At 39.1% G+C, this 288,358-nt stretch overlaps 3 protein-coding genes, 2 non-coding genes and 1 pseudogene across 5 annotated transcripts; 3 read left to right on the forward strand and 3 right to left on the reverse strand.

The window, feature by feature from the left end:
- The first annotated feature begins 49,519 nt into the window (after positions 1-49,519).
- tmie (transmembrane inner ear) lies at positions 49,520-73,257 on the forward strand. Its single transcript, XM_036519554.1, has 4 exons — positions 49,520-49,627; positions 55,960-56,077; positions 58,922-59,071; positions 72,932-73,257. The coding sequence occupies exons 1-4, from the start codon at positions 49,520-49,522 to the stop codon at positions 73,255-73,257; spliced, it is 702 nt and encodes a 233-aa protein (XP_036375447.1).
- A 2,336-nt stretch (positions 73,258-75,593) lies between these two features.
- Positions 75,594-75,724, forward strand: LOC118771596 (annotated as a pseudogene).
- Positions 75,725-83,321: 7,597 nt separating this feature from the next.
- Positions 83,322-218,385, reverse strand: pth1r (parathyroid hormone 1 receptor). Its single transcript, XM_036519555.1, has 14 exons — positions 218,224-218,385; positions 186,462-186,569; positions 131,764-131,866; positions 116,354-116,464; positions 114,330-114,454; positions 109,590-109,684; positions 100,981-101,167; positions 100,462-100,615; positions 91,573-91,633; positions 89,294-89,360; positions 88,745-88,839; positions 86,471-86,612; positions 86,067-86,108; positions 83,322-83,947 (listed from the first exon to the last, which is right to left on the reverse strand). The coding sequence occupies exons 1-14, from the start codon at positions 218,383-218,385 to the stop codon at positions 83,585-83,587; spliced, it is 1,815 nt and encodes a 604-aa protein (XP_036375448.1). The 3' UTR covers positions 83,322-83,584.
- A 13,285-nt stretch (positions 218,386-231,670) lies between these two features.
- Positions 231,671-239,048, forward strand: myl13 (myosin, light chain 13). The gene is made up of 7 exons (XM_036519083.1): positions 231,671-231,927; positions 235,511-235,538; positions 237,012-237,161; positions 237,433-237,606; positions 238,159-238,236; positions 238,661-238,693; positions 238,815-239,048. The coding sequence occupies exons 1-6, from the start codon at positions 231,826-231,828 to the stop codon at positions 238,687-238,689; spliced, it is 561 nt and encodes a 186-aa protein (XP_036374976.1). The 5' UTR covers positions 231,671-231,825; the 3' UTR covers positions 238,690-238,693; positions 238,815-239,048.
- A 38,246-nt stretch (positions 239,049-277,294) lies between these two features.
- trnag-ucc lies at positions 277,295-277,366 on the reverse strand. Its single transcript has one exon. It is a non-coding gene; the product is annotated as a tRNA-Gly (tRNA).
- Positions 277,367-284,583: 7,217 nt separating this feature from the next.
- trnag-ucc lies at positions 284,584-284,655 on the reverse strand. The gene has a single exon. It is a non-coding gene; the product is annotated as a tRNA-Gly (tRNA).
- Positions 284,656-288,358: the final 3,703 nt, after the last annotated feature.

The following is a 288,358-nucleotide window of genomic DNA, read 5'->3' on the forward strand; positions in this document are numbered from 1 at the left end:
AACATATCCCCACGAGCAATTCAATTGGGTATTGTGTATATTGCAACTGTGTTTTGCAATCGGATATGTTGCGTTGCCCAGCTGGGTGGTTGGTTAAATAAATTTATCAGCTCTGTTAAAATTATCTGCAGAGATCTGATTATATTGTACATTCCGTTCAATGAAAATCTTGTTTATTACAAGGATGTATGGCCTTGTTTGTAAAGGCTACTCATCAAGCTATTTTTACCTTCCCTCAAATGATAGCCTGAAAATGCCTCATACCAGCCTGAACATGAATATGCAAGGATGAGCAGAAATATCATCTTTTTGATTGGACCTGATAATAAAAATAGTTAGTTGCAGAAAAATGTCCTTCCTCACATAAAAGGCCAACTATTTTTTAATTATTTATTTTTAATAAGGAAAGTAATAATAAGTAAAAAGTAAAATAATTTTGGCTAGTACCTGTTCCTTTATTTCAGCCTAGGATGAATCAAGGATTCAATCTAGCTGAACACTTTGACCAAACTACTTTTAGTGTGTACAGCATGGTCCTACCAAGCTAGCTGCACTTGTGACTGCCCACTGACATTTTAAAAGTTTTATAACCACCTTTTCACGTAGTCTGGAGACCTTTTTATTCATTGTGAATATCCACATGCCACAAAAGTGCTGGGATTTTCAGGTCACATTTCCATTATTTTCTAGTAACAAGCAAACTGTTGACACACACATGCCTGGCTGCCTTGTAACTGATGATTTAAGAGTAAAGAGTTCTGAGAGTTCCATTGTCTTTACTGGGATGCATGTTAATTCAATGTCTAGTAGACTATAACAAAATCTCCAAGATATCTGTTTTGATATCACCATATCAGCTTGTAAGGTACAGAATCACAGAGAAGCGGAAGTCACTTTTGGGCAGGTTTTTTTAAACTGTCAATCAAAAAAACTGAATTCCAGAGAGATACCTTCCACAGGCTGATTCAGTCAAGAGAGGGAACTTTTTTATTCATCTCACTGGTGGCTGGGCAAGTCAGACATGCAGCTGATGACTGGTAACCAAAGCCATATGAAATGCTAATCAATCAAGCCAGCTGGCAAGCTAATCAGCTAACCTTGTTAGCTAGCATGCTTACTAGCTTGCAAAGTAGCCTACCTGTTCACTAAACCAAGGTAACATTTAGGTACAAAATACTTTTTTAAGCTGTCATTGATGAACTAAAATTTACAATTAAATACATACAAGTATCTTAACAACCAAACCATCTTGCAAGGGTACTTAGAAACCTTACAAAAATACAGAACAGGTTAAATAATTATTTACATATAGTTTCCACCCCTGAGTTACAGGGGTAGTCAGCAAAGCAGTCTACCACACAGCAGGCCAAAATACTCTAAATATATTTCTTCATCAATTATTATTGTCTTTGACAGATGGTATGCCATCTGAATGTATTGCCCAGCCACTAATTTTAGTGGCTGCTACCTCTGTGCATGTCCTTAAAACTTAATTTTCAGTTCAGTATAGCTGCCATTGTGAATAAGGACCATTTCCTCCTTTTCTCCCTTCCTCATCTCATGCCCAGAGGCCCGTGTGACTGCCAGGACAATAACCAGGCACCTTGTGTAGAATACAAGCGCTTGTTGCGGAAGACTGAATTTATCAGCATCCCTTTCCAGACAGCAGTATCTTGGCCCTGGCATTAGCGGGGAGAAGGCTAGGTAGTTAGCACTCAGGCAGGGAAATGAGATTATATCAGGAGAGCTGTTTAGACCAGCTCTCCACTCCTTTAAACTTGACTAATAAGTTCAAGTAAGTGTCAGTGCATTTTTTTCCATTAGTCACATATTTTGTTTTTGTTTGTGTGCCACAGAGAACCCATACTGTGACAGAAGAAGGGCTACATTACATTAAATATAATAGTCAAAGCCCTGTTGAACTAATATGCAAATGTTAAAAGCAAATGCTTGTATTTGTCCTAACTCATACATCTTTGCTATGTAGTGTGTAGTTACTGTGGAACATTAAAGGGGTGAAAAATATTAAATATGATTTATATTAAATATAAAACAACAAAAAACAAAAATTTAATGAGTTACTTGTGAAGGAGGAGGCTGTGAGAAGAAACATTAGTAGTACTTGTAATATAGTCATTTTATTACTGTACTGTTATCCGTGTGGACACTGAACATGGCTCAGAATATCTGTGTATCTGCAAAGTGTGTTTGGATCCCAGGACTGAGCTTTCAGGGGAAGACAAAAATAATAGGGTCAAAAAATATTCTCCTTATCATGTTACTTTTTATGGTTAAAGCACAGGGATGTCATACCAACCATTTACACACTTCAAAGTCAAGCAAGGTCACTGTGGAAATCACACTCCCATGCCAAAGACAAACACACCATAATCAAAGGTAGAGTCTAGAAAGTTAATAGTTTAACAGTTCACCACTGACCTTAGGTCAGTCAATGCCCCCTAGTGCATCCGTTGTGGCTAATTGGGAAACTGCTGACTGAAATTAGTTTGGTCTTAAAATATGCCAGTCAAAAATGTAAGCTCTGTACCACTGATATTTCTATGGCGAGATCTCAGAGGTAGCTGAAGAGTTGGCAGTTACTGCACTTGCCTGAAGTCAAAAGGCAAGACAAGATTTCAGCTGTAGAAAAACCTGAAAACTTTACCATCATTAAAGCACTAGAATGACACAACAGTGGCAAATGTGATAAATAATGGGGCAATAGATACAAGTAAACACTCTTTACTAAAGGCTTGTGTTGAGTTACTCCAGTTTCACGTACCACAGTGTTGCTAAGTTGTTTTCATGCATTTGCCATAAAGTAGGCTTCTGTCTACACATATGTTTGAAAATATTGCCTGGCACTGGTGTCTGAACCCTCAAAAACGGAATGTACAGTTTTTAAATGAAAATTTATAAAAATTAAATAAAACTATTTGAATATGAAGAAAAATAACTTTTTCATTTTTTTTTCTTGTTACATGCTCCTCTGGTAACAGAATAATGGATGGCATATTCCTGTGGTACTCCTGAGTGAGTTAAAATGAAGCAAACAGAAGAAGATAAAGTCACTTTCAAATACAATAGGACCACTTCCCAAAATGTACTTTATGCAGGAAAGATCCACAATGGGGTATAGATTTGGAATTGTGGACTGCCTGCTGCAACTACCCGCTGGCCTGGAGGGTGGTCAAGATGAGACGGTTGCTTGCTCTAGGTACACAGCAAATGGAAGGTGCTTTACAGAGAAAAACCAATCATGCAGCAGGTTATTGCTTATCAAATAGACATGTGGAAGCCCATCCTTTTCTAATAACCAGCTCAGTTTGCTCAAGCTTTCAGAAACCTCAAAAAAAAGACAATGGCCACCAAGTGCAGCCACTCAATCAGAGAACGCCAACAGGCTTTGAAACTAAACCCACAGGACAACTTTACAATGCATTAGAAGATTTATAGGCACTGGAAACACTGTGTGCAGGATTGCCATCCCTAAAAGCCTATCTGTTATTATGTGAACAGCACAACTTTTTTTTTTTTTGAAATCCTCCTTTGGCTTCATACTGTACGGAAAAGAAGATGTACACACTTTTCTCTCGCAATTTACTACGGAAGCCATTATTATCCTCCTGAATTCACACCACAACGTTTGTGTCCCCAACCCCCCCCCCCCTCCCACAAGAGTGTGACTCACCCCCGGCTGCTCGGGGATTATTGTTAGGTCTGAATGTTCTCTGAGGTGTTCATGGCTTTTTATAGTTTTTATGTTTGTGGCAGAAATGGAACTCTGTGCTGACATTAACTGAGCCACAGTCGTTGTTGAAACAGCTTGCATTCCAAGTCAGATAGTGTTTGATCCTTTTTCAAACCCTATACGTACCTTTCAGTGCATTTATAACCTTGACTCACTCTCCGTAAAAACCTGAAATGAATTTGCCAAAGTGCTGCACAATTGCCTTACAATGATATAAAGATCAAAGCATATATATTACGGCATGTGGTCTGAGGGCATTAGCTTTAGATTGCATAGCATTTTTAGGCTTAGTGACATTTGGATGCAAGACATCTCTGCTTTAAAAAGCATATTATTAGCAGAGTGCGCTAGATGTAATGAGAGTCTCTTAACTGAATATTGCTATGAAACTGTATTATGAGTTTCAGAGCATAAATTATTTTTTTACTGTGTAGCAATGTCATCCTGTTTATTCATCCACTGTTAAATTCACCACACCCCACAGAAGGCAGAGAACATATTAAAACTCTTTTCAGAACTCAACTTCATAACTGTACAACTGTAAGATGGCAGCTGCATAGTTAACGGGTTATAAACTTGTTGTTGATCCGTATTTCATAGTTTTTGTATTGTATTTTTATTCTTTTGTTCTGTTTCTAATTTGTCCTGTTTCTAATTTGCTTTGCAATGTTTGCCTATTTTCATCTGGATCTCTTTGGTTTTTTCTCAAATGTCAAACACTTTGAGCCTGAGAAAAGAGCTACAGTATGCAAATAAAATGATTCATATGATTACTATTGCTAACCATTATTACTATTCCTATTACATTTCATGGCAGAGAATAACATGTCACCATATTAATGTTTACAACCAACCTCTAAGGGGTATTTCATTTTAAAAAAGTTAATTTTACACACTGTGTTGTGCAACGTAATTTCCAATTAGAAATGCTGTGTCATAGCATCGTGTAAAACAATTATCCGTGCGACCTAGCATACATTGAGAACCATGCCAGTGCATTGTTAAGAGACATTTCTAAGTTGATGCCGAAAACACATTCAGTGGTGATGCCATTTGGAAGCAATTATCTTAATAGAGAAAATGCATGTAGGCGCACACACATTTTTATGTAGTTTGTTTCCCTATTATTTATTTAGATGTTTTAACAAAGGGCTACTCAATCCCAGTTCTGGAAGAGTAGCAGATTTTTCAGTTCCGTGTGAAAACACTAATACCTCAAAAATGGTTAAAGATGTTGAGCAGGTCCAAACAGAGCAATGGTTGGAATTTCATGGTGAAGAGCTTGGCTGGAACCAAGGCCTACACACACAATGACAATCCCCCGTGGAAAGGCTGCTGTCCTCGGGAACATGAACCCACTTTTCTCCAGTGCAAAGACAAAATCCACCTACCATTGCACAGCATCTGAAAGTGACATGCTGGCAAAATATATCTAAGTTAGATTGTTGTACTGTCACAGGATGGATACAGTGAGATTCAGGCTGATTGGAATGTGCTTTGCCTTTGATTTTGAGAAATAAATTTAAGAAAGTCCTACTTTTTTCATTTTCGTGGTCAGTCACATTAACATGAAATATGTGAGAATTAATGGAATGTAAAATGTCCTTAAACCCCTCACTCAGAGTTAAGGACAAAGGTTGCATTGCACAAGGCTGAATTTGGGCCTCACTTAAACTAATATTTAGCATGTGAGTATATTGACGGGCTTATTACCTGCTAAAATCCAGTGCTGGAGCCAATATCAGTCACAGTCAATAATGAAGGTTTATGACACAAAATGGAATATCACACCTCTCAGCAGTTCGTTTAACCACAGTTTGGAATTTTCTTAGCCTTGAACAACCAAAGCCAGCATGGAATTTTGAGGAATCTTAGGCCTACTATTATGACTGGATCAAGCAAGGAAAGGGAGAATTCTTTAGTCCTAAATCATCCAGTCTCCGCTGAAGCCCCTTAAACCACTCAGGAAAATAAATATGCAACCAATGAAGTACTTGTCAGCATTCAAATCCACAACAGCAATACTTCTTGAATACCGTTGAAAACTATTTTTCCAAGCTATTTAGGATGTATATTTTATGCAATCACCTTCAGCTTTATCTGCAATTTTAATGCAACCCAGGTATGGAATGACAATTTTCTCAGAGTATCAGAAGCAAGACAATCAGAGGCTTATGATTCATCATTATTCAAACTCTTATGCATTTACACTTATAAGTGGTCTTTGGATATACTTACCATGTTTTACCTAAATTTTTGAAGATACAATAGGGTATTTGAGGTCGAATCTATTATGGCAAGAGAGATTACAGACATTTTGCAGAATTATAACACCAGCCAGATTATAAGAATATCATAGCTGCCCATAACCTGGTGGATGTACGTAGATACATCGAACTAAAAGAAACTGCCCATATTTTCTTCTCTAAGAGATTTTATAATCTTCACAAAGTGTTTACAGCCTTTAAATGTTGCATTATAAAGTGCAATTTCAACATAACTCCAGCCCAGGACACCGAAAGAGCAGGGAGTCCATTTTGGCATCCATCTTGCTTTATATGACACCTGCCACATGATACGCACACGTGCGTCTTTGTTTCCCTAAAGAGGCATTCATTTCATCAGACGGATCTCACATTACGTGCGTACAGGTGGCCATTCGTTTCTGTGGCGAAGCACTCACCTATTAGCCAAGGACTATTTGTGTGATTTATACTTTTCTTCCTCCCCCTGTTTCCAGCAAGCTGTATCTCTGTATGTGGAGCTCACTCCAGGGCCAACTTTTGCAGGGTGTTCTCCATGCAATTAATCAAACCAATTACAAGCAGGTGCATGTTCTAACCAGCGGAGAATGCAGAAGGTTATGTAGTGCTTAGCAAAAATAAAAAGAGGGGCATTTGGAACTGGTTACATCATCAATCCTTTGGCAGGGCTACAGGTAATGAATATCAATGCTTTTGATGCATACATGCCTATGCATGTGAAAACAGCATTTATCCAATGGCATTAGTGTCTGAATAATATGATAATTGTGTCAGGCACTGTACAAAATTCCAAACCTATGGTGATGGGGGCAGGGGTGGGTCGTTTCTGAAGTAGCCCTTGCACACATTCCTTTTTCAGCTGAACAAAATCCAAAAACAAGTTCATACAGACAGAAAAATTAAGATTTCTTTTTTTTTTCCAACCTCAGATTATTTTTGGAACTCCTGACGGGCATTTAAGGCCATGTTTGTTCCTCCCTTGAGTAAAATGTGAGCTGTTAGCATCAGCAATAACAACAACAAAAACAACAACAAAAAACCTTAAACACAGTCCAACTTCACCTACTGGCACATAAGATGAAAGCCATGACCTACTTGGGAGCATAGACTTCAGACTGTAAGGCTACTTAACAAGGTGATGCTAACAACCCCCTCAGGGCGCCCCACAGTGACTTTTTGTTTACGCTGCATACAGCAGGTTGCAGGCAGATATATTTCTTTGCCTTCTACAGGAACTCTCAGATGACTCCTCTATGGTTGGATGTATCCTCCAAGGAGATGATGTGAACTGTAGGAGCAAAATAGCAAGCTATGCATTACGGTGTGACCACAATTATCTGAAGCTTAATGTTAACAAAACCAAGGAGCTAGTGGATGGTTTTAGGGGAAAAAAATGAGCAAACTTTCCCTATCAGCATTCATTCCGGGGCTGTAGAAACAATAAAAATGTAGTTATTCAGGAGTTTTACTCTGCAATAAACCGGAGCAGGCCAACACCTAAAGCTTTGCTCAAGAATGTATAGAAAAGTCGTGGTCTTTTGGCATAAATATCAAGAGTGCCAGTGCTGCTGTCACATATAGGTGCATAAAGACTGTGGATTGCAAAAAAAAAAAATCAGCATAGATCATGAAGGCTGGCTCTAGTGAGGATATTTGATTGGCAAAAAGTGAATCACAGAGTAAACTCACATTATATAACACAGAGCTCTCAGCATCCTCTGCACAGCTCACTGAAGCACATGCACAGCAATTTCAGCACTTAATTTTCTGCATCAAGATGCTCCCGTGAGAGATTCAGGCTTTAATTCCGTATGGCTATGAGAGGAATCAATTAATCACTTTGGATTGCTGTATACGTTACCTTTTGGTATTACGGATTTGTTTTGGTCACAGTGGATGCCTATAAGCTGGAATACATCAATTAAATGCACCATATGCTGTTTTTGCAGGAGTCTGTCATTCATTTCATTCTGTAATGATGGACTTCAAAAGGCAGAAATAGATATTATGTCAATTGTGTGTATGCGCTGTATGTCTGTTTACTTGATACAACTTGATAAGACAAAAGATAAAAGATGAAATGATGAAATAAAAGATAAGTTAAAAGATAAAATGCTGACATACATGACATAATAACCATCTCTGCCGAGTTCTGCTGCACATGGTAAATTAATTTCCTATTCATTCATTCATTAGAACGTAGAAAGGATACATAGACTTATAGGACTAGACAGAACAGTACAGGCCAAAGCAACCAAACGTCACTCCTAGCAGATTTCAGTCCAGCAGTTTTTCGGATGATTTTAAGCCACCGGGACTGCAAGAGCCAGAATGAGGAGCTAAACTTGCATGATTATGAAATTCAGGTCTGAGCTGAAAGAACCTGTGTCCATTGGAGCTGTCCAAGGCCAACATGAAGCATCCCTGGTTGAGAGTCCATCCTCCATCGCAGAGGGTATGTGTGCTCCCACAAGACGTTACTACACCTGTTGCCATCTAGGGACCATAGCTAATTTAGCCCTGTACTTTTAAGTTTTTTTTTTCCCTTTATTTTCATCGTAGCACATTCCCATTGGTATCCTGTGGCTGCACAGCACAATGTTATACCAAAGCTAAGAAACTGCAGGGAAAATTTTAAATATAAACTTCTGGTCTTGATTGCTTTCGTGGACAGTCTCACCTTTCAGAACATAATAATTTCCTTTGGGATAAATAAAGTTTTATCTTATCTTGTCTTATAACATAGATGCCGTTTTTATCATAGATGAAGTGAGACATTTTTCAAAGAAGGAAAACACCTTTTACCCTGGTTCCACTGGCCCTTGCAAGACACGTAGTCCTCTCCATTGAACTGAGGACAAAGGAAGGCATCAAATGCAACGGAGTTCACCCGACACATCAGCCAATATCAGAAATGGCAAGATACAAAACCTAGCTGACTCCACTGTGTGCTACGACACATGCTACGACTGTACCATGTACAAATATTAGTGTTAAAAGATTAGAGAAGATTTAAAACCAAGACATCATTACTTAGGATATCAGCAAGATGCTATGTGATGCTCTGCAACAGTATTTTATAAAAAGTCTCTCCGAATACTAAATACTATATTAAGTATTTCAGCCTTCTGGCTGTTCATCAAGTCCGCTTTGTGGCAGTTTTCACATTCCTATTTAGAGACCCCTCTATAAGACAAATGGATTGAAAGCCAAATCGGCTTGGAACACTGCATATCCACTCATTTCAGCACAGAGTATTTTATGACAAAAGAGCCTAAAAAGGGCTGCTTTCACCTGGAAACTTCTTTGTATGCACATGCATTTTGTTTTAAGTCACAGTGTACCGTCTCAAACCTGCTGAGCATATCTAAATGTTTGGCTGAGAGATTTTTAAGCCATGGGAAACCCAATAACCAGATAAAAAACAAAACACCACGACTGAGGCATTTATTTGGCAGCCGCTGATTATAAAGACACCCAGCCCACAGATAGAGACCTTGATGGGCTTAATTAGAGAGTGGGCGGGAAAGTAAGTAATGCACTTTTTATTTTTAAAAATGAGCACATGCCCATCTGAGTGTCAGCCAAATACAAAATGTCACATTAGGATTGAAAATATCCCAGTAGAACTGAACATTTTAACAAAAGAAGATGAAAAGCATCCCAGGGTCACGCCACAGTTATAAATAAATATAAATGAAAATGGGAAAGGTAAAACAATGCATTATTTGTTTTTTTGTATTATCAGAAAATGACATGGTTTTCCTCATTATAAAAAAAAAGAAATTTAAATACTTCCTGACATATTTAACCATGAAATTAGCAATATGCAGTTCATACTTTGGATCATTTTTTATTTGATTTGATTTAGTGATAAAATGCATAAAAATCCTTTTTTTTTTTTTAAAAAAAAGAAGCAAATAACAGTGTATTGCACAGTTTTTTTTCCATTGTGACCCTGTAAAATATGGCTTCTACTTATTGAGGTCAAAGCTTTGTACAGTGACCTCAAAAAATGAGAGAGGAATCGCTCATGCCTCAGTTCCAGAGTATTCTACTCCTAGAGGTGTACGTTACTGATTAGAGTGTTATCTGGTTGTGTGGGATGTGACCTTTGCCTCATCTTCTGCTGCGCTGCACTTGCTAATCACCAGCTGACCAATGAACAATGATTTCAGTGTCCCACCACCCACGCGAATCAATAAAATCCCAAATGTCGCTTCCTGTCTGAACCTCATCCCTTAAAAGGGTCACTGTTTATCTGTGTTGCACTGCTTAAGATGGTACCTTTGCTGCCAGCCTTCCAGTCAAAGACCTGAGCAAGGAGAGTATTTTAACTTAACTGCTATGGTGCGTGTTCTTTCTCTCATTTATTTATTTATATTTATTTTATTATTACGTAATAAGTTATTTATTAATAACTTATTACTAAATTGAAGTATTACAAATAGTCAATTTTCAGTGATTGCTGATGAGTAGGGATACAATAAAAGATGTAATGGCTGTGCAAATCTCTTACTCGAAGGTAATACCCCCCTTCACACATGTAAAGAATCATAACACTCCCACAGATCAGGATTCAATAACAAGCTGCAGCAGAAAAGGAAGTCTACATCCATGACCTTGTCACTAATAGTCAGTGATCCAGAAATCTTTATGCAACCAAGCAACGTGAGCTAAAGCATGCGTTATCCCCCAGGTAACCCCACCGTGCCAAACTGAGCCAGGGGTTTGCTACCAGGGGCTCTAGAAGAAGGAATTGTTTGACTTTAAACCAATACATTCTTTATTTCCTATCCTTTTTTGAAGCAGAGCAACAGATTGGGAATCTGACCAGGACAATGGGGTTAACACCACCACTCTTTTGACGAGTGTCACAGGATATGTAAGAGCCAGTGAGTCACGACTTCGGCACATTTGAGGTATTGCCTGTTTGTGGATGATTCCTGGAGTGCATTTCTAAGAGGGTGCACAGCAAGAACCAAGCCTGAAACCTTCTGGTTACATGTGCTGCTTTCACGCCTCTCCAGCATGTTAACCGGATGAGAAAAGATTCATTCGGGAGAACTGACAGAGAAAAAGTATACACAAATACAGCATACGAGCAAGATCATACTGTATGTGTCAGCACAGAGAGACAGAATCAAGTCACACGTGTTACAACGCCTTGATATTGATTGTGAGCAATTCCAATGTGCAATTGCACCAATCGATCCAACGACACTTGAAGGAAATTGTTTCTTCGTGAGTTGGATTTATACATACAACAGACTGGACATCTCAACAGCAGACTGATCAAACTGAACGGCTCCTTTCGTTGTTGTGTGTTATTATTTCTGGAACCGTGCACACCGGGATGTGTTGTCAATCTGTGTGGGTTGGAGATTGTCACATACACTGTATTTCCTTATTTCCTATGTCAGACATATTCCAACGCTCCATCTGGGATTGATATTTATAACCCCAAAGCAGCGACAGGAATCTGTTTTTCAGTTGTTTTAGCTGTTGTGGTTCAATAATTGCTGAATTTTAAGGACATATGTGAGCAATATTACGGGGAGAACAGAATATGGTTTTCAAAGTTATACATGCACAACTAAGAGATTTCTTGTACTCAAAAAGAACTCCATGTGGAGGAAGCTATAGAAAAGCTAACACATTCAAATGTGATATTTTATAGTCATTGACTGTCATACAACAGTCTGAACATTTTGCTGTTTAAACTGTCAGTTAGCCCTTTTGCTAAACCACTGATACCAATCTGCTGTAGTGTCCACATACATGATTGCAGAACTGCAGGGTACACCTTTCCAATGCTGTAATTGCCAGCTTATGTCCCAAACATATATGGTAAGCCTTTTGTCAAAGATTTCATCATTTTTGCCCAAAAAGATTCAGAGTGTATTTTATAAAGTATAACTTTTGTTGAGGCTACAAAGAATCGAACCTTACTGATTCCACCGAGTTGCACACATCTCCAGTATTGAGCCTAAAAATTATTCTCACCTCTCTTTGCTCTCTGCCACACTCACTTAAGGTGAAGCTCGGAGGAGTGCATGTCAGCATGATCAAATGCATCCTGAAAGATTAATCACCTGACACGCAGACAGCTTTCACAGGTAAGGGATTGAAAGTCATCCAGAGGTTTCCATGTTGGAGTGGCTTCTAACAAATAGTGAGGTCCAACGTCTTGACAATTGTCACAACTGCGTGTCCAATTATGGCAATCTGACAATCATGCATGACATCTTAGTGAACAAGGCTTGATGTATCTGCCACCCCAATTTCACTATTACAATTTGTAGGGACAAAATGGCAATTAGCTGTGGAAGGGTAATAAGTTGCTTTGCTCAGTCTCAAAAACTCTGCAAGATACTGGAGGATACTGTGCTGTTGACAGACAAGTAATACCAAATTACACTAGACCTTCAACGGGACATGTCGCACAACAGGAAACCGGCTTTGTCCAGGCTGAAATACTTTCTAATTCCATAGAGAATTATATTCTCAGGACAGTCATTTAGAACTGAGATGATGGTGGCTATCAATTCAGTGATGTTGCCACCATGTGATATGGTGTTCGCATTAACAATCTGGAAAATGAGGTCAGGTAATTAAAAGTCCATTGAACTTGGACTGAAAAAGGACTAACTAGTAACTAGTTTCTCAAGACTTACCTGACCTAAGACTTTCATAACCATAGTTTTTGTCAACAGAAACATTACCATGTAGCATTCTCCTATGGCAAAAGAACTAAGTTTGGTTACTAAATGCATGGAAGACCTCCTAGGAAGACCAGATTGGTGTAGCAAGTGAACCTGTTAGTGGCAGTAGGGGACAGTCTTCCCTCTGGTCTAACTATAAAACCTTTTCCCCAAGAGTAGTGATGAAAATACTATAGTGCAAGAGACACAGGACTCAATTTGACAATTTGTCAAAAAAATCAGATGGTGGTAAATATTCCAGGCACAGTAGCATTGTGGGCACAATGCTGGGCATTTTTGCAGTTGTGTTTTTGCTGCGTGAGACCTGGCGGGGAGCCCAGCGCAGTGTGCGCCCCAAACAGGGGGGCGTGAAACAGAAAATAATTACAATGGGAGACACGGGAAAAGCGTCTGCTGATAAACATCAACCTTTAATTAAAAAATTTTAATAATTTCCATACCGGCACTGTTTGTGCTAAAACTAAAGTTTCAAAATCTAAACTAGATGCATTCATTCCCCAACCAGTCATTGTAAAATAGAAATAAATCAGCTCTCTTATGTGGTTTGTAACCATGTCTAATTAATTACGACTTCTGTATGAAAGGCAATAATGAGTTCGTCAAGTACTCTTCAGCGGTCAACTGCTAAAATACTGACAGCAAAGTACAAGATGAATATGGTTCAAATAGTCCTTCCTCACAGTCACAAGAGAAAGCAGGACAAAAAGGCATACAAAAACTGGCAAAACACCCAGTTAAGACTCACTTGTGACTTTTCAAATGGCAAAAGACTATAAAATGTATTAAGTGATATTTCCCTCAACTAACCGTCTATTTCTTTTATAATAACACAATACACTTCTTTTCTTCAGAGGGACATGAAGGGGATAGCTGTAAGTAGAAATTTCCCTTCAGTTCCAGAGACGGAATATCAGCAGCAGCTCAGGTTGTCAAATGTTTATCCATGTTGCCTACCTGGGTGCTGCGAAAAAAAAAAACTAAATAAATAAAATAAAATAAAAAAGACTAAATTATTGTTTCATTCTTTTCATGAACTAAGGGGTTTCAGCAACTGGCTCACGCTTATCATTCATATGCTGCTGTCTTCCACTGAACTTGTCACTATTGTTCATGGAAATTCATGGTGCCAGGGTGAACACTTTTTAGGCTGGCTATGTCCCAATTGGCCAGAGCTCGGTCACACCTTCCTCACACCTGCAGCTCATTAAATACTTTTTCTCAGCCCATATGCGGCTCTGTTGCCCTGTCAAAATGTGGTGATTCACCGGCGTCATTAAATGTCCCATTGGTACTTCCGGCAAGAACAGATGTGAACCCCCTCATGCCCTTGTCAAAATGGCTATCACAACTTGAGCTCTCACTCTTGAAATGGCTCTTGCAACTTGGCCACCCGATCACCCGCCCTATAGCTGATTAGCTACGAAATACCCATGCATTTCCCTTCCACCTCTACTCCATAGGTTGCGAAGGAAAAACAAGCTCTCATATGACCTTCCTTTTTTAATAATGGTTAAAAAAAATAAGTACATGAGGACAGCATGACAGGGTGCCAACTGCACTACAACAATGATAAGCTTTTAACATTTCAGAAGTTTCACAGAATATCTCAGACTACTTATAATCATTACATTCATGGTAACCTTGGAAGGGCAGTGCAGGTTTAATGGGGGAAATGGGTCTCCAGTGGTGAAGTAATCCTATGAAGTGCAATACGATATTTTTCTATCCAAAAAGAAATCCTAAAAGCTTCTGTGATTTTTCTCTAAGAGGTCCATCTATACTCCTTAGATCACTTTAGACTTGAGAGAGGACATTTGGTAAAGGGTTCTTACTTCAAATTTCATGGGATACGGCATACTGCTGGGGCGGCAAAATACAATGATAGTCTCATTTTAGGTAGTTTCCTACAGTTTTTCTGGAAAAATTGTACATTCATCACTATTGACCTGCCAATCTATGATATTACATTACATCTAGTATTTATCATGTGACAAGCGTGATACAGTTGACAGGTCCACTTTGCAGGCTAAAGTTTACTTAGGGGCTGAATTTAGTGAAGAACTTTCAGAGAGTTAGGATTAACGTTAAAACTTTCAGGGAGTTAGGATTAACATTAAAAAATACACATTTGTGACCAGCTGTTCTGAAGTGTTTCAGTGTTTTGTGGGTCCAGTCATGAGCATATGGAACACCCTTTGCATCATTACCCTTTACATGATTGAAGCAACTTTGCATTGAGCCAGATAGTATCCCTATCTTTCCTGTTCTCTAAATGGACATTCTCAGAATGTAAATCAGGGTTCTTGGTTTTTATTTTTGGCCATTACCTTTTTTGAAATGTAGCAACTTCTGCTGCCACTCTCTGAGTAGTATACCTATACCTGGACTAGTTGAAGTTCTGTAACATGCTTTTTGTCATTCAAACACACTTCCTGGCAAATGTTCAAAAAAATCAACAACAGAAAAAACTGATTGTTTCACACCTTGCCGTCAGGCCCCAAAGTGTATTGACATTATGTCACATACTGTAGATATCAGTACAATTTAAAAGCACTACTCTCACTACTACTCACTCCTCTCTCTTTTTTTTTTTGGTTTGACAAGGACAGAATTCCTCAACAAGTGCAGTCTGACATACTTTCTCTAAGATGTGTGGCTGAACTTTGAACACATATGAGAAATTTTGGTATGGCAGGCTTAGGAAAATGAGGACACTGCTTTTTCAGCGATTATGCCATTATTTCTCATCCAGTATAATCAAAGAAATTTGCACAGCATCTGCCCCGGCCACTTCAGACCTCATGTGGTGAATAATTGAAGTATGTCTGCTCTACCCTCTGCTCTTCAGAGGCTTGCAATAACTTCTCCCCATTGAAATTTGACATTTCATCAGGACCGCTCAAGTCCCTGGAACACTGTGGCAATCGTGCCAGTCCCTTCTCAACTGAGAAATCAAAAAGCTGTTAAAGACAAAGCAAAGAGGAAAGACAGCAGGATCTCAAGCTCTTCCCAAATGAAAAGTTCTCATTCAAACAATTACCTCTGTAAAGCTCAGCCATCTCTATACCATAATGAACCCTCCGCTGCCTTTGACCGAAGCAATCATGTTTGTTCTGTCAAAGGAATAACCTTGCTTATGTGGCAATCCACCTTGATCTGACTTTCCCAATAGCAATCCACTAAACATCACTGGACTAGCCCAATACTGGATTTATCCAGAATAGGAAGTGGAATAAGAACTAGCAGCTTTGTTGAGCACCACACACAAGCAGCTTACCATGCCCACACGTACGCTCATACGGAAATCTGCCAGAACACAGCATTACTGGCATTAAGGCATTTATACTGGCATGACTCACTGTGACAAAGCAGCAGTGCTTTCAATCAACAAAACAAAAGCATTCCCAATGCAAAATTGAAGAAATAATAACACAAGCTTGTCTTTCCCTGTAAATATGAATCACTGTTGAAAAGTCCTCATCAATACAGCCATACCACCCAGAAATTTTCCTTACCAAGTGGCGAAAAGCTGGGCTTTGATCAATAGGATGCCTGGAAAAAACATGCGGGTGCTGGGTGCAGTGTCGGTGAGCCAGGGAGGACTCTTTCCTCTGAACCACATGTGAAACTCAACAAGGCAATGATCAGGACACTGCACTGTAGGAAACATCATCTTTCAGATGAGACTTTAGAAGGAATCCCTCACTCACTATGGCAGTTAAAGACCTCATCATGTCTCTCCAAAAGAGCTGGGGTGATTCTCGCAGTCCTGTTCTGCCCTGCCCAAATTCTCATATGAGCCAACAAAGCATCCCTGGTTTGGCAAAATATATACCTCCCTCCCTTTCTTTCTGTTGTTGGTGAGTATTCTGTGTACAAAATGGCTGCTATGCTACAAGCTAGAGGTAGTTGATATAACCTACAGCCTCCATACAGTAAAGCCATTCAAGATCATTGAAATGCATCTTAGAAATCACAATCATAATTATTATTCCTATTGAAAGTTTTCTGCAGTATCTACCTTAACCATGACCATACCTGATTCAACCAAATTCCTGGTATTCTTGGTGGAAGCATGGGTGATAGCACAATATATCACACATCTGATTCCCCAACAATTCTCCAACACAATCCCTGCCTGAGAACTTTCCACTGTGCAGTTGGAGGCTTTCAACTATCTTCTTAAGTGCAAAAAGACAACAATGAATAAAAATATGAGCTTTAAAATGTGTGTAAACAGTCTTTCTGTTTGTTTTATTGTCCATTTTTGTTTGTTCTCTTTGTCCATTGCTTAGTTTTTTTTTTTCTTATTTTCTTTTCTCTCATCTATCAGTAGGTCCCATTTCAGCAGTCTTACCATTTTTTTCCCAATCATTTTTAAAAGATGAAAAACAATATGGAACTTTAAAAAGCAGCCTTGTCTCATATGGTCAGTTTCCACTCCAGTGATTTTCAAGTGCTTGGCGAAGGAGGTGTCAAACTGAGCTTGGCATATGCAACTCTTAATGTCCCCGAATAGTCTAAAAGCTTCTGTGCGGCCTTCAGCATCTGCTCACACATTTCTGGTGAAAAAAACAACAAGAAAATCTGGCACGTAAATCTTTTCTCTGAGCAATGTTTGGGAGGCAGTAAAAATAGCATGACCCACTATAATGAGAACGTCTCCTTTGTGTTGTCCTGAATTTGTTGATTAATAAATTAAACAGCATGCCTAAAACACAGGTTTAAGATTCTCAATGGATTTATATGTACAGAATTCTCTGAAATGATGAATTTATTAACTACAAAAACAACTAACAACAATCTTCAGCTGTCTTTCTGATATTTTCCCACATCTCCCTTTATTTATCTCCCACATTTATTTCCTTTATATAACCCCTCTCTCTTGCATATAACCTCCCCAGAGTAATTCATATTTAACCTTTATGTATCCCTGAAAATAACTGCCCTCTCCCATTTGTTGTACCTACGCACAGGTTTGGTAGCAGTAGAATGAAAACCATACTAGATGACCAGCTCGCAGAAAGGGAGAGATAGAAAGAGATACTGGGTTAAATAAAACCGAGTCATACGGCACTACGTTACATAAATTATACAGAAATGTGGAACCGTTACAGAATATTACATATCAATCATATATTACATATCAATGCAATTTATGCAAACAAGAAAAAGACTAATTTGCCAATAATTAAACATTTCAGGTACTCAGAGTGAGATAACGTCTTAAGAAACTGACACTAGTGCATCAATCTATTGCCATGAATCTGTAGCCAAATACCTTAAAGAAAACACAACCTCACCTCTACTCTCATTCAGACACAGAAGGCATTGCCATGTGGACACTGTAAAACCTCTGAACATGGATAAAATAATTTTTGAATTGTACAGTTAATTCATCCCAAAAGACCAGTGCAGTGCTCTGTACCTGTCCTTAGAAATGGCAACACATGGCTAATCCTGTACTTGGTTGCCTGGCAACTTGGATAACCACGAGCTGAATTTACCCCAGCTGCCCTTAGGCATAATATCATAAAAGCCATGCCTAATAAAATATATGACGCATACATTATGAGCATGGGGGAGAGCCCCCAGGTGATGAAGCATATTGATTTTAAATGAAGTAGTAGATTGAATTAATGTAATCAAACCCTGACAGCATGAAGACAAAGTACCTCTAACAGCAGCTTGTCAGAGCGTGGGTCACTTGGACCCAAAACAGGATGTCACCACAGTCACCAAGACCTAAGCAGACACTATCTCCGCTGAGCTTCTAGGACCTAGTACTCATTGTCACAGACTATAACTTTCTTTAACTGTCTGTACTAGTGGTGTAACGGACCGTAGTGGATCCGTGATCCATACGGATCTTCCCCCCCACCCGGCACGCATGTGAACCACGGATTAATTGCACCCAGCTTCATCTGTTCAAATTAGTTGAAACTAATGTTAGCTAGCTAGCTGGCACTTAAGTCCAACAATCAAATGTGTAAAATGTATATATTGTATATGCGCTATATAGTGAATAGGGAGTGATTTCGGACACAGCTGAAGAACAGCAGAACAAGCGCTCATATTGCATTTTAATTGAACAATTGACTATTGAATATTTTAAGATTTGTTTAAGCATTGGACATCTTGAATGTTGTTTTCATTTAAGGCCATGGGCAAAAAGTTCCTTGCTTTAAGTGTTCTGCAAGATCTTTAAGTAATAAATGGAAAGCAAAGTTATATATATATATATTTTTTTTTTTTTTGCTGATCCGAAAAATGATCCGATGCGTGACTCAAAAACCGTGATACGATCTGAACCGTGAGTTTTGTGATCCATTGCACCCCTAGTACCAGATATCATTATTTATGCTGTTTGCCTTTTTATTGTATGCTGCAATTTATTGTTTTTAGTTGGCACATTGCTTGGCTTTTTCAATTATTTGATTACTTTAGTTCACTGTTTCTTTCTGTGTTATCTAATTCACAGTGCATTAGACTATTTTTGTGTCGCATAGCTTTCCATCTTATCTTGATTTTGCCCTGGGTGCAAACTGTGAATCCTGGAAAATAATGATTACCTGGCTGGTACCTGATCTGCATACTGAAGTAAACAATGTCTGCTTTTTTGACAGAACAAAGCCAATGGACTGAGTGTCAGTAAGGGGGAAGTAGTAGTTCAGTTTGCAGGAGCTGAAAAACGGTAAATGGTACACTTTATTGGTCTCCGCGGGGAAATTCGTCTTCTGCATTTGACCCATCCGAAGCAGTGGGCAGCCGCAGTGCAGTGCCCGGGGACCAACTCCAGTTCTTTTGTCAGTGCCTTGGTCAAGGGCACTTACAGCAGTATTAACCCTAACATGCATATCTTATTGATGGTGGGAGGAAACCCAAGTGCCCGGCAGAAACCCATGCAAACACGGGGAGAAAATGCAAACTCTACGCAGAAACGACCTGGGATGGCCAGGATTCAAGCCCAGGACCTTCTTGCTGTGTGACAACAGTGCTAACCACTGAGCCATCATGCTGAACCTTGTGGTCTCAAAAATGCTGATTGGGCAAATCATTCATTCCAGGACTGTTATTGGGTGAAGGTTTATGGTGACCACTTGAAAAAGACTTTTTGAGAGGCAATTTTCAGGTACATCAGAGTATCTAACAATGCCACCTTGTGGCTTTAAATCTCTGGAGGTACTAGAAGATGGCACCAGCTCAACCAGAGGGCCCTATGGCTTTAACAGAGAAACTCACCCCACAGACCCCAAGAGCCTGTCACAGGTGAGTGGATTTCTCATCTGCATCCACAGAGTTTGTACTTGTACACAGTACTTGGGTACTCCGTTACCTATGGCTCCATCTTAGTCCAGATCTGGCTCCAGTCCTACTGCCTTCAGTTCTTAGATCCCAAGGAGGAAGATGGATGTATTAAGTTATTAATATTCAGTTTTCAGTGCAATTTTTGTTCATATCCTTCCCCTTCTAATAAACATATTGCATATTAATGATTTTACTTATTACGGATACTCCTGGCTACACAGAAACACTGGAAAATTAAAATGTCTTCTTCCTGGAATCTAATGGAAATGCAAATGAGGTAGCAACCTCGTAAAGTTCATCCACATGCTTTGTTTAATCCCTGTCTCTATAAACAGACCTCTTCTGATACCTACGATAATGACTTTGGTACTGACATTTTGACTTGAAAGAAACACAGGGAAGTGGAAATGCCTCCCTCCTGGTATCTACTCCCAAGGGTAACACTTTTTTTCCAAACGTGAAAGACGGGGGCAGTAAATGTGTCATCACATAATCAATGAATTTTAGGTTGAGGTTAGTATTAAATATAGTCTATCAGCCTGTTGGGCAAGGAAAATATTTCTAAGGAAAACAGCATTAGTATCATCGTTAAAAGCATATAATTTACATAAATAAATATGTGCACAAACAAAAATAAAGTGTGAATAATTATTTGGAAAAAAAAATTACTTTTAAGCATGGTAACTGCAGCTTTGTCACAGAAGAAATGTAAGTCAACTAGGAAGAGAGAGCTTGACAGAAAGTATAGATTGCTTTAGCTGAGCGTACATACAAGGTAGCAAAACAGCCCCAATTGTTGTCATTTTTTTTTGTAGATATACATAGCAAGTTATCAAATTAGCCAGCTGAGTGGAGTGGAACGTTTGTTAGATGATGTTGTCTGTCTGTTTAATTGTAATTGACCAGCTGTTAGCAATGAGCTTCACCTGCCAAAATTAAGGACAAGTTAAATACAGCTGTGGGTAGAAGAGGGCACGCCTTTGTTGTGAGAAGTTTGGATGTGTTCTCAGACAGGTCACTTTGTAGATTTTTAAAAGTAAATTGTATGTTTTTGTGCAACACTGGGCTAGCTTTTCCACATTGGGATTGTTTGGGTGGTTGTAGTGTCATTGTCTCCTATGCATAATCATCATAAAGATGATTTACTATTTGTGATACCCACAATGTTCAAATGCAACTTATATCCCCTTGTACTTGAATAAATGTTTCACCCTAAGTTAAAGAGAAAGCGTACTGAGATTATAACAAACACTATCGTCTTTAATTGCTACTTTTCAATACTTTTTAATGTCTTTGAAAGAGTTTTGCCGTAAGACTTAAGTTTGGAGAGTATAATTTAAAATACCGCTTTGGTATATGACAGTGATTCCAAATCATGTTTTTTCTGCTCAAAGAAGGTCATGTTGGAGGAGAAAGGCTTCTTGTATTTGATGTTTTTTTTCCTTCCTATTGCTTTAAATTGGGTATACAGTTTTTTTTTTTTTTTTTTGCATTTCTCTCGTATGTTAAAATGGAGAGGCACAGAGCAGAAAAACAAGAGAAACACCAGACAATATATGAATATTTATTAGCTAATAAGGAGTTGGGCCTCCCTTTGCCTTTCAATGCATCTTCAGCCATTTTCGGAATGCTGTTATATAAGTTTTGAACTGTTTCAAGTGGGATATTAGAAATCCTTTAAAAAGGAAAGCCTCCAGTTCTTTTAGAGATAAAGGAGTTGGGCACCTACTCCAAACCCTACATTCCAGACCTTCCCATGAAGGTTCCATAATGACCTGGTGATTGGGGAATCCATGGAAGGTGGCCCAATAAATTGTACGTTAGGACTGTGTCACTGTCAAAACCTTAGCAGTTGCAGTGCAAGAGCACAGAAGTACATTGATGCAATCCTTTGCTACATAACCAGTGGATATTTTTCGTTATACAAGTTATACTGTGCACCACAGTGAAGTGGGCAAAAATTAGAGGATAGGATAGACAAGGAAATCCTGGCCAATCTATCAACCCCAATCACTTTTGGGGTCTCATTCATTGTCCACAGATGACATGGTTTCGAACCTGGATCATAGGGTTCAGCCTGCACTCAAGTTGGAAGCCTTGAAGATGGAGCCAGTCAGCCTAATGGCTAAACACTTAAATTATGGTAAACTGAGCTGAATCATAAAACTTGCCTGTAAGTCATCATTCAACATTTGCTTGCCTTAGCTGCACATATGACACTATAATCAAAGAAGGAAACACAAACATATTCTGTAGGAAAAGGGAAATCTTTGTGAAAGCAGATAACCGTCAATGTTAAAAGAAAAAAATGTGCTGAGTAAAGTGGGGTGAGAGGGTGGGGAGAAAGAAAACAGTGGGGATAGGGCAACGACTGTCAGACTGACTAAATAGACTCCCGAGTAGTGAAACGTGGCTTGGCTAATGAAATCTGACCCAGGGAACACCAAGTGCAAATGCACAGCCAGCCAGTAAAAAACACTGATCATATCCATTCCTACATCCCTTCCGCAGTCACTAACCTTTCAATATGTATTCTGAAAACTGGGGCTTAAAGCCATTTAGTGTAAAAGAGCAGCCTCTATTGGAATTCCAACCAAATGTAACCACATTTACTTTACTGACATAGAAGATGTCTTGTCTTGTAACGCTTGCCTCCGTGAACTGTCAAAAACAGGGCCAGATGGCCATTATGGATTATGTAGAATTATCATGTCATATTTAAAGTATGATGGAGGGGAAGACATGCAAGATGCATGAGAGCTCACAACAGCGGCAGTGCTCCTCATTCACAACAGTCAGAGGATTTGCTTTGGCGCACTGAAAGTGGGCTGTATTCCTCACATCAGGTTTAAGTTGGTATTAATAATGCAGGCATTAACTGTGACTGATCGGTTCAGTCCCCTTCAGGATTAGAAGCAGTTTACAAAGAGATGTGTCTAAACATGAATCTTAAAACCACGAGAGCTCTAATACCAGGGTGCGCGACTGAGATGACAGGTTTTTAATTGCTTGTTTGCCACTCCCCAGTTGATGTCAGCCTTGTGTGTCTTCCTAACAGCGCATCTGGAACTCGCTGCAACTTGGTCATCGGCCTTCAAAGAATTTTGTGACATATCACAAGGCAAATATCTCTGACATCGATGCAGCAATTTCAAGCATAATTTAAATTGAAATGTAATTGTGAGGGGAGATGGGAGTAAACTGATCCTATTGTATGATGCCTGGCAGAGTGAAGGGGAGGCAGTGATCCATGTCTTGTTTCCCATCATCTGGTGGTGGTAATTTATTTGTGATGACAGTATATCCAGGTGGATACAAATATACAAGAAATAAGTCAAAAACTCGAATAATGAATTTTTATCATTGGAAAGAGCTAAAATGGGTAAAAACAAAATACAGAGAATATAATATGAGTTGAATATTTTAAAGGCTGTTAAAATGGAGGGAACACATCAGTATTCAAAGAGTCTGACTCAAGTTTTTACTCAGGTGCATTATATAGCAATCATTATGTATTCACATTACTCTTAATTCAGTTCAAAACATTTTATGGCAAAGCTTTTACCAAGGACTTGAAATTTCTTTTATAACGAGCAAGAGCATCTTCAGCTGAAGACAGGCTTTCAAGTCATATTAATAATATTGATTGACATACTAATTTAACAATAAACTGCAGTAAATTGCTGAGATATATTGATGTACCAAGTGTTGCACGTAAGATCTACCATAAATTTGGATGGCAACAGATCACGTTATCCAAGGCAAATTGCAATTTCAGCAGGTAAAAGTGTGAGAATGAGTATAAGAAGGACATGATATTGAATTACAATACGGCCCCCCTTCCACTGGCAAGAGCTTATCATCATTTATACGAGGAAGGCCTTCAAACACTTTCATAGGCATTTGTTAACCTCATTAACACAAAACCAGTTTTATGATATGCAATAATGCACAGCATGCATTGAAAAATATATTTGTGGTGGCTGAGAGTCTGGTCTGGAAGGCTTGTTTAATCAAATGGAACATCTGCTGTGCTGGATGTCCATTGGAAGTAGCAGCCTCTCACGGTTCAGTAACCACAGGTTGACATCCTGTTTATGACCCAATGAACAGTGGCGTTAATAATATCCCCTTTTAATCCAGGCCAGAAGAAAAAAAAAGCACAAATTGTCAAGCAACTAATTGCACAATTATAAAATCATCTCTAATAGCAGTTCCCTGTGGGGAAAAAGCAACAGTACTCTGACATCAGAAAACTGCTATTAGTGGTTCTTGGCATATGTGTTGTTAGGGATTTATTTAATTAAGTCATTTAACTAATTCATTTAGAATCAGTGTATTTTCTCACTTGCGTCTCAACCCCTGACCACAATGTATGCTTCACAAATTTCATTCGGCATTTTATGATAGTATTATTCCAAGGGGAGAGCAGGGAAAGTTTAGGCCTGTGTTTTGGATTTGCTTGGTTGCCTGGCAACAGTGGGGTGGCTCATGATTAACCATTCGATGCCATCAATGTAAAGGCCTACAGCTGACACCAGTCTCCTGATTGGGTTGACAACATTGTGTGTTCTAAGTCAATCACCATGTAATGTCCCAAGTTTATCTACCTAAATATATTATATTATTCAGATGACTATGTCTTCTGCGGTTCCTCTGTCTTATCTGAACCATCTATCATCACTTCTCTGTCTTTCATTGTGACATCACATCCTGGCAGGGAGCCAATGAGATTCTTCGTTATACATTAGTTCTCCTCACTGAATTCTTCATATATTGGTGGGCAGCACTCCGATATGCTTGCTGTAAGACATTATTTATTTTATGTATCCTGTTGGGTAGCTCTGAAAAGTATTATTCAATTCTGAAATATCTTGCGGTGTGTACCAGAAGAGAGACATGCCACAAAATGAAATAAAATAAAATAAAAATATGCTTAAGGATTTAATGCCAGTGAGAGTATCTGACTAATCTGAGAAAGAAAAAAAGAACACACCAAAACAAAGGAAAATGAAGCTGAACTGCAAATGATGTGTCATTGTTAGTCCTATGCAGAAAGGACCATGCAGTGATGAAGTTAGTGGATGTTAATGCCACCTTCACTAATTCTGTTTGCAGTTATGACAGAGTTTACCTCACCCTGTGCCTATTATAGTATATCGCAGTATATTACAGTATTATTATATTATAGTAATCACAGTATATTACAGCTGTGCAATATACTTTGATATGAATGTTGCAGTCAGATGGACCATGAGAAGTTCAAAGAGGATGGAAGTTGTTGGGATAAAAAAAAAAAAAAAATCAGGTGCTCCATCTTGTTGTAGTCACTCCTATGCTCATTTTTAATGCTTGTGTGATAGTTTATAAATATTGTATTTCTGATCAATTCTCAGTTCTCTCACTTTAATGTTTTGATTTAATGTACCCTGTTATAATTTAGTGTTCTGTACTTTCATTTTTCAGTTATATTGTGCATAATGATATCTGTGCTTTTTAGCAATTCAACCAGGAAGGGTGCAATACCTGGTAGATTTGTGAAGTGCTGTATATGATGATTATGTATTAGCACAGAAGACATTTCCTTAAAAGTAAGGACACAATTTTACCCTGATACATATTTAAAGGTCAAAGTTGAAACTGAATTTTGCTGACAAATGAATAAAATATTTTTGGTCAACTTAATACAAAATTAAAAAAAAAAATACCATCAAATATCTTTATAATATAATTTACCTGCATGTTTGTGCTTCAGTACAAAATGACACTGGCTAATTCAGTGACATGACATGAAAGTTAACTTTTAAAAAATCTTAACAGTGAACTGTATCAGGGAACCAGTGACTTACTTCAATAAAGCATGTCCCTTTTTCGTGTTCTCAAATGAGAAACGTCACATGTAATAAGATGAAAAGGTCCCCGACGTCAGCCTGGGCAAAGATTAATACTGAAGGATGTTAAAAGTCATCTAACTACAGGAAGCACTCCAAAGTTTGGGCTCATGGATGTCTTCCAGATCTGTCTTGTGACTGGGGAATTGCTGAGGTTTTTCAATCACTGACTGAAGAGGCACTTGGGTAATGAACTAAAACTAGTTTCATTATGCAAAGTGACAGTTTTGGAGGTCTCTGTTCCTGTATTCCATTTCCTTCGTTTTTTTTTCATTTTTTTTTTTTATCTGAACTGACAACAGCTGTGTCCCTTTGTATGTGCCACTTTACACTGTACTTTTAATGGCAGAATCATCAGAAAGGCTCGCCGTAGAAAAAACCCAGACCATATGGAAGAAGGGATTCAAGGAGTCAGGCATGGGTGCGACAGTAATGTGACATCTCACTGAATAGACAGTGAGAAAGTGCGACACGCAGGGGACAACTGACTGAATGAGGCTAACCCAACAGCTGTCTCAGAGATGGCACAGAATGTAGCAGAAATACATTAAAAATGCCAAAAAAAGGTTTTCGTGATCACAGTTTGTGCCATTCTCTTGAAATGAGTTCCAATGTGCCTGCTACTTGTACATATGAATTGGAAGTTGGAAGTGAACAATGCTAAGCTGTGTCCCACTGTTCTATGTCAGGTCCAGCTGACAAACATGCTATGAAGCATCAAAATACAATTTTTTAGCTGCATTGACTCTTAGTTGCATATTAAGTACTGCCTTTTTCCAAAGGAAGTGGACTTACTATAAAATTTGTGAGCACTGCTTGAGTCAGTTGATAGGTAGTGAGACACCAACATGTTAGAATAGTTCACTTTTCAATAATATTGCAAACATTTAGCTGGCTAGTCAGTTCATTTAACTAGGAAGCCAACACTTGGAAGCTAGCAAAATCAAAATTAGAATTGTCGATATGGATTGACATTTGATACAATTTGATACAATTAGTGGAATAACATTTGATCCCAAGCATCTATCCCCATTTCCTTTCTTTGTGTGCAATGGATTGAGGGCCCATGTTCTCTTTATTAATCAAGTAAGGCTCTCGGTCCATTGCTGTGTATTGTCTGTGTCTGTCATTTATGAGCGTAGCCATTGCCCCTTGTTTTATTATTTTTTATTTATTTTTAGGCAGATGTTTGCTGATTACTGTTGGTGTGGAGTCCATCACCTACTCAGCCTAATACACTACTGGTATTACGCTCTTCCAATATCCTCCCTATTCTCCCCATTTTTCTTCTTAGACTTGTTCTTGCAACTTCTTGGACTACTTTTTTTGGTATACCAAAAAGAACAAAGAGTTCTTCCAGTGCCAACAACATGATAGATTCTATACAACTTCCTGTCCAGGCCTTTTTTAACCCTAATTTTTGTAGTTCTACATTTGCTGATTTTGCTGCTTAGCTTTTGTTCATTACTTCTTTGTTCTCATATCATATATCATATATTCACTTATCTTCAATGGTGCTTCATTTTTTCTCTTATTCAAAAACACTGTTCTTCCTTACTACCCATTCCTCATATATTCCTCCTAGACTGATCTTGTCGCTTGAGATTATCTTCTCCTACCAGGCAGTCGCTTCCATCTTTGTGCTTTCCCATCTCTAAATTGAATTATTTTCCCTGAAACGCTATGGTTGAATGAAGTACCCATCAACATAAAACCCTTCCTGGTGTCTTATTACCTGTCATTGCCCTGAATACCTCTTCTCTCCCACTCCTGGGCATTTCTAATACTCATGTCTCATTTAGCGAATTTAGCTTAAAATTTGTGGAGAGATATATACCAACTTGTGTATATCTCTCCGTAACCCCCAGGTGACTTTTCCTCCAGTAACCCTGTGTCACTAGTATTTCCATTGAGTATCTAGCATCATGTTTTTCCTGCCAGTACCCTTTTAAATTCCTTGCTGATTAATTGTCCCTATTTTAAGCTGGCAACTGCATCATGATCAGCCTGGATTTGGCCACACTTGAAAAGTGGAAACATGATTGCTGGAGTCGTTGCCAGTGGAAGTGAAGTTATTCTCTGTCTAGTGCAAATGACAAAATAAGAGGTCCAGTGCAAATGACTAAGAAGGCATGCGTAACTGCAAAACATCTTACAAGTAAGAACCAGACATTTGGATGAAAAAGATTGTGCCTGCCTCTTCAGTTGCACCGTAATGGCTGAACATGTAATGATCATAGTACATCCTGTGTCACAGCTGAAAGGTGCATAGTCACAATCATGCATATGTAACGTGTAGGGCCTATGAGAGAGTTAGAAATTCTGGGCAGTTTTAGAGTAGTATACCTAACACATTGTGTTTGCAGGGGGTTGTCTTTTCAGCCCCATGTATTGAGGAGAATCAGGAATGTTGAATCTCCAGATATGTACCAGGGGAAGGCCTCTTCGGGTCACTGGTGATAATGTTCTTCCAGCAGTTTGTATCGGTTGTGCTGGGAGCTTACAGTGACAGATGCATGCAAAATTGTGCAGTTAGAGCTTGTTGTTCAACATGTGTTCATAACACATACTGTGAGGTGCAGAAAATGAGTGGCATGTGTAGACGTAGAAGTCAGTTAGACAGATTGACTTGCTTACAAACCAAACATTTTTGTCCAGGAAAGGAATGTGCATAAATGGTGTGCTTATTAAGTTATGGAAAAAAAAAACAGGGAAGGAAAAAAGTCATCAGAATTGCCCAAATATGAATAAACACACCAGTCTGGAATACCTCCATAGCAATTTAATGGGAAATTCTGCTGTTAACTGTGTAATTAGATTTTACTGTCAGAAGTATTTTTCACTCATCACTTGTTACCTTTATATTTGTTATTACACCAAAAGAATTGTCTGTATATTATACAATATTGAAGACAGGAGAAAGAAACAATTACATTCAAGGGTTCAATTAGATGATTTAGTCTGGTAATACTGCACAAACTGGTTATGACATGACATTGATCAATGAATTCCATTATTTGTTCATTAAGCTTTTTGCTGATTACCTATTCATTGTGATAGCAAAAGAGTTGTCTACATTAGAGGACAACTGTAATTGTCCTCCGCATCTGTCATTTTCCTTTAAAAAGTCTCTGCTGCCAGCTCAGCCACCCTGAAGTTTAGACTACACCTTTTCATGTTTCCTGAATTTTGAGCCCTTTGAAATTTATGAGGTCTGAATGTTATAAACATAAGGCTAATCCTTATGGACCAGGCTGATTTGATTGAATATTCATAAATCTTTTTGGATTGAATTTCATTTTCAATTAAGATGGCTTGGCGGTTTTGATTAAATCCCAGGCTCAATTAACTGCTCATTGTAGCCTGATTAACTGAGATCTCTGATGGAATGAAAACCAACAGTGGTGGGTCCCCTGGACCAGGGCTAAGAAACCATGGTTACGCATCAGATGCCTTTAGCCTCATTACAGTTTTGCTGTATATCAGTTGAGACACTCAGGACTGTCCTTGACTCTTTGCTGTTGAGTGTAAGACAATAAATGTCCATACCTGAACAAAATAGCATGTTGGCCCTTTGATATATGGGACTAATTTCACAATTGGTGACCTGCTTTTGTTTCACTCTTGTGAGAGGTCTACACTTATATACATAACAACAATGCTACATGTTTAAGTCTAACACCTTTAAGAAATGTTAACATTATATGTGTGTGTCGGCAGTATTAACATTTAACAGCCCTACTGAGGTGTTTCTTTCCCTCTCTTTCTTGTTCAGCGAACCTCCCTCCTCGTGAGAATGCCCTGGGAGTGGGCAAATCAATTGGCTGTCTCCTGCTCTGAGCTTCACAAGCCAACCTCTCGATCACTTTAAAAACGGAGAAGAGGTTTCATGAGCAGAGCAGTTTGTACAGATGGGTGTGAAGTGACAAAAAGCCCTCAGAAAGGCAGCAGTAAAATAACATTTTAAATGTGCAGAGTGTGTTATTGAATATGGTATTGCGTTTATGGTGTTGTCATTATGTTTTTTTCCCTAAGAGCCCATCTGATTTCTGTGTAGGGAATCACAAGCATGTGCATCTTTGTTTTAATACACCTCTTTGATATACACTTTTTGTATAAATCGGGGCCTTTTTAATAAACACTTCTGCTAGATTCTAGACAACTGGGATGTACTTATTCAAGGTGGATAATTGCAGATTGCCCTATTCTTGGGCTGTTTACTTTATGCCTGTCATAGCATTCATAATTTAGTTTATACTTGCCTGCTACATGTTGCAATGTGTGTGTCTACAATCTGCACTGAAATTTCCTTTGTCCTCCAGTATTTTGCCAGAACCTTGAACTTTTGATAACCCTTTTTGATGAAAGCTATAAATTCTTGGATGTCAAAATAATCTTTTATGCACTTTTTGCCTGGTTGTTGTCCTTCTATATTGTGTGGTATTTGAGATTACAGCTCAGTGGATTATTGCTAGTTCAGTGTTGATTCATAAGTTTGCATTCAGCTATGAAATAAAATCGACTGGTCTAACCAACTGCAACGTCATTCACATCTCCCAGTTTTAAAAATAGCATGCGCTCTGGTAGACATGTTTGTTTTAAATGCCAAAGAGCTTTTCCAAAATCCCAAATCCGTGATAGTTAGTGACATTGCTGTTGCTAATGGTGTTCTCAGAGCATCATTATTATCGCTGCCTGCTATTTGCCAGAATGTATAATGACTTAATCTATGGGATGGAACTGAGTGGTGAATAAACCTGTCCAATGGTGAGTCACCCCTGCTAGCACTGTCATTACAATGTTCACAGACATGGGGATTGATTTCAAGTTTCTTTTTGGAGTGAAAGCTTAAGCTCTTGAAATAAGACTTTTGTTCAGAATCACACACAAGCGCTGTGGATTATGGCTAAATCGTGTTCCTATGTAAGAGAACAGACTAGAGGGACCTGGCCACTGGCCACAAAACTCTGAAGAGAGTGTGTTTTTTTGCCAAAGCTTGAAATGTGATCATGCAGCAAGACATATGAGATATCATTAAATTCTGTTGCTGACTAGATACTGATGAAAGTGTCTAGTAAGATAAGTAGTTGTGGTGCCCTGACGTCCATCAGAAATATGTACAATATGCACATGTTGTGAAATATGCAGTAATTTCATTTCATCAGTGCATCAATCTAATGCGGAAATTTGGCTCCTGCGCACTAAGAAAGTAGCTTTTGCTTGGCAGATGTGAGGTGATATCATTGGAGACACCAGAGAAAGCTCTCTCAAAATAGAATTACAGGTATAGTGACCATAATGTATATACAATATAATTTGTATAATGAATAAATACATTTTTTCCCAGATTTGTACTGGGACATCTGAGCTCCTGAAGCCTACAATTAAGGGCAGTGACTTTAAGACTTGCTCTACTTTAATGGTACAGCTTCTCTGCATACTGAAAAGGTCAATTAAAAGCAGTTTTCATGCACATGTAGAATTGCCTTGAGGATTATTTCATTGCTCTCTGCCTGAAAGAAAACAAACAAGTAGATCAGGAATGAGCAGTTCCAGTCCTTGAAAGGGTCCTGAATTAATCCATTGTTTTTGAGAGGTACTTATTGATCAGTAAAGTATTCACACCTGGGGCACAGGGTTGGTTGATCTCCCATTCAAATGAGAGCTTCAATATGAGAAGCAAAAAGTAATAATAATAAAAAAAGTAGCAGGCACCACCTTCCCCAAAGTGTGATCGGGAACCTTAATAGATTAAAGCCAATTTCTCATGCCTAAAGGAAAATGTTTCAAAGGCAACAAACCGCAGAAGGGAAAACAGATCTTGGTTCCGCTCGGTTTTCTTTTAAAAGATTTGGGATAAAACAATCCATTGATGCATTGAGAATCAAGCATTTAATCCCAAATTTATCACGCATCGATGACATTTTCACTTAATTGATGCATTTAATTGAAGGGTGCTTCGTTTTTTTCTTTTCTTTTTCATGTGATTAGTGATTTTATTTTAATAACCTTGTGCAGAGAAAGGCCACTGCAAAGACAGCAGAAAAGGGAAACATTACTAGATTATTAAAGCCAGTGAGCAGAATGATCCGGAATCCAAAATGCCCTGTCAGATAGAACCCTGTAGCTTCCCTCATCCCAACTCTTTGCCTCTTACCAGAACCTTTTTCTCTAAACACTGTGTGCCAAACCCATGCACCCATAACTACCTCGCTGTAAAACCACAGCCCCGGTGTGAGAAATTGCATTTCAATTGATCGCTGCTAACCCTTCCTTGACACCACAGTACCTCTGCCCACCTATGTTGTGTGTTTGTGACTAAATAAGTTATTTCTGTTTCAGAGAGATCATGACAAAAAAGACTGCAACAAATGATTCTAATCATATGCTGATTTGGCCTACAGCTCAGAAAGTCATATATTTATTTTACCAGCTAAGCTGTGAATATATGAGAAAGACCACACTGCATGGACCAGTCTAGCAGTGAGCACCGAAAAAAAAGACTTTCTGGCTGTGGTGTTTTACACAGGACTCACACACAGGCAGTATTTCCACTTCGCTCTCTTTGGATCCTTTGGCACAGCTATGGTATCTTGGGTTGGCTGCCATACTGATGTGGACACACCGCCAGTGCGCTCACAGGAGCAGCTGTGTTACTGTCGAGAAAGCTCAGTGGAACGGTGGAAACACTGCTCTGGCCTTGATGGTGGGGGAGGCGGTAACAAAACTTCTGTTAAATTGAGTTCCCTCTCAACATCAATGATGCGTTGATGATCCCACGGGTTCATGTGTGCTTTTAGAGAACATGGGCATACATTATTGATGCATGTCCTTCTGACTGACGATGAATAGAATTTGATCTCATTTTTAACTTTTTAATTAGTTTGTGCTCATTTTTGGAGTTGTGATCAGAGAGCGGTGTGCATGAAGACATGGTGACATATATTATAAAAGATATAAGTGATGGTAGAGACTTGGTGAAATGAAGGGGGTAGGGAATTGAATGCAGCATAGTTAAATAGAAAAGGTTTAGATAGAACTAACAGAATAAGGAGTAGCATTCTGTCTGGAAAAGGTATGAAAATATACAGGAAAGTGCAGGAACAGATCCTCTGAGCCCTAGTGAGGATGTTTAGTTAAGGACAAAGTTACCAAAAAAAAAAAACAACCCAGAAACAGGGCTGACACAGACAATGACCAAAAACAGCTCAGTTCTTCCAGAAACAGATACTACAAGTAATCTTCCCTTTTCTTCCTGGTTCACTAGAGCAATGGATTGTGGGTAGCAAGGGATGTAAACATCAAATTCCACAACACAAGTGAATGTGCATTCCTCAGTGTTCACGTAAGGAAAATAATTTTTTCTCACCATGCAGCATACACAGGCTACAAAACTAGGGGAAAGTAAATTGAGTAAACAGTCCCCGTGGTGGATGATTAAATCTTAATGCAGTCCATGGGCGAAAAATAAATAACTGTGGCCAAAATGACTTTTGAAATGCATACTTCAGAGGGTGTTGAAATAAATCCTAAACACTTTCTTGAATTGCATTAGGAAAAAAAAAAGAAACTCAAAGAGGTGTGCTAAAAATTCCAAGGACATTCCACACAATTAGCATGATAGGGGAAAGTCAACATGGAATTCACTGGGGCCATGTTTAAATCTAATAGATGTTTCTGATGAAGTTGCAGACTGCTTTGATCCAAATTGGGTTTATGACATGTTTGGTATTATGATATACTTGGACATTCAGAAGAGACTTCAATTGAGTACTGGATGAGAAAGTTGTTATATAGGGATATTACTATCCCTAGGCAGACTCAAAGCTGACTTCACCACAGAAGATAACCCATAATCTGCAAGTTTATGTTTACATGCGTGATTGTAACTGCTGAGAGGTAAATGGAAAAAGAAAAGAGAAACAAAACGTTAGAGAGGCAGCCACGTAACATTTATGTTTAAAACCGTGAAATCAGGAGGATTCTTCAAACACACCACTCTGTTACGCATTGAACCACCTCTGTCTTCACGTCACTGAGCCATCCTCCTGAGTCGTAACATCCTTCGGCCTCTCTTCGTTTTCAGTTTTTGTTTAATGCAGTATTTACAATGGCGATCCATTCGGTTAGGAGATGGTGCGTTCAATCTACAAGTGGTGTTGGACAGCCTGGTGGCATTTGAAAGGAAGAGAACAGAGCAGGCCTAAACACCAACTTCTGTGAAACAAAAGAAAGGCGCCGGAGCAGAAACACCCCTGTATCCAGACTGGCATTTCGCAACCTTTGTGTATGTCTCGAGGGGCACCCCATCGATTTCCAGATTAAACACAGGTCATCGTATCCAAGCAAGCGACTGTGGTGATGGTGAAAACTATCCAAATTAATCTTTCAAAATGTCATTGCTAAACAAGTAATCCTCATGTTGGATTTAGTAGCAATTATCTGAAGCATTTATTAGAAGCTTTGTTATTTCATTTATTCACTGGTTTATATATATATATATATATATATATATATATTTTACTTTGATATATTAGTTGTGCTACACAAAGACAAATGGTCAGATGTGATAAGTAAAAAGTAATGTTCATAGTTACATAATGTGTAATGTATTAGCTTTTTTTCAAACCTTATTGTTTATTGTTTTAAATACTGATGGCCTACCACCACCACCAAATTTTTGTCCATCTTTCAAATGGCACATATGTCTATGCTTAAGTCGTTATGCTTAAGGTTATTCACAATAATATGAAATGGTTGCTTGTCCCTTAAGAAAAGAAATACATTATGATACAACTAAATCATTTCAATTGCAAAATAGTCTTTTTACAGGACACAGATCAGTAGGACATTGAACATAACAAGTGTCAGAAAACGGCCAAATCAGTTGGTGTTTTCTTCTCAGCCAATGGACAGAAGGCAGATTGTGGCAATACTGCAGTAACTCATAAAATCAGCCAGTTGGTCTTCTTTCACAATACAAAGGCAGTGAAGGCAGTTTTATTTTGATAAATGGTTCACTGCTGGGGGGTGGATGTATTTTTGCTAAATATTTAATTTCAGAGAGTGGTAAACTCCAAGTGACAGCAACGATGAATGTCTTTAAAATCAGTGAAGTATTTAAGTATGACTGCACAGATGTTGGCTTGGTACGTGGACACATGGAGGCATCTCCACTCAGAGACAGGGATTACACTGTCCACTCACTCTTGCTCACAACTGTTCTCCACTCAAATTGCACCTATATACAAATTGATCATTTCTCCAGCGTTAGAAATGAGATTCATGGAACTGCTGATTGTGAAATTCCATCTCTTTCCTTGTCAGGCCATGCAGCAGCAGCTCTGATCTGGGACATAGGTGGGAATTCAATATCTAAAAGATGACAGCTTAACTGCACTTTTGCTAAACGACACAGAATTTATTAAATTCCCTGAAACGCAGACACTGCTGTATTTTGAGTTGAATGCATTCTCCGAGGCTTCCCTTGTGACATGTTTGGGAGCTTTTGGAGGACTTTTCAAGAGGCCATATAATTGCCTTCACAACTCTGAAGAGGCACAAAAGCTTTCTGAATAGAACAGTACAAAATGCAAAAATTAGAACAAATGCACATGCGGTGACAAATATAAGATATATTAGTAACCCTGAAGATCCTTAGATCCTTCAACAATTCACTCTTAGAACAAAAAAAAAAAAAAAAAAAAAAAAAACAGAGGGAATGTGTGATTTTTAACACATGGTAACAGGGCCAATTGTCATTTGCTTTCAGTCAAAGAAGCAGCAGGCATCTGGCACTAAAAAAAGCAAATCTACTGATACTAATGCACCCTTATTAATGTATACCAAGCACATATCTATAGTGTTGCCTGGACATGCGAGATGTTCTGTGTGAATACAGATACTTGTTCAGATGCAGAGGAGAGCAAAGTTTCCACATACAAAGAACACAATAATAGCTCTGAGGCCAACAACTTACACCAGTGAATTTCACAGTACACTTATGGACATAGTTTTTCCTTTATTATTACCGGCGTACAGTGCCACCACTCACAGGGACAGGGATCGTGGCCACCAGAAGGGGAACCGTATTATTACAGTTATTCACACAGAAAGTGGAGACAGCAGCACTTTCCCTTGACCTGCGCTGAGACACTTCTTCCCAACACTCTGCTTTTCGAAAATGTACTGCGCTGCATCCTTAGTGGCTTCATTTCAGATACAACGTGCTCATCAATCACAAGGTCAAACCAGAAACCGCTTGGACTTCCCTCATTCTTTCAACTTCGTCAACTCTCCACAGTCCTTTAAAAGTAGTGATTTGTCTGGATTTCATTAACAATAATTCTGGCCTGTAGATGAAATAGAATAACTGATCAGACAGGGATTATTGCAGCCCTGTTCTCCAGGGGTTATACTCACAGAATTGTGACAGCGCGCCTCTGGGGAGCTGACAGTGAAGATGTGGCTCTGCCTATGAGAAATTATATTTCATAACTTAAATAAGTTCTAAATCTTCTCCCAAATTTGAAGGTTGGGTCTGATTGCTGAATTCAGCGCCACAAGTCTCTTTGAGAAATTGGTAACATATCGGAACCTATTATGTTTGAGAGACGGACCAGACAAGGGAGTCCCATTCCCACCCTTTATTGGTGTTCTGTATTATCCTTTATCACAAGTGATAGCTGTGGAACACTACACCTAAAGTAGTGGGGATGATGACACAATGTAGATTGATACACCTCCCTTGATGGATGGTACAATACTGTCTGTCTCCCTCACAGGAAGAACAGAAGACTTTTGGTTCAGTAATTTCACCAGACAACTCTATTCACTCCAAGTGCTGCATTTCCAGAGACCAGCACCAACTTTTAATTCGCTGAATCAGCTAACTTCACACTTCATTTGGCAGGGGGAGCACTCAGTAATTCAATTTAAAACAATACAGTTCCCAAAAGCAGCAGGAAGACTGGCATTCCCTAATATTAAGTTAAGTTTTTTTTTCCTGTTTGGGAAACCCAACTGAGACCTATGACAGTCTGGTTAATGCAGTTGTCAGTGACTAATTGGCTTAACATAGAAAAGTCCTTGAGCACAAGGATGTCTTTACCAGCCTAGCTGTCTTCTAAATAACAACACAAAAAAACTACTTTTGGCATGCGGCCTGGCACAAGTTTACAGTCAAGATTTGGTGAGCAGTTCAGAAAACATTTTTATATATCATCTTCAATTACTAGCGTATCCTCAAGTGAGTTTCACTGCAAACCTTGTGCTATCTTCCTTGGATGTTGATTTTAAAAGATGAGCTGAGCATAACTTGAGTTTTATCCACCAGCTCATGCAAAGAGATCCATTAAAAAATATTTGAACAGCACAGAGAGGAATGCCACTTTCAGAGAACAGAATTCTTTAGATATTTACAGATATCTTATACTTCTCAGAGCAAAACCAAACCAATAGAATTTCCTTGATAAAGAAGATTAAAAGCACAGCAATGAGATCATTCATTGAATTAAATATATCTTCTGTCCTTCTGTTCTCTTCAAATGTTTTTTTTTTTTTTTTTCTGTGGATTCCCATGATTCTTATTGCTTTGAAAGATGGGGGGGAAACCACAACAGGAAACTGTAAATGATGGTCATTTTTAAACTGTCACTTTTAAACTAAACATTACATTTATAGAAAAGATATCTCATTCCTTCCTAGTGTTTGGTATTTGGCACTGTGATGTTAGAGATGTGAGATGTATAGTGTGTAAAAGGTAGTACACATGTCAAGATATTTCTGCAGTGCATCTTAATCAGTTAGGACATGTAAATGTGGTAATGTCAAGTTACAAGCAACTTACAAGCAACTGTATCTATCAAATACTTTCTCAGCTGTGGTATATGACTGTCAAACACAGACATGAATGTGACACAAAGTTTGAAAGACAGGAGTCTTTTCAGCCAGTTAGATGAAAAAATCAAAGGGCCAAGTTACACAAAATTTATGTAACACTGGGTATCATTGCTTTTGGAGAAAGCTTGTTATGAGGTAATATGGCCCGGATCATTTTGTGTAACTTGGCTTCATTTTCATATCAATAATTTTAATGGCAGACCTATTTTTGCAAGTGTTTTACTGACTTATGGAGAACATCTGCTTTGCACATGTGAGTAACTTGGCTTGTATGTTGAAAGTATTTTTTGTGGAGATATAAAGACTTTGGGCTTTTCAATACCTATGGATCACAATCTGTTCTGACTCAAAGATGACATCATTTCTCTTAATGTCAGAAGAAAAATTATTTCAGCTAAATTACCTGCCAAAAGAGCTTTGTTCTTGTCTATACCAAATTCTAGTCTTTTTACAAACGCTGCATAAGTATAGTATATAGTTAGTATAATATGCAGTTTATGTGTTTGTCTTGTGATCATTGCACTGTAAGACTTGATTTTCTGCAAATTAATATTTGCTCAAACAATGAAAAAATCTTAAAAAGGTTATCACTATCATATGGCCTCAAACCCAACCTTCCACCCCAGCAACAGTAGACAAAAGCAAAAGCCTGATATGAATTGGACACTTTTTAAAGATTGCTGCTAGATTAGATTAGACTAGGCACTGGTTACGAGAATATCTGCTATATAAAGCATGCAAAAATTCATTGGAAGGACCCTGGACACCCGTGTGTTTAAGTAGTCTTAGATGTGGGTGGACACCTTCATTTTTATTATGCTTTTCCTGTTACACAATGTCAGGATCACAAGTCAAGTTGATAAATGAGACGTTCTATTTGCCCACAAAGCAATAAAAAGACATTCCAAAAAAGGAAAGTGTATGGATCCTTTTCCTAGGCTATGACAGGTGTTAAGGTGGATGGCTACATGAGAGAAGTCACTAAAAGTGGAAAACTGGGCGGAGAAAATACCCCTCAAGCTTCATTTTGCACCGCTTTCTCTATTGTCACTAAACATAAATCATGTGATATACAATAGGATCAAACTATTTTACAGCGCAAGTTATAGCTGTGTGAAAGGGGCTGTTCACTTCTGATCCAGCGTCACATTCTAGCTCCCTTTAAATGCCTCGTGAAACAGAACTTTGAGAATAGGTTGAAGTGGTTAAATTATTGAAGTATTTAATTGAGAGATGAGTGAGGGAACACCTCTAAGCCTGCAGACCTCCCGGTGTGGAATTGGGTACCCTGGTGTAACTGACGCCAATTTTAACATCATTTTTGTTTTTAATATGCACCATTCGGTTTTAGTTTGCATACGTGTAATTGCAAGCAGTCGGTGAACTTAATTTGAGCCCCAAAACAAGACAAGTTCAAGAACCACATTTTAAAGATGTCCCGCTTGGACACTGATATTAATTTATGTCAACAGACTAGTGGACAATTTAAAGAGAGAGCTTGTCACAACGTATGTCAGAATATGTATGTGAGCATTAAATCACCATTAAACCACTGAGAACTTGGAGAATTTATGCTTGTTGTTCAGGTTTTTGGCTTTTTCCCAAGATATATCAATGTGTTTCACAGAAACATTTAGACCTTCCAAACTGCTTCTGGGGAAAAAAGGTATGACTAGCTTTTTGCATGTGATAATTGGAAGTAATTTTTTTAAGTAACTCTTGGTAATGGTATCTGCACAGTGTTTTAATAATTTCAGTGAAGGAACAGAGAACAAAGAAATCTAAAAGAATAACATGTTTTTCATCTCTTTCTCCAGTGAACCTGCAAATGAAGGTGCTGAATAGAGGCTAATGGTAGTTTAAGAATAAAATGACCAACTTTATTTCTGACATTCACATTACACTTTGCAGGAGTTATGGGGTATTCCATTTGTCCAGTTATATTCATCCTTATCTTCATTGATCCTATAGAGGGAAAACAAGGACATAAAGTGGTCAGTGTCTTCCTTACCTTAGGAACTGCCAATGACTCTCTCAACAGATTGTCATGGGATTGCTGTGTTCATATGGTAGCTTTGGTGCCCTTTTATGTAATTATTTTTTGGATCAGTCGGTATCACAAATGATTAAAATTTGAAAAAGGTATTTGCAGCCAAAGTGGATTTACCGCTGCTTATTATTCATGCCAGCTTAACTGTAGAGAATGACAGCTGTTGAAACATAAATCTATATGGCCAGGGAAAAGCAGCATAAGCCTTAACCAATTCTATGCTACAGCCCTAGAGGAGATGGGGAAACAATGAATGTATTTGGACTCCATTAAATTCATTGATGTCTGAATGGTCCAATGTTGTACTTCACACTTGATTAGAATTTATATCAATATACTATATGGATCAAAGTGCATGGTACTGTACATTTCTTGTTCAATGTAATGCACGTTGCATGTTTTCAATGAAAATATGTGATTGCATGCAACTTTTCACATGCATGCTATTATGTATGCTCCCTGTTATACCTGGTCCAAACAAAGAAGGACTGTGCCAACAATGGTCAGCTAAGAGATGTTACTGGGTTGTGTAATGAGTCACTAATAAAGAGCCCACTACACTAATGCAACTAGACACAGTGCAGTGACTTCATCTACATCTGGAGTCTGTTACCAGAGTATTCTATGATCAATAGCTGGATTAATCAATTAAAACATCTGCTGTGATAACCAAACGACACTTTGATTTATTGTACACTGTTTCTTCTACAGCTGTTACTTGTTCTGCAGTAGGCTGTCATGTGTTATTTATTGATGATGTATCTGTATGTGTATATACAGTATGTTGTTTTCTATGTTTAGTTGTTTTCTAATACTGTATTTAAAAAGTAAGTGCTAAATAATCATTACACTTTGGAATTAACCATATGGCTAAGGGCAACATTTGCTTAAAATTATAAAATAAATTCATTAAAGATAATATGAAAAAAATAAAACATTAATGCATACTGGTTTCTCCGAAAAAGTGAACAGCTTAAATATTTACTATAATTGAATTGGGCATTAAACAATACCTTGTACTGAGAAAAGGTACATGCCCCACAGTAGATCTTTCAGAAAAGCTTTATAATTTGTTTTCTATTGGGTTCTTACTAAAGTAAAGCAGAGATTATATTTAATGATTGCATGGCTATGAGGGACAAATTGGAGTAGACCTAGGAGATCTGTCTTAAGGAAAATGCAATGAAAACTGATAAAACAGATTTGGACAGAAGTAAAACAATTCACCCACTTAGATAAGTAAACGGAACCAATGAAATATATGCTATAATTACTATTATATATGTTATAATTACATTCACACCTAAGCTTGTCTATTGTCTCCTGACACACTGACCTGTGTTCAGTTTGCGAGTGTGAAGAGGATAAATATTTCACAGTCTTGCATAAAGGAAGACAGGAACAGTGAGGGTGGCAGATATAATCGTAACAAAATAACTCCACAGCTGCGCAAGTGAGCTGAAACCGGTACACACAGCAGACGACACACCATGTGCGCGACTGGAAATGAGAATGAAGTGATGGGGGAAGAAAGCACTGGAAAAACACTTTGTGTGGTGCACACTCATTTATGAAAGGGCAAAAATTTAATAAGTGCTGCCGGGAGCCAAGCGAAACAGACGAGAGCTTCATAATGAATGTTCGCAGCCTTGCAGAAAACTTCAAATATGATGTGCAGCTTGACTAAATTATTTGAGACAGAATAAATTTATTTGGAGTAAGACATTCACGGTTGTCAGTAATTGACTCAGTGTGGACATTAGCTAAGGCCACAAGTTAGACGTGGAGAAACTGAAAATAAACAACCAAATGCAGGACAATTTAGTTACAAATGCAACAAGGGAAAAAAAAACCCATCTTGGATCAAGGCACAAAAAAATCATTTCTAAGCAAATCAGTGGGGGGAAAAAAGCCCCCAATGATTCCAAAGTTAAGTTCAGCTGGTTTATGTTTGTGCTGACCTACGTTTATGTGAGAAAGATTCACAATCTTCTCTGGAGTCACCGATGTTTATTCATGTCTCTACCACCAGTTTCGCACCAGATGAGAACTGAGAACGAGTCAGATGGCTCAAATCAGGCCGTCTGCTGTGACTTTTTGTTCAAACAGGATCCGTCTCATGTACACTTGCTGAAAACGTCTGAATACAACACAAAACAGTAAGATAACAATGGAATGGGTCTTTGAATTGGACATGTTTTCAATTCCTGTTATTTTTCAGTGTCTTGCTTTTCTAATCATTTCCCATTTTTATACAGATTTATTTTATTTTGATTTAATTTCTCTGTGTCCATTCTTTACATTTTGTCTTGTTGCCCGTCATTCTCCACAGTACTTTACTTCCGTGAATGCAAATAGATGAGTTAAGGAAAGAGGAAGGACCAGCTGAGAGTGTTGGACTAGAATAAACCCGGTTGACCAACCTGTTAACCTTTCTCAAGATGTACGCTACATAGATGCCATGGTTATCATGACTGGAGCTTCTATAATTTTTCTGATGCTCATTTTCATGTTACAGCTGGATCTGGAAGAGGTGTGCTCATTGGCTCCCCCTGTCTTCATACATTTACATTGCAATGTTAGCAACATCTGGCTCATCATAGTTACATCATCTTCCCATGCTGGTACATTAGAAAGGTGTGGCACAATGCAAAGTTGAAAAAAAAAAACAACTCAAACCCATTGAACTCTATAAATTTTGCAAATCAATAACAAGCTTGACAAATACCTAGCAACACAAGTAATATGTTTTATGGTTTTATTTATCTTAATAACACTGTGTAGCTAGTGTATGTGCAACTGTCACAGATGTTGTCTGTATAACACATGCACATGTTTTACATTGTTACCCTTTAGGGCAGGGCAAATATTCTTATATAATACTGATATTATGGACTTAGACAAGTAGTGGCTTACCATTACCATAAGAGTTCACATGCAAAAGAAGAATTATACCTAAGTGAGTAGAGACCTGGCAAGGTAGTGATCAAAATGAACACAGGATATCACTCCTGGAAAAGTGTGAAATCTAGATCATTGAATTCAGCAAATAAATGCAGTGAAATTTTCCAGGAATAACTCACATTACATATGGGGTGCTGTGAATGCTGGAAAATGGGACAGCTTTGTGCTGTCTGCTCAACTGCATGCCAACCACTTTTAAACAAAAACCTACACTTCTGTCACCTATAAATAATGGTGAAACAGGATATTGCCTTTCTCAGATATGTCCTCGCACAGATTTGCACAGGATGCGAGGGAAGATGTTGTGTCAAAATGGAAAAACACTTTGCTTCAAATGAGGCCCAGGGGCTGTTGCGAGAGCCAATTCCAAACAGGATGCACTCAGAAGGAGGGAAGTAGAGAATTGTACCCTTTGAAGAAAGTTCTCAGCAGCCTGAACAACACACCTCTGCGCAGGGAAAGTCGACGTGACGCCGCCGTCTGAAAAGGTGAAAGTGGTTGAGGTGGAAGTGCTTGTTATGTCAAGTCTGGAAGCACCCCTGCTGGGCTAACCTGTAATTCAGAGACTGGAGATTTTGGAATTGCAGAGACAAGTTTTCCAGGGGTCTTTGCCGGCTCAGTGGAGTCTGAGGAACGCCCAATAAAGCTGAAAGACACAGAAACCGCACGTGGTCTTAGTGTTCCTCTGCCATTATTGTGAGTAACGAAAGCACTGGATTTGATGGAAAAAAAATTGGAGTTATCGTGTGGACCAAAGAGGTGGCAAGCTGTGATATAGTCACCACAGCCTTAAAACTGATTTGTCTGCGTTAGCCTTCCCAAGCTAAATGACATTTTTCAGTAAAGGGACATGCTTCAAGCTGTTCTTGAGACAGCGGAGGGAGTGATGTTCTTTAGAAATGGGAGTATCTCAGTAGGGTTCTGGCATGTCCTGTGTCACAAGATTCAGCCCTGACACAAAGTTGTCATCACAACTTTCAGCTATTTTTTCTTTTTTTTTTTTTTTTTTTTTGAAGGTTGCGTCTGAAAGCTGCATCAGTCGCTGTGGGCTTTCATGAGAGGACCTCACAGTTAATTGACAGAATGGAGTGGCCTCTTCCTGCTCTGTCAATGATCTTGTGCTCACGTTGGACAGAGGGAAGGATTTTGGCAGTCTGTGGGAACTGCTGCAAAAGTTTTAGGTGGCAGGTCTAACAAGTCATGACTGTGTTGTGAACTTTGAGGGAAAGTTCTTCTCAAACACCCCTGAACCCAGAAACTCAACTTGAGATCCAGTCAAAAGTGACAGTGGTCGGACGAGACCACCACCAACTCCTCAAGGCTTCTGAAGGCCAGACCCAAGAGTTGAGTACCCTGACAGCAGCGCCCCAGTTCAGTGCATAAGAAGTGATGGGGTGGCAGCTGATGTCTCTTTGTATATCATGAGGCACATGTCTATCTCAACTGCAGGATGATGGAGAGTAGGGACCAGATACCCGGGAGTCTACCTAAAAGCTTCCCAGCTCTTTGGGTCTGGAAGGCTTAAAAAAAAAAAAAAAAAAACAACAGGACCAGTAGACTTCCAGCCCTCTGGGCCTAGAACCTTCTGTATTTACTGAAATGACTGAAGAGCCAGGACAGTTAAAATATCCTGGATGTTCCGGTTTATTCACAGGACCTGTCAAGGCAGACCATAATAAGTGAAGAGAGTTTCCAGAACACCATCTCAGATTGAAGGAACAAAATAAAGAAAAAAAAATGTGCTGGAACTGGAAGTTGTTGGCTGACAACTGAGCGTAGATTAATTCTGTCATCTCATAAGGTATATGTAAAGCTTAATAATTAACGTGTATGAGAAATACTTTCCAAAATGCTTCCTTTGGGAAGATCTTACATTTGGTTTTACTTACAAATAAATTATTTATTCAGATTCAAAATGATTTATTTCCATATTCTGTTTTTTGCATCATTGACAAAAAATGGTGCTTAAATTGTAATTAGGTTATGAAGAACTAGTTTCCAAAATAAAAAAGAATAGATTTTCATTATTACAATCTGACCTGACTGCAAGTGTGTGAAAGTGTTCTATAAAGCTGTATAGAAGGAGACAGAGTCTAAGGGTCTAAGGGAATGAGAAATCGGCAGCCTTTAGCAGAAGGTGCTCAGATGAAGAAGGAGCTTGGAGCTCTGGGAGAGAAGGAGACAAAGTCAAAGACAAAGGAGTCAAATTTACTCCTGCTGTTATTAGCACATACTGTAAAACTTAATGCTGCAGTGTGCAGCTGCATTTTAACCAGATTATTTGTTTGCCTAGCAGTTTAATGTATGACTCTAAGGGTTTTCAAAATAAGTTTTGACGGACTTTTGTGTTACAACTGTAAAGGGTGCAAATAGATAACAGACCCAACACTTGGCTTCTTTCCTATAATCTCAGTGAGGTTTGGGAGCTGAACCTTTCTTTCTATGTTTTGGTGTTTACTCACAGAACAACATCCTCAAAAAACCAATCAGGGGGCTGAAGAGGATGGAGACCCGGCTGATCCTGGATCAGCAGACCCCAGATGGCGAGCAGGACGAGGGGCACACAGGGACGTGGATGCCATGCAATGCAGCAAACAGGACAACAGCGGGATTAAGGTGAGGCACAACCAGGGCTGCCAGGTCTGCGGAATTTATGCCCGATCAGGCAACATTTTCCAGTTGAGTTTTTATTGTATTTTTTTATGTTCTGTAACAACTGTGTGACCTGAAATGACATCAGCCACGCGGATAAATACAAATGATAAAATCGTTCATTGTACGTGTGAGCACTTAATAAACACCACAAATCAAAAGGCAGTACTCTGCAGCTGAAATGTGACTTTTTCGGTTGTCTTTTTCTAGAAGTTGGAGCTTAAGTTGAGCGTGTGAGATGACTGTGTGCCTTGAGAAAAAAAAAGAGCCGCCCTTCACAGCGCCACCCTTGAGGAGAAGCCGGGGAATGTGTTCGTTTGAACGCGTGTTTGTTTTATTTCTTGAAGAGTTTATTTCAGAGGCGTTTTTTCCCCAGCACCAGATGGGGCTTTGCGGGCGCAAGGACAGAGGAGGAGAGGAGACTGCCGATAAGAGATCCGACCCCTTTGCTGGGGCTCTTCATCAACACTTCAGAAAGCAAGCCCAGCGAGCTCAGATTCAGAAAGCAGGTGAGGACACTGACTTAATAGAAGCCCACTCTCAGTAATATGCTTTCCATTCTCCAGAATGCATTTGTAAGGCTTTGGTAATGCCTTGCCTTTGGTTAAGGTCATGTAATGTCATGTAATGATTTAAGGTGGAAAAATAAGGAAAGATATCCCAGGGAAGGTCGTTGGCTGGGCATGCCAAGTACTTACATGTCAGCCCTGTAGGGACCAGTGACTCTTTCCCTGAGGGCTTGCTTTACAGTACTTTATAGCTTAAGAAATGCCCATGCCTGATATACATTAATTGAAGTTATTAAAGATCTGTTCTGAAATGGGTGTGTCCATTCTCACCTGCTCGCAATATAATGTTTATTAGGAGAATGTCTGCAAGATAAGAGATAAGATAATATAAGATAATATAAGAGAGGTTTATCGTCATTGTTCAGGACAATGAAATTACAGGTGTGTGTGCAGCGCAAAAGTTACATATTACTTTATCTTATAGCTATCAAATTAGCTGTAAAATGCATAGTATCATGGCATGATTGAATGTTTGACAACTGATGTTCAAAAGTAATCATTGTAGCATGGGTCTTTGAAGAGTCACTAAAATGGTTCAATCACAGCATAATGTGCATCAAAATGTTCCACTGGAATATAGTGGAATGTCACAGAGAGAGGGACGTATGTTCCATTTCCTTCTGTTGTGGAATTCAATGACTGCAGTCCTTGCTACCCACAAACCACTGTTCTAGAAAATGACTATAGAGGCAGATCTCTATGCTGCAACAATGCATTGAGTCAGTGTCACTAATACGTCCATCTTTCTGATACAGCCTACACATTATTTTCTTAATGGCTTATGCCTATGGCTGTCATTAATCCATGAGAGTGCATTTACAAAGCAGTTGGCATTTATCTGTAGATCCATAACCGAATGTGAAATCCGTGACTGGTAACAGTTAATCACAACTGTAAACACTGTCAAATGAATTAAGATTGTGTGAAATGATGTGGTGCCATTTTAGCCCACTGTAAAAAAGAGGCGGATAGAATCCAATACTCCCATAAACAGTAGCTGATGGAGCATGAATGGACTGTTCTGAAAAAAAAAAAAAAAACCCAGGAAAGCATCTGGTTGGACATATTAATAAACTAGATTCAGCGTGCCCACCAAGGCACCTTATCTTCAAACTTTCAGTTTTTTAAAAATTCCAATGTTCTTGTTTATCTGGCTGTTATGACACTTTGTTTATGTTTCTCAATAGCCTCTCATTATCTACAAAGACTCTACTACCTTTTGAGAGTGGTTTTGAAAGCTATATACATGCAATGCATCTGCTATATCTGCTATGTGCATTCAGGCAGTGTCTTGAGATTTCTGCCCAGGTCATCAATATACTGTATCTCTTGATAAATTACTGCTAGAGGCAACAGTGCAGAACAGACAGACAGATGAGACTCAATCAAAGATTTGGCCCAAAAACAAGTGGGATCCCTGAATGAAAAGCGATAGCATGAGCAAACACTACACACACACACACACACACACACACACACACACACACACATCTGGGTTGCCAGAATGTTTTTCAATGTCCCAAACCGACACGGCCTCATCTGTCACCCAAAGAAGCCAAAACTATGACATTACACAGCCAAAGTAACAGACAAAATATCCAGTTCCCTCAACAGCGCTCATTAGATTATAATAAATTTGACTGCATCTCCGGCAATGCTCAGTTTCAGTAAATGGTGCATCTCTCGTACAAATAAGCTACTGTAAACTCCTTTACAGGGCTTTACGGCATCAGTTATAGAAAGCAGTGTTATAATGCAAAATGAAATACTCTCATCTATCATTAGTTTTAGAGCATACTGATCATGTTACACCTCAATATACACTCTGTGTACCTCAGCATCCCCCACAGTGACCCCCCCCCCCCGCCAAGTCCCAAATAAATATTATACTTTTGCTACAAGTGTCTGTGCTTTTAAAGCATATCAACTCCATGTAAAGGAATGTGCTCCAATAAAATCCATGTTGTTCCACTGTATCTGCATCCAGTCATTTTGTTCTGCGCAGTGAAGCTGTGACCGTTGCATTTTGAGCCATTAATTATCAGCGCCTTACAGAAAATGCAGGAAGGTAAATGTAAAAATCGTCCCATTTCCACCTACATGACATCTATGGTGCCAGTAAAAAGACAGAAGAGCTTGCTGAATACAGAAACCAGCCGAGGATTGAATGCATTCTGTGAAGTCAGGGACAGCAGTGTGGCCAACATGGTCAGCACAGTCAAGCAGTCTTTTACAGCACTGAACTCTTTTCAGGTAGGAAGAAATATTTCCTGAACACAAGATGACAGAAGGTGTTGTGACTCCAAGCAGACAGCCACACAGTACATATGTGAAAACATATAATATAGGTGAATACAATCTTATGTTTGAGAGCGGATATGGATAAAATTAGCATTCCTTGGATGCTACACAAGCACAACGGAACTGACGGATAAGTGTTTTTTGATTGTTTTCTCACAGGCGGCGTTGGGCCTTTAAAAGCACGATAATGTGGAGGAAACAGGAGACAAAACATGTCTGCCTAAATGAACAGGCCGCTGATGACGCTGCCAGAGCACCGGCTGTGACCTGTGCGCTGGAGTATGCTGAAAGGCACTCCCCCCTCCCCCCTCCCCCCTCCCAATGCAGTTCCCCCCCACACACACCAAGGCTGTAACCGTAAGCGACGCTGAGCCTCCTCTCACACGGCATTGCGTAACAAACAGCGGAGTCATTGCTTGGCTTTCATAAGAGTTCACCTTTGCGTTTTCGGCTCAGCGAACTTAATATGGGTAAACATATGGTCTTCGGTCTTCAGAGCGCGAGGCTGCGGCGAGTTGCCGGTTGAACGGCAGTCTTCAGTGCAGAGAAATTCCCTTCTGCGGGACCAGCTGGTCATCACTAATAAATACCTGAAGGAGGTCTCAATTCCAGGAATTCAGAGGTTGTGTACAACGTGATTCGGCACCTGCACAGGAAAGCCCAAGGTGACACAGCATTTCTTAAAGTGCACAATGAATCCCACATGCCTTTGAAATACAAGTGGCAAAGAACAACCCAAACCGAGAATAAAGGAAATCCCTATAATTTTATACAAGTCATACAATTCAGTTTGCTTGTGTCCTGTCCTTTCCAGAGCAGCCTCAACACACACACAGTCCCCCCGTCCTCCATGTGTAGTAAGCTCCTGACACTTCCAGAAGAAAGGGCTGTAACTGACACCAGCCCCATTAATTAATTAATGGCCTCTTAACTGCCGGGTGGCTTGGGGCTGGGAGCTCTGGAGTGGAACAGTCGCTGCTCTGTTGCGGGTGTGGAAGGAGAGCGGTGCTGCAGAGGCGAGGGGCTGTTGTCAGCAGCCAGGCGACCATCAATCACCCGGGCCATTGTGGTCCTGTAACGGCTGTGTGCGCGTGGGGGGGGGAGAGCTGGGGGGGGGGGGAGCAGCAAGGCAGAAGAGACAAAATGGAGAAGGATCGGCCGCCGTGGCCCTCAGTGCCCGCGGTGGCGTGCGCGGCGGTGTTCCTCTCCGTCTGCGTGCCCGCCGCCGTCCCCCAGGTCCCGGATCCTGAGGTAAGCCCGAGCTCGCAGTCATCGTCGCCACGGCCGCCCGCCGTCATCGGGTTACAGCGGACTGCCACGGGGGGCTAGACGCATCGCCTGCCCGCCGTCCTCACGCCATTAAAAAAACGTGTGGCTGTAGATTAATGAAATTTAGCACTGCCTGTCTTTAAAGACGCTCCGTCTGCCTTAGTTCTTATGTATTCTTCTCTTTATTTTCTACCTTTTGTTGTGTTGTTGTTGAATTGTTAGCTTGGATACCCAGTGTTACCCTTTGCTATAACCTGTGCTTCTGGGTGCCTACATGAATAATTCTATGCAATATTTGAATGTTTTTTATGAACATGCTGAGTTATTCTTCACCAGAAACAGGAATAAATCGTTGTTTAGGACAGACAAGCCTTCAGCATAACAACAGTGACAGTTACAAATATGAGAAAGCTATTTGAAAATATATACAAAAGCAGATAAAGGCATCAGTCATCGTATAATTATAAGATCGATTGCAGAGCTGGAACAAAATTAGTACAAAAAGAAAATTAAACTGGTGGCCATTGTGTTGCACGGAATTGTACAAAGGCACATGGTTGTAGAACAAAATGTATAGGCAGCTGAAAAAGGTATGGCAGAAATGTTCATGTTCATGCAAAATACTGCACAGGCTGTCCATTGGGTGCTCAAATTCAGAATAGGTAGAACATTTTAAAATGGTATGAAATATAACCCTGATATTGTTACCTCTTCTCAGTCTGTAGGTGTTAGCTATAAGCACTATGATGTAAATGAGCAAACTGCCAGCCTGTCCTTGCTGGGTATTAAAAACGGTTGCAACGAAACTGTGACTAAATGGATTTACAGCACATGTCTGGTAGAGGGACTGATGGCTTTGCTGTCACTTCCACGGCTACTTTTGTCATCTGAAACAGCGATCTCAAATCGGGAACTGGGATTTTTTTTTTCTTTTCCAGATCTAGCTTTGTAGCACTATTATGATGCTGTAGGTCTGAGATAAGGACGACAAAATGTTGCATGTGCTGACACACGCAACAGAGTTAGAAAAATAACAGACAGCATGAGAAGGAAAGAGAGAACAAGAAAGGCACATATAAATTGAATTTGTGACCAACAAGCACTTTTCAACTGTGAATCTATCGGCTCAGTTTCAGCGTGTTATCCAATGGTGTGTTGATGGTGAGTCAGACACAACCCCAGCAAATCGCGTAGGACAGGACCACACCCTGGAAGGGACACCAATTAACCACACACATTCATGCATTCACACACACACACACACACACATGCATCCACAAACACTCTGTCATCTTTTTCCTCATGCGTGTACACATACACACACGCAACATATACATCCGCACACAAATGCTCTCTCTCTCTCTCTCTCTCTCTCTCTCACACACACACACACACACACACAAACAAACAAACATTCACACATGCATGCCTCATGCATATATGCATCCACAGACAGGAAGGAGGAATGAGTAAACCCCCTACCACAGGGACCATGCACAAACTCCAGATAGTATAAACTGTAATCAGCACAGATCAACCCTTAATTTGGAATGTATAATGTAATTACAAAAATAATTACAGCAGATGGCCAAAGCTGACCCATGTTGGACCTTCCTTCCTACTCAGACTAGTCCATTTAATCATAAATTTGCCGTACTGTTTATTTGTTGCTGGCAGAGAAACCATCATACATAGACATTTGCTCATTAACTGAAGCTCAGACATCTCAGTGGTCGCCTTTGAAACAAGATAATAAGGTAAACATTCTGATTTTGCATCTCTGTGACAGAACAATAGGTCTGAACAAATACTTAGTAATCACTAACGACTACTAAAAATGAATCGCAAAAAATGATCTCAAGCCATGTTGTGAAAATCGGGGTTTCGGTAAATTGCTCTAGACGTGATATAACTCTTTTACATCAAAGTTCAATGAGTTTGCAAAAGTGACATAACTTGTGTGAAAAAGCTTATTGAGAGGCAGTATGTAAAGAGAGTGCTTGGGATTAAAAAGTAATACATTCCTGCTCTTCACATCTTCTCTTCTCATTAGTAACTGGTTTGGGCCCCGCAGTCTGTGCATAGCAAGTGCCCTGTGAAAATAAAGTGCCACCCATCTGTGCAGTCCTCCCTCATCACTGTCTTTATTGTTAAAAATGATCAGAGTGCAGAGAGCTCTCCTGCCCGAGGTTGTTGAATTAGAGTAAAAAGTCAATAGCGGCATGCTTTTTGCTGAAAGAAAACCTCCCGCTGTGCGTCTCAGATGGCAGCGCGTTACAGAGATTAAGCAGAACGTATGCATCATCTCCAAAAAATAAACATCGATTTATCCATCCTCTCGCAGGTGGCTCTGAAGAGCAGGCCTCCTCTGTTTTAGTAATGTTTTCCGTGCAGATGCTGATGTTACATGATTGCGATCCCCCAAAGACTGTCTCCCCCAGAATTTAATTGTGGGTCTTAGTTGCAGGTCACATGCTAGGTAGTGCATCCTGTGCTAAACTGTAAGCAATCTGTTGGTTTTAGTAAGTCTTCAGCTGTGACATAAAAGCATCCTATGTTGGCAGTGAGATGTATAGTAAACACAATACAACACATGCAAACCCTTATTTTCAAGTGAAATTTTAATTTTTCTAATGTGTATAAAGTCAATCATTTAAGTTGTGTATGCATTGTAAGATACCCACGTGGTTATTTTGAAATATGTCAGTAATGACTGCTCGGTCATCAGATCTACCATAAACAGCTTCATTGTAGGTCATTGTCCTTTGGACCAAACAGTTGGGATTGGTTAACTGGTCCACACTTGTTTCATATTTTCAGAGGAAGCAGCAGAGGCCAGACCTGGAGCTGCAGTTCCTTGCTTGTTTTTCAAGCCTACGCAGGCTGTCCCGGTTTACGGCCTGCGTTTGGCATTTATAAAATGCGACCATTGTAGCGTCCGTACAATAAATCCAGATTTATACTAAAAGAGCGATGAGAATGAGAGCATGAAAGAGGTGAGGCAAAGTCAGAAGTCTGAGAAGGGCGAGTTTTTTTTACGTTTTCCCTCTGCCCATCAGTTGCCTTTGACTTTGACTCATTTTACTTTATCACTCAGGGAAAGGCACGAGGGGGACCTGAAGGTTTATATCGTGCCTTTGTATGTCTGCTGTCTCGTTCTCCCTGTAGCCTAAATAAGCACCTGTCTGAGGAGCTTGATCTGAAACCTGCTGCTCACAGCGTGCTCTCATTCCTGAGCTGCCACGCAGCGTACGTCACAAGACTGAGTATTTATACCTTTTTTGTGTGTTTGTGTATTATACCGAACTAATATTTTAGGAGCATTTGACTTAATCCCAGTCCTTTTTGTAACATATTTGGTGACTAGCTTATGTTCTGAAAGGTAACTTCTTGCTTAAAGTATTGTGACTGTGGGCAAAATGAGATTCAGATCTCATTGATCTGTTTTAGGGTGGAGGTTTCCAGATATGTGTGGTTGTAAATGCACGGGCCCGCTTCACTGTGTGAAATTACATACATACAATGGATTTTCTGCTATATCAGGTCAGAGGCAGTCAATACGTTGGGGATCGAGTGGACGTTAGATGGCACCTTCTTCCTAATACCCCAACAGAATTGACATTATCTCTGCTCTAATCTTCTGTCACGGCACAAAAGGCAGTGATTCGCTGCCACAGCCAAATGCTCTTGGTGTTGTTTAATGGTCAGTGAATGAGCAAAAGTGAGGGTAACGGACGAATCGCATGTACTCACATACACAGGTGTGGATATACGAACATACACGCACATACACACACCAAGTCTATGATATGTTTAGCATTTCTAGTTTTAGGCTTTGTGTTTATACTGAGGTTGGTAGATGTCAAAAAAGATTTACATTTTCATATTATATTTTATAGGATTTTTTAGGATATTTTATATTTTAGGGATTTTGGAGCTTATGGTCTTAAATCAGGGATACGCTGACACATTTTATTTTCTGCTTCTATCTATATTGACTGTGTTTCAAAACGCTAAAATCTTCATTTTTTTTTAAGCAGTAACTTCAAAACATTTCAATTCGAATACAGAGCTGACCTGTTGCTGTAACTATTTTGTCTTAAATCTACCAAAGAACAGGATTTTGTTCGAGAGTTTAGTTCAGTGATGGCATGTTTAAGATGTTTTTTTTTTTTTAAGATGTTTTTTTCTGTGCTGGATTTGCATATGGCATTAATTCTGCTCTTCACCTACTGCAGTTAGAATGAGCCCCTGAGGCCTAATCCTGAAAGATGCTTTTTTAGGTGCAAGATGAAATAGAATACTTACCCCTTTTCTCTGTGCTTACTTTGGAAATGCAGATCCCCATGTCAATGCTTCCGTTCTAAGAACAAACTTGAAATAATCTTGCGGAAGGCAGTGAAGTGCTGTCACCAAAGTCTTCACTTAAGATCCCGCTAGAGTGATTTTGGTGGCAGAGCAGTATATTAAGTCATGACATGTACATCACCACATGATTATATATCTTGACTACAGTATTATTATTATTATATCTGTTTATGTGTTTGTATATAATACAATATGTTTTACTTTTAATGGGGTTATTATTGGCATGCTTCTTGCTGAAGTATGCAACATTGTTCCAGGATTGGAATCTGCAGCCATCTGGCTACGATTTATTTTACTTGCACATTTTACATTTTACACTATGTACCACGTACCATGGCTCCAAACAATATGCTTCTCCTCCAAGGTGTGCCTTCTGAACCCTACTAGGGATGAGCATGGGGCTTTACTTTAAAAGAATTACTGCTATGTGGGATTTATAATTGAAAATTGTCTCGTAGATGTACAATAAGTTGAAAGAATATATAACAAATCAACAAAGACAAAATGCCTTTGTTCACATGTATCTCCCTGAAGTTAGACACAAAACTTAATTTAAGGATATACAACACTGAATCTGGCAACAAATTGTGCAAAATGAATAACCACATAGCATTTTATCAAAATCAGTTTACACAAGACAACCCTTGTGTAAACTGGTTGTTAGAAATCCACTCTGCTGCAAAGCAAAGGGTTTTTTTTTCTTTTTTTTTCACAGACCATTTTTTATGTTTCAGTTTTGTGCTGTCAGTGGGATGACAAAGAAAGCTGACACAAAAAAGTAACACAAAGAATCAAAACAAAGATCCCCCCCGTCCCCTGTCCATATCGCGTCAAAAACACTGGCAGGGTAGGTCAACCTGTGTCGGTAGGACGCTGCTTTGGAGCATTGACACGTTGTCAGTTATATCATTTGGAGAGAGGGATTTGTGTCAGGTCCGTATAAAAAAAACCAAGGACAGTAAAAAGGGGATTTGGTTAAAATGACAGGCTTTATTTTAAACATTTTGTTTCTGAGAACAAAAGCTGCAACACTGCTTTTGCCTACCTGTAATTTCATTGCTGTATGCCTAAAATTCTTGTCTTTGTCACACATCCTACTCTCATTGATAATCGTACTAATATGAGCAGGGAGCACAGGTAATGAGATCTCCCTCACCTCTCACTGTATGTGCTTTAATGTTTTATCCTCTGCTTTTAATTGGCTGTGTCTGAAGTAAGCTTTTTGCTATAAAGATATGTCCAGTTAATTGCCCTCTCAATCCATTTACTGTAGGTTCAGCAGGCTACACTTTGTGAATTTTGACACACTGTGGCCGCCTCTGCTGATTGACTGCTGCCTCTTTATAATGTATGTTTAATGTAAGGAAGGTTATATAGTCTGAACTTTAATAACTTAACTTTTAATAATATGATAGCAACTTGTACGGTCACAGGAGACCGCATAACAGCTTGCATCATCAATTGATTGATGGTGGAGGCTTTAACCAAGCACTATATATATATATATATATATATATATATAATATATATAAGGCAATTTTTTTTCTGAAGGAAAATTTTCTATTCACTTGTCATCAAAATTAGAAGTGTATAAAATCTTGTTTCCCACCTTGTTTTTTCTTTTTTAATTAAATCCAGTTTTCCCCAGAGCATTCTCTCAGGAACAGAATTTGAATTTACAATGCAGGTCTAATAATAATAAAAAAACAATACAAAGTTTTAATGTGGAACACATCAATATTCTGCAAACAATCTTTATACAAAAACACCCATCAAAGACTCATTTGATTGTTGTACTTACTCAGTTAATCCATTCTTGGTCCCAGCCACAGGAGATATGTGTTTAAGATTTCTGTGGTTTTATATTTCTAATGACATCCATCTGCAGGAGTTTTGTATGCCATTGTCTCATAATGCTCTCTCTTTGTCTCCTGTTCGTGCTGTAGCTTTTACCCACAAGTCCTCCCAAGAAGCCAGATCCGGTCACATCGGAGACGGTTGTTTTTTGGGGCCTGCGCTTATGGCAAGTCATTGGTGTGTTCTCTATCTTCATTCTGGCAGTTGGTAAGTTGATCTTTTTTTTCCAAGGCGTTGTTTCATAATGTATTTCTTCTGATAGACAAATGGCTGAACCTGGCTAATATCTCTGGATGCTGGTTAATAATAATAATAATAATAATAATAATAATAATAATAATAATACAGAACAGACAAATAACCCCCCCCCCCCCCCCATTTTAACTTGTGAATGTATGTGTAATTGTGTTACGAGTGACTCGTCAGTTTATTATCCTTGCCACAGCTCAGATTTTTGTCCTCAGTTTCACTTGTTGGTTTGTGAGCATGAGAATGTTGATGGGCATGAGAATGTCGATGTGCATGTGAGTATGTCTGATCAACCATTGGACAATGGGTTAATTGCATGATTGGCCACGCCTACTACCAGCTAATATTAATGAAAGAGGATTGTGACAGAAAAAGTAGAGCACGATCAGAGCAAGTGAGGGTTTCTTGTCAAATGAAGGAATGAGCATTATAAAAAGCCTGTTGAAGTCAGTGGGATAGTGTTGTGAAGTGAGGAATATCATCCAGGGATATCATCAGCTAAAGGCTTGTTAGCAAGCTTACTATAACACAGGGGATATTCTTAACAAATGCATGTCATATTTTTAATACGTCATAGCAGTGGGTGGGGAAATGAGCAACGTTGGGGTGGAAGCAAACATATTTCAGGTATAAAGGTGGCATCATTTTTGACTTAGCCACTGTATGTTATCTGCCATATTTTAAGAAATGGTTAACTAGTTGCGGTGCTTGTTCTCTCTCGCCTATCCATAAGAGAGCAAATTAGCCATCATATAGCATAAATTCTAAGTAGAAATACTCAGGGAGAGGTAGAGAAACCAACTAAATAGAAAAGATATTAGTCATCAGCTTGGGCTTTGAATACAAATGTTAGTTTAGGAGCTGCTTCTGTGTTGGAGCTGGAGAAATGCAAGTGATGCGAAAGTGTATAGGTTTTGAAAGTTTAGGACAACACATTTTGGTTTTGAATAGAGCCCTTGTTCATTTTGCATTGCAAAGTGTGTTTGCAGATGTCACATTACGTTTATGAATTTTCCCTAAATGTACAATATTACACATTTTCAGTGAATTATGCATGAGCTTTTCTGCATATGTAGCATTTTGTCACATCTAGGAGAAATGGCTAAATTCTAAATCATGAGGTTTAAAAACATATTTTTCAGCCATTTCATGTCGGGAAAGATTTTTGTTGTTGCAGCTGTTGTCAGCCAAAAATACATTGCATATGTAGAAAAATATTGTTTCAAACAATTTTACTTCATTCTGTTTCCACTGAGGGTCTGGAAATCAGTAGTTATGAATAAAAAAAACACCATTAAATATGGGAAAAGTATATGCTGCAGCCCATATCCATTTCTGACCTGTTGTGGTCTTTGGTCACATCTGGATTCCTGACCTCTGGTATATATCTAATTTTCTGCTAAATTGCCCGCAAGGAAGAATTACTGTGAACTTAAAACATATGTCCAAGGTTTTATTTTACTGCATGTTCATCTTCAAATGCATCAGTCTTTCCCAAAGACCCACCTTTTGAGAACTAATTCTGAATGCTAGTTTTTTTTTTTGTTTGTTTTTTTTTGGAAGGACAGTGATGCATTCTGCCACTATTACATGTCACAGGTTGACATCAAAAAAAGGTCAGATCAAATTGCAATTGACATGGTCCTGAACGATAGTCTTTGCTGTAGGAAAATGAAAGGTCAAAATGACTAAATCTCAGATCTGCATGGTCTACATGTATTATCAAAGAAAAGCTCCCACCACCCACCCAAGGCATAGTTCATACAAGGGTAATCATGACTGATTTGGGCACTAAAATATGAACAAATCAGGAGAGACGTCAATTAAGGTTTCCAAAAATGTTTCACTACAAGTGGCAATCACTAAATTCAAAATGTTTGTATTCTCCCTCAAACTTCTCAAAAGGCTCCAGCTGAAGAAAACCATGCCAGTATGCAATAATCAAATGTTAGCTGTTTGAGGGGCATCTGTTGTTTTGTGCAAAAATCAATGGCTGCTTTACATGTCCTTGGATACAGCAATATTGTTTGGATTATACAGTGCACCAGTGTGAAGTATCCAATTTGCAAATTCTGCTTCTTAATTATGAATCATAACTGTGCTAATGAAGAATACAATACTGGATACATAAACAAGTCCATCTGTGACTACAGCTGTTGAATTTACAGATATGAAAATCTGTGAATGAAATTCCATCCTTTTGAGCTATAAGCACAGAGTAAGACATTTACTGTAATTCCATAGTTATTTTTCAGTTATGAAAAATAGTATGCAGATAAAACATGTTTCTATACAATGCATTTCATGTAAAGGGTCAGAATATCTCCTTCTCTTATTTCTGTATCTTTAATCAAGGAAAGTCACCAGAAATCTGGAATATTCAGGTTTACATATACAAGTAAGATGATCATTGTCATGAATAACAAACATTAATATATTGGATTGCTTGTCAGACTTTCACATATTAATGATAGACCAAATATTCTTTTACTAAAAGTTTCACTTTGGATTCCTTCAATTCATTGGTGATGCACTGGCCAGAAAAAATTTAACAATGGCACTAGACAAAGCAGTCAATCTTTCCTCAATTATAACATGATGACATGTTGATATTGCCATTACGATATGAATAAACATTCAGAATGGCTGTGGTTATATGCCACTCAAATCATCCCTAATGAAAGATTTATTAGAAGAAAATCACTTGCCAGCGTACAAAAGCTCTTTCATAAACGTTGTCTTTGCTTGTGCTCTTCAATTGAATCCCCCCCCCCCCCCCCACCATGTCTCCCATTACAACAGTCATAACACTTTGCTGCATCTTCAAATGCCGAATCCCCCGAACCAGAAAGGAGATTGAAGCACGGCACGCACAAAGGCAGGCAGCGAAGACGTACGCCAACACCCTCGAAACAGTGCCCCCTCTGAACGAACTGACTGAGATCCCTGGGGGTGAGTAAGATGTATTTGTCCTTTCCCCGTGCCAGCACTATAACAGCACTATAAAGCAATATTTCATGTGTGGCCTTTTTAGTCAAAAGCAACATTTCATACCGGCACTGTTTTTTTATATTTTGTTATTGTAATGAAGCTTTTACTTTTGAATGAGTGTGTGGTCACTGTAATGAATCACAAATTGGAGGAACTTTTTATTTTGTCATTGAAGAGCTGTAACAACCTTGTCATACATGGCATAAAAGGCCTTCCATTTTCTGTTGGAGTTGAAAATGTGTCTCTCATAGAATGGTTGATGCTTTGAACCTTCTCTCCATTTGTTTGGTTCTGATATTGGCACGGGGTGTCTGTGTATGCCGTTTGCTAATGTGTGGATGCGTGTGGCTTTGTCAGTTCTCTTTCGCATGACAAACAGCCCTCCCCGAAGAGCCCCCTCCTCCCTCCGGGGCAAGATGACTCAGTTCCCTCAACCTCTCTGTGTACAATCTTTGACTGAAACTCACAGATCCGTTTGAGGCAAAACGGAGAATAAAGGAGATTAATCACAGCTGAAATTCTGTGGGGCATAGAAAAATAAATAAAAAAAGACACCAAAGTTATTTAACTAATAAATAGTAAGGTTCAAACTATTGAAGGTCACACACTCACAGGCTTACAAAGATGCACTTGAAAAACTGGCATGGTTGTCTAAATAGGCTAAATAAATCTGAATCAAAAATGTAGCGTTCTTTCCACACGTGTACGTGTATTACTTACAGTATGACACTGTGTATTAACATATCTCTCTAGAAAAAGACCAAAATGATACTCATGATTCATCACAATCTTAATCTTCAACAAGTACACATTTTAATTTTGTTTATGAGGGAATACCAAACTTAATGATCTAAGAAAAATGGTTTGGGTGCATTTTATTAGCTAAATGCAACCTAAGTACACGGTGTTCCTGTGATGATGCCAAATATATTCAACAGAAGGAATGTATGTTGCATTACAAATATTAAATTTCCCCTCCATCACTGCATACAGTGCAGTCCTGCATATGATGAAGCTGTCATTAACCCTTATAGATACACACAATGTATCAGCTCTGAGTAGAGGCACAGATGTAGAATATGTCTTTAGTTGCATATATTCTAGTGCACTCTATCTTCAAAAAAGTTTGCCATTGGTAATGCTTATGGGAAAAAAAAACCTCTTTTTTAATAGAGAATGTGTTTAGAATTTTGAAAAAATTAATTATATATGTCATGGATGGAATTTGTGTGCAACATTCCTCTGGAGCTAATTTACCATTATGAAGTGTAAATCCTGTTTTAAGGCATAGCAGCTATGTATCTATCCAGCAGATGCGTCTTCTATCTTAAAAGAGCTACCAACACAATTGATTAAAATGACACCAACGCAGCCTCTTACAGTAGATTACTACTTTCCTGTAGGCATTTCCTAATCGCTCAAAAACATGAGACAGTTTTACTGTTCAGTAATGATCAACACTAGACCATTTACTAGGACAAAAAAGGCTGCATATGACGTCATGGGTAAAACTCTCTTCAGAGGCTCCCAAATGGATCAGCCAGCTAAAGTGATTTTTTCTGAGTGCAGGCTGAGATCTATGGCCCAAGCTCAAGCCCAACCACATCATCAACTGAAAATGGCCAGGAGCCTGTAGCAGTCAGACAAATTGGCTTGGTTCTGCTGGGGATTGGGATGGGTATAGTATGGCAGCAGGGTTCCCTCATTTCTACACTGAGGTGCCCTGTAATGGCTCATGAGGTGCCTCGAGGTCCCTTGGCAATATCACTGGGGAAGGGTCCATAATTCAGCCACCATTTGCTCCACTGTGGTGCACTGTGGGACCTGCGGTGTGAAAAATACTTAGTGGCTGTGTTCCGAATATACTGGAGGATTGCACTTGCTTCACTGCCTGTGAGAACACAGAGGGTGTGTGAGGAGATGAAGTTAGTGTACAGTCGCTGATCCCAAATTCTGAGAGGGTAAAGAGCATAAGAATCACTTTCCTATTAGAATTACAATGCGTTTATTGTCATTGCACATTGTTGCACAATGAAATCTGCTATTTCTGATACAACGTCATCCAAGAATGAGAAATATGTGTTTCTGTTTGGGACAGGCACAGCCCATGAACACTCTTGATGTGCCGAGCTTTTGTGGAAGTTTTCCCTCCTTTTATTGCAAGCCAGCTATATTGTCCTCCCACGTTGCTGGCACAATCAGACCATACCAGCATAAATCACCTATATGGGCTTAGGAGGATCACAGCTGGGGCTGTGATGAATTAACAATTTTAATTAATCGCATGAGTTAACACATTCATTGACGGCAATAATTAATTTCCCCAAAATTTGTTGTGAAATGTGGGCATATTCAAAAAGAAACACTCAAACTTTTCACACAGTTAAGAACAAAGTACCACAGTGATAAAATAGTCTGAACTTTCAGACAGAAGATGAAATTTTGCTGCTTTTTTCATAGCTAATATATCATTCTGTAAGTGTTAGACCATGGTGCCAATCATCTAGAGTGTTTAGCACATACACAGTGTACATTTACATCATAGTGTAGGTATCCTGATCTCTGAAAACTTTTTCTGGTTAAATTACACATGGTTAAGTCTTATATTGAATGCCATGTTTAATATGGAGAGCACTGGAGCATCATAAGTTGAGATGAAGATCGCTGAACCGAGGACAGTTTCTGAAGGTTTTGGGTTGAAAAGTCCTAAATATTACAGGGTTGCCAGGTCCTGTTATACATTCCCCTTGTCATTGCTTAAAAAATCCCCCATTTGGAGCTGCTTTTCCAAAGACTAATCTAACCCCAAAGGTATCAACTACCTTAACAAATTAATAACACAACATGTCTATTAAAACAATTTAATAGTTACTTTAATAGTTAAATATTTTAAACTATTTCATCTTCAACGAAACACCTGTTTACACAATTTAATATCTTAGTAAAACATCAATGATATTAGATTCATTTATTTATTTTTATTGAGGCTGCCAGCTTCATCACTGTCATTTTGTAGTGGTTGTCTGGTTTTGCCTTGTCTTACTTCATTTACTAGCATGCAGTCAGTTGTGGTTGTGGTGAACACTACTTAATCTAGCTAGTTAAATAGTTACAACAAAAATCAGTCCTTGGGATAAAGCATGCATTGCAAAGTTCTTTGTAAATGCCACACTTTGTTTTCATTAAGGGATTACGACTGGGACGGGGGGTGCAGTGTTCCAGTTGTTGGATACTGACTTTGGGCTGTGTTTTTTGGATCTGATCAAGATGTGCCAGATTTAGCTGAGTTGGTTAATATTTAATCAAGCAGACACAAGTGTCACCTTTTTACCAGCACAGGCACAATTGCGTTCATAAATTTTGAATTATTTTTTTTTTTTTACAAGTTTGGCAGCACTTGCCAACCTGTGGTTCAAAAGAGAAAAAAGTCACACTTGCAATTAATTGTGAGCCAGAGTTCCCAACAAATGTTGAGTGAATGTCTGATATTGCCAATGTCTGTCTCATCCTCTGCTGGAGTGAAAGTCAAATGACAGTCTAGTTCTGGCACATAGCTCAGTGGCCCGGTGTAACACCTCTCTACGAGATAGGGTTCCAGTCTCATATTCTGTTGGAGTGACAGTCAAGTGACAGTGTGTTTCTAGCTCATATCTCAGTGATGTAGAGTGATGGTTCTCTACAAGGGAAGATTCCTTAGTATTGATGCCCCAGTCTGTCAATCAAAAGAGAGATTAAAAGGTAAATCAATCCAATCGCCCCCTTCTGCTTTGTACAGAGTTTTATTCTCAGAGTGAAAGGTCTACATCTAGTCATGCTTTTGTTTGGTTTCAGTGCATACCAAGGAGGTTTGAAGGCCACCAGCTGTCTGCAAATTTTGTTTCCTGCCATGAGAATAGCATTAGGGATTCATAAATGAACTACTTGATTATGAAGTTTAATCACGTTATCCTGAAACAGCATAAACACAGCACTTATTAACAAACAGTTCACTGACAGCTGACACATGCCTGGTACCACATCAGTGGTGGCTCATCTCATAAATCACAATACTTTAATTTATATGACAGCTGACAGCTTCATTACAGCATGCAAGAGACAGACTCCAGCTGCACCATGGTTTCATTCATCATTTCCTTGCGTATGGTCACACTACACGGTATTGCTATCACTTCTCTTCAGAAACAAAACATGAATCCAAAAAAAACAACAGGTAGCACTTTAGATTAAGCTAAGTACAGTGGGAAAACATGGCAATTAACCCAAATTAGAAAATAACTGCAAGCAACCATGTAATGATGGGGAAGGGAGAGTAGCTTGTGAAAACTGAGGAAGAGTGTGAATTACAAACTGATGTAGAGGGCTGAGGGCATGTCAGAGGGCTTTGCTTTGACTTTGAACAGTGCCCTAAATACAAAAATAGCATGCAAGGACAAGGGTATAGTAATTGCTGTACTAAAATGTGTAAATAAGTGTGTATGAATCCCCGATGAAAATGTATGTGTATAATGTGTGCATAAATGTATAGGGGAGCCATGAAGTGTGTGTATCCTACATATGCAATACAAACAATATATGGAGATACTGTATGTATGATCAATTTAGTTTTAAATGGAGCCTAATTTTTGCCCAGTTAGTCTGTTTCCTTACAATCACTGATAGCAGATGTTCAGCTTTGTGGCCACTTTCCACTTCATTTTTCGTGGTCTTTCCACATCTTTATGATGCCTGCCTCAACTCTCTCTCTCTCTCTTTCTCTCACTCTCTCATGTGTGCTTCTCCCTCTGGTCCTTCTTCCTCCTCCTCCTCCTCCTCCTCCTCCTCCCGGTGGTGTCCCAGCCGCCGCAGACACCGCGGCCCTGCAGACAGTCTCCGGGCAGGTGGAGGCCCGCAGCGCCGGCCGGCCCCCAGCCACAAGGGGGGGTGACGAGCAGGCTGCCCCCCCTCACCAGACGGAGACCGGCTGACTCTCTCTCTTCTCTCCTGTCCTACTGTCTTCACACCGTCCTGGTGCTGTCAGCCGGATGTTTCCAGAACACCAGGCCAGTCCTGAGAAGAGTTTTAAGCCTCCTGAATTCCAGAGGAGAGGTGCTTTTTTTTGTTGTTGTTGTTGCTGTTAAGAAATTGAATTAACGAGTGAAGGTCTAAATAGATCTCCAAGAAGAAACATCCTCCTCTGGTCTTTTGGACAGATCTAGTTCAAATTTGATTTGTTTTGAAACTTGAGCTGGAAAATGAGGAATAGATTGACCATCTCAGACACAGGACGCAAAGATTTGTGACAAAGTAGAAAAGAGTAGCTACTGTTGAAGGTGAGCTAGACAAATGGAAGGGTTCGCATTGATAATGCATGTGTTTGGAAATAGTTTTGCTCTCTCTCTCTGATGTCTGCTTTTTGTCTTTTGTCATACCTCTATACGTGTGCTAAAGGCCATTAGAATGATTTTTAAAAGCAAACACATATCCAGTACATATCCCCTGACTTGCATTTAACCTCAGTGTTAAGAATACCAGATAACTGACAATATCATTTATAATTTTGCTTCAGGTTGTTAGATGTACAATATTCACCTCTTACCCCATTATTATCTATCGTCTAACCTCCTAATTATAGAACAAAAAGGTTAAAGTGCTGCATAGTTTCCAATCGGAAACAGTGTGTTAATGTGATCAGACCATATTGTTTGTGTATAATTCCTCTGTTCATAATGTGTTATTGATATAATGATATCCAGCTGTTAATAACCCTTATGATTTGTTGTAAGAACTGGCCAGTCAATTGCACAATTTTCATCATATTGCTGATACTGTAAATATTTTAATGGTCATTTATCATGAGAATGTTTTGCACAGATTGCATGCTCTTCAATTCATAACTATTGTGTCAAAATATAAAAGAGTATTGGATAGGATGTGGGCAGAGTGTGTGAGTTGTCTGTCTTTGCCTTTTGTCTCTACCTTGGTCCCTTTATCTATAATCATTCTTTTTCATGCGTCTGCTCATAACACTATATATGTACTACAGGCTGTTAGAATGCTTTTTAAAAGGAAACCATGTTTAATCTTTTTTTTTAATAAAGAAAAACATCTGATAGGTACATTTGTTTTCACATCTTCCATAAGAATCGGCGTATTATACTATACTATTACCTAACTGTCCCGATCAGTCAATTTTAGCATTAAAATTTATCATTATGTGTAAGGAGGCACCACTGACAGACAGTGTTTCTGTGATAATTGTTTGAAGGGAAAACTCATGTCACTGTCAAAGTCTGATTCCCACTGACATAATAACAAAAGACAAACCCCTGTATTCAAGTACCATTTGTCCTTAACAGAATAGACGTTAGGTTTTTTTTTTTTTTTTTTTTGAAAATAAAACAAATTCTCATTCTTTTTGGTCTTCACTGAACTTGCCAAATATATTTGTGTGTCAGAGTTAAGGTAAAATGTTGAAGTAATTCAGAGTTTAGTAGTATAGGACCCTGACCAAACAGTACAGAAAAGAGCCATATATTGCAGCATCAACAAGCATGAAATTTGTGCTTTGATTAAATTTGCTTGCACTCTGTTCAAAAAACGGGCAAATCAATGTGAGCAGCTCTGAGACAGGATCAATGGCAGATCAGATGAACTGGCACATTGAAACCAAATGTACACTAACTTTGACTAAACTTTCCATTGCCGTGCGCATGGAGGTTGAGCTGAAATAGGCAGCTGACGGGAAACCATTACTGTGGGCACGTTTCATTTAGCCAATCCACTGCAAACCACATTCGGTTCCTTAGATCCTTCTGTGTGGCCATGATAGATTTCCATTTCTTCATACAGTGTGCTCAGACACATATGGCTCCTAAGGCCAGCTGCCCTTCAAAGAAGTTAGAAATTTCAAAAGGAAATACCCTTTAAGTATTAGCACTTGTCCATCCTCCATGCGAATCACGCTGCTATTCTAACTATACTATGCTATACTAACTATACTATGCTATACATATACTATACTATACTATACTATGCTATGCTATACTAACTTAAGTTATTTTTTTTGCATGCATGCATTACATATAATATGTATGTATATGAATTTGAATAATGTTTTATTTACCCATGACCTCATTTTGATAATGTATTCAAATGACTTCGAGCAAATATTCATGCAGTGTTGGAGGATTTCCACCTGAACTGCTGCCGATGGGAAGGCTTAATTAGGCTGTCCACTAAGTATGTGGTGTTGAAATGTAACAGTGTGAGGTCTGGTCTAAGCAACATGCCCCAGTGGCTGCACAAGGAAAACACACAGTAGGCATGCAGATTACACACCTCCCACGGATGTTTGCTCACCCTAATATTATCATCAACTGATTTTCCCTTTCTTCACTCTCAGAAATGCTCTCCCTTGATTCTTCCCCGTCATTATGTTGGCAGCATGGTCCGGTGACATGTTTTCCATTTAGAGCTTTCAAGATTACAGCTGTGGACTGTATGTCGCGGAAATAAATAACCTTGTCACAGCGTGTGCAAAAGATGAATTTTCAAAACCGAAGTGGTCGATGTCTTGGTTCGGTAACTGGCAGCTCGACAAGGATTTGCTGGAATGCATTAAGGCAACAGCTGTTAAAATGGAATTTATTCAGCATCAATCCATTCAAGTACCAATAATGTGCCACAATGACAAGATATGACTATGATTCAAAAATACTTAAAGTGACTTGCATTAAACCTCAATGTTTAGAATACCAGATACTTTACACCATTACTGATAATTTTGCTTTAGGTCTGTCACAAAAAATAGAGGTACAATATTGACTTTATAAGACGAAAGGGTCAATGCTGCATAGTCTCCAATCAGAAACAGAGTTAGACATAATCAGATCATATTGTATTGTTTGTTCTTCAGTTCACAATGTGTTATTGTGCAGTCAATGATATCCATCTGTTTGCATCTCGTATGGTTCTGCTGAGAAGCACTTCTGATCAAGTGTGGAATGTTGATCGTATTTTATTGTAAATCTTGCATTCTTCATTGAGTGGCATTTTTTGTGAGAATGTTTTGAACAGACTGCATGCTCGTTTTGTAATTATTGTGACAAAATATAAAAGTGCATTAGGTAGAATGTAAAGAGTGTGTGAGTTGTCTTTATCTACCTTTTGGTCTTGATCGTTGTCCTTGTATTTATGTATTTTTGTTTATACTTTTATTTGTATTCATTCATCTTCAAACAATGTAAAGCGAACTGAGAAATTAAGATTGTTTAGTCAAAGAAATAAGTTTATGCTGGGAGCACAGCCTGCTTTTGCCTGCTATTTTGTACAGCTCTGGGCCTTGTACACCTCTTTTTAATATGTGAGACTTTTCCCAGCAGGGTGCTGGCAAATCTGTGATCTCACGCTAGGCTAAATTGCAGATAACCAGAGCGCTCCACTAGGCCTAGAAGATATTAACTAGTGCAAAAATATGCCAACATACCTTTGATTAAAAAGCTCTCTGTAATTGCCCTCAACAGATGTCAGCTATGGTAGCACAAAGTTTAAGGGTTTAGGGCTTCTCCTTTAATTAACACAACCATTCCTGCTCATTCCGCCCTAACTTTAGTGTTTAGTGTTTGTCTACTTGTAATCACTGTAGCTTGAATTCAGTATGAATATACATGTTCATTTTTCTTAATCAGCATTCAACTTTAAAGCTGTCTTACATATTTATATGACAGACTGTCCGTAATTCTTTATGGGAATGAGGACAAAAAGTGAAATGATGAATTATAGAATAGCAGAACAGGAGAACTCCTCCTACAAAGGTCAAGGTCATAACCCCTGGAAAACCTTTATATGGACCCCATATGTTGTACAAGGAAATTAGAGGCCGACTTATTTTTTCAGAAATAGATCATGGGTTTTGTGAGTGTAAATATATTTACACACACACACACAAACACACAGAAATACAATAATACATATAAGCAGACTGAATGTCTGTATGTGGCTTGACTTGGGTGAAACTGACCTGTCTGTATTCAAATTACTTCCAGACAGACAGGAAATCAAATGATATACAAATTCTAGTTAATGCCTATAGGTGTAAATGTGTCGCTCTTTTACAGGGAAAAGCCAATAAGTAGCTGAAATATTTAGAAAATTGGGTCATTATAGTTTCTCCTCCTGCATCCCTATAGGCAGTTTACAAGCCTGGTGACAGTCTTCTTGGCCTGGTGGCCCAACATGTCTGAAAAATTCCATTTACTGCTGGATTGTTCTAAACATCCATGTCTCAGCCAGAGCTGAGTGAGTGTAATGAGTGTTTTCAGGGCTAAAATGTTTCATTTGATCCTTTGCATGTTTACTCAAATTTTTTGTGACTGGGCAGCAATAAAGCCAGTAGGTGCAGCCAGTGCTAGCAAAAACACAATGCGATTTCAAGTCTGTTTTATTCTGTACTGGTAAATTCAGTATAGATTTCAAAATGAAGGGAAATGAGTAATACAAACTGGACCCACAATTTACCAAACCATGCTGAGAAAGTTCGTGATCATTAAAAAAGCAACTAGGCAATTATAAAACTGATCTACCTTCTAGCATTTCTAAATTTACCTGCAGTGTTGATTTTTGGATGAAGTGGAAACGGCATCACTGTAGATGTGTCTGAAGCAATGATTCGGTGGGGGGTGGGGATCAGCCTGTAGCATCACATGAAGACAAGCATCAAGGTTTGTAACTCAAAGCTGGCTGGGTCAAATCCCAGATTCTGCTCTGCTGATATACCCTTGAGCTAGGTGCTTAACCTGAATTGTTTCTGGAAATATCCAGTTGTATAAATGGATGGTGTGTAAAATACATAAGTTCCTCTGCATAAGAGCATCTCTGCTAAGCAAATGATGTACTTAAACGGCCAATGACACAGAGAGATGCATGTTTTACTGCTGTCACAACCAGTCACAGTTAGAACACACGGGTTGCACTCTTTTATCGATTCTGCCTTTCCTTCTATGGAACCAAAATTCTGGAGACTTGTCTTTCCATGTTAGTACGATTTCTCATTCATTTACTTTAATATTGATACATTTCCTGGTTTAAAATGTGTGGGAGCAGATAGAAGATGAAATGCATTAACGAGATACACACATTGGACTAATGAACATGCAAAGCAGGACTCACTAGAATGATCAGCTGATATTCCTACAAAAACATGTGTTCACTGGTCACAGGTACTACCATACATAACCTCATATATACATAACCTCAAATAATGTCCGCTGTCATATGGTGTTGTACAAGAACAAATCACCATGTGTCCTGCGCTGTGAGTTGTGGTCCTAAGGGAATGACAGAGGCGACAGAGATGAGACCCGGCTCACAGTGGGATGAGGCCTTCCAAATCCCCGGGCCTCGCTCAGATGTTATTGGGTTGACAGACAGGGGTCGTGTCCTGCCCTTTTGGCTGCACAAAGAAGCAATTTATGATTTACGCCGGCTTCTGTCCAAAAGACCGGGGAAGCTGCCTAAATCAGTCCGCTGAGATCTCTCTTATGCTGAAGATAAGTCTGTAATGAGTTTTCTTTTTTTTTCTGTTAAATCTTTGGAGTTTTGCTGGAGATATCACAGTGAAATTGCAAATTGTAGTCTGTGCAAGTCTCTTATTTTTGTTCTGCTATAAGCCTCAAAACCCAAAACAAGACAGATCTTATATGTACAAAGGGGAAGTTTAGTGCTTGTGTGCTCATTGGATGCTCACTGTGCATGTACTCTTTGAATAATTAGAGTTTAACGATTAGTGCTTTCTGTGTATGTTCAGCAGCGAGTAACTGAAGGTGATGGTGAGGTTCTCAGCGTGCACCGACATGACGAATAACTTGAAAACTCGAGTATCAGTGCGAGGTTCTCACTGTTTATCCACACAACTGAACCAAAGTATATAGCGACAGCACAGACAGCTAACTATCTCACCTCTGCACCAGGTCAGACAGATCAACCTACAGCCAGTCTGATCAGCAGAGTAATGGGATGGAGTCTCCCAGATGTCAGTCCCTGAAAAGAAATCTTTGTTTTCCTGTATACTTTTTGTAATCTAAAGTCTTTCCTTTCCTAATGCTAGGAAATGCATTATAATTCCCCACCACCTGTTACTTCCCATAATTACCATGTTAATTACATGCAGAAATGTTGAATATATATCACATGTGCAAATAGTCTAGTTATGACTATTTATTTTTTTTTACTTGTCTGACAGTCTTTGTAACCCCTATTCGGCCCCAAAATCTATATTAGAAGTAAAGTATTAAAGATCACTACTCACAAATAATATATAAAGGGAATGTAATGTTGCTCAGATTAATTCAGTATGCTCAATCAAACATCTAAGAATTTGGTAACAATAGCCTTAAACATATTCATCAAATGCACTAAATACTAAAAATGTATATTCTAATTAGAAACAGCAGAAGTACATTTCTTTTAGATGTGTGTTATGTGGTTAGCTTTAATCATATGTTTCAATAGGGGTGTAGTATTTGGATGTCGTTTGTCATTTAGATTACGATGTAGTATTTGGATGTCGTTTGTCATTTAGATTACGATGTAGTATTTGGATGTCGTTTGTCATTTAGATTACGATGTAGTATTTGAATGTCATTCCTCAATAAGATGACAAATGATACCCAAACACTACATGGCAAAGTGAAATATGTGACTGCTATTGAAATTAAACAGGAAATATCCGGAGGAAATAGAGGGAATAAAATTTAAAAGTGGCATTTAAAACTGTGGTTTACCCGTTCATTGATTTGTAAATGTGAACAGGACGTTGTGATACAGGAAACAGATTTCAGGGGAACACACCACCCGTGCTGTGCCACCCGTTAATTATCCTCATGTATAACCTCTTGACTGAGCACGGTGCACGAAACTGCACTTTGGCATCACGGGGGTAGCACCGGCTGTCAGAGTGTAGGAATGTGACTCAGAAATGTGATCTGCGAGAGGCTGTGTGGGTTTTAATGTTGCCGGCAGAGCTGGTAACGCCCATCGTGTTTAGCGAACTGAAAACCACAGTGCTGCTGTCTCCGAAGGTCTCCAGCACATCTGTGTGGAAGCCTTTTCAAATCAATGCATTTGTTTGCACCCTTCCCCCCCAAGAAAGGATCAATACAATCAATAAAGTACCAGCACACGAACCGCACATAAAATCAATCCTTAACTGTGTCACTTGTATGCATATGGAGCCTAGACAATTTCAGGGGCTTCCGGTAGATAATCATCAGCTTTTTCAAGGTCGTGATTCCCTGAAATTTCTCCATCAAATGGTTTTTACCCCCCAAGGCTGGTTCTAGCCCTGATGAGCAAACAGGTGATCAGTGCTCCATTCATGGAGCTGTGGTATAATAAATGAGATTAGGACATAAAGAGAACCATAGAAGAATGAAAACTGGGATTCTGAAATAATCATGGGAGTCAATTATTGTAAAATGAAACAAACAATCTGACAACAAAAAAATACTGAAATAGTACCGTTGATAATCAATCGAGAGTCATTTTCAACTTTGTCTTCTTCATGTGCTATTTTGTGTCGTGTTAACAGCAACAATAACCACTCATGCGTCTTAACTAAGGAGACCAGCTCTGTGTTGCTGTGGAAAAAGGAATCAATTAAGAAAATGCATATTAACGTTGATGCTATCGGTGTGTTTCTTACTAACTCTCTTCAGCTGCAGTTGCTTGGCCTATCAGTCTCAAAGCTCAGTAGCCAAGAACCAGCCTATGCTTCTCTTGCTGTAGATTGTTTTTTTTTTTTTTTTTTTTTTTTTCATTCTGCTTCTGTTTTTTTCACCACAATGTGTTGCGCTCCATGTGACATGCATGAGCCTATAACATGCATGAAAAACACTTTCACTGCGTGCTGAAGGTTGAAGTGATCTTTCTTTTTGCTCCTTTCGCCACAGAATGCATTCCCTAAGGCACTTGTCGCTGGCCAAATTTTGTGAGATTAGAGGCGTTTTAATCCCTCAAACGGTTTTAATTAAAATTTCTGGGAGCCACTGAAGTGCAAAAACATTCAATAGCCATAAACTGGAAAAACGAAGAAACAAATCGGAGGAGAAAGGTGGCTTTGTTCACATCTAGATAAGCTGATGTGAAAGAATGTAATCTGACCTGAGTGATGCGTATGTACACAGGACTTTTATTATGCAAGCAACTTCTTTAGCACAATCGAGAGAGTCATTTTCAATTTGGTGGTCTTATTCATGTGCTATTTTCCTCCATCTGTGGAGTGTTTACAGCATAAAGCACAGAGATATTTATAGTTTATTTACCCAGTTGTTGCGCATATCAGCAACAGAGCAAGATGGTTTACGTACTTGCATGCTTGAAAAGTAGTCTTGATGGATGGGCAGCTTTCAGTAAACGTGTTGTGAATACAACTCATATCTACCCTATTAGTAGTTTTTTTGTGAAAATGTACAGTAATCAGCCTCCATTTATCCTAAATACAGATCTGGGTGGAAACTCTCTAATCCAGGACTAAAGGTGTGCTGAAAGCATGGGTCCAAAAACAATGAATTTCTGAAAAGGCCTTGTAAAATAATGCTTGGGGTATTTTGAATCAAGATGCAAACCGTTATCATTCGGAAGCAAAGGCAATCCAAACAGAAATACCCCAAGGAAACAAAACCAACAACAATGCAGGCCATTATTTCCAACACAATATTTGAGATACTTGGCATATTTTTGACAGATTTCAGTGCAAACTTGTTTTGGCCCTGCAGCATACTACCTTGAAACTAACTTGCGGTGTACAGCATTCAGTGATATTTCCTTTTTTCTGCCTCTGTTCAGCGGCCAAGGCTGAAGAGAAAACTGAGGTGTCCACTGTCTCTGGGAAAGTGGACGCAGAAAAGGGGGACAAGAAGAATGCCAAAGATGGCAACAAAAAAGACGGCAAGGGTGCCAAGGAGGGAAAGGCGGATGGGAAGGAGGCAAAGGAGGCATCCACCAAGAAAAAAGGAGACAAAGCTGACGACAAGGGCACGTCCAAAAAAGGAGACGCGGGAGGAGGAAAGGGCAAGAAGGCAGGGGAGAAAGGGGGAGGAGACAAGGGAGGAGATAAGGGCACAAAAGGCGGGGCAAAAGGTGGAGCCAAGAAACCACCAGCGAAAAAGTGACAATGGATTTATACAGACTTTGAGTTCTGTCACTTTACATGTGGCTTTGTTTCAAGACCACAGACTGAAACTTTTTATTTTTTTATGATTTTGGGATTTAATTTTGAGTATAGTTTTGACTTCTATTGTGTAAACATTTTGAAACCAAAATGAATGATTTTCTGAAGCTTTGCTTGCTTTGTTGAGTAATTTGATTGTGAGATATGATTAACATATGTCTCCCATTTAGTAGGCAGTATTAATAACAAAACACAAACCTGTTTGCCTTTGCACTATATGATTCATACAGAGGTTGGACTTATGACCTTCTACCCATTGCACACACCACAAAACCACCAATCAGAAAAATACTGGCTATCATATCCATTGTATGTAAATGTGTTAATTATTTCCTAATTTCTAAGTCAATATGTCAACTGAAAATTCTGAACTTGTTTCTTATGCATCTTTATCATATTTCTTCTCAGGATAATTCCCAAAAATCTTTGTCATTTGGGCCTCACATTTTTTGACACTTGTCAGCCATTTCTGACATCAGCAAAACTGAAACATCCAAAATACTATTTCAATATATATCTGTTGTCCATTGCTCATTTTCAGCTCACCCCACCTGTATATCACAGTTGTACACTTGTTTTAGTTACAATGTAACAACAAAGTAGTAATGATATTCATTGCTTAAAATGGACAGGTCCATGATGATCTGAAAGGTATTTCACATCCACATAGCTCTTGTTGAATGGTCCATTTATTGTTTTCTAACAGAATATGTTATTAAAATGTAAGTGTTCTACAGAGAGGATGAAAAAATGAGTATATCGCTCACAACAATTTGACATTTTTGACGTGGGAAACGGGCTCAGGTTTTCAAACAGAAATTGATTGTATGTAGATTACTATTGTGACATTGCCTCTAGAGAGGAAGTACTTTATAATCTTAGTTGTGTTGACACTCTATGTAAAACAGTGATGCAAATATGTAGCTGAGACAACGCTGATGAGAGGAGGTAGATCAATATTAATTCTGCTATCATTTCACAATGTTGATTGATATGAAATCAGGAATGCAAAGGTGTAAAGATCTTTTTTTTTTTATTAGAGACAAATGGGTTGAAATGGAAATAAACACAAAACTCTTTAGGACTGTGCTATTGATTAGTATGACATTTTAAATAAATGGAATATTGATACTGATTTGAAGCATTACATTTTTTCCTTTTACCTCTGCATTGAAAATGGAAACACTCACATCACACATTTACAAGTTTATTTAATGTTTTAGGTGACAATCGACTGAATATATGTGAAAAATGTTTTGTCCTTGCCTCACCTACACCTTCACGTTTTGAAATATAGACCCTCATCAGCTCTCATATCGCCATTGCTCTTTGAGAGGGCTGTGAACAAAAATATAATTTTATCCATCTTAGGTTGTTTTTTTCTTTTCAGTTTTCAGCTGAACTCAGGTGACTTGATCCACATGACCTTGTGTGGCTTTTAAACTGCATTTTCACGCCATGGAGATCTGTACTTAGACTTTCAAACGGAAGCCTTTCATTAGTTTGAGCGAACACGTGCGCAATTATCTTCTTCCCACGATTCCAGGAAAAAACCCCGCTGTTTCAAAACCCGGGTTTTTTTTTTTTAATTCAGGGCGGCTCCATCAAAGCGACCGCAAGCTCTGATGCGCGAGCACCGGCATCTGGCCAATCGGCGTCCCTCCTGCCGGAGCCCCGGCGAAAACAGGTGAGAAGCGTGACAACGTTTATCTTCAATGGCTTTGCCTTAGCATGGCCCCTGGTGTCCATCTCTCCCAACTCCCCCAAAGCAATATATTTGCAACACGCTCCCACCGGCTGAAGTGCAGTAACCTTTCCGCCAACCCTTGTCAGATTCTTCTGTCTCGCATTACGTCCCTCTGAAGTCAGTCGTTCATTTTGAGGACGATCTTTGATTTGTTCACTAAAGATCAATTTGCTGCTTGGAGGGACCATTGATGAAACGGCCCATCACATCCTATATTTAGTGTTGGCCCAGTATATACTGTAGATATGATGCATGCTGGGTTTGCGTAGTGTCTGCCATCCTTTGGCATTAGTGATGCCCTACTGCTCATTTTGCACCCTGGCACTTTTCATTGTGTCTTGGAATTCATAAATAAAAGTGGATGACCTCCTACGCAAATTTCCAAAACTCTCATTTCAGCCAGCAAATTGCTGGTTTCCAGTGTACATACACTGAAGAAGTTCAGGACGAATAATTATGTATATTATGTAATTATATAGAGAAAGCTAGAGATGTGTTTTTTTTTTTTTGCAGATCTGAATCTGTGCTTTATCGCTTCTCTGCCTTTTGGCTAAGATCAAGTGTAGTGCAATCTGTGCAATCTGTGCTTTGTTCATGTGCTTATGAAACTGACGAAGATGTATTGTTTTCTTCCACTTTTATAATACTTACCTGGCTGCACATGGCTCCATTGAAGTATCAATCACTTTTTGGCAAGGCAGTCATTATCAGGAAATCACACTGAGCCACAGAGGACTTGGTGGATGAAATGCTTTGGATTTATTCTGGCTATGAGCATGCTTCTGCACCCCTGCAGGGGGCCCAGAAAACAACTCACATTAACAAAGTTAATTGGTCCAATTATCTGCAGCTTCCCTGCACCCTGACAATGGAAAAGCAAACCGTTTTACCAACAGAGGCTCAAGGAAATGGATCGCAGCGGGGACTATTTCAAAACTTTAGCAACTTCCCATTAATGGATGTCTGTGATGTAGTCAGGGATATGCAAATCAGACAAATCATAGGTTGCTATTAATAGAATCTCATTAGCATCCATTTGAAAGCATAATCCACATTCATTGATGGCTCCCTCAATTCACAGTCTGAATGAATGAATGGATCTCGAAATGGATACACACCCATTCATTCTATTACTCAGAGATGACTTGTCGGATTTCACATACAAATACAAAAATACACAGTTCCCTTTGAATTCTGAAGTTAAAAGGTATGAAGGCGTGAGTTTATACCTCATACTGTTAAAGCATACTTACCAAAACGCTCTCTGATTTGAATCCAGTCAGCGTGAAGCACAGTGGATGCGGCATCTTCATGCAGAGGTAAAAACAGGTAAATTTTGTGTCTTGTTGCCAATTCCTTTCTTACATCTCTTATTTGGATTATTGACACAGGTGATAAGATCAATGCATTTAACAAAGACTTCAGGAGCCGCAGGAGAAGTTATCCATGTAAACATGTTACTTCCCTTTGTGCTGGGCACTGGACAGAGGTGGAAAAACCACCTTTTTTGCACTAGAGCACTCACTTATTCATTCAAATTGTAGGTGCATGAATTCACACCCTATATGAATGCACTCTTGATCTTATGGATGATTTCAACTGCCAGGTATATGGAGTACAGGTTTTTGGGGCATACTTCATGCCTTTACAGCACTGAGTGTAGGTCCTTTTTTGGGATGGCTTACAGAAATAATCACAACACTGAGGTCTGAGCCCTTACAAAGATTTACTTCTGCGAATGACCACAACTGGGAGTACTATGATCTAATGTACCTCAGCATGCCTCTGATGTATTGAATAATGGACATGTATAATTTCAGAAATGTATTTATTCATATATTTGATTGTGTGGGGGTAGCAGTGTAGCATAGAGGTTAAGGAGCAGGACTTGTAACCAAACGGTTTCTGGTTCAATTCCCCACTTGGGAACTGCTGCTGTGCCCTTGGGCAAGGTACTTAACTCACAGTTGCCTCAGTAAATATCCAGCTGTATAAAAACAACTGTAACTGATGTAAGTCTCTCCGGATACGAGCATCTGCTAAAAGCCAGTCCTGGGGCATTCAAGTGTTAAATAAACAAATATTACATTACATTACTGGCAAAGAACTGCTAGCTATTTTGCTGTGCACACATGCCATGTTACTAAAATATCAGCTCATTTGGACTTTGCATATATTGTATGTAACAAGGCTTTTATGTGACATGGAGTTAAAAGCATCGCTGAAATGACACAAATTGTTAGAATACAACAAATTTGCCACAGGACTGCTGCAAATTTGTGAAAACTCTACTAGGACAGGCTGTCACAATACTAAAATGACTGTTTGACTAGCATGCTGCAGAAAACGGAAAAATATGAACCTGATCCACCGTTACCAGGGGAGAAAACAGTGCATTGACAGGCTTAGAAAAACTTTGACCATATATCCTTTATGTATGGATACAACTTCATACAGGCAAGCAAAGTGAATTTTTCAACTCTGTAGCCAACACCAAAGCATCCTCTTTTCCCTCTGGCAGTTGATGGCTCTTGATGTCTCTTGCATGAATGCGTACAATATGGAAATTCTAGGTAGGTTGTATATTTAGGTATGCATAGTTTATTACTGGAACAAAAGGTGTTTATCCTTGAGTCATGTAACGTATCAGAGTCTAAGCCGCATAAGCTTTTGGCTTTAAAACTAAATTGCTTGAAAGAGGATGAGTAGCATGAGGAGATCCTATTTACACTGCTTGACAACCGCTGTCTTTAAATCCTTGCTTCAATGTTGATGGAAAAATACCTTTTGGCAAAAGTCCTTCCTTTCGCGGAGTGTAAATGGTGTAAATGTACTTGGTTTCCAGATTATTTAAATGTTTGATGAGGTCCTATTATGCGTAAAACTTTGCAATATTGCTGCCGTTTAGGACACATCTGTACTGTGGCTTTAGGGCTAACAAAGGTTTCAAAGGTTATTTAGTCTTTAACAAAAAGCTGTGATTGCTAAGAATGATAGCTGATAGGTTAAACATGTGGTCAAAGGTTAAGAGGGATTCAGACTCGGATAATTGGATTTATGAAAACTGGATATCAGACATTTATGAAATAATTATTCTGAGGGTTACTGGAGGAGTATTTAATTAACCATTAGTAGATGAATTCACACGGAATATTTGAGCATGATATCAGCTTAGCTACACAGTACCTATATTTCTCTCTCTTAAACCCCCTCTTGTTGTGTGCTTAGCTTCCACTTGTGTGTGTTTTGTGATTAGTCATTTGGCTTCTGTGGAACATAATACACAAGTGCACAAGGATCCACAGCACTGGAACCATTTCTTTGCCCTGTGTACAAAATGGTTTTCATTTATCACTGAAATGTAGGTTTTGCTGAAATTCTTCTAAAAGCAAATAATTGGCATACAGCATGGATTGTGCAACTGAGATAGTCTTACTGTGCATGGACCAGAGATTTTTCACTGTTGTGGCAGCTCTTCGCCACTGTGAAATCAGGGAGGCAATCTCTAGGCAAAACACCTCAAGGGGGCACCAAATTGAAGAGATTTTGATTTAAAACATAATAATGACAACTGGTTTGCTGGCTGAGTGATTCACATGCTTATTATACACTTAAGCTGTTAAATTGCAATAATAGCTTATATTATTGTTTTGCATGAAACTGCAGGGCTCCCAGTTACAGGGCCATATCCATTACCACTCTGCAACATTTCCAGCTCACAAATTCTATATGTTCACACCAGCAAGTGTACCAAATAAGTTAATTGTGCATTTCTGGGGGAGAGGAGAGACCCTGGTTTTTCAGGGTAAAAGGTGGGTTTGATTTGATAAAATGCCGTTGGTGCACCTAATGCCAGTTTTCCTAGTGACAACTCCCCACTTTTGATTAGATTTATTGTTTAACATTCTATTATTTGACAATATGATGCATAACTTGTGATTGTGTTAATTTTCAAGTAATGGAACCCTCTGACTGAGTAGGATATCATGCAATCGTATGCCATATAATTTTATGACTCCAGCAGTCATAAGCAACATGATTAAGATTTCTGCAAACAAACAATATTCAGTAATTGTTCATAATTGTAAAAAATTATCCTGGAAAATTCTTTTGTCCAAATACAAAAGGCAATCACATTGTTTTGAGGCCTGTGTTGTTGTTTTTTTTTTTTCTATTTTAGAGGATGAAAGGAATTACAGATGCCTGTGCTACTGTGAAATAATACACACAGCAAGTGCAAAATTAGAATGTTAATGTTTTCAAGAACATATTTACCTGGAAGCACAGATACAACTATTTGTATTTTCAGCACAGCACAAAACCAATTATTGAGAGAGGGCTAACACTGGAAGGTATATAAAGTCACTGATTGGAGAGCTCACCTTAAATCAGGATGATTGTTGGGCTGGTGCTGGGATTGGGCTCAGGCTTGTTACAATCTGAGATATTTTTAACCTGACATTCGTCTACATTCTCCTATGCTGTCTCTGTCTCCCTCTCTTTACTGTTATACATTGGAAAATGCCGAAAACTTAATATCTGTTTCATATTCAGGACAATCAGATGAGTGTTCTATTACATTGCAGTGTGGGAATAGTGTAGTCCATATTAAAAACAGTCTTGCATATGTTTTAGTGATAATAAGGTTAAGTTGTTCAATAAGTTGTCAGAAGGGATCTGTTAATTAGTTCCTGAAATTTCTTGAGGACAATGGCAAATGATGAACATGCAGTAAGCTGCAAGAGTTCAGCTGTTATGAATGTGAGATGAATGGAGATTTGAAATGGTGCATAAGTTAATATTTGCACAGTATCAGTGTAAATCTTGTTCTTTTAGAGAAACCAGATGTTTGGTTTGATTATTATTTTCAAACAATCTATACAATGTAATATGATGTTGACCTCTTTTCTCCCCTCAGTCGCTCAATCAGAAACCTGTTTTTGTTAAAATCCAATCTCTATTATTGATCTGTCTGAATTACCTTGTTGAATGTAAAATCGAATCTTTACGGTGTGGTAGGCAAGCTTACCTTCAGATTCACAAAAGCAATGTATTGATGAACAATTTGAAAGCCTTGGACCCTTTGCAACCTGTGTATTTCTGAAGAATGCCAGTTTTCACTATTTATTGTCAGGTGATCATTCAAGTCAAAGCATGTTCTTTATTTGTGTCATGGTGAAGGAGCAGTTATTTAAACTTTTTCTGTTTAAGGATGGTTCCTCTACATTCATTGATCTTTGATTCCTTATGGAGAAATCCACACTGTGTAACAGTTACATACTAACATTAGTGCTTACCAGATGGAAGTAGAAGGAATAGAGCTTGTTGTAAATGAAACCAAAAAAATATTATGTCCTTCTCTGCAGCAGTCCTGGAGTTGGTGGTGTTGAGGGAGAAATTAAATGCAATAAAGCCAAGTAACAGATTTATTATTTTTAATGAGAATGCAAGTGGAACAGTACTGAGATGTTTTTGAGGTGTCCAGGGGCTTTCAGCAAATCCCAGCTGTAGGATGAAGGAACACTGTCATCTCAATGGAACCGGTACCTGCAGTGGCGACGGCAGAGCGAAACTTTCTGAAGCCCCAGAGTGGGAGGAGCTTCATCACAGTATGAATACGTACTGCAGAACCAGTGTAAAGCATCTGGAGCTTATGAGGCAGTGCACAGTAGCTACACTGAAGAAACCTCACGCTCCCAGCATACCCCTCCCATGCTTGGCTATGGGTCTTTACCTCCACATTCCTGCTGCTCCCATCACGGCACTGTGGGAGGGTCCTCAACAAAGGAGACAACAACAACACCAGCTCAGTAGAAGTCTGCATGTTATTTTACTGACTGAATACATACACAATCAGTATACATGATACAATCAATAGCAATGATCATGGGAGGTTAAAGTGCTTAAATATACTCATGGTGAAAATATTAAACATTTTAACATTGTTTTAACAGAATCTCCTATTGTTCTTGTCAAATTGCCAATAGTTTCCATCTAAGAAATTTAAGAAATAGGTAGCCAGTACAGGGAAAGCCCTATACATTATAAATGTGTTTGGACCAGATTATATTTGTATATATACTTTTTAATAATATACATTTTTTAAAAATTATGAACACAAGCAGTGTCACTGAGAAGGCATTAAGGATACTTGCAACACTGGAAATTTAATTCAAGAGTACAATATAAACAATCTTTAAATACATATTGGGACACTTCCATTAAAATTACAGAGATTAATATTTCCACATGGTTATTAAGCTCTTTAAAGTTTGATGATTTCTTTCTGAAATAATAACAAATAAACCATAGATCCATTGTAGCTACACCTGTAAATGCAAATGTCTCCTCATATGTCTAACATTCTTTGAAATCTGTTTTTCTTCATGTAAATGTCAAAGTATCCAAAATTTATTTTAAAATGAAGTTTCTTTTTTATATACAACATAATTGTTAAGACATAATTAAGTTAACTTATTGTGTATAATATCACCCAAGCACCCTAGCCCCTTACAAATTATATTTTGTGATTGTGTTAAAAAGTAAACAAAATGTTTAAAATATACATTTGTTTTTTTCTATAATTTTGTTTCCAGTCTCAGTAATCGTACACCACCAAAATGTTCCTCCATAAATTGATGTTCTTCAGATCACAACTAGATGGTTTTGTCTGTAAACATTGTGACTTCTATTCAATGGTAAGTATTTAACATATATACATCATAAGCAGCATAATACTGGACCATACTAATCTGTGCGCCATTCCCCCTATTCAGATACCTTGTTGTTGATGGCCTGTCCTGGGAAACTTCTTATAGGCCTTGATGTTTAAAAAGCACACGCTCCAGTTTTTTGCACCCTGAGTTTTTGTTTGGGTGCTTTGGCTAGCTACCTGACAAAGCAGAATTTTGGATCATTTACATTTGTTTTTAGCTGATTTTTTTTTAAATTGGCCTTTAAATGTCATAGACGTCCTTCATACCCCTAGGTATTACCACAAACGTACATTGAACATTAGTGCAACGTAAATCCAATACTGACCACAAGCTTCAAATACTGTATGCTCACTTATGTTCTAATGGTGATACAACACAAACAAATGGAATGCACATTGTTGATGTAATAATCTGAACCCAGCTTTTAAAATCAGAGGTTTTCTTCAATCTCAAACCCTCTTTGGCCAAGATCTTTAATTAATGTCTTAAGTCATCACAAGATCATTGATTAGTGTCTCATGTCATCACTATCAGGCAGTGAACTTGTGAATTTACCATATGTGATTCTTGTTATCCCTGCTGCATCTGAATACAAAAAACAAAAACAAAAAATACAACTCCCCTTGAAACAACCCTGAAACAATCGTTCTATACAATAAGTGTGTCAAAGTGTGACAACACTTTCTGTGGGAAATGGTCCCACCCCATTAGTGACACTGGCCCACAGCCTTTGAAACAAGACTTGAGGCCGACTTCAATGGCAAGAGACTCAAGCTTCATTGCAGGTACTCCATCCCTTTTAAAATTCCTTAAGGAAAAGTCCCGTGGCTATCAGTAGGCCGAGATGGACACATGGATGCAGCAGACAAAACCGCTGTTCAAGTTCTGAGCCCATGTCTGAAGCAAGCAAGTCATGTCCACTGTGCTGCTTTTCTGCCAAAAGTTGACTACGAATATCTTGCAATGTCCCATGAAGACAGACTAACCACAGTGCCACTCAGTTGTCTATCCAATGATAACACATATGCCTCCTGTTGGACTGTCCCAAAACTGTGTTACTTTGGTCCCAACAGAGACAGTCCACAGTTGATCCAGCTATGCTCTAGAGAAAACCTACCTAGAGTTAACGAACTTAAACCAACTCACAATTTCAAAGACATGCAATCAGTGGTGCTTTGTGTGCTTGTTATAATGGGTTTTTGATTGGTTTAGGCCTGAGATGTACAGTAACAATAGGTGGCTAGAGATGGCCATCTAGCTCTGCCTCACTCTAGCACAGAAGCCATTAACGTGTGATGGATTTCACAGAAAATACCTGTACCATGGGCTACATGTGTGAAACCATGTCTCCACTCAAATGATGTGTTAAAAATCAAACAAACACCGATATACAGGTATTGTAGAATCCAAGCCTTTGCAACACATTTAAGTTAGTGGAAAAGGCAAACAGGTGTGTGATAGTGACTGTCACAGATTTCTCACTGACGATATGCATTTTCAGTCTATTTTTAACCTGACAATTCCTCACATTGCTGGTGGAAGTAGACCTGTAGGAACCTGGTCCAGATGTGACTGAGAGACTGTCTGTATGTGATCGCCTGTTATAATCAAAGAGGTTCCCTTTAGCAGAGTGCTTACTGCCTCTCTGATCTGCGATATCCTGATTCAAAATCACAGGATTGAAAATGACCACTTTGTCCCATGCATCCTCACATGACAATCCTGAGAGGAAAAAAAAAATTTCTCCTTCATCTTATTTTCAGCAGTTCAACAGTCAGTGACGTTCCTTGTCGTGGCACAAGAAGTCACATGACCGTCTCCCTCTCCTCCTCCACCAATGGTGCTGGTTTGTCCTCCTCAGAGGGTCCGGCCCCATTCGGGGGGTCCTCCTCCGGGACGTGCACCTCCTGTCCTGAGGAAGGGATGGAGTTCTCCGACACAGAGCCATTTTTGACGTAACCTGGGAGGTTACGGTGCCCGTTTATGGAAACGGGGCCCAGTCGGGTTGTGAGATGGAGGGCCAAGGGACCCCTCGCTGTCACATTGGTCACGCTGGTGTGCGACACCATGGGTCCATAGCTGTACGTGTTACTGCCGCTCCTGGCTTTTCTCTTAAAGTCCAAAGCCAGCGTCCTCCTGCTCCACGATTTTTTAATTTCTGCCTGCACCTGAAAACGAAAAAGGACAAACAATCAGACGCAGAATATGATAAAACCGATGGGATGGTTTTCCTTTCATAAATAAAGTTTGAAACAAACTTTTATTTTTGTTGTGCAATTATGTCTGGAATTTGTGGATAGCCCCTATTTTCTGTGTGATGCACATTTAATACTAATACATAGATTTTTTTGCTCCTCATAGCAACATTTGTATGCACGTGCAATGCAACCAAACGGCTTAGACAGAGTTTGAGAAAGTCTGTGGAAACAAAAATGTATTTTATGACACAACACACTCATATGTTTAGACAAAAATAAACATCTCTTGTGATGCAAACAGTCCAATAGCGGTTAGGTGGATGATTCAATGTTCAGAGATAAAATAAACTCTGAACTTTCATATACTCTCTAGTCATGTCCTAAAGGCTTCCCACGTCTTTCTCAGCTACACTGGTGGCTTGTATACCATGGTACACCATATCAATCATGGTACATGGTACATCATATCATGGTACCATGGTACATAATATCAACATAATAATGACATCACCATGCAATGTTAAATATAATGAAGAATATATTATCACAGCCACATCATATCATAAAACAAACAATTACATAATGCACAAAATGTGCATTGCAACATTCCTGTGGAGAGAACTAGGGCAGAAAACATCATTTCAAAAATGCATATTGTTTTTGTGTGTGTGCCAAGCTTGTGCATTAAAAAAAATATATCGAGATGTGCTTGTCCTGACATGCTGTCAGCTAAAGTAAGTGGACATTATTTTCATGATTCAGATGAGGGCTCTGGTGATTATTTTAACTGATAATTAAAATGTTATTCTGTAAAATCCTCTGGCTGGGCTCCAGTCCATCCAAACCACTGCCTATCGGATTCATCCTCAGCTTCACCTGAGTTATAGGACAACATTTAATACCAAAGTAATGAATCTCTGCTAACATTTAGTACCAGACTAATGAATCTCTGCTCATCCCTTTCAGGAATCTCAAAGTGCTTAATGGTGTGTGTGTTTGTTTGTGATGGTGAGGCAAGGAGTGGGGTAACCTTGGACAGCAGTGTAGCACAGCGGGTAGGGCCCAAAGGTTGCTGGTTTGATTCCCTGCTGGGGCACTGTTGCTGTATGATTGGGAAAGGTACTAAACCCACAATTGCCTCAGCAAATATCCAGCTGATAAATGGATAACATGTATAAAAAAAAAAAATACTATGTATGTTCCTCTGGATAACAGTGCCCCCTAAATAACAATAATGTAATGTAATGCAACAAAGGAACACCCCTAATCTTTGTGATGACTGCCACGAGGCCTTAAATGACCACAATAAATTGGTACCTTGCCTTAACATCTCATCATACACGCTGTACCACCCACAACACAGTGTCTCCATCACAGCACTGGGGCGTAAGTCTACTGCATGGAACTGCCCTATACTGGCAAACTAATACCAGAAGCAACCTGGTTTTCCAAGGGGCTCTCCTAAGTGCTAATCAATCCAGTCTAATCATCTTTGTATCACAGACAGTTTGAGCCAATCAGTGTGTATCAAGCCTAACCACACAGCACAAATATAATGAACCCTAGTTACATTTTGGTGCTGTGATGAATCATATAATTTAAACAGCCCCTGTTTCCTATGTAATTTTCAATATTATACAGCCTGAAGCAGTCTGGTATTAAACGCTGTATGCTGCTCATCTTAAATACTGCCACATACATGGATTGCAGCCAGTGCGATACGTGATGAGCGATGCTATTCGAATCGATTTGCACTTCTCATTTTCTCAAGGGGTTCACCTTCAGTTTCCAAGCATTCATTTTTCAGTGGATGCAAGACGGCAATCATCGTCATTGTCACTCCGCAATTTCAGACCCGTACTCTTTCACCCCGCGGTGACTATTATCTGGTCTTTTAATGCCTTAATGCTATCCATCCTTTTCTCGGCTGATGAAAAAATCATACAGGCTGCAAACGTTGCCTGCTATAGCGTCCTATGAAGAGGTGAGGGAAATTCAATGTGTGGGGAGAGATGGGTGCAGTATCTACTCGAGGGAGGAAGTAGCGTTTATGTGTTTTACATATTTGGGAGGGGGGAGCAGTACTTACCTCACCATTGCAGAAGCAATAAATTATCGCCACAAAGAATCCCTACAAAAGAGAAACACAGGATTGTGCATATGCCCACAGGGTCACTTTACAGTGTTAAAGACAACAACACATGAAATAACAGCCCTCAGCTGTCTGGGCAGATGTACTATTCACGGAGCCATTTATAATAAAAGCAAAACACTGAAGTCTTGTGCATTCTAATATGATGTCGACTGTACATCACAGCATTGGACATCCATATGATGGCTGTTTTCTGTGGTGGGGAGCGAGCAAATCCCCCAGGTGGGATACTAGTCTGTTGCAGGACCATAAAATCAAAGAGGAGATGGGTGCTGTTTTTAACGCCTCGTCTGGGAACTGAATCTGCAACCTTCCAGGAGATCACAGACACCGCCATGTACCTGGAATGAGTTGAAGAGCATCTCGTAGTGCATCTGTATCTGCCACGGGACCCCTGAGACCTCTGTGTAGGGCATGGCCATGAAGACGATGTAATGAACACCAAACAGGGGCATGAGGACCAGCGTGGACTTCAACAGCTTCCTGCAGAGGGGGGGAGATGGCAGAGGAACATTCCAGTTACCCTCGCTGCCCCCCCCTCGATGATTGCTCCTCCCATACAAAGGCCACATGAAGATGACAGACTTTAATTACGCTTTCCACTAATGTGTCTTGAAACAATGCCTCCATAGTGTAGTCTTCATGACACAACTTGTTTGGAGAAGGTTTGAACTTTTTTTTTTGTTTGTTTCAATGTCATCTACAGCTTATCAGCCTCCGGCAAATTATGCACTCAGATATCGCTATGACATTCAGCTTAAGATTTCACTTTATTATCTTCACGTATGGAAGTTCACACCTCATTAGCGACAACAGCAAAATTCACAAGACAATATAATTTAGTGCTGCAATTTAGTGTGATGTGGCAGTGGGTGAATGTGTGACAGGTGAATTACACACAGCAAGGAAAGGCATCATCTTCTACTTCCATAGCTTTGTGTTCTACTTTGGACGTGTTGTAGGGAGACAGCACCTCAGTCTGCATTTTCTGTTTATGGGCTCTCGATCAGCCATCTTCAGATGCCATGTTGTAAATATTGCCCGCTCAATATTAACTACTGCACCAGACAATCAAGTTTTAGACATAAGTTGCACTTAGACATATTTCATTCTATTGTAGAAAACAACTTGCATAGTTTTATAGGTATCATTTCCCCTTTATTATTATCAATATATAAACAACAAAAATGTATTTTACAAGCTTATACTTTAACAGACATTGAAATATAACATATATTTACTTTGATATGATACAGTGAGTCAACGGTGGATGGGTCATTTCACCACCAGGTAAATCTCTGATGCTGTGTGTTTAAAGTGATTGATAGAAAAACATGAAACGGACGTTTTGATAAATTATTTGTACTGGGGTGATTCAATCACCTTCTGTGCTGGTACAGACATCACCATCCAGCTGCATTTATTCATGGATAATAATTTTTGTCCATTTCAATGAAAGCTAAAAAGAAACCAGAACAAAATTTTATATTGTACTCAAAGCACAAAACACATGGTGATGAGACTGATTAGAAGTCTTACATATAAAAACATACAAAATAATAACCTAATGAAGGTCTTTATGTTACACGTTTATCATTTTTGCATGTACCCCCAAAGGCAGGTCTGGTGTTAAGAGAACTGAGGGAATTTTAGAAATCCTTGATGGGTGTTGAGGGGAAGGCAGTCATTTTCAGATAGAATCGTGTGAGAATCATACGGGAAGCTCAGATGTGTTTCCAGCTGGACTGTAAAATGCTGGACAGACCCTGGGAGAGCCTAAGAGTGCCGGTAAAAGCACCCACGGGCACAAAGAATGGGCTGGAACGTGGCGGTGGGTGAGTGGAGGTGCTTTGCAGGTGGCGCCACTCGTTCACATCAAGTTGAAAGGGGGCTCAGACAAAAGCGTGTGAATGATTTATTATTTATTACGCGCGAAAGCCCGCTCAGGCAGAATCACCTGTCCTTTATGGCTATGTATAAAAATGGGCATTTTGTCAAAGTGGGCACAGTGATGGATACGAGGGTGAAAGCAAATAAATTATGGATGACTGATATTGCATGTGAAAGCTGGTATGTGAAAGGAAAGGGTATTCACTATTAAAATGCAGTCAAAACGTGCAGTGCTCTCCCCTATCTAACACTTTGTATGAACACAATGCCATGTTGTTTATTTCATGATAAAAATTTAGTGATTTTAGTGAAAATTTAGTATTTTATTTAATTGTATATTTGTCCCTGAAATAGGCAAATAGACTCCCATTATGTAGTATTTACGCTGATTGACTGGAACTGCTATAGTGAAGTCATCTGGATCAGACGTAAGTCTGCTAGTTCACAGGCATCAGTTCACTGCAGACCTTGCACCTCTCCACAGATTCCTAAAGACATGGATGAGTCCATATAATGATCTGCATCCCTTTTAGCCCATCCATGTGAAATACCATGGATCTGCACAATACCAGCTTTGGGCTCACACCCATGAACATACAAGGCAAAACCAGGGAAAGAAAATTATGCAGACAGCCTGCACCGAGGAAGTGAATAAGGAGTAGTTTCACAGACTGATTTTTCAGCTGAACACGGACAATAATAAGATGTCAATCAACAGCTCTTACCTGTACTGTTGTCTGGTATCACATCTGCCTGCATTTGTCTCTCTTAATTTTGTTGCCAGAACTCTTATTATATTCAAGAACAATATAAAATTTACCTGAAAAATTAAAAGAAAATAAAAACACATTAATCATAATATCATGAATGAAAATTTCCAACATGTCTCAACATAATATACAAGCGGAACATCAAGACAATAACAGCTGTTGTCACAAAACTGAGCTGGAACTAATAGCTGTTTTTCATCTTATTTAAAAATGTTGCACCATTCAGATTACGGCAGATTCAAATTCTGTCAATGATGACCAATGGACCAATGTGAATATTTCTTCTGGCCAAGTGTTGCAAATATTGACAAATTATAATATTTTTAACATTCATATGAACATATCTATCTATTTTAGGAAGTGCATTCAATTTACCCAAATCTATCTAGAATGCACAGTCTACGAATGAGAAAATGGATTCAGACAGACAATTTATATAGTGTGTATAAGCAATTGTAATACAAAAGTGTCATCTTATAACACCATTTTAGGCTCTTCACTCACCACTATAGCTGCCAGAATTGGCACTTGGATGATCCATTTGAGGTTGCCTGCACTCAGATCCCAGCATCTGTGAGGGGATGAAATGTACACTTATCAGCATCATATACGGTGAATTATTGAATCATTTATCTCCCTATGTGAAGGTCAGCCTTCCAGAGTCAAACCAAATCCCGATGCACCACGGCCTAGCGGAACTGAAATGAATCTAATGGCTTTAGACAACTGAAACACAGCCAATGCATTCTCAAAGGATTGACACCGTTTGCAAAAGAAATGTTATGTTTTTTGAATTTCAGACCAATGTGCAATGAAATATGAAGCTTTTTTTTTCTCGTTTCTGTTGCTTTCCCATATATCATGTTACCTTGGCAACATAGGTGTCATAAGTTGAATTAAGGTGTGACAGTCAAGACATTTTAACAAAAATATGTGTGGCAAGAACAATACACCACTTCTTCTGGGTCTGTTTGTTAGCAAGTGTTTTTATGTAAGTGAGCAGGCACCACATGGTGCATTAATAAATTAAACCGTTATATTTTCACTCACCCACACACACATTACAGTTCATAATGTACAATGATCTCTTACTTATGTAACCTTGAACTTTGGATATCTATTCATTCTAACAACAAAACAAAAAGCTACACTAATTCTCTAACAATGTTGAATGGGTAGATACAAAAAAATAACACACTTCCTGTTGGAAAGGTAAAAAAAAGTTCTCCCATATAATTCTGAAACTTAAATCAGTTGTGAAAAGGAGGCTTTTTACTACAGTACTTAAAACTCCTTTGACTTCAGTGAGGCTTGGTAGACTGTAAAAAACAAGATGTTACAGCAGTTGGGTGTAATTATTATGCGTTTATCTTTCCAGTCTGCAATTTGTTTGTGTGGTGTCATGCAATGTTGTAGGAGGAGGGTGGGGGAGGTGTACACAGAGAGGGCTGCAGCTCAACCACATCAGAACTTCAAGGGAATGTTGTGCTAAAGCCTGATGACCAAGCAGTAATAACCACCAAAGGGAGTTAACTATGGAATGGATGGCTCTAATCCTGGTGGGCCCGCAGAGTCAGCTGGTTTTCATTCTGCCCCCTCGATTGTTTGACTGAGGTCATTACTCGTATGGGAAGTCAAGTCGACAGGTGTTCTGGGCGTAAATTAGCTGCTAATTAAAAGGTACTGCTGAAGCCTGCAGGATTCCCTCCCTAAAGCACTGCAAAAGACCCTCTTTCAGACAGCCCCATTCTTTTCTATCTGAAATGGTCTGTTTCAAACAGCACTGTAAGTTTCTTTCTTCCTTTAGTTTATTTAGTTTGATATTATTTCTCTGGATTTGTAGTCTTAAGGATATGCACAGCGCCCCTCATTTGACTGACAATTTTAAGAGTATAATAACCGAACAGACTCATTAAAGAATAATTAATGGAGACCTGGACTAAATGTCAGCTAGCTAGCTAGCTCAAGGTGGCACTTGCAATCTGTGATGTCTACATAGAGCTGAAAATAAAGCAAGATCATTTGGTTAACACACTGCAGGAGACAGTACAACCGGTACAGTGAGAGATGGTTGAGTAGATTTGTGTATGTGTGTGTGTGTGTGTGTGTGCAAAAAGAGAGCTGGGAGTGGGCAAAAGAGTTGCATTAAGTTTTAGAGGTTGAAAACTACAAGATTTTACACAATTATCTGGACAATTGCTGTTTAAATTCAGCAATGTATATTTACTGTTGAAAAGCTGGTTAGGTTATACCTCACAAATGCAGTACTCTTGCAAATAAAAATAAAACCTTGAACTCTGTCGGCCTAGAAATGCACGTCTTTAATTATGTATCAAAGATGAACTGGTTGACCATGCATTCAATAAAAATAGCTACTGACGAGCTGTAATGGATGAAAAATGTGTGCTCTGCTCCTAAAATGGTGGCAAGAATTTGTTCATATGATGAGATATTTTGCTAAATATGATATATAATAATAATAATATATTACAATAACATTATATTATTATGCACATACTTGCACAACATTCCTGACCCTTAAGTCACCCTTGACTGAAGATGCTATTTTGGTGGTGGCTTCTATGAATGTCAAACTCAACTGTCCCTTCACAATGAAAATAACACATTGCCATTTTTGTCTGGTTCCAAATCCACTGGCATTTCTATATTTGTTTTGCCGGAGAAATACCACATTTTCTCTTATTTTTCTCCCCTTGAGAAACGCTACAGTGCGGTGACCGCGTTTTCCGCCATGTGGTCGGGTTTTCCCCTCGGTGACTTACTCTGTGTCTGCCAGAATGGCCCTGACGGTCGCCCACACGGTCACGAACACGGCTGGAACCCCTGAAACACAGAGCACCGTGTGAGTTCAGGACACATCCAGGCATCTGTTGATTCAGCAGCTGTAATGGCGGTAAAAGAGGAGGAGCCTATTCAAAGATCCGCATCTGCACAGATTTCCCAGGCTCCTCTGAGTCTTCTCAACCACAGCCGTTTAGATTAATGGAGCCTAACAATAGGCCCCAAAAACATACATAATTACGGGAAATAAAACAGAAATGGAGGCGTCCGCAACGCTCTGGCACCAGGCTTCACTGCTTCGGAAAACGAAGACGTCCCCTCTCTCCCCGAGCCAAAAGAATGGCAATAAAAACTGATGAGAAGAAAAGGCTGACATTGTTCCAATGTAAAAAATAATATTCAAACTGTAGCCACATGTAGTTAGGAAGTTTTCTAGACCGTTAAGCTGATGACACACATAGGCCTTTCCCAGCTAACATAAAGTTCCCATGACTTCAAGTGCTGAAAAGTTACTTCATTGAGGGCTTCATCAGTGAAGAACTTAGACATGCCAACAGTGTAAGAGTTGATGATCTGAAACCATCAGACAGTATGTGATCTGATAATATATTTAAGCATTCATAATCATAAGAATTTAGATAATCTAAGTATCATTAGAATCTTTTATTGATGTATTAGAACTGGAAAAATTCCATAAGGTTCCCATACACACACTATATTCACAATATATTCTTGGGCTGAACAATACATTTCTCAATATTTTGCAATGTATTCTGTTTTCGTAAGAGCTTTGAAAGCAGTCAGTAGTCAATTAAAGCATACAAAATTCGAAAATGGATTAAAAAATTGGACCACAGAAAATAATTCAGACTAGTTTATATCAAGAGGACCAAAGGGCAGAGATAAAACACTAGCTGAAATTCCCCACTGACACGCAACGCTAGTCCTTTACATAGAGATGTACAGTATTAATGCATGGATACAATAGCTTATGAGTATGATTGCCTGTTCTTGTCATTATCACTTTTTGTGTGGCTGTGCGATTCCTCTATGGTTCCCACTACATTCTTTGAATCTTCATCACCATGCAAAAGTTTTGGGAATGTTCTATTAATGTTACGGTAGACTGTTCAAAGTATATTTTAGCTAGCAGGGAACACTGTCTCAAGATTCTCATCTGTTTTTGACATAACACAGGGGTAAGACCATTTCAGATTTCATTTTATTGTTCTCCCAGGAGGAAATCTGTTTCATGGCTCATTTAGGAGTCCACACATAAATACACATACAGTGCAAGAGCAATGAGTAGGACAATGCTGAGGTCATGCATCATTACAGCTTATTCAAAAGATGAATGACTCTAGGTATGAGGCGCTTACAGAAACAAGCTGTTGCGCAAGGTAAACACTTACACCCTGACCCTGATGGTAATTTTACAGAACAGCAATGCAATGTAGCGTTCCATGTCATTGGTAATGATATTTGCTTTGTGCTTTTGTTCAGCTCTCAGATACTGTGTTTGCGGAGGCTGATCATATTTGATGTCTTTGGCAAAACCTTAAGGTATTTGTTACAGTATATTTATGTTGAAATAATAAATGTTACAGAATGTTAACGGCGATTCTATGAGCCAGAGAGCAGAAGAAGCATCTTGGGGCTAAATGTAAACCTATGCACCTATACTGGCACCACTAGGCCCTTTCTTTTCAGAATTTGAGTAAAGGAGAGCTCACTATGATCGTCAGCCCTTGATATCAAAATGGTTCCATGATTTCCACTGACTCTTCGATTAGGGTAGTTGAACTCCCCCCCCCCCCCCACCAAAGATGGAATCTGGATTAAAATCCACTATAATAAAATTCTAGTTATTTTGTAAATGTTTATGTCTCAGAGGTTATCTCGCCATTCGCCAAAAGTGTGATAGAACTCAAATAGGTGGTCAATGACAGCGAGGACCTCAGAGAGCTCCATACTGTTGCAGTGTCAGACAGTTTTTAGTAGTCAGATAGAGAACCTGTAGAGTCAGTACAGTACAGATTGTACAGAACCAGACCAGGGGAACACCCCAATGGAGCCCCAGTGTTTTCAATGACAGAGAGATAGCTTGCCACAGACCCAGACACATTGCGCCCTACTGCTTAGAAACTTGTAGTGCCTTGTAGTCTTGTTAGGAACTGATGGCACATTCATGTTAATTCCTTACTCATAATATTGACGTTGCATGGCGCTGAAAGCAGAGCTGAAATTTGCAGACAGAATTCTGGCACAGTGGCCATGGGGCTCTAGGTGTTTGGACAGCTTGTGAAGAAGTTGTTCCAACAGGGTTCTCGGGACGTGCCTTATTGAGGCCTTCTGACCGAGAGTAGCTGGCACCAGAACATCAGGATTCTGGGAAGCATTCTGGCTGGGAAGCATTTCAAAATGCCCGTGAGCACGACAAGCATATGACAAACAGAACACACATTTGCTATTTTTTTTCCCTGTGTTTTCACTGATATCTGACTGTGCAAATATTAGATGGAACAAGGCTCAACAAACAATGCTAATGTTGAATGCAGACAACTCTGAGTCACATTTAATGTGTGTGGATTTCCATTAACAAAATGGCTGATGACAAGGCAGACTTCTACAAAAATCCAAATTTAGAATAGCAGCCCCAATTTATACCCAGTATCACCCTCAAAAGAAGCTCAGGATAAGACAAATGACTACTCTTGTTGACCATCCAGCTGAATTAAACAAAAGCCAAGAAATGGTGTGAGGTTCTGTTAATGGTAAAGCATTCAACAACCAGCTTCAGTGCTCCACATCTTTCATATGCTTTGCAGATTACCTTATCCAAGGAAAATGACATTGCTTACTTTCTGCATATTTTCTACTCATAGAGCAGTATATTGACCACAATAAATTCATCTGAATTATCTCGATAAAGAGTACAACAGGACTGTCATGTCTGCCTGCAACGTGCAATTCAGTATGCAACACTGTCATCCCTATTTCTATTCAATACCAGCCTACTATGTTTACTACATTGACTAAGATCCCGTTTCAAGCTGTTTTGATCTGCAGTGAATACGCACAGTGTGGGGGCGTGCCATGACAATATCATGTTATTCATTAAACATAATCCCCTCTGTCACCATGGATATTGAGATGTGACTGTGAGGTGCTTTAGACAAAGCTGTGAGGTCACATGTTTTGCTCAACACAACGTCCTACAGCGATAATCCTGGAGACCTCTGTTCTCGTCTGTTATATGTGTAAAATTGTATGCGGTGGTGGTCCAGCCTACAACATGCCAAAGGCAGGATGGCATTGTTCTGTTGGTAGAAAGAACATGTTACCTACTGCTTACTGATTTCTACCAAGCTTGAGATCTAACAGGTTAAATCACCTCATCACTTCTGCACAAACAACTCCATCTAATGAGGTGACTCTATGCTTATGCAACAAAGGGACTAAAAGCATACAGCGGTTAATACCGAATAATCAACTAATCAAACTGTCACCAGAAACACTTAATAAATATCAACGTTTCAGGTGTCAGCTTAATTAATTACTTTGCTGCATAGTATAATGTGCTTTATAAAGTTATTGGCGGTCTAATTAAGGGTTGGATGTAGGAATCAGCGTGTCCTAGTTAGCGTAAGGAGCAGTTAACAGTAATCAAACAGCCCCTTTATAAGTTGTATACCTAATTAAGCAATAATTAGACACAAAATGCTAGATGCTAGAATTAGTGCACTAGGTGGACTATGTAAAATGAAGTGTTACAAAGACTCTTAATTGGGGTCAAATGGATAAGAGCTACCACTCTAAATATTACCACTGATTTCATTAATTCACAGGTCACTGAAATCGGTCATATTTCAAGCCTGCTAGTGTTTACTGTTAGGCAAGAAATATTGTCATATTCCATAGCTAAGTAAAGAAAAAAAAATACAATAATAATAGCATAGTCTCTACGGTCTTGTATACATATCTGTACATTATTAACTGAATCAGCTTTACCTGGAGTTCAACAGAAAATGAACAGTGTATGGGCACTGGTGGCATTGCGAGGGGTAAAAAGTGGTGGTGTGTAAATGCAAAATAGGGAGTCAGGGGTAAGCCAGGGCCACAGCTGCAGGCTATCCTACAAATACCAGAGGATGTAAGTGTGCTTAACCCAAACACGCTATCACCCTGGATATTAAAGCTATTCATTTCACTTGGTTCTATTTTTGTTTTGTGGTTTTTATCTTTGCCATGCTGTTTAACTACCCAGGGAGCAGGTGTATGCATGAATTTAATCTGTCGGTATCGTACAAGTGAAAGCATTTTGAAAAGACACACACAGCACAATTTATGGAATGAAAACCCTTTTGTGATTGTAATGAGGCCATTTGAAAATGTGGCTTTTGTCATAAGCGCTTTTGTGTTTATGACAGAAATAAAAGCTTTTTTTTTAATTTTAAAATTCATTAATGTTGAGGAATGTATTTAAATGTTTTCCTGATGAGAATAACAATGAATTATTTAAGATAAGGTTGCAATCATCTCTAACAGAACAACATTAAGGTAATCCCCACGGTATCAGAATGCTAATGGTCCATACTTTTTTTATATCCCCTAACTGCATGGTGGGATAACTGCATGGTGGGATTAATTTTCTACAGACTGCTTCATCCCTTCCACCCTAGACCACACTTCTACGAAAACACAAATGCAAACACACAGGCGCACTTCCAGCTTTGGGGCAGATTACTCTAATACGCAGAGGGGTGCTGTCTCCTTGGAATTGTTCTGCACAAATTTTTCAATTTGTAAATTCAGCCGTCACCAACCATCTGATCCCGCAGCTGAAAATTACTGAAGCTCTACTGAAATTCATATTTAACATGGTGCTTATTAACACCATCACATCACAGTCTAATTGACTAGTTAATCTTTTGCAAATGCATTCCATTACATTATTTTGCAGTGGGGAAGGGGTCGTCACTGGTGCGGTCACTGGGCAGCACAGCATCCACATTGTATGCGCTGTGCATTCGGAACTGATACACACAGTGTGTACAATGCAGGAACTGTAAAGCCTGTCTTCGGTGTATCTCTCTTCTTTTCTGCCCACCATTGAGGCAACACCACCTCCCCCTGTCCTGACAGACAGACAGACAGACTACCGACTTAAATGCAGGCTAATTTCAGGAAAAAAAATAATGATTTCTGCTTATTAATAAATAAAATATTACATTAGGGAAAAATATTACTTTAGAGAAAGAACTTGTTGCTATGCAACCAACTCTTATACTGTTCAACTAGGTGACTAGTATTTGCATAGTTTTGGCTTTAAATTAATACTATTAGTAATTAAAGACTTAGTAGATGGTGAAGTATACCATATACTACCACCCATAAAGTTTATGGTGAAGTTGTTGAATGGTTGGCTGAAGGCCTACAAAAACGACAGGAGACCTTTTGTAACAGGTAAGAGCATTGTTTTTAAAAGCATTTAATTGATTGTTATACTGTTTTGGAATATCATTGTGCTTACCTGTGCTAAAAAAAAACTCACTGCCATCACCTTGCTCCATTACAACGTGAGCTAAAAATATTCCATGACAATAAAATATATGAAAGGTCAAAAGTGTTGCACTGATTTTGAAAGTGTGACAGCGAAAATAGCCTTTATGCAGATTATTGAGTTAGCTTTAAACAGAAGAAATGCTGGTCTGTTGCAGTCTTGCTGTGCATATGTTTAAAGTTTTTGGCACAGTGATACAGAAACACAGCAATATGCAATATATGGATTAAGGATTGATGAGGATTGTACAGCCTGGACGTATCAGTTTATTTACCTGTTTAAAAAAAAATCTATAAATACCCAAGTGTCTTAATAGGTGTTGTGGTGTTGTGCATTTTCATATTACGACATTACGACATTAACCACAGAGTGGTTATGATTAACAGTGTTCCGACGTTTTCAATTTCTCAATCTGTTTACTGAAAAACTGCCACAGAAACAGAGACACATTTATGAGATGTCAGGGCAAACACCAAAGTGGGTCTCATGGAGATGGAGAAATTGTAATGTTCAGAAGTGTTATGTGGAGTACTACATAGAAGTTCGGGCTCATTATTGCACTCATTCACGTTCTGGAGATGCAACTGCTGTGATAGACTTCTGAATCGGAATTGAAGGTGAACACCATATATACAGTATATCCCATTATGTGATAAGGTTAGGGGTAGAAAAATATACAAGCAAACATACTGAGCAGTGGATTATCCATTCCACAGTTGTGTCAGGCTCTGATTTTTGTTTTAACAGCTAATTATGATCCTGATAGCTGCTACACCAAGCACTCTCAGACTTATCCTCAGCCATAGGGCAGGAGAGGGCTTCAATGTGGTACATCTCCTGGCACATTGCATCACAGTGACCACTTTTGACACGACAATACTCAGCGAGCTTGGTGCATCACATAAGTCCAACTTTCTTCAAAACACTCCCCTGTCGATCAGAATGATGATATTGAGATTAGTACGCATGCAGAAACACACTTTGTATTTTAGAACTGGACAAGAACCACTCATGAACAGCTGCTGATTACAGACAACAAGAGTATGTGCATGACTCAGATGCACATAGGAAAATTGCGCCCTGAAAAGGCACCTCATTTGGCCTTATTACAAACCTTGTTTCATACAATAGAGAAAATTGTAGATTTTCAAATGTGCACCATTATATATCAAATTGCAAAAATGACAATAAATCTAATCCGGCTACCAAGGCTCTACTTGCAGAAAAATAACAATGTTCAGCATGATCTACCATTAAAGGAATCATTATGAATACAACAAAGCTTCCAGAGGGGTGCCTGCTTAGGCCACTTTTGGGAGAAATAATTTTCTATTCAGCTATTCAGTGGATCAAAGGGTTGAAGATGGAATACATCAGAAAACTGCACAGGGGGTCATTTCATTCTCTTTTTGGCAACCCACTCTTGTAGAGATTTTCAATGTTTCAATTTACTTTTTTAAACTTTATTGAAGGTCACCTCTTCCCAAGGACCATTCATTCAGCTCTGATGGTGCTGTCAAAATCAAGCATGTAAACGGTATCTGAATTCAACTGAATGTAAGATCTGTTAAAAGTGATTTTCAACTGAAATATTCATCTAAAGGATATTTTCTGTTGCCCTCAACATACTGAAATTGTATGTGCCACAGACTCTGTGGTGAGTCTAAGTCTGGTACAAGCTTCTCTTTTATGCACTTAGACACTAAAACAAAACCATGAAACACAGATGTATCCTTGTTTTTGTTCAATCAATCCCCTCAATTGACGCAATGAAAACTGTGCCGACATGATTCTTGCTGTACAGTCTATCTTCCATTGGGTAACTACCGCCCGAGTATGTTGTGTTTGCAATGATTAGACTGTGAGTTGTATCCAAAGGAATTATCTCTTAGATGAAAATTGGTTGAAGGGCAAATGCAAGCACAATGGGAGAGTCGCAAACAGGTTTTTTGAACATGTGTAAAAATTATGCTTTTACAACTACCTAATGAGATATATTGTTAATTTGTAATTCTGGTCACTTTCTGTGTGATGACCTTTACTAACATTAAGGTATTTGTTCTTTCCTCTGTTTTTGCTGCAAATTAGTATTTACAGTTATACAGGTTTTACGGTCAACATGCCAAGGAGAAAAGTAATCACCATTTTTAAAAAAGTGAACATCATTTATATTTTGTCATCATTTTCAGTTTGCTTTCTCCAATGGCTAGGATAGAATTAAATACGCCTTCCTCACACAAAAAGGGTGAGCATGCTGGTGACATCTAAGGCAAGCATGAAAGCCATAAATCATTAGAGGTGAAAGGAGTCAAAAATAGCTGGACATGTCTTAGGTTAAAGAGGATTAATGACCAATTACTGCACAGAAGGGAGATTTGTGCAGAACAAACAGTCATTTGAAAAGGAGGTGAAGTTTTCTCAGTTCAAGCCTAAGCTCTGCTTTAAAAAATAACCTTTTATAATCTTATAATGAGCAAACAGCACAGTGCCTTTGAACGTATAATGATTCTTACAAAGTATCTTTAACATTTCACTGCAGCTGAAAAATCTAGTAAGCCCTGCCTTTCGAAATCTTACATGAAAAAAAAAACAATTCCCCATAGAGCAATGAACCACCCAGGACTTCAGCTTCTGAGATGATAGACTGTTACAAAAACCGGTGCAAGAAATCAAGTTTAACACCAGGCTGAATGTAAGATTCTTACATTAAGCGTTGATCTAAGAGCTTTCAGGAGAACACATTTGTCTATTCAGTTGAAATCAAAAGCAAAGCTGGATGATCAGTCTTGTCTGAATCAATTAACTTCTCTCCTTCAGTCAACACAAACTGTGCACAATGGGAACTATATCCTTTATTTTTCTCCTTTAAGAGAAATGCCCACAAGATTCTGAGCAGTGATGAGCTGCTCCTTTGGCCTCGTTATCAAGAGGAAGGCCAACACTTTATAATTTTCTTTACTTAACCTGTCTCATGTCATTGTGAAAATGATTTTTAGTATATTTTCATTTTCTCTACAACCTGATGTCAACAGCTTGGGGGCTTTAAAAGGGACATTTTTCAGGCCCAAGAACCTCTTGAGGAAATGTTCTAGCAAAAATTGGAGATGTATGAATACGAGTTAAAAGACTAGCCCAACCAACGTGGAATGACCCAAATAGCAGCAGGACAGAATCTGCCCTTGTAAATGACGCGCTGGAATCATAGCATGTATACGTGCATGTGTGTGTGTGTGTCCCTCTGTGTGTGTGTGTGTGTGTGTGTGTCTTTTTTTTGTATGAATGGTTTTCTGTTCTCTGGTTCACTCACCCCATCCGATGAGCGTGAATCCCCACAGATACTTTCTGTCGGAGAAGAAGGTCATGAAGATGAGGCTGTGAAGGTAAAGGCCCTCCACCAGAATCCAGTAGTAATTAGTGGCCAGGAAGTACAGGAACAGGGTCACGGCGACTTTGCAGCCAATCTGAGGAGACAAAAACCGAGGCGCCACAATGTACACGCTGTCCCCAATTAGGCAGGCGCCAACAGTTGTCTGCACATTGCTAACATGCATTCTAGCTGTCCCGAATGGTCCAGTGTCATTAAATGCACAACACACAATGCATCAAACACACAAGCGCTGACACACATATGCTCACACACACACACACACACACATTTGATACCCTTTAAAAAACACAAAAAAAGTTCAATTTGGTCAACAGTGCCACTTCCTCAGACATGCTTGAACTGGGTGTGAAGCCATGTGACCCAGAAGCGATTTGCTGGGGAGCCCTCGAAGTCCACGGTGGACTAAAGGCCTGCGGCGAGCGAGCAAGCGAAACTTACAAACTGCGCCTTGTCGGCCGGCGGGGCCTCGGTGATGGACTTCAGATCCTCCACGCTGACCCTCTCCATCTCCTCCAAGGCGGAGCCTGAGTACAGAACCACGTCCTTCACGAAGATGCTAATGGCGCGCAGCATGAAGGACACGAACAGGTGCATGTGGATGTAGTTCCTGGTACAGTGAAGCCGCCTGGGGGGTGGAGGGGTTGGGGAGGGGGGAAAGAGGAAAAGGAGGGGGTGCAGAAACAGGTGGTTGTAAACAGATGTGTGGCATTGTGAAGTATTATCAAACCTGGTTCTTATCCTCATGCTTTTCTTCTGTACTGTCATTCATTTACTTATTTTTAATGACTGTAGATTGCATATCTGCACATATGTATTTTGGCTCAAGCCATACAAAAGAACTAAAATTAAGAAATTACAAGCCTAAACAACAAGCCTAAACAGCAAGTGAAGTCCTTTACATTATCACTGCTATCATCTCAGTATGACCCAGCAATCTATAATATCTAATTAAAAGTTTTACTTCATAGTCAGAGTTGACCATGTTATTTGATCTGCTCATCTGAATTACCTCCTAAATAGAGTGATAAATAATTCATCCAACACACTGCTGGAAGCTACAGTGAATTTAGTGCCTCCATGGTTGGTAAAAATTAATTTGAACCACCATCATAAATATATATTGTGTATATCAAAACAATGAGTCAACAGTATGCTATTACTCTTAATGCTGTCAAAAATAATTACTTTCCAGGAAGATAATAACTTGATCATGCACATTTTGCTATGATACTAAGTACAGACATTACTTTGTCTTCTAGACCTAGATTTTTACACACCTCCTTGGTCATCTGGAGATTATCCTGCAATAGTTTGATGCATTACTTTAATCTTGTATTTGTCAGCTAATCACATGAGTGTGAGCATTTGTGTGTACATATACATTTACATATTTTCACAAATAATTTTGACAAAAGCTTACACCGATGATAGGTTGGTATCATTTATTGACTATTAACTATTTGTAATATACACCTTGGATGAAATGACATGGTATGCTGTAGATACTGAAAATATATGTCCTTTTAAAAGTAAGCCTTATGACAGGATGAAGATATGACTTAAAAAACCAGATCCCTTAAGATAAAGTGGGCATTGGTTCAGAACCATGTTTTGATGAGAGATAAGAGATGGCTATTGTTCTCTCCATCCCTTCAAATTCATCCTCCGGTTCCAGAGAATGGCGCAGTCTCGTCTTGTCAGGTAGAGTATTTTTAGATGGAAAAAAAATATTTTGAGCACTGGCACTGAGTTTGTTCAAGAGTTAAAAAAAAGGGGTAAGTAAATACTGCTGACAAGATACAGACGTCAGGTCTGATGCAAACAAATATTGATATTACATATATATATATATACACACACATACGCACGCACGCACGCACACACACACACACACATTGACTCAAAATACACCTTTCTTGAAAATACTTTTGCACTCCTCATATCAATCAAAGCCAGTTTCACTCCCAGGAGGCCCTCAAAATCTGAGCTACTTCAAGGTTCACTGCACTTTTTTTGAGATACAGGGGCTTGAAAAGCCAGGACGTTGAGTCACAAGGGCTCAAAGCGATATAGCATGAACGGGAGGACCAGTGCAACACCCACTGAGAGGACCACTTGACAGCACAGGGGTGAACCCTTCGGACTGTTCAATTTTCAGGCCTCTGCTGAGCCTCATCATCTTATTCATTCCACCCACTGCTCCTAACTGGGAGGGCAGCTTTCCTTTCTGACATCCCCACACACATAACATTACTGAGACAGTACATTCATTTTAGCTCCTGACATGTCCTGTATTATGGTGTTAATGTGTTTTATTGTATCTGGAGAAACTAAATTAAATTAAATAAAAAAAGCGATCAGTGCTCACCAGTGACCCCTGTTGGTCATTTGGGTTCCCACTGATGAGCACATGAATTGTCTTATGTCTGCGCAAGCCCGGCATGGGGACTGCAGTGTGTAAAAGACTACAATTGCAAAATTCTGCATGTTTGGTACACTATGTTCACGGTTTGAGTGAATCTGAATCTTCAAGCAACAAACCTAAATAAGTGTTATTTTTTCCATATTTTTATATGAAGCAGTTACATGACTGGGACTAAAGAAAAGTATTGCGAGAAACACAATAAAGCACTTGCTTAAATAAGTAACTCGAAGTTCAAGACAAAACTCATTGTAAGATTACACACAGGCCCATGTCGTAAAAAGACATTTTAAAATAAACAATTATTTACCCCAGTCTCAAACTGAGAGGCGATTCTGCCATTGATGATTTAAGCATAACCCGCAATTGGTACGCTGTAGTTAAGAGCAACTGAATCCAATTTTGAGGATGTGTAATGTGTTTAAATTAGGGGGATATGGGTCAGTTTCAAAATCTCTCAGAACACACTGTGGCGTAAACTAGAACCATGTGTGGGGGGAAAAAGTATCTCAGTTTTAATTTCGGGTGTGCCTATTTTATTTGGACTATTAAAAGGTTCTGAAATGCATCCACCAGCTGCTTTGGCTCGGTCATAAAGGATAATTTCCTGTTTTAAATATGTCTGCAAAACAATTTTAATGATTGGACATTATTAAGCAATATATTTGCATGAAAGGCATGGCATGAGAGGAACTTTTCATTGTATATTAATTTCCTCTTATCTTCTTAACAACACTAAATCTAATTTGTTATTACAGACATGCATCATCATGCATGAATGACGTACATGAATCACCTTACTGGCACACTGCATACATAGTGAAATGGTTTTATATATTTTTTGCAGGGGGACAGTGGTCATATGACAGAGGTCATAATACTACTGATAAAAATTATTTTTAATACATACAAGAACTTAGCCTCTGGGTAAGAACAAAAAATAAATACCAAGAATAAATAAAAGTCATGTAATGCCACAGAGGACTTTTCTGAAATTTAAGGCATTAAATTATCATAATCATTTAATTAAGACTAATCATCATTCATCCTGTACATTTAATTTAATTGCAGCTCCACATTAATTACAAGTTTTCTGAAACAGTCCAATGGTGCTTTAAAATTAACACCAGAGACAGTGTTTGGCTTGCCATATCAAGTACACATCGGTAATGGCCCTTACAAGGTTGATTTACAAATGTACTGAACTCTGTAAGAGTTTAACTTCTTCTGTTCCTACATTTACATTTACATTTCTTCATTTGGCAGACATTTCTATTCAAAACAACAGAGTACAACACCAGCAAAAAGCCATAAAAGGAGTCAACAATATTGGAAGCACTGCATGACCAAGCAACAAGAGCTGGCCAGACAAGTCACCTTATGTTTCTCATGAATGAACATGAGGTGACTTAAATCCCTGTCCTGAAAACCATTTGTAGGTGCATAAAGGTATACATCTGAGTCATACTGAGTTAAATATATATGAACATTATTCTCTTGGCTAGTACATTTTTCACAGATTGAGTGAAACACAAAGTCATAATTCCCTTGACTACAGTCTGTTCTTAATGTCTCCAAAGATTAATGCAGTTGCATTAACTATGCTACTCGATTCTGACAATTTGCATGTTTACAGGAGATAACCAGACTCTCCGTTTATAAATAATTTCACACTACTTCATACAAACAGTGATGTTTTGAATTTTCTATAATGCATTTTATGATAACAAATTCTATTGTCTCTCTTTTGGCACTCATTTAGAGTCCCGCAGAGTCAAGATAACACCTCAGAATTTCTTTCATAATTTTACATTTTTCTGTAATCGCTTGTTTTGTCTTGTTTCTGACTAATGGCATGTATGGCTGCATTACACAGACGCACCACAAATGTAAAACACTTACTGAAATTGATCCTGGTTAATTAGACCCGTATCTTACTGCAGCGTGAGCGTCTTTTGCCAATGAACAATTCAGACTGCTGTCACCTCTTATCCTTCCTTTTATTCAAATATGGTGGTAAGGTGATTAATAAGAGCCAGTGGAGAACTTTGGATGGCATACAAATGATTTTAAAGTTCAATTTCCGGGAAATTCACAAGAATTCCTTTGAATCATGTCCTTTGAGTGCATCTGGCTTTGTTGCTGAAGCCTGCCTTCAATTCCTTCATGCATTAAGAACCCCCTCAAGCATATCTAATTTTACAAATAGACCTTTATAAATGTAATTAATAATGGCATGCCGATTTGCTGTTTTTTCATTATTCTGAAATGGGGCAGCAGTGTAGCGTAGGTGTAAGCAGAAAGGCAACCAAAAGGTTGCTGGTTCAATTCTCCCTGGGACACTGCTGCTATACCCTTGAGCAAGATACTTGACCCACTATTGCCTCAGTAAATATCCAACTGTATAAATGAATGACATGTAAAAATTGTAACCTATGTAAGTATGGTCAGGATAAAAGTGTCTGCTAAATAACAGTAATGTAATGTTGTATAAGCTGTAACAACGAGGGTCTATCACCTTATTGCAATTAAAACTATTGTTTTAGTTATTATTGTTTTAATTGTATTATTGCATCACCTTTAGCTAGACTATTATCAAAACTTTTATACAGGTCTCGAAGGGACATGTCTTGCTTTTGAATGCTCTCCTTGTAAGTGCTGGATAGCTAGATACCTTTCAAGGGAAATATAATGTTGTACCCCTACATTACAAACACAGCCATCTTGCTAGGACAGAGTATATTTTTTCCTTTGAGGACTGACTCCTCATATTCATCTACTGTTGGCTCAAATGCTGCCATTGTGGAGGGTCAGGATCAATCATAGAAGAATGCTTTTGTAAAAAAATATATAGCAATGGCTCACCCTTGGCCACACACATTTCATATAAAAAGTATTTTGACTACTATTCACAAAACTGGAAAAGAAAACAGAGAAATAAGAATAAGAAATAAGAAAAAAGTTATATGAAAGAGGTGAAGACTGACATTTATTTGCAGAGGACACTGTGTTTTGTCAACACGAGAATTAATGAATTAGTACAGGGTTGATAAAAAATCTGAGTGTCACACTGAAACGGAATGTGTCTACGGTGATGACTGAGGTCCAAGGATGTCCTAAAATACACACCACAGAGGAAACCAGGCCAAAGTATTAGCAGAGGAAGCATTACAGAGAAAAGTAAAACGTTTGAATGACGAAGTCTTGGGAAATTTGTCCAGTTAATTTCTTAATACAAAGAGGAATCCGTCCTACAGCTATGGATGACGGGAATTGTGGGGCAATGTTCCATGCTACCTTTGGGCACAAATTACATTTTTCCCCACCAAAATAATCTTGAAGGATCCATTCATTAACAGATTGTGTAACCAGGACAGAATTACAATTTATGTATTACTGTTGCTCTGTTCACTTTTCGTTTATACGACTTGGAAGGTGAAAGCCTGTATTGCTCTGAATATCGCAAAATCATTTAAAGTGAACTTCGGGGCACTTCTTCGTCAATCAGCAACTTAATTATGTGAACCAATTAATCATTACATAGTCAGGCAGATGGTGGTGCCTGTGCCAAAGCCTCTTCAATGTAGCATATTAGAGGGTCCGGTATTTGACTAGCGGTCCTTTGGGGAATATTGATTTTGAAGCCGTGTAGAGGACGACTGTTCGCCGGCCTAACAAATATCTTCTCTGAGAGTGGCGAAACACTGTCGCTAATGTAGGCCGTCCCACCATTCCCCCTGCAAATATTTATGAACGAGCGTATCGGGGAGCCGAGTCTCTGACATGTCAAATGCGGGGCATGGCTCCGAAAAGGGTATACGATAGCCAGGGGAGCCCTGGGGAGGCCTTATTAAACACATTTGACTTAGATATTTCCTGGAGGCAAGTTCAGGGCTCTCTTAAAAAAGGCGGTCATTGGTAGTCTGCAGCGTACAAAGTCACGTTAACCAGAAAGTTCGCGAACAAGGCACAGACGAGGGCTGTTTACTAAGTCAAGTGGAAAAAAAAAACTGAGGCTGCCCAACCCGTTTGCATGCTCTGTTCATGTTTTTTTTGTGGATTCTTTCCAAAAGCTGCATTCCCTTTTTTCCCAATAAATCATGGTCTGATCGGATCAATAGTCTCACTCGATTAGCACAGAGGGAAGCTGATCAGCAGGCACCCATTTGTGTCATAACACAGAACAACTTCCTAACCTCATCTTAACTAGTCTATCCTCAGTTTTAACTAACTTATATAGGGCTAAGTTAGTTAAACATATATCTCAACAATTCAGTAGCAAATGTACATTTTTCAGGAAAGTCAGTTGCATTGGCTTTGACTTCTCTGAGGGGGGAAAAAAAAGCTTGTTGTGAATAATTATTGATCAAGCACAGATTCATCACTCATGCATTAAAGAGGGCAAAGGCCACTCACTGGCATCAGGGTGTGAACAAACCATGAAAGAAAAACAAAAGTTTTATTGCTTTTCAATATGTCTAACCAGTGAACTGTAAGGGAATGGATGGTGTATGAATTTATGAATTTTCCAAGTTTTGGTGAAGTTATCCTTCCTGGACATCTGCACATGGCATGCTGAGGTTCAGCTTCACCCACAGCCCTGCTCCCACACACTATCACTCTGTTTCTGTCCTTGCTCCCTGCGCCATTAAACTGAAAACTTTCTCAGAGCGGGTGTTGGACGCAGGGACGGAAAGTGCGAAAGACACCAATCCAAACATTCAGCTGTCACCACTCATGGCATCTGGCTAAAAACCTGCAACTCTCTCGATATTTATTTCATCTCCTTCGAGCCTCTTAAGAATGAGTCTCTTTGGGTAAAACTAATTCCATGTGTTTAATACTTTCTGTGTCCCTCCAAATTGACAAAAACACATGATAATTTCTACCGCAACCAGGTTGATTTTACAAAACATGACTTAACTCATTCCAAATTTAAAGGGAGTTTTTATTTAAAACAGCAGTTTTTTCCCCTTTGTATCAGCGTCCCTGTTCAAAGGATCCTCACCTAGTTTGCTGATGGTTGAGGTGTTTTCCTATTAGACAGCTGAAGAGTTTTTAACTGTAACCCATCATGACATCAAGCAATCTAGAGGAACCTTCTATGAGAATGAATTGCGACATCTCAGATAAATAGTCATCTCAGATAAATGCTCAGGAAGAAGCCAGTATACATTAATATCATACGCAATATTTTATTCAGGGTTTATCACTCCTTTCACACTCCAAATGTCTTTTGTGGTCTGTTCTGATTGGCCAGCTGCACTGCCCAGATGAAGAAGCATTAGGTGAATGTAAGAATTGTTTGGACATCTAACAATCTAGCAATTTTATCCTTACAGATTTCAATAAGTGAAAAGTCCTTTTTCGTCTCATTAAAAATCTTTGTTCAATTGTTCTAATGTATATGTTCCTATCTCTTGAGGAGGATTTCCCACAGTAATGGATATTTCATAAGAATCTCAATGTCAGATTTTCTAACCAGGCCCTCAGACTATTTTACTTCACTAATTCAAAAGGAAAAGATTGCATGGCAACACTACTAGCCAATCATTGCAAAGGTACACTCGCAGACCTTGAGAATCAAGGTGAAAAGCCATTTTCATTCTCACTCACTCTCAGTTGTGTTCGGCATTATAGCTTCTACGATGCGAAATCCAGCCAGCTATACCATCTGACTGTTCGCTGGCCAACATACACGCGCACCCTTTATTCAACTAAATACAAACAGCTCCCTAAGTGCTATCCCAATCCAATGTGACCACAGTCTTGGAATGGAAAATGAGATCCATCAAGTGTCATATTGCAAAGGATTTTTCCACGGAATGGATTCTTTACCCTCCCTATCTAGTCTCTGTTCTATTTATGTTATGCAGTGTCACTGAAAACATACACAACACTTTCAAAATTTACATAATGCATGGATCTGAATAGTTTTAAATAGCTTTCTCTTGACTTCAGAATCCTGATGACGCCATAACCATTCCTAAAAAGCTGTTAACACACCATTAAGCTCAGTGCAGTGCTTCCTCTTCCTTTTATGTTCTTCTATGTTTTGCAATAGGGACATCATACATAAACATCTCTGAGTTATAGACTACAAATTGGCCTGAAAGCATCAGCTGCGGTATAAGGAGTTCACGTCTAACCTTTGAAAAAGTCGAGCAGAAAAGGTAAAGCTAAAAATAACCGCACACAAGAGCACTTTTTCTGCTGTCTCGGTTTCATGATGCAAATGCATTTGTACAATTTGGACTGACATTACACGCAACAGCACCCTGGAATACACTGCTGCTGCACAGTAATATTAAGGATTTGCAACCAGCTCATTCACAACACAAACAATATTACATTGTAAAAACGGAAATGACTAATTCTAATCTAACTTTGATACAGGCTAAACTTGCATAGTCCTTGAAATAAAATTTCAAACAAAGGGGCTCAGAGATAAAATGGATACTGAAGAATACATTCAGACCTTGAAATGTTAACACAGTCAAAATCTCCATGGTAACATCAAAGAAAACCAATATGATAAGACTTGTGTCGGTGTGTCCAAGGACTCCGCAGGATGCCCTGAAAGGTGAGCGCGTAATGAACGTTTTCCAAGACAACGGCTACTTACCGGAAATATCCCAAGATGACAACGGCCACCATAAGCGATCCCAAGGAGACAGAATAACCAACGGTGTAAATGAGATACAGACGGTCGAAGACTTCCTGTAGGCAGGGAGAGTAGGACACATGAAAGGGGGAGATCCATTTTCCGCATGGGCATATCCATCTGCGATGCATGACATGCTTCTGAACACATGGAGGACGTGTAGCTGCCAACACGTGTGTTTGTGTTTGCTGTGTGACAGAGCCTTATTGATGTATTTTTACATCCATACACTCCACACAGTAGCTCTATATTAAAGTAGTGGGTGATGGATACACTTAAAGAACTCTTTTGTGGAAGACACCCATCTGAATAATACACTTTTCATGTCTCACATAAACACATTACAGGGTCACACACATTAAAGGGGGAAGATGGGTAATGAGTTCCACAGTGTCCCACTGAATTTATTAAAACGTAAGTATGTGCTTCTCATTTGCATGGAAATGTTAGAACCTCTGGAAAGCTGGGAGTACCGCTTGCTGTTTGATAGCACCACAAAGATCAACAAGAGGGTATGAAACTGGTTTGAAGATACACATCTTAAAGTTTTAAGTCACATATTCCTTCCTTTGTTTTCTAATATAAGCATACACATATTATAATATATATTTTTACATACAAGCATACAAATATATAAACACCTTCATATAGTAGAGCACTTTTGGCTTTAACTACAGGGTTCTGTTCTGTGGGGTTACTGGAATTTGAATATCTGAGAGAAAAAACACATGATCTATCATTGCGAAGGATTAGAATTCCCTTAAGCTGAAATGACTAAAATAAACTAAAAATAAATCTTGCATGTCGACAGGAAAAAATGTGTTGGTGTATGGCAGTGAATGAATCCTGTTACATCTTGGAAGATCCTTAGTCCTGCTTCCATTTGCCATCTTCTGATGGATCTCTATTCCACCAGCTTCATTTCCAACAGTGTAATTGCAATCACGTGCATGTGAGGAATGTGTGTGGGGAAAAGACCAGCCATTGGATAATGAGCAACACCTGCTTAATTAGCCTGTCTTAAATACAGGTGTGTGGCTGCTGAAGTTAGTTGGGAGTGGGTGGGTGAAGAAGTGGTTGTTGGTCTATGCAGGGGGGCTTTTGGGCTGGGGGTGCTGTCAGGGTTGGTTCCTGAGCTGGTCTTAATGTAGAGTTTAGATATTTTGGAATGTAGAAATCATGACAGGCTTCAGTTAACTGATCTGCTTTTCTCATAGATTCATCTAAGCTGTATGCGTGCAAGTGCACGTGTTAATGACTCTCCAATGCTTGCTATCAATCAAGTCATACAGGACTAGTGGCTGTGGGATTTCAGCTGATAAGGAGTTATTTTTCTTGTAAGGAGAACTTGGAGCATTGCTTCAAATGATGTCAATAGTATACTTGTAAACATTTAAAATTTTAAATGGGTTGGTTATCTGGATTTTTATTTACTCCCAGATTCAATCAAAACTACTCAAAACCAACCACTCTAAAGGAAGTGCAATGGTGGGGGGGAAAAGATTAATATGGAGTATTACAATCAGGTGATCCTGAGCCATCTTAATGGGGGGAGGGGGGAGGGGGGGGGGGGGGGGTGGAAATGTGTTGTAACATGTATGATGACTCTTTGGAGGACTGCAGTCTTTGAGATGACTCAGACTGCTTCTTCATACTGAGCCCTGCCTGGATTCGCTCTGTTGTGCTAAATACTTGGACTGCAATAATTCAGCAGACATGAGTCTTACAACCGCTAGACCAAATTCACTAGGGGAAAGGTACATAAAATTATCACCCATTGAGCTGAACATCCATTGCCTGTTTTTGCAAAGAGGAATGCAACAGCATACTTTTACACATTCACTGCAAGCATGTCATGCATTTCTGGAGCAGCTGGAGGAGATTTTTAGACCCAGTTAACTCATACTGTATAACATGCTGTTCTAATCAACGATAAGCACAAAACATTACATTTTAGATGAACTGACTAGATCCTTTGCATTCTTTCCAAGGGGGGGAGGGGGGTGCGTGTGATAAACACAACATGTTGAAAATTACATGTAAGGCAGGATGGAAACAGGACTGGATGCACTATGACCCCAAAACGAAAAACAACCAAAAAAAAGAATTACAACTACTTTCATCCCAAAGGGTCCCAACGGCATTCGTCACCACACAAAACAACTGGCTTCAATTAGCGTTTTCCGAACGAAACCCGAGCGCTGTGTTTTCAGTAAGGCAACCCTCGGCGACTGAGGGGGGGGCTTGGGTAACTGATGGTTTCTAATAAAAACGCCTGGCCAAAAAACGCTGGGGCTGACCGAAAGAGGGCGGGGAGGGCCGTGAGCTTCCAGCTGGGACCACTTTTTGAGCGAGCAGCCAGCCAGAGGACGCTCAGCGGTAACCACGCTAACCGCGGTAGCTGGATTGACGCTGCGGTGCTGATGTAACTGGAGCTTGCACTGCTGCTATCGTTTAGCATCGGGACCGGGCGCCAAAACCAGGTCTAAGTTGCGGTGCCCGGTAATTGCACTGTAAAGCGTTTCGTTCATGCGGTCGCATTTTCCATCGGCTGCGAGGACGACCGTCGGAATGCACGGCAATGTAAACATTTTAAGCCGGCATCAGGGTTCTTAAAACGGAGGCCCTATCGGCACATGTTAAAATCCAACTCCCAGCATATTCAAATCCAACCCCTGGATTCAATCAACATTTACCCTTAACTTTGACTTGCAAATGAATGAAACTTCTATGTGAAGCAATTCTACCAGCACCATAATTTCTTCACAGTATAAGACATATCTTGGAAGAGACTGCTTGTGCCGCATAAATAAAAAAAGGCCTACACCCCATCCATAAGCCACTCTATGCTTAACTTTGAGCAACGAACTGCTGATCTGATTGAATCTGGACCAATGTGTTTTTCCAAAACCCTCAATATCCATTACATTTAACAACAGAGAGAACTACTTCTCAGCTACACTCAGACCATATCAAAAAGCCAATGGCTGCATTCTCAGGGATAAGGGGACCTAATGTGCAATTCATTTGCTTTCACATAATGAGCCTTATGCCATGATTTGCATGTGCATTTTACAGAACTCCGCTCCGCACATGAGTCTGTTTCCAATTAATGTTTGTCTCATTACCGAGCCTCTGTATCTCATACACATGAAAAATGTGCATTCAGCACTGTGGTGGTGAGAGGGTTATTATGGTTTCCAGTTCAAATGAGATTCTAAAAAGACAGGATTTATTTCATTTGGCAAAATTCTTCATCTAAAGAATCTTTCCAAAGATCTTTATAGAACATATATAATCTGTGTATAGACAATGCATTATGCACAAGGAACCACAACATTATTGGAGCATTGTGGAAAATATGTATGCTTCGAAGGACACCATAAATTGCATGAGTATGCTGAGGCCATTCAAGGAAATTTTCTATATAATGATATGTCAATCCCTCATGACCTCTAAATGCAACAATGGCCCCAGTCTATAAAAATGTAATCAATGAAGTGTGAAATGGATTTGGCCCACAAAGCCTCTGAATACCCAAGACCAGTTTTCTCATGTTAACATCTAAAAGTCACCTCAGATGTTTCTCATAACATAAACCCAGGGCCCATGTGTTTGGTTGGATGTACCAAGCATATATCAAACATTCATGTAAATGTTAATTACTTGTATTCTTGTTAAATCCAGTTGAACTTACCCGGAGTTTAAATTTTGTGCCCTTCCTGTCTTTTTAGAGCGCAGACTGAGACTCAGTTAGAAATGTGGTGGTATGCTGCTGAAAGTATACAAAGTGTAAATAGAAATATACCCCTCTATGGATGTTTGTTTCAGGGGGGAAGATGTAATACAGATTGAGAGATTTGGAGATTTCCTTTGAGAATGTTACTGTTTGGGAATTCTTCTGTCAGTTTTATTGACTGATCATTCATTGAGGATGTAACATCCTTGAGCAATTTTGACTGTAGCATAAGTGCTTCATCCCCTTGTTAGTCGAGCAGGTTAAGCACAGGTGAAGTGACTGAACCTGTGTTATGTCTAACGGAAATCAAGGTTGAGAAGACAAGAACCAGTATGCTATTATTGAGAGAATAGATCTCTGGGCTCAATGGTTTCTTAGAGGCTGGTTGAGCCACACATTTTCTTTAACTTTGAATCATAATTACATGCAAGATTTGCTTTAATTTCTACACTTATTTGTGAGCTCTGCAATCAAGGTTATTAGGACAAACTATACTATATTGGGGGAAAACATAGCATGTGTATTCATTTGTAAAATGGGGTTAAGGGAAAACATCATGCTGAATCTCCATCTTCATTTTAAAACTCCCAGCTCCACCACATGAGAAGTTTCTGTTGATGCTCACTGTAATTACATCAAGCCTTGATAGCTTTTCAGAGTAAGATCCTTGGTTCTTTTTTACTGTGACACTGCCCATTTGCCATCAATCAAAATATTATCAAAGTTTATGGATAAAAGTGTAACTAGGCATAGGGATGGATCTTTTTTTTGGCTCCTTTATAAAGGCTGCTGAAAATTTAAAATCCACAATGAGTTTGAAGGTAAAATCTAATGCTGGATACTGAAATCCTTCAGTGCAGATGAACATCAATACTTTATCCATTTCTCCTCCTGTGACACTCCTGCTGGTAATAAGGATGTGGCTGTACGGTTCTGGTCAGTTTGTCCCAATAGGACCTTACCTTCTCGTGGTTCTGGTTGTAATGTGTGAGGAATTTGGCACATTCACTGTAATTGGCCCAGGTTTTGTTATTGCTGGTGGCCAGTTCCCACGTACCATTCATGTCACAGCGCCGATATGCATAACCTGTCCAAAAAAAGACATGGGATATTTTTACAATTGTGGTCTGTCTTTTATATATGATACATGAGAACCAGCGTATTTATATTTTTGGTAGCACCCTTTTTGACATTTGACAGCCGGATATTAGTCATCTTGAGACATGTTCTTTCAGCTTGTGACAGACAGGACTGGAAACTGCGATAACCCCCACCCTTCAATGGATTCCACTCATCTTTTACAGGTCACCTTCAACGAAAAGCTGTGCGCGTTGTTTTGGCAAGGACATCACCTATTCAATGGCATCAGCACATAGCAAGGAAAGCTTTTCACCTTCAACGAAGAAATGTTGAACCTTAGATTTCTTAGACTAATACAGAGAAGGTTAACTTGCTAAAGCAATGGAATGTAACCACATATAACACTTGCAACGGACTAAAAAACTTGAGGTGTGGAAACTGCCTTTTTGGTTACATATTTATCATTAGTATACTGAATCATGGCAATTGCCTACGAACTAGAACAACTAGATAATGGGTGGGGTGGGGTGGGGTGGGGTGGGGATATGGGATGGCGATATGGGGTTTGGGGGGGGTGGTAGGGATGTGGGGTGGGGCAGGGCAGGGCTGCAGAGTCTGGTGTGTGTGGGTTCGAGTCTGGTGTGTGTGGGTTCCCCCCCCCCCCCCCCCCCCCCCTCAAATTTCCTGTAGAAATTCAGGGAATTTGATTCAATTTTAATCTAAAAGAAATAACATTTGCTGTATTGGCAGCAAGTGTATCAACATAGACAAGCTGCCAGATGATATTTTTAAAGAATCCTTTAACAAGGCACCATCCAAAATGATACGTGGAAATGGTGATATATGAGCAAATAAGGCTTCTAAAGCATAGAATCCTTCCAAATGAAATACTCAGGCTACCATTTATCAGGATTACTATTACAATCAGGACCAGGATGCGGACGCGCACGCGCGCACACACGGACACACATGCAAGGCCATCCACATAGACAAGAAATACAACGCACACTCTGTAAGCACTGAAGTTAGACACCTGCTGCCCCAGCCATGCCCTCCAGTTTCCAAAACAAGCAAACCTGGATCTAGGATGCCCTTTTTTTCCAAATTTCTTTCAAGAATTGTCACATTTTTGTATCCAAGAACAAACTTTGAAACTTGAATTACAACTGTCTTAAACGGAATTAGGGTACAGCTGTGTCCTTCAGACCATTTGTTAATGTGAAGGCTTGGTCAAGACCAGGGGTTCTACCATTACATTTAATTTAGCAGACACTCTCAGCCAGAGAGACTTCCAGCATAATAGAACGCAAGTGTATCCATTCAAGTTAAATGAGCAGCAGTGGCAGACCAGGCCACTCCCAAACCAGTGAGTGTGAGCATGACATCACAGCAAGAGTGGGGGAAAAAAAAAAAAAAAAAAACAAAAAAAAAAGTGAAGGGAACAGTTGATGCTAGAAACTCAGGGCCCTCTTAGATCCACTTGACCATCAGGAAGCTGTGCTGCCTTGAACCCAGGGGGGCCTTGGAGTCAAGGGGATTGCAATATGGTGAGAGACTTTAGGTCAAGACTGCAACTACAGGCAGCTCCACACTCGAGTTCTCCTTGACTGCAGGGGTCCCATTGACATTTATTTCCTCTTTGTTTTGAAAATCTACAAGGCCAGAGGGCCTTGCCAATGAAGCAAATGCCCACCACAAAGGGGAAAAAATAACAAATTGTTTTAGCACCAACTTCAAAAAGCACATCCCAAAAAGAAAAGTAAACCATGTTTAGCTCTAAACAACTGGTTATTGGAGCATTCTAAAGTAAGCATGCAATCAAGAATCGTATACAGTAAAATGCATAACCTGCCCCTTCATGGTTCAGTCACAGCACAAGCCGAAAGGGTGCATCAGAGTTTTTTACCTTTATGGTTGAAGTCGTAGATGTACTCGGGGCAAGGAGTGGACACCAACTTCCCTGGGGCGCCTTCAGGCCAGCAAACAATGCCGTCCCACTCCGGAAAACAGAAACCATCTGAGAAGCAGAGTGACAATGGCATTTAGAACCATGTATGCTGAGACTGCAGCACCGCCAACATGGGTTCTTTGGCCCTGCCAGTGATGGTAAGAGTAATTATCAGTTGTTTAAAACGCAACTTTTTTTTTTGAAGAGTTTGGAACAGAAATTCCAATTTGTGGTAATGTTAATCTTACTAGTTTAATTAATGAGACATTAATGTAAATTTAGTTTTGTATTTTATCATAAAACTATGGTTCAGATCTTCGTTCAATGTGTATAATGCCTCTTTTTAAACCATCATATTCCACGATGGTTATCACTGAATTAACTACATTCCTGGGTTACCCCCTTGGACGAAAAATTATTATATTAAGGTTAAAGATGAACCTGCAATGGGAACATTAAAGTAGCCAAGCAAATGTAACATGACAGCTCTGCTCTATAAAAAGAATGGGTTTGACAAATTGATTATAAAGAACAAAAGGATAAAGTGAAGTCCCAAGGACATGCTGGCAGAAGAGAACATTCACAACCCTACAATAAATGTCACTGACATTTCTTCCGCCGGCTGAGAGCTCCTCACAAAAAAAAAATCCGACCCCTTATCCATCCTCGGACCCCCTCCAAAATCAAACATGAGAACTAATACGGTGCAGCAGCTAAATGCAACACCGCCAGCTGCTTTTGATCATCGATCGCACTCTTATGAAAGCACACGGCCGAAATGAACTTTCGGCTAAGGCCAATTAAATGTAAATTAAATCATTTCATCCAAACACCAGAGTTTATTAAAATTCACAAGCACAGTAAATTGATACGAAACGGACCACTGGCCCACTCAGTGCAGTGATTTCCATGTAATCTGTGCCAGCTGCATTCTACTGAAGCGACGGAAGTAAAAAAACATGGATAACACAAAAGTTTAAAAGGAGGGGGGGGGGGGATCAGAGGAGCAGAAGAGCAACACTTTGTGCAATGCTGTTTTAACAGTACTCTTCCCCTTTGTTTAGAGCAATTTTTACCATTTCTTGTTCCAAAGCAGATCTATATGGATACTGAACCCACGGTTGTCCAGTATGGCCTGAATGAAGAACAGCAGTTTGTTTCCATTAAGTCATGTTGACTATGAGGTTGAGCCTCTTTGTATTTACACCACTCTAATGTATTGCATGTAGTATTGTGTAGGTAAAGTAATATGATGTCTACAAATTTGCTCTGGGATTTACCCATTTGATCCTTGAGAAACCCAGATCCTTCTGCCTTACAGCTGTTGATACAATCAGAATGAATCTGGCTAGTTACTCTAAGTTGTTCCCACACAAACGCATTCATTCAAAACCATTCATAACATGAGGATAAACACTACCCCAATAAATAAAAATGTAATTTCTGTTTGCTTGATCCACAAATTTCTTTTGTCATAAGTGTCCATACTATGAAAGTGTACGCAATAGCAAGTCATGGAAAACTGATACAGTTGTAAGAAATATTAATATTGTTTTGAAACGCCCCCCCCCCCCCCCCCCCCCCCAATGTCACTATGGCTCAAGTGTGTGTGTGTGTGTGTGTGTGTGTGTTGTTCAGGTGTGTGGTTAAAAATGATCATATTTAGCAAATGGCAAAATTCAGCCACAGGAAAAATTTAACAGGCAATCAGAGCAACACAGCAGTTGTGTTTCTGTAAGTCTGCCAAAAAGTGCACTGTTTACTTGTGCACTTTTTTTTTTTTTTTTTTTTTTCAGAATAAGGCCAAACTTCAGCCATTGCTCACTTGATTTGAGGTCATCACATATATCAGGTAGGATGAGCTGCTTAAAACTACCACCAGCTAGTTATCTGTTGGCTGCAACACTTGAAATGTTTCCATCAACATACCTGGAGTCTAGTGTAAAAGCTGATGTGGAAGCTCAATGTAAATGGGTGTAGCTTTAGTCTGAGCCTCAATATCCAAAATGTTACACCCTGGGAGAGCAGAAGTTATTAGTTGAATGTTAATTGGAGTATTTGTCTCACTGCTTGTTAATTACCGTGTTTCATTGTCTTCCGCCTTTTTAATTGTAGTAGGTACAGCCAAATGAATTCTATCACCGGTTTTGTTTTGCAATAAATATAGAAAAGGCATATAGAAATTGTTTATTTGATCCTTTAGCTAAAGACAAAAATTTTGGTGAGGTAAGCTTTTGAGAAATGCAGAATAGTATTTGATGATGATGATGATCAATGACAGTAGACATGTGATTCCTGCATATGATATCCATTGTGCTTACAGAGATTATTGGAAAACAGTCTGCTGCCATGTAATACAGGGCTATTACTTCTAGAACTGTAACAGTAGCACAGTCTGGCAATAAAACATACAAATACAATTGTAATTTCTTTTTATTTAGTTTAATGTAAAATGCATGAATAAAAAGCAGATCTTCTAGTGTTTACTGAGTCAGCGACAAAAAAGCCAAGCTCTGGTTGGGTTCTTCTCATCTGTTATTGCTGGATAGCTGTGGGCGTGTGCATATAAGAACCACGAGGTGATGACCCTCACATTTTATTCCTCACTGAAAAGGTCTGAACACAATCTGACCAGAATCCATGCAGTTTGATTCCAGCTGAGCACATTCAGCATTGTGGAACTCAGCATTGACCTAACTTTTTTTTTTTTTTTTCCCGTGTGTGTGTGTGTGTGTGTGTGTGTGTGTGTGTTAGACAAGCTATTCAAATCTATAGAATTCTAGACTATTGATTCAATCCCTATATCTCAATCAATATAACGGCACCAATCTGAACCATCTGACATACATTTATTAGAGGGTACAACAACTCAAACTCTGATCAAATATCACAATGTGCTGCTGCATAATTGTATTTCTGTTAAACGGAAGCAGCATCGTGATTAAGCAAATATGAAGCCAAACTACTCCAAACATCTAAAATGGCTCTACAATTTTCCATATGTAATGGTGCCAGAGCCCACGCTTAAAATATTGTGACCACTATGACTCGACTTCTGACTATTTTTTATAATAGATGAAACGGAATACGGATCAAACCGGATGGGACGGGCAAAGCGGTAGTTCTTTCATCCTGATGAGCGCGCTCATTGATGTCTGACATCAAAACGAGAACTTGCGATTGAGCAAAACGGTCGACACGCGCCCAGGGATGTTAGGCTTCTCAGACCTGTGTAATAACCCTGAGCTTCTTACGATGGAAGTGAAACCCACTTACTCCTCACATATTCTGGCCCTCGCTGAGGGTCTGTACTGCTGGAACTGCTTCCATTCCCCTGTATTGAAAACAGCTGTCCACTCGCTCACCACTAATAAATAGGTAAGCATAAACTAAGCTGGCCTTTTTCTGTGCTGTAGACCTATTATTTTCCCATTTCTGTAATCACAATTTCAAAGAAAGGCTATGAAATGCTTATGTGATTTCAGGCCGAAATGATCAAGACTGCCTGTCACTTAAGGCACGTAATTAGAGAGTAGGCAAAAAATGCATTCTATTCCAGTGTAGCAGGATTTCCACTCTGGCGTAGTTCGGGCTCGCATTTTCAGAAATCACAATGACCACAGGTCTAAACTCCCAGCATTAATGCTTCTCAGATTTCTCCATACGTCCCCATACCCTCAGACCACCTACACATCAGGCTCAAATTAAACACTGTGCAGAAATGTATAATTTCCTGAGAACTCTGACCACTATTTAAATATAAATGTGATTGGGCTGGCTTGGGGAGGGGACTCGATTTGTAGATGCCGTCATTTGGGGTTTCCTTAAAGTCGTCCCCCCCCCCAACCCTCTGCTCATTGGATCCAGAGCTGCAGACATCCCGACGTATATCGTGCGGGGCCTTTTTTTTTCGGGGGGACGATTGCTGGTGTGTTTTGCCGAGACCGCGGGTTTGAATGCAGGGCTATTTTCACACACCGCTAAGGCCTGGGGCCCCTCAGCCCACATCTCTCCACTGTCCCAGCCCTGCAAACCTCAGTGTCTCTCTCAATGAGACCCCTGTATCAAGGGAGCCATTGAGGCTCCTGTTTATCCAAGACACAAAACGAGAAATAATAACAAATAGGACGGTTCCCTGGAGAAGCTCGGCAGAGCACGCATGAGTTTAGCCTGGCACTCGCGTGGGCCGCCCTTTCCAAAATAACTAAAACAACCAAAGCAATTGAGAACTTTTTGTTAGCTTCATACCGCACAGTGCAAACAATTTAAATTATTCGTTGTCACTCAACTGTTCTAATAATAGTTTGGTTAACCTCCAGTTTACAGTGGCACCTAACGTCTAGGGTGGGCCCACTAACCACGGGCAAGATATAGCCCGGTCAGCCAGCCAAAGTCATCTGAAATCTGCATCCAGTTGCAAATCTTTGGCCTTGCCTCAGCACGCGGGTTTAAGGTTTTCCTCCTCGGGAACTAATTTTGTTTAAGAGCTGTCTTTTTTTATAGGAAATGCTTGGGCTTAGAGCTGCTCCTGAGAAATCAGGAACAAGGGCCTTGTGAATAAACTGCATTGAATTGTGCGTGTCATCGTCCCCAAGCCCGACGGTTCCCCTGGCACGGCAACAGGCCCTGCTGAATATGTGCCGGAACGTTCCACGACATCCGGAGGACAAAATAAGAACTGATGAGAAAATCAGAAGGCCCAAGGTCACCCACTGACCCTACTGAGTGGAAGATCCACTTTGTTTTGTCGTGTTAGCATGTGAAAAATTAGCATTTCAGCATGCCAGCTTTGCCTGCCTAATTATTAGCACATGCGAACATTTCTATTAACCTTGACTTTCACTTACAAGGTCTGCATAATATTTGAAAAAGCCACAGGAAATCAGATTTTTGTTAAACTGCATTTTTCCAGACCACAGTAATTTCTCATTGTAAAACGGCATAATGCGTTTCACTCATGAGGACCCACTTCAGCTCCATGCCAGCAAGAATCACGGATATAAATCCTCTTCGGGATTCCTGTGCTAAAATGAGCACATTAACAACGGAAACCGATGCTAATACAAGGCTTGGAAGGCTGCGGTGTCACCTCTGCTGAAATTTCCAAATTTCGCTTCGTTTCCCCTTTATCTGGCCTCTGAGAGACTTCATTCCATCTGTTGAGCGGTGCTCTGAACTCTGCATTATGTATTTTTTTTTTTTTTTTTTTTTTAAAGCATTTGGTCATGGTTGGGCTTTGAGCAACTGATCAGGGCGTCAGGGCTGTGGAACACATCAGACATCATGATTCAAGCTGGCTCGAGAGGCCGTGCTTTTCAGAGGAACATACACTGGCATGAAGGGTTCTCAATGAACACAAGTCCCTGCTGCTTAGAAAAAAAGGTAGCACCATCCAGAAGTTGCAATTTCTTTGAATCCCCATAATGGTGCTGCTGCTTTTTTTTTTTTTTTTTTTTTTCCCCTCCTCCTCTTGTGGCCAAATGAAGGTGCTGCTGTCACCCTAGGGATCCACTTAGAGCCAGTCAACTGTTTAGGGTGTGAGTGGCTGAGCGAGTGAGTGTGCAAACGAATGAGTCAGTGAGGAAAGGGGCTGTTTCTAAGTCACAGCCAATAACGAGGACTGTCCTTACAAATCCTGAGGGGTAGCACAGAGCTGCAGAGTGAACACAGATCGCCCCACACTCATTCAGAGCAGGGATGAAGCGGACACCGTGTGCCCCGCAGTTGCTTGGCCACTTTGTTTTAGCACGGCTCTGTGCGCGAGAGAATCTTGACCATGGAGTATGTGAAGAGGCAATACAGCAGAAGATGTTACGGCCCAGGTTATTGAGTATTGTTATAGATGAACTGCTCTGCGTTTTTTTTTTTTTTTTTTAAACTGGGCACAACCGACACCTGGTCTTCACGTGCATCATAACAACAAGGATATACCTCTGTGCACAAATTGAATTTGATAAACCCTAAGAGGCAGTTTCTAGCTCTCTTCCATAGGAATGTGGCTGCTGTAAGGCATCGGATGGGCTGTGCTGAGCACTGATCCAGATCAGATCAAATGCAGTACTGGGGTTTATGAGGATCGTGCTACCAGTGTGAAGAATGACTGAACAGCCATCACCTCCAGTCAAACCCAACACGGATAAACTTCATAATATCATAACTGCAGGGAGCCATTACTCTGGATAGTTCTCACTGTGCCCTAGAGTTCTTTCATTTTTATTAATATCAATTACAAGAAAAAAAAGCCAATGCAGAGCTATACCATTTGAGATGGTGCATGGTGCTTTCATGTGAAAGGCAGTTTCGAAGGGAATGCTGACAACAAAGCTCAGCTTCTAAGGGAAGGTGGGAGAAAGCTGTATCGCTGCAAAAACTGAACTAATAAACTACAACTCCAAGTATCCCCCAAAGACGGAGGGAATACCCCTTCCTTAATTTACTGTTTCAGATACTTGAACATGCACCTACTACTACATGGCCTGTCTGTGATTATCCCTGTGTTACTGCATGGGGAAACACAGTATTACTAAAAAGCAATACTCAATTTTATAGCACAGGGCAAACTACTGACCTATTACTGTGTTAAACAGCATGATGGTCAAATCAAGAGCTAAGACCACATTTGTTACACTAGTAATAAAAGCTGAAAAGGCATTGCAATGTGTTTACAGTAATATTGGTGGTATAATGGTCACCACAATAGGCATAACTGCAACACTTGCAAAAGTCTGCATTTGTGCAAAAGGCAGAATCTAACTCATTTGGCAAAGCTGCAGTTTTGGCTCTTTTTCCCCAATTTTGGTTACCCACACAGTTGCCTATAAGAATCAATTTTGTTTTGTGTTTAGAGATCGCTTCACTGGAGATGAGGGGATTTCATTTCACTTACAAGTAGAACAACTTTTCTCAACTTGTCATCACCAAACCATAGCTACACTAAACCAAATACTGTCCTATGTGTCTGTTAATCTGCAATCTAACTGCTGTGTGCTCTGTCAATTTAATTTGATAATTGCACAGCAGTTTGAGTCAGGGGATGCTGAAATTCACAAAAAGAGTCTGAGAAAAGAGGGGGTAAAAAAAATAGTATTATAACGTAACGAATACATCAGTACAATTCATTATAATATGAAGTTATTTTACAATTACACCAAACTACTGTATTGTAAAATGCTATGTGCTTTGCAACAACACATTACAAAAAATTCATGATTTTTGGATAATGCATGAGTGCTACATACTGTAAGTAAAGTGAACATAAATTGAAATATTTACAATGGTGCTACTTCACTTTCATCTTGAATAAGATTTATCAGGCATGTCAAGATCCATATTTTAAACCTACAGTATCAAGCTCTGGCTGGTTTTTAACCCCTAGTTATACAACAATTACATACTAAATGAGAAATGCAATATGATTGTTTAAGTTGCCAATATCCAATGTCCACATTTTAAGTCTCCTAAGACTTCAAAACATGCAAAGGAGTAGGATGGGAAGCAAACCCCTTTCCTAAAGAACAAATACCATCAGCTGATTGGGCTGGCCTCATTCAAACTTTATAAGTACTTATAACTACAGTTCCATACAGTGTGGGGGGGGGGAAAAAAAATCTTTTCCAAAGACATCAAACCTCCTCAGGTCTTTCAGTGTTTCACAGTGGAGTGGGAACATGCTCTATTTTTTAGCAGAGGTGATGTGCTTCCTCCCACCCCCTCCCCAATCTCCTCAACCATGCTATGATCAGAAAGACATGTGCAACCTTCCAAAAGGGGTCGCGACACAGCCACCAGATACAGCCGGCCCCTAAAACGCGAAAACCCACGTCATTGTATATGCAGGTCAGATCTCTGACTTGCTTACTCCTATTAAGAAAAGGACCTGACTCAGTCCACAGGACTGACCGAAGACCTGCCTGACCCCGGGCGCAAACGCTCTCCAAAATTGAGTGTATTCACTGTAGCGTAAACAGGCTGGGGAAAACAGCAGAAAAATAAACCTTGGCCTGCGAGATTTCTTGGTTTGTTGGCGATAGTTAAGTGTGCGGGGAGAGAAATAAATTACATCTCCACTGAGCGGGTTGCCCTCTTTTGTGAAAACTGGGCCCAGACTGCCAACCGAGCAACACATTTTTGTAATTAAGACATTGCATCATGCGCTGTGGAGTTAGTCTAGCGTCCAAAAGTGTGCCACTTCAAACAAACAGCATTTATTTAGGAATCGGACACTTTCCAGCAGCCTGAAAATGACATGCTCAACCTTCCAGTCAGATGGTTGGTGGAATCTCCCCGGTCGAAGATGGTTGTGGTAAACGCGAGCTGCTGTTGGCTACAGCACTTTGACGGATAAGTTTGCGTTTCTTGACAATAAAGTGAGGCAGGGAGGCCACTGTAGAAAGGCTGATGCTTCCAGCTGACTTGTTTACAACAAGACCCTCTACTCTGTTTTCATTACAGCATTCAACTGTGCGGCCATTGTGTCAATTCTTTTGGAAGAAATTATGTCCATTCACACTGCACACATTGCTGCTCCCTGCTTGCCACTTAAGCGGAGGGCACCTAGGTGGGAGGCCGGCCCTATTCTATTACATCATTTACTTGTTTAGCAGACGACACAAATGCGTGTAATTGCTAAGTGGTCAATCAGTTCAACAGCCTGGCTTGCTTGCTAACAATCCATGCCCATGCTGTGCCCTAAGCTACAGTCCCACCTTTTTGCATTCCTGTTTACTCTGAATCAAAACAATTGTCTGCATTTTAAGACTTATTCTGATTATACAGAAGTCCCTTTCCCTCTAAAAAGCTTCTGCCTCCAGGCTGTGCACCTGTGATTTCAGATCACACCTTTCTGTTTGTTTCATTTTGTTTGAGTCCTGATACGTATAAGTCTGAGTTGAATGAGTATGGATAAACCTTATAAATATGACTTTGTGGTCTTGATTAAATACAGGCCCTCATCGGCTATTTTCCTACCAGTGGATTCCTTTCGGATGTTTCTGATACAAATCCATAATAATGGACCCAGGTTATGAAGTGGGGCCAAATCTTTTTTTTTTTTTTTTTTTTTTTTTTTAAAGATACATTAGGTTTTAATTGCTCTGTCTCTGACAGTTGCAGTTGGCTGATATTAGTCCAGATGCTGTGTGTGTGTGGGAGGGGGAGAGAGAGCATTGCCTGGATGAATTCTTGGCATCAAATGGATGAAAATGATTTGAGGACATGTGTTTTTGAACAGATGTCTGAAGACATTAGAATCGGAGCGCTTGATCAGTGCCAAGTTGTTGTTAAATGAGCATTGCGTTGATGCAATTATGCCTTTTATTGATATTGACTGAGATGGGATTAGCATATGTCGGCTATTATAAATGGGATCAGGGAACGAGTTGTGTGCTGTTAACTGTGCATTCGGGCAGTTTTTCTTTACTATTCCGAAACTGTTCTGAAAGCTGGCTGTTGACACCACGGCATGAACAATAAGTCTGCAGGCATCACAGCTCATGAAGTACAATTCTTAGTTGTATTATGATAAATGAATTGTAAGTATTTTTCATTCTGTTTGGTGGTAGCCAAAGGAAAGATCACTGGTGATTTAGTTTCGTGTTAGGGTCTACTACCTCAGATGAAGGTTTGCCACCAGTTTGTTCTTATTGGCCACACATACAGAATCTCTCTGTGCTTGTGCCCACTGAGTTGACCTTAAAATCCACCTGACGAACATTTCCGCATATGCCACTGCTGAGAATAGGCCATGGAAAGCCGCAGTTACCTCTACACAGTAGGTAATGGCCACTATATTCCTGACCATTCTTGCTCACTAGTTGGCAGCTGCTTAAGTGTTCTCTCAGTCGTCATAACCATGTATCGGGGGTCACATCCTTAAATCTAAATCACAAAAATAGGGGTACCCATAAAGTAGAACAGGTACACCTCTCACACACCAGCTAAATATTTTAATGACTATGCTTCAATGGAAGCATAAAAGGGAAAAAAAAATCAGTGCCATGAAAACTTTGAACCAGGTAATGCGTTATGTGAGTGACTCATACACCTAATGCACAACCCAGCACTATCGCATTAGATTTTTTAAAAACTTTCTGCACTCCCAGTCTTACCCCGCTCTTAAGCAGAATTACAAATTTTCATCTATAGCGACAAGCATGAGATGTAATGGTTTTGAGAGAAGCTGCAGAGAGCGATACGGCAGAGACGTTTGTAAGCGAGGATCTGAAGTGTTGCAGAAATATTTCGATCTGCTGTGCTCTGCTATGGCATACGCTGTGCTGAACTAGTCTGCCAAAGCAAGCCTTTTTCAGAACGTTCCGTTACAATCAAAAGTGACAGATTTTTAAATTAAAGGATATTTCTACATCAAAAAATTATATGCCACCAAGGGGACATCACAACAATCAAACATTAAAACGATGACAAGAGAAATTGGAGAACTTCACGCTTATCAGATCTCATAATGCAAGACAGTGGATACCCTGCAAAGGTTTTACTTTCAAGGGGAACTTGTCATGGTCATGAAAGCTGATATGGTGAATGAGACTTACTTTTGCAATGCCTCTTATAGTTTTTCAAACTTTTTACACTTTACACATAATGAACCAACTAAGCAGTGATATTATTTGTTGGGTAGGACACATTAACTGATTCTGATTCACATGTAGCTAAGCTTTTGTCGATCACTGGTTCTAGTTCTGGACTCTGGGGCTACCCAAGGGCAGGATCTAGCATTCTGGTGCCCTAGGCAAGATTGCTATTGGAGTACACTGCAAAAAATAGCCCTTCAAAAATAAGAAATAAAATAATTAATACAAGGTGTGTTTTGCTAGTAAAAAATTTTGCTAGTGAAAAAATCTGCCAATGGAACTAGTGGAAATGCACAGATATTCAAGATGCACCATCTAAAAACAAGTTCTTGTAGCTCAAGGAAATTTTTGCTTGTTTGGTGACTGTGTCTTATATTAAGTGTAAAGAGATATTTTGACTTGAAGAGACAAATATGCTTGGTGAGATCTGGATTTTTTGCAGTGTAAAAAAAACATAAAACGCGCACACATGGCAACCCAAATGATTGGCAATGCACCAGGCACCCACCAGTAGAGCTTATAGCCAGGGCTGGCCCTGGGCTACTCGCCTTAGTTTGTGATATGCAGCTACCTATTCATTTTATATCCATTTTCATTTGGGCAGTTTGACCGTTTGCCAAACATATTAACGAATCAATCGCTGAGAGAAACGGGCCCGACAGGCGTAACGCAGGCTGGACAAACCCTTTTTTTAATCTAATTACCTGGCTCCCTTCACTGCCAAATCCCTCATACAATCTGACACACTCCTGTCAATAACACTTTGTGATGCAATATGAGCTTGGATTGGTGACTGGTCCTAAGCACAACAGCGAAGCGATTCTGGATGGATGGCAAAGGGGGTGTTTTTTTCTTTTCAAGTTTCCTGTTGGTTATGGTTCGGTTATTTATCTATTTTTTCCCTTTCGTGTTGCATTCTGGCAGCCAAGGAGTAGTTTGAGTGTTTGGCGTCCAGTTCCATCACATACTTAACCGAGGGAAACGTAAACATGCACACAGGCCGGGTGAGAGGCCGGAGTTGTCACGTTTCGGCACGCGCTCATAAATACAGATTTCGTGTGTGTGTGTGTGTGTGTGTGTGTGTGTTTTTCTTTTTTTCTTTCACACGTTTCCCCCGATGGGATTATGCTCATATGGGCAGAGCAATGCGAGAATAAGATCCGGACTGTGCAGGAAAGCGGTGGGGTGACCTTCACCATGGAAAAGTGCTCAAAGAACCCTGCAACTCCATCTTGCCAGCTTTCCACGACAACACGCAAGCCATGTCAGCGGGCATTAGGGGTGATGGTGTTCAGATCGAGCCACGGAGAATGAATGCATTTCGGGGGTATGGGGGGAGGGAGGGACACTGCAAAATGTTAATGTCGGCAATCATTCTAATCAAACTGCCATGAGGGGATGCACACTGTGACATTTCGCTCCACAACAAACTGCAGAACCTTTGTTTTTTGAAAACACTCTCCAGGTACTGGCTGCTGTCAGGGCATACAGAGGGGTTTAAAATGCATTCCTGTCAGTAGAAATTGAAATCTGTGCACTGTCGTTTCTGCCCCAGGAGGATTGGGGGGGGGGGGGGGACACTGTGTGGCAGCAGAACCAAAGCGAGCAATCAGCACTGCCCTTTTGTGTTGCGGGAATTGAGGGAATCCCATTGCTTGGTCAAGAGGCTTTGGTCAAGCAAACTGAGAGCCCCAACAGGGAGTTAACACTGGACGTTCCTTTACAAACAGCCCAGCGGGCGGCTACATCACCGAAAAACTAAACGTAATATATGACACAGCTGGAAGGAGGGGGTGATGAGGCAGGCACAAATATGACAGGCCCCTGTTAATTTTTGAGTCTTTCATCTGCAATTGCGTTGGAACAAACATCTGACAAAAAACAAGAAAAAAAAGGGAGAAAAACGCAGTGAAACCGCAGAAAGAGCAGCTGAGGTCTGCATGCAAAGAGAACCTCAACCCACCTCTGACTTACAAATTGCACCCTTGATGGCTTGTTTGGTCATGGCAAAATGTCCCTGGCACAGGAAAAAGCCAACATCAAGTATTGGCTTTGTAATTTGCTATTGGCAGGGCATCACCGACCTGATTTCCATACGTTTATTTACTTTTGCTTGACATCTGTGAAAATGCAGCCTCCAAAGGAAATGATATGTTCACTAAATCTTTGAGGATGTTTGAAAGACACAGGTTGCATAGAATTGACTGTCAGCCACCCATTGGCAACATATGAAGCAATGGCAATACAGCATTTGTGATGCCTTTTTTGACACAGCGAACGTCACTTCAAAATTCGAAACTCTAATGGTTCTGAGCTGCTGCTTCCAGCACATGGCATAGCCACTTCAACTGCTTTGCTAAAAAATAAAATTTTTCTTTTTTCTGTACATCTTTAAAAGCCCTTCTGTGTTCAGCTTGTGAGTTCTGAACAGTTGTCTGGTCTGTGTTCACAACGTTAAATGGTCACCAGTATGGTTTACATGTTGACTTAAATCCTTTAGCTTCTTGATTGTTAAATCCCCAGTTAGTGAGTGCTTTCACACTATCCAGAACAATCAAACAGGAAACACATGGGAGTGGCCTAATGTCAGATTGGCAAATGCAAGTCTTTATATCACAGCTTTCTCCCTCTTGATATATCTCTTGTTCATATTGGATGTGCCATCCCCATGATATCAATCTTTGATAGATATTTCCACACTGGGATACATACATACAACATTCCCATTATTAACATGGCACTTTTTCTGTAAAAAAAGTCATTTTTCATTCTTAAAAGACTGGTATTTTACCTCACTAATGAGAAAAGTAAGACCACTGATTATATCCATCAAGTTTTAAGGCTTTCAGACAACACACAAACTTTCACATGAACGTCACATAAAATAGGCGGGCAGAATACAACACATGAATAAAAACCCCACTCTTTCAGCATCCAAACTACCTCTGTCACTGCCGCTATCATTCATCACCACCTCAGAGGGAGTTAAACTGTGCGTATCATGCCATAAGCTCACTGTTTATGGACCACCTTGGATCACAGGTCTAACAGGAGTGTATTTGTCCAATGATAAACATTCGGTCAACAACAACTGCAAAGGTACATGGTTTAAACTCTGGAAAAAACCACTAAAACTGGGAAATGAGGGGCAGCGGCACTATCCTCTTGACCACTGTTCCACATGATATACTACTTTAATTATATCATACTTGTAGCAGTTATCTGGATTATATGACCGTACACGATTATATTTTACATTATAAAAGCATTGTCTGATACAGCATTAGATAATGTAATACTTGATACACTGCAGAATTGCAGAGAACTGAATCTGAGGCTGATCGTTTTTGTTTACTGTAGTTGTGGATAACAACATTAAAAATGTTAGCCAACTGGCTAGTAAAATTCAAGGAACAGTGCCAACTGCAAAACTGAACTAGCACTCAAAAAAGAAAGCTAGGATATCACTGAAGAACTGTACTAATACTGCAAGATGAATACTGTTATGCTAGCTAGCCAGAAAATACAAAGCATACAACTCTAGTATGCTTTTTCTTATTGTAAAATAACCTTTGGACAAATCCAGCTGCTGGATGTACATTCAGGAATCTTAATTCCAAATTGCCAAAAACTCCTACAGCAAAGATTTATTAGAAGGAAGGATATTTGTTTTAAACTCTTGTCATATTGGTTTGACAATATCTGAGGGAAGTTCCAGCTGATTTAATAAATGCTTTGAGCGATAGTTATGCAAAGTAAGCTGGATTTTCGCACAGCTACGCATTGATATATTCAGAATCCTACAGGCCATGTACTGTCAAACTGTACAATTACACATGCATTCTCATTCTTTTTTCATCCGCTTGCTCTGTGTTGTATCTTTGCTGAAGTTCTTCTTTGAGGATTATTCCTAACTTATTATTGCTGCGGAACACATGCTAATTTGAAGTTTTTGACAGACATGCTCATATGCAACCTCCAGAGACTGTAGAAATCTTCAAATTATGATTGCCCAACCGCAGTGCTCAATGAAGCAGAAGTACATCATGTTCTGTTAACCAGTCTTGCCGGCAGCATAAAAAAGTGTTGCTAAGGGACTGAAATTCAATAAGATCTCAGGTTAGAGGTGAACTGGACACCCACATTTTCCTGACCAAGATCCTCAGCCGCCTACCTGGCGTTTGTGTCAATTCAATCAGACCAGCCCCCCTTCACCGGCTCCCTCCTCTGGGACACAGCACGCAATCTAACTGTCATGTTCTTTCATTCTCTAGTGGTGCTATGGTCTGTGGGTCCATCGCCACCAAATTAATGGGTACTCTTAAACCAACCGATCGATGGCTCAAAAGACACAAGTGCGTTTTCTGCTACATGAATGTAGGGAGAATCTCAAAGAAGGAAAAAACATTAGAGCCTTAAAATGGATGCGTTTTTCCATCAGTCATTTCCATTTTTTTTTTTTTTTCCATTGGGTTATGGTAAACATTTCTTCGGAGCCCACGAGTTCAGTCTCTTTAGTCTCCACACAAAAAAACTGGGGCGGCAGTGTAGCATAATGGTTAAGGAGCAGGACTTGTACCTGAAAGGTTGCTGGTTCAATTCCCTCCTGGGGCACTGCTGTTGTACCCTTGGGCAAGGGACTTAACCCAGAATTGACTCAGTAAATATTCAGCTATATAAATGGTTAATATGTAAAAAAAAAAAAAAAAAAAAAACTTGTAACCTGTGTAATTCACTCTGGATAAGATCGTCTACTAAATGCCAATAATGTAATGTACTCACCTGACACTTTGTGCCTGGACTTGATAACTCTCTCACACTTGCGTTTGGCATTGAACAAAAGATAGATCTGCTCCTCTTTGGTCAAAACGTCATCAGCATCTACCTGCAGGGAAGAACACAAAGCATAAGCTCACAACCAAAACCGAGGTGGTTGCATTTTTAATAAGGGGATCTCTGCAGTACAAATAAGTACTCCACAATTACATCAGCATGGCAAAACGTATGATCGCTAAAGGAACAAACAGCAACCTCGCAAATCCAATATTATCAGCAGTTATTCTATTTTCCTGTATGGCTTGATTGTGCAAAACAATTCTGAAAGGCCACACGCTCAAAAATGAATACTGAAATGTTCTTGTCACAGCTGTCTTATACACACACAAATATAATATAATATGTTTTATATATGTATGCACACCCACACACACACACAACTTTAGCAACATATCTGTGACCTTTCTAAAATCAATTCAAACACATCACGCCACACTTCATGTTAGACACCTGGGTCAAAATAAGATGAAGAGAGGTTTTGGTTGGATGCACCAAGCTTTTACAAATAAACCTTGCAATGGGCCTCTGACTTGGTGTGCCCAGCTGAACACTTAACCCCAGGATTAATTTCCAAACATGCATTGATTTCTTCCGCAATCAAATGCAAGCTCCAATTAGATACTGTAAATAACAGCACATTTAAACACTTTTTTTTCCAGAAAAGAAGCCCTGGGTGCCCTTCAAGTCATTCATGTTAATGCTTTACTTCACCAATCCAAGGAAAATGAACACTGGCCTCTGTTACCTGGATTAGTTCAGCTGGCAATTGGCACTGGGCAAGAGTACCACAGCCCAGCGGTAACCTGAGCCAGAAATACCTTCTTTGCTTATTTATAAATCCAAACAGTTTAAAGACTTGATGACAGATGAATTGAGTTAATTAACTCTGTCCGCTCTATGTATTCTTTATGAATGGGATTTGCCTGGTCTTTGAAGGATTTAGGACTTCTACTATGTGCTCTGCCATGGAAAGTATTTCTACATATTTTCAAGGTAGCCTGTGTTTGCAAGCATGTTTTGTCTGAAGGGGGGGGGGGGGGGGCTCAAATACATTTAATTGGCTTGTACATCAAAAAGGCACTTTTGTTATGCTAACAAAATGTAGGGATATGAAATCTATTCAGTTAAATAAGTGCTTCTTCAGAATTGCAACTCGCATGCAAATGCACAGGTATGAGCTGACTGGAGTGGACTGAAGAGGTATCGCTTGATCAATGTTAATGCAAATTTTTTATGTATAGCTGGTGGGATTGCACAGAATAGCATTTATTTAATTAAGGAAGGGAATCCCACAGCCCAGCATTTCCCAAACCTCTCCTGGAGGACCCCCTTGTTTTAGATCTCTCCCTGCTCCAACACAGCTGATTCAAATGATCAACTCGTTATGAACTCCTGAAGCTGCTTAATGACAAACTGATCATTTGAATCAGCTGTGCTGGAGCAGGCAGGGATCCAAAACATGCAGGACAAGTGGTCCTCCAGGACAGGTTTGGGAAATGCTGCCATAGCCTACCAGAGCCACGGTGTGGTAGTATTCCTTATTTTTAAACGCACCATTTATTTATTAACTGTGAAAATTAATTTAATGGAATCCAGTAATTAACCTTATTTCCACTGAAGCCCCAGTATTTTGTTTTACCTTCATTTGAAATTACTTTTTTTCTTATCACTGTAGAGCATTCCTCCTGGCAGTTACACATGTGAAAGGGAAAATTATTTGCCATTGATCATATTTTCCCACAAAAATGCAAAAACCCTTAACTGTAACAGCATACCTAAATGGACGGATTTCTGTAACCGTAATTGCCCAGATGAAAAACTTCTTCAAATTCTCAGTCCAATCTTGCTTACAAGGACACACTGCAATCTATTAAATAGCAGTTCAAGGTTTCTGGACCTTAAGAGACAAGAATCCGCTCACAGTAGCCATTAAAAACAAATGAGCTGCAAACTCTTAAACCAAATTGTTTTAATAAAGAATATCATTTGAACCACACAAAAATCACAAAATCAAACACCCGTGCATAAAATGTCAGGGGTTCTGCCAGCCTGATGATTCCGATCCAGTGACTCTCACTCCAACTACCGGAAAACAGAAGGCAGTGCATGCTACCCTTTGGCCATAAAGAAAGTTATGAATCCTTTTTTTTTTTTTTCCTCCTCTTCCTCGTGAATCACAAACAGCTGCCTGTTCTACCCAAGAAAACGAGAAATCGTCCCAACACTGCAGGGCTCAGAGACTCTGGGATGGATGTAATACCAGCTGACATTCAGGGACCCTATACTTGCTTGATGGCTTCCCCAGGAGAGCACCTGCACTCAGCCAGATGCATTATCAGCCCCACAGTGTGGCAAAAATCACATTTTGACCAACCTCTCCCTTAAAGCTTTGAATGAGGAGCGGGGCAAAGTCACTGAGGACTCTGTCCTCTCAACCATCCGGAGATGAGACCACAGCATATCACAGGAATGGAGCATTGACCTATTTTCCTCCTGCCCTATGTCTTTCTGAGACTCACGCAGCATTCCCTCTTAACGAATGCTGTTACAGGGAATGCCGCCGCTGGCATTGCTGACACGCACTACATTGTGTAAGCTGTGAAGCTGCCAACATCTTTATTTCCACACTCAAACAGTCCACACAGCTTGGCTCTTTCAAGTTCCCTCCGGGTGTATTTTTAATCCAAATAGTATCAGTTCCATACCTTGCTTAGGATCGCAGCTGGAATGCTGCTGATCTATATCACCGAGCGCATTCTGCACCGGGCGCTAATCAGATATGACAATCTTGGAAAGGAGAGACAGCCACTCTATCATACTCTGACGCATGGTACATAAACCACCTCCCTAGTGCCCCTAGTGGCAGCACTGTGCCATAGTCAGTGGTCTCCAGTCCTTTCCTTTCTCTGGGTATTCTTGGCTCTCAGCACAGTCTCCACCCTGATAAAATCAAAACCATTACCAAAGTCCCTAAATACTCATTTAACACCCTGTGCTCTTTGGAACATTCACACTGGGATAAAAGTAACTTTTTCCAAACGCAGAAATTATTTTCATTTTGAAGTTTGAAAGATTATATATGCCTAAGTTGTTTGGGAAAAAGTGTCTTTGTTATATGAATACACAGAATAAACAGTTTCCCACATTCTGTAGTATAATTTTACTGGATCACATCTAATTGCTTGTGGGAGCAAATATTTAGGGGTAAAATGCCACTTGGCAGTTCCTAAAGAATTTTGTTTCGCTTGCAAAACCGCCACAAAGATGGATGTAAAAAAATAAATAATTCACAATTACTGTGATCGACAGCAACCACAGTCAGCTAGACTAAATCAGAGTGCTCCATCATTGACTTTAATTTGCCAAGCTCGGTTAGTTTTTCTATCGTCTACATCCTGACTTTTGAATAAGTCTCGGTCACAAATGCTGACCTAAAACCTTCTTGGGAGCACAGGGATGTGTACAGACCCTAGCTGGATGAATGGATTGGCAAACGGTGTCAAGTCTGTATGCATTTAAAATTGGGAAAATGGAAACAAAGGTGCTTAAACCCCTGACAAAAACAGATGGGTCGAATTTGCCTAGGGAGCAGTCACTCTTGACTAGATGACCTCTTTGCCTTGTTGCAGCATTTTAGGGGGATATGAAGTTGTCATCCTTTGTGCCACAGCAAAGTTCCTTCTGCCAAGTCTGCCAGTTTTTTTTTTTTTTTTTTTTTAAATTTCCAACCTTTATTTCCTGCCTGCACAGAGATGGGCTACAAACCTGGTTTTATAATATCAGTTGAGGGGTGGCAATGTAGCATAGTGGTAAGGAGCAGGACTCTTAACTGAAAGTTTGCTGGCTGTTGTATCCTTGGGCAAGGGACTTAACCCAGTGAATATCCACCTGTATAAATGGATAACATGTAAAAACTGTAAACTGTAGAAGACGAGCGTCTGCTAAATGCCAATAATGTAATGAAGGTGGGAAGAGCAACTTTCCTGCCAAACAGAAGGAAGACCATTTACAAAGCATTCTGCCAAATGCAGCTCTGTTACACCTGCTTGTTCAAACATGAGGAAAGCGCTCTGTGCAACTCTGCATTAAACTTTCCTTCTCTCCTGGTTTCTCGTGCATGTGAAATCTGAACAAAGGTCCTAAAAGGTCTGTTTATCCAATGCTGAAATGAAGATGAGGAGGACTGCGTTGTAGAAGGATGGAATATCTAACGGCACCTTAGAGCTCCTTTTGTGGTGAAGTGAACTGTTGATGTAACTAAACTGACATGTCTCTCCTAGGACTTTCATACATATTTGTCAGTTGTCAGTGCCTTCACCCTTTCTTGCATTGTTTTTTTCATGTATTAAGTTACTGTCCCCTGTGCAAATACAACCCACAGTGTAGAAACATGGCAGGCAACATGCTTCATGCTTTAAAAATGGCAGTTGGTAATCATAAGAGGAACACCTTATGATATAGACAAACCTACGGTGCAGAGTGTCTTTGTGACTCAACACGCCCCAGACAATAATATGCAACAGTAATATTCTGCTTTTATTTTAGTTTATAGCTTGGTTGCAATTGCCAATTTTCAATATAACACCTATGTATAGCATGGGATGATGTGGAAGGATATTTCAGCAGTTTATAATAGAGGTAAAATGGTACACCACTGCTTTCAACCAGGGTCTGCCAAGTATCATGCTGAACACTGAGGTGTATAATTTTTTTTTTTTCCCCTTGAACTGCCATTTTAATGTCAGCAAAAATGACTTGCAAAAATATCAAAATCAAATATCAAAAATTTCAATAATACAGCAGTAAACAGGGTCACTTACATTGATACTATTACCTTACTTTGTAAAAATATTTGTTTTGTTGGATGCAGAAAACATTTATTCAAACACGAGCACAAAGTGAGCGCTAAGGGAACTGAACTTAAACAGCAGGCTGTTCCAAGGCCATACCAGCTCACTACTGACCTCAACCTTAGCTACTCCTTCCGTTGGTTTTTTCAAGCCACACAGTAGCACAATTCCGGGCCAAAAGCGCTGTTCTAGTCCAAATGCACAGAAAGGATTGAAACTCTTTTCTGTTGGCTTCAGTTGGAGATTTTGTTAGAGCTGTGGTCCTGTCTTCATTTATACTATTTAAAAAAAAAAGCCCTGTTGAAAATCCCTTCTCCATCTGATACATCTTTTAGTTCATTTTTATTATTATTAATTCTGTTCTTTAGCAAACAGTGCTATATTTATTTAAACAACTTTGACATTATCCACTGCATGGTATTTAGATTTAAAATATCTCTCCTACAAAGTGAATGCATTTGCTTTACACCCCCCCCCCCCCCCCCAACAAAGGAAAAAAAAAAACACAATCCTAAAGGTAGAGAGAAAATAAAATGTGCTGTGCTGTGAATTCAGTAGAAAACAACAATAGACTATTTTAAGGCTTGCAGCACTCCACAGGTGACCAATAAAGTAGCTGTTTATGGGAGAGTGGAAAGATTGCATTTTATTATAAACACATTTTTGGGTCACAGCTCATAATGTTTAGCGTTTTAATACTATAAAAAAATCTGAAAGCTAGAAGACTTTACAGGAGCTGTAAAGTCATGATTAATTACTTAAAATGCTGTATTACTGCATCCACAAAGCAACATGGGAGTTTACACAGGTTTGCTGCCCTCTCCAAGAGAGTGCAGCAATGGGTATCCTCAGCTTCACCCATCTGCCTCCTACCTAGTTTTTATTCTTCAGCATTTTGTTCAAGGCTAATTCAAGGCTAAGTATTATCATTTGCATCTACAGTGCAACTGTGCACATAAAGTATTATTTAGCCCTCAATTCTACCTACCACTGTATACCTTGGTCTTAACAAGAAAAAGGTGACTTACACATTCATACAATGTTATGGATAATGCACATTTAGGTAATATTGAATTGAGTCCTTAGTTTAGCCATCACTTTATTTACTTTATCTATCTGTAAGTCGATTGAACATACATGTTCCAGCTACTGCTGCTCATATTGTTGTCCTCTGCCAGTAAATAGCAATGACCGGATGCTATTTAACTCTGTTAAAGCTATATCTCATGCTTCCAGCACATTGCATTGGCTACTGGCTGAATGATTTACCTAATGGTGACAATTTGGCCTGTTCTTCCTCCTGCTACAAAAAATTAAGTCTCTGAGGTCTATCAAAAATGCTGATATTTCACATGTATGTTGATTATGTAAAACCATTTTTGGATAGACCTTGGAGTCTTAAAATTCTGTCCACAATTATGAAAATATTCTTCAAATTAACTGGCCCTATGCACTTTCAATAACCCATGTAAGTCATACTGGATAAGAGCCTCTCCCAAATGCCTGTAATGTAATGTAATTGTCTGTCTCTATTTGCGTTTCTTTGACAGACAACTTTTGCTTTCAGTTGCAGAAGAAATGCATCAAAGGAAACGGAAACATTTCCTGCTTTTACTCATTATTTCAAAGTTTGAAATGATCCTAATTGGTGACTAAGAACAAAAGCTAAAACAGTCCCAGAGGACCAAGACTGAGAAATGCTATTTGAAAAACAATAATGAGCTGGTTACATAACCACAAATGTGGAAAATGTATTTTGATTAATGGGACAGAATGATTCCCGTTCACTCGCCCACAAAAGTGCCAGATAGGTTGAAAGATCTTAAGTGAATGACCCTTTTGTGCGACATGACATCAGATGCATTGCTGTATATTGACATTGTTGCATAATATATAGTTACACACTAACGGCAATATTGCCTTTATAAATTAGGGTCATCTATCAAATGCTGATATTAATGCACAATATATTGACTGCAAAAATTTAACCAGATAGCTAAAACCCTACTACAAATGGAGTCCACCCACATTACTCATTGTCATTTGAATAATAAGCAATACCTTTATTCAGAAGCACAATCTCTGTTACTGCTCTTAGTTACTGCTCAATATGACCTTTCGTTTCAGGTAAACCATCGAGCGAGCGTATGCAAGACGACAGAGGTCATTTGATTTGAGGGAAGCGTGCATGTATGAACACATACACATGCAGAGTGCACTCAAAAGTGCACACGCAAAGAGCACACCTGCTGCCGCTATGTCAAAAGTGTTGTGGCACTCTACATGGGTCATGCAAATGCATACACCCAATGACAATTATATATAAAAAAAGAATATACACAGATGTCACATTCCATAAGTGTCAAGCCATTTTGCTGTCAGACAGTTGGGGAAAAAAATATTTGACACTTAATTGAAACCAAATGTTGGGAACTAACTTTCATAAAACATGCAGGTTTATTTGCATGTTTTCTATATGTCAGAATACGTTCATTTTTTTTTTTTTTTTTTTTTTTTTTTTTTTTTTAACTGTCATGCTTGAATTGATTTTTCTTAACCAAAACTTAATTTTGTCTACTTTTATTTAACATACTATTTTAAACAAATCTATAAACCTTTCCATACTTTTTGCCTTCAAAATGAAATGTTTTAGCTAGACTGCAACTGGCTCTTGGGACTGTGTTTCATGCATAAAATTATTTTGAAAGGGTTATACATTCAGCATTCAACCCACAGCCTCTAACAACTAATATTCTTTGGCTCTACATGTGTTGGTAATGTACATATTTAATGTTTCTCAAAATATAAATGAGGTGTTTCAAACATGCCTCACTAAAATTCATATCATGAATGGTCTCTCTTTTATTTTGGTGCTGAAAGGTTGACTTCCTCTCAATCAAAGCGTGCAGTCTTATAATGTTTATATATGATAATGAGACAAGCATTCCGTTCGGGTACGTGTAATCCGTAATTTCCAATGTTTCAGAAAGGCAAGGTTTTCCCGATTAAACCCTTGTTCTGTAACATCAGACTTAACAAACCACATACTGTGTACAAGCAGTACCTTTGCTATAGCAGATTGCATTATGAGCTCTAAAGATCAAAATGAAATCAGACAAAAGTCAAATGCTTTTTTTATTGGATTAAGGCAAAAAGGCAGAATGGCAGATGGATGTTTTGTCTTAAAAGATTGGGAGTGATTTTTAGCAATCCATGGCCAGTTTCAGTGTGTGTGTGTGCGTGTGTGTGTGTGTGTGCGCGCGCACATTTGTGTGAGGAGGTGATCTAAGGTCAGTCACAATGTGTTTTCCCTTAAATCAGTTTTTGTTTTTAATACACTTGTTCAGTTCTATTTCTAAAATTCTAAAACGTGTGTGACACTTCTACCGTCATCATTTTGTGTAAAACGTGCATAGTTTGGCATGACTGACACCCACATGAACATATGTGTGGAAAGTGTATTGCTACTGATTCCCATGATTGTTGAGAGCAACAGAAAATGATAACATTGATAGGGCTTGTCATCTGAATGCGTTTTCAACCATATCATTGATTGATTTGCTTGGACCAAAGTGCAGAGTACATACAACATGAGAGATTACACACAATATGAGCATGAGGAACAGTCACGCTCCCTGCCCTACAGAGACAGCTCTGGTATATTTGACCTCTTCCCTTTAATCAGAGCAATTCTGCTTACATTCTAATTACATACCACCTCAGCTGCCAAAGTTCACTTTTATGGATTTTAGTCAGAGCCTTAACGCTGGAAATTGGCTATGGACTCCATGTAAATCCATCTGCCCCTAGTGGTTTGTGAAGTATCTGCATGGTCTGCAGTGATGTTGTTGGGTTTTTTTTTTTTTTTTTTTTTTTTTTTTTTTGTCTTTAGAGACAAGAGCTGAAAAATAGAAAACCTTACTGAGCATTTAAAAGGATTTATTATTGGTCCCATCTAATATCTTTAGGCTAACATACCTAGTTCAGATGGCCACAACACTGTAGACTGTTTCAGAAGCTTACACTGTGAGCATTTTAGTCTAATGACAAGCAGTGCAACAGCTTCTAAACTGTAACTTCAGGCATGTCGTCATCCTGTACAAATCTGCTTTAGATCAAAGAATTGGAAAAGAGTCTTCATGTGTCAGTTAACATTAAAAGCAGATTAAGTTTTTAGTAAGATTAGTAAAAAAATTCACTTCAAATTGTAAAGCAATAAGTCAAACATACCAGGAGGGTACCAGTTTTACTGGAATGCCAAAAAGTAGTGTAACTTTGTTCGGCCTCCAAAACTCTGTCGTGGTTTACTTGTTAAAGAAGTAGATGTCAGCTTATTTTAACAAGTGGTTCACGCCTTAATCAAAGAAGTAGATGTTAGTTTATCAGGTAGCCTATACCTTAAGAGGTAGACACTTCCTGTAATGTCATTACCTTAACTGAACAATGGCATACATTGGATGTATGCATTAATGCTTACATCCCTTCCTGCTTCAGTAATTTAAATTTTTCCCAAATGAATATAACAATTTACTTTGTGAATTAAATTGTAATTTGCCCTCCTTATGATCTTTAATGTCTAATAAATTTGATGAACATTCATGGCTACTCGAGTTTACATTTAGCTTTCCATTTGAAAGCCACAGTTTTGTAACCTTTGTATACTGTATGTTTATAATATACACAATTTTTTAGTCATCAATAACTTCAAACTTTGCTAACTGAGGTGTACCTGTTGTGAGTCATGCACCACACATGTTAGTTATTCTATATTCAACACCCAAAAATATCAAAGTTTTGCATGGAAAACAAATTTTCAATACTATATATTGTCTTGGATATGAGGCTCAAACTAGATCCTGATTTATTCAGGTTACTCTTTAGCCACCATGACAAACTCAGCTTAAGAACAATTAAGTATTAATGATCCACCTTTTCATTTCCATTTAAGAAACTGCTCTGCAACTGAATTCTATTTTGCAAACCTTGCAACCCTGACTAATTAACCTTTCATCAAGTCTTTAGTTGATTAATCTACCCAATTAAGATAATAATCCCTAGGGCCCTTAGGAGAAGCACTGCAAAGACTCACCAAAAAAGCATCACTTGTTCACCATTTGAGAGATTCTTTAAATGAATCAGAGAGTTGTTATCATTTGGCCATGTTATTATGTAATTATAGTTCTATTAAGGCAGGCTGCCAGTGCTCTAAGTCACAGTCAAGGACAACTTTGCCACACAGGCGATGGAACACATTTCAGCAAAATGTTTCCGCACAGACATGGAGCCTCAGAGAACGTAACCAGCAGAAAACATCTTCACAGTGAGGAGGGCCCAACGTGACAGTGCGAATGGGTTTTCGGAAAACCAGAGCTTTCCTCATTTACCCCCAGTCATTTTTAGTGCTGAGGTTTGTGGATTGATGATCAGGCCATAAATGTGTCCGCAGCAAGGGCCTGATTTGTAACTTCTAAGCCGGAATTTGCTCCTTTTAAAGTCATAGTGTGGCACTGCAAATAAATGGGTCCCTCAGAGTCGAGATGCTTTAAACCGTATTGGCTTTATCCATCAATATTTTCACTGCTTTCAGCCTTGAAATAAGGAAGTCCATTCTGAACCCTGAAAGGACTTACAGAGGGAAGACGTTTATGGTTTTGCACTGTAAACAACCACAGACGGAACAGCATTTCCCCACAAGTGAACCAGGATAGATACAACCTGTTTACTATGCTGTGCTCTGCCAACGCAGAATATTCCATGCTCTATTCCAAAGCCGTATAGATAAATCACAACAAGAAAATCATTGACAAGCACAGAAACTCCGGCTACCAGATGAACTTCTTTAAAAACTTTTTTTTTCTTTCTATTTCATAATTCATCCAGTCACATTCTCTATTTTGCTCTTCAATTTAAATTCCTGTTTGCCTTAATATGGAAGAATACATAACCAATACATCTCTTAGAGATTAAATATGCTTGGTTTTGGACTCCAGACCACTGCTCCTAACATGCGATTGGGTGAGAGTCACACACGGTTATACTAATAGTGGGGGACTTTTGATTCATCTACAACATTAACTAAAAGTACATTATAGTATAATTCATATTCTGTTATGAGTCATGCATGCTGTCAAGGACAACTGTCCATCACTGCATGTGTCCTTCAACCATTCCAATTGGATGCTCATATTTTACCAGTTTTTCAGTGTGATACTCGATCAGTGTCACTGGTTGCTCAATACCAATGTTCTTGTTGCTCCTGTGGTATATTTAAAGCATCCTGTCTTGACAAGATTATTGATCTCTCTGGATAATAACATCTGCCAAATTGATAGATAAATGAAATTAACTCATTGCAATGCAACACACACAGGTTTGAAATATAATGCACTTTATAGACAATGTGCCTGAAATGCAGATGTTCCCTGGTGATGGAAGGTGGTATACGGATCTGTTATTATTGTTGTTATTAAGTGATGCACTGAGACTTTCTTTGAATACCTGATGCATACTTTTTAAGCACTGATATCTGTCCTCTTGAACCAAAAACTGTTTTGTGCTTGACCAAGCTACACTGAACCCTTCCTCCTTTGACCAACAACTTAACAACATGTGTTCATCCACTCAACACTGTGTAAGTACACACTGTAATTATAGAAGGATTCCAATGAGTAGTTCATAACGCAAAACATTGCCTAAAAGGGGCTCATAGATAAAAGTTTGTATTTATTTCATGTTTTTGCAGCTATGTCACATGTTTGGGTGACAAGGTGGACAGCTGCCATCAGCAGGGAAAAAAGCAGTAACTTAAATTGATGGGAACTAGGCATGGGATTTTCCTATAAAAGCAGTTGTTCTGCCTGCGTAATTTTCAAATTAAAACCATGTGTCTGTGTTCCAAAACAATCCCATACAACATAAGCTCTCCATCAATAATGAACCCAGCTGTCAGCGTGGTCCTCTTATTTTCCCTTTTCATAGATTCTGTATTTTCCCATATACAGCATCTGTGTTTCAGTTCTGTATTGTAAGACTCAAAGGCGGAGTAAAACAATGTGCTTTGCAATGCTGTGCACTTTGAGCTCAGTCATGTGATTTGAGAATAATCTGATTTCTGGGGTGTAAAAACATAATGGTACTCCGTTTGCATTTCAGGTCAAGTTCAAGTAATAAAACCTGTGAAATCTGGCTTTTGAAATCCCCCCCAAGCAATCGTATGTAATTCAACAAACACAACAGCAACGAAGAATAGAGGAAAATGGTCATATAGCTCCTCTTCCGTCATCTGTCAACTGATTTCACAGAACTACAGCCATTTTAAAGCAGACCCTGGTAAAGAATTAGCAGTTTTATCCCAAAGTTAACAATAAAATGTATGTGTGCAGATAGGATTATCTGCTGTGGCTTACATGATTTAACAAAAACACAGATGTCGTCATTTATTGCAAAGATAGTATTAAGGATGAAACTGCAAACTGTGTTCATGTTGTCTAGGATATATAGTATCAAGATTGTGACTATTAATATGATACATTAAAATAAAACTGGGTAAAGGCTTTTCTAAAATCACACTGGCAAACATCCAGTTGTTAATGTTGAAATGTTTAATGTTAAAACACTGGAAGAAGGCAATGAGGAGGCCCAGACAAATACCAACAGGCTTTGCTGTGACATTCAACCGCAGGGTCTCTGAAACATTTCTGAAACTCAAACGTCCTTGAAATGTCTACCTCGAGACCTCTCCCCAAAATTGTAGGTGTTTTGCTCTGAGACAAGTGGCAGCCACCTGTTCTGTCAGCCCTCTTGACTGGAAGGATCAGAACGAATTTGTCGGGGGCGGGCGGTGGGTGAGGAACACTGTTACTCTGAGGGCCTGCTACCTTCCCGATAATCGCAGCTCCAGGGTGTCCCTGAGAGTGCTGTCAACCGTGTTCGCACTTTGAAAGAATGAGCAGGTTATCGACTGGGTCCGCTCCTGCTGAGGCAAACAAGGCTATGTGACGGATCTGTCCCATGCAGCCAGGTGATTACGGGGCCTGCTGGGAAATTACATTGAGCAAATGTAATGGGAACGCTCCCGAACGGCTGAAGCTATGGTGGACTCCGGTGACCAAAAGTAAAAGTAATTTATTGCATTCCCTGAAAGAATGTGGAAATTAGTTCAGCTGCACCAGATGGCATTTCTATGTATGTGATAATGACCGGAGACACTAGAGGTGGGTTTTGGCCTCTCTTATTCCACAACTGCCAACTGTAGTCAACCTGTGGTTGCATTGTTTTGCGGGATTACCACATATGTAAGTTTGAAAAAGATCAACTACTAAGATCAAGAACTACTGCTGTCTCTCTTACGCTACATGATTATAACTGTTAAAATGAGACTGATCAAAGGTATTTAATTGGGCTTAACCTTAACTTCATTTGTATGTTTTGTTATGTTGTTGTTTGTGACCTTTATTCAAAATTATAACATCACTCACATGCAGCCATTTCCTTTGGTCTTAATTTTGTGTGATGATGATAATTTAAGCTGGCACACACAGCTAATCACACAAAATGATCACAAACAGTTTGACGAGAAAATGTAGTTTAAAGGTAAGCTTGTAGCCCTGCATATTACAAGCTCACAATCCTGCACTACTGACCATGAAGCTAAAATATGATGTATGAGCGTGAGGATATCAGGCTAAAGCAGATGTGGCCGTTTTCTTGTCCAAGATGTCGTACAATAACTGTGATTACTTCATGTAATTTCATGAGCACTCTGGACACACCGAGACTATAGGTAAATTCAGGATGGGACACTATGAAGAATGAATAAAAATGCACGCACAAAACCTCCCGTTTACATGTTGCAAACCTGTCTGCAAAGCTTCCAGCACATGCTCCAACACTGGCAGTGAAACATTGCACTGAGGGCTGTTCATTGTTCAAGATCGGCAGTAAGACTCAGAGAAAAGATAGTGCCTCTTTTCATCTAGAACCAAGGTGTAATTTTGGATTAGGCCTTCCCCAGAGGAGGATCATGGGTAATTAGTCTGTGCCTCACGATTATTTTTGAAAACTATTCCCTCTCCATTGGCTGAACTCCCAGCCACCAAAGTAAACACAACTCTCACAGGGGAAGCATGCACATTCTTATTTACAACATTTCATTCAAAATACAGTATTCTTTTTGTTAAACTCTCTTGGCCACAGTCCAAAATGAAAATTAAAAAAATATACACTGTATAAATATACACTGTTTTTAACCATTCCAGCTTTACCCCAACCCACCCCCACCCCCCAACCCGAAGAAAATTTAACTTAACATTCATTTAAATCCTGTTTGTTTTCAGAAATTCTACCTCAAGGACTGAAACAAAATCCTCCCTTTTCAAGGAAATCGTTTAATTAATATCGAGCCTTGCAGTCTTTAGGATTAAGTGATAGCTGGGGTGATATCCGCCTGCCAGACCGTACCAATGTATGCCAGTGTTAAGTAAAATCACTGACACTTTTCATTACCTACTGAAAGCCAAAACCACTTACTATGCACAGAACCAGAGGTCTCAGAAATGTAGTAAGGCCCTCTATTTATTTTCACTGGGTTCATAAGTTCTCACTTAAACATGCATGGTCACACAAATAAAATATTCCCATATAGGAACTGTAATTAAAGGACATGATTTTGAATCAGCGTACATTTTCAGGACTCCAAGTCAGCTACTTATAATTATTATGGTGCCATATGCTTCACTGGGTGAACAATCCTGGATGTTTCACAGATGTTGCTGCATTTAGACAGCAAAATATCATGTGCCAACTGAGACCAGATATGTAAATGTGCATATTAACATACCGATTTTACCCTGAAATCCAGGTTAAAAAATGAGCCATTTTTTCACCATCCATATGCAACCAAAACGCAAATACACCAACACAAATAAAGCCGATGAACTCAGTAAATATCGTACAAAACAATCACATATTTGCTATGTAAACATGTATAGCATGTGTTCTTATATGTGCATTTATTTTTCTTTGTATTAGGATTTCAGCATATTGCCTTCATGTTCTCAAGCTATAGCCTTATACAGTATATGAATGACAGGGTAATGACTACTTTACTGTCCTTCAGAGGATAAAGAAAATAACAGGGATACAGTTGTCTTAAGTTACAGTGAGAGCAGGCACACCACACTTAGGAGTACTGACGACATTCTTAGTGCAAATAGAGAGGTCACAGATTAATGGCATTAATCCTCTAGTAAAGACATAATCAACTGTTTATTTCTTTGAAAAAATACATCTGGATGCTGTGTCGTCGTCTTCTCAAATGGTGCAAAGCAGATGGAATGCTTTTAAGATTAAAACTAATAGACAGTTAAAATAACAAAGAAAAAAATGCTGCTGTTACGAATGGATCACTTGGCAGTAATGAGAACTGTGTTCAGTTCCAAAGGAAAGCTACAACATTAACTGAGATCTGCAGTAGCTGAAGCATTACTAGGAAATACTGTACACACAAACAAGTCATGTACAAATAAAAGCAAGCTGCAAGAAGCTCAATGAAAGAATAGTATGTAAATGTTGTGTGTTGTTTCTTAAAACAAAGGGATTAGGCTTGCCCTATGAATATGCTTTAACAATGATATAAACATAACTGAATCCTAACCTTATATGTTGTTCATAAGATCCATTTCGGAAAAACATGCAAAGCATGATATTAATTACAACATACATCAAACAAAAAAAAAAAACCTCATTTGCACGAGTCCTAGCAGTCCTAGATTCCCACCTTCCACTCCAGGCCTGCTCCTCCACTTTTCACCCCACATGTGCACACCCCAACCCTAGGTGTACACACAGGTGTATGCGCTGATGTTGTTATGTGGAAATCACATTGCTCCATCAGGTTTTGAAAACATGTCCTAGAAACCTACTGTTGCTGTGCAGTCTTATTTCTTCCAATAAAGTAAATACTTTTTTTTTTCTATTACACTGACTCACTCACTGCAGGAGTATTAGAAAAGGAGATCCCATTATTACAAGATGACTCTTTTTATTCCTGTATGCCTGCACTTAAAAACACACTTTCGAGGGCAATATTTTAAGATCAGCTGTGTCCCTGAGGAGTCAGGTTTTGGGGGAACGCTGTAAAGAAGCATTGAGATTGCGCAGTTGCGTCTTCTGTTTTCATTCCAGAAACTTTTCTGCATTCCAGTAGAGGGTGTAGTAGTTTTCCAACACCCTTGGAGTAGTATTTGCCAGAGTGAAACACTTATCTGGCATACAGTAAATTCCATTAAGCATGTTGTATTGTCATACTGCATTTGCTGTGAAACTGAAGGTTTTCTGTGTATTTATCCATATGTGTGTCAGTTCAGTTCATGCAGATGAAAGGGTGACACCTCTGTTTCTTCACTGACTGCTGTGTCTTTAAAGTTGTTGAGCATACAATAGAAGGTTCTGGTAGAGTAAAAGGTTAGTGTGCTTCCATGTTATGAGGCTTTTCGTTGATGTATATTGACCTGTGAGGTTATTGTAATGTATTGCTTATCTCAAAGCACTACCACAACATGGAGAAGTATGAACAGTTTATCAAACACTTCTGCTAGGGAAAATTTTTCTTAATACCATACAAAATGAATTCACTTACAAAATGAAGTGAAGTAATATAAAAAAGTGATTTTGCTTTTCCTCATAATTGCAAAGTTAACACATACAAATTACAGTTGAAATGTGACCTGACATTCCACTTGTGTAGGAATAATTCTGGAGGGGGGAGGTCATTGCTGTTCATTGCGTAGGTGTTGATGGATGGTATTGGAGTCAGCATATTGTCCCGAGGAAATGACAACACTTGTGGTAGCAAATAAACTCTCCTAAAAATAGTTCTCATGGTTACACAATAGACTTGTCCACACCAGAGAAATATAATCTGTCCCCACATCTAGCTACATCCCAAGTAGTACCCTTCGGCCAGGTCAGACCCAAGACAGAATTTCTGCAACTTCTTTGGTTTTAAAAAGATACTGATGGAGCCAGGGATCATTTGAGTGCTCTTGGACTTCAAGGAAAAACAATGATGAGCTTTGATAATCCTTGACAATCCTTGACAAGGCTGACAACAACCTGAGAAATGAGAATGTCCTGCAGTGAATGTCTGGATTTCTACATTTTTTCATACATTCCCAAGGGTCGCACATCAGAGTGGATCTTTATTTTTTTTCTTCTCTCATGCCCAACTTCTCCCTCAAGTTAAACTTTGACACGTGTAACTTGCTTGACGTGCTCAGTCAAATGAATAGCAAAAGCATTTGTCTAAGGACCAGGTGCGCCTTGTATAACATGCAGAGGCTGACCATCGCAGCCGGTCTTCACAAATCTGATGTGACACCAACATCCGAACTGGTCTTGTTACATTTCTATTTTTTTTTTTCTTCTGTGGTATTACCTGGGGCTTTGGAAGTACAGAGTGATGCAAAGCTGACGCGACAAAAATGTGTTCAGAAGGTATGTCTGTGGTGATGGTGTGGCATGATCCAGCACTTTCTGAGTGCAGCTAAGCAACGGCTCGTCCCACTGCTTAATAAAATGCAAAAGACACCCCTGGACAAGGCTAATGCTAACTCTTCAAGGACTTCTGCCACACAGCGGTTTCAAAAAGAGCTGTTTTGCATTTGAAGTTTGTCACCTTGTCATGGTGACATACTTTCTCCTCAGTACTTCCTCTGTTTAATGAACTCTACTAAGTATTGTTTTGTTATGGTTTACTTTGCAGTAGACTAAAAAGTAAAATGATTTATTTTTGATATGGATCAGTTTGCATTCTAGATATTCCCGTGGGGACTCTCCCCTTAAAAGGATTTAGCATCCACATTTAGACATGGGCTTGTGTCCTTTGTGTCAAATGTTTGTCTGTATGTAATAAATTCAACAAGCAGAAAATGAGAATAACAAGCATTGTAGCATGTCATAATCAAACTGCATTATTCTGTTTGTCTATACGCCAAAATAGGATCAATACAAAGCTCGATTCTTGTTTCGAGCGCAAGAAGAGGCTGATGAAAACAGCACTCCCTTTGGGAGCTGCAGTGGATAGATCCATCACATTATCACCATCTTCTCGTTTCCGCATTGCTAGAATACGCCCTCAGCTGATGGATATATTCAGCAGATAAGCTGAGTAACTCCATTTAATTGATGTTATTACAGTGAGCTGCGAGCAATGACATGGATCGAATGAAAGCAGATAAGAAGGCCAAGGTGCCTGGGCCAGAGCCAAATGTGACAGCGTTTGAATTTTGTTTGTTGGATGGCTCTGTCTTGATTAGGCAGCAGCTAAAGAAGACATTTTCTATTTGTTTGCATAGAGCAGAAAATTTAATAGGCTTTTTGTGTGAACTCTTCCTAGAACCGCCTCATCTTTCGCTGCCAAGATGGAAGCAGTAGTCATGTTCCTTGTAGTACAAATGCTGTGTGTGTTTTTTCTTCTGAACAGCATATCCAGTGTAGCATTAATGATTGTGGGTAAATCAAGCATGACGATTTGCTCCTTTACTTTTAAAAGGTGTTCCACAGGGATTAACATCAGGACCCTGTTTTTACCTCCAAAACAGTGTCTCTGGAAAAGGCTATAAAAGCCCGGTTGTATCAACAGTATTTAAACCAGTGAAAGGACTTACTCTGACAGGTACCATATACACAGTTCCTTTTGAGCTCTTGAAAGAGCAAAGACAGGCTGCTAGCAAAGTCCGCAGCAAGCAGCGTTTCCTTTGATGTCAGACAACAGAAAATGGCCATTGATTTCTACAGGGCAGCAAAAGCAGACATGTGATGCCAGCAGAACATATGTGCTACATTCCAACCAAACGCCAGAATGAAAGACACTGAAATTCAACTGAAAAAGGATGCCCTTCTATCCTATTCAGTGGCTGAGAAGTTCACAGCAGACGGTTGTAACTGGCTGAAAAACACTACATTTAATAGGATGGTTGTAGAATTTCCTAGGGCTAACCACTGCAGTCTTGAAGAAAGTGAATGAAGTGCTCTGGTACAGAATAACAACTGACCCTTACATTAGCCCAAAACATCACTGAGGAATTTGAAGAGCTTTTGCTCGTATTTGGCTCCAATCGATGAGCAGCGCATCAAAGAACTGTCTTTGCCATTTGCACATTGTTTTGTAAAGTTTACAGTAACTCAAAAAATTGCAAACTTAGCAGCAGGGGTTAAATGCTTCAAACCTCCTTCACTCTGCATGTGGTGGTAGTTTTCAAACAAAATGGACAAATATAAATATTGGTGCAGAGAGGGGCAGTTGTCCTCTCTGACACTGATGGAAAGGACCCAGGGTCAGGTATACCTGCACACATTGAACAAGAATGCCAAGGGCCAGCACTGCATGGGCCAAATAGCTTGAACAGAGCCAGTAAGGATCTGGTATAATCCTCCAGACTATTAAAAAAATCCCAGGCTCCCCTGGTTATGTTACTGCATACTCCCATTCCTGCTGGTCCTTTGCTGTCTGTCTTTGACTGAAAACCTGAAAACTTTCACAACACTTCTGTAACTAGTCCCAGGGGGTGTAAGATCCACATATAAATCTTCACATACTCATGCTAGTATTGAATAGTTTGTTTATGCAATATGGATTTAAAAAAAAAAAACATATTTACATTTCAGAAATTAATTGGCCCACTGAAGTAACATCACATCGTCTTCACTGTCACCATATATGCCATTGATTCAGATCAGTGGAAGCATACCTATATGTGTCACATAACAGAAATGGATGGGCTGTGCCTGAAAGCGTTGTGCATCTAGTTTAACTACTAATAATATATTGTTAGCAAATATAAAGTTAAATCCCTAGACAATTTGACTTTGATGTGTTGGAGTTGGAGCTGAAAAAATTAATACAAAATACAAACTCGCATCAATGTCAGTACAAAACAAGCTTCCAGTCATGAATATATATATATATTTTTTTTTTTTATTACTATTACTATTATTTAAAATCTCTTACTGGTGAAGACCAGGAGTAAAAGGATTCATCTTTTTTTTTATTTCATTTTTTTCCAGGTGTCTCTCTTCTAAACCCTCTCCACGACAGCCCTCTCCATGTCAGACAAGCTTAAAACCACTTCACACGTGTTAGATTCATTCTCGTCCACCCTGCTCGAGAGACTCAGGGGTCTGGCTCTGCACCACCGCAGTCTATTCCTGTTTTAATCTCAACTGTCAAAAAAAAGGCGTACATTTTCTGCCCACATCCTGGCAAGTCGGGAATTTCTGAAACGTGCTGCCAGTTCAAATCGATTCCCCGGCAAATTAAAACATTTGTCCTCGTCACGAACCGAGTCTGGCTTACTTAATAAGTCCAGGTGCAATTTAATCATGTCAATGCTGAAGCCGCTGAGGGGAATTGCTTAAAAGGTACCTTGGGTTGTATCGCGGGGAAGTTAAAGCTAGAAAAGCTTTAGGTAAGATGCGTTGTGCCACACATCAATAAAACTGTCCTCTATGGGCCAATGACTTGGCAAAGTGTACCTAAATAAACAGTTTTCCTGGACATTATTTTCAAAAATGTATAATAAATTGAAGGTACTTTACTGTACATAAAGTTCTGATTAAAAGACGCATTGCATTACTGTTGTGTTAAATTATGTTTACGTCAGGTTTTTGTAAGGCACCAGGATGTTCATTTTAAAATGAACACAAGCTATCGCTTCAGTTGGCCATGATGGAAAAGACTAAGAAGCTGACAAAATCTACATATAACTGGTTGACTTATTATGTCAGTGTTTCCCAATACGGTGATGATTACTTGCAAGGAGAGCTAATCAGACAGGACATTCACAGGGTCAGTCCTCAGTCAAACACCACTAATTCGTCCCACAGCACACCAGGATGGTGTCCTTATTGTGGAGTTATTGATGAGCGGCACCAACCCACTTTCCAAAGAGACCCGAGTTTATTTATACCTCAGCCTGACGAAAAGGGCTTTCCTCTGGAAAATGTCATTTCCATCTGAACGAGCACTCCCAATGCTGTACTCCAAGCGGATTATAGATTAATTGCAGCAGATTATATAGCCGTTAATGACATGGGACAAATCCTTCATCAGACAATAAACAAAAGTATACAAAAATGAGAACAAAACAGTTTTGCACTGTTGCTGTAACAGTCTGTAGCCTTGACTGTGTGTGTCTAATGTCCCCACAGAATGTATAATAACAATATTGCTCATTTTTCAAACCTCTAGGAGAGTGGGTCCACATGGATCTGCAGTAAGGAGTCTACAACATACTGTTTGTGTACAAAAACGTGTACAGAAAATTAGTTACACTAGCAGTATGTAAAAGGCTCTTGTTTTTTAGCAAAAAAAAGATTAAATGTCTAAAAAGCTATAGAACATTTTATACCGTGTTTATTACCCCTTTGCTTAGCAAAACAAATTCTGCAGACATATTGAGGGCTTATCCTGTATCCCTGCATCTTACAAAAACATGCCTACTTGAAAGCAATTTGAATAGTATGTATCCATATGACCAAAAGGAGGAAATGGAGTAGACATGTCTAAGTAGCAAAGCCACAGTAGGTTGGTTTTGGAACACAACTTCATCAAGCTAGACATCACTGATGAAGCATCTTAAAGCTTGGCCATCACTGGCACTGCAGACATCAAAACAATAATGTCATTCAGCATGGTTGTGTCAGAAAAATAAATTAAGAAGAAACATCACAATTAGAAGCTAACATTTATTCCATGCTGGCTCAAGACAGATGCAGCAGTCATTTCATTAATCAAAGGGGCACTCCACACTTAAAACAAAGAATAGAACAGAATTTGGAATGTTGTGTCTTTTTAAAATCAGCAACATTATTTTTTGTCTTTTGAAGAAGGATAGGAAGGTGTGAGAAGAATAACATCAAGACTGTAGTTAAAAAATATCAGTTTTTTTTTTATTGGTGTGAACATTGATTTCATGAGTCCTTCCACACATCCTAGCATTATGCCTAAGCCTCATTTTCACATACCTATTGAAATGTTTAAAAAAAAAAAAGAATTCATTTCAATAATCCAATTCATATTCCTAGAACACATACATGTTTGTCTTTTTTCCCAGAGAAAACCTTTTGGTAGCTTTTAAGCTGGTGTATTACTGCTTAACATCTGTTTTGCGTTTGTGTTTCAAAGTCGTTCTAGTGTTCTGCAATAATTTTGATACACATTTAGTGACATTTGTGCCACTGTTCAAGCCGGAGAGAAATTACATTCCAAGCAAGAACACTCACCACAACTCAGGCCATAATCAATGCAAGTTCCATTTGGCCCTATCAAAATAAGGCCCTGTGTCATTTAGCTGTTTAGATTTGATGTGCTCCAGTTGCTTTGCAAATTGCATCTCCAGGACCGTTTCGGTGCCTGAGTTTCTTGCAGGAATAAACACGAAAGGTGTGACTTTCCGTCACACTTCATCACGTCGATGATGAATAATATGCAGATAAAATTTACATCGCTAAATGTAAAGCTTCTGTATTTTGCAAAGACAGGTATATGTTTGTCTCTCTACTTGTTTTGGTCATGTGCCATTCTTTACACCGCGGTATGATTTCCTTCCTTGTTGTTGGCCTATTTTCAAACTATGATCCCAAGGGTTTACTTTTTTTTTTTGTAAAAAAAAAAAAGGGGGGGGGGGGGGGGATCTCGTAAATTATAGCTCTACGGAGTCTTGTTTTTAATGGCTCGTCCACGATCTGGAAAAAACATGAATATGTTACTTTTGACATATCGCGCCGTATAAATACTTTCAGCCGACAGAGTTCCTGGATATTAAAAACACTATGAGTCAGTGCCACTCTTCTTCAACTGTGCAATTTGCATTTGATGACAAAAACCACAGACCGCAAGAGTAGTTGTCCTTTGGAAATGCCTGCAAACCACACTCTGACTAAAGGCAGCATTCAATTCCTAATTATACCCTGTCTTGGCCAGATATGTCTGAGGAGCAGCATTTTGTTTTGAATGGAAATGTTGTGTTCGTCCATGTACACATGCACACAGTCAGGCCAGGATCCGCCATGCCGCACCTTTATTTATTTATTTATTTATTTATTTATTTATTTATTTTTTAACTGAAAACATTTATATTTCTGTTATATAAGTACTTTTAATATAGAGAATTAGTTCCTTTCCTTCTTGCTATGGTAATTCAGCAGCCAAGAGTGCATTTTAATTTTCATCAAAAGCTTACAGAATGTTTGAGGTTATATAACAACTGATGGACACCAGACATTTCATAATATCCTAATGGAAACTTCGCCAATGTCAATTAATCAGAAGGGGGAGAAAATGCAGGCTCCAACACAGCTTTAGGCAACATTTACAAGCTTGCAAATATACAGTATGTATAAATCACCATATACGGAGAGTGATCTATTTACATACATATCTTTAGATTATCTAGATTTGAGATTAAAAATATATTTTTACATTATCTTCATAAAGAGCTTTCTATTTTTAGGTGCTTTAGATCATAAGTTATTTTTTTATTTTTTTACTGAAGCAGTACATTAAGGCTTATGAGTTAATGCACTAAAAACATTGAGCATTCATCCACCAACAATCTGGAACTCTTTTTTTAAATGAAAACAGACTACTTTGTAAACAGCCATAAATGTCTGACACTGTGCAGCAAAATACAGATTAATGGTATATGCAATATGTACTGACATTAAAACAGGAAGGCTTGTTGGATTTATGTTTGTAATTCTGCAACCCCAAAATCCTCTTTGAGATGTTGAGAAACAGCTCACGCTTTGTTGTTGAGTGCTGCTTGGCTCAGATTTCATCTAACCAAAATGCACTTTTTCCTTAAGTTTGTATGTTGTGAGTTCTGGGTTTACAGAACTTATACATAAAATATTACGGACAAATTGAGAAATAATGTCTGCTTAAATTTTTAGTTGGATACAGGAGAAAGTGCATTGCAGTTAGAATTTGGACCCTTGTGTCTACTCACACTGCAGAAGACATCACCTGCAGGTCAAGCTTGTTTTTGTGGTATTATATAACAGACTGATATTATGAATATCGATTTTATAATTTTACTAGTGAATAAATATGTATATTTGTTACTGTTTGATACGAGTGTTGATCCATGTTAATGATGTCATTGTGTGTCATTATGTATGATAATGGGCAACTGTGAACACGATTATGTGACTTTGCTTTCTGCATGCCCTCACTGGACACCCTACAGACTGGGAGGTGTAACTGCATGCAAGTTAATGAGCGTTGATTGGGATTTCATGAGTTTAATTCCCTCTTATTGGTTCTATTAATTTGCTTCGCACATAGCAGGAGTTATGCTCTCAGCTGACTCAGTGAGAACAGAGGATTTATAGACGGATTCTCTGCTTCCTACAACCTGAAATTATAAGGTCTTAGAAGGTCCAGGATTTTCAATGACAAATTATAAAAATTTTACAAATATATCACTTATACACATTATCATCAAGGTCCCCTATAGCAGAAGGAAGTGTTTGAGAGGTTATAACAGAAAAAGCGTTTGACTGAAAATGCTTTATGAAACCCACTTCAATTAGATGCACCTTAGGCAGATTAATTATTTCTACATCTGACCGAGCACAAAACATTTCACTCATCCTATACTAGAATACACACTCACATTTTCCAGAATGCATTTCAACCCGAAATTGGGTATGCATTTTAAAATATTACTTTATGGTTCATGTTTTATGTATTTCCCTAGAAAAAAAAAAGTAGGATGGGAGACTTTATTGCAACAAATTGGACAGACTGAATGCCACAGCAGCGTGTTACATACTGAACCAGAGTACAACTTTAAAACAACTGACCACACTGAGAAGCATTAAAAAAACAGGGTGACGGAGAGGGGGAGAAGTCTCTGGGGGACATATTAGGGAAGAATCCAGATATATAATTATTTGAAGTGATACAATTATTTGACCATGAGATGGCTGACCTTTTGCACAGATCAGTATATAATGCTCTACATTTCTTGATGACTGATGAATTCATTCTTTAGGAATTTCATTCTTCTCCTCTGAGAACCCAATAACTATGCATAAAATAATGGGTAATTTACTGATATTATTCATTTTCCTGATGGAAGTATAAACACTGTTCAAGTTTGATATAGGGGTGGAGAGTGGGGGGGTCAACTGTTCCATTGCTTTACATTGGCTCCCAAGATAAAATAATGTCCCTAGCTCCTGTGAAACAATAGGCTGAATAATTGTCTCAGTTCATATTTCACAAAATTATGCATTATGAACATTTTCTTATCCTCTATTGCAATACCTCAGTCATTAACTGTCTTTCACAGAAGGGAAAGCCCATTCCTACTGTCTTCACTTGTTTATGTGTAATAAAAATTAATCCCTAGATTCAATCAAAACCACTCATGTCTGAATGGATGAATTTTGATTGAATCCAGATATTCACTTTCTACAGAACATGCTATTCAAACACTACAACTTCTTCCCACAGTAATCCAGCCTTGCACTGCAACAAAGAGACTTCACCCCTTAAGGCATCCAGGACTCGCTTCAATGTAAAATGGTGTCTGACTCATCTAGCAGCTTTTTTAACCATCATTTTAATTTGCCATTATTGACTGAATCCAAGGCTAACATCTTCATATTTTCATTTGTCGATTTGTATCCCTACATACTACGTCCATCTTGTGTTTGGACTACAGTATTTGTTATCGATACATGCAAGTGGAAGTGGTGGTGTTAGGACTGACACCTATGGTGAAACATACCTAGGGCTATTCTCTGTCAAACACCAGCTAAATACACATGTTTAATGACAATTGCATACTAATTATTTCTTCAAAGTCAATGGATATTTGAAAATGAGCCCCAGGGAAAACATTCATTTCTTTGTACCACACAAGGCAAGACAGTTTCTGTTGAACAGCTGTTTTCTAAAACTTTACACGTTCAACCAAACACTTTCTCCAGGTAGTACTTTCCCACCAAGCCACCCCAGGTAACTTTTAAAGTTGGGATTAGTGCAAGATCTGCAACTTTCACTTCAGCTGTAACACGTGCCCACTTAGCTTTTTGTAATACATCAGTAATTCAGTAGACATATGAAACAAAACCAGCACTGCAGTGGCAAAGGATTGTAAAATTGTACTAATGTGTAAGTATGTGTGAATGAATATGAAAATTTAAATCAACTGAGTATTTTTAAGAAGTTATTAATGTGTATTAATGACTCATCAATCTCTGTCCTTTGTTTTCAATGATAAAATACTGTTTTCATAGCCTACAGTTCAGTATGCTACAGGTGGTCATGCCAGCTGTATTAATCGTGTGATAAAAATGATCACTAATATGCAATAAAATTATCCATATAGTACTACAAAGGACTGAAACAAAGCTGTTGAGTAGCCATTTATTACTCTGAAGATCCTTAAGGCTACCCAAAAATTGCTTCCAACGCACTCAGGCTTATAACTGAGGCTGTGTGTCTCACTAAGGTTATGTGCACTCTTTCTTTTTATTTTTAATGTCCATCAATCTGTATTTGAGTATGGACATTGTAGTAAATAACTGATACGGAAGGTATTTTAAATCACTTGCTTGGAAGGTATTCAGTTTTGATGCATCAGACCTGTTTTTCTGTACAACCACAACAACAAAGGCTGGTAAAAGGATGCAATTAAAAATACATAAATACATCCAAAAGAATTGCCTATCCCCTTCTAATAAGAGGACACTGTCCCAGGTGCCAATTGTTATATTCCACAGGATGTTCCAGAACATTCAGGCTGTGTTCTTTATTGCATTGTTATATGGCTTTGAGTCGGTACACATTTGCATATGTTAATAGTATTAAATTCCCTACGGTGTTAAACTACCTACAGTCATCCATATTTGCCCCCAGTAAACAGTCATCATGAGATTTGTGTTGTAAGGCTGCAAGACTCAACGTCACAGCTCCCTGTATTAATCTGTGCCACACTCAAAACTAAGCCTGGTTACAAAATTACACCGTATTAACAGTAGCTTTCAAGAGTCCCTTGTTCCTCTGAGTGGCAACTTAAGCCAGATCAGATCAACACTGTAGTGAGTGCATACAAGGACATATTATTGAGCATGAAAATCTGCATCCGGTCCTATAAAAATGCAAGCATGTGCCAGGGCTAAGACGCCCTTCATTCACAGCATGTCAAAAGTGTCTTGCAAAAGGCAGCGTGGTTTGATTTCAGCCACTCATTTGCAGAGGCCTGGACTCCTTTGCAGCAACAACACCGAGGGCACCGCTAGACGGTGCTTCTGTGTCACCAGTGGTGGGCACAGATCAAACGGAAACCACCGCCGAAAAGTAAACATCTCAGCCAAATGCCAGGCGTCTCTCAGCCCCACTTTGGCATTGGACAGCACATCACCGGGCATTACGCAGTTCCAGCTCCACGGTTTGCAATGTTAACCAGGGCAAGCATGTGGGCGATAAATCTTACATCACGGTACAACTACCACCACGTGGGTAAAGAGAAATGCTGTCGTCCCTGAGGGCACTGTCTTGTGTTATTTCAGACTACTGCTACTACAGAAATAAATGAATATTTTAAAATGAAGATGTAGTTAAGTAAATGCAGAGCCTCATTCCAGAGGTCGTGGGTCATTGAAGACACTCTGTGTACAGTAGACACGTGGACAGGGACGGCGACAAGGGGGAGTCAACATGTGCTTCTCATACATGGCTCATAAAGGGTTTTTTTTTTTTTTTTTTTTTTTTTTTTTTCTTTCGGTCTGTCTTTCAACACAGCTGTACATGTTGTCAGGCGGTCCTGAACAGAAACTAGCCGTTTGTGCCACCCACATAAACAACTTGCCCTTCAATCATCAAGGAAGAGAGACACAATAACAACAAAGAGGGTTGAGAAAGCTGCACCAGTTATTCTGAACTGAAAGAAAGAAATTACCAGGCAAAGTAGAAAACTACTTGATTGCAGTTGAAGAGGGCACATACCTAATTTTTCAGTGGTGGATATTTATGAGATCTATTTTAAATCTGGGTTTGCCAGTGCATGAAACAGCAAGCAAGCCATTTCCAGCTGATGCAGGCTCTAACTGCTAAGCCTTGTTAATAGAGAGAGTGTGAACAATTCTGACTGACATCTTGTATCCTGAATAAAATGAGACAGGCACTCTGAACTCCTCTGGGACGTCAAACTGGGTGAAAATAGCCACTGCCCAAAAGTAAGGTCATTTAGTCCTCTGATGTTATGATTTACAAGCTGCCAATTCTCATACCTTACCTTTCCATTACAAATCCAATGTGAAAATGCTTTGGGCCCAATGGAGTATGTCACATTATGCAAACCTATGAGACACATTCACTGTCACACTTGACTAAGCAAAGTTTTAAATGTATATAGTTTACTCCTCTCTTATGAAGAAATGCATTAAGAGCACAATAGTACAGTAATAATAATACAATAATACCCAACAGTATAAATTGCATTTAAGCAAAGTCAACACATTTAAAGAACCTGAATTCAATCTTTTCCCCAAAACAAGTCACCCATTAAAAAAATACATTGGTAGCGTGAACCACATCCAAATACAGTTTCATGGACAAAGACTTGAATTTTCCAGAGAGCCCCTGCTGAATTCTTCTGATGCCCCTGTTTGTATATGTGGTCTTGGTGTACTGAGAAGACCTCAGGTGTGCTTGCGATGTGATATTATTTATGACGCTGCTGAAAGGTCGAGGGTGAGTATAACTCACTATATGGCAGCAAACAACCCTCTCAAAGAACAGGATGGGATGAGTAAAAAGGAAGATGCTAAGTATAACTTCATTTTTTTTTTTTTTTTTTTTTTTTTTTTGACGATGACTGCAGGTACGTTCTAATGGAGTCATTAAAGTTTTACAAAATGCTGATGAAACTGCCACAGGTATTTCAAAGCTAGATGGTCAAGTATGTCTGAAAGCTTCCTGAATGAAGCTGTTACATTCTGAATATTATAAATTAATTATGACACGAAATGGTGTGGATCTCCATTTTGTCAAGGCCAGGAGAGCTTGAAGATTTACTTGATTGACTGCTTCATTTGAGTCTCAGAAATAAATTGTTGTGGCTTTATTGTTTATGAAATAAAGCATGCAGCATGGAAGTCATTTTAGAAAATAGCCATCTGTTAAGGGATAAATTAAATTCTGGGTGAAGGTATTTGGGAAAGGAAAATACTACAACATCACAGCCTCTGAAAGATTATTTTCATCTTGCCTGTTTTTTTTTTTTTTTTTTGTAGCGTTTCATAAATCTTAGTTTTGAGTGGTGTTTGCCAAAAAACAGCTATCTACAGCATCTGCTCACCATGTATTTATTACTATATTATACTTGTATAAAACACTATAACACACAATATTACACTATAATATTATATGTATTAATAAACACTATATAGACATGCAAATAAATACAGACAAATGGACTTCAATATCAAAACACATCATGATGAGCACAGTAATGGCACTTTACCAGGTGATACAAAGTATAAAGGAATCACAAATTTAAAAATTACACCACTATCTAAAACACACAAAGGTTCTCAGAAGTCCATGGATAGAAGTAGCAGAACTTGATGAGGTCTGAGGATGTTTACATACGATATTCCCCACTGAATTCTGCTGGAGATGCCAAGGTGTGCATATCTCCCCTGGGTTATTTATCAGCACAAACACAACCCAGCAGCATTAAAATTCAGCCCGTGTGACACGTAATAGTGTTTCCTTATGTCATCAGAGCCACAGTGTTGCAATGACTGAGAGGCGGAGGGCATTTGATAAATCAACTTTGGAAGCAAAAAAAGTAGCTTTCTCCATTACCTTGTTCAAAGTTAACACCTTCAAGGATGCAATAGCAATTAGCAGTTATCTGACAGGTATTCAAACTTGCAACATTCAAGCTAGAAGTGCAGTTTACAACCCCTTCCCACCATCACCCATTAATTATTATGTAATGTTACCCATACATGATTAACTTAATGCTCTTGTGCTTATTTAGATCAACAAAGGATTTCATTCTTTCATTAATGTCTGATGGCTTGTTGGATGCAAAAAAAAAAGCCATCAAGTGACATTCACAAACAAACTGTTCTGTGGTTTAGCTGAAATCACTGTGAATCAAAGCACTGTGGCTTTAAAAAGTCACATGGACTCACGTTGTTAAGAGTTTCTTTGTGAGCACGGTCCATACAAATATCCCTGTAAATCTTGCAAAGATTAGCCATTCACACATGTTTAAGACAAACGCTGGCCTTGTATGACCTTCAGGACCTGAGGACATGAAGGCTAAGTCCAAAGCTCTGAGTCTGTCTGCAATATTGTTGTAAGAATAAAATCCATCCCTTGCAATGCCAGTTATCGCCCTGGCAAGCAACAGTGTCAGACCAGGCTAGCAACACTCCCAGACCAGTGAGTGTGAGCATAACACCATACAATCCCTACCACAAGTTAACTTGTGCAATCACACTTCTCCTGAAGCTCAAACTTAAAATGCCACATATGCTCATGCACTGCTTTAAAGGGAAAGGCATCCTTCAACCAAGTGTATCTGTCATTTTCAGAGCCAGCTGGGTCCCTTCTCCCTCTCTTATGAAAGTGGTTCCACAACGCTTATTCTACATTTCTTACTCAAACACATCACTGCTGTGGACACATTACTATGTACAAGCAGATTTATTTGCGATGTGTCCAAACCACAGGCAGGATTGGAACTGAAAACACAAAACTATTTCCAACTGTCAACAGATCTCCAGAACTGATCATGACTGTGTAGCTTTTCAGGAGCGCAACAGACATTTGTCGACAGCAAACTCTCTACCTTGCAATCGCATCCTAGTAAAATTCAGATCAACTCTGCTGCAGCAAAAACCATAACACAAGGCAACTTGGAATTAGTCTGTTCAAATGTAGAGTGACAGCTTCCAAGGCAACATGTAAAAAACACCAGGTCTTCAATATCAACAGTAAAGTGAGAGACAGCAGGATTTTATCAAGCATCTTTCAATTACACCGTGCCTGTCCCCACATTCTCAGCGGTACATAGTCTGTGTGTGAGTAACACAATCCCCCATGGACCAAAGTGAATAGCAAGGCATGGGAAAGTAAGAAAAACATTCCTCTGTGAATGTGTGGAAAATAACTATCAAAATGACACCGTCTCTTCAATTGAAGATACTGTTCTTCATTCAATTTTGGAGGAGCTCCTTCATGTAATTTCAAGGTTAAGACAGGAAATTGATAGGACTGTACAAGGACATTTCAAGCAATTGTCCCAGTGAGTGACCGTAAGTGATTTCCAAGTCTATCTGTGCACATAAAATCTTTAAAAATACTAAATTCACGCAATGCATAGCCAGTCAACATGCAAACAGTACTATCCATTGATCACCCTTTCACACCAGAGACCATGCAAGGAAACACATGAATTCCTATCTTGTAAAGAATTATATGTTGGTTAACAGTGTAGCCATATCAAGGGAATTTTGTATTTGTAAAGCAGGATGTCCAGCATTCATTAATTATCTGATCCATTGTAGCAGCTAAGACCTACTGAGAACATTCTGTGCATAAACAGGTACATGGACAGCCTGGAAGCATCTCCGATAACTCCATAGAAGGATTTTTGTTTGTTGGAAAACGAACTTGAAAAATTGTTTGAAAGCCACTTGAAAAATATTTTTAGGCAAAGCATCCTGAGGTAGTTTCTGCAAGGCCAGTAGACAGGTAACTTTAGGGCTCATGAATGTAGAGATGCCCTATGCTGCCTCATTTGCCTTGTTCTCATGTTAAAACATAACATCCATAATGCATGCATATAATATAATGTATAAAATGCTACACCTACAAAAAGAGACTGGTAGAAATCCACACTGGTAGAAAATCTGATGCTGTTTTTCTTTCCATGGCAACCCCCCCCCCCCCCCAAATAGTCTCACTTGAGGTCGAAATTGCGCAAGTCAGACCAGTTCACTTTAAGTGAGGCTGACTTTCGAAACAAAAGAAAGCAAGATGAATTCAATTACACTGTGCTGCTCAAACCCCAACCATTCAGAGTACAATACAGGGTTTGCCTGGGACCATGGTGGCGAAAGAACAAAGCTTCTGTACAACTCCATGCTGCATTGTACTAGTTAAATGACTATTTCATGCAGATGGATTTACAATTTGTATGGTCCATTGTCCCAGTTTGCCTAAACTCATTTAGTTGAAATGGTTGCTTTCTAGAAATGAAGTAATCAGGAGTTGGTGCACTGGCCTTACAGTTGGAATTTCCTCATTCCATACTAGCTTCTATTTTAGCCACACTATGAGTAGTTAACTGCATTAGGTTTCTGTGATTGCCAAATGTAAAATGTCACACATTGCAAAAATATGTGTAGTATAAGTTATTTGTCAGTAAAATGTCTTCATAGGTTCAATAATAAAATTCATTTTTGAAAACACATGGACATTCAATGAGGGACTGCACTTTACAAGTAGCCTTTAAGTAGCACTATGTGTCACATAATATTTTAATGTCATGTAATGCATTTCCAAGGGTATGAACCAGCTTCCAGAATCTCAAGGCCCATAAAAAAAATGTCTAAGGGCTATCCTCACAACAAAAAAATTGGCGTCATTTTGACGGACAAGCCCCTCCAGTTGTATGGCCTCTTCCTCGGGAGATCGAAACAGAATGCCGCGCCAGCCAAATTACGCCATTGCGTGACTAAATGGATGTGACACTCTGCCGTGTCAACCAGTGTCATCCAATTACCCATGCCAAAAGATCTCCAACGGCCTCTGTATAATGTGGGCTACTCATGCTTGTCAAATATAATGGGGGATGCATTCTAGCACCTCCGTGGTGAATAGCATTACGATGCATGTCCCCTGCTCATCCCCTCTGTGACAGTTTGCAGAAGATGCTTTTTCTTGCAGGGGTCAGATATTGGCCAAGGGGGGATGGAAGACCTTTTTAAAATGTTATAATGCTTTCCCATGGGAATATGCAGCCACGCTCCACATACGGCACAGATGAATGCACATCTTTCCGTTTTAAGGTCATTTTTTTTTTTTTCCCAAGCATGCTAACTGAAGTAGGAGTCTGACTACCATTCTCTTTAAGGCCTCAATGGTGGTTGTTTTTTGTTGCATGTGTCTAATTCGTAAGAATAACTAACGGATGACAAAATTGCCCTGTCTGCAGGTTTATTTCAGGCTGCGAGCTTCCGTAACTCTCCTGGATTACACTGATTCTGCATGTACCTAGTCACAAGCTCAAGAGGAATCTAATGGGAAACAAATGACCTTCATTACATGTGGCCTTTTCTTGGATGCAGGAATCATCTAGCATGTTAAACTGCACTCTGCCTAATGTAAACCACTAATTTCTGACTACATTGGCTGAGTAATTTTCTATGTGTGTAGTTAGAGGCAGGAAACAACCTTTCCACAAAATCAGTTTGGGTGGTTGTTACACAGGTATTAACAGACAAGGAAAAATGATAACATGGATTTAACACAGTGGTGGTAACATGGTGGTGGATTGCTGTAATAATAATAAAGGCTAATGGTAAATAGTAAAAAATAATGGTAAAGGCTCTGCAATAGACTGCTGTCCTCTTGGGAGAGGGAACTCGGGACAACCTCTGCTCCCATCAGTCACTGCAACTTGAACTTGGCTTCCACAGGCAACGGCACAATCGTACTTCAGGCACGGTGGAACTTCGCCACCATTTGTGCTGGAGGTCGAGTGCGTTTGTGATTACAGTAATAGGCAGCTCAGCGCAGGCCCCTATTATGCAGTTTTGCGCTCCTCAGTGACGACCGTTCCTGACTGATGGAGCTCTAATCAACTGAACGACTGTGGCACCGGGTAATAAAGAGCTCTTCAGCAGAGAAGTCAATAACATTGCAAAGAGCTTTGTTTGTTTATTTTTTACTCACCAATTACGGTTGATGTAGAAGATGAACAACCTTGAAAATCCTTCCTCAGAATGCACAGATGCACTGAAACGGCTATGGAAGATTTCTTTTGGTCACTGGTGCGAGACCTGGAGACCGCAGGATGACCCTCACCCCATGGCACCCCCCCCGCCCCCCCCCATCCTACCCACCTCACATGCCCCAAGGGTACAATCTGGCAGCCAAATTGCACAGTAAGAATCCACACGCTTCACTCGTCCAAGAATCACTGATTGTAACTGCATAACCAGTGAGGCTTTTTCTGGACGTAATCACTGGCTGCTTAATTATCAGAGAGGTAGTGCGCCCCGTTAATCAAAACACAACCCCCCAGCTCTGATTAGCTTGTTAAAGGTCCATTGTGATCGACCCTAGATGGGAAGGTCGAACGAATTTGAAGTTTCCAGGGAGTGACCCCAGGAAAAACATTGGCAGGACGTCATCAGATGTCATTTTCACATCAGGGACACTTACTGAATTCTGGATCTGAATTTGTTTGCAAAACATTTCAGAACGGACTCGTGTGACGGTTTGCTTTATTTCACGCTGCAACTTTTTAGGTGCACGTGATGATCCATGCTACAGTTCTGTTGGATACCAAAAATTCCAAGGTATACGATAATAGTGAAAAATCATTCAGAACCACTGGCATGTTATTGATTTGGTGATCCTTCCAAACAGAACTGAAAGAAACAGTGAAATCAGAATCTTTCAGAGAAATCAGACTGTGATGATGCATCCCATTAGATGCCGGCTGCACACCTGGGCAACAGGCAGTCATCACCGAGGTCAGCCTATATGTAGTAACAGGATATAAGTGTATTAAAAGCGTGATTAGTCAACATTCATGTAGAGTCAGTAATGAAAAGGGAGGAAAAAAGTGATTCCAACTCTGCTTCATCCACACAAGTTTTGCTTAGAGCAGATTGCTTTTGCATCAGCAAAATTTCAGGACACACCATACCCCAGTTTGTCTGAAGAGGATGCACAATGACCTTCTACATACAAACTCCAGTCATCTTTTGGTGAGCTTTGAGCTCATTCACACGTGACTAAATGAACCAAGCTGTGGGAACAATGGGTCTGGTCTGGAAAATCCCCTCCAAACAAAGTGTGAGAGCACCCTAAGGTGGTGAGTGGTTAGGGGACACAGAGGACGAAGATGCATTACAGACAGTGGGCTAGACACTTGTCTGGCCCTGTCATGTCCAGTGTTCCATCTCACACAACCTGGCTGGGTCAATTGAGTCTGCTCCTTCAAGATCTGTTCAATCTCCTCAGTCGTGATAGTTTTGCCACTCTGAAAGGCTATTAATCTTGTACCTTCTGAAAGAGTCCTGCTCTCGTGTCCCCTGCCCTCTTCTCATATCCATTCACCCATCCCTACACCACACAGATTAAACAAAGACCTCACAGTACTATTCTGACACAAATGGGCACTGAACACAAAAAAATTTTCCAAATACCAATACTAGTGGAAATTTCTCACTTTGAGCTCCATAAAAGGAATCGATGCTTTTTTTTTATTTCACCCTTTTCAGACATGCATACACCAACATGGTTTAACAAGTGGTACTCACTCATTGCAATTGTGAAGGCCTTTTGGTCAAAATGAGAAGTAGGTTTGTAGTTCACTTATTAGATAAGCGAACTACAAAGGTTTGAATGAAATGCATTTTACACAGCATGTGTAGGCTCATTCAAATGAATATAACAAAAAATAATCCTAATGTCCTCACTGGACCAAAAAGAGGTAGGAATATGACCATATGTCATGAGAATCTTAAAATGGTTATAAAAGAATTTCCTAACCGATGCCTACTGACCAGCAGCAATCATACTATTACAATTATACCTCTTATTAACTCAATTGTCTTTTAAAGGCTGTGTTTTTTAACAAGGCGTCTTTGCCTATTTCTACAAAAACCTGGTATGTGCTGAGATAAAGAAACAGCTTGTGGGTCACCCTTCTAAGCCACCTCAAGGCAATTCTTCCATGTAGGACAACCAGGCTCCTTTTCTGGGGTCAGTATTCAGGGCCCCTTTTTTCGCTGTGCTCTTGTACCATGTAGGAGCAGACATCTCACCAGCTTCTGCTGCAAAAAGGCCTTTCAGCGTGGCTTTGCGACACGCACGGCTAACCTTACCGGACCCGTGTTTATGTTTGACCAGACATGACAGAGGCTTCTGGGGGAAAGCGCGGGGCCTACGTCAATAGGCAACAGTGTGCAGGTATGTGAAGCCCCGGGCCGCGCATGAGTTGATAGCACACATTTACAGTACGGTATATGGTCCCTGCATACATTAGCGGTCGTGCGTCGGGGGCTTGCGCTGAGCCGGATAAATGAAGCCCTGTGTTTCTCCCTACGTCGCCGCTGGAAAAGTGTTCCAAGTCAGTGACTCACTCGCCCAAAGCTCCTCTTTTTCATTTCAAAGCCGTGAGCAGAGTGGCGCGAGGAAGTCCCGATGGGTCCCTCATTTGCGCTCCCACAGGACAGCACTGGCAAAAAGCAACTGTTAAAGCACTGTTGCTAATCCCACCCCCTACCTACCCCCCCCCCCCCCCCCCCCCCAAAAAAAATACAAACATTAAGTACTCCCACAAGCAATGACAAAGGAATAACTTTAACTGCTATCTCCTACTAAAAACAACAAAAAAAAAAAATACAAACTTTCATCAAATGTCCACTCCCCTCAAAAAAGCAAAAAAAACTCCACTTTGTTTGTGTGCTGTCCCCCACAAAACAATAACGGCAAAAAATGATTCTGCTAAAGTACTGTTGTGACTTCAGAATGTAAGCAGAATGCAAACAAGGCACTTTCTGACGGTGTGAAACCTCCGGCCATCCCTTTTACACACGAAACAGACATACCGCTGGATTCAATCAGTATTTGTCATTAGCTGCAACTCATGAACAAGTATGTGTGACTTTTTTTCTAAAATGCGATTCAGCGATCAGCAAAAGGAATGAAAACATGCATTTATACATAAGTCAACGTTACGGAAAAAACATGGTTTATAAACGTGTAAGTTGCATTGTATAGTGTCTATAACCTGTGTATGATTGCATACTATATGCAAAAGCCCTTTTGTCATTTGCTTTTTTGTACCTGTAAACTCTCTACAACACAATGACTGTGACCTTTCATTGAGCCACCATGTATTTAATATAAAATACTTTGAGTCAGATGACAGAGAGGCTTCGGGGCTCGTTTTTGAACCAAAGTGACCTAGATATTGCTGAGGCTGGCGTGCAAGATTTTCGGACTTCTCACTGGAAAAATCTGGAGCTGTGAACTGCATACTTACAAACCCCCAAAAAGCCCCAGAGGATTGCAATGAATCTAATAAAGGTCCTTTCAAGGAGTGCTCTCCCTCCTCCGTGCTGACCCGGTCCTGCCAGAGCGCGGGGCTGCATCTCCGGATCACGTAAACATCTCTGCAACATGACTGGGGATGCCGCCAGCCCTGGCACCATGCAGGAAGTAGCTGTTTGAAAGATCTTTTGTAGATGCGAGAACACATATTGGAAAAAAAAGAGAGAAAGAAAGCAAACTCGTTCGGTGAGAAGGCGTCGGTGTGTTGCGGAGGTTACGCCTGGGTGCAATACGAGAGAGGCTGTGCGAGGCCAAGGCCATCTCGGGGAGTTAATCAGAGAGAGGGCAGCCGATCTTCGGAGATCAACCCTATTCAATTCCCCGGTACAGAATGCATCACTGGGAATTCTGGGGTCCAGCAGAGAGGAAGGCATTACCGCAGCAACGGTATTACAGAAACCAATAACACTGAAACAGTATCTCAATGGTCAAATTGCAAGCAAATCGCTTAAGTGGTTCAGGAAAGCCATTTGTACACGACTTGTTGCACCAAGTTAAAAATCTATTGCCCTTTCACCATTCATAAATTAGAAAGGGGAATTCCGTGTGCCAAAATCGGAGCGCAACATTCTTGTGGAAGGAAATGTCCACTTCACAGAATAAGGCAGTGAGACGAGTGCCTTGCTTTCCAATATGTTCACCTAATAAATTGTAACGTAAGGATCAGTGCATTAGATTTTTAGGAAATGTACATGAGTTGCCTCACTTTCCTTGGCTGTTGCACTTCCTATGAACAGCCTGATGTACCTTCTAATTACTTAAGTGCAATTGAGTTTGGGCCTTTCAGCATTAGACCTAGTGCATTTGTCTAATGGGCAGAAGAGGAAAAACATTTTTGACATTTTTCAAGCAGACCCTTTCTTTTTTAAATGACTGCTAATATTGAACAGGACATAATTAAATGAAGAAGTCACAGCAAAGACAAACTGCTGTCTGAACACCAATATATTACTGAATAAATACCAGAGCAACTACATCTACACGTCATACTTCCTCATTACTCTTTCCTTCATGAGCAGATCTGTTGATAACTGCAATCAGCAATGCCCTGTCAATTAGGCTGAAAACAATCCATGTTCTGTTTCCAACCAACGCAACTGATCTTTATTTCTTTTGGCCAACTTTCCCTTTGTCTTTTGACTATAGCGTTGGCATGTTGTTGTGGAAGTGGAGTAGTCTAATTCCATCTGCATACTCTGAGCCAATAAATCTGACTGCTGAAGAGGGCACACATTTCATCAAGTTCATTTTAGATTAATACAATCCAGTTTGTTTCTCTTTCAAATGGGTTATGAGCATTTGCATACACGCTGCAGTTAGTCAAGTCGATTTCCCCAAAGAAGATTTTAACGGCTCTCATTAGTTTGAGGTCGGCTGAATACATTTCATATTAATGACCTGCAGATGAGATGAAGCATTTCTCTCTGGAAGAAAATGGTCACTGTTTCTCACCAGCATGGGAAACATTACCAATAGCCAAGGAGCCAAGTCAGCCATTGTCTTCTATTTAAAACGTCTGCTAATTGTTATGAACTTGAACATCATCTAATAAACTGCGAGGACCGATGTACAATGTCCTCCAGAGTTGGAATGTCCGAGGACTTTTCATACAAAACAAAGCAACCACCCAAACAAAAAGATCCTTTTCTTTCATTTGCATTTTAATTGTTCTGAATTTACTTGAAAGAACAATAACATTTCATCTTTAACTTTAAGCTGGCAGTGAAAAACAGCAATGAGCAGTTTAATCAATCACCGAACGCACCAACACAAAGAGGAACTCATAAAGAATGAAATGAACAGTAATCTATTTCTTTGTTCAAAAAATGGAGATGTTGAACATGCCAACCATGATGGATAATCTGCAGTTTGGTTCCTTGGCCATACAGTAAAGCACATCCTCTTCTGTCTATATGGATGTGACAAGTTGCTGCAAATGACTTAAAACAGTTCAGACACACCACCAGAGCATTGTCATGATGCATCTGTATTCAGTGCAGCTTACAGAGTCAGAGGCGTACTGAATAAAGCAATTCATTTCAAACTCCACTGCATCTATTGTATAGTATCATACCTACAAAAATAGCTTGATCCAAATAAAGATTTTAAGAATCAATTTTAAATGACCTGAAGACTATGCTCTAAACTTCTTTGTGAAGTTCTGGAAAATTAACTTCAAATGTTCTTCATTTTCAAAATAACACTGTGTGTGTGTGGAGATGATTATAATACAGTTGACAGTAGCCTTAAACAGCATACAGCTGGACAGCAGGTATTCTTATAATTAAATTTATGATGCAGGTAGGCCATCCAATCAGGTACAGGTTATCTATACAACACACAGAGGGAGGCCCTTTTCAGGGTTTCCTGCAGACATAACCACAATGACCTTGAGTCCTGGCAAATGGCAAACTATTTTGGACTTATCCTTATTTTTTTCTGCTTCTGTTTCTTCTCCACGAAACTAACAAACAAGGACTAAAAGCATTGCTAATATAGCAATGTAATATAAATGGCCTCCAAAATATATTTCCAAGAGATATTTTCTATCATTTTCTCAAATGCTTCCAAGATTACAGTTGAGATCTCATGATCCCTAGCTTCAGTTATTTAGCTACTTGCAGCCAGATATAGATTTACTTAGATGGCGTCCAGGAAATCTGCAGTTTGTTCACTAAACCAGTAACAAATTTAGCATTGTAGCAAAGCGTGCTTTCAGGTTGTAACTAATGTTAGCTGTACCTGAAAATAATATATAGGCTAACTAATATGCTATAATACAATATAGCTTGCTACCTGGCTAGTTACATGAACTATACTTGGTGCCTTTGGTAAAGGTTAACTAATGAACAATATGTAGCCATAGATCTCCATGGATCTATATTTAACTAACTATTAAAACATGCCTTGAAATGTCACATGCATCTATGCTAAGCCACAAGCATTCACCTTGAATTTAGTAAAAATCATCAGAGATAGCATTCAGTTTAAATACTTCAAATGTGTTGTAGCTGGATGGTCAGCCAGTTACCCAGCTAGCATGTACTAATAAGGCTACAGTGTTATTTCACCATTACTGTTAGTGAAACTGCACTTCAAATATTATTTTAAAAATACATTGAATATACTAAAACCAAAGGATTACTTTTTATTCATTTAGTCATTCAAAAAGATAAATACACCTATCTGCTTTGCTTAAGTAATCTTCTGATACTTAACCTAAAAAAAGAAAATGTATTACATGAAAAAATATTTACCTTATTTTATAAACGTTATGAATGAATCACTGCCCTGACACCTTAATGATGGCAGATTTTTGTTTTTGAGGTGCTTGATGTACACATGTACATTTAATTAACTTGCCAATTAATAAATAAATAATAATTTGGGTTCAATAATAAATTCTTTTTGGGGGGAAATAATAATGGTTGTAACTGTTTTCGCCTGCCTTTGTCAGATATATGATTATTCTGAAGAAAGCGTGAGAGAGAAAGCAACAAGTTTATTCAAGACACAGCCCAACTGTAAACTCCAGGATTTCTGTTGATGGGATTAAAAGATTCCCACTTAATTTTGGTAATAATTTAACAGATTAAGCACATATTAACCAAGTATTCATAAGCATACCTTAAATGAATCTCTGTTAACCTTAGCATCTCTTGCTTGGAGCATGGCTCATGTGGCATTTAAAATCCAAAGCATCCTGAAGTCACCATGTACAGGAGAGCCACTCCTGCCATCATCCCAATCAAGGCTTCAAGTGAAAAAGAAAGTGTGACGGTGTAAACCCTGAAGCTGTTGTCATAGCGTTAGAGCCATATCTGCAGCAGTCATTACATAGATGAATTCATCCTTTCAGTGTTTTATATTCGCCTTTGAAATGCTGAACCAAATGTTATGATGTATGTTCCAATGTGAGCTTATTTCAGCAGAAGGGACTCCCTCATCTCTATTTTAAAGAAAGGGGGGCTAAAGTTATTTAAAAAAAGAGAAATTTGTTTCATATTTGCCTGGAGGACCACAGCTCATAAGATCAATCAAATACACACCCCACCATTGGCCTAATCATTATTTGTCCAAATGAAATGAACCAGAAAATGAATGAAATTGTTTAGCTAAGGTTTTAAATGAGCCTGTGGTGATCAATAGATCAATCTGACTAATTAATCTAATTTTCATCAACAATCTGTTCATGTTAAATTCTACTTTATCTCCATAGTACATTTGTGAGAGGTAGATGTGTAGCAAATTGCTGTCCTTGATAACCCCTTGTTCTTCTTACCACTAGAATTTCCAGTAATAAAAAAATGTGCTGAACTTTGAATTAAAATAAAAAGAATACATAAGTTAACATACTAAAGTTACACAAAGATTTGTAACTATCAAGCCTGATGATAATTTAATAAGTTACTTTCCTTCCTGTAATATTGAATAAAACCATTGTCACTATGTGTTGCACAACACATGCTGAAATGAGTAAATGTTTTATTGTTTTTTGTGGCAAAACATTTGATTAAAACTATATATTTAAAAGGTTTTCATACAATAACACAGTCAAAACCACAGCATTAATTTGCTCTGTAACAGCAAAATATCACACCTACACACATTAACCATACTTGAGTTTGGAGTTGTTCACAATAACTGCATGTTACAATATAAGATCCTTCTGATTCATGAAGTGCCCTCTTTCTGTACCTGACTTGAATCACACTAATTCCTCACTTTGTCGCTTCCCTGAGGATACGGGTTGCAAGCTTTTATTATTCTGCAAATGAAGATAACCGTAACAAGAGTCGGACTAGCGCTAGCCTCGTATCTGCTCCTAAACTACATAATATTGACTGTATGCCATAATTACCCAAGTTTGATTTGTTCCATTACATACACTTGCTCAGACAGGACCATTTGGAATGTATGATTTTCAAATCGGTATGCACGTTCCACATTACGTGTATATATCACACCATTACTACATGATCTCTTTGGGGTTCACGTTTATGACATATGTGGCTTTGGAATTGTAGAACATATCAAAACCCTTAATCCGTTCTTGCAAACAGCATTAACATTTCAGAAAACATTTGCGGCAAATTTTGCTTGGCTCCTACATAACATCTCCCCATGAAAGCCCTCCAGCCACATTAAAGATGGCCTTGTGCTTTTGTGGGACCATGAAAAAAAAAAATGGATCCCAGCTCTGGCTTCACTAGAGCCGGATGGTTGCAATGTTTGTCCTTCTTCTGCATAGACATTAGGATTTTGGTAAGTCCTTTGTCACAACTACCTCCAGTCAGGTTTTTGAGAAGTTCCTGCTTAAAACTTAATTCAAAAATCGAATTTTTAGGAAAATTTTAGGAAAACCATAGCCTGGGCTATGTTTTCTGAAGTTTGGGAAAGTAAAAATTACATCTGTCAACAAAAATCAAAATTTTAACCCTAACCCTAAAAAAGGCTATCCAGTATTTTGCATGGGGCATGCAGCAAGCATCTGTGTCCATTTTGCAGCATTAAAATAAATGCATTTCACTTTAAATTTCAGAAAATAGAAGTACTAAACCTATACTGGCTATATGTTAAACCATACAGTAAATTACAGAAAAAAATCAAGGACACACAGCTATGTTGAATGCTTTCCAGAAAAAAATATTTGTAAAAAAAAAAAAAAGAAATAAAAAAATACAAGGTTATCTAAGCCAATTTTATTGTATGGAATTACCTGACTTGATCACTTAACGCTATCCCGGCGTAGAACTATTATTTTTGTTGTTGTAGTTTTATCATTATTACTATTTTTTAGTTCAACCACCAGATTTCAGAATGAAAGGCCCAGGGTGAGACCTGGGCTACTGACGTATGGACATGAAGCAGATTTTGACCTTCATCCTGTGGCACATCAATGTGAAATGTTACAGACTCCCTTAACTTTTTCATCTCACAAGTGTGAGACAAAGTTGAGAATAATGTGAGCTGTTCTTCAGTCACTCAAAAGACGTAAGCAGTGTCTCACAGTCCTCTGTTCTGTGAAACCACACTATGCTTTGGGCAGCACAGTTTATTGTGTATGAGGTTGCTGGTCTCTTTTGCCTGGTGTAACGAATGGAAGAATACTCACTCAAATGTATTACTCAAATTGAAGGACAACTGTATTGTCAGACTGAACTAGTCAAATCATTAATGAGAAAAAAAAATGTTATGAAAAAATACCTTGTGAATTCAAACATAGGGAACACACACTGAAATGCATAGTGAGATAACACAAGTTAACAGCTCCTTCTTACACTTGAATTTGCCTGCTTCTTATTGAATGTAACATACCATCTATTTCAGCCCAGTACAGAAGCCACATTTGTGTGAATCGTGCCTCATGTGGTTAACTGTGGATTGCCTTAGGTGAATCTAAATTCAATAACTGGATTCTGATATTCCTCTACCTACAAACTGAAAACTGAGCTTCAGGACACTTATCCAACATTTCTGCGGATTTCTTTCATAAAACATAAAGAATATTTACTGAAGTAATTCAGGTTAAGTACCATACTCTGGGGTGCAATAGGAACACCCCCCCCCCCCCCCCAAGGTTTCAAACCTGCAACATTATGGTTACACACTGATTTCCTAATCACTGTCCCACGTTGCCCTTTGCTTACACAGTAATTAGCTTAATGACTAGTAATCCCAAAATCAGATATTCTGGAAAAAAGCTTGGCTTAATTTTCTTCAGCACTCTCCTCTTACATGTGCAGGAAACCATAAGCACTCATTCCTGGAGGCATTTTGCGAGCCTTTGAGAAATTATGAGTGTACGCACCAACACACAAAGTCTTTGCTGTTTAATTCCTCAGAAATGCCGAGCAGTTTGAAGGACAATCAAACAACCGACAGCAAGAATATTTATCATCAATCTGTCTTAGAATTGCCACCAGTTCAGCTTGGTGTAAAAGTAGCATTGAATTACTAGCACTCTCACATTCTTGCAGGGGAAAAAAGAGGCAAGAAAAACAGAAGAGGTCAAGGGAAGTCAAGAAAACAACTTCTTCCTGAGTCAAACACAGCCAAGGTATAACCTTACCACGTCAATGAAACTGAAGACCCCACTATTAACCAGCAAGTTATGAGACTGAGTCATGAACTTTCTCAAAAGCTCACTATGTGTCAGTCATAATAAAATTAATGGCCCTTGGATATTTTCGTATAAATTGTGATTTGAAGATGTACAGTCGTAGCTGTTAATCGGTTCATTTTTGGAATCGAACAAATTGAAACACATTATGCAATACTGCAAGAGTTAAGATGTTTTCTCTCTCCGACGGTTGATTGGAGAAAGCAGCCTTGTGCTAACTGAGGGAGAACCAAGACAAACGTGCTTTTCTCCGAGAGCAGAAGTTCTGACAGTGACCTAGTTCCACACAAAAATTCTATGTGTGTAGGAACGTCAGCAATCCATGAATTAGGACACGTAGTGCTCCCACAATGTTGCTGTGACACTGTAGAGATATCAGAATGGCATTACCTTTTCACAGCCATGTTGGGAAAATCTTTTTTGAGACTGAGGCACTAAGACAGTCACACACAGACCACTAGGCCTAAGTCTAGACTAAATGGTAAACATATGCCTGCTCCCAGCTTAGCATTTCCTTGATGGTGTTACAGTATCAAAACATCACTGCCACACTGCAGAAGTGCTGTAGTGATAAGAGCCAGAAGAATGCCATTTCCCAAACCTCTCTGTGAATTGCGAGTATATGCTGAATATCATTAGGATAATTTTCTTTCATTAGAAGCATCATCTAAGCAGGATTTCAGTCTTCCATTTAACAAACGTTGGTCATTTGTGGGGAAATTGCAGACTTCAAATCTGAACTGAAAAAAATAAATGCATGAACTAAGCTGTAAGTGGTGTAGAGCTATATATAGCCATTACCATCAACATGTCAAATAGTTATTACCCTATTGAAGGCCAGCAAATACTTTCCTCCTAAGTACTGGTCGCTAAGCTTTTCATACTTCACTCTTTCAGGTGGTGCATGGCACACCTACTTTTTGATTAACCCTTGATTATTAGTAAATTCAAATGCTAATATTTGTTTTGAAAGTTGCTTGGCAGAACTGATGGTATTTCCCACAGACAACATGGTACGACTGGGTCCCATCCCTGCTTTCAAACTTGAAACTGGTGTGACGCTGTGACTTTAAGACAGCAAGGGACTGAAAGAGGACACAGAGATGCCACCTTCATCCTTGGTTGCTTGGTTTGCTGGTGAGATGTTGTTTTCCTCTCTGGTGATCAGCAGGGAATGCAGCTGGGGTGAATAAATGTGTCCGACTCCTTGCTATCACCTGCAATTTAGCCTAGCGTGCCATCCAGTAGGAGGCACGATCCTCCGGGCCACTGCTCTCAAGTGTTACCCATGAGCCCGTGGGAGTCGCACAGCACACTCAAACACACAAACGCACAACAACGGGTCGCCTTTTCACTGCAGATTGCGATGTTTAACTACGGATAATCTTCAGGATTACTTTGCTCAGTATTCGCAATACTAAGACTCCTTCCCTATCTCGACTCACATGTATTCTGGAGGGGGGAAAAATCTCAGTTCTGGTGGTTTTCTTTCTCCTTTGATAGATCCCACAAGGGGATAATTGCCTTTATCAGCTCCATTGTGCTGAAGTACACAGCCACGAATGGGCAGCGTCACTCTTCATCACAGTTAACGGACTACAGAGGTTTGTACAATTTCCTCCGGTGCCAGCAAAGTTGCAAGACAGAAATCCAAAAGACTGATTGCAATCATGACTCGTACTTCATAACATGCGCACAGGCACACATACACCCAAGAATAGAGGGGCTAATCAAGTAACAATCTCTGTATGAAGTTATGGCCGTCATGGCAACACCAACGCATTTAGTAATACCGTCTAGTCATTGTTTTTGTATTTTCAAATTACAATCTGCCAGGAAGCAGATTTTATCACAGTTTCCAGGCAATTTCAAAAAGGACTTTCCCACCATATACCTACAGAGGATTAAAATCCAGCTGAGAACCTGATGGCACTGATATCAGTGCTTAAAGAGTGCACCCTCATCACTTCATTCGTTTTGTTAAGGATGTGCACCCAATAAAAGGGGTAAAATGTGAGTGCACCGCCTTTATCCTGAGCTAGCCAATCATTCTCTGTCCTCTGTCTTGTTATGAGGCATTTCATTGATCTGGGTGGTTCCTATTACAGTGTTCGTCAATAGCATTTCCTCCAGTCTCACCAGTCAATCTGGTACCCCTGGGTTAGATAGTGATGGATAAGAATACACCCCCTACTGATGTTCTAGCTACAAATTAAGGAAGGAAGAAAGACAATTCACAGTTGTCTGTGACTGATGAAATCTTCTTGAGTAAGTGACGATGAAATGTAACACTTGCTTAATTGTGTTGGTCAGCATTGGTACAAAACATATTAGGTTCTTGCCACAAGGTAGGCACGTGGAAGTTACTGTTTGTGACAGATAGCTGAAAAGAAGACCATTCAATACCTGGTGGCTGAAACATATTAAATGCACATAGGTCTTGTTTTTTTGTTCAGGAGAGGAGAAACGGTGATAATGAAATCTATGTACCAAAAGGTTTTGAAACAAAAAGCAATTCTTATTAGTCAACATCAGAAATCACACTAAGTCAATTGTCAATTACACTGTACTACACTACAGCAAATGATAATTACCCTTACAGGAATCACACTTTATCCCGCAACTTGTATCACACGCAAACATCTGTTGTGCTGATGAATTTATAGACATGACCAAAAGTACAAGCAGTTTTTTTTTCTCTCTTTTTACAGCTTTTTTTTTGTTGCACACAAGAAGTCTATAAGTGCATGCAATCCAACAAGCTGCAAATAAACATTTTGGTCACATTTTTCTTAAAACAAAATCACAGGCATTGTGCGTACCCAGTGTCTCCCAGTGGCTCAACACTCCAGCCAACTGTCATTAGTATTTAGAGAGCGCTTTATTTTGAGGACTGATGTCACTGGCGTGTTATTGAGTCATTAAATGGTCCTAGACTGTCGGCATTTCTTTGTCTGTCCTCCTAAAGTGAATTTGGACTGGGATGTGGGGGGATGGGGGGGGGGGGTGAATTAAAAAACAGAGCACCTCTCATTGCTCAAACAGGTAAGCACTAGAGGCAAAATCCGATGGTCTGCTCCTTGGCCTTTGATCTTTTAATGTACTTTTTTATCGTCCTTTTCTAGCACAAAAAAGCATGTTGACCTTTATGCCAGCTCAGCGAGCCCTATGTAAAAAAAACACACTGAGGGCTGTTTTGGAGCTCTCTTGTTTTAATCTCCAGGGCTGCTTGCACCAGTCATGCGTAGTTCCTTCGGAGCTGAGTAGCAACATAAAGCCAGTCAAACACAACACAACCTTTGGGCTTTAAGCTGTAACGAGGCTTAGGCACAGCTGATTTGCAGTTGCACCCTGGACCGTGGCTATCGGATTTTGAAGCTTTCCAGTTTAGACTGCCCTAATGGTTATCGCCAAAAGCCAGATGCTCTGTGGGTTTTTTTTTCCCTCCATCCATTGTACACAAAGCATTACCTTGACTGTGTGAACAGTGTGCTTTCTGGTTCTCATAATCCACTTTCTTCTCCAATTGGTCACTGACAACAGCTACGCCCCCTCAAATAAGGCAGTGGTCATGACATCTTACTTTGACTTCTCTCTGAAGGGATTCACTCTGAACAGAAGCACTGGCAACCTGCAATGCCACGCTACTGAAGTGTGACGTCACAGTCAAACAAAAAAAAAAGATTCTACTCCCAGCGAGGTAGGAGTCCGGCATGTCCTAATTGGACTCACAGATACACAATGTGGGGCGAAGCAGCCCCCACAAAAGCTGATCTCCTTGTCAGACCATGGCAGCTGTCCTTTGTTTCTCAAGGCAAGAGACTAGATATTCAAGGTTTAAAGCTCAAGTCTTTCTTCCACATTTTTGTCTGTGTGACAAGTATTGCTCTGTATAAAAACGTTCATTGTTGAGGCTTGTCTTCCACTTTGAAATTAAAGCCAATTTTGTGTCTTTTTCCAAGTATCACACACCATCATGGGTCAGGCGTTGAAATGAGCGGAAAGCATAGCCTGAGATTATCGTGCACTGTAGGGGGAAAAAGGTTCTTTGCTGCTAAACATTATGGACAAAGTGCTGTAGCAGTTGGATTAAAAGCCCCCCTTTACTTGGCGGGGGGGAGAATGTATCAAGTCAAAAGTTCACAAGACGGCGTGGCACAACACAGAGAGACGCCTTTAATTGAGCTGAATTATCTTTGACCATTATCAGCTTTCAAGTTCCCCATTAAACACAGAGGCATCTACTGATCCTGTCATGTGCTTCTTCAACAAGAAACAACCTAATCAAATAACTTACTTAATTTGCAAGACACGAAGGAATCATTCATTTGATTTTGCTGTCAATTATCAATATTTATGGTGTCCAGTTGTGGTGCCAGGAGACAAGCAGCATGGGAGTCATTAAGCAGACATAAACAGAGTCATGAGGAAGACATTAATTATTGTACACCCGGAATCCGGGCTTTCCGACCACCGCTTGCTTGTGAAGAAATTCTAGATCAGGTTGACACTGGAAACTCACGGACAAGATCGGGCAATAAACCGTGCAGGGACTTCCTGTACCGGTGACACATCGCCGTGACAACCTGAGTACAAAGCGCGCACCGGGAGAAGCAGCGCTGCCCGTGTGTCAAGGGGTGCCCTGCTGTCGTGACCAGCAGTGCTCCAGAAACAAACCCGTGTCACTGAACGCAAGGGCAGGCCGACCGCCCCCAAAGTGCCTGCGTGTGTTTGAAAGGAGCAGGGGGGGAAATCAGCCCCGGAATCCTCCTACTCATCCAAATGGACCAGGAGGGAAATGTCAAACAAAAGGGAGCTCTCCGACCTCTCCAAAACACGCTTTCCCTCCAGCTCTCCCCAGGGAAAAAATCTAACCAGAGAAATGCCTTTCATATCTCTACTGACAGGAAATTTCATTTTATGGGGACGACTTACAATAATAAATCACTGGAGAAAGTTTTTCAGCAATTTTTTTCTGGTTTTGACACAAGCCCTGCACTCTTCCTAAATCCCTCCCACACTTCAGTGGCATTCTGTTCTTTTTTTTACCCACTGACCAATTTGTGTTCAACAAAAGTTTCATCACTGTATGCAGACAATTTGAGATTCTGCAAATGATCACAATGTTTCACTGATATAATATTATATCTTGTACGTGTTTGTCATGATCCAGAGTGCTGTGGTTTTACAACAGCACTAGGCACCCTGTCCTCTGCACCCTCTGGTTTCTCCTCAGAATTAAGACCTACAAATGCCTTAGTTTTACGTGTTCTCAGCTCCCGGTTTTTTAAAGGCCACCTTTCTAAGTTTGTTTTCACTTGCTCTAATTTCAGGACCTAGCCACACACACACACACACACACACACACACACACACACGCATACACACGCAAACACACGCGCACACACACACTGCAGAGACAGAAGGAGTTTCCACATGATCGTCCTGGGAGAATCATTAGAGAGTGTTTGTAACATACGGTGACAGCTCCTGGTTCAGTAAACTCATTAATTTCACTCCTCCTACCAGGGAATTTTAAGTGCTTTTTGCAGTCTTCAGCCCCATCCACAGAGAAATCGCTCTTTTTACTGTTTGTATTTCTCCATCTCAATTTAACTGCTCCACTGAAATCTCTCCAGGTTTTGTCTCCTGTCAGACTTGAAAATGCAGTATTTAATTCTCATCTGTTATACAATAAGATATACTGCAATGAGCTAAACTGTAATGGCTACATGTAGTGTCCTTTGTTTTATATAAATTATAACCTGAAGGTTCTTTCTGACAGTAATTTCAGTGTCTATCAAAGGTGTGATGCTGGGTATGTGAATAAAAACAGCACTAATTTAAATGCAGCACTCTTAGTTAAACCATTACTGTAACTTAGTAATTACTTTCCTCTAGAACTGATCAAAAATGTAATAACTGTACATGCTCTCTAAATACTACACATGCATTATACATATCCCTAATGAATAAATGAAGCATTACTATATGATTTATTTATTGAATGACCTTAAGATAATGTTCCATTTGCCAACAGCAGCTAAAAATTGTGGTCAGACCCAAAAATAAAGCCCAGGAATGCGTATCAAAGAGGGAATATTTTCATCAGTGTATTCTCTGTGCACTGTCTTACTCATTCATGAAAGGATCAGCCCTAAAACCACCCATCCATCATTTTGCTGTTTCCACTGTTTTGATTTCTCTATCTGCGTTAAGCACACGCAATAACCATTTTGCTAAAGACTTTTCCTAAATACGGCTATCAGCTCTATCAGCGGTAATCATAACTCAACTGCAATGCATCACTCTTTGCCTTATTTAAAGATTTATCGCACAGAGGCATGTCTTAAATTTATTTTCTTAAACATTTTAAAACGGGAGATGCATAGAATTTGTTCTTAGGGAACTGAGTCTTATCTTAAGATAAAGTGTCTTGCAGTGAAAAAATGGAGTAGTTTTTTTCCACAGTGTAAACTGAGTAAATTCATTCTCATTCATATAGAGACTGTTGTGGATTTTGTATCTGTGCATTAAAAGTTAACGAACAATCAGTACATTAAAACCAAATCAAACTGTCAATCTTCAGATTTGTTATTTAGGATTGCTTTTAATGAAGGACCAGTGCTAATTTTGTATGCTGGACAAAGTTGAACTCCTATAACAAATCTTCTTCTGCCCATAAAACTTAAGGATATAGCTACTGCACCCTTTGGTGATGTCTCGAAAATGCTTGACCTATATGTAGGCTATCTGCAAGGAAACCGACCCCCCCACTCCAGCCTATATGAAGGGGTGCCCAGTTTACACAGCCTAGAAAAGCTCATCTCACCTCACCTCACATTCTTTCATACAGCCTGTTTCATTTAGGCATCAGTGCCTCGGAGCAACGCGGAATTCTGTTACAGTTATCGATCCTCCCCCGTCTCGCAGGGGCGTTAATCCCCGCGATGTTACACAACAGAATCAGAGCGAGCAACAGAGACTGAGATCTCAATCGGGGCAGGGTGGGAGTGTTGTGTTTCCTTGAGAGGGGGTTATCCAAATGAAGCCACAGTGTGGCATCTGGCGGGACACTTTCTCGGCACTCCGCGACGGCGTGAGATTGGCAGGTTAATGAGGGGAATGCACTTCAGGAAACGTCTCCCGGTGCTTTTCGCTGGATTACACTTGACAGCTTTCGGGCGCAGCGGCTAACAAGGTCTGTCAGCATTCCGCCGTGATCATTGGGCCAGGGATCTTAATGACGGAACACCGGTACTGAGACCAAAAATCTTAAACCGAGCTTTTAAAAAGGCAGCTACGGCAGCGCGGACAGCCATTTCTGACACAACACCTCCTGAGTGGGTTTACAGGTCTAGTTTACATTCAATTATTATCTGTGAGGTAAAGGCAAAGGGGGTTTGAAATATAATATGTGGCCATGGGACCCATTAGAGGGCCGGTTGAATGTGACACACTTTTTCTTCTGTGCCGCCAAACAATAGGGCCCCACTTATTTCCGCACAGCCAAAACAGCAAGCTCTCCATACCCAGATCAGATTGATTTAGCATGCACTGAGCTTTCAGTTTCTTTCACTGAAATTACTTGTAGTTCACTTGTCAGCCTTTTCAAATTGTACAAATTGTTTTATCCAGAACAGATCAACCATTTAAAGGGCTGTTGAAGTGAATACCTGCAGACTGCCTGCTTCAGTTCTGCAATAGATCTCAATGGTTGGCATCCCACACGTGCTGTTGAATGAATGAGCTTGTATTCCCACCTTGTGAAATCAGCACAATTTCAGCTATACAATCTGACACTTAGGTCTTTATTCATTTAAAGATTCCTTACACAAGTAAGACTTAACAGCAGAGAATGAGAGCAGTGATCGAAAAGTGAACAAAAGACGTGGCAGAGGTTTCTCGTCAGCACTGGCTAATGACGAGCTTCCAGAATCCACTACATTTAAAGGAAAGTAAAGTGATTCTGTACATAAGGCATGCACAGATAAGGGATCTGTTTTAATGTGTGGTCTGTTGGTCCATATATGCACATCATCACTAACAGAAAATGAAGGATGCATGAAAATGACCACATATGAGTCTCGCACCATCAAAAGCAGGCAACATCTGCCCAACATCAAGTGGTAGTGGATCAACGGCAGAGAAAGCCTAACCGCTGGACAGACTACACACACCCAGCCATGGTCTGATGCTGGTTTCTTCTGTCCCTGCCATAAACGTGACGGGCCAGTGTCCATGAGCCAGCTGTGGTGTCGTGATACACCACATCACTGCGAAAATACTGTAATGTACCTCATCACTTGGGCCGCTTTACTGCAATGCATTGGCCAACAAATACAAAGCCATCTTATTTCACTCACTACTGCATAGCTACTGCATGCAGAACCATCACCAGTCTGCTAGTGCAGTATTTTTAGACGTACAGTCTGAGGGGCCTATTTAATCCTTACACTTAGCAGCTTTGTCCTTACCATTCACTAACAAGCGTAAATCTTTCTTCTGTTTATATACATAAATTATGTGTTCATTGTTTCTGTGACATTTTTGCTACCTTTGAAGAGAAAGGGGAGTTGCTCATATGCCCTAGCCAAAATTAGAGACAGACCAGATAAAGCGCAAAACAGGGGAACTGAACTGCCTAGTTATAGTCTGAATGGTTGTATTTTAGCACTGAGAAACACACACACACACACACACACACACACACACACACACACACACACACACACACACACACACAAAAAAAAAAATCTCATGTCTGAGAATAAGGTATATGTTTGGTAAACTATAATTAGCATGGCAGAGTGACACATCTCCAATCAGGGCGATAGTCAATAAGAAAATAAGACGGTAATTACTTTATATACCTGTTGGCCCTGATAATCATGGGAGATATGTGTCCTGTGTTAGGAATTCCAAGCTAATGAATGGGCACAATTATTGGTTCTGTACAGCAATACCAACTCGCATTTAATTGAAGAGAAACTCATTAAACACTGGAATGATCTTTTCTCCTCTGCACGTGTTTGTGATTAATTAACTACAGAACTGTAATCTGTATATTTTCTTAGAATCACAGGGAAAGCTGGAGCTAGTTATCAGAGTATCACCAAATAAATGTACTGTTGCGCCTTATTAAAATGCACAGAGGTGTTTTAATACTAGATAACACAGAGAAAAAGCTCTTCCATTACAGACTGAGTACAGACTCTTCAACTGATGCCTTTTTAAAACTGTAAAGCGTTACTTGTGGATTGCTTGGAGTCTTCCAAGTACAAATGAAATGTGCAATTAAAAACCAACACTAGAGACAAAAAAATCCCTGTTATGTGAAGACATGCCATAACACACAACTGAATGTGATGCTGTGGTTACAAATTTAATAATTCAAGTATTTGACATGCATTTGAAATTGCGTTTCCTGTAGGGTACTACTGTACTTCAAAACGTGCAAACGTTGGGTATGGTTACTGATCTATCTACACATTTTGCTAACTGAATACCTTCATCTCACGGAAAGAAACACATGCACAATTGCCCAGCTCTTCCCTGCTTACCGAAAATCAAACACCACCACAGATGTTGACCTGCGTCTTACCTCTGAATCTAATGCTATCTATTGGAAGTAATTAGCACATTACTTCTGCCACCCATCTTAATGGACGCCTCTCTTTTTTCTTTCTGAAAACGCAGGGTTGACTGCGTCTCCTACATAGGAGAAGAGTTTGGATTTACAAAGAGTAAAACAGTTACTGCTAAAGCAATAACCTCTATTGAGTTCATTGAAACAAAATGAAACAAAAAGTCGTGGTACTGTAACCAAGATTCTCAAAAAAAAAAAATGAAATGTACTCAGCCAACACAAACGACGAATGAATTCTTCGCAAACTACAGATGAATGAATTGCCCGGTAGAGTACGTTTTTAAGAAACTGTAGTTTAATCCATTCGATGTGAAACAGCAAAACGACTATGTTGGCTGTAACGCGTGCGGAGCGGATGGCGACTCCGAGGTATGCTCACGTTAAGTTATTAAATAATACGATAGTGAAGGCATATGTAAATGACATTAATGATAAAGTGTCTGAATGTGGCGTTACAGTACTGTGTATGTTAAAACGGAGACATCGCATTTGTCAGAATCACAAAACGTACTAAACCTTTGATAACGGCACAGAATAACTAAATTCACATTCAGGTATGGTGAACCCTCCACCACCCTTCAACTTTGCCGAAGGAACATGCCACATGTCCGATCAGAAAAAGGAACTTACCAGACCGTAGACGCTGCTCAAGACCGAGCAACAGAGCAGAATGCCCAAACTGTGGAACATCAGCGTGGATCCCATACTAAACCAGCTCAATCGAACCTCCAAGATCCGCTGCAAGAAAGCAACTTCATACAGTTTGATTGTCACTTAAATGTGTTTTTCACTGACGTTTTCATCCACTTAAATCGGTGCCACGGAGCCAGTCATTTTAATCCATCCGTTTCCCCATAACGTAGCGGACCGTGGCTCGTAAAATATATATAAAATAATAATCTCTTGGCTTTCCTCGTCTCTTTTCAAATCTGTAACGCATTCAGACTGAGCTCACTCTTTTTTATTTCTCTGCATCTGTCTGTTTTTTTTCCTTCTTCTTCAGAAATTACATCCACATGTCAAAACTATTTACGTCCCGCTCGCTCTGCGGTGGGAAGTTCAAATGACTCTTTGTGGAGAAGAAACCAGCGCTATATTTTTAGCTCTTTATATTTTCCCCCAGCCTTACTTTTCAAAGGATTTTTTTTTCAACTTTGTAAATTGTTTCTCTTAAAATGAAGAAAATAAAACTTCAGTCGTTAAGTAAATTGAATACACGTTACGCAAAGTATAGCCTATATATAGGGTTGAAAGACGCATGATAATTACACACAATGTTCGGTTCAGTGTCGGAACTGCTTTAAAATAGAACCGTGGCTTGGTAAGTGTTTTCTCTCAGTGCTGAAAAGACTATTGAGTTTGACGTTCTAAATTGTATTTATTTTTGCATTTTTCTTGTTTTACGCTAGCTCATTGGTTTGATGCCTTAGAAACGGGTCCATCTGGCAGTTCGAAACATGTTTCTCATACTCGTAAGCGCAAACGTTCTCCTGTTATTAGCCAGAAAGACTTTGTACTATCGTTAAGTTTGTTCACGTCAGCTAAACAGTCGCCAGCCGTCCTTTTAAACAACACCAACTTATCAAAGTAGCCGGCAAGCTAATTTCACATTGTGGCTCTCCTAAAGAATCCTAGAATCTGCTCTTGCTTACGATCAGGACTAAGTAAATCTCGCTATTTGTAAATGTAAGGACCGGTTTGGACACTTTGAAACCAAAGTTTTAAAACGGCATCATTTCGGATCTATGGGAGGTGCCAGTTTAATTATGGTGCGTATGACTTACAGTCCTCCCCTGCCTCTTTCCCTCTCTCTCCTGCCACGGATATAGCCAGAACCAAAACAAACTATATTCACGGATGGGGATGCAAGATAGACCATGTAAAAACATACATCTACCTTGTGAAGTATGCTATTTTATACTTAAGAAGTTAATCGTAAACCAGCTGTGGCATAAGTAACCCCTGTTCGCCATCACAAAAAAAAGATAAAGACGCCGCCTCTTTCAAGGCAAATTTAGATACTTGAGTTTCCTCAGACTTAAGATCGCTCCAGCAGTAAAACGATGACGGCTCGGACTCCGCGTCGTTTGGTATGTGTGGACTGAGACAAGAGACAGAGGGAGGCAGGTATTGGGAGAGAGCCGTGACAGGATCCTATTGGTCCGCACGGTCGTACATGTGATTTAAGCCACGACTGAAAAAGAGACATTCTTCCCACCCCCTCACGACAACTACACATTCACACAGATTCGACTCCGCTATGTGCCTACTAGCTGTGGTATAGTACATGAATGAAGTGACTGAACCACTGTAAATGCTGAATTATTGTACGCCTACAGCACCCACACATGTTAACAAATTTGGATTGTATGTTTCTCTACATGTATGGTCCTCGTGTCCTTGCCAGGTTGGTTGTCTGAAAAGTTAACACCCATAAAACGTTAACCCCTGTACATTATCTTTAGCATCGTGTAATTGACAGTACCTATGTATGTAATATTGAACATAAATAATATGATAGGCAAAATCCCATGTTCCTCTTTCCAAACCACACACAATGCTTTACACCAATCTCTCTCTCTCTCTCTCTCTCTCTCTCTCTCTCTCTCTCTCGCGTTTTCGCTCTCGCTCGCACGTACGCACGCACACACACTATAGGATAGTAGTTACCAAATGGAAATGCAAACTAATATCATAGCACTCCTTTTTATTTATGGATTCTGACACTGAGCCATTGAATTGTAATATTTACTTTATATGCCTAAGGTGCAGTAATGCAGTGGTAACAGAAAGTAACAGATAGCCAACCCTCTAGGACATGTTGGTATCATTATGGTAGACTATTTATAATTTGTTCTGGATCATCATGATATTGTTACTGATTGACAGATTAAGAACATTTGGGCAAATAGAGTACAAAAAGGTAATGATTGGGGTCAAATGAACCATTATACATTTTTTTTTCAAAATGATTATATAATATTATTAAATGATTCTATGAATTGAATATAACAGAATATAAGTATCCAGGAAAACAAGACAATAATTCAAATTAATGTAGATTTAGGAATCAGTTTAGGAATGCATTTGGATTTGCTCCCAGAATAGTAATTCTTTCAAAATACTAAATCATGAAATTCTGCCATCCGTTGTCATAATGGCGCTTCAAGAAGCAACAATGTGAATGAACTAGGGAGGCCTAACTCTCAGCGGCCAACGCACATGCAAAAGCTCATTTCAAAAACCAGGACTGTGGAGCCATGAGATATTGGTCATATTGATCTCATCTCAGGCACCTCTCTGAGACTGCTGTGACTGGGAGATTACTTTTGACAAGGCGGCACAAATATGGGTAAAAAAAAAAAACATGCATATCAACACAGGGAATATACCAAGCATTGACATAAGGGGGGGTTAGGGGCTAGATTTAGGTGAAGTGCTGATGTACATAGCTTGAACATTTGAACATAAAAACCACTGTATTTATGCACACTGTATTTATGCGCAGGTCGCTCACCTTTCACGGCATTCCCCTACAGGAAAAACAAGACTGACTTACACCTGACATATGGTAATTTTCTCTCCCATTGTTCACTCTGAGTTTGTTTTGTATTGATTGCACCATGGGGGAAGTGCATTAATTTTATGTTACAGAGGTTGTGAATATGAATGAGTAAAATACCTTTACTTAATAATATGAAGTTCCTTATAGTGCCTCAAGTGCCTTTTGTATATGCATGTGTGTGTGTGTATATATACTGTATACACTTAACATCTAACCTTTTGTATAAACACATTCACAGTAGAGAAAAATCCCCTTGAAGACAACAATATTTTGTTAAATAAATTGATGCATTTGATGACATTGCATTACTGTTAGATATTGAACTCAATTTTCAAATGTAGTTCCACCAGGTTGACAAAAATGGACTGATCTTATTCATATTGAAGAAATGAGGCACAGAGTATGAGGACCAAGGGTTTGGTCCTTCAGGGAGCTCCTGCCCATTAAAATTGTGAAGTGCAGCACCTTCTGCATGTCTGCTTGGCAGCACCAGGGTGGGGGAACATGATTCGCCTTGGACGGATTGGACGCTGGTGGGGGTGGGGAGGAGGAGGAGGGGGGGGGGGGGGGGGGCGAAACGTATGAATCGCTGAAACGGCAAAGCACATTTTCTAGGGTTATGTTTGCAGTTATTAGATGCTGGGAGAATGCAGGGTTTGCAATGACCTTGAAATCACCTAATCAAAGCATATTAACAAGTGCAGCTACAACCAACCATTACATTCTGATGCGGTTTATGTGCATTCAAACAACCTTTTGCAGAAATAGTTGTTAAAGTTAAGCATAGACATAGATACATTTGATTTGTTGCAATCATGCAGACAGCCATATCCAATGTTACTGAATATCACTGTCATGAGCAGGAAGTCTACTCATATGACAGAAGGAGCTCATTAAACGTTGTATTGGAGAGCAGGATTCATTATCTAAATATTTTTGTGTAAATGTATTGTAGATCCTAATTTGTGTAGCATAATGGCTGAGGAGCAGGACTTGTGACCAAAAGGTTGCCAGTTCGATTTCCTGCTGGGGCACTGCTGTTGTACCCTTGGGCAAGGTATTTAACCCCAAATTGCCTCAGTAAATATCCAGCTGTATAAATGGATAACATTGTAACTGATGTAAGTCACTCTGGGTAAGAGCGTCTGCTAAATGCCAATAATGTAATGTAATATTCTCGATAGTGCTGTGAAATCCCCCTTCAGGCTGATGAGTAATGATTCATGTAGCTATGTATAGGCACATGTCTTGATTGCTTTGTGACTCTGAGTTCCAAGTATTGATGCTTTTTTACACATATTGGCAGGACGCAGCGCAACTGAACGCATCGCTGAGTAAAGTGGCACTTGGCTGTGTCATTGTTGTGTCTGTTGCAGGTGTTGACTCTAGGCTCTGTTTTATCAAGATGACTAACTCTTGTGTATATACACGTTCTTACAAGTGCTGTCTATTGTGTATAATAAAACAAAGAGAGCACTAAGTGTTTAAAAAAAAAATTAGGTTTTAAATGTCTCCTTACATCAGTGACAGGCTGGAAGCAAACAATGGAGTCATCAGGATACCTGCAACATACATGTCGTTTTATGCGGGGAAAATGAAATGTTCTTTCTCACATTATTTTGTATACCTACTGCTTTAGTGGTGATATTGTCAAATGGGAAAATAGTTGGAGAGCCTGTGCGTACAATATATACCTCTGCTCCAAAGTTGTCACTATTGTTCTTTAGTAAAGCACCTCCACTGTGTGACAGTTGAAGGAAGCTGGAGAGACACATTTTTGGTGGAAGACTGCCTTAGTGGATCATACTGTTGGCAGGTCCTCAAGTCAGGTCTTGGAAATCTTCTGTAAAGACCACAGTTCCGATAATCATTGAAGAAACAAAATTATTATTATTACTATTACTACTACTACCACTAATAATAAAATAATAATAACAATAATTAATAATGTTGTAATGCAGTAATGTTCAACAATGTTCTGCTTTGTCTCCATTTAGCAAATGTCTCCATTTAGCATGTAGGCAACATAACCACTGCCTACATGAAACCTTCTGCTGTCCAGAGGCACACACATGAGCATGGCTTTGCATGAAAATGAACTTCCTTGAAGTGAATCTGGTTTTGCAATGGCATAAGTGCATTATACAGGCTAGTTTCCGCACCTTCAGTACAATAGTATGAAAAATAAATATCCCCTACAAATGGTGATAACTCCAAGGACTGTATACTTAGATCTTCAGATAAGATTGAGTATATCAGGGAGGTTTAGACATATCACTGTCTGTAAGGCTTTGCTTGTTTCGACAAATGTGGCTAGATTCCAGCCAAAACAACATGGACAAAATGCTGTGCACAAGATGAATCACGCTTGCAGAAAATTTTCCCTCTGCCATCAACAAAGAGCAAAGGAAATACATCTGAGCCTTCGGTGTCTTTTTTGAAAGTCATTGATTCACAATATTCACAGAGCGCCGCCCTGCTGACTGAGCTGCAAGTGAAGTCTCTCCATCATTCTCCGTGATCAATGCTGACTGGATGTCTTGGAGACTTCGGTCACACTACGGCCCCATCGACTTTTATTTACAACATCCTGATTCCAATTTCCCTGGAGCTTCCAACCAATGTAGACATGAAGCGAAAACCAGATGTCCTATGAAGACCAATAACACGTTGCATCTTCAGAGAGAAGGCTCCGATAGAGAACAAATGGCTTTCAAAGCAGCGGGGGTCCCAGACTATCTATTGTGGCTCCTTTTATTGTTTCAGCATAATCCCTCGCTTTTTACATCCTGAAATGCACTCTCTTGCGGCTTTGAGGCTTGGCCTTTGCGCCTCTGAGAAGTGGGTCAATTTACAGTGATTGAGGAGGCGTATTTTAGTGCAGTGGTGCCGATCTGAGTATCCTGTCTCAGTTCTCATATCTCTCTGGTCTGAGGATTGCCTCAGGAAATCTGCCATTATCTCAGCATTTGTGGGTTTTTGATAAAACTCTGGGGTCAAAGTTCTGAGCCAGTCTTGCTTTTTAATTGCAGTGTTTCCCTTTGTGCTTCACTCAAATATGGACAGAAAACATACTCTTGTGCTTAGCAGAAGGCATTATTCATTATACGACCGAATGTAGAAATAAATTCGAAGCTGACACCATGCAACCCACTCTTTGTTACCCATTGCTTAATATGTGAGATTCATTTTTATGAGGTTGGACGAGATGGATCTTCCATGAAAAGACCAATTGATATACTCCTTTTAGTAAAGGGTGTGTTGTTTATCACGCCAGCTCCAGCCACTGTTAGATGAAATATCTTGACAAGTGGCCTGTCATTGTTTTGTTTTGTTTTTCTTTCAAAACAGAGCAGCTATCTCTGAAACCATCAGCTTCTGTCACCTGTGAAGAGCAGTATGTGTTCTTTGGTTCATTACAGCTCGAGTGTTGGGAGGTAATAAAGACTAACACCAAAAATGGCATGATTTTGCATCCTGGGAGCAGGCTAAGGGTGGTGGTGGTTGGGTGAGGGTTATTGAATGTCTTCTGTTAGCATTGTATTGATCTACTACTAACACGGGCTGCCTCTCTGTAGGTCACCTATCTGATCCAAAGCATACAAGTAAATTACACCCTCAGACACAAGCACGTAATGTCAGATTTTGCATATAAAACACTGCATAACATTTGGTGGAATCCGGGGTTTATAAGAATGTGAAATACCTTGAACCCTTGCCATGGTTTCGCACTGTCATCTCGGAGGATGTCGGCCCACGCCTGATTGAACAGTCACCGTGTGCGACATCTTTGCTCGGCAGTAAAACCAAATTTGCGCAGTCTTAGCCTTTATCCCTCAGCCTCCCTGTCAGGTTGTGTTGTCTGGAGCTTATTTATCACTGGATCGTGTTACCGTTGATCTTTGGCTGCAATATTAATATCCACCCACAGCAAATCTCAGGCTAAGAACTGAACAAACAAACAGCAGCAATAACAGATGAGGGGATATTACATGATTAGAGTGCAATGCTTCTGGAAGGCACAAGAACAGCATATTTTTTAATTATAGGGGGCCACTGTGGAGGCAGGATGGATTACACAGTGTTATGGGGTTTCACCTTTTGGATATAGAACCCAGAATTATTTTTTGAGGTTTGATTCACTTGGTTTGGATAAAAAGTTGAAATTATTTAGCTTGCTATTGTGGTACATTTAACCCTCACTGCACAAAGGCCTACATTACATGAACAGCAGATTGCCTGGCAGTTATGGGTTTAGTGAACCATCTACCATATAGGTTCATTATCTTGATATGCCACATTCACTGTTCCCCATAATTCCACTGAATTCCATCATTCTAGAATAAATCTACCTGTGATGCAGATTTTTGTTTGATACGAAGAAACTACTATAATCACCAACATAATTGCATATGATGTTTAAAAATAATTTTAAATTAAAAAAATGTTTCTAAGGATAATTAGGCTAGTCGGACCAACCCATATCACTATGCATTGTAAACCATATGAATACATTTTATTGAGGATTACAGAAGATGCATGGCAGTCTAGGTTTACATTCAGACATGTAATTAGGTCATCAATCTCAATAAACATTGAAGTTAAACATGCTGGCCGACTAAATGCAAACCAAAAACGACACAAGAGCCAGGAAAATGGATCAGGCAGCCTAACAGTTCGGTATTGCACAGGAGGATGCTATAGGAACACATGCAGCAGAATAGATAACATAGAAAAATGTCTTGGTTTTCAATGGTAGCAGACTACATTCATGTCCTAATTCAATTAAACACTATTAAGACCATCTATATTACATTAAATAAATATATTCTAGTACAGCAAGGCAATAACTACTTTTAAAGAAAGCTTTAAAAAAGCTCAATTTGCATAATGCATTTAATTTTTTTCATATTACATCGAGTGTGATTTAATCACTCTACATAAGTATCCATGCAATGTTGTGAGATATGCTGATTATTAAAATGTAATGATAATATTAAAATAGTGAAAAGAAACAAAAAAGTTGATCATTTAAATTGAAGATGAAACCTTGGTAGTGATTTCCAGATGAATTATGCCACAAGGGATTTACCTTCATGTGGATTTTTGGGAATCTAAAGAATGAAACATTTGGAATTTAATGTTGTTACTTTTTAATGTTTGCTTAGTGTTGCCAGTTTCTACAGAGTAGAAAACTCACAAGACGGAGTGGCTTTTGTGAGCTCTGTTTATGGCTAAGACTGCTCCCTTAAGAGCAGTGTCCAGAGAGCAATGGTACAGTTTCAGGTATGAGTCACCATTTCAGAAATCCAGTCATCAGCTTTTCAAAAAATATTAAAACTGTGTACTTCTGCAATGCCTGCAAATGTTACCAAATCTTGTGATTAATGGCCAAAGTGAGCAGCCCTGATTAACATCCCCAGGATGAAACAGAGAGGAAAATGTTTGGAGCTCTTTTTCCAAGTGTGAAAGTGAGGTGCTATTGTTATGGTGTGCCTCTGGGGTGCCTCCTTGGAACTCATTCCTTTAACAGCAGTGAGCATAAGTCAGTTTTCATTAACATCCAACTCCAAAAGAAGGAGGTCAAGCGCCGTGTCTGGCTGAACTGAAATTTTGTCATTATCTCAAAGAAAGGGCAGACTAATTGCATTTTGATTTTCTGTGCACAAGTAATCAAGGCCTCAATTCGGATTGAAGCCTCTTTTTCCAAAAAAAAAAAACCCTTCTAATCAGAATCACTTTAAAACCAGATGTGACTGTTGCAACTCAAGTGGAAGTGAATGTCGTGACAGAGAGCAGTCTGTCCCTTATTCTGTGAAGGTGTTGTAGCAACGTATCACGTACCACTGGGAGGTGAGAAACAGGCCGTCTTTGACAAAAGTGTGAGGCAAACAGATGCTCCAACACCTAGCATTAACCTCTGAGGCACGCCGAGTGATCCCCTCAATATCTTTCCCACAGAGAGGTCCTCCTGACAAGCTGTTAGAGTGCACTCATTCCAGGCGACGACTTGGAGCCAGGACAGTGAGCAAGAAGCGAGAGGGTTGTACATTCTGAGAACACATGCTGTGATGTGCTAAAACACCCTGCCCTGGCCTATACCAGCACACTGCCATAGCTGTCTTTACAAATCTCCTGCCGAGGACTGAGAAGAGAAACATCACGACTTTGCACAGCGCAATTAAAGTGGGATGACAGAAACCAGGAGGGTGTGGATGATGTTGAAACATCAAGGGATTGAGGGTTAGCAGTGGATACCATTTTGCAGCTTGTTGTTTTTTTTTTCCCTTGAGCAAACGTTTTTGTCACGAGTGTGCAAAAATTACTACTCAAACACAGGAAATGGAAAAGTAGAATAAATTATAAGTTTTCATAGCACACAAGCTTTTCAATAATGTTGGCTCTGGAGTACAGATGAATACATGTCAAAACAGACATAGATTATCACACTCTATCTCAAATTTATCTTGAAATATTGTCACTTACTGGCTTAGCAGATACCCCTGTTTGGAGCAACCTACTTCTCTTACAGTTATAATGTCATCTACTGTTACAGCTGAATATTTACAGAAGCAATCCAGGTTTAGTACTTTTACTCAAGGGTAGAATAATTGTTCTCCACCTAGGATCTGAGCCTGCAACCTTTAAGGCTTGGGTGGACAGAGGGTGCATTTCCTTTATCTGTATTCCTTCAGCTGTTTTTATCCATCACGGGTGTGGTTAATACAGAAAGTGATACACAAAGCCAGAAGTGAATGCACTATGGATGGAAAATTGATGATGTTCCAAAGCATGGTTTCAGGAAAAACGTGCTTACCTCAAACCTCAAATGCTTGCTTACTTCCTTTAAATCTGTCATACAGTCATCTCTACATTTATCAAAGGAGACAGGAAGCTGAAAAAAGAGTTCTTAAATTTCAATAAATATCTTATTAATTATGATATTTTGTCAAGAAATAGATATTTTTCCTAAGTTTTATTAACAGTAAACACACCACATGCAATTATATTACAACAATAGTTATGACATTAGGAAACAGTAAAAGCTTAAAAAACAGTTAAATATAATCTTATGAAAATGAATAAGAAGTTTTTAAGATTATAATGAAATTCATGCAACATTGCTGCAACATATTTTCATCTTGATCTCTGTTGAACTGTGATTTCCAGATGGAATCCAAATGTAAGTTTTCAAAGCATATGATCAAGGAATAGTTTAAAGGAGAGAGGGCTCAGATACATTCCAACTGCTTTGAGGTAATCTGAGAAAAAAGAAAAATACATTCACTGTCATGACAAGAATAATACTTTTGCAGCTTGACTCATGTGGAGAAAGACCTGCTTCATCTAAACTGGATTAGTTTGATTAAAAAGTGTGGTTTACTTACTTAATCGCCAGAATTTACACAGACTTCACCGCCTTTCTGTGTGCACAAAAAACTGGGCGTTTTCATTCATGATATGCACCAAAAAGTGGAACATCTTTAATTTGTGTGGGGAATCTGGGTAACATACCATTTTAGACCATACTAGAACATGTGCCTTTCTCCATCCTTTCATGTCCCATATTTGACAGTGAATCCATAAGTAAAATGCATCCCATCTGTCATATAAAATGTAATATGTGTATACTATTCATGGGTTGTGTTTTGCTGTTTGGCTGACGTTATTTTTATGAGGCGTATTAAGGTTTGCAGCTTTACTCTTAAAAGGGATCCTTAAAACCCATTCCAAATATTTTTGCCAATAATAATGATAGAGTAACTGTTGGCAAGGATAAATTTGCCATTTGAAGTTATGGAAAATCATGTGACCATATGCTATAGGTTTTCATGGGCAGTGTATGTCAGGGAAGCGGGAAAATTTTATTCAGAATAAATAGCATTGGTCAAAATCATATTTATGTAAATGTATACTAATGTATGTTTTAGCACTGCTTGCAAAATGTGTTGACAAACATTTTACACTGGAATGGGGGACATGAAAATGTTGTTTCTGTATGTGAAAGATCATGTCTGTATCCATACATGTTTCTATCTAATGAAACCAACTATATATCCATACATTTTTACATCCAATAAACCTGATTATTTAAGCCTCTTCACTGTGGCATGCACGATAAAATGTTTGCTGTATTTTAAAACCTTTTAAAAACTTTATTTTGATGTGAACAGAGTTCATTATTTTGGGCCAGCTACATAGCTGTCACAACCCAGACAGAAAAGCTTTTATTTTTCATGCCGTTAGGCGCCTGAAGTGCTGATCCAATGATCAGTGTTGTGGAAACTGCAAGAGAGGGACCCAGGTTCATGCCCCTGGCTCAAAAATGATGACATAAGGAGCAGCTTACTAGTCCGACCAGACACATATAGCGTTTTAAATTAAGTCTTGTCTTGGAAGCACAAAATGTTCCCTTCGTTGTTTGAAGTTAAAATGTTTTAACCCATTTTCTTCCTGAAACATGCAAAGAAGGTTATGTTTTAGGAGATGCTATAATCAGACATAAATGTTTGAGAAATTAAGATTCAGCTAGATTTATTTTTAATGCAAGATCATTTTACATACAGTATATAGTAGAACTATTATTTGCTTTGTGAGTTTCTGAAATTCGATGCATTACAGGAAGTTATTTCACTCTGTGTCCTCTCCACTGCACCGCATCATTGGTTTCAACTGCTCCTTCTGCTGGTCAAGCTAACGCTACTCCCAGCAGCAGCGTCATTCTCGTCTCCATGTTATCTCCCTTCAAGTGGTAACCAAGTGAAGCCCTGCATGTAGCTCATGCTGTGCGTCAGATGCAGGTGGCATGGTTGCATTCGGTAAATGAATGAAAAGAACACAGAGAGCTCCAGACTAGAGCTCAGTTTTCAATTTCGCTCCAGCCCTTTCCCACAACATTTCATCCCATAACATTTCATCCCACATCTGTCCACACCCATCCTATGTCACCCCAGTCCCACAATCTTACAAAAAAAGTCCCATGCCTGCCCACAATAGATTCCAATCCCAGCAAGCTCACAGCTCACATTTGCATTTTTATCCATGTTCAAGCAATGTAGTATTAAGGGGAAAAAACTGAACTCTTCTTCTAGGCAAGTGCTGATGATGAATATAAGGCATTTTTCATCTAATCATGAAGATTCCATTGTCAAGCTGGAAACACTGGTGCTGTTGATTTCATGGACGTAAACTAGCAGCATGCCTTAATACTGTCTTCAGTAGGATTACTGCACGATGTCGATAAGCACTTTGCTTACAGTTTGATGCATAAGGAAAGCACCATTAAATTAAGATGTAAAAATGCATTATAGAAAGTATCAAAATGTTCCCTTTTCATTGAAATTGAAGAATGCATTGCAGTAGGTGATGTAAGTTATCCTGAAGTCTGAACTAATAATGGGAAAGGAAGAAGCAAAATTATCGGGGATTATTTTGCTATTATTTGCAACATTAAATTTATTGTATAAGTAGTCAGCCCAGTAACTCCAACTTTTCTGGAACATGAATTTGTCCCATGACTGCAAATATTTGGTTGGGATGCGCAGGACCTGGCACATCCCAATTCATTTTCAGGGTTCCAGCCCAAACCACCTGAACTAACAGCTGGCATTATAATAAGAGAGTACTCACCAAAATGCTATTCAATGTGGACGTGGTGGCTAAAAATGTGCTCGCTAGCTGGACATTTTGTTCTCTTGTATTTGGGTTGGAAAAAGGGTTACCAGTATAGTTTAAATTTGATTTGGCAGTAATTAGTTTGGTTTGGAGGATTTAAACTCTGAAGACAGCTAGGAATTGGCTTTAGGCAGAAAATATATTTTAAAAGATTATTGTAAATGAATGAAATGTTATTGCATTGTACATTCCATGTGTCTAAGCATGATAGCATAAGTATAAAACATATGAGAAAATCCTTTGTTGTAAACCGAGTTACTGTTTTCATAGGCCGAGATTGACATGTATTTCAGTGAAACCCTTTATTTTTATTGAGTGAATATATTGATATGAATAGTATGGGGTCGGTATACCCAGTGCAAAAGACTGTTTATTGATCATTTGTCATGATCCTTTCAGAGGCAAGTAACATTAACAAAAGGAAGATGGATGAGAATCCATTTTCAGAATGAAAGGACCTGCCTAAGAAAATGCACTACATGTTTTCTCTAAACATGTATCCTGTGGGTACTTTAGAAATAGGAAAACAAATCTGGATCAACTCCATGAAATCCTTAAATTGGTCTGAGTTAAAAAAAAAAAAAAAAAAAAAAAACACACACACACTGGTTGATTGCTACAAATATTAATTTTCGGTGTCATTAATCTCTGTGCTTTGATTTCGACAAATGAAAAATGATTTTTAGGGCTTTTATGTTTTTTTTATGCTTAATGTCCTTTAAACACCCCCCAGCTCTCTCTCTGTCTCTCTCTCACTCTCTCTCTCACAAAACTCGTACACACACACACACACACACACACATTTACCAAAATCCCAAAGGATAAACACAGACCCAGATTCAACCACAATGCACTTCGTACTTATTCAGTGATAACTGAAATCAAATTTCTAATCACATGAAGAACAATATGTAATAATTGTTTAGTTGTTACTCAAACTTAAAGACAAAGCAATTGTTTGAATGAGGCCCACAGGCGCAGCAAAGTATATACTGATAGCCTGTAGCCACAAATGATGTATATGCACAAGAATGCAGGGCTTTTATTGATTTTTTTTTTCTGACATGTAATTTTATTCAGCTGTTCGTTCATTGGACAGCAGAGGTATTGTGTGTATTTTGGTTGTTGTTTGGTTGAATTAAGTGTCACGTTGAAATGAAATAAGTGAGCAGCATTGGGGGTTGTGCTTACTGGTACCACTTGTTATAGTAAAGCACCCTCTCCCTTTACCCAAAGATAGGGATAGTTGTAGATTTTCTTGTAGATTAGTGCCCTCTAGAGCAGGGTTTCTTTACTCCCTCCACCCCACTGCATATTGTCAAGCTAATCTCTCAATCAGTCAAAGAATTGAAAACATGCATCTGAATAGTTCCACATCAAACAAATTGTAACAAACTGAATCACAAATGAATGAAAATTAATTTCATGAATTTCACAATTAATTGTTTCTGAATTCTTTGCTTTCCACAAGCCTTTAGTTTCTGTTCACACTTTCATAATTTAGGTGTGGGCACATCTATCTATCTATCTATCTATCTATCTATCTATCTATCTGCCACTTAGAGAGCTGCAATATTGGCTCAAAAGAAAGCAGCATGTTGGCAAAGCCCCTTGCTGGATCTGAAGCCATGGAAGTCCTATCTGAAGCCATTGCAACTGGGGCAAATTTTGTCACCAAAGCTGAGACCATGGCCTTCTGCTAATTTGCAATTTGTGATACCTCATCATCAAACCCACTGTGCAAAGCCAAAAGGATCCTTGTGTGTTAATAAGCTCCATCTGGTTCTTTGCAAGAAGACCACTGGGCTTTTTACAAGTAGAAGCAAGACGTGTAATTTGATTTTTTTTCTGGTCTATATAAATTGGTAGAGAGCAAAGAATGTAAGGCATGCGATGAAATGTATGTTTTTTGAACACATGCATTATCTGAGTGCAGCTGTTTCTTTAAGGCTTTTTTTATCATCCCCTTGACATGAATGTTGCCTTGGGGAGAGCAAAGGAATTCATCAAGGCAACATCAATTTAAAGCTCAGTAATTCAGTCATCTTAATTAAGGAAATAATTGGAACAACAAGGGTGATTAGCAAAACTGCTAGCTCTTGATGCAGCTATTAATGGACCAAAAGTGTACCAATCAAAGTTAACAAGCTGCATGTGTACATATTTGCTATTTGATTTATTACTTTTTCAATTTATTTTTGTGCATGAAATTATTTACATAAAGGCAGTCATATGACAGCTAAATGATGGGATGTTGTTTTAAGGGTTTTTCTGTGCTTTGTGTAAATTGTGGGAACTATGAAAACACCATGCAAATTGTTTGACTGACAGGTGATGACAGAGAACAACTCAAAAGATGGGATTGCTGGGTATGAAGGAAGGGGCTTGGTCTTTAAGGTTTATTTTTACTGCCATTTTCTAGATAAGCAAAATTGTGCTTTTAAATTTGTCTCTTGTTGCCGCCTTTACCCTGACGCTCATTGTGCCGTTTGAAGTTGTTGAAGTTTGCCGTTTGAAAGTATATCGTATTAGTTGCCCTATAGGCTGTAATTGTACAAATCTGAGTACTGTGTCCTCAAACAGACCTTGCTCTCAGCTGAGAACTGTCTCATTGTGGAACTGTACACCTCCTGTCCCCGTACTGTCGCTGTACTTACTGCATGCACTTTTGTAAGTCGCTTTGGATAAAAGCGTCTGCTAAATAAATAAATGTAAAATGTAAAATAAGCAGAACCTGAGCCACTGTACAAGGAGTGGCCCTGGATGTCAGTGACAAACTCACTACTGTGTTGCTTAGGAGATTGACTTTGCTGATACTGTGATCCTGGTTCAAAAGGAAATATGGCCATGGTTGTGGACTTGCCTTGTTTTTCATAATTTTCTTAAACCTAAGGGTTTAAGCGTAAACATGTATACCTCTATTTGATTATATTGAATTGATTTTTTTCTTTAAAGATTGAGGGGAGAGGAAATCCAATGTGCTGTGTGTCAAATCCTAAAATGTATTATTTTCCATCACTAAATAGAGACAGTTTCCACTTGTTTTATTTATAATATGTAGCATGTATCTCTGACAGAAGAGTAACATTTAAATGGTATAATTATCTATTCACAGCTGTTGAATTGCAGAGCATATGCCTTAAGCCATATCATGGAACCTAATATTTCAGCTTCATGAGAAGTGATAGCAGGCACCTATATGATACATCTGACAATTATAATGCAATCAAAGTGAAGGTATGAAGACACCATCCATTGGTGTCATTGGCTTCTGACTCTGTTCCTGTGTGTGTGAGTGTATGCGTCTTTGCAATAACACCTAGATAATCAATAAGTTTAACAATTTTTTCAGATTTCTTGTAGTGCCTTTGAGACTGTAGTTTAACATCAATGTTAAATGTATGAACAAATACATATAAAGGTAATTCCAAGTCTGCTAAAGATAATTATCTATTCTCTAAATGATCAAAAGTATACCATAGATATTTTTGTCCTGTTTAACTAAGAAATGGTCTTAAATTCTTCAAATGTGGAACAAAGTGCAGTTATGCAGTATTTTGCATTTCCCACAGTGCTTCAGTAAATAAGATAAAGAAAATTATTTATGTATGACATGAATTTTGTCATAGCCCAGTCAATAGTATGAATGAAAATCAAATGTAAAACAATAGCTTGACATATAGTAATAATTTGGAGTGTCCCCGTGACATTTGGCACTCTGACACCTGCAATGCCATAATGCAGCCGTTGTTTGGTCACACACTGTCTGGTCTGTCAAGAACTGCCTGAATAATAGAGGCATTGCCAGTTTGAATTAGGTGCCTGTCAACCAGCAACATATTTATTTTCTGTATTTATTCAATGTAGAATTAACTAATGAGTGTCACATACCATGTGAATGAGCCTAAAAGAATTAATCTAAGCAGATGTCATTATTGTCACATGCAGGTTAAACAGCATTGGAATACGGTTGATTCTGCTCCTGTATTTTTGATCACTGTATGTAGATTATGCTCACTGGCAACAGTGTGGCACAGTGGTAAGGCGCAACACTCATAACCCATGGGTTATTGGTTCAGTTTCCAGCAGTGCCACTGCCATAGTACCTTTGTAAAATGTTGATAACTGAATACTGAATTGCCACAGTAAAAATATCTGTATAAATAGTAACATGTAAAAATTGTAGTATTGTATTTGTAATGTGTATAATTATTCAAAACTAAATTCTAGAATGTCACATTTGCCTTGGCTAAACTCACTTTTAGCACACATTGATAAGCTAATCATAACCTTGTCTCTTCACAAGAGTCTTAGCCAATTAGCTAGCCACCTTAGCTAATTAGATTTTACTTAGTACGTACTTGTAAAAGGCCTAGTATTTGCTGCTTAAAGGAAGTGTTCCAACCTTTCTCCTTCTTCTTTCATAGTTAACTATGCAAACAGTAGCAGAATTTGCAATGCTTCTACAAAAAGCAGGCTAATAGATTGAACTTGATGATATTGTCTTGTCAACAACACTGCAAGGGCCATACCACAGAAAGGAAGGGGATTTGCATTGTTTTTTGCTAACTAATGATAGTTGATGATTTTTTTCAAAATGCATATTCATCAAAATAGGCATAAAAAATAACTGACTCAATTCCAAGTACATGTAAAAAAATGTTGGTGGGGGTGATGTGAACTAAAGTTTTGCCCCCCCTTCAGTAGTAGGCTCAGTTGTCTGTGGTTGGTTTAGTTAAGTGAGACCCATTATATTTTATTGTCGCTTTCCTAATTGAAAGTGTTGCAGAGCAACAAAGACGGTCTCATACTGTGGGCAACACACAGTCTCAACAGGTTGACTCCCAGAGAACTGCAGCACAGTGAATGAGTCACCTCCCGACCGATTATTTTTAGCAAGACCTGCTTCACCCTGGCATAATATGAAGGAACCTCTCATTTTCTTGACAACTCCCGACACAGATCCCCCACAGGGGAAAAAAACAACTGAGTAACAACAGATAAGACAGAGGAAGAGTAGGAAGTTTACTTCAACGACCAGATGGTAAGGGGAAAAAAAAAAAAAAACACAATATGTGTTTCAAGCCACCAGTTCATTACAAACTCCACAGACTGAACTCAAATTGATTCTGGCAGCTTTAGCCTGTGGCCCCCGATGCTATCCATAATTCGGTTGAAAAAAATGCAGCAGCCACCAATAATCAGGTTATAGATTATACAGTTGGAATGGAGGTATCTAACCAGCAAAGATGCATCAAGTTTTGAATGACAGGGGAAAGAAAAGAGAGCGATGTGGGAATTAGGCTGGTGATGCACCAATGTCTGATCTAATTAACCTCTCACAGGGATATATTCCAGTCAACAGTAATTATGTGTGAAACCTCCTGCCTGACAACACTTGTGCTTACAGTCTTACTCTTATTTGTATCTTAGGTGTACACGATCCTGCACATCTGCTTATAGTGACTATAGTCCATTTGGGAAGAATTAAACACATTTTCACCATCACTTCAGAGTTGCATGCTATTTACTTTTGTATTTTTTAATTCAACTTTATTTTTTGTATTTGAATTTGAATTTACTTTTGTACATTCCATGGATGCACTTATACTTTTTTGTCATTTCTCAACCAATATGGTTAATTTTGCATCATTTCTAGCAAGCAACAAAGGAAAGCTTGGAAGGGAAAGCTGCAATAACATTGAACTGAGGTACGTCCATAATAACGAAACCATTTCAATTCTTGGCGTGATTTCACTGTTGACCTTAATAGCCTTTTTTCTGAATATCAAAGTCTATCTTTTTAAAAAGTTGCAGCCAACATGCATATGTATGAGGAAAGGTTGACACACGCAATCATGGTGACTCGGGAGCAGACGCTGTCATTCGCCCTGCCAGAGGCTGCTACACTTCCATTTTGGGTCCTGATGTGATAGCTCACACACACACACACACACACACACACACAGAGAGAGAGAGAGAGAGAGAGAGAGAGAGAGACACTTGTGTGAAATGTTTCTTCATCATTTTCATAGGGCTGTGAACTGCATCATGAAATAATTCAGCTGTAACTCAAACTAAAATTTTTTCCTCATCCTGACAGGACCCTCTGAGTGATTGTATTCCACTGAGAGACATTTCGTTAACACTTTTGTTCTTCCCAGTGCAGATGTTAATTTGACTTGAATTCAAGAGCACTTCACTTTTTCTTTTTCAGAAATGGGTCCTAAATCCAAGATTCAAAGCACTGTTTACTGTAATTGCTGTGTAATCAGTGAGCTTCCACGTTTACATTTAAACACACTAATGCTTTTATACGTCATAAAACAGGGTGAACGTTTAGTTGTTGCACTCTGTGGGCATTTAATAATTTACATGAACTTAAACTGATGTTTGTTATTGTCCTTTTTACCCTCGTGTGAGAAAATAATAGTTTTTATAGCATTCTGCCACTGGGGAATGTCCTTTTGGGCAGGAGCTGAGGCATGGTGGTTAGGCAACTGAATTTATGACCAAAAGGTTTAACTCCAACTGCGCCTGTACCTTTGAGCGTGGAACTCAACCTGAATCACTGAAGGAACCACTAGTTTCATAAATGGATGATATGTAAGTTACCCTGCATGAAGGTATCTGTAGAGCAAACACGCGATGCAATGTTTGTCATTAAGACTTATTTCACTCACTTGCGGAGGCTACAGTGGCTTGGCGTAGCACTGGAACGCTCACAACCGCATCCTGTGAAAAGGAACTGTGAGGGTTTTGATGAAGACCTGCACATTCCTCAACACACTAAGGGCCTCATTTATGTCTCATCAGAGTATCTAGGCATGCTGGCTTTTACTCAACACTTATGTGTCTTGGCAGAAAAACAAAGATTCTTTTAACTTTCTTTTTTTTGTCTTCTGAATTACAGTATATTACAAAAAAAAATAAGCAGTGTGACAGCACTGTGGCATTGTGGTGTAGTGGTGAAGCGCAGGGTTCGTAAGGTTGCTGGTTCAGTTCCCTGCTAGCATACAGCTGTTGTACACAACACCAAGTCTAACTAAGTTCACACATAGTTCTTATATAAAGCTTGTTCTTATTTGTTCTTACATACATTTTACCAAACCTAAATTCAAAATGAACTTTTGCACTTCAATAAATACATTGTCCTACTGTTGGCTAGATGGTTGGAATAATGATCTTAATAGTCTGTTTATGCTTCCAAACTTTGACCATTATCTTCATTATATATAATTATAATTCTATAATTATTGTATATAATTTTTCCCCACATGGTTAGATGGTGATAAGAGCATAGTAGTAATAGCAATAGTGAATTCAATAGGACAACATTAGCAAACAACATCATATTCAGACATCAAACTTAGTTCATTTAATTTAAATTTAGTTCAGCTTAATATACTCTGAGAAAGAATTTGAATTGCATTTTTAGCTAAATCAAACTGAATCTGAGTTATCCTGAACTTTATTCATTTCTCAGGTATTATAGAACAGCTAGGTTTGTGCTGAGTGTGTAGTGGGCTGTCAGGGTCTAAGAATGTTTATACTGAAATGCAGTGATGGATAATAGACTGCACTATTTTACAAAAGAGAACTGTTTCTTGAATGGAGTATTCAATTACTGTATTACAACTGACACAGACTGTTCGGATCCTTACTGTTTCATATTCCACACAACAGTATGGTTTGATAGGTGTGCAAAACGGCAAAGGTATGTGAGCAGTCAGTGAAAGCACACTCACATACATAACAAGTGCTCTATCCTGAGGACTATAACTTTCTTCCATGTTGGCCACTGTGCAGTGTTGTACCTGTAGAAAAAAAATAATACATAAAGTTTAATAACTTTTTGAATATATTTAGAGGAAGAATCATACCTCCGCTTCCTCCCACAGGTAATAGACACAAGCATAAAACTGAATCAATTACTTCTTTTTCACCTTGCGCTGCAGTTTCAGAATTCCCCCCCTCCTCTCCCTCTCCCATGTACTTGGGTTCCTCAATTAGGGGATCAACGTCCTGCAACACAGCAGAGAGGCTTAGAACAATCTTCCATCCCCTCTACTATCTCCAAAATGCCAGCTCACCTCTAATTCTGCATCTGTCTTTTAATCAACGGGCCTCTTCAACATGCACTCCCTGTAATGAATGTTGTCAGCGGGCACTTTGAGTCACTGTGGTCCGTAACTTTGTAATTTCTCTTTGAGTCTATATATATACGTGGAACACCCCTTGTGTACCTCGGCAAAGCGGTCTGCTGCGCTTATCTGCTCTCCAACTACACAGCATATGTTTTTTATCCCCTGATCAATCTTCTCCTAAATCATGCGGTTAATCTGCGTAGAATATCATCCACAGGGGCAGCTGAGACTCTCAAATGAGAATCAAAAAGATATAGTACCTCACTTATATTTTGTAGATCCCAGGTGATTTTTATCCAGATTTGCCCTAACTGATACACTCACCATATCTGGTGTTGCTATGTACCTCATCTGCGGGTAGCTGTCCAATATGCGTCAAATCTTTTATTGATCACAGCTGATTTCTTGTCTTGGGAATAGCCTGGATTTCATTTCTGGTTGTTCATGTGGAATGACACACTACATAACATTTAACCCATGAGCAATTAAAAATGCATTGCTGAGGTCTGCCAAACTGCTATGAGTGTTCTTGGAGGATTGTTCTTTTCGCAATTCACAATAATGCAATTCTCTTGTTTTCAGAGATCCTGCAACTATTACTTGACAACTCCATAATGTTGTTAGGAAACTATTCCCAAAGTGGCACAACAGCCTCTGGTTTTCCATCGGTCCTTAAAGCGATATTCCACTGGAAAATTAAACATTCGTTAAAGGCTTTCTTTCTCTCAATATAACTAATATTTGACGTCTGTCTTTTAGCAAAGAAATACAAAGTCCCGAGTCTCACTGTTTCCATCTGGGAGCAAAACTCATGATTGCATTGACTGGTTGTCAGTGTAGCTTGATCTGGTTCCAGGCAAAAGTCCCCCGATGTATAGTATCTTTGCTTGTAACCCTGAATCCTAAATGGTGTACTTCTCTAGCCAGATTAATTGTGAAACAGTGCATGCAGCCACTGTTTGAGACCATATTACCATTTTTTAAACTTTGCAGGAAAAGAAACAATGACTGGTCAGAAAATTCTTACCTCTGTCCAAATGATTGGGATGTTTCCACGTGTACTACTTTTAAGGTGTGTACCATGACCATGTATATCTTAATAATAATAATAATAATAATGATCAACTTACACATGCCATGGTGATCCGAATTGTATGGTACAGTGATATACAGGATATATCCTGAAAGAGTGGAAAAACACTGAATGAATTTTGGAACATCACATCAGTTAAATTTAAGGTAAAAATTTGTTAAAGGTTCAAAAGTATTTTCAGTGGTACCACAGGAGCAGGGACACCTACTTCTGCCTCCTGCAATGAATTAAAACCCTTCTGTATTTTTGGATTCTTACATGAAATCATACATGAAATGATGATACCTATTTTTATCATGATTAGACAACAATTTCATGTGCAAATTTCACTGCAGCCACAATAACAGGCATAGTCTCTGTTTGTTTGCTTCATTCTTAGATGCAGTTTATAAGTGCATCACCTAGTTTTATATCATTCATTTATTATACTGATTGCTGGGAAGGTACAGAAATAAACCATACTGCTGAAAGGACAACATTCATTTACTTTCCTATCATTTTTTTATGAAGAGCCATAGGAGTTACTGCCACTGAAATCATTTTAGAGGTTGTGTAATGTCTGATTTTTCAGACGTGGAGATACTTATATTTGTAAATTGTCAGAAGTCTACCTGAAAGGGAGACTGTTTGGAATTAAAGGATAATGGGTCATCAGCATGGGGAAAGTATATTTCATAATCTATATGATTTCCAAAAGACCAAATTGCATTGGCCTGTAAGGGTACTGAAATATGGGATAGAGTAAGAGTGACATCACATGTGGATAGAGGCAGTTTCATGTCTATTTGCCTCTGTTCCCCCCTACTGCCCGGCTTAGACATCTGGATCAAGCCTTATTGCTTCCACCGAAGGCTCAATTATCACTGCAAATACCAGAGGTGAGAGGTTCCCAGATTCTGGTGTAAAACATTGATCCATTTAATGCAGCTCTCCCTCAAGCCCAGATACTAAAGGCCTCTATGCTGGTAGGCCCACACCACCTTGCAGGACAATTTTTCAGCATCCAGGTCTACAGAGGAATTATGTGCCTTTTGTGCTATGTAACATCAGGCAAGAGTCTAATTTTGTCCGGACTGTATAAATTATCTTTGATGTGTTGTGGATTTCCATGAAGCCCTGAAATTCGGTTTGGTGATATCCAAGCAGAAAACATTTGCATCAATGGCCAACAATGATAATAATTCATGTAGTGAAATTAGGTTCCACTGGGTCTTTTTTTCCCCTCATCAAAGGAGGCAAGTGGAAGAAACTCTTGGATCACACTGTGAACCTATTACGTAACAGCTAACTGAGAAGACATGAGGCATCTTTTACAATAAATGTCAGGGTTTTGCATGCTGTCTTTTTGTTCAGTTTCTAACAAAGATGGTCATCTATGATTATGTACATATTAATATCTTTTCCTGTATTTTTTTCCTTTCCTTGTCTCTGTGTCTGTCGTTTCTGAAGATGTTTCTCTCCTAAAATTGATGCAAGATACTGTCCCAGTCATCTGGCACTGCTCTATGAACAGTAAAGAAGAATGTGGCATATAAGACTAGGAAGAGATTTGGCCTCAAAGCTTAAAAAGGCAAATTCTTTTTTTTTCTTTTTTTTGTCAAAACTTATTCATTATTTTCAAATTGAAATAAAATACACTGATATGGCAAACCTGTGAATAAGGATAGAAGCTTGTTGTGAAACTGAGATCTAACATGGCCTAGCATGCTGTTAATAAGCATTATGCCTTAACATTCATATGATTCATTTAGACGCTGTCGGTTATACAGAGGATTTGTGACAGTTACAAATAAGTAGCACTTGTTTTAAGGTCATATTCAATGCTGAGAACATTCAAAGCACAACTTAAGAGAATCAAAAAGCCTTTTTATCCCATTCTGCACTCCCATTCTTTGAGGAATTTGAGGAGATCTTAACAAATCGAGGCTGAATTGAGGGGGGAAAAGAGAAATAATGTGAAACAACAAAATTTACAATCATATTGTTTCCTTTGTCAAGAGTGATTCAATACCACCCTCATCCTTTTTTATTTAAATGATAGCCTTTAAACTGGATAATTAAGCATTTGAAATAAAATGGATTTTAGGCCATCTTTGAGGACTGTTAAACAAACTTTGAACATATGGCATTAAAGCAACTATGTTGAACCAGATCAAATTACACCCCATATGTATAACACTAAAAGATATAAACTTTTTATTTTTAGGCTACAGCATAAATTTGGATAATGTGACATCGCTTTCAAATAAAGAACAGATGGTAGGACATTGGTGTTATAGAATCAAATGATGTCGTGAAAAAAAAAAACCTCACAAAAATGCTAATACCACATTATTACCCTTACAATAACTGAAGTTCTTCAGGGTAAAGACTGTCTGTGATGTAACCCAGGCTCATAACTTTATTATTTAAATACAATAAATATGAGAACTGTACATTTGTGTATCTCTGTGAACAGAAAAAGTACATCCTTGGATTTTCAGAAGATCACTATTATGTAATCCCGAATGAAGCAAGACAAATAAGGTTTCTAGTCGTATGCTTGGTTCTGGCAAATTTCCTGCCATGTCTCATACAGTATTTACAATCCTGATAATGTCATAATACACATTAACACCAACAAAAACTGTGGCAACAATTATAGAGTTCTGTGGAAGCATAACCCATTACTCAAAGCTAAGCCACACTTCAATGACTTCAAGTCTCAAATTTGAAGTGTGCGGTATCTTTGAAGACCAATCTTAACAAGATCAATTCACTTGTGACATATAATGTTTTGGTCATATATAATGTCAAAATCAGTATACATACACATAAGTCAAATAAAATTGTGGTTGTCAAATATCTTCACATTAAGATTGAAATGATTAGTAAACTGGTTATGTGAATGGTTGAATGGTTAATGAATAAAATGGGTAGTATTGTGGTCCCAAACTTTTGGTTTTATTTTGTGTTTATGTGCAGACATGCCCCATTATTTTCAATAGGGCACAGTTGAAACTACTAGAGTCACATGCATTACTGTTCCAAGTGGGCTCATAGTCTACAATGCTTGTAAAATGTACTGTATAATAATAATTGCCACTCTTACATGTGGGGAAATGACCCACACATTTTGGATAGATTTTTCAACTGTACTCTGTGTTGGAGTTCTCACATAAGAGGACTATCCGTTTTAAAAGTTTATAGTGTAGTGTTGCCTTGTATTCAATAAATCAACAGTATGGCAATTTCCTATGTCCAGTTCATCATCAGACCTTACAACTCTGCACAAACTCTTTGCTCAGCAATGTCTGTCATCTGGCAGTTCCTCCCTCCTTGGGCACATTTCCAAAACTCACTATTTTCCCTCATTGGCCCCTCAGCAATGGAATGAACTGCTTGTAAATGTCAGAACTACACAATTGCTCACCATGTTTGACTATAAACATGTCTGTTCAGACTTCACCCTAGATCCTAGAACTTGAACCTGTACTGTGTGGAGCACTAAGAACGGAAGCACTCAAAACAACAGCCGGTGTGGCAGCCTGGACTTTTACCAGTCCTCAGTAGCCAACATTGTGTGACAGGTCTATTCCCAGCACACATGCTCACAATTTTCCAAAATTGTGCTATTAGTGTCTGGTCTGTACTGACACTCAGTCACACTCAAGCAATAGAGCATAACTAGAATGTTATCCATATCGTAAGCCATTAATGTGTCAAGGAATATTATTATTTCACACCTCTGAAACTCTATATATTTTTATATGAAAGACCGTATGTATAGTATGTAACATCATGTACAGTATACCCTAATGGAAATGCAGGGAATGGAAATTCCCTCATCTTTTTTATGTTAAGTACCACAGACAGCATAATGCATAATGAATCAATAAGCATAATGTAACTCATGTTAATCTGGCTGCCACACTTCTGAGATGATCATGACCCGAGTTTTGTACACTTCAATCCAGTGTGTAACTTAAAGATAATTAATTAAAGGAACTGTAAAAATGCTTCTCAAAAGCAACACTTGATTGGTTGACTGAATGTTACAGCCCTGTAATTTTGTGGTCGAATTAACAGTCTGTGGTAATAGCATTTCAGTGCTTTATATTTACTTTCAGGGCAATGCTTGTCAAGCATACAATAGTATTTTATTTGAGCATAATTTTGTGTTAATTACATCTTATATACTTTTTCTTCATAACAGAGACAAAAAACAAGACTTTTTTCAATACCATATGAATTCTTACTGTATGCATTCTTGCCCAAGCTGACATCCATGCATGATGTCACAACAGTGGTGTCCCACATGGGCCATTGCTGTTGTAGCCTTGAGCAAGATACTCAGCTAACCTGAATTGCTTCAGTAAATACCCAGCTGTACAAATGGGTGACATGTAAACTTCCGAGATGACCTACATAGTTTGCAAAGGACGTCTGGCTGAGTAAATAAATAATGTAATGCTCAGTGATGGCAATGACTGTAAAACAACCAAACCAAAAAAATCCATAACAATAATTAATGCAGTACTGTTTTTTCCTACATTAATACTTAATTCAGAATGTCTACTGAAAAGTCAAAATGACAAAGATCATGAGAAAGGTAAGAGAAAACATGTTACAAAATGAGCAAGATGTAAGAATTATCATGCCTTAATCTAAGAATTTCATTTAATTTAGAAAATGGTTTAAGAAAGCCACTAAATTTCACACAATGAACACATTTGCAATGCATATTCTCTGTGGAGATTGGACCAAGAGGTAGCGAGTTCTGTTGTAATTGTATTGTTCACCTTTACCCATGGGGCAGTGAACATGAATTCCATGAAAACTACTTTGCATAGGTAAGAAATGGGTTCTATATTTACATTTGAATGTATACATAATCAGCTTTCAATTCATATTCTGTGATTGCTCTGGAATAGGTGCTTGAAATGGTTGTTTTTTTTTTTTGTTGGTATTTTACCATTTAAACCAATCTAAAAATAGAATATAATTTTGTGCATATAAACAGGCATAAAAACACCATCATTTTTTAAATATGTAAACTTAAGCAATATAGATGCAAGATGTAGAGGCTTACATGCATTTTAATACAGATGTTCATTTCCACCATCTATTAAAAGATATCATAGTCACCCAGACACTCTCCTATACATACTGATCCCCAAAGTTTGGGGCTAAACTTTTTTTTGCATCTGTTGAAATGAAACAGTGACCCAGTGCACACCAAAGTGTCTGGCCTCTCTTGACCATAACATTCCGGCATTCTGCATTTTTATGGCCAGTTCCATATGCATTTCTGGCATTTTTTGTCTGTGTGATAAATGTTTATACCCATGGTCAATGGGGCATTGCCAGTAAGATGAACCACATCTTGACAGTGTGTGTGTGTGTGTATGTGTGTGTATCTGACTGTAGGACTACATTGGTATAGAATGATCACTTTGGAGTGCTGACCACAGGTCATGCAGAATTTGTGAATCAAATTCTTGGATGTAGAGAATACTCCTGCTCTAGTGAATGCTGTAAATATTTTGACTAAAAGGTTAGGCTCAGTCACAAATGCAGTTTTTCTAATCAGTCTAATTTATCAGGAGCAGCCTTAAAAACAATTTTTTTAACAAATCGATTGGGTGCCACAAACATGGAAAGTATTGTAATATCATGTGATTGTGTAGGGCTGTTAAAGCTGCTGGCAACCAGGATAAGCCTCTAGTGCAGGGGTGTCCAAACCACTTGTCCTGCATGTTTTAGATCTCTCCCTGCTCTGACACAGCTGATTCAAATGATCAGTTTGTTATTCAGCAGCTTCAGGAGTTCATAACGAGTTGATCATTTGAATCAGCTGTGTTGGAGCAGGGAGAAATCTAAAGCAACCAGGACAAGTGGCCCTCCAGGAGAGGTTTGGACACCCCTGCTCTAGTGTCTTTCCATCAGCAAACAGACTACGAAGGATTACCCTCATCTGTTCCCTGAAAAACTTCAGTTGGTTAAATTCTTGTCCTTCAATTTATGCTTTCATCCATAATTGATCTCATGTCAACCAACTGCCCTCAAACCCAGCAATTGTGTAGCTGCAAGAGTTTCATTGTCTGTTTTTGTGTCAGGCAGTCATTGCTTAACAAGCCACACCTGCTTGACTAATTGAGGGCCTATTGGATACAGGTGTTTGGCTAGAGAGCAAGGAAGCTCTTTGAGTTGGTGTTTGTGCAGTGTGTTCAGGGCTGGTTTGTTTTTTTGTTCTGTATTTTTAATTTGAGTTTTATTTTAATTGTACTTCTTTTGAACATTGTGTGCAAAGTGTTAGCCCACTTCTCTACACAGACACATGAAGGGATAATTAATTGGGCTGTTGAGCTGGCCTGCAAGTCAGGGTCTTCAAGGATAGAGAAGGTCCTCATTATTTTATCTTTTAAATTTAATTTGTGTTGGAGTATATTGCTGAAATATGTATTGACCAACCTTTCTGCAGATCACAGCCATTTCCACGCTGTAATTTTGAAATAAGTAGGCAAAGCATTTCCTGACCCAGAGTTGAGTCTGGATGGCCGGAAATTGTTTTCTAAAGCTACCTGGAGCTGCCTTGTGTTACATTAAGTCCCAACAATGTGAACTTAATTTTAGACAAACATTTCCATCAGAGAAAAAAATATACAAGACTAAATATAAAATTATGTTAAACAATATAAAGTTGTGTTCAGCTCCAGCGATACCTCAATCTAGTTGATCTATTGGCTCTTCCTAAGTGTTTTAGACACCCACCCATACATACACAAATTCTACATGTTCATCCCATTCCATAACACTCAAAATATTGACCCACTTTGTTACCGTCAGCAGGGTTGGAATGCAGTAGGAAGGAGAATCTCTGGATGTTAACAACAAGGGAAATCTGCATTCCAGTTTAGGTCTCAGATGGGATGGTTAAGAAAACACAAGTACCAAGACTAATTTACTTTGTTTATATTGCAGTCAAAATCATTCTTACAAGGGTAGTGTGACTTGCAGAATCACTTAAGTGCAACACATTCTTCCACTAAAGTTAGTGGTGTGTGGCAAGATAATGAAATAGCTTATGCATCAGGCAGTACAACTGTTTTAGCATATATGACTAAACAGCATTCATGCAAAGAGCCTTGAATCCACTAAAATGAAAAGCCCTTTCTACCTGAAAAGGAATGTGGCTTGCATCATGTAGCTGAGCAATTATTATTATTGAAGATTATGTGGTAAAAATGGTCATTTATTTTGCACTATTTTACACTTTGAGTAAAAAAGTATATATGTATATATAAATAATGTGTGTATGTGTTTGTGTGTATGTATGTGTACATATGTACATATGTGTACATATATATAATATGTATATATAAAAAGCTAATGACTACAAATGTTGTCAACCAGAGTTCAACAACTGATTTTATAGGCATGATTTAATTTGCTTTCTTGCCCATGAATATTGCTGTCCATGAATTCATGCCGAGTTGATCACAGACCACACAAATATTGCATGTCTATTATGATGCAAATCTAGTCATTTATGCAAATTTCTAAGTTTATTTACCAAATACAGTTGCTGGTTGTTACATTTTTATTTTCCTTCAGCTATGCTGCCAGAGTTATCCATCTTCACTGGAGCATAAATTGATCCCTTGTGGCATAAAAGCCGACTGATAAAAATTTATTCATTGCATGCTTTTAAGCCTTTAGAAATTCCACACGCTCAAAAAGTATAATGCATGATGAGGCATTGATCCTGCTGTTGTTTTCCTCCCTGTGCTCCGTTAACTGCCCGGGACTGTTTGTTGCTGGTCTGCAGAGTGCATTTCTTTGGCAGTATAAATAAACCAACTTCAAAGGATTGATGCTCAAAAAGCTATTGCACTGTAAATCTGCAGGAACTCAGGTGTCCTCAGGTGCAACCCTTCTCGACAAATCCATTCATGCTATGCCTGTTTTCCTCATGGTTTTTATTTATTTATTTATTTATTCATGCACTCAAGACACTCCATGAATTTATTCCTAATGTCTGGCTGTAGCTGCTGGGACTGTGCAATATTTGTCCTAAAGCAGTCCTCTCCTGGAGGACCCCTTGTCCTGCATGTTTTAGATCTCTCCCTGCTCCAACACAGCTGATTCAAACAGTCAACTCATTATGATCTCCTGAAGCTGCTTAATAACAAACCGATCATTTAAATCAGCTGTGTTGGAGCAGGGAGAGATCTAAAGCATGGAGGACAAGGGGTCCTCCAGGACAGGTTTGGGAAACGCTGTCCTAAAGCATATGTACTCAGATGTGACTGGATACATCTCTAAGGCTGTGACCCACAGGGGATGCTGTAGTGTATCTTTTGTTCTACCATATTGTTGATTATAACCCTGCGGTTCTGTGGTAGGGTGACCCTAATCTCTTTGTGCTTCTAATATACTTCTGTGCCTCCCCATTCCTAATACTGTGGAGCAATGTGGACACCATAAACACAAGTGAACTTTGAATATTACATGGCAATTGGGCAGCAGTGTTGCACAGTGGTAAGTGACAGAAGTTGTAACCGAAACTTTGCCAGTTCACTTCCCTGCTGGGACATTGCTGTTGTACCCTTGGGCAAGGTACTTAACCCAGAATTGCCTAAGTAAATATCCGGGTGTACAAATGGGTAACATGTAAAAAGAAAAAAAAAAGTACCCTAAGTAAGTCACTTTGGATCTGCTAAATGCCAATAATGTAATGTAATCATCATACAAGATTAGACACATGAAATAAACATCTTTTGTGTAACCCAGCCAGAGATATGGACAGTTCTGAGTAAAGCCATGAAATCGTCAGCCCCGATGCGATTCAGATTCACAGAATGAGGGAAACAGTGGGGTAGGTATCTCCGAGTATGAAATGGATGTTAAAATGGATTTTTATTCTGGCTCCATGCTTGAAATGAGGAGCCTTCAGAAAACAGACAGGCAGAGGGGAGCAAGGACATAATCAGTTTTCACAGATGGAGCTGATACTGCACTCATGTGGTTTGATGATGGCAATCTTGTCTCTAATGACCATTCCCCTTGTGAATCTGAAGATAAAATTGTTATCCTATGCTTTAATCAAAAGCATCCAAAAGAGAGATACATTACAAGAAAAGCAGAAATGTGAATGTAGCAGGATTCCAACATGCTTTCCAACTGTTGCACTTCAGCAAGCAAACTCTATTCTTTCCCTATTTTTAATATTACATTCTTTATTTACTTAGCAGACAACTTACAGCAGGGCAACTTGCACGTCATAAGTATTTACAAGTTATTCATTTATACAGCTGGATATTTATCGAAGCAATTCAGATCAGGTCCCTTGCTCAAGGGTCCAACAGCAGTATCACAACCTGGGAAAAAAACACGCAACCCTTTTGGTTACAAGTCCAGCTCCTCACCCACTACAGGTTTAAAGCTTCTGGTATGAAATCCAGATTAATTATACTGGCAGAAAGTCATCAGGTAGAAACCCCATCTATCCTACAGGATTACTGTCAATATCCCTAGGTCCCTTGTTGCATGGGTGAGCACAATTTGTGCTAAATCTGTGGAGGCCAATCACTGTGAGGGCGCCGACAGACAATCTCCCAGAAAAGCCGTCATCAGCCCATACGCCCACTGATGAAGCTGCAATCAATGCACTTGTGCTGGTCCAGCTAATCCACAACATGGCTATCTAGGAACCCTTTTTATCAGCCATTGTGACATGCCTCATTAAACACAGACGGATAATTAGTTTGCGCATGGCATGGGGGAGAGAAAGAAAAGAAACAAACACCACTCTGCGCGGAACAGAAAAATAGCCTCCCCCACGACGGGGGAGGCGAATGAGGCCTCTTGTTTTTTGTCCAAATGTCACCGATACTGAGATCTCAGTTTTTCAGCATCAGATGCCCGTACATCTGATCCACCCGCTGACGCGGGCGCCGGACATGACAGGATTGCCACGCAGGATGACTGTGACAGGCTGGCGGAGATCTGTCTGCAATTCGCCGAGCTGTCAGCCTCACAGGGCTTCAAAGCGCTCTGATTCGTGGGCCTGGCACGGGCGCCGCATCCCATTGTGGCATCATCGTAAGTGGCTGGCTATGACCTGTGTCACTTGCCACCGCTAGTTACCGGATTTGTTTAGACAACAGATTCAATGTGACACTTGGAGGGCAGTACAGTACCAGCGGTGAAAGCTCATGCAAAAAGAAGCCACCTGTATGGAGAAATTTTTGTCTTTTTCAGTTTTTATTGTTGAAAATAGCATCATATATTGACACAAGCTTTTAGACATGAGAATGGAGATATTCATTCTTGCTGTGAAGTTATTTCTTAACACAAAAACAAACAAAAAATTCAAGTATACATATCACATTTCACTTGTAAAAACCAATCAAACCTCAATACTTTTTAACTGTAGCATAGCATGTGACATTTTTTAACATCACAAATAAAAATGTATGCTTTGTGAATCTGTCCACATGGAGTAAGTGAAATTAACAGTTTAGCAAATTCTATAATTATGGTTTGGAGGGAACTGTTTGAAAAGGCTCCTTTGCCATGTAGCTGTAGAGCTTTTGCAGACTGAAATAAATGCTACATTTTCCATTCTCACCTTAAGGTAAGCAGCAGAGCAGCAATCTGACCCTATGGCATTCACCTAGGCAGCTGATAAATGCTAGAGTGTTTTTTTTTACTTGCTCACCTTCCGGTCAGAAGTCCCCTTTTCACTGAATGGTGGGTTTTAATGGGTGTTAGAAGGGAACACCAGTCAAAATCAAGCAGTTGATCTCTTTGATGATACAGTCAAATTGGGGGAAAAAAATCTTGTGGCTTGTAGCCCTCGTGGCATCACTGGGTCAGTGCACTAGGAGCCTTCCAGGAAAAAGTTATGACAGACGTAACATCTTGTGTTCCCCTCCGCACGAATGCCTCTCATTGCTTAAATATGGCAAGAATGCTACTTGCTGCCTTTGAGTGTAATGCTGGACTTCCACATGCTTGACATATTGCTGTTCAGTGATGTTACTTTGAACAAGCCCCCTCTCCCTAAGCTGCTTCCAGGAACAGGGCTTAGTCCTAGAATGTACATCAGTGGCATTTCTGTGAACCAGCGCTGGATCTTTTTACATCCATATATCAGAAGAACTCCATGAATGACTGTGTACAGAATAATCTTCCAGTATGTATTAATCATGTTCACAGCACAGCCAAAAGGTAGTTGCTTAATATCTTTTCTGGTTGTTTTAAAATCATTATGACAATTTTGAGAGATTTCCTGGACATAAGTGCAAGAGTGTGGAGCCATTCATCAAAAAAAAAAAAAAAAATCATCTTCTGCTTTATCATGCATGGAAATCAGACTGATCCAGGATCAGCAGAACACTGTGTTTGAACTATATGTCAACACCTCCGGTTCAAGAGCAGGGTACCCTGCTTTTACAGTAATCTGTGTTGTGATCTTGTGTCTGCCTCTGAGCGCTCAAACGCTCAAAGTCATTTCCCTGCATCACTTTTTAAATTTGGTCTGACATTTCCTGCAGGGATGAAAGATGCCCACAGACCCACAGATATTTCTCAAATGTATTTGCCAGGTTTTAACCCCTTTTTTTCCTCTTCATCATTCAGCTGATCCCAGGACAGTTGATAACTACTAAGACATGGAACAGCAAGGAAACATCAGTACATATGGCATATAAAGATACATTTTATTTATTAAAGGTCTCTAAACTATTTTAGATTTTATCTGAGAGAATCAGCCCAGTTGCAGTGTGGCCCCAGATCCTTGAGGTTGTTTGTTAGTGCTTGCATGCCAGATGTTCCCAATGCCAATAAAGAGAAACTACTATTTCATTAGCCTCTAACCACTTCAGCTACAACTGCAGTGTCCCCAGTCCCCTCCCCTACATTGGGGTTTATTCATCTTTAGCAGTACAATTAAAGAGGTATTCACTGCTGTGCAACACCACATATCCAGGAGTGTCCTCATCCTTCTACTGTTCGGTCTTTAATATTAATCTGTAACAGAAGTACACTCTGTACGAAAACAATTCACACAGTTATAATGGAGCTCTGGGTGGAACCAGACCACACAAGGGGATGCTACGCAAAACAAGAGAGGAACACAGAGAGGCTGACAGATGTGCTCATCTTGTACCTTTCACTTTCCTCTCACGATTGCTGGTCAGGCAAAGAACGCAGATGGAAACATTTAAGCGACACATAGAAAAAGGCGAAGCAGTAGTCTGAATAGATTGACAAAAGGAACACAGCTCAAGCTCAAATACCACATTTAACCTTAACATTTGCTGTTATACCATGTACATTTTACACAGATAGTTCAATATCAAATTCCCTACCTGTTTTGGAATGTATAGCTTTTTTTTAGTCACTTCTTATTACAACACTTCTGTAAAGTGTTAGAAAACTGATTGCAAGTTCTGAATGCTTTCCAACAAAACTTCCAAATGAAACTTGATGGAATTGAGCTGGGAAGAGGGAAGTATTTTATGTTTCTGTTGATTGACCTCAAAATGAACAATTCAGTGAGTCATTTTGTTCCAGTGTATTTCAACATGCCTTGATGTCGCCTTTTGTGTGGGAGAGAAAACAAAAAGAATGGTCCTTTTTTCAAGTTTGCCACAACAAATACATACAAGCTGTTCTCATTTTCGAGCGTGCCAGACAGTTATGCATGTTTGTTTACATTGTGACACATTATTCAAATCAACTTCATCTTTTGCAATCCATGTTATTTTGGCATACTCTTGGTCAAGGGCATATAAAAAAATTACTTTTTTTTCCTCATATCTAAGTCAGTAACAGCACATGGAATTTTCAGACTCTGATTGACAGCCTACAAGAAATGGGAAATCTGAATTAATGAAAATTTATATATTCGTTTGAGGACAAACTTATTGCCACTTCAGTTGGTACAAAATAAACAAAAGCTTCACACCTTTGCATACAAATGTGACAGCGTGTGTGTCTCTGTATTTTAAATAACAGCCGTTTTTAGAGATACTCTGTCTCTGTTACAAAAGAAAGAAAAATCACTTGATTTCACTTGAAGTTCACAATTTTGTTTCTGAACACAAGTCCTAAAAATTAACGTGCGGTTGATTCACTCATAGTCTATCCCCTGGTGTCTGGTGTAAAGGCAGATCTTTACCAGTTAATCATTATAGATGCCAGCATGCCAATGCAACATAGCCATATTTAGTTATGTACATATTGCCAGCTTACAATAACCACCAGGGGGCAGCCTAAAATCCATATTTACATTATACAGCACCAGCTTTACCTGCTCACACCTACAGCGTAAGGCATGTTGACTGCTTGTTGCATATAGATAAACCTGAATCCTCCTCATTGCTGCTGAAACACTATCATATCAGTTAACCCTTGCTAGTCAATATTATTACTGTCTAGTAGAGGTTTTATTGAAACTGTGGACAAGATTTTCCACCCACCAGATATGATTGATAGAATTGATTTTTCCTGCTACATACATATACAACAAGTCATAACATAACCTACTTTTAGGTTATTCAGGTTACAATACAAACATTAAACTGATCTCTGAACATAATAAAAAAAAAAGATATGACTGAATTGAAATAAAACTATGAGATGTAACATATTTGTCTAGATAGCTACAGCAATGGGGCTCAGTGAGAATAAATGGAGGGCAGAATGTACCTGAAAAGTAACTATGCTTATTAGTCTACAATAGATGTTATGCTACCATAAAAACCACATAAATATATGCATTTATACAGATGGCAGCCGTTTCATTAAAAAAAATGTTCATGGAATAAAAGGTGAAGGCAGCAAATCCATATGGAAAATGAATAACTAATTAAAGGTGAAAATTTCAACTGTGCAATCATTCTTTTAAATTAAATATTCTCTAATGTACATATACAACAATGTCCTCTACAGCAGTTATTTACTAAGCTGAAAAAAAAAAAACTTGTGTGGTTGCCTCCTGGCAGCCAGGTTTGTGATATGGCAACTTTCTATTCTCAGTTTAGATCTGAGCCACTGAACACGTGATTTTGGTGAAACCGGTTACCTCATTAAGGTTAGTAACAGCTAAAAATAGTGCATAATTAAAATATGCACATACTTGCGTACACACTTTATTTTCATTACTGTACAAAACTTTTATATGCCACCATCTGAGAATGCCATTTGAAAACAATATTGTTGCATGTAACATGTCATAAATGGGTTAATTAACTCTCTATGTAGAATTAAGATATGACAATTATTTTATCACAAAAGAATACTGTGGAAGTACTAGGAAGAAATGGAAATTGTGACTGGATGGAAATGGTGAATGCTGGAGGCATTACTGTTCTGAGATCTGCAGAAGGAAAGATGCAAACCACATCTTTATCTGAGTCAAGTCTAAATTCTGACTTTGGGCCCCACATATTGAGCACAGGCCAGAGTGAAGTTTCACTTTAAACAAATCAGTTTCTCATTTGATTGTTGTTTATCATCATGAGAAAAACCTCTGAAAATACTTCCTTTTTCCACTCATCGTTTTTCAGAGATGGAGAGATGGTCATCAAACGCAAATCATCGCATTGTTTATTTTCCTCTCTACTTTTGTTTCGCTGGCCGATTTGTCTGTAAATTGTGTTGTGGCTCCATCAAATGGGCTCAAATCCCCACGCTGGCTCTGCGAGGAGAGCTGTTTACCTTGTGGCCGGGGTGCGGCAGATGTTTTCCTAAATAAAAAGGCTCTTCGGAATGCACAACTCTGTTGCTTCTCAAGAGTTTCAGTGTCTTTTTGAATTGCCACTGCACGTTTGAATCAGTTACAAAGGTAAGAATATATTTTTAATACCAGTATAAAAGAGCCATTTCAACTGGATTAAACTGAGGTGTGCTGAAACTAAAATAAAGGATTATCCACATTATCTAAGGATTAAGAATCAAATGAAACCACACTGTTATCTAGAAAAATAGCATAATTTAATTGTGGCATTTCATCCTTCAGCATAATTGTGGATCCTCAGCTGAGGAAAATATCCATTTATCATTCCCTCACAGGTGAGCATCATTTCAAACAGTCCCCCCTCTACATTTCTTTAACTATTTCCTACATTTTCATATTTATCTCAAACATTATTTCAGAGTTACTCTGGTGTGAAAGAATTAAAATCTAAAACCATCTCTTACAACATAATGATGGAGTGATTTGCAGTCATGCACCATGATTAAATATCTGATTATGTCAAACAAGGTCAGAGTACAGCGTTAGACTATTAACTATTAACAAAGAAACACTGGTGCAACAAACTGAATCATCCAATACAATGTTTCCCTGGTGTGGACTAACTAAATGGCATTCTTCATTTAATATCACACTTTCAGCTTCAATTGGCACATCTCTTAATCTGCATGTGTAGTGCCAGGGGAAATCATCTGTGATTAAAACACTTTAGCATGATGTCTGATGCATACAGTGGGTTTAAATTCACACTCCAGTGAACCTTAACCTGCTCTGAACTGCATTCAGGTGTGCACACTATGACGTATGCATAAAACTTATTATAACACGTTTATGAGAATACAGATATTGTTTAGTGATGGATGTACATAAATGTACATAAAACTTTGCTGGCCCCCTTTTTGGCTTTTGATTTGCATATCATTCATGTTGGACATCAAAGGACTTTATGACTGATCAAACTGAACACCTGGCTATGTCTGGTCTTAACTGATTATCTCGATATACATACATATGAGTTGTTACTGATCATAGATTCTAAAAAGTTAAGGAATTATTTAATAACATTAAATGAAAACAATTATAAGTAAACAAATTAAATAGCTGTACTGGGCTGCTAGTAAAGAGGTAGAGGCAAAATAAATCTCGGCCCATATTTGGACACTAGATTGCATTTTTGCCCATCAGATTTGGTTATTATCATCAGAAAATTTAATAGCAGTTCACTATATCTTGTATAAAAACAGTTTATTATGCAGTTAACAAACAGGATTACAGCTGGCCCCACTTAAAAAAAGAGAACAACCCAGTTTTGCCAGTTTGGATCAAGACCAAGTGTGTTTTGAAACACCTATTGCCTTTATCCTTCAAATATCACTCAACATGAATACTTAACTGAGATTTATGAAAAAACTATTGATAATAACTAATTAAGAGATTGAAGTTAAGTACTGCCTAAATGCAGGGATTTCTCAGATAACACTATCAAATATACTGTGGTTAGAGAAGCCACTTTATAAGTAAAGGTTTGGTCCAAGTTGATTTCAAAAGCACACACTGAGGGAATTGATCGTTTAAATTTTAAAGCGCTGAGGCGAACAGTATGATTTGCTACTGAGATAACTGCTACATTTTTAATGGTCATAAGGCACAGGGTGCTAAAAAAGGCAAATATATGCAAAAAAGAGAAGCTGAGAACTTTATGATTCAAGTACACAGCTTTATTTTTTAACAAACTTTATGCACCTTACCTGCATTTTCAGAACGCATGGTGATTCAGCTATGAGCTTCCTCAGGCAACAATGCCAATGTTAAAAGTAACCCTGCAACTTCAAGGAGAGAATACAAATTGAAATAATGTATAAGAGTTACTCAGCTGCCCTCTTCTTTAGAAAAACTTTCATTAAAAGAAAATATATCATTGATATAGAAAATGTACTTTCCATACAGATGGGTCTGTTATCTTCATGTTCTCTGCTGTTCACACCTTCACATTATAGAAGCTTGTGCTTTAATAAGGACGTTCTGCTTTCAGTGGATCCTCAAAGTCAAAGTCTGTGCTCAACAAGATGCTTTCATTTTAAGATTTTTTTTTTCAGTGATGACCTGGAAACACACCTCCCTCTGAGATCATCGGATTTTCAGATACTAGAATAGATTGACAAATTATTATAATGATATGCAGTCTTGGTGAAATATCATCAAGAGAGTCTTTGAATAAGTGTTGAATAGATTAATCTAGTATTGTACATGTTAGAAGTGCAGTGAGGAGAAAGACAAAGTGACTATGTTTTCTAAGTATTACATAGCTGTAATAAATCAGATGTACCATGCTGTATGAAAGCAGAGTATAATGATAGATACCTTTACAGCTGGCTAAGGCTGAATGACTCTGGTCAGGGGTGGAGGTCTGATTGACTAAATTTCTTTTTAAAATTATGCTTATTGCAATAAATGTGTTCACCTCTAGAATGTTAATCGGCATTCTTCCTAATAGCTGCTGTATGAATCAGTTCTGGGGATTCCGCCAGTGATGTATCATAGTTGGGCCTTTGAACTACAGGAATCTGTCTTATAGACAAGACTGTCATAGATGCTGCAGGATTGGCAGATCAATGCTTGGAGCTCCCTCATGTCCATATGGGTGGTAGTGTCGTGGTAAGTGTGGAAGACTGTAAAAAAAATTTGAGCTTCCTTGCTCTGTTTTCCCAAGGTCAATCTCCTGAGGGTTTGTGTGGGACGCTTGCTCAATTATATATTTAAAGAATCTTGAACGGTGGAAATGTGTGTGCACTCTCTGTGTACTTTGGAGCAATGTGAAGCTGTTCAAATGACATGATGCTGAAATGAGGGATTTCATTGGCTATTCAAAACATCCATATTTATACTTAGAATAAAAGCTTCTTTCAACAATGTTTTTTTTTTGTCTTAGATGAACCAAGCATTGCCAAAGCTCCTCCTAATAAAAATTTTGCAGGACCTGCTCAGTCTGTGTAGAAGAGCTTACTTGCTGCAATCAAGACCTGGCTCCACATTGCAGTGATGCTCACACGTAAAATTTCAGGTCTTTGAAGGGTCAGAAAGGGATGCATGGCTATCAAGTTCTTCCTTGAGCACCACTCTTCAACAGTGACCCTGTACCATAATTCCTTCTGACAGATGTGTCCATTATCATTTTTAGAAGGGCAGTGAAAGTTGTGACATGAAACCTCTGCGTGTCATCACGTCCGTCACGCCGGTCAAGAGATCGTCCAATTGCGTGCGTGCGAAACTCATCTGGCCACGGGGGCGGGTCAGATGTGTTTCAGATGGGGGTCAAACGCGGGACGTGTCATCCACCGCCCCTCCTCTGCCGCCTCCACCTGTTTCGGGCCTCACCTCGCGAGAGCTGTGCAGCAGCTGTCTGCGGCCCGTCACGTCGTTGGGCAGATTTCCCTCCGCTGCCAAAACTGCTCGTCCTGGCAGCATCCGCGCCTCCGTCCCTTTGAAGGTCAGGGTCAATGTCATATCTCTCAGCCGACCAAATGCTCTAAGATCAATTTAAAACAAATGCGCTATTGCAGAAGTTTCCTGGTGGATGAGCACGTACAGACATGCTCTGCTGCTGCCTTGCTGCTTACAAAAAGTTCAACCACATGGCTCCAATGGGAATTACATTGACAGTCGTGCTGCTTTGTACATTCACTGCATGTCATTGGTGTGATTAAATTACATGTGTTGTATTTTTTTTTTTTTTCAACTGGTCTGCAGCCGTTGTAATTGATTTCAAACGGGGTGTCTGTGAAGGTCACGGCAAAACAATTGGTCCTATAAATCAGCTGGCCTCCTTCCACGGTACATACCAAGTTCACAACGGGCTGCAACCAAAATAGTTAACTGAACAGGTCTGGCGTGTCTTACGAGCCTCCCATTTTGGTGCTTGTGACGCCAATGGCCTGTCAGTGGCCATCACCTGATATAGTCTTTGGAGAGGCATTTGTGGCACAGAAGGCTGGAGCCATTCGCTCACTGACAGACAAACCGTTTTTTTTTTTTTTTTTTTCCTGACTGAGTCTCTGAACAGTTCTTAAGAGGAGCCTGTGTGTTTGAAGGGAATGTCAAAAGTGTGTTTACTGAGCAAGCAGAGGCGGGAAATGTTGCCACCCTCAGAAAGCACCGCGTTTATTTACGGAATTGTAAATATTCAGGAGGATCCTGGCAGAAAAAAACCTGCCCTGGAAGATGTCGATTAGTCGTTTTTTTTAAATAAAAAATCATCACATTTTTATTTGCTAGGGAGACAGTCTTACCCTTATCCTGAGTGATTTAAATAGGTTTCTCTGGACATATTATCTATTTAATCAGCAAGAAAATCAGTTAAACAACTCAGGTGTGGTTCCATACCTTGCTCAAGGGTACAGCAGCAGTCACTGACACTGAACTTGAACCTTAAACCATCTAGTTACAGGACCCAAATTTCTGACCATCACAGCATACTACATACTGTCCCCTCCTTCCAAAAGCTCCTTCTAAGCAGCCACCTTTTTTTACTCGACACCCCAAAAGCGGCACTCCAGTTCCTTTCTTCTCTTATAAACCTTTCTTGAATTGCTGTTTTGTGTGCTGTGCAGAGGTTGAAAGGAAAGCCACCGCTACTAGCCATTTTGCTGCCATTAGCTCCCATTTTCCTGTCATTCAGCCATTACCACCTGTTCAGGATAATCTCGATCCAATGTGCCTCCCAGCTCAAATGAATCCAATTATACCTCGAATTAGTATCAGTCAGCACAGTTTCACACAGTGATATCCAAAGCCTGGCTTTAATGTTGTAATGTTTAACATCCTTATGATCCTGCCATTAAAGTCTGTCAATTTAACATTTATGAAAGCTTGCAATCTAACATCTCTCCAGATCAGTCCAAACAAGCTGTCAGTCAAGATGTAAGCAGTGCTTTGTCAAGAGGAATTAAAACTTACCACACAAGCCATGCTACATTTTGTTGGCTCAAATATAACCTAAAAATGGCAGGATTTTAAATTAGGAAAATTGCACAAAAAAAATAAAAATAACTGTAAACTGGCTCGCAAGTTTGCTCATTTGATCTGTGCTCACTGATACACTGATACCGATTTTTTTTTTTTTTTTTTTTTTTTTTTGGTCATAAAAAACTGAAAAGTATAAATGACAGTCTGTGCAATGACAGTCTCTGCAAGCATTTGGAGATAACTTTAGCACAGGGATTTTTCCAAAAAAAATTCCATCTCTGGCAGAGAGTATAAATGTTTTTTTCCTATATTTAAAACATTTCAAGACTCAGCATAGTCAAGTTGTTTTCATTTTCTCTTGGAGGTTTTTTTTTTTTAAATTTATTTAGGTTTATCTCAAATAGAAATTTTCTCAAGACTCAGACTTGAGATTAATCCTCTGTCCTTAAACTAAAACAATCTACCACAGTCTGTTTAGATTAAACTCTTTGCGCTTCTTAGAGGGGTCTCCTCATTACTGGGAATTGCATTATTCGAGAGTATATGTAGATTCATAACAAAACTGACCTTCTAAGAACAAATGCAGTTTTACTCACGCTGTGCAGTGACTTTTTTTCAAGTTACTTTTTTCAGTGCATCTGTGATTCCTTGAGTCATATGCTTGGAGAGTGCAAAGGCCTGTGCTCTGGGCTGACCGGTATCCGATGCATCTTTTCACTCAAGGGAGCTTCCTCATGAGATTTCTTCAGTTCTCAAGGGTGATGGAGTGTGACGACTTTGCAGGCTTTGGAGTCTTTGAATTCCATTTTTTTTATCCAGGGTTCCTGCTCCTTCATCCATTCTACATTCATTTTGGTGGAAACTTTGGGGGTCAGGCTTCTTGCTCTTTGCTATGCAATGAGCTCTTAGTCAACTTGCAACTTTTAAGGCCAGACTCACAACCCACCTTCTCATCTCTGCTTTCATGTAGCTTTTATCAGCTCATGTTGTTAAATCTCCTGCGTTTAGTTTATTTTGCTTCACACCTCCTCACTTCATTTTGTCTTTAACTCTATGGCTGCCCTCTATCATTTGCTTTGATTGCATTTTGATTGCGTTCTGCTTTGCTCCTAAATATCATGTTAGTAGTTTTTTTTTTTTTTTGCTTTTTTCCCCACAAAGCACTTTCAGATCCCTGTATATGAAAACTATTATGTGAATTAGATTTCGTTCTTCTTGTTCTTAAAGCTTGAAGGTTCTACCAGCTGCAACTATATGACCTCCATCCTACTTGGGTGTACGTCCTATATATTTTCAGCTGCTGTCAGCCAGATATCAAGCAGAGAGCAAGGTGTCAACTCATGGAGTATAATTAATGCTGTTCAGAAAGAACTGCTGCTTTTCTGTACTCTTATATTGGATATAACATGCTAGCACAGTAGTGTATGTGAAACAAATACAAGAAAATAAGGCTTTAAATGGACCTCAGTTCTACAAATTTTCCAATATTCTGAACAATACAAACACTGTTTCTCCACAGCATTCATTGCTATTTTTGTATAATACTTCACTAAGTAGATGGTAATGATTTTAAAGACACTATATATATATATATATATATATACTTACAAATTGACTGTAATAGAGGGTGTGTACATGTTAGCTCCCATTTGATTTACAGAATCCACATTCACCTTCGTCATGTCATCGCTACAAGCACTCCTTACATTGATGGAGACCTTGGGGAGGCAGACGTGTTCCCACTAAAATACCAGGACTGTCGAAAGTGCATAGGGACCTGTTCATGCTGACAGCAAGAATGCTAGGGTCAAGGGTGGGTAGACACTGTGCTCTGGGTGCCTACTTTGTGTCTTACAAATCTATTACATACAAAGAGGTTCAACCCAGGACATCCTGGATCAGTGAGTATTTCTGAGAGTGTGCATCTGATACACATGATAATCTGAGCATGGCATTTCCAGGAGAGTGCATCACAGTCCCAAATCAGTGTACTTATCATATCTGCACCTTGTCAGGTGCAAGCATTGTTAGATACTAATAGAGGACAGAAAAATGTTCTGTGGAGCAATGGACCCCATCAATATTGTTGGCTCTGATTGTCTTAAATGAAGCACCCTGAAGCACTGCATATACATATCCCATATGTTGTGTATTTGAAATGGTCTTCAATAAAATTATCATTATATTTTATAATTATATTTTACTATCATTGTTTTATTATTAAGAGAGCCATTAAAAAAGATATCCCAAATTCCATTTATGTCTGCGTGCAATGTACTTTAATAAAGAAAATTGATTGAAATTGACTGAAATTTCTCATAAAAAGCACTACTATATGTCTGGGGGTGGGTTGAAGCGTGTGTGTTTGTGTGTGGGGAGCTGGTGGCAGGCTTGTTGGATACTTTGCTGGTTCCACAAATTCCATTTGCTGCATTTACATAATCAAGGCCTTGCCATCTCGCATCAATGCCCCAGATCACCGTCTTTTGAGACTCAAAACAGCCTGCACATTATTTTTGCACAGTATTTTTCAAAAACATTTATTGGCTGTTCGAGCATTACATAAATCATGTGCACCGTCCTCATCATCATTTGTGATTACAGGGCACAATAAAAGCCTAGCAAAAGAACTGTGAAATTCCAAATTGTAAATGAATACAGGCGAGCTACAATGCTCACATTCCTTTGGGACTCAGTGTGGCATCAGTGCCTCTCATAAGCCAAACCCCGATCCCTCTTTTTAGCACAGGAATGCAAATCAATGGTTAGTTCTAGAAAAAGAAAAAAAAAAGAAAACACTCACACACACTGAACTGCAACATGTAGGCTGTAGAGGGGGAAAAAAAACGTACGGTTCTGTACATTTGGCTTCCAACCTGGAACAGGCTGTTCCTAGAAACTGCCACAGAAGGTAAACCACTTAAGGGGTGGATTATATGTTTTACCACTCGGGCATGGTATTCTGCGAGATTTAGCCAGTAAGCCTCCATGTCAATGGTCCAATCAAAATGTGATTTTGCAGAGGACTTGAATGTAGGAAAATTATACATATCTGCCTTAGCCACTGTCACTGTCAAGGGACTCACTGCTTGTCTGCAATAAAGCTCAACCATCCAGTCGGAGGTATTTTATTACAGAATATAAGACACTGCTTAACATTATGAACCCACCTGTCTAACAGCACATTAGTTCAGTTGGCCCGATTTAGCTGGATTCCAACAAGTCTGCATCATGGTGCAATAACATCTGAAATGTACTGTACTTTTTCTTACATTCTCAATGCTGTCCAATTTGATTATTTTAGTCCTTTTTTACTTTTATTGCTGTCATTTGTAATTTTCTGGCATGTGGTCACCATGGTCACCTTTGTAATAGTTTTGCTGTTTGTGGTGGGGTATCTGCATTGTGTTCTGTGGGATTTCTCCTCTTAAGGGTTTCGTGGTTTCTGGCAGTGCCTGATGTTGGATCATGATAACATCAGCCTGCAGAAAAGGTGTTCTCTAGGCTCAAGTGCGGGGACGGTCCAAGTTTGGGATTCTCACCCAAATTAGCCTCCCTGCCGTCCTGTCGAGGAGCATTCGGAGCTCGTCTGTGAACGGTCGTCTTAAATAGCAGCACAAACCAATGCCCTTTTTTAGCCGCCTCCCTATTGTGAATGCCGTCCTGGGACACAGGGGGGTGTGAAGGACAACTGGGGACACTGAATAAAGGGCCTGCCGCTGCCAAAGACCCCGACCCAGTCTGCTTGAGCCTCTCAAGTGTCACTTCCCCTTTCTGGCAAGCAGCGTCCCCCGCAGGTCTCCATGGCACCCAAGAAGAAGGAAGAGCCCAAACCAGCTCCTCCTCCCAAGCCTCCATCGCCCGAGCCCCCCAAGGAGCCTGAATTTGACCCCAAAGCCATACAGGTACCGAACGACTTCTGAGTCTCCACCCGCGCTTTCTTTTGTTACCACTGACACAGGTCCTATAGAAGCATTTATCTGGTGATACCTTATCTCACTCTCAGTAAGCAAGATGCTCCTTGTATCTTTAAGTGCTTTTTGTATCATCAGAAATAACACAGATCTTCAGACACTTGTTGTTTTTATGTTGCTTTTAACAGAGGTGCAGGTACAGAGATTATCATCTCACACATACAGAGAGTGGCATGACATGACAAGGATCCTGAACTTTCCTTGAGCTTCTCAGATAAAACTTAACACCTGCTGCTTGGGGGAAAAAAATCTATCCTCAGTTATGGTCTCTTTTATTGAATTACCGAGGGACAAAAGTGACCTATTTTGGCTTGGGGACTAATTTAGTCTGATCTCAGCCTTTGGTCTTCACCGCTTGATAGTCTTAGCGTACCGTCTTGATGCTGTAATTAGAAATACCATGTGACTCCCGCTTGGTGGCCCACATAAAGAGCCATTCTGCTGGTAAACATTTTAGAAAAGTGTCTCTGCAGATAAAGATGGATTACAGAATAACATCATGTGGTGTTTTGACATTTAAAACACAAAGCATGACATGTCGTATTAGCTGATATCCTCTTATTTATGCACCAAATTTAGTTATTTTAGGTACTCTGTTAAAATATATTAGTTCAGATAATAGCACCCCGATTTTTTACTTTCCTTTTTTTTTCCAAAAAACACCATGTTGTTGTAAGAAGGACCAGAATAGCATCTTTAGTAAAACAGTTTGGTCAACTCTACTCAGCAATACAGCACATGTCCACCGTTTGTCTTGGCGAAATGGATATTTTACTACACAAGTTTTCTTTTTATGGTGAAGCTACAAAAATACCCAATACTTAATGTTTAAAAGGGTCCACATAAGAGAAGACCAAATATAATCAAGAACCTTCTGGCAGTTTTTTTTTGTCCACAGACTTTTCCACGGACTGGAACTTCCTTGGAAAAGAGGATATCCGTACAAATTACAATAACGTGAGGCTAAACCCACATAATATGATTCTCATTATGGTCAAATACTGTGGACCACCCAGTCTAAGGATTGCCTCCTGCAGAAAACTCCAAAGCTTAAACCTTAAAGCCCACAGACCCATTCACATCCATATGCTTTCAGCCACTTCCATTTGAAATGCACGGCGTCTGTATGAGAAGTTTTATGTTTATATTGTATTAATGTTTCAAAGCCCACTGAAAGACCTATATAAATAGTTGGAACAGATGTTCTTTGGATGTGATAGCAGTTTGTCTCGAATTAATTTTTCTTCGGTATAACCTTGTTCACGTGGGTGGTATGAATGCTCAGACCTTATGGGGACATTAAACTTTAGTATACACCTACACTATGAATATAATTACTAAAGCAGCACACACATTAATACAGGTTAGGATTCTGCATTCAGTACAATACGATTAGACAATGCTAATCATTTCCATTTTGTTTGATATTAAAAATGCTAGTGCAGATAGTTAAAGGAGATTTCCAGCTAAAAATGCAGGGTAAAATTTGCTTTACCCCTGCAACGAGCCAAGCTGTCTCAGAGAGATGCAAGGAGGTCCACTGAAGTGCTTCATTTCTGGACTTAAATGTCAGTATTGTTTCATGAATGAAATAACACCACCTGTTCCTCAAGTAAGGAACAACCCGTGCTTATTTACTTTTTTGCTGGAATTCCCTTTAAAACTGAACTTGATCCTTCAGCTGTGCCATGGCGACACTCCGCTCGTAAACTCTTCCATCGGTGTTGCAAGTAAAGCCACTTAATCAAGCAGCGCTTGTAACCCTGAACGACACACGCACCGATAAGACAACCAAAGTTAGTGTTAAGTACGGGCATAAAAAGCACAGGGTTAATGGCACACCCCGCTCAGCCGCTCGTCTGAAGGTCAGCCATAAATCGCCTCTGACAAGGCCCCTTGACAATAGCGGAGCCACGAGGTGACCGGGGTGATTTCAATTACCAGCGTGCAACTGGAGCTCAAAGAATTTCAAGACTGCTTGGACATCTGCTGGGAGAGCACCCGACAGACCATGGGGGGAGCACACACAGAAAGGTCAGGCACACACTACGCAGGGAGTCGGCTTAACTAGCTGCCCTTGTCTAGCGATGTTCACTCGTCCCATTGATTACTATATACCGAACACCCTCTTAACGGATTGGCTGTTCCCGTCGCACCTGAGAAACAAAGTACAGGGATTAGGGCACAGGGAACGTTCCCGGTTGAATGTTAGAAATCACTTCACAAGTTAGCCACACCTGATTTCATGGGAACCTGGTGCATGCAACCAAACACTTTCCCTGGGGTTGATGTTTAAATAGCTGTTGACTTTTCCAGAAAACTTCTCATTAATTTCAAGTTTTAATTTGGCGTGTGTGTTACAGTTAATGATATTTTTCAGCGCACATGCCATTTCAGAAGTTGGGGTTATGTGCTACTCTGGTCTACTGCAATTAGCAGTTTCACTGAAAATGAGTCAGTTCTTTCAAGTTTTAGAAATTAAAAAAAGAAAATTGTTTGTTTGTAGCTCATGTGAACATTTTTCTATCAGAGCTTCAACCACCAAATGACAATGACAAGTGCCACAAAGGTGGTTTTGATGGTTCACAAAATCCAATTTTAAGTTTTCCCTGAAGATAATTTCTCTCTGTGTGTCTTCAGAGGGAAGGCTTGGAGTAAGAGGATTCATATATTTCAAAAACAAATTTAAAATACGTTTATGCACAACTTTTCCGTTCATGATAATGTTCACTGACACTTCTAGTGTGTGTAATTGTTTCTCAATATGGCTTTGCCTCAGCTGGAGATAAGGTGCACACTAGAATTTAATTTAAATTTAAAGAAAATCAGAGAAGGGAAAACAGAACCTCAGTACAAAATACAACGAGGGACTTCACCCTGCTAAACGGTTGACTGTTTCCCAAACTGATAACTCTAAGAAAGTGAAAATTTCTGTGGTCAAAATGAGGTACCCTTCAGAGATAAGACCGCTATGTCAAACAGATAATATTTAGATAACAAAGGATACTCAAATAACAAACTTGGGGTCACATGGTGTGGTTTGCCAAACTTAAAGTTGACTGTACATTTCGCAAACAGGATCCAATCAAAGCCGGCAAGTCATCTTAAGGGTTGCAACATTTAATCAAATACAAATAATCCATCAAAAATGATTCATCTTATTAAATACCATTTCTGAGCAGTAGAGAACTACAGTGCAGGAAACCAGAGCTTGTAGCCAATGACGGCGATTGTTTCTTGAGTGACTAACACCATAGATTGCATCTGATTGGTCAGCAGCCAGGACAAATTAACAGCACATTGCCTTTAAACGACTTGGCAGTTTTGACTGAATCCAAACCTTTGTGCAAAACCAAACTACATGTAGTATCATTGTCACAAATTAGATCCTTGTAAGAGCTCTTCAAAGTCCCTCTGAATCCCATAAATGTGCTGTTCAAACAAAGCACTATTCGTAACCTATTCACTTTTATAGCCATGATTAACACTTTCTTTCTTTTTTTTTATCTTGCAGATTGAATTCACAGCTGAACAGATTGAAGGTAAATCTGAATTTGAAAATTTCACTTATTTTTTAAATTGGGAGTTTATACATTTAAATAGCTGGCTATAAATATTGGCAACTGAAATTTCCATGTACTTCAAATTAACTCATTCATGGAACCTGCAGTACTTTCATTTAACAAATTTAACATGATAGGATTCACTTATACAGCTCCTTTATGACACTAGAATAGTCTAGGTGAAAAACTCTGCTTGGGAGTAAGGGAGTGCTAAATTCCTTCTGTGTTCTTACTGGAAACAATTCTTGCATTGCAATTGTGCATTGTGTAATATCAGACATTTACAGCTACCAAAGGTGTGTTTATAAATAGCCTTAAGCTCATCTCCATGCAGCCTCAAACCCATGACTCTCAGAAAGCATGCCGGAACATTCTCGTGATGCATAGTTCAAACTTGCCTGGGCCCGTGTGTGCATTGATACATTAATAATCCTTCACATGGTGATCATTGTCCACATACACATGTCAGTGTCATGGACGTTAAATATAGTTTCATTCTTAGAGGAGAAGTGATATTCTTTTGCAGAAATAGACAGGCAGCTGCTGAACTGTAGTTGGTGGCAGGGAGCGTTCAACACCCATGACATCCTTTATGGTTTTCAAATTTATAGACTTTGCTTTCCTTTTCATGAGAGTGGTTGAAAGAGAGCACTGAGGGCATCTTGACGGGACAGCTGGTGCAGAGATGGCTTAATAATTCATGCAGTCTGAATAAGTCATAGCCGACGCCTTTGCTTAGTAGATGTTTTATGAAACAATATAAAAATTCAGTAAAACCACTTTAAGATACGAACACAAATGCAAGGGATGAAGCATAGATGGTAGTGTTGGAAAGCTGAAAGTTGATATGAAAGGTGTTTGCAGCTGGATGGGAAATATTGAGGCATTTCCTTGACCATCATGTTTTGTCATAAGAAATCTGTGCATATTTGTAAGCATGCATGATGGAGCCTCCAAAAAACAGGTAACTTAGGTACATTAGATGCAAAAGATCATCAAATTTCTCATAAGAAATTTAGAGCACTGGGTATCTGGAACGAACATTGCTATAATAGAACAGTGGCATGCTGTGTCACTGATAAGATTCCGCAGGTGACACTGCATCAATTTCCTGTCATGAGAAAATTACATTAGTATTGAGGAGAGCAGAACAGGGATTTTAGTTGATTGTATTGTACCGGCTATGATTGTGAAATAGTCAGTAAACAAGCTCAAGGGAGCAAGCAGTAACTGTCTGATGATTAGATGCTGCTGGCATGTCCCCCTCAATGTCTACCTTCCCGCCCCCTGCCCCTTTTGCAATGTCCGCTTGTTCTCCGTGTGCCGGCGGCCTTCTACCAGTGGTGATATTCCTCAAGCAGCATCCTGGCAGCGTCCTTTCAGGGTGACTCGGGTGCTGTTTTGAAAGCAAGGGACGCGAAAGTGACACACCCATTCTCGGTCTGTCATCAGATTTCAAGGATGCTTTCCAGCTGTTTGACAGAACACCGACCAACGAGATGAAGATCACGTACGCCCAGTGCGGCGACCTGATCCGGGCCCTCGGTCAGAACCCGACCAACGCCGAGGTCATGCACGTCTTGGGCAAGCCAAAGGCTGAGGGTGAGTCCGTGCGGCAGCTCGTTTTGTTTTCAGACTCGTTAGCTCAGTGCTGGCCTTGGATAGAAATGGGAGGTTAAAATGTCAGTGTTAACACGCTTGAGTAAAACCTCTCCCCTAATGGATGTGTTTGTGTCTTCACACTGTCCATTTTTAGTTCTTTTCTATACGTTTCATGTTCTTAGTATCAATATCGCATTGTCATCATATTATCAGATTTCGGTAATTATGAATTGCAAATAATAATGGTTTTAAATTTGCGTCATTTTGACAGACATGCAAGTCAAGATGCTCGACTTCGAAACTTTCCTGCCCATGCACCAGCACATCTGCAAGGCGAAGGACCGCGGCACATTTGAGGACTTTGTTGAGGGCCTGAGGGTGTTTGACAAGGAGGGGAACGGCACAGTCATGGGGGCCGAGCTGAGGCACGTTCTGGCCACACTGGGTAAGACCAAAGTCGATCGCGCATGCTCCATGCAAGCTGGAAAATAATGCACTCTATTAGAATGATTAAAAGGGATTCGGTGGCCACTGACGCAGATGGTCACGGATTGTCACACCAGCGGCTACAGATGGTACCGACCGCCAATCAGTTCTCTGCTGACACTTACACAGACAGGGTTAATTGCTCTGCTTTGACAGGAATCTTTACACATGGAGCTGCTTTGCAGTGCACCAATTGACTTAATTAGTCAATGTTTTGATGCAAGAGAAATTTGTAGTCAGTGAACCTTAGAGCACCTGAAGCGTGAGGAATTGTGGATTAGCTGTGTTTTTTCCATGTTGAGTTCTGATGTTAAACGCCTGTCAGGAGGTAGGGCTGTGGGACGATGTGCACGACTCCGGGACCGTAGACAGGCGCCAGGTGCACGCTCCAGGGTTGAACTCTCAGCGAGCTAAACGGAGAAAGCGATGCATACAAGATGGGGTGGACTGATCAAAGCTCAGGGCTTCACAGACGTTTAAGTTCACGCGTGGCTTGATGTCTCCGGAACAGGTGAGAAGATGAAAGAAGATGAGGTCGAGCAGCTCATGGCTGGGCAGGAGGACGCCAACGGCTGCATAAACTACGAAGGTCGGCATTATCCTCACGCCGTCCCGTATCTCATAAATATGACGCTACTACCTTTGTATTTTTGGATTTGTTTCTCATTCTTGAAAATGACACATGTTAAATGCGTTTGCTTTTAAGAAGTCCAACCATTTCAAAGCTCTGCATCATGACACGGTTTCAGCAGCATCACTTCAACATCACTTGTAAATGAGCCGAAAAAAAAGTCACAGAATAAAGTGACAAGAGGCTAAAATCATGCTGTAATCATAGAGTGGAAGGTAACAATGAGGCACGGGAAAGGCGCCCGCTGCTATTGAACTAGAGAAAGCTGGCGCTCAGCGTAGGGCTTCGTGAATTATGCTTCCCGCGGTTCTGTTGAAAGTGGTAGGTTATCAACACCTGCCATGCTTAATCCGATTCGCTCTCTGTCTGTTTCTCTCCACAGCTTTTGTAAAACACATCATGGCAGGGTAAACAGGTGAGTTGCATGAACTGCATCTTGTCAGCGTGTGGCCCAGCAGCTCCCCTTGAAATAAATATTGAGCTAAAATGATTTGACTTGTTTTTTTTTTTTCTTTTTTTTTGCCTCCACTCCATAGGGATCCAACCGTCTATTGACTGGAAGCTGTCCTCATTTTTTTAAATGCTACCCTTCATTTTCACTGAGAGCATCCTCCTTTTGCAGTCTGCTGGGAAATACTGCAAAGCACCACTCCAGCCACCGTTTTTATATCACTCCCCATCATGTTGCCCTGAAACAATCACTGTGCGACACCAATGTTTCTTCTTACATTGTGGAACAAACATTTTAATAAAGCAGAACGACACGTGAACAGTCTCTTTCTCATCATTTTAGGGTCCCTGTTATTGACAGTGGCATCATGTAATTTTCAGAGAATATACAGTATGTTGCCAATCTGTTGTCAACTGGCTGTTGTGCTTAAAACATTTAGACATTTGGTGCATAGACTTTCAACTACATACTCACAAAAGTGAAGAGAAATATGACTATAAATATATGTATTCTAAGAAGCTTTCTTTTCCATTTTTGCTAGTTGATTACAGATCTCTAATCACATTTAAAATGGTAACAGCTCACTGAAGCTTAACTGATATTATGTGGAATCTGATTTGTGTGTTAATCCAAATAAATCAATATATGGTGAAGAGCAGATACAAGAGAAACATGATTTTTACATTGTAAATCTTAGTTTATAAGTTATTAATTCTTGTTATGATAGCAGTCTGGCACCCAAATGAAAGCTAATGTTCACTTCATGAAAAAATAATATAATATATACTTCAAAAAATTGTGATCCTTTAGTTTGTGACCTTGGAGGACTCACTAATGTGTTCTTTTGAAACAACTATTTTTGGGGGGTGACACCTGCTCCTATCCAGAACATATTATATATACTAATGAAACCAGAGAGGTATTGCTGTGTTAGTGAATAGCACACCAGCAGATTTAAAACTAAGCACACAGGTGATGGTGAATATCCACTGAAAGCCTGTTGATCCCACCGGCAAATCCCCTAACTCCTGCTAAGGACAATTACAGAGTGGCAGAAAGATCCACCTGCTCTGCAGCAGAGAAGCGGTTCAGAAAAGGACATTTAGGTTCCGGTAGCAACAGAAAAGTGCAGCTGTCTTTGTGTTGTGTTGTGTTGCATTGCGCGTTTAACATTGTCTACAGAAGCAGCATCGTACAGGAAGCCGTACTGACTTTTTTTAGTATCTATATATAGATGGCAGCGCTACAGTTACATGTACATTAGTATGAACATGAGCCCACCAAAAAGGAAAATTCTGTATGTTCGGAAATGTTATGAATATCATATGTCAGTATGTTTTTTTTAAAAAAATGCTCTTTAGAAAAGCACATTTTTTTTCTTCTCATTCATATACATCCCTTCATCACAGTCCCCTTGCTTAAATGAGAATGTCCTTCCAAGCCTGGTACAACCTGGGAATTCCAGGCAAAGGAAAATGTGCCTAACAGGAGGATTTGCACACCAGGGCTGAAATGAGGCAGACGTTTGCCAGCCCAAAAGGAAAAGATGTTGGCTGCCCCAAAAAACCATTGGCCCAATCTTTTTTTATGGTTGTGTTTTGTTTATATTATTACATAACATTATAACAAGTATTCTGTTATGACAGGATGACTAACAAAAATACTTGTCAAGGAACAAGCAAAAATTGAAGGTCAATTTCAAAGTAAAGGACATAAGGGACTGTTTCCCCTCTTTTTAATTGTAATTAATCATTAAAACTTTGGCTAAATGGGTACTGAACAATAATTTAGGAGCGTTAATGTCATGTTTTTCTTCTGATTGCATCACCCTCAGATCAGTTTGCATTTGTAGAGTGGAACAGAAGAAATAACTGCTTGCTATGTGTGCATAAATCATTAAGGTCTACAGTTGAAATATGGGAAAATTTTCTGGGACCAATTCTGAGTGTCATTTCCAGAATGATTGGATTTCTGACATCCAGGGGGAATTTGTTTGCAATACCTGCTCCAACACCTCAAAGGCAAGATAGGTCTCCACCATAGCAGAAAATCGGTAGAATAACAAAACATGAATTAGTGTGCACTTTTGTACATATTTTGCACAGCACAGAACTGGGAACTTCTCACAACAAGAACAGGTAGAGAGAGATGGCTGACTAACAGCCGTCTTTGTGGGGACAACAAGGGGGGAATTATGTAGAAATGGTGTCCTCTGACCAATTCCAGCATGTACATAAAAAGAACCTGGATTCCAATGACCCTGACAGCAGGAAGTCTGATGACACCTGGGGCTACTCAAATAGTATTTCCTAGGAAAAGTGAATTAGTGATAACCAATGAATATTCAGTATAGTCAGTATGAGGGGCATAGTGTGAACACATAATCCTACACATAAAAAGTGCCACATGTCACAAGGCATGTTTCCTGCCTTGTATGCAGTTTGGAGACCACCCAGAGTGACTGAAAAAGCTCTTGGTCGGTAGAAGGGAGGATCCAGTGGTTATGATTCTCTTTGAAAACACAAAGAAGGAGCAGGTTTTAGGCATTGTGAGGAAAAAAAAATGTTGATGTAGCAGTGAAGGTCAGCAGCAGAACCTCTGTGGTGGTACCATGTGCTGTTGCAGGGTAGCCAGGGGACACATTGTTCTGAGGTTGGTGGGGGAAAGATGGGAGCCTTTGGAAAGTGCTCCTTTTGGAACAGGTGGGGTCTGCAGAATGGCTTGTACTTGAACCACAGGAGTGCTGATGCACAGGGCAAGCTCATGGCTAGAGTGGCTGAGGAGTATTTACCCAAGGAGTGCCTTCATGTGACTGGGAGAAGGAAGGTGGGAGATGGAGGAGGTAGATAATACATTGACGAAACATCTGTTGCAATGCTAAATTACTAATATGATCAAGAAAATCTAAAATCACAGAGACTTGAGTAATATAAGGGCTAGAGGAGAAGATTCAAGATTCAAGAAGATTCTCGAACTTTATTTGTCACATGCACAGTTATAAACAGTATACAACTTGTAGTGAAATGTAAAACTGGTCCAACTCCTTAGACTGTGCAAAATAGAAGAGATAAAAATAAATTAGACAAAAACAGATAAAAGGAAAAAATATGCACAATAAGAATAAAAACTAGAAAGTACCAAGTGCAGGTAGTACTGAGTGCAGAAAAGTAATGACCACATCATTAAAGTCCTGAGCTTGTGTTCAAGATTAGTGTGGTGGGCAGGTCCGTATTGAGGAGTCTGATGGCCTGGGGGAAGACGCTCCTCCTGAGCCTCTCAGTTTTGGCCATCAGATTACAGAAGCACTTGCCGGATTTCAGCGAGATGAACTGAAGCTGGGATGGGTAGAGTCCTTAATAATTTTGATAGCTCTGGTACTGCATCGCCTGGTGTAGATGTCCTGGGGATGGCAGTCCTGGAAATGCGCTCAGCTAACCGCACCACTCTCTGCAGGGCTTTGCAGTCCTGGACTGAACAGTTTGCCACACTGAGATGCATTGAGTCAGCATACTTTCTATAGTCCTGGTATAGAAAGTTTTCAGAATCACTGGGGGCACCCTGAATTTCCTCAGCAGTCTTAGGTGGTACATCCATTGTCTGGCCTTTTTTACCTGAGCTTGGATGAGATTAGTCCAGGTCAGATCCTCAGTACTCCAAGATACCTGAAGCTACTCGCTCTCTCCACTTGGGTCCCACCAATCATGAGTGGGATGTAAGTCTGCTGCTGCCTCCTTCTGAAGTCCACAACCAGCTCCTCGGCTTTGCTGACATTCAGATAGAGACAGTTCGCTTGGCACCAGGTTCTCAGCTTCTCCACCTTATGCAGGTAGGCTGTCTCATCATTCTTGGAGATGAGGCCCAGAACCACTGTATCGTCAGCTAACTTGACAATAGACATGGAACTGTAAGAGGAGAAAACGACATAAGAAAAGGTACGAAAACAACACAGCTGGATATAAAGTGTTCAGAAATGATAGAACAAACACAATGGGAAAGAACTAGAAAAACCTACTTGTGCCAGAAACTGTGGTTCCCCTCAATCCCAGCAAGAACTTTTGGGTTAACTGGGGAAAACTAAGAGGTGCCCTATTTTAGGAATGCGGTGTATAGACCAAAGGTATTGGATGCAGCAAGGTTTTAAAAACCTACAGAAAGGGAAGCATTATTTATGAGAGTCTTAAATTGGAAAATGTATCAAGGTATGGAAGACCAAAGCTATTGGATGACTGATTTTAATGGAATCTTTTACCTTCACCATTAAGGGCAATTCATAGCTTGATATTTTTTGTTTTTTAACGATGCATGATTTGCAGAGATGATGATGAGTCACTGAGCTAAGGCAACCAAAACATACCCACATCTGAGGTATTGCACTTTCAATTTTATTCAAAACCATCTCGTTAAAATTTAAATGTTTTATTTAAATATTATTTTGCATGTGGCGAGAGAATTTATGAAGGTTGGCCTGGAAGAACTTTTAAACAGTGGAACTATAAATGAAAAGTGGTAGAAATCTGAAAAGAATTATTCTATTGTTCTAAACACACATCATAAACACATTCCAAAAAAAAAAAAAACGAGCAGATTAAAAGACCTTCGTGGTGAATTATTAAATCTTTATGGTGGTGTTTATGAAGGACAAATCCACTTCACAAAGTACATAATGGGACAGTGCTGAGTAATACTTTCATTTAGTATAGAATGTTCTCCTGGGTTTAAAAAAAATGAGTGGCCAAAAAGCTTTCATAAAACCAATTATCCAGCATTCATGAATGTCCTAAATGCTCTCTCTGCTATTGTAGCAAAAGAAAGATACCAGAGGTGGTAGAAGGTGCATTAGAAACACAGAGGGGATCTTCAATATAACATCAGAGTTGAACTCACTTATTACCTTTTTGCAACCTTCAACCACAGAGAGGTTCATGACATGAAAACAGGACGAAGGATATTCAGAATGGAATAAAAAATGCTGAAATCTACAGCAGAAATGCTTTCAATGTACAAAAAGGCCAAGATACTCACCTGCACAAACCATGAGTCAGTACAGAAACTTTTGCATATAGGCGTATATGTGTTTACGTATGTCTTGTGTAGTGTGTGTAGACATGTAATGTGTATAACTTGTACACAATTATGTGTATAATTTGTTCGTTGCTGTGGTTATATTCTATCACTTAAGAACAAGACAAAGAAGAGGGAATGCTTGGGACAGCAATTATTGCCTGAATTGGTTATATGAGGCAGTAATGGCATTTGTGCATGCCACACATTATTGTGACTGTTGTGATTTTTTTTTTTAATTCACTTTAACATATGATAAATGTATACAACATGTAATGAGTGACTGCAGGAGCCAAAATCTATAACAGTGCGATAACCCACACACATATCTGTGTATAAATGTCAATGTTGCAGCAATATTTCAAACCAACTTGGAAGCTAGACAGACATATTAGGAGCAGTTGCTTACAAAAAGATTTACATTGGAACAACATGGGAATAGTTAAAGCACAACAACCACATCATGACTGCAATGGTCTTTAACTTGTGGTTTAGTAAACTTTGTGCTAATATGCAACTTGTTTGAAAAAATACATGATAACATACAGTACACTGTTTGTGACTCAATGAGGAATGTGTGGCAAGAGTTGGTCCATCTTTTGTTTCAACTTTCATCCAGCAAAGCATGCAACATTATATACACATATATCATCTTTGGTATCACACATATCATCAATTTGGTATCACACATATCAAATTGGCTTCACATTATCATATCCTGCAATTCCTAGATTTGCTTTTGGGTTGTTCAGAAATTAGTTTAATTGCCTTGAATACAAAATACACATACAGCATACAGTGGTACAGCATTTCTTCAATTCACCACTGCCCAGAAACTTAACCTAACTCCTGTCTCCCGGTGTTACATTATCTATTGATGTTTATCAACTCCATAAATGTGCCAACAGATTCATTTTTAATAATAGCAATAGCAAGGTAATGGGACTCTCTTCAGTTAATTTTGCATTTTTCAATTTAACTTGAATTTTTCTACTTTGCACTGTGGCACTCACCTTCAAACACTGAAATGTCAAACACAATCTGAAAGAGCAAATTTCAAATGAGGGCGTATGTGAGTTCAATGAGTTTTCCTGTGGAGAGGCAATGTTGGACCCCCCATACTATTTTATCATAGATTGCTCCTTAAGAAGTCTTTGCAGGCCACTTAACCAGAGTAATACCAAATCAGAAATGAGCATAACTAGACAAGTGCATAAAATAGCTTTAATAATTTAAGTTTTAATAAGAAGTTTCAAATTTATGGCAATACTAAACCTGGCCGATTTACGGATACGTGATTATATACGTGTATAAAAGTATTTAACAGCATACTTTGGCATTTGCTGTTTAAAAATGCAACATCAACTAAAATGCCCCCATCTCCTAATTTGCATCTCAATAAGGCAGTGACAAGGGGAGAGCACCATGGTGTTACTGTTAAAATCTAACACCTGCACTTGACCTTACCCGATCTCTTGCAGGTGTAGAGCGGAAAACAATTATCTCTTGCAAAATATATGACTCATATGCATTGCTAATTGTACATTTTAGGATAACTGGTCATTTGAAATAACACACTGTGAAAACAGTCATAAACGATGAGCAATGATGGCACCCGCTCATGATGAATAAGGGCTTGCATTGCCGTCGTGGCAGAAGCACAAAGCACAATTTATGAATCAATTGGTATGTAAGGCAAAGGGTGCAGAGGAGGTGGCTTTAGGCAAACACACCCACATTGTATCCAAACAGCAGGAAAACCGGGTGTTTTTTATAACAGCAAAATGTGAGCGCACACAAAAATAACACTTACTCCATTCACCCTGGGCACTTTTCACACAGCGGGAGAGATTTTCGGTCGATGCACAACATGTGTACAATGCTGTGGAGTGCTGCACAGTGACGGTCTCTCAGCCCATCACTGCCTCATGGAAAAAGCTGGAACTGTTATTAGTGCTACAAGTGTGACATTCCACACTGGAGTTCATGAATGACCGCAGGGGACAAAAAAGACTTGGTGTTACTAATTTTTCTTTGCGCCTTTTTTTTTTTCTTTTCTTTCCTTTTTGGCTCTTGAACGGTCATGACTTTATATTTTAATCATGGCTGGACATGTCCGGTTTCCACAGAAACGGTTCTGAGCCAAGCTCTGTCATAAATGCACAAAAAAGATTTCAATTACTCAGTTATTTTCTCCCGAATACGTGGCATCTGTTCTTTAGATTACACAATGCCTTTGTCGATACGGCCTGCTCTAATTAGCCACATAAAGCCTTGAGAGAAGTCAGCCTTTGACCTTACAGAAAATGTAATTAGTCTTAAACACTGCTAAAGGCACCTGCAGCCTAAATCAATTTGTTCAAATGAATCCTAAGTATCTCCATTTTTGCCAAGAAAGATCATCAGCTGGAGATAGTGGCACCATTGCAGAAAGTTGTGTGTTGACCTAATACTGACCCAGTCATTATTAATTAAATTCTAAGAAATACAGGCTTTTTTCAGAACTATGGAAAAAATGAAAGCGAGATCATCAGGAGATGCTTCCTGTTATATATTGCCAGGAACCAAGAATTCAAAAGCGCTAAAATTAACCATACAAACAATATGGCACTGTGATGCTTATCCACTGCATTCCACACTGTATTGTGTACCCAGAACATTCTTTTTCTTCTGTTTCTTCTCTTTTATCTTTTCCATTTTATTTTCCATCTATACACATATATAAAGCATTCACTGGGTGAGAGCAAAACAAGTGTTTGTACTTCGTCTGAGCAGTACTATTTCGGGATGTAGGATATTCATCAAATGGTAGTCAACAAGTCAACAAGCTAGTTGAGTCCTGCTAAGAGCAAGGTGGTTCACAACACTTTTCTTAGGTAGGCTCGCTATACTTACTGTATGCACTTTTGTAAGTCGCTTTGGATAAAAGTGTCTGCTAAATAAATAAATGTAAATGTAAATGTAATGATGGAAGAAAATTTTATCAACCTAGTCTGACTCAGAAACTGGCTTAGGAGAAAGAAATAGAACTAACCTGAATGATAGGCTCAAGTGCTGTTTATTTATTTTGTATGAAAAATAAACAGTTCTTACAACACACAAAGACACCAAGTTGTTCACAAAGCTCTTATTTGATAAAAGTCAGGAAACACATTTCAAAAATACATCTGCCATTAAAACTGGCTGCAGAATGAAGCTTAGCTACATAAAACCTCTCACACAGTGAATAATTGCTGTTTCAAAGCAATCCTACCTAATGGGGTTGGACTGATTATATCAGACATCAGGTATATGAATACATAACTGGTATGATTTTTTTTTTTTTTTTACAAAAAGTGCTTTAACATATTTAAGCATGTGTATTCATACAGGAGATTGTTTTACATTCTAACTGTGTGACAAAGGTGGTAAAAAGAACAATCTGTTTGTTTCTGGTGCATTTTCTGACTGTAGTTAGGCTGAGAGCAACACACGTTGTCTGAAACTGCATTTAATTGCTGAAGGACTGAGAAAAGTACATAGAATTGCCACTGTTCATCACCACATGCAACCCATAAAGAGGGGATCAAATTACACCATAAATGCTTGCTGCTCTGTCTAAAAGGAGATAGGGAACATGGAAAGTGTCAAACACATGTGCATGACCCCTTTCAGGTAAGATTGGGTTTATAGATTGGGCTCTGAGAATGGATGAGAGAGTGGATGGTCTTATACAAAAAAATAGGGCTGGTTTGAAACCTAAAGAAAGGGGAGAGTCAGCTGACATCAATAATGCTAAATATTTCAGTAAAGCCCCAATGTAAAAGACATAATTTATGGATAACTGATCATTTAATGTTGAATGGTGTCACTTAATGCAATATCTGCATTTTGAAATGCTGTCACCAACACTGGCAAAGTTGGCAAAGTTTGTGATTCAAGTGCTTGGAGGCAAAATATCAGTGTTGTTTTAGTTACTCTGTATTTTTCTTGTGTGATGGGATGTTGCCATTGGGTGAATAGGGGACAGATCAATGATAAAAAGTGTTAGAGGTTTGATTTGCAATGATTTTTTTAGGCAGAAAAAGATTTAACACATTTGTCACATTGAAAGGTATAAGCCTTAATGACCTGGTGAATTATTATCTATAAAAAGAAACACTGTACCTGTTGCTGTCACCACTGTGTCCAAAGTGTGTTTTTATGGCTCAGATGATGCCATCCAATGGTTATACTGAGGATGTCATCATGGCTATGCAAAACACTGGGTCAGTCAATATAATTTTTTTAAAGGGCTGTTTTTGATTAGTTTGTATAAGACCATCCACTCTCTCATCCAGTTGATTAGTTTGGATAAAGATAAAGATAATTAGGGTGACATTCTAATATGCATTATTTCATTGTTTTTTGCAGCCCACCGTTTTTTTTTTGGAATGTTTTATATGAATGGATTATGTTTATGAAAAAGAACTTCAATCAAACATGAAAAAATTGGCTAATCTGGAGTAACAGGAACTTGCATCAGATGTTGATCATTATTTTGTGTTCACATAAAAAGCATCAAAATAAAGTCATTTAGATCTTAGGTTATGTTTATTTGGAAACATCCACAAATAAAATACTACTTGAATACTGATTAAAACCATCAATACTTTAATCTTTTTATATATTTTGTTTTACACATTCATTTGGGTGAATTTTTTTTGTGTGCTGGTGTACCCTTGGGTGGCTAGAGTTTTCACTAGATCAAAGACGTGATTGGCACACAAGTACAAACTCTCCCCACCTACCAGCACAGAAAAATAAATCCAGTTTTCAGCCCCTATATACTTCATAGGGAAATAGGAAAAGTTGTTTAATTATATTAGGAGTCCCTTTTTAAAAAGGTGCAGTGAATATTTTGCATAAAACAGGTGGAAAAAATAAATAACTTGTTCATTTAACCAAACAGATTTAATCAAACAGGGCAAAAAAGAAAACTGAAGCAGTTACTGCCTTGAAATTAGGGGATGAATCTGTGAGTGTTTTCAATTAGGTCTCCAATTGAGCATACGACATCAAAAGAAATGTCTCAGGTGTTCACAATCATCAGAACCAGCTGCTTAATAAGCAGCTCCAGTCAAGCTTTTTAAATGGCTGTGTCCCACCCCCTTTTAGTCAAAGATGGCTGTAGGAAAAGTGTGCAGGAAGTGAGCTAGAGAAACTCCTTTATTCTTGATTGAGATGCCTGCAGGACAATTATAACTAACCTTGATCTCCTGTAAGAAGGAAAAGCTGCAATGATCTTAAAATGACATGCAGAAGAAACAAAGCATTACCATTGATGGTTATAAGTCTGTCTCTAGTTTCTTCAGCTGAGAACTGTTATGGTGCAATGTTCCTCTTTCACAAACAGACAGATCACAAGTGATAAACTTTCATTAGCAGAAGTTTTTGCCTCTAACCCTGGTCTGTAGGCTGAAAATGAGACAGCAGATTTTGTCAGGGGATTAATTTTCATGTTTTTGGAATATTCTAAACCATTTAAGCATTTACATCATTATTTGGATGTAATGAGCAGCATTGCACCTAAAACAAAATGGTAGGGTCTGGCCTGTTTCTAGACAAACAATGCAGATGGTCAAATTCATCACAGGTTAAGTAAATGAATCAGATAGGGCAATCTCCCATCTTTCTGGGGCTCTCCATTATGGTCACACTAATTGAGCAATCAGTTCTGATCAAGGCCAGGGCTCAGTAACTTTCTTTTGAGTAGGTGTTTGAATCATTCATCTTAATTGTTAATAGGATGATGGCTGGAATTACTTGCTTTCAAATAATGATTATTTTTGGATGGTAAAAGTGATTAATACAACTGAATTCAGAATGTTGTCCTTCAAAGACATGCCCACAACTCTTCCCTTAACTTTAGGAATATATGTGAAATTAAACACTCATGCACCCACTTTGAATATACCTTACACACCTACTTTTCCTATGTCGGTACATGAAACCGGCATCTATGTTGAAATGTGGACCCACAGTTTGATGGTCCCTACAAACTGGCCATAGCTATGTGTGGGAGGGACCCAGAGATTATATGAATAGGGCAGGGAAGGATGAGAGGTTGCTGTCCTAACAAAGTAACTCTTTCTGTAGGAGTCTATTTGTGTGTGTCTCCTGGTGGGTTTCTGCTATCTTTCCACCAAAGAGGTCACAGAATTGTCCATAACAGTTTGGTAGTGACATCACCACTAGTCTGAACAGCAGACCAAGGAAGATGAACACACTGAAAATGCTTATTTGTACATATGAAGCACACACAAAGCAACAGGTCTTCACAAGACTGGCTCTTAAATGCATTACATTACATTACTGGCATTTAACAGACACTCTTAAACAGAGGGACATATATAGGTTACACTTTTTACATGTTATCCATTTATACAGCTGGATATTTGCTGAGGCAATTGGGGGTTAAGTACCCTTCCCAAGGGTACAGCAGCAGTGCCCCAGTGGGGAATCAAACTGGCAACCTTTCGGTTATGAGCTCTGCTCCTTACCACCATGCTACACTGCCATAAAACCCTTTATATATTAAAATAAATACATAAATGCCTCCAACCAACCCCCACCCCCCCCCCCCCCCCCCCCCCACACACACACACACACACACACACACACATGCCTAATATTAATCATGCGCATGTAAGCTTTTGTGAAACAGTTGACAAGAGTGTGGGTATTCAGTTAAGCCTGATATAACAAAGCAAGAGTAACACAACATACAAAGAAAAGTGATGTTGGGCAGCTTGCCAAATTATTAAAGCTCTTGACTTACTTTGAAAGCTATGACTTCAGTGCAAATGAAATGTCAATACACCACTTGGGATGTTGTTGATGTTGTTCATTAAAGTTTCTAGACTGTCTCCAACAGACCATGATAGAAGGAACATTTTTATTTCATGGATTATGCATGAAAAAAAGACACTGCTCTGACAAGAAATAAACCAGTCTGTGGTCATTACAGTTTCATTATACTTTTGGAAATACTTCATGTTAAGTGGAAAACACATTCAGTATTTAAATATAAATTTAAAGCACATTCTCAGATTCATGCACTTGTGTCAAAAGCTTTTTCTGTGTACTTTTGAATTAGGAGTTATCTTGACAGCAACACTTAACCTTAGGTTGAGCCTTCAACCCCCCAAAGCCTGAGGTGTCGTTTTGTCTTCCTAAAGTGTCAATTTAAAAAATACACTTATTGTCTCAAGTTGGCATCTCTTCAGCTGAGGAGCTTACTATGGTCAAAGAGCCGTGCACCTCCCCTGGCTGGTTGCCATGTCTGTGAAATTTTACAAACCATGGCAAGTAGAAAAGTCACACATTCTCAGTTTCATTTAGGTAGGTGAACTCATTCTGGCGCTCTTTCTTCCTGACTTTCTTCAAAACCAGCAATAAATGCTTTGCCCTAGTTTCTCTTGCCGGACGCTGAGTGCACATGTATCCTGCAGGATTACGTCAATCTAAGCCAAAGAGAGTACGCACGACTGCTTGTCTTCAAAGGTTTCAGTCATCTCTATACCCAACTTATTGAAACGTATAACACCTAACTTCAAAAGAAAACGAACACTCTACCAAGGGCAACCAATTTGTCACATTTTAGTGCTAATCCAAAACAATCACTTGACTCCTTATATGGCTATTTGCTTGTGTTGTACTCAGCCTCACTCATAAGTCGCTTTGGATAAAAGCGTCTGCCAAATGAATGAATGTAAATGTAGAGGTACTTAAAACAAAGCTCAGTATCTGACTGTATTCCACAGTTCCGCTGTTTCCTCCTGCCCTGCTTCACCCGTGAAAGCAAACGTGTTCATGCACAGCAATCATACACAGAATTTTGCTCAAAGAGCTGCCCTGAAAACAAACAATGAAATGGAACAACTGGAAAACAATGACAAAAAAGTACATGCAGGGGAGCATTACACAGTCACATGGTCTAAGTGCCTGAAAGGTAGGCTACCATCCATTTTTGGTGAAAGGGACATCAGATCATTTCAGTTATCAGGGTCCCTGTGAATAAATAAATGCAAAACACAGTAATGAAACACTTGCAAAACAGTTTGTTCTTAAGCTTTTTTAAAGTAAATAAATTACTTTTTTCAGAGAATCTGCTGAGACTGTAAAACTACAGAAGTGTAATTCATTGTCTGTTCTCTCTTTGTTCATTTTGGTTGTTTATGTTGGACCAGCGTATGCTCCCCACTCTGCCCCTCCTTAAATCATAACAGATCATTATTTACAGTATTTTTTTCCTGCTACATTAATCATATGATAAGATCTTGACATCCAAAGATTATATTCCTTTGCTAGCTTTGTCTTGCAATTTGTTTTCAAGCCCAAATGCGGGATGAGAAGGGTCAAAGGGATTCAGAGGCTTCAAAAATGGTTATATGCAGGTTTTGTGAGTGAAAATAGCAATTTTTGCACCAGTACCTGGAGGACAAATTGTGGAGTAGCATTCAAGGACGTCTGCACATTATTCGCAGTTGGTGTTACTGATTTTAGTTTGCATTGCGGTGTCAAATGCAAGATACTGTACCTGTAGATATGTTTGCTGCACATATGATTGGATTCTTCATAATGATTAAACAAATCACTCAGATTATCTTTGACTGAAGTGTTCTGATTGCCTAAATGACTGCCAAAGTACCAAGGTTAACAGAAACATCAATTTGTATACACATCATCACACAAATATTGTTAGGTACACATACTCATAATTTCTCTAAAAAATATTTGTCATTCAAATCAGGTCACTTTTAGAGAACAAAAGAAAACAAGATGAATAACTGTATTATGAAAGGCACTGCATTTTGCATGCCAATGATTGTACCTTGTGTTATTTCTCATCGTAAGTACCTAACTCTGTGTTGGGATATGTTTTCCACTCATTTCCTGACAAGGGTGTTTTGTCAGTGATATATTGCAATTTTCTTTGAAGGTTGAGTATATGCGTTTTCAAAAATAGGCTTTCCAGTTAATAGGTTCCCTGTTTTTGTGTGTAGATAGTACAATAAGGGGACTTTTTTAGGGAGTCACGTCACAAGCATAAGGAAAGAGAAGAAATGAGGGGTAAATTTTGAAAAGAAATGGCAATTTGTTCCCTCAGTGATGAATTGTTTTTAAATCATTATTTTTTAGCTGCTTTGAAACTCAGTGGAGTTGCATTATGTAGAGTACTGTAATATGTACCTTGAATCCATACATTGTTCAGTAAGGCAACTAACTTTTTTTCCACTGTTAAAATAGGTGTCACACTTAAAACAAACAATTAGCACAGCAATTACAGCAAGATAAAGCACCAACTTAATGGCACAGTGGTTTTAGAGCTCCTAAACCTTGAGAGAAGGCATCAAATTACACTAAAGACAGCACCAAAGAATTGTTGATAATTGCATTAATTTAATGAACGTCCTGCATACATTTTCTTACCTTCACTTAAGGTATAGAAGTTGTAAAGTTATCACAGCTACTTTTAACAATAAGACAATGAAATCTGGGATGAAAATGTGAACCTGTAACAATATGCAAAGCTGGTTACACCAGATCAACCACTATTTCTACCCAATGAAATTAGAAAAAAAATATAGAAATTCTCTAACTTGAAGGTAAGATTCATAAAGTTATTACCTAATACTCACAGTAAGTTAACAATTAGTGGAAATGTAAATCTGCAGTACACACCAGCCCAAATCCAGTATTACTTGTTTTGATGCATGCCTCCAAATCCTTCTTAAATTGCATAAAATCAGTGTAAAGACCGGGTAGACAGAGGGTCTCAAAACAAGTTACAGCTGTTGGGTACTTGCTGGCCATCATCTCCACAGTGAGCTTCCTTGGCAAGACCTCCCACCCAGTCCAAAAGCACAGCAATTCTTTGAGGTCATCTTTGGATGCTGCAGGTGAAAAAAGACTACATTGCCTCATAGGTCCCATGCACATCCAATGATGTCCATCACAAATATCACTTTCAATCTAGGGAGTAGTGCTCCATATCCAAGAGTACAGCAATCACACTTCTGTAGTAATTTAGTCTTAACAGAACTTGAATCTTACAGAGAACTGTCATTGTCAAGAACAGACAACAACACAGCTTGAATGAAAGTGTACAAGGGAGTCTACAGATCTTACAAATGTCTATGTTCGCCTACCTGTCTCAATAAATTCACAAAGGCATCCTGACATGCAACATGTTGTTGCTGCTGGAAATTCATCACCAGAGTCCTCGTCACAAGCATTGGGCCAGGTAATTGCATGATGAAAGACCTAATTGAAAATTTTTTAGAATGGCAGTTATGTGGACCTGAGATCAACCACAGATTAACTTAAAGGCTATGCATTTTGCACTCCAGTGTTGTTGTTTTTTTTTACCTCTGAAGTGAATGCGGCATCTGTGTCTCTTGGGAAAAATGTAGGGTACCACATCAGGTCGTTCTGTCACAAGAGGCCACACAAGGGTCTCTTTTAGACCCTTACGGGGTTGCTTTACCTGTCTGGTGGTGTGTCCAATGACCTTAACGATGGGAAACAATACGACACATCACATAATGCAGAGCATGTCTACTGTGAGAATACAATATCCTTGGTCCATCGATAACATTATTTTGTTTTGGGGCAAAAACATTTTGAGGATTTAAATGCCCAGACTAACTGCACATCCCTGGTGGGGCTCTTTTGCTTTTCTCTCACCCTCTCTCTCTAGGAATACAGCATCTGCATCAAAGTAGCACTCGTTGAATGGAGAAGCATTTTTTTAAATAAAAATCGACTCTTCTCAGTTACTCTGGGAAGATCCAACGCACAGGCCAAATCCTGAACAGTGTTTTTCTGTCTTTCTGATAGCTCTGATGTTCCATCAAGCTGTAAAATACAGAGATTTGGAAGGTGTAAAATGTGCAGACTAATAACACGCAAAAATAATGTATTTATTAAATGAAATAAGCATTTCAAAAGTTTCTCCCTCTTGATTATTATAAGAACATCTGCCTCACATTCATGGTCACTACATATCTGCAACACAAATGTTATTCTTACACACTTTATTCGTAAACATGATGTTAATCCACTTCCATTATGATTACACACAGCTGCTATGAGTGCACATGTTGAGGCTAAAGAGTGAAAAGCTTGCCTAATCCACGCAAAGTCACAAGAGTTGTTTTTAAAAGTGTAATGTTCTGTCTGAAGAAGGAGAGAAAAAAAGTAGGAATGATTAACTTCCTTACGATGGAATCCCTGCATTTCAAATCATAAATTAATCATGTTCTGTTTTCGCATGTGGCTTTCATTCAGACAGCCAGAGGAAATAAGCGGAACTCCCTGTGCCCTAAAAAACCCATGAAAGACTCTCAGAATGTTCAACATAGACCTTAGTCTCCACACATACTATTCCCATACTGCACAGCTGAAATTTTCAATAGATTTTAAGTCAGTGATTTATCCGTGAACAATGGTTTATGTGCATAATTCCATGTGTGTTGGCTTGGGGTGGAAGAAACATTGATTATTTTATTGTTAGACCCAAGAGGCCTCTGATCATTTAGTTATTTAAATGGATGTAAATAAATTTAAAACAACTGCAAAAAGTCCTCATATTCTTTCTGGGAAACTTTGAAGACTGACAGGGTGGAGTGCTTTTTATTTTTTCTTGAAGTTGGCTCAACTGTTGAAATGGGAATGAAAACATCATTGTAAAATTTATGCAGAGAGTAGATTAATCAATTATCTGGTCTTATAACCTTAACTCACCTTTCACCTGAGAGTAAAAAATGAATGGATTCACATCGCAAGTTTGCAGAGTAAGAAAGCTTGCTAAAGACCAAATATATCTAAGAAAATATAGTATTTTTTGATTGCTCACCATTACCCATCATCAATGATATATCCCCCAAATGTTTTTTTTGAGGAAATGGCTGTCTGTGTTTTCATAATAGCTGCCGAGAATGAGAACTCTATACAGTATCTCAGATATTACTGGCACAAGGTTGAAGAATCTGATGATCAGGCAAAGATTTTTCAGCATGAGGGAAAAATATGGAAATCTCTACATATTCCAAGAGGGATACATTAATTATGAGGTCACCATATGCTTGCAAGATGCAAAATGCATTCATGTACAAGAGCATGTGACAAAGGATTCCTCCATTATAAAATTGATGAGGTTCAGAAGCCAATGGGACCTCTCTCAGTTGCTTATGTTTTGTGACAGCGTTTTATTTAAAACACTCCATATCAAAAATATGGACTTGAGAAGAGGTCGTTTGCCTTGCACATCCGCTCTTTGAAGGAATGGTAATTAAGGACCAGACAAAACAGAGTCCTGTGCATCTCATCATGATCCTCATGAGTCAAGATTTGCTGTTATACTGCAAAACACAGACTCTGTATGCTGTCACAAAGGATCTTTCAGCGAGGGAGAGATATCTGCTCTTTTCAGCAGCCGATTCATAAACCGAAATTCAGATCAACATCGACCGTGAGATTGAGAGTGGGTCGAGATAAAGCCTCCGTGCCCCGCGAGGAGAGCGATGAAGTGGGAAGCTTATCTCTGAGTTGTGGGGTGGGGGCTGAGTGTCAGGGGAGAGAGTGAGAGGGAACAGGAACGAAGCCGAAACCAACCGAGAGGGTCGATACCGAGGTGTGCAGAGACGTCGTCTTTTCTCGAGGCCGTGAAACAGAAGGGCATTGCTCGGAAAGGGTCACTGAAGCAAGACTGCGGCGCCCACCTGCTCCTCTCAACCTTCTGCTCAAATCATTACACGGCTTATCAAGAGCAGTAAAAGACCGAGGAAGTCCAGCAGTAGAGGGCTTCCAGCCTCAACAGGAAGCTAATTTCCTCAGATGTATTCTTCAGAGAGCCGGCTAAGCAGCTCTGTTCTTGTCTTTACATTTCCTTTTCTGATTACAAACGGTCTGAGATCTCAAATGCAGAATCAGATGTTGATAAGAGGAGGTCACATTGCCCCAAAGAATCCGCCACTTTAAACAGCCCCAGATGATGGGTGAGGGGCCCCATGAACGTAAAAAATGGTGGAGTCACCGTCAGTGCTATCTGTTAAAAGGTTAATTAAGCCAATCAGTGTTTTGCAATGAAGGGAAAAGTTGTTTGACTCGATCTAGTGCAGGTGGCAATGCTTCAGCAAGCACATCATGTTTTGTAAGTCGCTCTGGATAAGAGTGTCTGCCAAATGACTAAATGTAAGTGTAAAATGTCAGAATAAACACTGTAGGATAGAACGTATGAGTAAAGCTTTGTGTACCAGTGGGCATTAGACCTGCTTTTTACAATTTCCAACAGGTAACCAGATACCTTGTTGTCAATCACCACATAGCACAGGCATTTTTTGCAATGCCTCTCCTAAAGTAGTGTTAAAAGTACCAAACTATTTGATTAATGTCTTTTCTCATTTTTACATAATGGAACATCAATATAATCTACTGCCAGGAAAAAAAAAAAACATGGAAATATTTCAGAGTTTGCTGTTCCTTCTTTTCAGTCTGGAGACACCTTTAATTTAAAATTGACTTCAGAGCAACCTCCTCATATCTGTAAATTTATATTTCGAGAAATACACAGCAGGACTAGACTCAGCTCGGTGTCTTTCCAGGGTGAGAGGCGTCCATGTGTTGGGGGACAGAATGTGTCACTCCCGGTGCCAGGTGCTGTCATTACACAATGACAGGCAGTTCAACTGCAAGAGCACCAACTTCAGCGCCCGTCCAAGTGAGATGTCAGGCCGTCATTCTGAATGGTGAAGGTTGGGTTCATCAACAACGAGGGGTGGATGACAGTAAAGTATAGCCCTGGCATGACTGACACTATCCCTGACAGGCACTGTGGCATTTAAGATGTCATGAAGAACAACCTCATGCCGGAAAAATCACCGCACTGATGTGACATGTGTAATGCCATCTGTTAAACTCCTGTGGGGAGCACTTGCAGAAACTAATATGGCGCGCGCTGGACTTTGCCCCTCGATCTGAACCAATGTGCGAAAAACAATGCCGGATCCAAATGAGCTTGTCAAGATGTCAGTAAGCATTAATCATGTGCGCTCGTGGTTTCTACAAAACTTTTACACATTCGCATCTGCGCACGATCCCTGATTGACATCCAGGCAATTTGGCACAAAGACGTGGCGCTCGAGAGCAGACAGACTTGCACACAATGCTCCAAGGGAGGATGTGCTGAACTCAACACTTGCAGTTCTTGGACACTCCTGCCTGGCCCACATATCCCAACAGCCTGCAGACCTGGAGGAGTACCACCCCCCCCCCCATACAAAGGCTGCCCTGTGCATGTAGAATTTCACCTCACGCACATGACTGCCAGGTCACAACTCGCTGCTCTGGGCCGCAATAAAAATGTTAAAGGAAAAAAAAAAAGCAGACCATGGCGAACCGGTCAGGGGCGAGCGGTAAGCTGACAGGGGAGCAATAATTCCAAAAGGTCTTTAGCAAGTCAGCAAAAAAGTGGGTAAAGTTGCCAGAAGTCGGTGCTGAAGTCACACACTTGCACTGAGGAAATGTTTCCCGATGTGCCTCGGATGAGGGCTGTTAACGAGTCTACCAAAAAAGATCCCTAAGCCAACTAACTCAGAAACATTTCCTCTTCTGTACCCAGTTCCCATCTTAAAAAAAAAAGTATCGAACAGATCCAGTGCTGCCCTTACTGAGGGTCATGTATTTTTAAATGCACTAAAACATTTGCCCAAACTAGTGAGAAACCAAGCTTCATATACTAAAATTAACTATTTTTTTTTGTTCTATCTAAATGCAAATACTGAGTTATAGGGTCCAGCAAACACATTTATGAATAGAGCTTGTGGCACACATATCTGAAAAGGTGAAATTCAAAATATGACAACAGCAATCAATTGTGGTTTGAGATGTCAACTCTTGTCAGTTTTCTGGTTGCAACTTGATTTTAAAGGCAAAGCACATTATGCAATCTGGTAAAATTGGATTTTTCATGGTCGTTAAGTGGCAGAAAGAGGTCAAAGAGTTCTGAATCGCAATTAGGTAGTTTCCTTCACCAAAGGTTAATAACGTGTCTCGGAACTATCAGCAAAAGGTGTGTGCATGTGTATTAAGCAAATTCCATTAAAATGAGCCGGTGTCCTACTGTAAAGTGTAATGCCAAGGCTCGTCTGCTGTCAGCTTCATAGGTGTCGCGGCTGTCAAGCTGGCTGCACCCAATCCTGTTTTTTTTTTTTTTTTTTTGGGTGAAGGCAGACCATTCCTCAAAATATCTTGCCCCTCCAACTCGCGGAGGCAGAGCAGAATGCTACAGCTGGATACTCACTGACACACAAGCTCAAGGTCACTGTTGTTTCTTTTCAAATAGGCATCTACACCTGCCTTTCAACCGGCCGACGTCATTCTCGCCCGCAAAAACAAACAGTATCTTTTTTTAGCGTGCGCCGTTCTCCCTTTGTCTGAGCACGCTCACAGCATCCAGGGCCGTGTGTGATAAGCTGAGTCACCAGTGATATGAAGGTTGGTGCTAGTGCTGCCTACATTTAATGTTTTGCCTGGGGAAAAAAATCAACCTTCTGAGGCTTACTTTGGCAGCTTTTTGCATAGGTAGAATTTACAAAATTGCTACTTTTTAACATACCCAATGCATTTACCTTACTTGGTACAACCTGGTTTTAACTGTAAAGCCAGTTAAGTACATTATTTAATTTGTCTCACTGACTGTGAATGCATTGTCTACAGTACTTCAAACACAAAAATGCATGTATTTAAGCCTTGATGTGCTGTTTTGTTATGTTGACAGTATTATCTTACTGAATTTTCTGTGTCTGTGTTTTTCACTGCCTTTGTGTCTGATGTTTTTGTATATCATATCCACAAATGAAATGTAGAATTACTCCAACTGCCTCATCGGGATTCTGTTACATATTGAAAGATCCAAAAGCTGATTGGAAAGGAGAATTTTTACACAATCCCATCTAGTTCCACATATATAAGAACTTCAGTTAAATGTCAGGAAAAGGATACAGGGGCCCCTTGGCCCATCATTTCAAAGACCATCTAGAGTTCATATAGCACTATGTCAAGCAATAATATAGCCTCTGATTTATACTCAGTACTTTTTACTTTATTTATATAATCTTAGCAGCCTATCTCTATTATTATATATCCTATTTTATTATAATTTTTAAAGTTGTTTTCAAGTGTTGCACTCTGTTATGGTATCTGCCTCATAATATAACCCTGCCTTAAATTGTTTTTGCTTAAATGAACAACTTTACATTTGACAGTGTTAAATCTCATTTGTTCCAGTCCATTTTGTTCACACCCCTGTGTTTTATGTCATCTGAGAACTTAAGTATTTTGCTTTGAATGTCCTCATGAAGGTCATTTATGTCAACAGTACATCCATCTTTCATCTGTAGAGCAAACAGCAGCTGCAAAGATATCGCTTAATTTTTCATCCAAGTCATCTCTCCTGTCAGAAGTGTTTCTGTGTTATTTTGGTAGTCAGGACAAGTAAGACAGACATGGTTTTTCACCTACCTACCTAAATGTCAAATTAGTTAAAAAATTCCTACTCTTCTAAGGGCAATTAACCCAACCCATTTTGCTTCCTCAAACAATCAAAGCAAGCCAGAATAAAAGTTTATAGCTTAGTTAAGACCATCATTTGTGTATTATCTGTCCTTGTGCTGAGAACATACAGTACCTTAAACAAGGACATGTGAAACTGTCATTCGTTTGAATAGTGGTGATTCTTAGATTCCAATACTGAGATCTAACATTGTGTGTCTTAACTATCAGTGGGCTACTTGACTACATGTACAGCTATGTTATTTCACGCATGATTTAACTTCCCCATTGTCTATTCCACAAGTGTTAGCTAAGATAAAATATGGTCATTTTCTACTCCTTTATTCGTATTCTAAATTCCTAAAAACTGCAATTAATTATTTGTAAGTATTGTGTCCTGACAAGATACATAATTCCTCATGTCACTGCACAAATGATTTATATATTGTTAATGTGACTGTAGAATTATGACATGCTAATGAAAAACAAAAACCCATAAGCTTGTCACTAACATAAATAACAAAGGAGCTCCATTATTTGAGTCCCCCTAACAAAAGAACGCTCTCTATAGCCATGTTTTTTTTTTTTTTTCTTTTTTAACAATGGTGATTATTCTTGAGTTTTCCTCAGTCACAAATCTCTACAGCATATAAATTTATTAAAGCTAAAATACTCCATGGTAGTATTATATAATAATACAACAAGAGTAAATTCATTCCATGGCATTGGTACTTGCATGTATCAAGTTGTAAGAAACACATGTGAATCAATTTGTTACAAAAAAGCAACTCTGAGTCTGCTACAACAGCTTTCCAAACCAACTGTTTAGAACGGTGAATAAAATATTTAATTAAAACCTCTCCTCCAGTCACTCCCCTGTGCTAAAATATGTTTCAGTGGGTTGTACAATTAGGCATAAGCAGGGGAAAGAGGTGTTGCTTACACTGCCTTGTATAAGATCATGTAAGTGCAACAAATGTTTCATTTAGCACAACAACAAAATGGTACAGAATAGGGTTCTAATTCAGTTGTATGCATTGAAATTAAACAATTGATGCCATTCATGTAGCTGTTTGTCTTTGGGTTCACAGAGCATCTGGGTATGATGAGTGTGTTGGTACAAGCTGGCTAATGATGCTGGCTGGTGAACGCAGATGTGAACAACAGAGACATACTGTAGGAAAGAGTGGTACCATCTGCCAAGCACAGCCAATTAGATTTACCCCCTCTTCTGTAAGAGTTGTTCAATAGATTTTTTCAACATGATTTTTTTTTTTTTTTTTTTACTTTCATCTTTCATCTTTTTTTGCTTTCATTTTTATTTTTTTTAAGCAACAGCTAAAAAGACTACTTGACCATATGAAAAATGTCAGGCAAAACTTTACATTATTGTGCAGAATATATTGCCTAATGGGAAAAAAAAGAAATAAAACATAAATTACAATGCTGTGAGTTTGCTAATGGCATACTAATTTTACTCATTTCAGTTAAAATGGAAATACTTTTTTTAATCTGAGGTCTGCTGCATATCTAGACTTTGGGAGGGGGTGTTCCAGTGGAATATTAAAAACAGAGTTAAGGGGCTGGCCAGGCTTTGACTTTTTCCAAAAGTGACAAAGCATATGCCTGAGCTAGTGGTTGGAAGCACCCACATGTTTGTAGTCAGTTATGTTTGAGGCAGATTCCCCTAGGTTTTGCCTGATGGTGGTAAAATGCTCTTAAATCATGCTACCCAATTAAGCCTAATGTTATTTCACTTAATATTAAGGATCGTCTGTGCATATCTCATGTAAACATTAGATGGAAAACATGTATATTAGAACATTTTGTGTGAATTGCTACTTATTAATGTTGTGCTATTGTATTTTGGGGGGTGCCACACTACCTGAGCACAATCATAGCATTTTTTTTCCACAGATTGAATCTTGCTGGTGCTTTCTTAGCTCTGGAAGATATGAAGTGCAATCGTGATTTTAAATTTTAATTTTAAAAAGTCATAGCAACTACGCAAGATGCCTCCAGTCATGAATGAAGACCATGAGCTCAAGGAGACTGTAAATTTCTATTTAAATTGAAGTTACATTTATGATGACATGGATATCCCATGGTTGTACAAGGTCTTCTAGGAGTCTGATAGATCAGAGTGGAAATTGCGGCTAAAGCAATGTGTAAACCTGAACATTTCAGCCTGTACACATTACATTACACCGTTTAAGAACAGAAGTGTATCCATTCGGGTTAAATGAGCAACAGTGTTAGACCATGCTAACAACACTTCCAGACCAGTAAGTGTGTGCATAACACTATACAAGCCCCACCACAAGTTAACTTGTACACCATATGCAATGCTGTTGTGGTACTGACTCAGATTTTATACTTACGCTGTGACTGCCAGAATCACATTACTACTCTGTACAGAAATATTCTACATGGCATGGAGGGAGAAACTGTTTAGCAGTTACCAGTCCTGATTACTGTAGTCTGGAAGGCTGAGCAACAATCACTTTTCACTGAGCTGAAATAATGTGGTGAAAGGGCAAAATGATGAAGCTTGGCAGCTTTCAAAATCAAAATGCCTTAAGCCCAGATCGGAGTCATAAGTGAACCCTTGGCCTGAAACAGGTTGATTTTTAACAGTGGATCAGTACTTTCCTAGGGCTGTCATTTCCCAGGGCTGTCATTTATTCTGGAACCACCTTACTTAGGGTAGACAGCTCCAATGGAAGGCCCTCCTCATACTAAATACAATATGGCTCTGGGTGTTAAGGACACCTCTTCAGCAATTTTCTGAGAAAAGTGTTCATTTAGCATAATTAGCATTTAGTGCTTGTCTAATTTGAGCTTGAAATGCTACATTTCCTTGAGAAAAAAAGGGTTGACAATGACAATAAAGCCAGCTTGTTTCAAGCCCTTCACTGAAAAGAGGGGTGTTATGCAGTTTTAATGAAACTTCATCTCAAAGGGCATTCTCACCTGTCTGAAATATATCAGAAATTGTAAAGTGTTACCAGTGACATTTTCATATCTGTGCCTTGTGTGAGTGTGTCTTTTTTCCTTTAATAGGAACACATACAAAAAAATCAGATTTCTTCCTCATGTATGCATCTTGAAAAAGCCCATCTGTTTAAAAAATCCATTTAGATATATTTTGAAACAGTTTCAATGAGTCAATGCCAAATTTAGAAAAACCTAATTCAATTTCATTTGTAAGTAAATTATTTTCCGGTAAAAGTATAAGCCAAGCTACCCAGTGATTTGTGACAGCCAGACAAGTAGCACAAATCATCCAATGAAGTAACATTCACAGTAGGTGAATAGACGATCACAGTACTTTAATCTGGCAAGGCCAATATAGAAAGGTCATATCATTTAAATTATATTTAAAATATAAAAATGTTGAGGTAATAAAGGTACAAATTCAAATGTTCTATATGCTGTATTTGTAATACTCAGTAAGACTCAGAGGGGAAACGTTTTGCCCAAAAATTAAACTTTGCATGCAATTACCAGCTGACATCATGAGCAATATTGATTATTTTGTGCAATGGCAATACACATCAAAGAACAGTACAGTAAATTTTAGTGGAAGTCTATACATTGTGTAAGAGTATATTCTTCAGTTTCATTTTGTGCAGATAGTGGGTAATCTTTATCTGAACTGACACATGTCTATGTATTGCTGCAATTAAATAAGCCCCTTAACTGATAATGAATGAGGTTTGGGAAATGTAGAAGAGGAGCAATTTTCTTCAATTTTTGTTAATGTTAATGCCATGAAAGATTGCTGGTAGTTCTTAAAATCTTAATATGCAGAGCCTCAAATCCAATATCTCATGTTGTTGCTTTGAATCTCATGAACTGTATCTCTTCATCTCTTTCCCTGTGTCTGGAAAAAGGTATCCTCCTAGCTACATTTATGACAGTAACAATAAAAGTGGCATTGTGCTGCCATCAAGAGTTAGAAAGCAGCAGTAATATTGTAAGGTTTTTCAGATTGGGCAAAATATGTATCTACAGAATTAAATTATTGCATATGGCTTTATACAGTTTAACAATGGCATTTTATTGTCATTTACCAATGGCAATAGCACACACAAATGCAAATGAAAAACTGTACCTTTGTCTGCATTGTATTCAGCTGAGCTGCAGCAATCTGAAACAAGTAAGGCTAAAAATTTCTCTTTAAGTAGGGCTCTGCTTGACGGATACCCTGACTTTAATAGAAGTTGGTTTTAAAGGTCTCACTATAATGAGCAATACTGATTATAACATACCACCTGCTAGTCACATCATGCCAAAAAGTGGGACTGGCATTCATTATCATTAGGTTAGGAGACCTTCTAGGAAATCCAGGTTGCCACTGGAAGTGGTGTTAAATGGGCCAATAGGGAGAATTCGTCCCCCAAGACTCATAAAACACAACCATCCAGTGAAGTTATGGGGACACTGTACTGTAGAAGATGAGACCCTAGGTGTGACACATTGAACCAAGGTTTTGACTGACTGAGGCCCTTTAAGATCTTATGGTACTTATTAGAAAAGTGGGGGTAAACCTTATATGCTGGTCAAATTTCCAAACTAGGAACTCCACATCTGGCCACCTAGTCACACTAATTCACATGTTTCTGTGTACCTGTTCTTTTTTTTTTTTTCCTGTTTAGACATTATCTGGATAACTTGTCAGGGAGAATACATTTTAGCTCCAGATAGCTATCCACTGAAGTAGGTTTCTCTCTATGTGGAAGTCTTGGTAAGGAATGAAGGGTTTTAAGGCTGAACCGTGATTCTGCATATTTGTATTCAGATTTTATGCAAAGAAAAGAAGTTATAAAATATACACATGTATAATGCATGTATTAATTAATAAACGTTTTAAATAACAATTAATAATTCATAGATTAGATTTCAGAGTTTATCATCCTATATACCAAATAAAACTTTAATTTTAACTCAAACAGAAGCACTGAAGTCTTTCCTTCTAATACTTTTTTGTTATACTTTTGTTATAATACACAGGGCCACACATGAAAAGTTAATTACCGGAGCCAAAAGACTGTCAAGGGTGATGAGAAAGGAGATGAACCATGAGTTACAAAAGTCTATTGTTTGGATACTAATAGGATTCTATTGTATTAAAACAATTCATAACCTCAATAATTTTTTCTGCTACAGTAGAACCACAAAAAGTGAACTACTGCTAAGGTCATCACAAAAAGGGCGAGATAAGTGTCCCAGATACCCAGCCAAGATGAGACCAGAAGACCAAAATGCAGCCATTGAATGTCTTGAATGCTTTTCCATTCCATTTTTTTTAACAGTCTTGGTTACAGCATGAAAGATAAAGCAAACAATTTTGGGGAACATAATAATGGTGTGCAGTTTGAACAGGCTCAATGAATAAAACTTCCTAATGGATAAGGGACCGAGATGAATTGTGGCATTCAAGCACTGCCTCCTAAATGAAAAATCCTCTGTCAGCTCTTGACCCACATGAAGGTATTCTCAAGAACTGGCAGGATGAGATTCAGTTGGGTTCGGGCAACTAGATGATCTGGACCAATAATCCTTCGAATATGCTTTGTCTGTGTATGCAAGTATGCAAGTATATATTCAAGTATATATATTCATCTGTATACATATGTTTACATTTGCAATATTTTGCAAATGTTGGATCATTGCTGCTACATTGAAGCCTTTCACTTCATGTAGCAGCACAAAAGGTCCATCCTCTTGCTTTCTAATTGGCTCCACCAGTGAAGCTGCAGATGGTCCACCAAGATTCTTTGTGTTGAATTGGGACAGATGGCTCCTGACTATGTCTGCTCACAGCTAGCTCACCTGGCATATTGGGTGTATTTGCTGAGCTGACTGTCTTGTAGCCTGTAGACAGCTTGGTCTCTAGCCACCTTTAGGGGAGGGTAAACGCTGTGAGCTGCAGAACCAGCTGTTGAAGGCAGCTCTTCCAGAATCCGCTTCCAGCATGGCAACTGTTCTGAGTTATAGCACTTCCCAGTCACACATTGCATATGCATATGCACCAACGGAAAATGTGTTCTGTGTCCTCTATCCCAGTGAAACCTGTCTTAATTGTAAATGTTACCCATTAAGACTAATTAGTAAAGCTGACACACATTTTCATGACTCTCTGCCACCCGCTGGTCATGTGTCATCCTTCAGTAAATCTGACCCAGAGCAGAATCATTTTTCTCTCCACCTCCTAGAAACAGAGACAAAAGAGAACCAAGCCAGAGAAGGCCCCTATAAAATGATTGAACTCCTTCAGTCCCATGGGGGCTGGCCAAGATCCTTGGCAGGAAAGCAAGGGCAGAAACCAGCAGTGCATTTAAGTACCTCCTTGCCTGGAAGGAAGTGAAGTGATTTTTTTTTTTCTTTGGCTTGTGGTTCAATGCTTCAGCACTGTTGCCAGTGGATGAAGAATACATGTGTCTCCCCCTGTCCTCTCCCCTTACTCTTTCTTTACTAAATATTTGAAATTTTAATAATGTGAGGCATTTATGTAAAAAAATTCATTCTTTTAAAGGTCCTTTGAATATAAGTCAAGGTAAATCCAAATGTAACAATGGATACTGATAATGCTTTTATACAAATGGAAAAATGAGAAATTTGGAAACCAATTAAAGAACATGTTTAATAATAAAAAAGTAAAACAGTTAAAATTGGATGTCATCTTAATAGACTACATTGTAATTTTTATGTGACATATTAGTAATGTAAAATTTCAACAATCCATAAAAATGTTACTTTTGTAACCAGAAGGAACAGTATATGAAGTCTAAGATTTCTGGAGAAATTAGTCTTGGGCCACTTAAAGCTGTATGATATAAAAATAGCTTGTTTTATGCTTTCATATTCATTTAGGCATAGTATGGCACATTTAGGCACAGAGATGGAAGGATAATTTGACTAAATCTATTCTGCTGGCCTTTCTTGCATTTTTAAAGAATCTGTATGTGAAAATAAATCACTTTATAAATTCAAGAGTATACACAGTAAGCTCTCTTTAAGTACCACTGGTGCAACTTAATATTATGTATCGATCATTAAAGTGCCATGATGCTTGTAATCCATTATGGTGTATTTTCAAAGGAAAAATAGAAATTGACTGAGAAATAACAGTTGTATTATCAACACTGAAATAACAAATAAGCCCAAACGTTCATATACAGATTTGTTTATTTGAAGCAACATTCTGAATAAAGACAGAAAGGAGAAAGTAACATTAGATTATGCTAAGTAGCTTCAAATCATGAACAACAAATTCTACAAGACGTTTTTAGCTTATGCCAAATTTGTATTAAACTGATTGCTTGACCATTTTCTCTACGGGTATAAAAATTCTACATAACTTTTGACCCAAAATTGGTCGGGGTGTAAAAAAAACCTTTAGTTAAAGGCTGGGTGCAACTTCTTCCTCTGAATCCTGGCCTAATTTGATAGCTGTAGCAAAAAACAATCCGTTGTATTTGTCAATAAAAGTCCTCCTATGTACTCTGTTGGTTCTGCTCAATAACAGATTCATACTGCTGTCTGTCTTCTGAGAAAAGTGACACCTGTTCAGATGATTTGTTGGATGATGATGGCTAATATCAATCTTGCAGAGTCTGCATATTTTTGCTTGTTTGTTTTGACAAGTTGCTGAGCCATCACTTCTTGGCCCCACTTCTTCTCCAGAAACATCCAATTAAATTGCCATGTTCTACATTGAATATACAGTAAGAAGAATACCTGAAAAATAGCAATCTGACTGCAAAGGCCTCATGCCATGAGAATTACTACAGAGAGTATCTAGATTGCAAAAGAAGACAAGAGGTTTTCCCATTTATTTTTTCCATATAATATAAAATATATTTAAAAAGCATTCTTTTCTACTTTGTTTTGCATTGTTGACCTTAATCACCATAAAGCTGATCCTTATACGGATAAGGCTAATTGAATAAAGATTTTTTTTTTTTTTTGAATTCCAGCCTAACTGTACTAACTGTATACTATATAAAATATACTTTCTATTTTACATTTATTCATTTGGCAGACTCTTTTATGCAAAGTGACATACAAGTGAGGCAGAGTACAATACAAGCAAAAAGCCATATAAGAGGTCAACAAAACAAGTTTAGACATTTTTTATTAGATACATACATACATGTATAAATACACTGTGTAAAATAACATATATAATAGAAATACATCATATAAATGTAAATATAATATCGTATAAAAATATTGTATGTGCTGTTCTTTGAATCGTATTGCTTCCTGAAAAATTGCTATTACGCACTGGAACTTTTTTAATTCCTGGTTGTCTGCGCTGAAAATAACAATGACAAATGGGTGTTCAACCTGCACTTGCATTGTCAGCACTTGGCCACTGCAGAAATGGCTCGTGGGTCCATCTAAACTTTTGAGGGTTTATTTCTATTGCTTGCTTTTAGCAGAGAATGGGCTCTCGCTAATGCAGTTTTTGATATGGCTCAGAGGAGTGGTGGATGAAGCATTCTGGGAAAAGTGAGATTGAACACCTGCTCTTTTTTTCCTGTTTGAGAGAAATACCTGGAAACTCTCAGGAACACAAGTGAGGGGAAACAGGAGTGAGAAGGCAGCAAATGAGATGGAGTTACCAGTCGTGATGCGCAGGAGGAAGACTTGCAGAACTCAACCTTGAGATTTAAGCAAATGTTCCTTGGTGTCTTATTCTTCTTTTTCAGAGGTGCCAAATGATGGCAAAACAATGCAATGACAGCCAAGTAATGAGGCACATGTTCTCCAGTGTCACACTGCCAGCTTGAAGCCAGGCCTTGTTCTCATTTCTTTGACATGGACTCTATAAAATCATGTGTGTTTTTGTTACATTTGTGGCAAGCTATGCAATTCACTTCTCTCGCTTTCCAGAATAGAGACAGGTCAAAGCGGCCTTTGAGCTGTTTAGAGGTACAATGTACTTCTGTTTATGGCAGGGTATGGTAGTATAAGGTAGTATAAGCTGGTTTACCCCCACTGTATTCCACATTAACACATCCATGAAAAACTGTTACTTCTGAAGCCGTTGTTGGCTCCTAATACATTAGTTGTCAATTCTAGCTTCCTCTAAAATGATTACTTGTAATTTTCTATTTGTGTTCATTTTTATTTATGCATTTTTTTGGGGGGGGGGTTGTTATAACCAGCTAACCAGTTATTATATTCAATTATATTCAATTTTTAGTTAACTCTACTCAAGATGGCAGCAATAAAAGGGGCTTAGAAGTGTTGTTCAACCTCAAGCTTGTTCTGTAGTTCTAAAACTCTTTGAAGCATAATCTGACATAATAAATTGCTCTAAGAACCTGTCTTTCTACCTGCTTAACTGCAGTTGCATCTCAGAAGTTATCCTGTCTTCTGTCTTGCTTGTAATAATAAAACAAACTGTTGAATATAAAGTGCCTTAGGGCGTTGATCTGCCAAGCTGCATGTTGGTGACATTGTGTAGCTAAGGGACAAAAATAACTGAGGTGTATCATGCCATCCAGATTAGTTTACAGAACTGATTGGCCCCTTTGCAGGTCATCTCACTGGTGGCTTTGCACTGGCTGCAACTACACTGAAGCACAGTGGATTGAGAGTCAGACTGCCTTTCCCTAACTTTGTTATGTGCTGGGGGCAACCCTGCATCAACAACACTTATTTGCTACCCCTGTTGACAAGAAGCTTGCAGTCACATTTTGGAGACTAGCAGCTAATGGCGAGAGTGTGACCCTTGGCCAGCTGTTAGGCATTAGCTGATCCGGAGTATGTAAATGTATGTGGGGTGGGAAGTGAGGGTGAACTCCGGCATACCAATAATTGCGTTTAAATGTTTCCATGTTTACAATTTTAATAAGTAGGGCGGGCATTCACTTGTACTTAAGATGTTGTGGATGGAAAATAATAATTTCAGTACATTTATGTGGCCTGCCTAGGACTCTGCCCACAGTACACGTGTTTTGCTTCACTCTGTTCTGTGGGAATATGCCACAGAGGAACAAACTGTCCCCAACACACAATTTCCTACAGAATGGAAATAGATGCACCCATATATATCGTTTGATGCTGCTAACCTCTTATAATCCTGACTGTTGAAATGATACAGACTGTTGTAAGCTACCACACAATCAAAAGAAATGGACAGAGAGTGGCCTCTAACTCGTCTACAATATGCTGCCCTGTGGTTGTGTACTATACAACATCTGTGAGCAGGAAGGGGTGAACTATTGGAATGAATGGGCCAATGTCACCTACAGAGAAAGTAAAGGTTAAAGCAGCCTTTTTGTGTTGCCCCTAATGGATGTGACATCTGTGAGAGACAAGCTCTAACAAGGACAGATAGAAATGGGATGTCTATCAAGTCCTTGATGATGCTGTCTGCATGTGTTGCATTGACCTTTATGGAAAAGGGAGGGTGGTATCAAGCACCGTTTTTGTACAATGTTAACAAACTGTTAGCAATTACGCATATTGTGCAGAATTATGATGACCCATTACTTTAATCTGTTCACAGAGATACTCCCCTGTTTCCAAAAGGGGAAAGTGCTGTGTCTCCCCTTTGCAGATATGATGGACAGCTGCATGCCTGTGGTATGAAGAAATGGCACTGGCTATAGCTTCATGGACCAATGTGAGGACTAGTACACCTCTTTAACCTAGCATCACTGATTCTCAGTCCTGCTCCTGGGGCCCCCCTGCTCTGCACGTTTTCCATCTTTCCCTGCTCCAACTACCTGGGTGAATACATCAGCGGCACTTTTGATTAGCCGAGCACACCTGATTTCATGACTAATTTCAGCCAGGTGTGTTTGGAGCAAGGATAGATAGAAGATATGCAGCTCCAGGAGTAGGATTGAGAAACACTGGGTCCTAGCCAATTAGTGAAATGAAATAATTCTGATTTATTGTACATTGAAAGTTGCCTCAACTTTGTTCTTAACAGAGAAATTGAACAGAAGTTAAAATACTAACATTATTATTATTATTATTATTATTATTATTATTATTATCATTATTATTATTATAAAGTCATTTCATGCCATGCTGTAAGTTCTCTTACCAAAGACTCCATTTGTTGAATGAATCAGGCTATGATGGCGACGTAGGTGTTACATTTCTCACAGCACAGTCCTCTTAAATCTCTCCTAAGTTCAGTTCAGGCATTTCACTCAGTTTTGAAACAATGAATTTGCCACCATGCACAAATAAAAATACCCCTTAATTTGCTCATATCCCATAGTGATCAAAGAGCTATCTGTGAGGAAAAACCAAGTTTTGAATTTCTGTTCCAACACACATTTACCACCAGAGGGCAGTTGGATGCAACTTTGATAATATTGTAAGTTTTATGGAAACCCCTTCCACGTGGTTGAGGTGATAAACTATAGTGAGAAGCACAGCCTTGCTACTTTGAAATTCTCTGATTTACTTGATTGAAAGTCACAAGGTTTTGCAGTCTTAACATTTTCAAATGGCCTTCACTGATGACCTTCATGATGGCATTCAGTGCTTTAGCTTTGAGGTTTTCAATTATTTGAATTATTCTCTTTTTTAAATACTTTAAAAACATTTTAAGATGCAATTTAATTGTTTGGAATAGGATTTTTTTAAGTAGCATTGGTCAAACCACTGAAGGCTTGATATATGCCCTTGACCACTTTGAACTTTTCTTCTTAAATGTGTTTTTTTTTTTTTTTTTTTTTACTTGTGCACACTAGATGGCAGAATTGTATCATGTGAAATCCACATTTTTGAGATTTGTTTTTAAAGACCAGTACTTTTGATCTATACACTCATACTGCTGGCATTGCATTTGTGTGTATGTATGTATGTATGTATGTATGTAAGTATAATAGTATGTTTGTGTGTTGTTGCATGTTAAGTACATATATTATAGCTTTAATTCTGGTGAATTTAAACTAGTATTTTTGGCTTCCCTGCCAATTTAGTTTATTACAATTTTAATGACAGTTCCCAAGTAGCATTCAGACCTAAATGAGCAACGGGAATAAGCAGCCTGATCCCTCATCAGTAATTGTAAATTGCTCACATCAGTGCTGTTCTTTAAATGCAAACAAGTGCCATCAAATTGTGATTCAGATCTGGGATTTGAAGACCTACTCGAGGTGACATAATCAGTAAGCCGGTCCAACATTAATGAGACCTTTTGCATCAGTACCGCTATCCTATCATTGTTGTTAATTTGTACCAGGCACATATCTCCAAAGGCTGCCATTCTTATGCAGACTACTCATCAGGCATATTCTAAAGCTCAGGCATACTGTCCACCACTATATCCACAGTGCATTCATTTCAGTGAGTGGTTCTGTGTTATGTAGAATCAGTTTCTCGTCATTAAAGAGGAAAATATAAGTTTTTTCAAGATGCCTACCTCATTTAACACAAATGCTAATTGTCAGGATGGATTCATAAGTAACTTTTTTGAATTGGGAAGGAATTATCAGTATACTCTGAAGGAATGTGAGTTTTTTGTTTGTTTTTTTTTGTTGTTAAGAGAAGTATTTCATTCATGAAAACGTACAAAAATATTAATCTAAAAAAAGTTGTTATTCTCTGTAGAAAAATGGTTGTCAGTCAACAAAATACATTTGCTGTGAACAAGTCCTCAGTCTGGACAAAACAGACTCTTCTTTCTTTTTCCCTTTCCTCTTAAAGAGGTCTTTCACACAAGGCATTCATATTCTAGCCTGTCATCTCCTGAGGTATTACTTTGGTGTGAAATGGAAAATTCATTTGTATTCATGTTGGTTCAATGCTATGTACTCCTTCAAATGCTACTGCAGATGTTTATTTTTAGCGCATTGTGATTCTGTACTCCTTATCTGTCATATCAGTATCAAAACTAGAAACAATGTGAAATTAGAAGTCCATTTTCTCGATATGCGTTTTATATACAGTAGGTTAATTTATATGCAATCCAACATAAATCAACAATTCTGTTTTTTAACGGGGTCTGATAAAACATGGCTCTTTTGGTTAATTGTAATGCAGTTTTTTCATGTTGCTGTTAAGGACAATTACTGGGCTCTATGTTGCTTTAATGCTTATTTACTGCAGTCCTGGCTGACTGTACATATGTTATTGTTCTTGCTTCTCCCATGATGTAATTAATCTCTCATGCTGTCTTGGCCTTGTGAGTTGCTCTGTATGCCAGGCTTTGTCAACTGAATAATACATCATCGTCATCATTATTATTAAGAATAAAAATAAGAGTAAGAATAAGAATGGTGGGGTCATCAGAATGATTCTGTGCAGAGGCCAGTCCTGTGTTCAGCATTCCCTTAAAAGCCACCCTTTGGTCGCCTGTGTTTACAGATAACCCAAATTTTTTGTTTGTCTTGTAGTTAGTAAAATGGTACTGGTCATCGCTGGCAAAAGACCTCTGCCTGCTGCCCACGACGGTCCTGAAAACACAATCTAAAGGGACCTGGACCGAAGATTTTATCCCCTTCAAAGCTCTGACCTCCATTCACTTTGTACTTGCTGGCAGTGATTACAGTTTCTGACACCATCTCTTATAGTTCATCCCCCCCACCCTGAGAAGTCGCATTCATGACTCCCCAAAGCATTAATGCAAATATAGCTGTTGGCACATGCTCTTTTTTCCTCTTTGTTATCGCCTCGTTATCGCTTCTCCCGTGACACCCTCAGGGTGTGCCCTGCTCCTTGTCTGTCGCTTCTCATGTGACCGGTGGCTTTCATTCAGCAGGTCACGTACATCTCGTGAGGTACACTGTCCCATTTCTCTGCATTGAGCAGGTATCTGTCTTATTGTTTCATGTCTCCGGGGCTTCCACCCCACCCCCACCCTGCCCAGAACTCCGCCTTTCCCTCTCATGGCTTGTAATCAGCATGAAGGACAGAAGTTTGTTGAAAAGAAAAAAGTATAATTTATTTTAACATTCAACCTGTTGCATTGCTAAGAATAAATCATAAAATTAAGCAGGCCTCTTAGGCATACAAATGATAACTGTCAGGATGGGTGAACTTTGTTTGAATTGGTATTGAATGAGCAGTATATACTGAATAATTTATGGTGGTCCTTTCCTCGCCCTTTTTGAAACATTAAGATTAGTTTTGGATAAAATAATTTGGATAAATAAAGAGCATTTTTGTGCCTTTCAGATAAGTAGTACATTTTTCATTAGACCTGTTTTGAGGGTTGTTAAAAAAGTGCAAAAAAACCATTCCTTTTATCAGCTATGTTTTTGTCTCCTCTTTGGATTAAAAAAGAAACATTTCTTTTACAAAACACAGTAAGGACTAATGGCATCACTGTAAACACGCACTATGTGGACCACAGCTGAGTGGCATCTTTCCTACCAGAGTAACCTCCAGTCCTTGTGATATGAAGTCTGTTTGTTTTCAGTTCTCCTAGATTAATTGTTGGTTTTGTTGAAAAATCAAATGATCATTTTTTAAACTCAGTTTTAAACCGGCAGTTAATTAAATCCTATTGAAGATGCAAGAAGCATGACTAAACAGATTTGCACCACTTTCCAACTGAGAGGACAAACATTATTTGCATGGGGAACAAAGTTTAGCCACAAAGCTTACAAATAGCTCACATATTTTAGAATCCGACCAACAGTACATCACTTATAAATAATTAAAAGGGTCTTGAAAATAAACACCTTGCCTATGGGCATGACAAGTGGGGAAACTTATCTCCTATAACAAATTGTTCTCCTTCAGAGCAAATCACACAATTAGCAAACAATGACAGGCATGAAGTTTTTTATGAATTCAAATATACAAAAAATAAATACATACATTTCCTATCAACCTGCGATTACATGCCCGAGACTTAATATCTTTCATTTTATAAAAGCCAGGGTAAATCTCAACCTCTTACCATACATTTCACCTTTTACCATGTTCCCTGTAGGCAGATGGTAGAATCACAACTAACCAACAAACATTCACCAATGTTTACAACCTAAAGGTAAGCCAGGGACTTCATGAATGTGAGTATCTGTTTTCAGATGTTAGGGCTACAGTGGTACCTTTGCAATTCACAATCAGATCCCTCACCAATGTAGACGGAAAGCATACACTGAAGCAGAAAAACACTATGACTCCCCACTGTTTTGGGACCAAAATCAGAATTTGGCAGAGGAGCTTTCAAATGAACACAAATGAATTCATTTCTTCTTCTTTCAGGTAGCTCAGGAGAGTTGACATCCATGAGACCAGAGCCATTGACATACATTAAGAAGCTGTCCAAAAGGAAGGGTAAGAACACAAGGAATACTCAATGAACTTTGCAGTCCCTGGTGAAACCCCTGAGTACCCACCTAAAGACAAAACACACAGCAAAATAATCCTTGCACAAAACATTTGGATGTATCACATAGACCTATTCCTAAGGGACTCATATATATATATATCCAATATTATCATTAAAAAGCCCAAACAGTACATTACAATGATTGCATTGTGGTTAAGGACGCTGTGTGGTTATTGAAAACACTGTACTTAGGAAACTGCCAAAAAGAACTGTTGCACAGAACAACACATCTACAAAATGCAACATTTTAAAGTTTAAAGTAAGTATGTTAAAATGCATTAAGAGGCGTAGTTAACATACTGTTCTTTGCTCTCCCATGTGGTAGTACCATCCAGTAATATTGATCCCTCTTAAAATCACACACCTAATGTTAACTAGGCTGTGTAATATGTACTAATCTGATGACATTTGGCAGAGAGTCAGAGAGTTTTGCAAAATCAAGTGTCCATACATATGCCTGCAGAATGTGTGAAATACATCAAAGTATTCTAAACCAAATGAACAAGTGAACAAGTTCAATGGAGTGATGACTGATTACCCCATGGCTCTACATTTGAATGATTTTGGCCACAGTGATTCATTCTTATGGTTTCAGGGTGATGGAAACAATTACAGTTTACAAACAGGAAGTGATATTGATATATTAACGCAACAAACAAAATTATTTGGCATACATATCACTTGAACTCTAAAGCCACAGGGTCTACATGGGGGTTATGATTGTAATTCGTTTTCCCAAAGAGAAACAGAAAAACTTGTTTTGGATGGCACTAACAAATTATACAGTGAAGGAGCTACTTCAAAACATTGTAGTTGAGACTATTTTAAAATCATATTTAGAATACTATTTTTTAATTTAATTTATAAATTTTGTTAGTTTTCTTTAGTGCGTTTCTTCGTAGATTTGCAGCTGGAAAATATTCTTTCAGCTGTAACTATCTGTTGCTGTAACTGCACAAATTGTTTTGTAAAAGATTTCCAAAATGGTTACTAACTTTGTGCTTGTCTTTTTAGTGATATGATTAACATCATGGCTTGATGAAATATTGAAAGCCACATTATTTATAATCATTAAACAACAGTATTCATAAAGTATGCCCTCAAGAAATTCTAGCACTGGGAGTTCAGCATTTCTATTATAGAGATTAACGTTACTTTGACACTCGCAACAACCATTTTCCTTTTACACATTTGTACCAAAAGAGCTTTTTTTTAAATGAAGTAGAGTTATAAACTTATAATAAACATCAGGCCTTGGAACCTTCATTTTTCTTTTCTTTGGAAAATACAAAGTGCAGCTGTTTTTCTGGATATTAACTATGTAATTCAGTATTTTATTACCTTCAATATGAAAAGCCTAATTGTAAAAATTCTAAAACAAAGGAGATGATTAGATGCTGTCCTGTAAGAAAGTCTCTTTTCTTTTAGACAAGTAATAACATTGTTGTTAAATGTATTTTACCTGCTATTTAATGCACAAACATTCCCTTCACAAACCTTATTTTTACAGTTACATTTACATTTATTAATTTGGCAGACACTTTTATCCAAGTGAGGCAGAGAACAACACAAGTAAAAAGCTGTGTAGGAAATAAAATACTTGCGTTGGCCGGGAATCGAACCCGGGTCAACTGCTTGGAAGGCAGCTATGCTAACCACTATACCACCAACGCTTTGCACATTAACAGTTTGCTGAGAACACTGGCTGAGCTTCCAAGTGTCAAAGTTCTTTTCCACAACTGAGATCATCTCAATAGCTTACAGGAAGCCAACAGGAAATCCAGCAAATAACTTAATCAGACAACAATCCAGATTTTGCAGGACTCCTTCAAGAAAAAGAAAATATGACAATCTGCCTAGATCATTACAAAGCAGAAATGTCAGCTGTTACAGTTGGCCCTTGTGAACAAATAAGCTTTTACAAATCCATTATCATGGACAAGAATTAGATGCAAACACAAGTGTATAAACAGCAATGCCAACACCCTGCATCAACCCTGGTTTCCCAGAACAACTTTCCAAACACCATCAAAATCCATATGAGATACAAAATCCCCCCCGGGGCAGCGTGTCTTTCATTGCAAAACAGACAAAACAACAGTCCTCTTTCCAACTCTCTTTACATACCGGAACCAAAAGCTAAGTAGAAGAAATCCGACAGACGTGCAGGGCCAAAAGGCCTATTTATCTTCCTCAAGAAGCAAGATGTTTCCATGACTTCATCAGCAGATAACCTGTCCCCATAGACGTTAGAGCAAAGGCTGCACTAATTCCCATAAGCTACAAAAAGGTCAGGAGGGAGGACACAAAAAGTTCCGGTAACCTTTCCCTAAGCATGACCAACTTCCATTTGAATCATCTTCAAATTTTCACTCGATGAATTTTCACCAGCTGTAAAAGGGGGGCATAACTGACCATAGCATGTGTTGCTGACAACTCCTCAAGTGTCACTGACATTTTAGTACGATCATGGTGCATTTAGAAGTGTCGTTGTTTAAATTTATGAATAGACTGTAGTGTTACAGATAAAACTTTCTGAACGGTGATGACAGGCTGTTAAAAGACAATTCAGGAGCTATTCACTTTGCCAAAAACAAAGAAAAGCCAAAAAAATTACTTATGGATAAATGCTGTATCTATTGGTGGGCACTCAATGCCAGGAACAGTATATTGTCAGCCAGACAGGTTTACTCAGGGAGAAGTTGCAGTTAATCTAAATTTATAGTCAATCAGTCAATCTAGTAGTTTACTACCGCCCACCTGCAGTTAGCAGAGGAAAGGAGGATTAGAAAGGAAAGAAAAGTGTTGGCAAAAATAACCAAAAAATGACGCTAACCCAATGAAATGAGCAGGGTACAGAAAGAAACAAGAAACGAAAGTTGCAAGCCCCAAAACCAGCATTTATGAGCCCTTTGGATTCATGTGCACCTATAACAAAAACTCAAAAAATGCACAAGAATGACCCATTGTTTCTAAGATCCCACTAAACAATGAATCATCAAAAGAAGGGATGAGCATTTTACCTTGCGAATGGGAATGTGGAAAACAGGTGATTGTAGTCTTGACATGCAACACACCTGTCTCTCCTTTTATGTTTTCTCACTTCCATTTTTGAATCTGGTCAAGTGACTCATAACATAATCTGATAACATCAAATTCTTACAAATAGCAAGTACATTTTTAAAAATGCTGTGTCACATCACCATTAAATGGAACTAGAGGGAAACACTGGCAGAAATGAGAGATAGGAAAAATCTTAAAATGGTGTGAAAGCTGGCCAGACCTCATTACATTATGAGGCAGAACTAATGATAAATGAATCAACATCATTTGTTTCATATGATATCAAGCAAAAGATTATAGCAATTTGGTATGAACTCATGGAGAAAATGCCGTTATTGCACTCAGACTCAAGGAAATGGAAGCAGCACTTAGACTGTGGACAAAATCTTCTGTATATTAGCATTGTGAAAAATAAGACACAAACACAACGAAATAGGAGTACTCTGCACAGTCAATGAAACTACATTTTTCGGTGTCGCGTAAGTCTAGGAATGCATGAAGCCAATGCTGAGAAACATTCTTGCAAAGCCTTCAGCAGTTGGAGCAACATTTGGTCAGATGATCTGAGTAAACAGTATAAGACCAGAGAAGAACTTTGGTCTTCTTTCTCAAGTGTCACCCACTTTGGGATTCAAAAGCAATACATGGAATTACTTCCATGTTTCCCATGGAAAGGGAGTTGCAGATGGGATTGCGGAAATGCTAAGAAGGACAGCTGACAGCTTCGTCCTCAAAGGAAATGATATGGCAGATGTCAAGTCAATCTTTGAGAACATCTCACGTGGCCTGCATTGTGTCCCACTCAACTATGCCGATAACAGTGGAGGTTGGGAGAATGATAGCTGCCTATCGTATTTTCCGAAATCAGTGCCATCTACCAAAACGGTCCTCAAGGTGATGTGTCAAAAACACCATCACCGTCAGGGTTTCAGCTGCTGCTGCTTCCCACAAGGAGCAACAGGCATCCTTGTAACAGCCTGTCTGGGTTTCTGGATGCTGCTTCCCAGGACTACCACCAGATGTCCTTACTTCCTGTTTACTCACTGTCTCATTTCTTTAATGTGTTACACCTGTGTTTACTTAGTGTGGTCATGTTCTTTGTCTGTTATTTAAGTGCTACCTGTTCACTAGCTTATTGCTCAAGTTGTCATGCTTTGTGTATGAACTCGTGTACTAAACCATTTCGTTCTTGAGCCTTCAGTAAAGGAAACTTTGTTTTCTCACATCCAACCTTTATCTTTGAGTGATCTTTGCGTTTGGATTCACACTGCTCCACATAACATAGACAGATTTATTCTTAATTGCAGCAAGCCACTGATTTGCCAGCACCTCTGTCTATGCAGCATTATGTTGAGGAAAACAAATACAGATCAAATGGACATGTAATTGCTACCGAGGCATGAGGACCAGCCCTTTGAACAGGTGATGGAGGAAATTCCAGTGAGAGGGTTGTTGTTGATAAAATCACTATTGCTACTATAATTGGTGGTTAGCAACAGCAATCTTTTCAGATACTGATCACAACTGATTTTCACTGGACTGGACTAATTTTAGCAAAATATAGATTATTAACTCTGTTTCAATATATATGACCTATTTGAAAAAATCTCTGTTTCAAAACTAACCTCCCAATTTTGTGTGCTGTTTAAATTCTGTTTAATGTTCTTTATGTTAAAATTGATTGATTGATTGATTTTATAAGACACTAATGCATAAAAGTTTTATTTAGGTTTTATATTAAAAATGTGGAACCATTGAGTTCATATGTTGCAAAATACAATGTTCAATATAAAACTCCTCAACCTTTTCCTGGAAAATAAATGTCTAAGTATTATGATTTTTACTATCTCTGGCAGAGTTGAAATGCCTTTTACTGTTCACAAAAAAATGAAAGAAAAGGTGGTAGTCACGATGCCAGTCCATTATAAAGATTAGTACCTCATAATATATACTTGTACAAATATAATTTCCTAATTTAGCTAATTAAATTTAAGAGGGAAAAATTAAAATTTGTCCTTGCTTTCAAAAATCATTGAGTTATCACAGGTGTGAATGAATATCCTTAATAATTAAAATCTCTTATTATTCAAATAGATATTTAAATCATTATTACTAACTGAACTTTTGCTGCATTTGTATGAACCATCCATATTAAGGCAGTAAGCGGTTTTCCTTTGGGAAAATTGTCTTCATCATTTAACTGTTGGAAAGCAGGCACTCAGTCTGCAAGGGAGACTCAACTAAGTCATTCCTGATATCCTTCTAGCAAAAAAAGACAAAAACCCTGTCTAATGTGACAGGCTTCTAGTCTCACTTTACTTTACAAAATACAATGGCATTTAGACGTCACTTAGATTAATGTTCACTAGTGGGTCCTGAAGCTGTTTCCTGGGTGACCAATTCTATCAGCAACAAAACTACCCAGACTGTGACTGGTAGTACTTACTTCCCCACGCTTCCGACAGACCACTTTAAAATCAAAAAGAGAACTGCTGTTCTGATGTTTGAGTCACCTCAGATAAACTCCCGTGATAATATATGCTTTTTACTGGACCAGCCTGTGTAAAATAATGCTTGTTACTCTCAGTTCAAAATTTGGAATCCTACTTATTTCTTTATACTGTTTGTTGAGGAATATATGTTTTTTTTATTATTTTATTTAATTGTTATTATGTGGGGCCTTAGTATTATGACGTTAGATTAATGCCAGAGAAGCGTATCACCAATGGTGTGTTTTAAGCATGTGTCATCTCTGAATGGCCCCAGCCCAACTCAGTTCTGTTACTGTTATATGAATGTATACAGTATACGGCAGGCCCAGTCACATTGTGGGCAAGTCAACCAGCTATTTCAGTACTTCCTTGCCTGATCACTGGATTACAATGTACAATCTGAAGTAAACAGCTTTAGCTCATTTTTGGCTGGTTGATTAATTAGCAAGAATGATTAATGGTTAAAAATGGTTAATGCTAAATAGTTAATAAGATACTTTAAGAACCACCCTCAGCCCTTTCCCCTAAGCCGTTCTTGTCAAAAACAGCCAATGAAAAAGTCCAAACCTGTATCTGGAGTTCAGAGGCAGTATGTATATTAAAGAATAGATTTCCTTTCTGGCTTTTCTGTCATTCACGTAACTGACATAAATTTTTGTCCCAGTTCATTAGTTAATCTTAGCACTATTCTAAACACCCTCCCAGGTTTTGGATGAGAATGATTTTCAAAGCTTAAGTCCATTCTCAAAAATTACCCTGAGAATTTGGATTACTGGCCCAGATCTTGGATTGAAAACACGCCATGAAGAGTTGTCAGACAAAACAAAAATTGTCAGATGAGCCACCAGAGATGAACCTTAACCTCCAGTTGTAGGCATTGCATCACATCTTTGAGCCAAAGTGTCTGTGTGGGAAAATGGGTTTTTTTTCCCATTTGAGCAGAATCAACCCCCTTGCAAGGGAAAAAATAAAATGAATTTGAATTGCTGTTTGGGAAGTGGGGCATCGCCAGTTTGAATACAAAAGAGAACAGTCGAGGGTATAGGGTCAGGAGGTCTCCTCAATGCATGAAGGGGTGTTTGAAAAATGGAACACACAAGACAAGATAATTTGGGGCAGGACCAGACCGCCAGTGTCACAGGCGTCTGTCTACACCTGTCACAACGTGGGTCTAAGGCCTGATATATTTTCAAGTGCTTTGCCGTAGATGGATGAAGGTGGTGTATATATAATCTTAAATTGGATTTGACCGTGCCTTGTGCATACTGAAGAAGAATGCATTCAGTGCTGGGCTTCCTCCCACTCGCCCACAGCGAAAATCACCCTCAGGCAGGCAGAGTTCACATTTAAGGGAACCGTTTGCAAAAATGGACACATTAAAATTTCAGGATATTGTGCCCCTGCATGAAGGTTTCAAAGAAAGAGTGGCCTTCACTGGCACCTGACTGGGATCACAGGGAACAATGTTCTGTGCCAGAGCTCAGTCTCAAATTGCTAGGCTGAAAAATGTGACCTTGGTGTGTGTGTGTGTGTGTGTGTGTGTGTGTGTGTGTGTGTGTGTGTGTGTGTGTGTGTGTGTGTGTTTGTGTGTCTGTGTGCCTGTGTGTCTGTGAATTGCTTTCTGCCTGTTTTGTTTAACTGTTAAAAAGAGGCAAACATATTGTATGATTCAGTTACAAGTCTCAAGTCTTACAGACATTCTGCCATTCTTATGCTAGATTCTACATAATGCATTAGGCTTTCACAATAGAAGGCAGAATTTCTTTTCAGATCAGCAAGGACAATGCTGCTCTGTCATACAAAGTTTTACCCAGTTTATGTCCTGATATTTAGGGACTTTTTACCACTGGATTTGGTGGCAAAATATTGACACACTGCATTCCAAAAAATGGGAAAGGTCTTGTTTTCAGCACTCAGGCAATAGTGCTGTTCTCAACCTCAGGTAAGTTTTAAACTAATTTTTATGTTAAAATGAATCAAAAAGACATTGCAGCATTAATGGGTATTATTTCCTGTGTGTCAGTTTAGATGGACATCCTAAAACATGAAAAAGATTTCTGGGTGGACTAAGTTTAGTGTTTCTGGAGACTGGGTCTATGACACATACAGGCAGATTGTCTCCATAAAGACAGAGCCTATATTCTTTTCACTCTATCATACCTACAATGGGATGCGCATTGACTAAAGTTTCAATTCTTGAAGCAAATAAAAGCTGGAGACCCTACTCGAGATCTGGTTTTAATGGAAAATAATTGTACCTAGTGGAACAGTCCACAGTCAATCTTATCCTAGATAAGGATTTAAGAAAGCCTTGCTGAACACATTCTATGCCATGAACAAAACATGTCTGTATAATCACTGAGATCTGGGGTTTGAAGTGTAGTCCTCTCTTGTATAGCTTGTTTTTCTAGGGGTATCAGTATTGATAGAAACGTGTGGTAGAAATGTGAGGTATGCAGAATTAGGATCTTAGCTAATGAACTTCAGGATGTTCTGAAAGTTTTTACATGCAGTCCAGTTGACACCTGGTGAAGGAGCTTTTGAGAAGAGCACAACCAAATTAAAAAATGTCATGTTTTAATGTCACATGTTTTAAGTGTCATTGCGGATACTTACGGCACTAGGAGTGTTTTTTTTTTCCTTTTTTGAAGTGTCATGCGCTCTAAGCCTGAACTAAGTGCCCATCATGAGCTACATGCACACTGTATTGGATGATGCACTGTAGTGCATTAGCCCACATTCATGAGTTCTTGTGGTTTCGCAGGCATCTCGCTACCTGCGGCTGCCTTTGAATTGTGGCTGCGTTGGGGGGCTTTGGTGGGCTAACAGGCTTTGCTGCATCTGCTATCGTGTCCACGGGGGCCAACACAATCCCATTTTATGGTTCCACGTTGCGGAGCATGTGACAAGCTGTTATGATGTCGTTGGCTTTCTGAAGGCAGAGGAGCAGCTTTCCACCTTCATAGCCAGCAGCTCCTAAGCATGGCTACTGCATGCTCCACCACAGACATTACATTACATTACATTATTGGCATTTAGCAGATGCTCTTATCCAGAGCGACTTACATCAGTTACAGAAATTTTATAGTGTTATCCATTGTTTACTGAGGCAATTGTGGGTCAAGTACCTCGCCCAAGAGTACAGCAGCAGTGCCCCCATGGGGAATCAAACCTTTCAGTTACAAGTCCTGCTCCTTAACCACACTACACTCCCACCCCAAACCTAATTTTTACATTTACATTTTTATATTTATTCATATGGTAGATGCTTTTATCCAAAGTGAGGCAGAGTACAACACAAGTAAAAAGCCGTAAGAAACAAGAAGTACAATGCTTGCGTTGGCCGGGAATCGAACCCGGGTCAACTGCTTGGAAGGCAGCTATGCTAACCACTATACCACCAACGCTTTGTGCAACCATAGACATTGTACATCTGGGGACAGTGTTGCTGCTGCCCTGTTGATCAGAGAAAGCAAGAGGTTTCAGTAACACTGTCTCTGGATAGATGTTTAGCCCCCATTACTGGTATTACTTTAATATAATGTATTTGATGTTGTATTTTTTCCCCAATATGCTAGCGGTTTTGAAAACTCATTCATAAAGGTGTTTGCTTACGCTGCTGTTTGTGTGATGACTAGAGAGCACACATGATTCCTTCATTCTAAAATCATATTCAGAAGTTGGAGACAACATGTACGCAACACTGATGGAGTGGTAGTGCTTGCTTTTGTAATATTGTGGTGTCCATATTGCCACAAGAATGCAGTCAATGACACCAATGACATATGGTAACCCAGTGGTCTCGGGGAACTTCTGCTGATATGTAAATGTTGTTCCATAGTGCAAGGAAACTGAAACTGTAAAATCGGACAAAGATGAATGAGTCCTTGCATCACCATAGGGCTGACTCTATTCAGAGTGCTGGGAAGTTCTAGACCTACAGTATCTGCCAGTAATTCCCAGAAAAAGCAAAGGACTAACTGTACCTGCTAAGTCTGGACAGAGTCACGGTTCTTACTGCAGATAAATACTTTAAGCATTACATAGGCCAGGCATTTGCCGGGCACACCCACCCACAATTACATATAAGCTACTTCACTGGACTGTCTTCAAAGGCTTTTGGATGGAGGGGTGTCACTTAAATTGTAAGCCATCATATAGACTATGCTAGCACAACATCATTTACAGACAAACAACAAACCGAGGCTGTAAAACAGTTGATTCGAGTCAGTTGTTAAAGTGAGCTTTGTATGCCATAATCCTCTATGGATCAGAAAAAATGGTTAACTAAAATAAGATTCGATTCAATAGTGTTAGACGCTATTTTATTATGAGTTGAATTTCATTGAATAAGTCAGTGACACAATGCCATCTACATCAACAGAGTTAAGCTTCTTTTTTTTTTTTTTCAAAAGCTTGACAGTGATGCTGCTTTGTGTCCTTTCCATGAACCCATCCCTGTCAGATGTCACTGTCACCTCACGATCCTCACCTTTGGTGCACGGTGAACTCACCTAAACCGTCCAGTGACAGTTGCATTGTGAAGGCAAGTGAGCTAAGCCCAAACAAAACATAGAACACTTGAACTTTGAAAAGAAGCCAGAGGTATCACAATTCACACCTGGCACATTTTTTGCACTTGTGAGTGTATAGAGTTATTCGATTTTTCTTGACAGCATCAACCTTGAAAATGAATCTCAATAGAACAACTCTGTTGGTAAGACTGTGGTTAGCTGTGCGAATTAAAAAAAAGTTATGATGTTATAAATCATTTTCAAGGTGAATCAAGGGAGATATCAACAGCTAAGCAGGAGCACCAAAGTGATGGAAATCATTTGTTCTCAAAGGAGGAGGACGAGAGGGTCTGGTGCAAATTTATCCCTCAGCCATTATCTGCAAAACCAGAAAAAGCACATGCTGCCCAAACATTACACACATTTCATCTTTATAGTCATTATAAAAATGGAAAATCATCTATGCTATCTCAGGACAGCCAGTTAAGTGTCCAGTGTCACATCTCAGATCCATCGTTTTAAAACAATAATAGCTGGATAACATGCACGATTTGCTAGACATCTGAGCCGGCTAACTCTCGGTGTGTTCTTTCTGTTTATTCATTTTACCTTTATGAACCATTTTTTTTCATTTCCCATTTCTGAATTAGAGAAAATAAATAGATGTAAAATGTATCTGAATGTATTAAATGTCAACAAAAATCCTATAAACTGGTCACAGTCACGCTCTTCACTTAATTAAAAATGAATGCAATCTGCAGTCAATAAACACAAACCTTGCAGCTTTTTTTAAATCTGTCTTTCATTCATGTTAGAAAAACTTCATCAAACTGCATTGATTAGGCCTATGCCCTGAGGAGTGAGAGAAAATTCCTGATATTGAACATTGCTTACAAAGGAATTGAAGTCCAATAATGGCAGTGGGAAGCTTCACCTTAAAGCATTCAAGATAAAATACCAATAATGATCATTTTTGCTTTATTTCGTTGCTCAATTATAAGAATTTCAAACATTTTAAGACCAAATTTTAATTTTTCATGATTTTTTTCATTAATGTAATGAAACACTTTGGTCTAAATGAATCTGAACCTAACTTGTACTCCCTCACCCCTCAACAAAAAAGGAGATGCACTGTTCTTGAGACGTTCGAGCTGCTCTACGACTTTTTCATCTGAGTCTTGTGGTCACCTTTTTAACGGAGTGTCAGGAAGTAAAGGACCTCCGAACAGCCACTCCAACATGTGAAACACCCCAGTATGCCTTCAAGACAGGCCTTTGAGAGAGTGCTGCATTTGCCCGTTTCCCGCCTTGACTGCAGCGATCCACGCGCACGCGTCTCTGCGTTTGATGCTTCTGTGCAGCTGGCAGAAAGCGAGCACGGCATCAATTCTCTCCGTCCCCTCAGCCTTGCTTATCTCCCCGGCCAGAGTGGCAACAGAGGAGCTGATCGAGGCACACCGAACGATAACATCCTCCGGTGTGCCTCGAAGCAGACAATTTACAGTTATGGCCGCGGTTCTTGGTTATCGTTACCTTTCACAAGCGTGATTGGGCCCTGCCCACATACTGCGCACAGACTGGGTGGCGTACGGCTTCAGCCAAAATGGCCTCCCGCTGAAGACTAATCCACAGGACATATTTTGAGGACATATGTGCCTCATCAGAACAGATGTTTGGAGTGTGTACCGCTATCATAATTGTGCAGACGAATCGGGTAGTGAGGGGGAGGATTGAGGGTTAAAGCGTAAATAAAAAGGCTTCTTTTAAACTTTGCCAAATTTGCTGGCCTTACTTGTGGTTAGACCCACCCCTCACCCCCCCACCAGAGGGCTATAAGTTTGACCCAAAACCAGGTCATTCCAAAAATGCTGGTTTCCAAAATTGCTCCCCCTTTTTGGCCCTGAGCATAAAGACAGAGGGATTGTGGGTAATGGCCCTGACACAGACTGGTTCCCTGTCCAGGGGGTATACTTGTACATCAGCTGCCTCGCACCATAGAACCGAGATAAGTTCTGACCCCCGTGAGCCATGGCATCCAAGCAGAAATTTGCATGTGACATTCATCTTTAGTCTGTGGGAAAAAAAGAAACTTATTCAAAACAATGATGCCAAAAAAAGTTTAGTGAAAGGTCACACCGGCACTCGGGGACATTGACCCAAGTACAGTTCTGCTACATGAGTCCTTTTTATGTTTTGAGTGCTGGAGCTTCAGGGCTCTTCCAGAATACATGTTACCCATTGCTTTTTGAATGACGTGCAAAAGTTCAACCACTCTTTTGTATTTCCTAACATTTTAATTTGCTGAGAGTCAATAAATGGTGATAAACTTCATCCTTTGCTACCTTGTGTCTGTTTGTCCTGCTTTATACTGTGTCCAGTTTATCCCAAATAGTGGATGCCAGATTGGAAGCTACTTCCCCTGGCCACCGATGCCCATCGATGGCCACCAATGCCCATTGCTCTTACTACCTGTCGGATGTTTTGGCCTCTAAAATGGTCATTTAGAGCCACAGATTCCGTAAACACTTCCATCATCATTATGATCATCCGCTGCTCCTGAGTGCTGAACTCTCAGAAGTGGAAGCTGAGGTACAAT

This window comes from Megalops cyprinoides, chromosome 24, assembly GCF_013368585.1.
Source record: "Megalops cyprinoides isolate fMegCyp1 chromosome 24, fMegCyp1.pri, whole genome shotgun sequence".
Taxonomy (NCBI): Eukaryota; Metazoa; Chordata; class Actinopteri; order Elopiformes; family Megalopidae; genus Megalops; species Megalops cyprinoides.

What these genes read in the sequence shown, in the direction of transcription:
- pth1r (XM_036519555.1), bottom strand. Translation starts at nt 218,385, where the DNA reads ATGGGATGCGGCGCCCGTGCCAGGCCCACGAATCAGAGCGCTTTGAAG. An exon ending in GTCATCTTGGGATATTTCCG is followed by an intron (nt 101,168 to 109,589) that starts GTAAGTAGCCGT and finishes TCCACCCCCCAG; the next exon opens with GCGGCTTCACTGTACCAGGA. An exon ending in GATACCAGACAACAGTACAG is followed by an intron (nt 86,613 to 88,744) that starts GTAAGAGCTGTT and finishes CCCCCTCTGCAG; the next exon opens with GAAGCTGTTGAAGTCCACGC.
- tmie (XM_036519554.1), top strand. Translation starts at nt 49,520, where the DNA reads ATGGAGAAGGATCGGCCGCCGTGGCCCTCAGTGCCCGCGGTGGCGTGC. An exon ending in CCCAGGTCCCGGATCCTGAG is followed by an intron (nt 49,628 to 55,959) that starts GTAAGCCCGAGC and finishes TTCGTGCTGTAG; the next exon opens with CTTTTACCCACAAGTCCTCC. An exon ending in ACTGACTGAGATCCCTGGGG is followed by an intron (nt 59,072 to 72,931) that starts GTGAGTAAGATG and finishes GCCTCTGTTCAG; the next exon opens with CGGCCAAGGCTGAAGAGAAA.
- myl13 (XM_036519083.1), top strand. Translation starts at nt 231,826, where the DNA reads ATGGCACCCAAGAAGAAGGAAGAGCCCAAACCAGCTCCTCCTCCCAAG. An exon ending in GGGCAAGCCAAAGGCTGAGG is followed by an intron (nt 237,162 to 237,432) that starts GTGAGTCCGTGC and finishes TCATTTTGACAG; the next exon opens with ACATGCAAGTCAAGATGCTC. An exon ending in GCACGTTCTGGCCACACTGG is followed by an intron (nt 237,607 to 238,158) that starts GTAAGACCAAAG and finishes TCTCCGGAACAG; the next exon opens with GTGAGAAGATGAAAGAAGAT.